This window comes from Rhamphochromis sp. 'chilingali' (genome assembly GCF_963969265.1).
Source record: "Rhamphochromis sp. 'chilingali' genome assembly, chromosome: 6".
Lineage (NCBI taxonomy): Eukaryota > Metazoa > Chordata > Actinopteri > Cichliformes > Cichlidae > Rhamphochromis > Rhamphochromis sp. 'chilingali'.
Window position 1 is genome coordinate 17850909 of NC_137933.1, and position 286431 is coordinate 18137339.

The 286431-nt window shown below is 41.4% G+C and overlaps 17 protein-coding genes across 26 annotated transcripts; 7 read left to right on the top strand and 10 right to left on the bottom strand.

The window, feature by feature from the left end:
• Positions 1–50944: 50944 nt before the first annotated feature.
• On the top strand, positions 50945–65968 carry nkpd1 (NTPase, KAP family P-loop domain containing 1). Its single transcript, XM_080885717.1, has 6 exons — positions 50945–51010; positions 52943–53006; positions 53930–54046; positions 55480–55808; positions 57213–58670; positions 59626–65968. The coding sequence occupies exons 2-6, from the start codon at positions 52988–52990 to the stop codon at positions 59911–59913; spliced, it is 2211 nt and encodes a 736-aa protein (XP_080741843.1). The 5' UTR covers positions 50945–51010; positions 52943–52987; the 3' UTR covers positions 59914–65968.
• Positions 65969–66099: 131 nt separating this feature from the next.
• LOC308398861 (LIM and senescent cell antigen-like-containing domain protein 1) lies at positions 66100–72951 on the bottom strand. Of its 2 annotated transcripts, none has more exons than XM_080885718.1 (10): positions 72787–72949; positions 71550–71706; positions 71331–71397; positions 69740–69860; positions 69407–69556; positions 69103–69253; positions 67586–67678; positions 67356–67404; positions 67143–67218; positions 66100–66424 (listed from the first exon to the last, which is right to left on the bottom strand). In XM_080885718.1, the coding sequence occupies exons 1-10, from the start codon at positions 72813–72815 to the stop codon at positions 66319–66321; spliced, it is 999 nt and encodes a 332-aa protein (XP_080741844.1). In that variant the 5' UTR covers positions 72816–72949; the 3' UTR covers positions 66100–66318. The 2 variants fall into 2 exon arrangements, with proteins under 2 accessions (XP_080741844.1, XP_080741845.1); XM_080885719.1 differs by lacking the exon at positions 66100–66424 and adding an exon at positions 66431–66944 and having other exon boundaries at positions 72787–72951.
• A 2640-nt stretch (positions 72952–75591) lies between these two features.
• Positions 75592–86558, bottom strand: LOC308398953 (F-box/LRR-repeat protein 3-like). Of its 2 annotated transcripts, none has more exons than XM_080885857.1 (6): positions 86271–86558; positions 81860–82064; positions 79889–80053; positions 79657–79779; positions 78912–79083; positions 75592–78694 (listed from the first exon to the last, which is right to left on the bottom strand). In XM_080885857.1, exons 2-6 carry the CDS (start codon positions 82061–82063, stop codon positions 78054–78056), a joined length of 1305 nt encoding a protein of 434 aa, XP_080741983.1. In that variant the 5' UTR covers position 82064; positions 86271–86558; the 3' UTR covers positions 75592–78053. The 2 variants fall into 2 exon arrangements, with proteins under 2 accessions (XP_080741983.1, XP_080741982.1); XM_080885856.1 differs by lacking the exon at positions 86271–86558 and adding an exon at positions 85024–85239.
• Positions 86559–90068: 3510 nt separating this feature from the next.
• Positions 90069–100083, bottom strand: tgfbrap1 (transforming growth factor, beta receptor associated protein 1). The gene is made up of 13 exons (XM_080884237.1): positions 99844–100083; positions 97757–98467; positions 96263–96457; positions 95497–95651; positions 95234–95316; positions 94506–94686; positions 94271–94431; positions 93689–93746; positions 93447–93590; positions 93052–93195; positions 92014–92173; positions 91365–91816; positions 90069–91172 (listed from the first exon to the last, which is right to left on the bottom strand). Exons 2-13 carry the CDS (start codon positions 98451–98453, stop codon positions 90984–90986), a joined length of 2619 nt encoding a protein of 872 aa, XP_080740363.1. The 5' UTR covers positions 98454–98467; positions 99844–100083; the 3' UTR covers positions 90069–90983.
• Positions 100084–100879: 796 nt separating this feature from the next.
• cul4a (cullin 4A) lies at positions 100880–110054 on the top strand. Its single transcript, XM_080884238.1, has 20 exons — positions 100880–101521; positions 102560–102675; positions 103133–103236; positions 103880–103949; positions 104041–104114; positions 104191–104353; positions 104434–104523; positions 104602–104684; positions 105724–105791; positions 106009–106127; positions 106245–106437; positions 106606–106710; positions 107009–107119; positions 107752–107837; positions 108051–108158; positions 108281–108394; positions 108500–108605; positions 108692–108864; positions 108969–109121; positions 109223–110054. The coding sequence occupies exons 1-20, from the start codon at positions 101383–101385 to the stop codon at positions 109316–109318; spliced, it is 2271 nt and encodes a 756-aa protein (XP_080740364.1). The 5' UTR covers positions 100880–101382; the 3' UTR covers positions 109319–110054.
• A 1599-nt stretch (positions 110055–111653) lies between these two features.
• On the top strand, positions 111654–119772 carry lamp1a (lysosomal associated membrane protein 1a). The gene is made up of 9 exons (XM_080885655.1): positions 111654–112039; positions 115734–115840; positions 115927–116146; positions 117023–117184; positions 117270–117463; positions 117590–117715; positions 117809–117872; positions 117973–118140; positions 118770–119772. The coding sequence occupies exons 1-9, from the start codon at positions 111988–111990 to the stop codon at positions 118907–118909; spliced, it is 1233 nt and encodes a 410-aa protein (XP_080741781.1). The 5' UTR covers positions 111654–111987; the 3' UTR covers positions 118910–119772.
• A 2097-nt stretch (positions 119773–121869) lies between these two features.
• On the bottom strand, positions 121870–129196 carry grtp1a (growth hormone regulated TBC protein 1a). The gene is made up of 8 exons (XM_080884644.1): positions 128639–129196; positions 126684–126835; positions 126444–126602; positions 125411–125535; positions 124707–124803; positions 123934–124106; positions 122431–122616; positions 121870–122312 (listed from the first exon to the last, which is right to left on the bottom strand). The coding sequence occupies exons 1-8, from the start codon at positions 128707–128709 to the stop codon at positions 122220–122222; spliced, it is 1056 nt and encodes a 351-aa protein (XP_080740770.1). The 5' UTR covers positions 128710–129196; the 3' UTR covers positions 121870–122219.
• Positions 129197–131700: 2504 nt separating this feature from the next.
• On the bottom strand, positions 131701–140125 carry adprhl1 (ADP-ribosylhydrolase like 1). The gene is made up of 8 exons (XM_080884327.1): positions 139510–140125; positions 138145–138309; positions 136774–136899; positions 136446–136586; positions 136222–136349; positions 135996–136128; positions 135746–135911; positions 131701–134378 (listed from the first exon to the last, which is right to left on the bottom strand). Exons 1-8 carry the CDS (start codon positions 139721–139723, stop codon positions 132302–132304), a joined length of 3150 nt encoding a protein of 1049 aa, XP_080740453.1. The 5' UTR covers positions 139724–140125; the 3' UTR covers positions 131701–132301.
• Positions 140126–144026: 3901 nt separating this feature from the next.
• On the bottom strand, positions 144027–149242 carry dcun1d2b (DCN1, defective in cullin neddylation 1, domain containing 2b). Its single transcript, XM_080884831.1, is given in 8 exon segments — positions 144027–145328; positions 145871–145967; positions 146277–146359; positions 146445–146575; positions 146733–146901; positions 146975–147191; positions 149170–149175; positions 149177–149242. Coding segments are annotated over 8 exon segments (834 nt in total). The 5' UTR covers positions 149228–149242; the 3' UTR covers positions 144027–145248.
• On the top strand, positions 147209–159975 carry tmco3 (transmembrane and coiled-coil domains 3). 6 transcript variants are annotated; one of them, XM_080884825.1, is made up of 15 exons: positions 149386–150250; positions 150982–151177; positions 152001–152317; positions 153039–153206; positions 153545–153724; positions 153815–154015; positions 154119–154247; positions 154349–154441; positions 155557–155743; positions 156828–156945; positions 157033–157228; positions 157359–157509; positions 157620–157699; positions 157791–157940; positions 158554–159975. In XM_080884825.1, the coding sequence occupies exons 2-15, from the start codon at positions 151144–151146 to the stop codon at positions 158665–158667; spliced, it is 2118 nt and encodes a 705-aa protein (XP_080740951.1). In that variant the 5' UTR covers positions 149386–150250; positions 150982–151143; the 3' UTR covers positions 158668–159975. The 6 variants fall into 6 exon arrangements, with proteins under 6 accessions (XP_080740956.1, XP_080740951.1, XP_080740953.1 ...); XM_080884827.1 differs by having other exon boundaries at positions 150982–151081; XM_080884826.1 differs by having other exon boundaries at positions 150985–151177.
• Positions 159976–161389: 1414 nt separating this feature from the next.
• On the bottom strand, positions 161390–165032 carry LOC308398347 (potassium-transporting ATPase subunit beta-like; the record flags this gene model as incomplete). Its single annotated transcript, XM_080884925.1, has 7 exons — positions 161390–161548; positions 162405–162497; positions 162758–162820; positions 162919–163124; positions 163236–163349; positions 163434–163562; positions 164921–165032. The coding sequence occupies 7 exons, from the start codon at positions 165030–165032 to the stop codon at positions 161390–161392; spliced, it is 876 nt and encodes a 291-aa protein (XP_080741051.1).
• A 1797-nt stretch (positions 165033–166829) lies between these two features.
• Positions 166830–172809, top strand: grk1a (G protein-coupled receptor kinase 1 a; the record flags this gene model as incomplete). The annotated part of the gene is made up of 7 exons (XM_080885863.1): positions 166830–167531; positions 167953–168080; positions 168237–168394; positions 169858–169941; positions 171569–171693; positions 171922–172123; positions 172517–172809. 7 exons carry the CDS (start codon positions 166830–166832, stop codon positions 172807–172809), a joined length of 1692 nt encoding a protein of 563 aa, XP_080741989.1.
• Positions 172810–174368: 1559 nt separating this feature from the next.
• LOC308398474 (potassium-transporting ATPase subunit beta-like) lies at positions 174369–177577 on the top strand (the record flags this gene model as incomplete). The annotated part of the gene is made up of 7 exons (XM_080885133.1): positions 174369–174390; positions 175406–175534; positions 175619–175732; positions 175844–176049; positions 176148–176210; positions 176471–176563; positions 177419–177577. 7 exons carry the CDS (start codon positions 174369–174371, stop codon positions 177575–177577), a joined length of 786 nt encoding a protein of 261 aa, XP_080741259.1.
• A 950-nt stretch (positions 177578–178527) lies between these two features.
• On the top strand, positions 178528–197378 carry tmem255b (transmembrane protein 255B). Its single transcript, XM_080885538.1, has 10 exons — positions 178528–178612; positions 178768–179067; positions 179743–179885; positions 180004–180066; positions 192544–192633; positions 193538–193618; positions 194431–194516; positions 195145–195304; positions 195575–195721; positions 196027–197378. Exons 2-10 carry the CDS (start codon positions 179004–179006, stop codon positions 196270–196272), a joined length of 1080 nt encoding a protein of 359 aa, XP_080741664.1. The 5' UTR covers positions 178528–178612; positions 178768–179003; the 3' UTR covers positions 196273–197378.
• A 1317-nt stretch (positions 197379–198695) lies between these two features.
• gas6 (growth arrest-specific 6) lies at positions 198696–217243 on the bottom strand. Its single transcript, XM_080884444.1, has 15 exons — positions 216714–217243; positions 216293–216453; positions 214226–214250; positions 214070–214132; positions 206735–206857; positions 205937–206056; positions 203632–203754; positions 202685–202806; positions 202371–202489; positions 202053–202242; positions 201788–201952; positions 201534–201702; positions 201297–201436; positions 201008–201209; positions 198696–200689 (listed from the first exon to the last, which is right to left on the bottom strand). The coding sequence occupies exons 1-15, from the start codon at positions 216787–216789 to the stop codon at positions 200538–200540; spliced, it is 1950 nt and encodes a 649-aa protein (XP_080740570.1). The 5' UTR covers positions 216790–217243; the 3' UTR covers positions 198696–200537.
• Positions 217244–219647: 2404 nt separating this feature from the next.
• pros1 (protein S) lies at positions 219648–237591 on the bottom strand. 2 transcript variants are annotated; one of them, XM_080885069.1, is made up of 14 exons: positions 237332–237591; positions 236644–236801; positions 235741–235765; positions 235570–235653; positions 235365–235487; positions 235106–235231; positions 231978–232106; positions 231660–231900; positions 228855–229041; positions 228521–228685; positions 228184–228352; positions 221350–221486; positions 221052–221280; positions 219649–220630 (listed from the first exon to the last, which is right to left on the bottom strand). In XM_080885069.1, the coding sequence occupies exons 1-14, from the start codon at positions 237408–237410 to the stop codon at positions 220443–220445; spliced, it is 2040 nt and encodes a 679-aa protein (XP_080741195.1). In that variant the 5' UTR covers positions 237411–237591; the 3' UTR covers positions 219649–220442. The 2 variants fall into 2 exon arrangements, with proteins under 2 accessions (XP_080741196.1, XP_080741195.1); XM_080885070.1 differs by lacking the exon at positions 236644–236801 and having other exon boundaries at positions 219648–220630.
• Positions 237592–239624: 2033 nt separating this feature from the next.
• Positions 239625–278061, bottom strand: rasa3 (RAS p21 protein activator 3). 2 transcript variants are annotated; one of them, XM_080884727.1, is made up of 24 exons: positions 277837–278061; positions 264356–264473; positions 262476–262579; positions 260441–260535; positions 257411–257487; positions 252336–252416; positions 252140–252212; positions 250444–250517; positions 250237–250341; positions 249950–250106; positions 249706–249854; positions 249512–249626; positions 249338–249412; positions 249138–249261; positions 248652–248758; positions 248027–248104; positions 247812–247889; positions 247467–247540; positions 243301–243407; positions 242221–242303; positions 241886–242094; positions 241692–241795; positions 241416–241599; positions 239625–241284 (listed from the first exon to the last, which is right to left on the bottom strand). In XM_080884727.1, the coding sequence occupies exons 1-24, from the start codon at positions 277889–277891 to the stop codon at positions 241209–241211; spliced, it is 2502 nt and encodes an 833-aa protein (XP_080740853.1). In that variant the 5' UTR covers positions 277892–278061; the 3' UTR covers positions 239625–241208. The 2 variants fall into 2 exon arrangements, with proteins under 2 accessions (XP_080740853.1, XP_080740852.1); XM_080884726.1 differs by having other exon boundaries at positions 242221–242336.
• Between the last annotated feature and the right edge of the window lie 8370 nt (positions 278062–286431).

Genomic DNA, 286431 nt, shown 5'->3' on the forward strand with positions numbered 1-286431 from the left:
GCATCGGCAGCCCGTAATAATAAAATGACAGTTCTTTGTGTTCATGTGGATCCAGACCCTCCTCTGTATGATATTGTCCTGCTGATCTTCTCAGAGGCGGGTTTTTTTCAGCATTCATTGGCATGTTTTCCTCCTTATTACCTGTTGGCACCAATCTTTTCCTTTGGTTTCGTATTAAGAGCAACGTGGCACTACCTAAGCTCTATCTGCCTCTTAAGTCTGATGTCATTAGTCATTTCCGGGTCCAAAGTCCTCTTTGATTACCAAACTCAAACAAACACTGTGGTATCACTGAGAGTTAAAAACTACCCAGCTCCAATAAAATGATCAGTGTCACTCTTCTCCCAGCTGTTACAATAACGTTTAACATCCAGGCATCCATGAAAAACGAGGATTTACAAAGTTTTATGTAACTTAGAAGGAGGTTAGCTCATAATTTCCATCTAAAGATGATATATACTACATACCATGTTCTGAACTTGTGTTAGCAGAATTGTGCTACGACTTCTGCTAAAACTTCACACATAAATGAAAACAGAAAAGTAAAAAGCAGTAACGTTTGTAGGGTTACTGAAGTTGAACTAGCCACCACGTAGGCTAGCTACAGTAAATCTGGTACCAACTAAAGACAAGAGCGATGATTAGTCAACTAATCGTGCAAATCCCTACAACAACGCTATTGTTGGAATAATATAAACACTTTTAGGATGATTTTACTTTTTTACCCATCAAAAGTTCATATGAGGGTCCCTGATTGACAGAGACAAATGCAATCACATGGCAGATGCTGAAAACAAACCAAACATCAGTCAGTCACCTTTGATGATTATCCACGAGGTCAGCCATTAATATGCTGCAGTGTAATTTGGATGACTCGCTATGAAAAGTTCCTGATTCTCAGCTTCATGCACTGACTGAAATCTTAGTTAGCTTCAGAGTGATTCTTCTTTAGTTTTCAGATATATGGTGTCTGGTAAACTGTGAGCCCATGGGCTGTAGTTACATCATAAGGTTTTAAAACCTGAGCCTAAAAATGTGCTGCACATGAATAGCGCTGATAAAAAGCCAAAGAGGCCTACAGTGATCACAGATTATTTTTAGGGGTTGGTTTATGTTAAATAAAACAGGTTGCAAAGCGTTCCAACATGTTAAAAATACAACATCCTTAATGAACGGAGTAGAAGCTTCACTTAGCAAGCGGAGATGTAATCGCTTTTGGGGTCAGACTCAATTTCATTTTTCTGCTCCAAAGACTGCCAAGAGTTTTTACACACCACACTGCGTATAGTGTGTGTACACTGTACATTAACTGTATACAACTTTTTCTTTACCTGCCTTGTTATCAGTATTACTTTGCTAGGACAGCAAAACCCAAATCTAATAAAGACAAGACAAAAACAAGGCCAACAAGTGACGTTTAACAGCCAATTATTCTGATGCCCCACGATTACAGTTATATAATGTGCATAATAACATTCATTAACATCAGAATATCATCACATGGAATCAGTATGGACACACTGAAATACCAACACTGACACACACACAAAACACCCCCACACACAGACGCGCACACACAAGCTTGCCACAATACACAAAACAGCAGATGACTATCAATGCCACATCCCACAATCCTTTTCTTCCTGCTGTGGTCCTCCTCTCTCCAACACATACCGCTCAACTTGAAGGAATATTGCTTTTCTGATATCTCACAAAGTGTGACCTTACTTACAAACCCCTGCCCTCGCCCACTCCAAACCAGAAATGAAACACACATACGGACACACGCACACACACATACCGCCTCCCTCTCTCTCTCTCTCTCTTACACACACACACAGATGAATACAGATATCTCCCTGTCACATGAGATATACTGTTCGTCCTCAGTGGGCTTTGAGTCTAAATCACAAAATCCATTATTTGTTTCATTTTGTCATCGGTCATAAAGGGCCAAATCAGAGATCAATGCCTCACAGCGAGTGAATAAATAATGGGAGCAATGAAAATTGGCAGATGGGTATGATCGTGATTATGTAATATTGGGGCTCAAACTAAAAAGAACGAGTCGGAATAAAGCAGATGTTGCTCGCGCTGGATGGCCGTCACGTAGCACATTTTTACAAAAAAACGGAGAGCCAGAACCAGAAGTAGGTGCGCCCAAATTGTCGGCAATAACCATTCACCACTCAGAAACACGAGAACAAGTTCAGCGAGTGTGGGCTGAGGGCAGCTGCAGAGGTGGTTGATCATTTTTATGTGAGTTCGTCACTACGAGCGACCTCTGTATAGTCATTTCAACAATTGTTATTATAAAATATGCATCAGTGCAGCTTTAAAGAAATGTTCCTTTAACAATTCTGGGCCTTTGTTGACCTATGAAAGTCCCTTCGGTAACAACTGAAGCAGAACAGTATTAAAACCGTGCTGTTTAAACATGTTTCTGGCTCCTACTTGTTTGAAGACTTCTTTTTTTTTGCTTTTTTTTTTTTACCCCTGTATTATTCATTATTCGATAAAGTGTACCTCACCACTTGTCATAGCTCACCTGCACTGGCTATTTATTTTACGATGTCAGCCGGGAGTCAATTTTCATGAAGCCTATCTTCAACTATTTTATACAAATGATTAAAAAGGGGAGGAGAAAAAGAGAGGTTCTGCATGATGCGCAGCAGACGCTGATAAACATGATCAGTTAGTGAAAGGACATTGAGTGTATCTTAAGACAGACCGAGGTTTATGTTCAGTCCCATTACACTAAGCTCACCATTCGTGAGCTGACCTTCAGTTCTTCTGCCATGAGTGGGAAATCCAGAGTAAAAGTGACATCTAGCTGGCATTCACTAACAGCAGATAAGGAGGCCTGGCTGTGTGCATGAGAAAGAGATATTAAACCCTAAGAAGGCAAAGTGCGACTGACAGCTCCTCCGCTTCTTTTGTTTCCTGTTCTTCTTCATAGCTCAGCTCCTCCCTTGTTGTTTTTGCCTCACTCTGTCATCTGACAGTTAACTGCACGAGAGGAAGCATTTCCTTCCTTTAACAGTCAAACTCGTGTTTTTCATGCAAAACATGACCATCAATAGCTTTGCATTAAAAGACATGAAATAAGAGGTGAAATTTCTTTTCATTATCAAGTATTATCAAATTATGTTAGTGCCTTTTTTGACGATGTCTTTCTCAGTGGAACTTCCTGCAGCCTGCTGCATAAAATCATATCTGAAAATTAAGTCTCGGTAATTGGAATTCAGCTGGCTTCCTGTTGATTTATGTGGTAACAGCTGGTCACAGACAGCAATGTAGTGGAGACTTAAATCCTTAAATCTTTTTAATTTCTTCATAACCCACCAAGTGTATTTGTGTTTTCTTAATTTATTGCCAAGATCAGTCAGCGTGAAAGTGTCACTTCTAAAACAAGCATTTTATCGAGCACTTCTTCGTAACGGGGACCTAAAGCCGCTGGAAAACCCAGATGAAAGTCTGCCTGCAGGCTGCAGGCGTTCTCGTCGCCTGTCATTAAAGCTGTTGTTGTTTTATTTAAAAAGATTCTTTGTCATAAAACAGTTCTTCTGTTTATGTGGCGCTGACACCTCTTCTTCCCTGTTTCTAAGATTTTTCAATCAGTGGCCCAAGGGGAATAAAAAGCAGTGAGCTTGTGTGGTAAAAACATGGGTCCTTATGCAGTATCATGACAGCTTTGCAAAGTGCAGTGCAGGTAAGGTCACCTTTAGACCAAGAAAATGTTTTTCCTTCAGTTACACTGAAAAAAATAGTACACGCTTTCCTATAAGCTCCCTCCAGACCTGTATTAAAACTAAAGATGCTATTTAAATCCTAATATAAGACCATATTTTTGAAGATGAGCTGCAGTGAGGATGTGTAATTTGAAGGAAAGCGACTTCTCAAAATTGCCATTAGGGGAAAATAGAAACTCAGAGAAGGTGAAGTGACTTTGAAACTGGACCTGCTCCCAAAATAAGAGCGAGGCTGAGTGTGTGTACAGGACAGATATAGCTACTTGGCTAAAAATATTAATCCAGTGCTGGAAGCCCTCTGGGAAATTACATGACTTGGTTATTGACAGTTTCTTCATCTCTGAAGGACAAAATGCCATCAAGGTGCCCTCGCTCTCTCTTGAGAACAACGTTGTGACATCAAGTTTGCATCCATGCAATGTGTTTATAAGACGGATGGCCGGAGGGCATATTCCTGAGGCAGGCCTTCTCTTCATGACCAGGAAACATTGATCACAATATTGCAATTACAGAAAGCAAATTCCTATGTTTTGTTTCTTTTGTTATTACAACAAAATCCATATATCTGCAGATTTTTATCCACTTTAGGGTTCAAGGCAGGCCTGGAGCCTATCACAGCTGTCATAGGGTGAGAGGCAGCGTATACCCTGTTCAGGTCGCCAGTCCATAAATACAACATTTGACTGAGAGTTTATTTGGACGGGATATTGTCTCACTTCAATTAAAAAAACTCACACCTGTTTTTTATGCCATTTTTATATCCACGTGTAGATTAGATTATTTTCCTTGTTATGTGCTGCATTGTCAGGTTATTTCTGCAGGCCTCTTGTCTCTCACAGCCACCTCTCTGCCCTCCCATTGTAAATAATACAAGCCTGTGAGGTACACTTTGTTATTGTGTCGGTTGGTTAGCTCAGCGGGGTAAGATGTGGTGATGGAGAGCCTCCATCTCGCACCCCTTAAGCTTTGTTTTTCTTTCTATCCCCACAAGTTTTTCCTTTTTTTTACCCGATCAAATGACAAGATTAAAAAAAAATCCAGACTCCCAAACTCCTGAAATGACTTCCAGCCAACATTCATGCTGAACATGAAACACACCATCAGATAATGTCACCGAAGTTGTTGCTACTTTCCTTTTGGAGTCATTTTTCAACCAACTATAGACATTAAAGTGGACATTAAATGTATGCATGCCAGAGTGAAGATTAATTACATAATAATAATAATACAGTAGATTTTTTTTTCAGGGCAAAACATGTGATCATGAATGTAAACAAAGTATTCTGAAAGAAAGCATTGAGCTAAAGCTCTACGGTAGAGTCACATGACTAAGTATATTGTCTTAATGTAAGCATGTTATGTGTATATATTTTTTATTTGTACTTCTTTTAGAAGTACTGAGCTGCAGCATTATATGATGAGTTTCTTTAGTTGCTAAACTCAGTAGTGTCAAATAGTCCTGAAACTCTCTCTTATTTCTTCATAGTTTCCTTCCAAGGAGACAGATTTATAGGGGATTTTTTAAAGTGTTTTGGAGCAATACTTCTTGAGGCTTTCTGAAGGTCTTTTAAATATTTTGTGTTCATACCTAAATACTAAGAGAAAGATCATATGTGTGTCCTCATTAGGATACAATTTGTGTTGTATGTGTGTCTGTAGCCTCAGGTTTGTATTGTTTCAGGTCAATTTAGAGAGAAACACAAAAGTAATGTAACAAGTATGGTAACCAATTCCTTTCATCAATTAAGTAAAGTACTGCATTACTTTTAAGAAAAGCGTTGTGTAACATGTTTAATAATTGCTATTTTTTGAGTAATTACCCCAAAACTGGTCACAACAAAGAAGAAAAATTAATGTCAAAGTGGATCCAATGAGAATCAATAAGGAATTGAATCGATAATTGATTTTGATAATGTCTGTGAAGGTTCTCAGTCATCCAGGTCATCGTAGTCTAAGGAGCTTGGAAAGAAAAGTGTCTGGACTTCTTTAAGTTGCTTGAAGACGTTTCACCTCTCATCAGAGAAGCTTCTTCAGTTCTAGGGTCAAATGGTGGGGAGTCCCAGATTTAAACCCTGTGGGAGCTCCCTATCGATCCTCTACCTGATCACATGAGCCAAGGTGTGAAAATGTAGGTCACAATCAGCCAAGGTGTCGGGTGAGCTCATTGTGAAACTTAGCCCCACCCTGTCATGTGATTTCCTGAGGTCAGATGGCCCAGGATGTGAGTGGGTGTTAAGGCGTCTGGGAAGGCATCTCAAAAAAGGGAAGGGTCAAAATCAAAACACAAGAAGTGGAATCCTTCACTGCGCACATCAACGCCGTGGATAAAAACATCAAGTTCACCAGGGAAGACACAAAGGATAACTCTCTGCCTTTCCTGGACTGCACTGTGCACATTGAAGAGAATGGAAACCTCAACATTGAAGTTTACTGGAAGCCCACACACACGGACCAGTACCTCCTCTTTGACTCCCATCACCTTCTGGAACACAAACTTGGTGTAATTAGGACCCTACACCACCGGGCAGAACATGTTCCCTCTAAGCCTGAAGGGAAAAAGAAGGAACACACACATGTAAACAAAGCTCTTAAAGTTATCCTAGTTGGGCTTTTATCAAGTCAGCAAAGATGCACAGAAAAGAAGATCAGACACCAGCGAGGGAGGATAAGAAAGACAGACGCAACAACATTGTCATCCCCTATGTAGCCAGTGTATCAGAGAAACTCAGGAGAGTTTTCTCCAAGCATGACATCCCAGTGTACTTCAGACCCAGCAACACGCTCAGACAAAAACTGGTTCACCCGAAAGACAAAACTCCAAAACACAGACTTAACAACGTGGTGTATGCTGTACAGTGCAGCGAGGAATGCCCAGACCTCTACATTGGAGAGACCAAACAGCCACTTCACAAACGCATGGCACAACATAGAAGAGCCACCTCCACAGGACAAGACTCAGCAGTCCATCTGCATCTAAAGGACAAAGGTCACTCTTTTGAGGATGCCAATGTTCACATTTTGGACAGAGAAGTCAGATGGTTTGAAAGAGGAGTGAAAGAAGCCAATTACGTCCACTGTGAGCGACCATCTTTGAACAGAGGCGGTGGTTTACGGCACCAACTGTCTGTCATCTATAATCCAGCTTTGAGATCCCTCCCCAGATGCCTTAACGCCCACTCACATCCTGAGCCATCTGGATCATTAGGGGGTCCTTTTGTCCCTCTTGAGGGGGACACTCCCACAGGGTTTAAATCTGGGACTCTCCACCATTTGACCCTAGAACTGAAGAAGCTTCTCTGATGAGAGGTGAAACGTCTTCAAGCAACTTAAAGAAGTCCAGACGCTTTTCTTTCCAAGCTCCTTAGATATTGATAATGGAATGACTTAAACCTCGTCAGAAATAGTCTCAGTGCCAAAGGCCATTATTAAGGAGGAGAAACAGGGGGGAAAAGGTTGAGGTATGACACATTAAACAAAAACGTGACTGAAAAATTAGTGACAGCAGGTCTTATGGAGAGACAAATTTGAAATTATTGGTTCAAATATGATGAGAGAGATACTATCAAAGATTTTGAGAAAATTCCAAAGCTTTTGAATTTTGAATGCAGAAAAGTGCTGCCAGATTTTGATCCACCATGCAATACCATCTGGGAAGTGTCTGATTGGCAAGGGCTTCATTTTTCAGTATGACAATGATCCCAATCACACTGCCAGTCCAGTGATTTACATTTATGTTTGCACATGTTTCAATAAAGCACTGCATCTATTTCCCATTTACATACATTGAAGGCTTTTTGGGGAAAAAAAACTTTGCAAAGTGACATTGTTTGTACTTGAGTAGTATGGTTTCTTTCCAATTTTTCCCAGCTTCAAAAGTGCAATCTGATAAAAATGAACATTTGCATTGCCATTTGAGATAGTCCACCGCCAGAAAGAAAAAAGGTCTGAGGTGTAGTTTGAAGGCAGGCATATATTTGTGGCGATAGAAACATTTTCCCATTTAGCTTCCCTTCTGTGTGGGTGTGACTATGTGTGGATGCCCATGCACATGCATTTGTATGCATGTGCACTTCTGTGTGTGTGTCTGAAAATGATGATGACATCACTTGCATGCAATGTTTTACACACGCGCGCGTGCGCACACACAGAAACACACACCCCTATTTGGCCCGGCACAAAGGCATACACACTTCAAAGGCGTGTGGTTTGGATCAAACGCAGTGGGTGCAGGTAGGTGGTGAATGTACACAACTCTCTCCATGGCTCTGCTCCCTTCATCTATAGCTCTTTTCATGTCTGTGCTTGCAGGAGACACATTCACGCTACAACACTTGAATCCTAATGTGAATAAATGAGCTCAAATCAATTGAAACTGTAGTTCAAATAAATCAGATGTTGGAACCCGAGTGTAAAGCGATACTTGACCATGTGCCGTTAGTTATAAAAATCATTTGATTTCAAGGCTCGCGCTGGATAAAGTGTGCAAAAGCTCTGTGAACCTTCAGAACAGACTGCATTTCAAATTAGTCTCCTAAACGACCTCAACATTATTTATTCACTCTGGGCACCACAAATTAGCCTGGTTCACATCACAAGACACGATCTTTATCAGTGATTGTTAGAGAATTTTACTAATCCTGAAAATGTTGCTTCAAATCGCTAATGGGGAAAAGTTCCGTTAAATAAAACTAATGACACACACAACTTGTTTAGCAGGAGATGGAAACTCAGCCATGAATTTAACATGAAGCCAGAGCTGAGGCAAAGTGTTGAAGTGCTGTCTTAAGAAGGAGCATGAAGTGGCCACTTATAAACTCCCACTTAATTCTGCTGGGGAAAAAGTGCCTTTAGTAGTTCTGCTGCCCAATCACAAAGTCCTTCAACTTTATTCTTGAAGTCTGACTCGTGTACCTTTGGGACCTGAAGGTCGGAGGCAGCAGGGTTAGCGTTCCCTCTGCTTTCCTTCTCTTCTGTCCCCTCCTCCTCTCCCCCTCCTGTCTCATCACTTCACCCCTGGGACACAGAAAAGGTGAAAGAGGGTCGCGAAACTTAAACGCATGGCCAACTCTATGTCAGTGCATTCATATCAAAATCTATACTGAGTCTGAACTCTCGGTGCAGACAGGTATCTACGAGCTGAGTGATGGACAAAAACGGCGATTATGTAAAAAGTGAAAATGACGCACTAACAAGTGACATTTAAATTTGATGACTCACCCAATGAAAACTGTTCTCTGCTCATCAAAACCAGAAGTTCTTTTTACATTAAAATATTCTTAGATGCGACTGTGACTCAGCACATTTGTCTCATTTGGTATGTGCGAAACTTTGATTATGCAAATTAGCCATTGGCCTACCCAATGTCTTCCTCTGCCCACTCATTCACAAGTTCCCCAACTACATGGTGTAAGACAGAGCGTTATAATCCACGCTCTCAAAGTGTGCATTTTGTTAAACAGGAAAAACAGTGCAGAAATCTGTAAATCAAGAGGTTCCAGAGCACAGAGCATTGCGTTATTCCAGGCAAGGTATTCAAACAGATCATCAGTTGTTGGGAATGTTGTTATTGCACACACAGTACGGTAATGAAAAAAGCTAACTCAAGTAACATCACCAGTTCACCTACCACTCTGTGTGTCTCTTTCATCATGACACACAGAGGCAAGAAACAGAGCAGCAGCAGACACTTTCACAGTGATGTGCAATGAAGCAGTGTAGTCTTTAGTGTAGAGCCTTCAAACTGGCTGCATTATTAAACAGATTGATAAATTAGACTACATCCTCCAAGTTAACCAAATTAACTGTTATTAACACCATTATTAACACCATGGCACTGGTTTAAAACCTGCCTGGGCTGAGGACAGTGCTGTATAAACCCATGGTTAAAATAGTGTGTAGTAACTTTTACAGAAAGACAATAAGGCAGGGTGAAAACAGTTGGATTGTTGGGGAAGCATCTGGCTATGCTGGGTAAATGCTAAGCCAAAGAAATGATTTCTCTGAAATGCTAATGTGAAGCCTACAGCTGTTCAACTTGCCCGTTTTATTAAACCAAACATGGCAAAGGCATTCCAAAGCATTCCTTGCTAATGTGCCAAAGGAGTTATTAAAAGTTTCTTGTATGACAGATAATGGCCAAGTTGGTTAGTAAGATCAAACGTATCTGTTATGATTATAAATTCCAAAAGACTGTTTAGTTGCTAAGTTAGATCTGTTTCCACGCAACATGCAGATGATAACTGAGCTCAGATCACTGAAAGCAGCTGAAACTTGTCTAGCCCACTATTATCCCCTTAGCTTCCGATCTAATTCAAGAGGTTTAGCCACACTATACATGTGTAAACAACCAGGAAAAGATGTTAGGCTCTCAGTTTGATAAGCTTAAGCTTTTGTTAATGGCACAAGGAAACAGCCATCAAAACACAGACGCTAGACATTTCATTGGATTCTGAGGCAAGCAGAAGGATGCTTTTAACTGCACCTGCAAAATGCAGTAATCTAAAGGAGTAAGCACACAGGTAATGAAAGCCACTTGTGAGAGAGAACACACTATAAGATGCCGAGAGGAATGGTTTCACTTTGGTTTTAATTAATATCTGTTTTTAGATTTCACTGGGCAAGCACTGCTTGCCTTGCTTGTCCTGTTGGAATGCCACTAGTTAAAATTACTAAGACCACAAAAGCTCAATATAAATGTGGGTAGATTTATAGTACAAGTAGTTCCTTTGGTTTGTTATATGTGAAACTTTGCCTGGCTGAATCTGTGTTTGTGAGACTGTCACTAGTACACTGCTGTTTCCAGGCAGACATGCTCACAATATGCCTTAAAACATATGAACACGCTAACAAGGTTAAAAACTTGATTTTCATGGGGATCTTTTATAACTCTGTTTGGCTCAGTGCAGATACTTCAAAATGCAATACTGTGTAAAAATCTTATTGTATTTCTGGATTTAATAGCATTTTTATGTTATTTTCATTGACTTTGCTTACTTTTATTACCTTTACCTTATTTGGAAATGAGATAGTTGAAAGTTAAGAAGTTCACACTCATATCTTCATAACTGAGTAACATTAATCACTATTAACCTGATAATATTCATAAAACCTCCATCCCATCCCTGCAGATTCCTCCAGATGCATCTCCTCATATTCTTTCTGTATCTCATTAAAGGCTTAATGGAATGTGATTGATAACAAAACTCTTTGTGATTAATTTAAAAAGAGCTCTGACAGAGATGGTTATGTTGTAGGAAGAGTGCAGAAATGTCACTGTGATGCCTTTAATGGGTTATTTTCAAATCACTTCTGTGATTTACAGGATTGCAAATAATTTAATATGCCAGGCCAGTAACGTTGTTGTAATAAGCCATCTAAAACAATTTATTGGATGTTCTCTCACAATAATTCATGAGGGTCATGCATGTTTTATGAACAATCAGTCAAACTCAAACACCAGCAGGCTGGATAATGAGAAACTATTGAGAGGAATCAGGCCTACTCAAGTTCAGAAATGGAAAGAAAAAGTACCATTCGCACTGTACTACCTTGAACGTGGCATTGTGGTTATTATGAAGGTGCATGTTTGCCTGCATGTCTTTGTGTGTCTGCACTCATGCCTGATGATCTGAATTAAAGTCCATTTCTTAAAAGCCATTCAGTGTACTCTGGCATTTTTTAACATTTGTCAGCTATTTCTCTCAAGACAGCTTCCCTTATACTGTAGGTGGAGAAGGTAGGCGTCACAATTGGCTCTATCACTGATTTCTGAATGGTAACAATACACAGTCTAAGCAGCTTTGTGAAGCTGTACTTCTGCACAGCGATGCTTTGAGTCTGCGAACAGTACAATTCCTATTAATGTGAATGTTGTAAGTGTGGCAGATATATGATCATTGTCAAACTGCAGAAATCTTCAGTGACAAATCACATGGCTACACAGCATATATATACACACACAGTCATGTGTGTGTGTGTGTGTGTGTGTGTGTGTGTGTGTGTGTGTGTGTGTGTGTGTGTGTGTGTGTGTGTGTGTGTGTGTGTGTGTGTGTGTGTGTGTGTGTCTTGCTTATTTTTCTGTAAACTCTATATCTGTTACATCCCATTTGTCATTCTCCTGTCTTGTACTTAATATGGGACATGGAGCACTAATCTTCCCCAGGGGACACGCAGTCACTTGCTCTATTACCTGCCCATTACTGGGCAAGTTTCCAGATATATGTGACCATGCTGTGGGTAGAGCTAATCCTGTAATGACACAGACAGTTAATTGATTGCAGTCTGATCTCTATCCAAGGCTCTCCTGCAAAATGGAAATGTGGGCTTGTGAGAAAAGAACTTAACCTTCTCTAGGTGAATTGATTTGAATCCATCCAGGCTCTGAAGCGGATAAGCAGCATTACTTCTATGACATTTTGTCACCAGAGCTGCACAGCCGTGCTGTCGTTTCATGTAAAGAACATGTATTAAAATGTAGAAATGTGCCAAAACACACAGTGTTGAATAACCAGACATATTCTTCAAGATTCCTGTGTTTTGCATTCATTACCAGTTCCATATGGCATTATACATGATGCAAGATCAAGCAACGCTCTACTTTAAAGCAATAAACCTTAGTCTTCATCAATTATGCACCAGTTTTACGTCAACAAATTTGGACCACTCAATAGAATCTCTGTTCTGCAAAGCCTGGTGAGTTCACCGTGCATTGATCCCCTTTGACAGAGAAAACATCGTCTATCAAGCAAGAAAAAAAACTCCATTTGCAAAAGCACTGTTCAAAATTACAAATTTTAAGGCTAAATATTTGATAAGACCAGAAATAAAGATGTCAGAATAATTTGAGAGGCAGAGCCTACACCATCAACATTAGGCTGCATGGATCCAACAGGCATTAAATCAAAAACTAATGTGAGCCAAATTGATTTTAATGAAATTTTACACATTTATAAATTCATACAGAAACCCCCATCGGGGATCGGGCGCTTTCATATTGACTTGTGCAATGCCTCTAAATCAGGCCCTGTTACACTGACAGATTTGAAGTCTTGAAACAAAGAGGTCGTATCTGCTATAGGCTAGCAGCTTGCCCAGGCTATACCCACATCTCGGCCTGCAGCCGACCCCCATGACCATAAATTGGATGAGCAGTTAAGAAAATGGATGGATGGATGGATGGATGGATGGATGGATGGATGGATGGATGGATGGATGGATGGAATTAGCTGTACTGTCTGTCTTATTGGCCACTTGCACTTGGAACTTCCTCCCACTGCCTTCTTGTCTTTTGTATGTCATTTGTCAGCACAATGGATCATCAGATAATGGCATACAGACTCTCAGACTACTCAAAGGCACTCGTGGTGTTGCTCTCAGCTGCACACCTCAAATGTGTAAAATTGCGAGGAGAAAAAAAAAAGCTTCTGGAACAGGTTCAGGACTTGGTCATCTCCACACAAAAAGCCAAGGCTTGTGTAGTAGCCATGCTTGTTGTATCGTTGAGGTCGAAATGTCCTCAGTCTCCCCTCAAAATTTCCCAGTGCAGAAAAGGGCTTTCAGAGTCCTGTTTGATGGCCTAGCAAGCATCTCTTATAAGGATACGGATGTCATCGAGTGATGGAGAACACACTGAACACGATGGCACGATGGAATACAGTTTTGACATAAACATCCTCTGTGTTCTGGTCTGAACCGCATTTTCTTTTGTGCTTAAAAGTGCATGCCGACTGAGCCGCTCAGTCCCAGCCTTGTAAAACACCAAAGCAATTTGAGGCATGACGTAAAATCCGGCATGCATTTATGCCTTAAATAGGTGTGACCTTTAAATACAGGAAAATGTGTTTCTACGTAAGGTCTTCCACAGTCTTTAAACAAGGCTCATTCCACTGAGTCATTTCAGAATAAAGCATATTTTATTTTACAAAAGTGGCTTAATAAATTTATGGCAAAATATCAGCAAGTGCTTCAGTAACTGTGGCTGGATCCATTTTTTCTTTTTCTTATTCTTTTTTTCTTTCCTGCAAACGTTTTTATCACCCAGTAGATGTTCTCTGAGCTGTGTGCAGTGATTAATAATACCTCTGTGAAGGGTTACCTCAGGAATAACAGATAAGAGATGCTGGTTAGTTCCAGTGTAAACTGTGAGGGTTCAATTAACACTGAAACAAGTGTCCCTGTGTTGATGTGCAGCATAGAACATGATTGACAGATGGATGTGCAGGAAAAAGGTTACAGGGGCTTTGGAGGCAGAGGTAGAATTATGGGACGGGAGGGGCCGATCAGGAGGTGGCGAACACAGATCACGCTCAAGATCGTACCGCGCCATCAATACCAATGGGTTCATACAAATCTCCAGTTCAGTTCAGTGCACACATGGATGCATCTGCAGGCGTAACACAATTCAACACAAGGAGATAATGTTTCTTTTTCCCGACTTCCTTTTCTCTGCAGATCAAATTTACAAATGCACAGAACTAGACATGCATAGGCACAAACAGGTGAGATCGTAGGTTAGAGGAACCCAGTGTGTCCCTGGTTACAGAGTAGCCGGGCTGGGTCATTGTCATCTGTGAACTGTGACTCACGCTGACATCGTCGGGATGGTCAGCTGTGATGGGGTGGCATGCTGCGACAGGCTTTAGGTGACTCGAAAGGAGAATAGCAGGGGATGTCAGTTTACAAGAAAAATAAAAGCGAGAAAAAGACAGACACGGACAGAGCACAGACAGGAAAATTTGCAGAAAGATGGGGAGGCTTTTTTTGCAAGGAAGGGTGAGCAAAACAGATGCAAGCGTTACATGAGAAAAAAGGCAGGAAGAAGGAGGAGGAGGAAGAGGAAAGGTTTGATATTGCCAGGGAAAAGCACAAAAAAGAGAAATTGTGGCAGAGCTACAGCAAAAGCGAGACAGACTAAGAGAGAGGGGGGGGTAGAAGAACATATTTTTATTTGAATAAAAAGCCCAGTGTCAGGATGAGCTGAATAGTGAGCCACGGTCTTGTCATCATGTCCCTTTTTCTTCCCAGAACACCCTGTTTGATGTGTACAGAGTAATATGGCGAGCAGCGGGGAGCATCCAGAGCATCAAAGAGAATTTAAACCACACACTGGCCCATTACGGTGTGCTTGAATGTGTGTGTGCTGATGTCTATGTCTCTGTAACTTCATAATAGCGACTGACTGCAGTGCACATGCAGCATATCACAACGCTTGATTGTATCCCTTAGCTGTATTGTGACAATTACCGACCAGCAGGTGTTCTTAGCGTGATGTCTTAACTACCAATCAATACTAACCCCCCCGTCTGCTCCATCATTGAGTCTAACAGTGGAAGTAATAACAATGAACTCCTCTTGATGATCCATGACAGTGACAACCAGACCAGGGACAGCTTTGTTTTCTGAGAGGGGCTCCTTCGTGGTTACTGCCTTCACGCATCAGTAATAACACCCTGCTCTCTGGTGGAGGGAGGAGGTGTTGAACAGTGTGAGAAGAGAAGAGGAAGCAGAGAGTCACTTGTGTCTGGAGTGTGGTGATGGATGGTCCACGCTGTTTGGCTCAGAGCTCACATGAATAAACATATAAGGCTGCGTTTTGTTGCACAGCTTGGAGATGCAATGAGATGATATTAAAAAAAAAGGGGGGGGTAAGTGGAAAAAAAGGTGATTTGATTATGGTTACTGCGCCAAGGAGATTGGGTTATGGCTGAATTGCCGATGATGTTTTGAAGGGTACAGTCCTGAACCGTGGATATTTTTTTTTCCTTTCCCAAATGAAAACACCTCAAGTGACTACACCTTACTCCTTTACTTTACATTGAGATTTTATTTTAAAACTTTTGTTTTGCCTCTTACCGAAAACACAGTAGGTGCAAAATGTATGTAATCACCTGATCGATAGTTTCAATCAACATCTCTGCAGAAGATTCTCCGACCTTCTTGCAGTGCCTTACCGCTCTGCTCAGTGAATTATGGACATTAATTTTCCTTCATAATTATGAAAAATTGATTTTCTGGTGTAGCTTCTCTGCATGTCCCCCAGGCAAGGCCCACACTGAAACTCAATCTTGTTATAGTATTGGCCGACAGTTCAAGGCTGTCGTCGTACTGGACAGCTTGCAAGGATTAGTATTTGAATGTGGCACACTGGTGAAAAATGACTGTGCACCGTCAAAGGAATGATATCGACGGGGTATACGTGACTCTTCGTGCTTGCAGATTGTTTTTAAAATTTACATTAACATTGACATTTTTGGACACATCTGTGCTCTGAAACAAGATTGATCTCTGTCCAGATCATCCAGATGGTTCCTTTTTTCAGAGCCATGTGAAAAATCAGTTAAGGATCAGTCCCGACCATAGAATGCACATAGCTTCAGCTGTGCGGGGCAGAAGACACCCAGATCTCCCTCTCTCTTGCCATCTCCTCCTTGTCTTCTTGTGGGATCCCGAGGCATTCAACCTCAGGAGTGGCTGTGTTTACAGGAAGTAGAGCAGGTCATCTACTAATCCGAAGGTTGTTGGTTCAATCCAGTTCAATCTATCCTTGGGCAAAATACTGAACCCCTAGTCGCTCGTGAGGCATTCATTGGAGTGTGAATGTTAGATAGAAAGCACAAGCACAAAAAAGTGTGTGTATGAATGTCTGTGGGAATGGGCAAATGAGACATGTCGTTTAAGTGCTTTGAGTGCTTGAGTAGAAAAATCAAAATACTAAAATACTTCACCTAGGAGGAATCCAGGAGGCATCCTAATCATTTTCTACTGTAGAAACATCTACAGGTAGAGAAATGGAGGCCACAGTCCTGACTACTCATCATTGCTTTTGTTACCTGGGCTGAGGTCACCAACGGGTGTCTGAGCAGACTCTCAGCTTTAACATCACATTCATCAGTTAAGACTGTGTTAGCATGCTGTTTGTGCAGATACTGACAAGAGCTGATAACCTGCTCGGTTCAATTCAAATCAATTGTACTGACCAAAATTGCATAAAATGTTTAAAAGACTTTAGATGAGGGAAAGATATTAAAAAAACCACTAATAATACATTTTTAAAAAGTCACTTAGTTATTAAAATAGACATAGATTAAATAAATACACAACCCATCATACACATCCCCACAGAGATGGATATATAAACTTAAGTTGGAGAACACTGCACCGTTTCTTCTTCTCCAACTTAAACTTAAATCAGCTGATTATTGCAAGTGAACAGGAAGAAAAAAGAGTCGTTATTTATTTTCTTAGTAGCCACCATCACACAGATATCTTTTGAAGAAAAAAAAAGTAAAGCAAGTAACAACACAATTGTAATTGCACTGATTTAATTTAGCACACTAATGCATTGCATTATTGCATTATAAGAACATACAATGTAATTCACGTCATGTGCCAACCTGCTGTTCTGTATCAACCTGCAGAAAATAATGACAGGAGAAAATGACAGGAGACTGGTCAATCACTGAGCTTCTCAGAGTAGTTCAGGTGCATGGTATAAAGAGTAAAAAAGTCTACACAGAAGTAAAAAAAAATGTGGTGGTGACATTGTTAAGTAGAAATATTTTACCTGAGATGTGGTTTGAATCCTCAGTGAAAACTAAATTCAGCACTGTCTGTGCTTGTCTGGTGGGAGACTAGAATGTGGGGAGAGCTACAGGAGGAGCACAGAGAGGACACAGCAGCAGTTGATTTTAATTGTAACACTTAATATGCAATAGAAGTTTATTTCGAGGGGTTGAAAAAAATGCTTCAACTCTACTGAAATTACTTTGCACACACCTTATCTACACACTAACCCTTTTATCAGCAGCTCAGATGTAATTGGTCAAATTAACACAGTAATAAGTAAAAAGCCTGTGTTTATTACTTTGTCAAGGATTCTTTTCAGGCAATGAGTCTCTAAAGTCTAAAGTACATATCACCAAAGAATGAGTGTCTTCCTATGTGCTGTTTTGCAAGGCCTTTAAGTGCAGCTATCGTCAGTTATTTGTTGGTGGGTGTTTATGCATTTGGTTTTGTGTTCAGTGAGTTAAATGCACGTGGGATCACGTTCAAGATCTTCAAATAACTCTGGGTTGTTTTCACAGTATGCTTTGAGTCACTGTCCATCTGTACTGTGAAGCACTGTCTAGTCAATTTTGCTGCCCTTTGGATGAATCTGAGCAAGAAGTGTAGCTGTACGCACGTCAGGCTTCATCCACCTGCTTGTCTTTTGTCACATCATGAATAAGCATGTGATCTCTGTAGAAACCACACATGCCTGTGCATCTCACTGCTTCTGCTGTGATTTAGATTTGACACTGTATGATCCGGATTATGAGCCATTCAAAGGCTTCTCCGAGCTACTTTTCTCTCGTCATTTTGTTAAAACTTGAGCTTAATCTTAAGCCAAATAAATGGTTTGCGCAAGTGCCGTTCTATCAGGACAAACCATGTCAAATCTAAAATAGCATTAAATTGAAACACACCAAAGTAAATCAATCTTGTTTCTTTAATCTCAGAGAGCACTGTCATAAAAGTCCTCGCATGTTGCATCAAGCCTTTACATTACTGCCATCTTGTGGCCGCAGTCAGCTGTTGTCATCAAAAGCTGCGCTTATTTCGTGCTCATTGGAGACTGTAACTCTCACTGACATACCACATGTCTGTCTCCTGTTAGCAATGATTGGAGCCGAGAAAGCTAAAAAGGTAGTTTGTGCAAGCGCATTGTGGATAAACCCCTGGTATTTTACGGTAAACTGAGGGGGGAACAGACTGTAAGACTAGCTAACGCTTGTCTGCTTTCACTGTTCTGAGATCGGTTACAATCTGCACTTTTTGTGGAATCACAGTTAGCATTAGCAAGTAAATGATCTTCAGTGATTTAACATTGAAACAGAGTTTCCTCTTGCTAACCACCTTGGCTAACAGGTGTGATGGAGAGAAGATGGAGTTTCTAACTGCTAACTGCTTTAGTATAATAACAAGGAAAGTTGTGATGATGATGGAGAGAGGATGGCAGCTCTGATGATGTCCAGACTGATAAAACAGCCAGGTTGAACAGGTGCAGGCTCAGCAGCAGTTTCACATTGGCACCTATAAGAATCTCTGAATTTAATATTTAACATTTGACCAGTTTCTCTGCCAGCACTCCACCTTCACCGGTTTTTGATATTTTAATCCCATCCTGTAGATGTTGACAGTTGACCATATCAAACACTAGCCAAGCCTTTTAATTCAGCTGATTTTTTATTATTAATTAAACACATTAAAGTATTGAAAATGAGCTCAACCTTAAGCATATGCAGCACTAATATTAATTCATTTAAAACTGATGGGGAACATTTTAATAATTAATAATTAATTTTACTTTTGATACTTTATGCATAATTTTTCAGTAATACAGTTTTATGTGTACCAAGGTGTTTTCATTTCAGTTTGATTGCTTCTTTTCCTAAAGGAATGGTTTGAAAGATTCATCCACCACTTCCCACTGTCAGCTAATAGTAAATCACTTTTGGTGGGTGATATTTGTTTATATTTATTTAACTATAGGAGTAATAATATTTGGCAATTCTTCAGCCAGGAAGGAGTGCAGAAATGTGAAGATGTCCAAGTAGTGAATAGTGAATGAAGATGTTTTTGTTTGTGTTTATGAGGGAAATGGGACGTCTCTGCTTGCCTTTCTGTAAAAGTCATCGCGCGCCACTGGTTTCCACCATTTGGTGCAACATCTGTATTTTTTTTCTCATGGTTTTCTCTTTAATGTAGACTGAAAGATGGCTGGTTATATCGGGAAGGCTTATCATCATGGAAAGCCTCCTATGATCAACCACCATTGTTTTCTTCTGTGAACTTCTTGTGTTGCTGCAGTGCATTTTCTCAACATGTTTATGTTTTGACTGCATGTTGAAGGTTCACAGCAACATCTTCCAGATGTAAACCCTGCACTCAGAATCATCCCCGGCTTAATTTATGAAGAAATAATGAGTGCACACTACACACTTCATCATGCAACAGCTTCAATCTGTTGAATTAAAGCTTCCCTTTAATTGAATATTGATTCTGTCATTTTAAATCTATTGTAATTGATTGTTTTTGTATGGTATACTAAAAATTTCCACAACTAACACTATTGATTTATTTTCTCTGATGTACTGCTATTTTAATTTGAAACCAGCTTTAAGGTATTTATTGGTCAAATGGGAGCAATAAACACAACACTGAAACCTTTGAACTTCTTTAATGAGATATAGAAACTTGTCAGTTGCCTGTTTACACATGAAGCTATAGAGAGCAACATGCAACAAGTTGCACATTCATTAGGAGTTAGTTTAGCTACATTTCGTAAACTAACAAGTGCTAAGTGCCAGTCAAAAGTCTTAATAACTTTACTCATTTAGAAGTTCGTCTTTGTTCTCTTTTCCCTTCTTTTTTCTACAGAGTAGAACAAAAAACAAATACTATATAATACAATGAACACTCTCAGTGGAGAGCTCCTAATGTACAAGTTTAGCTGAAGTCAGTTTTAGCTGTTAACCCAGTGTTGAAACTTTGATCCTTTTTGCAAGGGCGATAAAATGGTGATTACAAGGTGATGACAGGAACACTTTGAAAGTCAGTTTTAACTATTGCGGAAACAAAGCGCTTAAAATTCCAATAAACACCTCGCTGTCTCAGTAACAACAAAGCTGTGCGCTTCACAAAAGCAGTGCGCTTTGTACTGTGTTTAATCGCGCAGGTGTTAATGTTACTGTGACCACGCTTTCAGATCATATTGTTGGCTGGACTGTTTAAAAATCCGTCTTCCAAATTATTTGCTAATTAATGCATGAATTATTTTAATTACAACCTCATTAGCACACCTGATTATGTTTAATATATCGTGCTGATTATAGTAGGACATGATGTTTTGCTGATTGTGACAGCACGACAGCTGAGAGAGTGAGAGAGAGGCACCGGGGGACTCAGAGGACATGGCTCTGTGGGGTTTTCACCCTATGCCAATAGGGTTAACGACATGCAGGTCAAGACACACTTAATTCTGGTTAATCTCAGGCTGCTGCACCTGAATTATAAATAACATTTTGTCACTTAGCTCTACACGGACACACAGGTAGGTTTTGTTGTCCAGTTTTATCTCCAACCCAAAAGCCCTGAAGGGATGCTGACAGAGATGAAAAAGAAAACAAAAAAACACAAAAATATAAACCAGAAACAGTATCCCTGTTACTCTGATAAACTGTCAGCCTTTTCCATATGGGACTATTTGTTTTGTATAAAGTAGCTGTCTGTTTCACCTGTGACAGACACAGAGTGGATGCAGACAGGAGAGAAGAGGCAAAACTGAGCTGCAATGAAAACAACTGCAGATAAATCAACTAAAAGAATAAATAAATAATAATTTTTTGTGGTACCTGTGGGTCACTCTCATCTATTTATAAATGTGGGAATGGGCAACAGCTTTAAAGAGAAGGGCTTACATTTATGCACAAGTAAACTAGCTACAAAAATGTAGTACAGAGAAGCTCTGATATCTGTCTGCTGAGGACACTGCTAATTCAATTCAGTCCAATATAATTTATATAGCAATAAATCACAACAACAGTTGCCTCAAGGCATTTATATTGTAAGGTACAAACCCTACAATAATACAGAGAAACCCCAACAATCAACCAGCCCACAATGTGCAAGCACTTGGCGAGACGAGGAAGAAACCTCCTCAGACTCAGGGAAGGACATGGGGGGGGTTCAGCTCTGAAAGAGTTAAATACACACATAAAGTCAGCAGCCAATGTAGGTGAGGCGAATCAGGAGGCCGACCACGCGGAAGGCAGTGGCAGCGACCAAACAGGTCCAGGGGCCGGCCACGCAGAAGGCAGTGGCAGCGGCGAGAGAGCAGGTCTGGAGGCCCAACTAAAGACTTGGAAGGTGGCCAGCAAAGGCAAGGCAGTACGAGCCAAGCTGGATCTGATGATGGTGTAGCAATCGCAGGACCAGACGAGGCTGGACCAGACGAGGGTGGAGACACAGAGGCTGGACCTGATGGCAGCGCGGCGGCTGCGGAACCTGCAAGCGGCGATGCTGCAGGCGGCGATGCTGCAGGCGGCGATGCTGCAGGCGGCGATGCTGCAGGCGGCTATGCTGCAGGCGGCGATGTAGAAGTCGCAGGGGATGATACAGCAGGTGACGGCTGAACAGACTTCTCCGGACCATCAGCAGACATGAGGATGTGCTGGCTGGGTCCTCCAGGACCCCCAGCCAACGAGGCATGGTGCTGGACGGGCTCCTCAGGCCCTCCAGCCAACAAAGCAGGAAGCTGGCTGGGTTCTCCTGAACCCCGAGCCGACGAGACTTGAGGCTGGACGGGCCCCTCTGGCCCTGCAGCTGGAGCAGATGCAGGGCCAGAGGCAATTGGGACCCCTGGCTGAGGGTGAAGGTGAGTGACTGACTGAATGGGTGAAAGCACTGGGGCCTGAACTGATGACAAAGTTAATGATTCCTCTACCAGCTGAGCTACTGACTGGGCTATGGACTGTAACAAAGTTTGTCTGGTTGTGGTAGTGACTGAGCGGCTGACGGGGCTGAAGACGGGGCAGGGGACACTGAAAACTGAGCTGAAGGTGGCTGCTGGGCAGGGGACACTGAAAACTGAGCTGAAGGTGGCTGCTGGACAGCTAACTGAGCTGAAGGTGGCTGCTGGACAGCTAACTGAGCTGAAGGTGGCTGCTGGACGGCTAACTGAGCTGAAGGTGGCTGCTGGACGGCTAACTGAGCTGAAGGTGGCTGCTGGACGGCTAACTGAGCTGAAGGTGGCTGCTGGACGGCTAACTGAGCTGAAGGTGGCTGCTGGACGGCTAACTGAGCTGAGGACTGAAACCCATCAGGTTCTACTTTCTCCAGGAGTCCAGAGTTGTCAGGTATCAGACAAAAAAATTGTCAGGTCTCAGAACACAAGGTACCAGAGAGAAAATCTTCCTGCAGGTGGCGGTGTTGTCATGTCCCACCCAGTGTTGCCAACTTAGCGACTTTGTCACTATATTTAGCGAGTTTTCAGACCACCTTTTTTTTCTGAAACGCGACTAGCGACAAATCTGGCGACTTTTTCTGGCGTTATTAGAGACTTATTTATGACGACTTTTTGACGTGAAAGCGCGTATCGCTCTTACTCTCAACAAGCAGCGGGTGCTGCGGTGGGCACCTCGCCCGTGCCAAAGCACTCACAGGCGGAGGATAGTCCTCCCCCAGCTGCTATCAGGGCAGGGCTCCCGCACTGACTGTAATGCAGTCAGTTCTTCTTTTACTGTTATGTTGTTTTGTGGACCACAAAGTTTAAAACTACACACACACACAAACACACAATAACTCCACCAGAGTGCCTGTTTCGGGTCACTTTTGCCGGTCCAAGCCCGGATAAAGGAGCAGGGTTGGAATTGTGACATTAAAAAAACAATACTTGCTAAAAGAAATTTAATTTGTAGTTCTAAATAAATTCTAAATGCATTTAAGACGTTTTTTACTGACTTTATGTCTCTTCCACGATGTTATTTCTCTCTCCAACAGTGTAGGTTACAATTACATTAGCATGACAATTATGCAAATTAGGCGATGACATCATTTAGCGACTTCTAGCGACTTTTAGGACAACCAATAGCGATTTTCCTTACTGAGGAGTTGGCAACACTGGTCCCACCCGAATTGATTTCCAAATACCAGAGGTGGGACCAAGTCATTGTTTTGCAAGTCTCAAGTAAGTCTCAAGTCTTTATCCTCAAGTCTCAAGTCAAGTCTCAAGTAATGTCAGGCAAGTCAGAGTCGAGTCTCAAGTCACTGGTGTAAAAGTCCGAGTCAAGTCACAAGTCTGAAATTTTGAATTTCAAGTCCTTTCGAGTCTTTAAAAAAAAAAAAAAAAAAAAAAAAAGCATGTTGCAGTTATGCTAAATGTAAATATTAGACCATGTAATTTTAAAATCTGTGTTTTTCTCAACACATGACAAAATAGTGAACTTAGAAAATATACACAAATTGTGAAATTGCACCTCTTTAAAAAATGCAGCTCAATTAAACCTAGCTCCAAGAATAGTTTTCACCGACAGTTCTGAGATAAGCTGCATGTTATTCTTGGATGCGGTTGTAGGACCAGCTTTAAAATCGCATGACAAAAATATCATACACATTTTAAAAAAAACTGTATCACCAACGTAGCCTGGACAACATTTGCTAGTTAGATGAAGTCAGCTATCTCATTGTAGCATATTTATATGCATATTTATAATCATACGGTTCTTGGAGTGAGTGCACACACTCGTGAAGTTTAGTAACTTCAGGTCACTGCAACAAGCCCAGGTACAGTTTACCGACGGATGGGTACAGGACCTTGAAATGCACCGTGTAGAACGAAAGACCATCGTACGTATCATAAGTTTACCAGTCTCACAAATTGTCGTCATAAATACACATTTCTTAACCGTTTATTAATATAACCTTTGAGCTCAACGGTAATTAATTAGTAGTGGAAATAATTTCTGGTAGCATCACAGAAATGTAGCAGTGACAATAATGCTGTATGCTGTAATCGTACTGGGCAATTAGTGATACAAAAACCCTGTTTTATCCTGTGAATAAAACTATATGTTTTTGTCAATGTACCATAATAACAGAAGCGAAACGCAATATTGTGTCAGGACAATTCATTATTTATGCACAATAAACAAAGGAGCATAGCGCGACAATTTCTGTTCAGCGCCAGACTTGCTTGTAACCTATATCACCAATTATGTTAAGAAAAATGACGTATTAACTACTAAAAAACACTGACCTTCGTGTAAATGCTTTGGAGCAGACTAACCTGTGAGCTGGAGTGTTCTGGGACGTTATATTTGATCTTTGAATGGCTGCAATCCAGGCCGTCTTTGTTACTTCGGAAACATGGCTTGAACAATTTCTCTTCAACGACGTAATCCGATAACAACCGATCTCTTTACCCGTCGGCTTCCCGTGGCTGTCATGCGACCGGCTATTGCAGTTAATAATACAACAGCTTCTTGACATTTTTGTGTTTCTTTTTATCGCTGTATAACTGATTTCAATTGAAAGCCTGCGTGCTAGTACCTCTTGCCACGAGTTCCCAGAATCCTTTGCGGTTCTACCCGTGAATGACGTCACATTTTCAATCTCTATATAATATGCATGTTAGATTTTATATTTGGGGTAAAATATCAAGTCTTTTCAAGTAAACCGGTTCAAGTCCAATTCAAGTCCCAAGTCATTGGTGTAAAAGTCCAAGTCAAGTCACAAGTCTTAGAACATTTTTTCAAGTCAAGTCTAAAGTCATAAAATTAATGACTCGAGTCTGACTCGAGTCCAAGTCATGTGACTCGAGTCCACACCTCTGCCAAATACGTCATCAACGTGTGACAGTGGGAGAGCGTAAGGTCATTGACCTCACCGGAGTTTTACTGCGGTTCAGGCTCCTAACGACACAAGGGCTGTATTCCAATTCAGGGTCTGCAGCCTTAAAGTGCGCAGCCTTAACAGTCCACAAGGGCCGCGTACTTAAAGTGAGAGGCTTGTGAAATGGGACGGTCTAGCCTCCGTCACGCTGCCCTGGATGCCTAGCAACCATGACACTAACAGCTGGAAACGTTTCATACAGCTTTGTTTGACAGAAATGAAGGAGAAAATCTTTTGTTCATTTGTTTGTTTGTTTGTACATGAGCTTTGATTTGATAAGTATCTGAGGCTGACTGTGAAATCATGATTATTGGGCTTCACTTCTGTACTGAACAATCATTTAAGATTACCTAGTAAATAACAATTAGCTAATGTTGTTCATGAGACTAAAGTCATCTCACTTTGGTAATGTAAATATAATATGGCCAATATTAAAGTTATAATTTCAATCATTATTAGTTATTACAGCAGTGAATGAACTCTGTTTCAAATACTGAGCTTCAGTAAAGATTCAAGCTGCATTTATTTATATTGTTTATATTTCCTGTCACCTTAAATCTTCACTCAAAGACAGGTTTCTTTGACACTGTATATATAACTGTGTTATATATATGAGAGACACATATTGTTCTTTTAATATGTTGGCATTACTAAATTTGTCTCAGTGCTTAATTTAAATATCCATAAAATCATCACATTCTCTGTAAGATTAAGGTCAACTATTGAACGGCGTATATTTTAAAGTAAAGGCTTTAAAACAAAGTTAGTACAAACATCGCTAATGTCACATAACTTTGCCGACATTTGGCCAACAGTAATGTTTTAATGTTCTTCGTTATTAAACATTCGCACATAAATAAGTAACATAATATTCAGTACTTACTTTTAAAAGTTTACTCTTCGGCCGCCCCTCTTCGGCCATTTTTTTTCCGGCAAAATTATCCACACCCACCGCCGCGCTATGCATTCTGGGATATGTTGGGCCACGAAGTCTACACTGCCACATCCTTAAAATTCAATGAAATGAAGGACGCATTAGAGGACCGCATTTCGAGCAGCCTTTGAATTGGGATAGCCTTCGTCGTGTCGCTGTGACGTAATTGGCCTTAAAATGCGGCCTTTAAGGCTGCAGATGCTGAATTGGGATACAGCCAAGGTAAGTTTAACTTTGGTCATGTCCAAATTCATGGGCTGCATCCTCCTGAGGCCGCATTTGTAGACCGATTGCATCACAGCGACGCACCGAAGGCTGTCCAAATTCGTAGACTCCTCCGAATGCAGCCAACAAATGCGTCCTCCTTTTCCCCGAATTTGAAGGATGGGTCGGGTGTGTCCTTCGTGGCCTACCATATCCCAGAATTCATAGCGCGGCCCAGCCAAACTCCAGTTTCCAACAATGGCGGCTGCTACTAAGTTTTAAAATCACTCATACTAATCTTTCTGGGTCACAAAATAAACTTTTAACATATTTTCAGGTGAGATGTATGTATGCTATGTAAAAATCAAATATCTGCTCGGTTTATGTTAAAATCCAGTGGCACCAAGGTATCATACAATAAAATAATGTGATTAATACATAAGTAAAAGAAATTCCTATACATGCTCCTTCCTGATTTCTTATGTTTTAACATGTTTGTTACACGTACATGTTTCCAATTTCAAATGTTAACACAGATGTTCAGAGTAAATACAGACTGTAGTTTTTTACATGATGATTTCATTTAGTTTGGGGAAACAGCTCTCCAACTTTACCTCATGTAGAAAAACTCATTTCCTTCTAAACCTAATAAGTGGTTTTGTCATCTAGCAAGAACTGCAATCAAGCATTTGCAATAACTAATAAAAAAAAAGCACTTGGGACAATTGTGTTGGTGACAGCTTTTGTTATAATATCAATAATATTTATATGAATATGGGATACTGTTACGTGTTTGCATAGACTTTTGTGAAATATGGAGACACTCCTGGCATTATGTGAGCAAAGTGAGACTCATTTTTTAGGGTTGGTGGAGATGAGTGTGAAGATCCAAACAATCCCTGTCAGTGATGGAGAAGCTTTGATGAAAATATTTGGTAAAAAGTTCACCAGCATGAAGGAAATGAAGTTTCAAACTTTCCTTAGGAGGACCCCAGCACGCCTGCTTAAAGAAAAGTAAGTGTGGCGATTTGGATGCTTGCAGTGACTGCTGTATAGAGACCATCCTGCTACACATGAAACACATCAGAGTCATAATTGTTATTTTAGTCACGTGTTTGTTTATTATCCTTATTGTTTTATCTGGGACTGTTTGCAGACATCTCAGAGAGAGGAGACACCAGCATCTGAACAGAGACTCAAACCAGCAACCTGCAGCTCCCTGCTTGGCTGCTCCAGTTTTCTCCTCACTCATGTTGCCCACCAGTGATTTCTAGCTGCCCACCCACACAGCAGGCTAGAATATGCGCTTAGCCTCAGCACCCAATACTTGGACATGTTTTCTTTATTAAATAATGAACCAGACCCCAAAAAGTAAACAGCTGTTATTCCTAGGCAACGGGAGCAGCATTTGGCAATGCAGCACCTGACATTCCTGACCATGTGGGCGGAGCATGCATGAAATGGAATGTTCAGTAGAACTGTGCAACACAAGCACTTAGTTACAGCATGTTTCATTGTATCCAGACACAGCTAGAGACACATCTACAGCAGCATCTCTGTGCAGGACAAACGACAGTTGACGAAGAAAACATCGAAAACTTCACTTCACTCCTCTACAATACGTTGGTTCCTTTGTTTAAAAGGCCAAAATGAATCGAGGGAGAACGAGAAGAGAATCGGCGAGTGCTTCACCATACAAGTCAGTACAGCTGATTAACCTGCAAGAGGAATTTCAAATGATACAGGCTGAAAATGTCGAATTAAAAGAAGAGGCAGAAAAATCAAGAGGAGAAGCTAAAAATTCAAAGTTTGAAACTGAAGTAGTATTGCAGGAATTACTGCATGTGGGTCTCAAACTTAAAGGAGAGAAAATGGGAAAACAACAGGCAGAAAACGAGAATGAAAACATGAAGAAAGAACTGTTGGAAGCTCAAAAAGCATTGGAGGAAGAGAAAAGCACAGCACAAGAAGCCAAAAATAAATATCAAACTGCAAAGAAGGAGGCAGAAAATGTGATGCAGGAATTACAGGAGGTGCAGGAAGCTTTTGAAGAGGGGAAAAGGAAAATGCAGTTGGCAACACAAGAAGCTGCAAATGTAATGGCTGAAGCTGAAACACTAAGGAAGGAATTACTGCACGTAAAGCAACAACTTCAAGAGGAGAAAAAACGTAAACATGAGGCAGAAAATGAGATTGAAAATTTGAAGAAAGAATTGTTGGAAGCTCAAAAAGTGTTAGAGAAAGAGAAAATTAAAATACAGGAAGCAAAGAAAGAAATGGAAGATACAAAGAGTTACACTCAAAACATGAAGAAGGAACTGATGAAAGTGCAAGAAGAACTTGCAGAAGAGAAAATTGAGGTGAAGGTATTCAAGGAAGAAATGACGGTGACCAAGAAAGACTGCAAAGACGCACTTAAAGAAATACGAAAGGACAAAAAGGAAGCTAAAGAGCTCCTCAAACAGAAAGTGAAACTGGCAAAACAGCAGCTAAAAGAAAAATTTAAAGATGCCGAGGAGCAGCTCAACAAAACCTTAGAAGAACGGAAGGCAAAAGAAAAAGAAAAGAAAGCCGAGGACAGGAGGGGATTCTGGAGCAGACTGCTGAGAAAGAACTGACCCAGCAGCATCGAGTTTGAGGAGATCAATAGTTTCTTCCTCCTTCCCCCTCTCTCCACCTTTCTTTCACCCCATCCTTCTTCTTGGGACGTTTGTTTTTTTAAAAACTCTAATCTAAATACATGTACTGAAATACACAAATAAAATTTCCATAACTTGACCTCATGTTGCCTGCTTCTTTTCTTGTGTGTCTGTGGATGTAAAACAGTAACACACTTCCTGCTCTGTGTGTCTTTAATTGTAAATAAATGCAATATGTTTTCATTTTAAAATGCAGTGCAAAAAACTTCTGCTCTAAATCTTTTTTTTTAGCAAAAAGCTTCTTTTTTGCCTGTTGTGGACGTTTTCCATTTAAATAAAGCCTGCAGACGAGCGGTGAGCGGTAGCTAACATTCTTTAATCAAAACACACAAAGAACAGACAACCAAGCTTGATGAAGTCCCTGCATGACTGCGGGACAGACGGTCAGCAGAGTCTCCCTGAGCCTAGCATGGCTCTCAGTTAAATACCTTCTCCAGGAACAAAAGGCAGTACACAGCTGTTTCACACCTTAACACTAGAATTACTGAGCCTTTTTTCCCCTGGTGCGAGTCCCTACTACTAGATTTACTAGCCCTGCGCAAATTTGCGTAAATTCCCCTGGCACTGCGTTGTCTTTACAGTCCCTGGCACAGCAGCTGCAGCAGCTTCAACAGCCTGCGTCTGTGCTAATATTTCCTTGTGCTACATGAATCGGCAACGAAGTTCCTGAGCTAGAAGACTCAGAAACAATCTTCTTTTGCCTGTCCACCCTGTACATGCCTTGTACAAAATGTAGGCATTCACCGCCACCAGGTCCAGGATATTGTAGAAAACCGCTACTGACCACCTGCGTGTTGCTGCTCTTATGGAATACATCCACACAAGTTGAGTAAGTTCACGCCAGACTTTATTCACCGTGCCCCATAACGGCGTTTTGCGCTGCAGCAGTCTGTGCGACAGTGACAGTGTCACAGTCTGGCGAGAGCAGACTGTATGAATTGAGAAAAGGACCCAAAACGCAGACTCCAAGGAACAGGGAACAGAACTTGAAATGTTAACAAAAGGCGAGCCGTTTAATATGGCTGGTAGAAAAGGTACAAACAAAGGGCAAGGCAAACTGACGCAAAATTAACACAAACCTAAACTGGGGAATCTAAACAAACAATAAGAAAAACCTAGACAAGAAACTTGGAAGCATGGCATGAACAACAGACGACCTGACAATCACACACTGAAAATAGAGGACTTAAATACACAGCAGGTGATTAGGGGAAGTGGGAACACATGGAGGAACAGCTGACTGACATGAGCCTAATGACAGGACAAGGGAAGTGAAACTAAATACAATGAACAAAGAACACACGACTCCTTCAAAATAAAACAGGAAACATGAGACAGACATGATAATACAAACTTGATAACATAAGACACGCAGCATGAAACACGAAGGTTGAGGGGAAACTTAAATACAGGGGAAGAAAACACAAGGAGTCTAATAACCAAATGAACTTAGATAACCTAATGAACAAAATAAACTCAAACTTAAAACGCTGGGTCAAAAGACCCAGGATCATGACAGAGCCCCCCCTTCAAGGGCGGATTCCAGACGCCCAAAACCATGAACAAAGAAAAGAAGCAGCAAGAAAACAAACATGAAACAAAATCAACACAACCCACCCAGGGCGGGCGGTGGGGGTCCAGGATGGAGGGCCAGAAACAAAACAAAGAAACCGAAGCACTCAGTCCAAACACAAGGGCTTAGGAGTCCGAGACCCTGTTTCAGGAGGGCGACCATGATCTCGGCAGAAAAGGAGTTCATGGCACAGTAGTTCAGGCGGCCGACCTGGAGGCCGATGGCACAGTAGTCCATAGTTCAAGGGTTCAGGGGGCCGGCCATGTGGAAGGTGGCAGTGGCGAAGCAAGCATGGCTGGCCACACTCGGGTGGCTTGGCTCGTGGCCGGCGGCAACATGGACGAGACCTGTCAGGTGGCTTGGCTCGTGGCCGGCGGTGACGTGGACGAGACCTGTCGGGCGGCTTGGCAGGTGGTCGACGGCGTGGACGATAATCCTTGGATGGTTTGGTTGGTTTCCGTCGACAGGCTGTCCTGACAGGCTCCGGAAACAGCCGTGCTGGACCTGGACGTGGCTTGGCAGGCGAGACGAGCAGAGGTGTGGTGTCGACCTCTGGCTGGGCCGTGGCAGGACCAGGCGAGGCAGGACCAGATAATGGCGCTGCTGTCGACGGCGTGGAAGGATGCTGGATGGGCTTGGCTGAACCTCCAGCTGGCGCAACAGGACCAGGCGAGGCAGGGCCAGCAGGTGCGGAGACCTCTGGCTGAGGCGAGGCAGGGCCAGACGCAGCAGAGGCAGAGGCCGGACATGGCGAGGCTGAAGACTCTGATGAGGCCGGACCAGGCGAGGCTGAAGACTCTGATGAGGCCGGACCAGGCGAGGCTGAAGACTCTGATGAGGCCGGACCAGGCGAGGCTGAAGACTCTGAGGCTGGACCAGCCAATGACGAGGTGGCCGCAGATGGCGGCTGAACGGTCCCCTCGGACCCTCCAGCTGACGAGGCATGAGGCTGGACGGGCTCCTCGGGCCCTCCAGCTGACGAGGCAGGTTGCTTTTCAAGTTGCAGCAACACACAGTCTATAGTGGGTGAAATGAGTTTGTATGAGTTCTCAGACTGAGGTGTAGCAGAACTAGGTGAGGCGTCGTCCTCAGGCTGAGGCGTAGAAGCAGCAAGCAGTAGCGCAGCAGGTGGTGGTCCTGCAGGCGTTGGCACGGGAGCCGCAGGAGGTGGCGCTGCGGCCACAGGTGGTGAAGCAGAAGGTGGCCAGACGGGCTCCTCGGGCCCTCCAGCTGACGTGGCGTGAGGCTGAACGGGCTCCTCGGGCCCTCCAGCTGACGTGGCGTGAGGCTGGACGGGCTCCTCGGGCCCTCCAGCTGACGTGGCATGAGGCTGGTGCGGTTCTCCTGAACCCCCAGCTGACGTGGCATGAGACTGGACAGGCTCCTCGGGCCCTCCAGCTGACGTGGCATGAGGCTGGACGGGCAAAGCAGAAGCTGAAGCAGAAGCTGGACCAGGCGACAGCGAGGCAGCCGCAGGTGGTGGCTGGACGGGCTCCTCGGGCCCCCCAGCAGACACAGGAAAAGGCTGCACAAACTCCAACTCAGCCCCTGGCCCCAACCTGGCCTGGATCTCGGTCCCACAGTAGCTTAGCTGAGCCTCATGGCTAGCACTTCCAGTGCAAACAGTCTTATAATTTGGCTTCTTGGAAGCAAAGTTCATAGCATGATCAATACACTGGGATGCTAGGTAATTGTGCAGAGGGATAAGATATTCCGTGGAAGACTTGGCTGGTGATTTTTCAGTCTTAGTCATTTCATAAACATGCCCATGAACCTTTAAGGCAGTGTTTGTTCCAATATTGTCCTTAGAAAAAACGCGTGGATTCAGAATACAATCACCCACCTCATGTTGCTGTGAGCCGTGGTGACGACCTGGACGCCGCCTCCTCCTGGAAGCCGTGGTCGTGGAGGCCGGCGCCGCTACGGCTGAGATGAATGCAGCGCTGGAAGCAGCCACCGGTTGAGGTGAGGAAAACGCAGCACTTGTCTGCTGCAGTGGCGACATGGACATGGAGACAGGCGGGAGACTCAACACGCCAACTTTAGCTCCTATAGCTGGCATAGGGAGGGCTGCGTCACAGAGGGGCTGGAGTAATTCAGTCTGCATGCTGGGGGGCTGCTTTGGCAACACGGTGCGGATGAAGCCGTGCAAATCCTCCGACAATCCCTCCATGTAAGCCGGGTATGCAGACAGAATCCGGTGCAGCTGAACTCTAACTGACTCCTTCTCACTCTCCTGTCTGCACGCAGAATAGATTTTCCACTGTCCATGGAGAATGGTCACACGAGTGCTGAACTCCCAAAAATCCTCAAAGATGTCTGCTGGGTCCATTCTGGTCAGGTCGTTCTGTCACAGTCTGGCGAGAGCAGACTGTATGAATTGAGAAAAGGACCCAAAACGCAGTCTCCAAGGAACAGGGAACAGAACTTGAAATGTTAACAAAAGGCGAGCCGTTTAATATGGCTGGTAGAAAAGGTACAAACAAAGGGCAAGGCAAACTGACGCAAAATTAACACAAACCTAAACTGGGGAATCTAAACAAACAATAAGAAAAACCTAGACAAGAAACTTGGAAGCATGGCATGAACAACAGACGACCTGACAATCACACACTGAAAATAGAGGACTTAAATACACAGCAGGTGATTAGGGGAAGTGGGAACACATGGAGGAACAGCTGACTGACATGAGCCTAATGACAGGACAAGGGAAGTGAAACTAAATACAATGAACAAAGAACACACGACTCCTTCAAAATAAAACAGGAAACATGAGACAGACATGATAATACAAACTTGATAACATAAGACACGCAGCATGAAACACGAAGGTTGAGGGGAAACTTAAATACAGGGGAAGAAAACACAAGGAGTCTAATAACCAAATGAACTTAGATAACCTAATGAACAAAATAAACTCAAACTTAAAACGCTGGGTCAAAAGACCCAGGATCATGACAGACAGTGAAGTAAAGAAATTGTCTGTTGTGACGTTTCTCCCATCATCCAAAAACGGCTCCATCAGTTTCATGACCACGTTCTCTGCCAGCCTCTCTCCCTTCTGACGACTGGGGTCTTTTCCCAAGTAAGGAGATGCACTGCAGACATATTTGGTGTCCAAGTCCGTGGCCATCCAGAACTTGATCCCAAATTTGTCTGGCTTGGTTGCGATATACTGTGTGAATGGACAATGAACCTTGGTAGGGAACAGCTGTTCATCTATGGTCATGTGTTCTCCTGGAGTGAAACTCTTAGCACAGTTCTTGTTGAAGCGTGTCCAGATGTCGGAGATCACCGCAAATTTATCTGTTTTCACCCGTTCTGCCCGCGTGTCCTTGTCATCAAATCGAAGGTGTTGCATAATTGAAATGAATCTACAGTATCTCGGGGCATTGTCTCTTTGATTACTGGCACCAGAAATCTTTTTGACCAGCAATCCACAATGGCACCAACAGGACACAGGATTGCTCTTACAAACAGGATTGAAATGAATGCCATCAGTTCATGAACTGACAAATTCCAGTCCGGCTCTATTCTGTGGGCTTGATGGACCGTACACTCCTTGATGGTCTGCAGCATTCCCAAGTCTAACAGGCAAAGGAAGCTTTGGAGCACACTTGTAATCTTTCGCTGTCAGAAGATAAACAAATAGAGAATGGTAAATTTACATGGACCTCACTCTAAATGGGTTTATATAAATATCATATGTAATATGGCAGTGACAAACCTTAGCAGACTCTGTGGGTCCAGCTTGTACAGTGAAGCACGAGCGATTTGCTACTGCACTGGGCATTCCAATGTCCAATGTTTTTTCTTGAGAACTGAGACCTGACATTTTTTTGTCTGATACCTGAAAAAAATTTTCTTGAGACCTGACGATGTCCTAAAATGTACACCGTACCAGAGGTGGCAACAGACACAAATTCAGCCTCTGGGGAAGCCCTGGGGAGAATCTCCGTCTCTGTGTAGCCTGACTGGGCAGACAGGTCCTCTAACTGCGCTGCAGTCCCCATGACTGCTGCCTCAACTAACACCACAGGTGAAGGTGGAGGTGTGATGGGGTGAGGATGGCGAGGGTGCAGCTTCTTCTTTAAGGGTGGATCGAGTGATTTGGCAATAAATAATGATGGGAAAGGCCGCTGGTGCCGAGAATACCAAGCGGCGATGGCTTCCAGGATGGCAGCTGAACTGTTCTTCCCCGGATTGCCCATGCTAAACAGTTTGAAGCTGAGCCTCGCTCTCAGATCAATTATTATTTGTTTTAATCTTTTTATGTCCATAAAGCTGACAGTGGAGGTAGGGGACAACAAATAATGATCAAAAAACTACATCCAGTTGCCTCTTGAAGTGATCCACAGAGTGAAGTATGCGCTGGCAATAATCCCTCAACTGTGCGAGATACTCCTCCTCTGAGGCAAAACATGAGTCCGCTGGATCCATTACTGGTCGCGTCGATCTGTCAGGGCTCTGTGTGCGGGCAGACGGAGATGAGGATCCAAATGCAGGACTCGAAGACAGAATGCAACTCAAAACCACAGCTTTATTGCTGGCATGAAAACAAAACATGAACTAAACACGGAATGCAGAGACCAAAAACACACAGGTATAATCTGAGGGTACGACGCAACAATGAGGAAGGACAAACACAGGGCTAAAATACACAGGGACGTAATCAGGGAATGGAAAACGGGAGGGAGACACAGCTGGGAGAAATTAGACTAACGAGACAGGGGAGCAGTAAAACTGAGCACACTGACAACAGACTGTGACTATCAAAATAAAACAGGAAACACAAAACAGATCACAAAGACGCAGACTTAACACTAAACTAAATCTGCAATAATATCAATAATCAAAACAGTATCACTAAATAATCAGAACATAAATCATAATTCAGAAAAAACACCAAAACCTAAGAAACAGAAAGGGCTGGGTCAAACTGATCCAGAACCGTGACATTTTCTTGAAAATGACAATACATTCACTGTACTCAAATATGGCCTCCACGGTCACCAGATCTCAACCCAGTAAAGCACCTTTAGGTTTTCGTGGATGTCCAGCCGAGCTGTGTGATGATATCATGTTGATGTGGGCTAAAATCTCTGAGAAATGTTTCCAGCACCTTGTTGAATCTATAGCATGAAGCATTAAGGCAGTTACATTCATATTATTTATTCAGTCTCATTAATTTCTTTGTTTGTTTGTTTGGTTTGGGTACTGTTTTTCTGTGGCAGGGAGCTGGTAGGAGGATATCTAACTATATCATGCTGAGTTCAGAGGAATAGTCTTTTGCTTCCTAAACAGCATAATAGTAGAGTTCATTTAAATTGGTTAGCTTCCTTTCAGTGGGCTTGACGTCAGGACTTTGTAAGACCAGTCCAGAAGCTTAATGCTAGCCTGCTTTTTCAACTTCAAACTGTTTGATGTGTGATTAGGATCATAGCTGTTGATATGAGATGAAGATGAAGAATTTGGAAGTAGTCCTTCTTCATCTTCATGAAGATGACTTGATTATGTCCTTCTTCATCATGTGGATGCTACCACCATCTTGCTTGACAGCTGCTAATTTTTGCACTTTGCATCTTGTACATCTTGCAGATGAGGACAGAATCATTACACGCCATATGAAGAAGTAATTTTAAACATTTCCTAAGTGCAAGAGTAAGGAAGTTTTTAACACGGATTTTCCAAACATCCTATATTTATTTTGAATGTTTGCACTATTTTTACTTTACATAAGGAAAATAAATAATTTAACATTAGCCCACCTGATGCTAATAACTAATTCTGTATCACTTTTGCTGCAGTTATCTGTAGTTTTCAAGTCTCACACTTGAAGGTTTGAAGGTGTGTCTTGTACAGAAGTTGTTTTTCTTCGTCTGATACTTTGCAGTCCATTCTTGTGCAGGGTTCTAGTGATTATCTTCTTTGAGACTATAATTCCTGGCTTGGCTAAGTCGTTCACTCGTGTCCTGGCAGTTGCTCCGGGGTCTTTAGGCACATCTCTCACTAGTTTTCTTTCCAGAGTCTTTGAAATGTGTGACTTCCTACCTCTTCCAGCATTGTTCTGTACTGTGTGGCTCTCTTTTCGTGATGCTTATCACTCTAGTTCTTGAACTTGAAAACATTGTGATAACTTTGTATATCCATCTTCTGCTTTGTGAGCAGCAACAATTCTTTTTCTCAAGTAAACTGATTTCTTTTGTTTTTGGCATGATGCTTTCTCAAGTGACTGTTCAAACCCCCGTTGAACACAACCTTCACATTTAACTTGATTTTAGAAGCTTTGAGCATTACAAAGTTAAAGCAGATCATTGCGCAGCGGTAGTTTTTGCTATGGGTCAACAAAAATGTCAGTTTTTCAGCGCCTACTAATATTGATCCTGCTAATTTTTGTGTTTCTGAAATAATTCTGTTATTGTGTGCAAACAGAAATGCTTTAAGCTTTGTAAAGAAAGCTAAAATTCTGAAATGAAATCATAAAATAACCATGCTCATGGTGAGTGAAAGTAAACTTCTGACCACAACTACTCATGCATAATGTGCCCTGGAGTCAGGAAGTCGCCAAAGGCAACTTTATTAACCTGTGCAGTGGACCACGGCACAGACCTTCAGACTGTTATAAGTGCTGCGGCTTGTGAGCGACTGGAGTTTTGGGCAAATGTTGGGTTCATATCATCTGGCAGGGCTGCACCTAAATCTACACTCTTGCAGCTTGTGCTGACATATGTCAGGTGTAGGCTTAGCCCGTGTTTTCTTTGCACTAGTCGAGACAGCCATCACAACTGAGACAGCTGCGACAGCTTGCAACGGCACTGATTTAGTCAACTGTGCAGGATCCAGTCACAAAACTTCACAGATGTGTTGTTGACATCAAAATGAAGGACAGATCAAAGATGTGTGTGGTCCCACCCATGCATACTAAAAAGCACTTAGTAAGCAGGCAACAGAAAAATCCCATTATGTAATTTATAACTCATATTTATTTGGTTTATAAAGATATTTTTAACTGCCAAATTAGTATGGCAGCCTATTTGAAAAAAAAGACATGAACATTTACATAATTTTTTATATTTTATATCGTGAGAGGATGCCACCTGTGCACTAAATATTCCCCAGTTAAAGTGAAAGCGATTGAGAACGACAGCAATGCAGTCATGAAGTTGTAGGCCACATAAAATCACAGAGCAGAGTGAGTGGATGTTGAGGTGCATAGTACACAGAGGTCTCCAACTTTCTGCACAGTCAGTCACTACAGACCTTCAAACCACATGTGGCCTTCAGATTGGCTCAAGAACAGTGTGAAGAGAACTTCATGGAATTTGTTTCCATGGCCAAGAAGCTGCGCACGATCTGATATCGTCGTGTTGGTGTTGTTCCCAGATCAACATAGTAAATGTTGTTCCAGGATCAACATTGCAAGTGACCAATCAGAATGTTGCAACTTTTTGCGACTTCGCAACAAAAAACTGTACTTAAGCTGCGAGAAACCGCCTCTGGCCGCCGATCAACGGACCCTGACCCTGACCCTAACCCTAACCCTAGCCTTTTAATAAACGCTAAGCAGAATTGATATTGTCCTTGCAACATTGGAATTTCATAAATGCACAAATGGCTTGGCACGCCAAAGAATAACGTCACAACAATGTGATTGGTCACTTGCAATGTTGATCCTGGAACAACATTTACTATGTTGTTCCAGGATCAACACCAAGACAATATCAGATCATCCAGAAGCTGCATCCAAGCCTTACATCACCAAGCAGAATGCAAAATATCGGATCCAGTGGTGTAAAGTACGCAGCCACTGGTCTCTAGAGAAGTGGAGACGTGTTCTAGAATGACTTTTGACATTATGTGGATTAGACAAAATCCAAAATAAATTCAAACTTGTGCGCCTGATTCTTGTTAAAGTCCACAGGGATGTATGCTGTTAAAAAAATTCACACTAAACAAAGAGCATTTCAAAGAAATCATTCAAAGCCCCAAATTACCATGACATAATGCTGATTATGAGTTTATGTAACCACAACTGTACGACACTTTAAAAAAGGCATCAACAACATCATTTGACACATTAACCTGGGCAGTCAGTTGTACTGTTTGTAGGAATTGTAACATGGGTGTGTGTAGATTGAAAGGTATCTGGTTATATGTCAGCAAGCTTACTCGTAAAACAATAATAAACTAATTCTCAAAAAAATTAAAGGGACAGTTAAACTACATATCAGATCTTAATGAATGAAATATTAAAGTTTTGCTGACATACACTGTCATTTTCTTAAAACAAAATAAAGTAACAAGGGTCAGTGGAAACCAAAATTATCATTCCTTTACGGGCTGGGTTTTTGGAGCAGCATGGACCTCATGGAGATAAATCTGACAAACCCCAAAATCGTAAAAATATTGCACCAAAGTTTAATGATAATGACATTTAAACATTCAACTTGCCTCCACCTCAGCTCAGGTCTTGACACAGTGAAAATTACTCAAATGTAAATGACTGCCCTGATGCATTTTTTCTTGACAGGTAACTTATTCACATCCCATTTTTTAATAAGGCATTTAACACCGCGTGGGGCTAATGCAGTATTACACAGTGTTCACTCTGTAAGGCGCAGCGCCACCCCTTAACTGCATATTGATCCTATCTGTGCAATTTAGAACTGCCTCTCTTCCCTCCAACTTGCATCCACAATGCAGCCTGAACACACAGTTATATTTACGCATAGACGCACTGTGTGTGTGCGTTGGGGGGGGGTTCACACTCGAATACATGACTAATAGACTGTCGACATAGATAAATGACTTTTTAAGCAAAAGAAAATTGCTCTGTGTTCCATTCACTGAACAGTAGTTTCCTCTCATCTCTCTCTCTGTGTTTCCTCTCAGTCTTTCTCCACCTTGTCCTTTTCCTTCTGCCTTTTCTCTGCTCCCTGTTCATCATATCTCTATCTCCACACCCTTGCAACGCTGGGTCCTTTCTGTTCTGCCAGTTCTCGTGTTCTTGCCCTGCTCTACTTCTGCTCACTTTTCCACCCGTGTTGCCAAAGCAACAAGTTGCCGAGGTTTGAGAGGAGAGTCGCCTCCTTTCTTTTTCTTCCTTTTCTTCATTTTGTGTGAAGGAGGAGATAGAAAAAGATCTGGGACATCACAATAGTGGAATTATGCAAATTAATCCACCCAGTGACAATGGATTAGAGCGGCCTCTCTCACAGCTGACAGAAGGGGTTTAGAGTGAGCTCTGAGAGTCACTTTGAATGATTCTTGTCTCACAAATCAGATTCACATTCACGCTAATATTTCTGTGTCCACCTTTTGCCTTTCTCCAGCCAGGATGTTTGAATGGCTTCTGTATCTGTGCACCATGTAAGGAGATCTGACTTTCTTTATAGTAGATGCTGACAGAACCTTTGCACTGAATAAGAAGACATTACTATAGCATCTCGAGTAACCAGCATATACATGTTTATGCATTTGCCCACTCTGTGCATGAGTGCTGAGCTGTGACAAATTAGAGTTAGAGGAGTGCATCCAACTTATTTGTTCCCAGAAGAAAGAAACCAGACATACCTCCTGCCTCCACACGTCACTTTATGTACTTCACATCTCATTTCCACCTTATTCTGCGTGCAGCACCTGGGTAATATTCTTTCAATGATCCATATTTTCCTAACAACTCGCATTAGAGCTGCATTTTACAGAAATAGGATGGTTTGAACTGGCAGCATTTTGCACAGCAAATGCAAAATGATTTCTCTTTGTTACGAACATCGTGGGCTCTTCAGAATCCATAACAATGCCAGCACTGCTTCTTTTATTTTTTTAAAACGTGCCTTTGTCAGGAAACGTGCCGCAGGTGGCCAATTTCAATAAAGTTACTAATCGCACACGGACGCTGTTGTGTTATGTTGCAGTCTGGGCAAACACAGAGGGAGAAGCACAATAGAAGAGATCAAAAGTCATCAGCAGCCTCACAACAATTTTTTTTTTTACTGTGTGAGCATTTATTTTTGCCTTGTGTTGATGCTTTTGGGTGTACATTGATTGTGCATTTACACTTTTGCCTCTCCAAGGAATCTCTCACTGCCTCTTGGGGTGGTTTGAGAAGGTAGATCTTTACACATCCCATGTGCACACCATAGGTGTTTACACTTTGGCATTTTATACTGAAGTTCATTAAAGATTTAAACAAGACTGAGACCTGGCCAGGCTAGCTGCACTCTGAGGCTTTACTCTGACAGTTAGTTGCTCTGCCTGAGTAAGCACTGCTAACATGCTGATACTTAGTATAACATAAAGTTAGCCTCATAAGTACGCTAAACATGGAAATGATGTCACTTTTTGATCATGAAAACTAAACATTAGGTACAGGTAATACAAATATTTTCACCTAGCTGTGACCATTAAACCTTAAATTTCATTGAATTCCAGCAGTCTGTAGCATTGGCAGGCTAATCGTTACCACTGCAAAGCAGGGTTACCGAGTTAAATGAATCTCAACTTTGAAGCAACCAGCTGAAGCCACTACCAAAGTTCTGATGACTGACACACGATGGAAGGGGGAAATACACAAGTGGATTACCTACACAGCTGGAGCCTGTTCACTGAAGTCCAACTTCAAAGTGGTGTGTGATGAGCTAATGGGATGGGGCTTTAGATTTAGTAGGCATGGATGTCTGCAACAAATTTCATAGCATTCCTTGAGGCATCCATCCATCCACTTTATTAACATCTTATTCAATTCAGGGTGGAGCAGGGGGTTGGGGGATGGAGGCTATCACAGTTGTCACAGGGCGAGAGGAAGGGTACACCCTGGACAGGTGGCTACTCTATCACAGGGCTTCCCAGAGACATTTCACGCAAAAAAAAAGCCAGAGCCAGACAGGAGTGCTTTCAATTTAGCAGTCCATTTACATTCCAACCCTCAATAATGGTCATGAACTTAGGGTAGTGAAGGAAATTGTGGATGTAAGCAGCTGAAATGAGTTTTCTAGCACAGGATGTCTGAGCTAAGCCTAAGAGAGCTCAGACATCTGGAGGGAGCGCGGAGTGGAGCTGCTGCTCCTTTAGCTTGAAAGGAGCCAGCTGAGGTGGGTCGAGCGTTTAATTAGGAAGCCTCATGGGCGCCTTTCTTTGGAGGATTTCCAGGTGTGTGCTGGAGAAGACCCCTGACTAGACCCAGAACCTATTGGCAGATCATACAGTCTGGGGGCACCACCAGAGGAACAAGTGATGCTAATGCTATCTAGCTTTTATAGCAATATTAAGTTAGGTAACGGGGGTCGTGCTAAATCTGGCGGCAGTCGTCACTGTGGCACGAGTTCTGCTGAATCCTGAACACGAGACTGACAAAAAGAAAAAAACACTTTAACAACATAACTCTTTAATTCATCACCGCACAGTTCATGTTGTTTTTAATGTTTTCAGTCATTATTTTTTGCCATTCATAATGTCTTCAGAAACAAATCTCTGAATTTCGTTCACACAGTCTTTGAAGTGTAATAACAGTCATGGTTAAATGAAACCAACATGGACAATCTCCCATCACACTGACAGGAGCTTAATGATGTGTTCAGAGAGTGGAACGCTTAACGTGACTCTTGCTGTTCTAATGAAATTAGTGGAGGAAGAAAATAGGAAAATATTGGATTTATCAAGACAATAGCAAAACAAAAAAGGAGGGGTGAGTGGAAATAAAGACCTATTTCTCATAACAGCCTTGCTCTTTCTGTCAGTGAGGAAAATGAAGGGCACTGTCTTGTTTTTGTGCTTTTGTTAACTCCTCCTGTAGTTTCTTCTGTTAACGTTCTCTTTCTAACTTCACTTTTATGCAAAAAAGAAGAAGAGAGCAAAAGTTGCTGATCATGGGCTGTATATAAAAGATGGAAGTATGCATAGTGACAGCACCCGTTGGTTTGTGAAGCCTCACACCACAAACAAGTGGTGGATCTCGCTCTGAAACCAAGGAAACATATGGTAGTCATGTCCCACACCTTAAGGTATACGCTCAAAACAGGACCACAGTATACAAAATGAAAATCAGGTTATATTAAACAGCTGACTCGGATGATAAACCCACAAAGGAAACTGATGATGATACACGAGGTGATTAGAAGAGTTGCTTTCTTCATAAATACAGTTAGGTCCATATATATATGTTTAATGAAACACATTCCAGTTATAGTTATGTAATAGACATGGACATAATGTGTAGACGCTCAGCTTTCATTTCAGGGTATCCACAATTAAATTGGATGAAGGGTTTAGGAGTTTCAGCTCCTGTGCCACCCTCATTTTAAAAGGACCAATAATAATTGGACTCAAAGACTATTTCAAGAGCAGGTGTAAACAATTCTTTTGTTATGTCATTAGTAATTAAGCAGATAAAAGGCCTGGAGTTGATCTGAGGTGTGGTGCTTGGATTTGGAAGATTTTGCTGTAAACAGACAACATGTGGTCAAAGGAGCTCTCCATACAGGTGAAACGAGCCATCCTTAAGCTGCGAAAACAGAAAACACCCATCAGAGAAATTGCTGTAATAGTAGGAGTGACAAAATCGACAGTTTGGTGCATTCTGAAAGGACTGGTGGACAGTGGTGGATGATCGCAAAATCATTTCCAGAGTGAAGAGAAACTCGTTCACAGCAGCCAACCATGTGGACAACGTTCTGCAGGAGGTAGGCGTATCAATATGCAAGTCTACCATGAAGAGAAGACTACATGAAAGTAAATACAGAGGGTTCACTGCAAGGTGCAAGCTATTCATAAGCCTCAAGAATAGAAAGGCTAGAGTGGACTGTGCTAAATAAAATATTTTTTAAAAAGCCAGCACAGTTCTGGAAAAACATTCTTTGGACAGATGAAAGCAAGATGATGAGAAGGCATGGAACAGCTCGTGATCCAAAGCACACAACATGGTGGAGGCAGTGTGATGACTTGGGCATGCATGGCTGCCAGTGGTACTGGGTGACTAATGTTTATTGACAAAAAGGTCCACAAACAAACAGCAAGAAAAGGCCTGGCAGAGCAAAGGTGGAAACCCAGCATCTGGCGATGTCACTTATTTTTCAGTTATTTAATTTGTTCAGTTTCTTCTTAAACACCCGAAATGAAGGGATTGCATTTTTTAAATGCTTTAATTTCTCACATTTTTATGCAGTCTTTTTGTCCAACCCACTGAATTAAACCTGAAAGTCTGCACTTCAACTGCATCTGAGTTGTTTCATTTAAAACCACCAACCGTCCAAATAGCAATCGACCTGCTCTGCCTCCTGAGCCACAGCCTCCCCAGATGCATTTGTCTGCTCCTTTATTTCCCAAAGCGTCGTCACAACAGATGGATTCACACAGATTTTGCACCAGATGCCACCCTCACATGAATCCAAGCCTGGGACCAACACCGAGAGTACGCTGACTTGTAACCCACTGAGGCTGAGTTCCAAACAGATCTCAAACCGGCTATCTTAACCACTCCACCGTGGAGCCAATGTTTTATCACAGCGAAATGGAGGTTTAATGCACTACTGGGTTAGCATCACTTTTTTGTGCCATTTTCTGTACAGCGTAAATGAGACTCCCTCACAATTAGCACCGCAAGGAAACAACAGCAGTGGCACGATAATGAGAGAAGCCAAAAGGTTTTACTATGAAAACTATTGTTGTGATTTAAGGAACCAACAAAAACAGGCAAGCGTAATTACCTAAATGTCACCTCTGCTCCTCAGTGCTGTGGATACACCCAAAAGAGATGTTTTTTTCCAGTATTGCTTTGTTTTAACTCCTATTTGATGCACAAACGATTGTATCTGTTTAGTGTCACGTGCAGGTTCCCCGCCATGCTGTGTACAGTACCCGTATTAGCATTTTTGTGTATGTGCACTAATGACTGACGTTTTTCTGATGTTTATACAGCATTTCTTCAGCTGATGTCCTGGAATGATCTGTGTGCTCAAGTAACTCGTCAGGTGCTTTGGTGCAACCTGACAGCAGGTTCCTGGCATCATGATGCAGTGCGTGCTGCATGCCTTCAGGTGTACATGTATATTTTCATGAGATATCAAACAAGATTAGTACCATTCCTTCTATGATGAAACAATTCCTTTGTGGAAAGTGTGCAGAGAGACTGCAGGCTGTGTTGACTGAAAAACAAGGGCACAGGTGGCACCATACTAAAGAGAAGGCAGCATGAGAGAAGGAGGTAGCGGGGTAGATAAGAGGATGCTATAGGAGGAAGTGAGAGAGACTCAACACTTGTATTTTGCTCTGCATCTGGCTATACCCTCCCCCCCTTGCTTCACCGAAGGTCTGATAGGGAGCAGATTTCATAACAGCCTAATAACACCCTCCAAGAGGTCTCAAGATACAGCTATTCTATCTCCGCAAGAGCTGCCATCATCCTTACCTCCACAATCCAGCCCCTGTCAACAGCCGTCAACCCATACAACCCCTGAGCCGACTGATATTGACAATAAAACAGGAGGCAGGATCAGCAGGTTGCGTGAATGTGTGCACACATGCGTGTAAGTTTGCGTGATGGTGAAAAGGTCCAAAGATTGGACACTCATTCCAGGCACCACCACTCAGAGAAGGGCTCAGTGTGCACCTGGTAGCTATACTCTCACTCGGCAGGATAAAGACAGATTTCATGGAGGCATGGAGAAGAATACAGAGAGGCAGCAGCACTGAAAGAAAAATGTATAATGATCCCCGTTGTCACAGGCGTGACTTTTGGACAGCTCTGGTTAGTCGTACTGTGCTGCAGAGGCGAGGGAGAGAATTGCAAGCCTTGTCATGCATCATAAATGTAATACCATATGGGAATGTAGCTCGCGCGCACACGGCAGAGAATAGGAAATCTGTGCTCCACATGAAGAAGAATGCATTGCCTTTTATGAGGTAGTGAAGGACATATTGTGTGGAAGGGCCTCATAAACATATGCATGTTTCTCTTAGGAGTTTTTCCGGGATTTGAAGGAAGTCTGCACAGAATGACGGAGCCGGATTAAGAGGCGGATAAGCACAGATACTATTTACATTGAAATGGCTCCACTGTTTGAGAAGGAAGACGATGAGCAGGAGAAGTGGGAATGGAAATAGATGGGAATGAGATGATGTGATCGGGAATCTGAATGTGAATAGAAATGAGGCTGAAGGTGCAGACAAAAATAATCAGGTATAGGACGTTTGCGCTGATAGATACAAGATCAGCATGCATGGCATTTCACTCACCACTACCCCAGAAGGGCTCTTCAGTGGCAATCTCATTGCTGCCTCTCTTTTTTCCCCTTCTCCTCCTAATATTTACCACAGAGGTTTCAAAGAAAAAAGTGGATTTTGCGAGTGTGGAGGAGTTTTCATCTGTCTCTGGTGGGATTGTTAAAGCAGACAGTATCTATAGATCTTTTGGGGGTGGGGGGGTCACAGCATTCAGAAACCTCCATTTGTTCGTGCCATCATCCACTTGGTAAAAAATAAAGGACAATCAATGTGTGTGAATCAGCTTGTGGCAAGAATCTGGACCCCTGCACCTAAGGGTGAAGACCCTATCATCTTTGCTTGCTGCACAGCTCTGCAGAGGGAACGGCGAAGCTTAAGACATCATGCCCAGATTTGGCAGCGCTTACTTTCAGTATATCTGCCTATTTCTCTGTCCTCTCCCTGAGACTTAGCAGCATCTGCAGTGAGACTGATCAATAGATCACACCAACAAGAGGTCTTGAGGCCAATTAGGCTGGGCAAGATGGGCTGGGGCCAAGCTGGTGTCAGGCTGTGTGTCAATACTGAAGCTTGTCTGCCCTTAGGAAGAATGAATAAGGAATAAAGGCAGACACATATTACTCTGCACGTGTGTGTGTGTGTGTGTGTGTGTGTGTGTGTGTGTGTGTGTGTGTGTGTGTGTGTGTGTGTGTGTGTGTGTGTGTGTGTTTGTAAGAGACAGAGTGTGTGTCCTGTGCACTGCAGTTCCTGATTTACATTAAATGATCATCACCCGAGCAGAGAGAAGTTCTAGCACATTTTAAGCCCTCGACCGCACCCTGTTCTCAGTAAATGCCTTCTTTACTGTCAGGTCTGCTCCTACATACCAAATAGAGCAGAGAGATGAAGGGCCACTGATCAAACATTATTGTCCCGCTTTCTTGCACAATACTTTAGCACCCTCTGTCGGCATGTTCGGTCACAACAGGGTTTGAGGAAAATGAAAAAATTGAAAGAAAAATCTCCCATCACCCGACCTGTTTATGCATCCCAGCTTATGCAAATGATCTTCAGTGTGCAAATTTTCAACAAGCTCCTGTCAGAAAACAACTGTCATCCCCTGAACCCAAACCATTACAATATTAGTTTAATTTACCCTCGACTTTAGCAGAAAATTACTCCAAGTCTTCGCAGTCCTGAGCTATAATTTATCTGTGTCTGATGCCTATCTTTGATTAATCATGAAGGTGAATTCATTAACCTTAATTGCAAAGTTTATGTGGTGAAAGGCCATGGGTGTGGCGGGGGAGGTAATATCCAGTTCATTCAGTATTGATTTGCAAAAGACTTCTAGCCGAGCAATAACTGAGAACTGTCTCTCTGTCACACACACACAGACATATATACATATACATACAGGGACACACAGCCTAACGATCTATGACAATCAAGTTAATTAAAGTCGTTGAACAATCAGGTACTTGGAGTAAAGACAGAATTAGTCACCCTTGAGCCAAGCACTTTAAATCTTAATCAGACATATGCTAATTAAACCTCATTTCAGCAAATAGCCTCAAACTTGGATAGATGCATGTGTGTGATGCTGTTATATGGCCCTACTGTTTGTTTGGTTTTTTAAAAGTGGACATATTCACCATGACATCATCAGTTTTTTTATGGACCTGAGTTTTGTAAGTTTTATACTGGGTGGTACGGTGGTGTATCGATTGTCACAGCAACAAGTTCCTGCTTCAGATCCTCCGCAGTCCAAACGCATGCATGTTAGGTCAGTTGGTTCATCTAAGTTGGCCGTAGGTGTGAATGGTTGTCTATCTCTCTGTGTTAGCAGTACAACTGGTGACCTTTCAAAAGCGTGCCCCGCCTGCGCTCTATGACAGCCGTGATAGGCTGCGACACTACTGCAGCCCTGAAGGGGAGATGGATGGAAGCTCAGGAAGTCATGGTTAGCAGTGTCGACGCACAGCAAGAAGCTTCTGGCTTCCGTCCTGGTAAGAGTAGCAACTTTCAGGCTAAAAAGTGAAGCCGACAGAGGGAAGTACCAAAAACCGCATTTGGCTCCAAAAGGGAGTCTGTCTCCATGGAAACCCAAAATAGCTTTGCATCATTAAAAAGCATGTTTGTGGGTGCTGGTTTAGCCCACAGGTTGGGCAGTTGAGGTCCAATTGAGACCCGATGTCCTTTGCTGTGTGTCTTCTCCCTCTTTCTTTCTCTTTCTCCACTTCCTGTCTTTTAAATAAAGGCATTTACAGCATTGTTTTGGTCTCTAGAGACACTTGGGATCAGGGGATTGGCCACTTTGACTGACAGGTGTCCTAACACAGGCAGATCAGTTTCTACTAATTTATGATTCTGTATATAAGTCATTAAAGTATGAAAGGACTAAGGCACAAGAACTGGTTCACTCCACTTCTGTCTGCTGCAGGCACGGACTGCTACAATTTAAGGTCTTGCATAGGCTCCATCTGTCTAAATTGAAGGTTTCAAGGATGTTTCCAGGGGCCGATTCAAGATGTGACCGATGTGGCCAGAATTCTGCCTCATTGTCACATATGTTTTGGACATGTCCTAATATCGCTACCTACTGGTCTAAAATATTTAAAACTTTGTCTGATATTTTTTAAAAACAGCTCCCCCCAGACCCAGTAATGGCACTATTCGGTGTAGCTACAGTTAAAAACTTAAATAATAAACAAATTCATGCTCTGAGTTTTATAACATTGCTTGCAAGACGCCTTATACTTCTAAATTGGAAAAATAAAGCCCCCCCAACTCATTCTGCTTTATTAAGAGACACAATGTATCATTTACAGTTGGAGAAAATTAAATTTTCATTAAGAGATAATGTTAAACAGTATTACCTAATTTGGCAACCCTTTATAGATTACTTTAATAAGTAAAACTGAGAGGTTTGGCCTCCTCTCATATCTGCCCCAAGATTATATATATGGGTCTACGCAGGTGTTGTTTTTTTTTTTGTTTTTTCTTTTTTTTTTTTTTTTTTTTGTTTTTTTTTGGGGGGGGGGGGGGGGGGGGTTTCGTTTGTTGTTGTTGTTTTTTTGTTTTTTTTTTGTTTTTCCCCCTCTCCCTCCTTTGAATATACTTATTTAGGATAATAAATGTGTATGTATAGACATAGATATGATTGTTTATATAATGATAATTATATTTTATGTAAAAAGGATGGGGAGAGGAAGGAAGGGAAGGGGAAAAAGAGGGGAGGGGAAGGGAAGGGGGGAAAAAAGAAAAAAAAACTATGTCAATGTAAATGAGATATATATTTTGTTGCCTGATTTGAATAAAGAAAGGAGAGAGAAAAAAAGTATGAAAGTATATGCTAAAAAATGTGGTACACACTGAATGAGTAAGATTATGATCCAGTAATATATTTTTTCAGAAAAAGACCATTTGGCTTAAGGAGTACTTTGCTGTAGTTACCTTTAGTGAAGTTGGGCTACTTAACCAGGATTATGACTTTTACTTCAGGAAAGGGTCTAAATATTTATGTCGCCACTTTACTTTACTGTATTTCTTTCGGATTCAAAATTTGAATTTCCTCCGTGCACACCGCCCTGCTCCACTTAAAAACTCTTGGAGACAGCCTTCCTCTTACAGTCCAAAGAACTGCATGTTAGGTTAATTCGTGATTCTGAATTGCCCATAGGTGTAGGCTGCGAGAGTGTGTAGCTGTCTTTCTATCTGTGATCTTGACCTTTCTGGGGGTGTATACCCCACCTCTCACCCTACGATGGCTGGGAGAGGAGTTCACAGTTTTTGAATGAGAGTGTGTTGGAGCCCGCTGAGATCCTAATGGGTATCGCTCTTTAAAGAGCTTCTGCAAAGATGACTTTTTCCAACCCTGGCAGCAGCCTGTGGAGATGAAAAATAAAGCCCAAAGCTTAAGTGCAAAAAAACTGCAATTCTTCTAATAACCACTTGGGATTGGCTCCCAATGTGAGTCAGTTCACATACACTCTTTATAGCAGAAATAAACATGTTTATTGCTGATACAAAAAGAGGTTTTGATCTCGCCTTCAAAACAACTCCACAGGTGGTAATTTGTGTGTGTGTTTTCCTTTTTATATTTTATTTATTTATTTATTTCAAAACTCATTATATATATATATATATATATATATATATATATATATATATATATACACATTATATTTTAAAGTCTGTCCATTGCCCAAGTGCCCATTAATCTTCATATAATGAGCAACAGAAGGTAAAATTGACTTTTCTGATCTCCTTCTCCGCTCCAATGAATAACAGGCCTATAGACTTGCAAACTTCTATAGCCATTTGTATGTTACTGAAGATAAAGAGAGTTAAAGATAAATCTTTTCATTCCAATCTTCTGTCTTTTTATATGCTTTAAATGCAATATCAGAAATGAATTCTGAAAGCAGCCACCTTGACATGACTTTCTGCCCAGTTCTTTTGCTGTAGTTTGTTGAAGGACTTGTAGCACAAGGTATACTGCGACACCAGATGGTATGAAGAGGCCAATGCAAAAAATTAAAATAAAATAAAGAAATAAAAAATAAAGAAATATGCCAAGGGAAATTAAGCTTCTAGCTTGTTTTTCAAAGCTTGACTAACCAGTTATGTCACAACAAATCCTACTCCAGGCAAAAAGCTTTGGTGTTGCTGCTTTGGCATCGCAACTGCTTTGCATGTCAGTTCAGGCTGGGCAGAGCAATCCAGTCATTCTCAACCTGAGGGACTCTATACCAAGAAATTCAGCTCATGAATCATGCACACCCAAGGCTCCAGCATAAAATCACTCATTTTTTTCCATTTTTTTCCACGAGACGAAAAAGTTGGACAGTTAATGCCAGGAGCAATTGCAAAAATAGGGATATTTTCTACCTTGTAATGCTTTCAGGAACTACCCACTTCACTCACATTCTGTGAATAGATAGGAGATTGGGAGCATGAGTTAGGTGCAAAGTAAAGAAGAATGGAAGAAATGCACACCTTAATTTCTCAGAAATAATTTCATCTTGCTTGTGACCTCATTTCCTGGAAACTGCCTAGCCTACAGAGACGGCCTCTCATTACCAGGTTCTTTTTTTCTAATCTTATTAGGGTTGTAAAGTTTTACAGCACAGAGGTCTTAGTGACATACAGTTCACCACAACTAAGCTGTTGCTGGCAGTCTTATTCTGTTTTACTCCAGACCACTTAAAACAAAGAACAGGTAAGCTTGTTTGTTTAGTACCACACTTGTAGCCAAGAATAATATACCATTCATTCTTTTATGGAAGCTTCAGACATAATTTTAGAAGTTTTAGGGCTGCAGTTTACATACTCTGATCGTACAATGAAAGTTAAACATTACTTCAACGCAAAACAAAGTCAGTACTGCCATTCTGTTTTCCACAGTCGATCTGATTCTGTTAGACGTGTGCAGACAAGAGCACAAGCTGAAAATATGTTGTTGGCAGGGAAAGCAACAACATAATAGCAATGCTAAATAATGACTCAGGTAAGCTGCTGACATTCCTGTGGACTAAAAGACAATGGCCTGAGGTCTCGTGTAAGTGCGTTACATTAGTGTCATTATCCTTTAAATGCCTTTCGACCAACACTTAGAAAAGAAGAAAAGATTCACTGAATTGCTGTATTGCAGCTCAGATCCTTTCATTGAATTAAATTGAATTGTGTGACTGATATTTGCATTGAGAGCAGTTGAACCAAACTGGCCAGGAAGTGCAGGTGCATCTTATAAGATTATATGTAGTAAATATAAGATTATGTGGTATCAAAGGGAACTGTGAGTTTATTTTTATTAGTTTATATTTATGGTTGGGCGGGGTCAATTTTCAGAAACTTTTAGTGAATAGTGTTGCAGATGTTCTTCAACAAGAACCCTCGAGGAAAGACGTGGAGGACGGAGACCGTTTCAACTTCAAGTCCTTCTCATAAATTATCAAAGAGAAAAGCAACGCAAGGATTTTCTATCAGTGTCTTAATAATGATTTATAACTAATCTGTGCAGTCATAGCAAATAAATGCTTTTGAAGATCTGAAGAGGATCTGAAGTGAAGCAATGACAATGTGATTCAAGCGCACACTTCCTGCTTTAATTCCAGAAAATTAACTTTTTTGACCCCTCAGCTGTAAAAAACTGATGGGGTATTGATGTCGTCCTGCCATGGAACTGGACGGGCGGGCAGGTGGAGGGCGGCATGGACACCCAAGTTTGTGAATATGATAACTCGAGAAGGAGGCAACGTAGGATTTTGAAATTGATACCATAGGTGCATCTATAGTATAAATCAGACGTCAAGTGTTCTGAAAATCTTGCAAACAAAATCGAGGATGATGTCACCTTGGATTTTTAAATTGATATCGTACATCCATGTAATAGGATGCTGAGGGGGAATCCCGACAGCCATCAGAATTTTTTTTAAACTGCAGCCATTTTAATGAGCTCAGTAGGCAACGCCATTTTACTGCATTTGGAGATGACTCAAACACATGGTGTAATTCAAGTGGTCTGAGAGGGAACTAGACTAGTGCACTTTTTCTTGGCTCTGTTTCCAGCCTTTGTAAAGTAAACACTGGCTAATTTTTAACCTGAAAGAAGGACGTGCCCATGGCGCCGGTTTGGCTCAGTGGGTGAGCAGGCGACCATATGCTGTATGGCCGCAAAGCAGTAGGCCAGGGTTTGACTCCAACCTGCAGACCTTTGCTGTATGTCTTTCACTCTCTCTCCGCTTCTATCTACACTCTCTCTATCCAATAAGGGCTTAAAGTCCCAAAAATAACATCTTAAAAAAAGAAGGAGGACACGCCCGTGCTCATAGTGAAGGATGGGCAGGGGTCTATTTTGGGGCATTTCGTTGTCATGCAGTTTTTGATTGGTTAATTGTTTTTCTGTTTGATTTGTTTCTAATTTTTTTTTTCTCCCAAATTTCTTGAAGCTGAATTTTCACACTTTACATCGCATTTTGTTCACTTGTATTGAGGCACAATGACAAAACATGAGCTGTTTTCCAATATATTTAAGGACCTGACCATACATCTCTCCAAAAAGATGCCACAGTGGATAAGGGCCACATTGTTCATGGGGCAGCAGAAAGAAACCCTGCTGCACTGAGATCTCTGCTGTTTCTTTTCTTCACAGGCTGAACGAATAGTCTGTGAAAGCTGGTCTCACCAAACAATCATCATGAAGAACACAACAGAAGGTGATTTATTCTTTAATAATAACATATTTGAAGCTCCACCCCCTCAGCAGGGGTTCATTTTCAGTTTCACTTTACAAATGAGACATCCTCTTCGTGCATTTTTATTAATGCAGTGATTTACCACGGGCTAAGTGCCTCCATCCTCAGTTCTTTCCCTCTGCCCAGCTCATATAAAGGCCCTCTGGGCTTTTTTTTTTTTTAATGGGATATTTAATTTATTTTTTCCATTTATTTTTGTTGTTGTCGATGGTGTTGTTTTGTATTTGTGTTTGGTTTAATGTGCATACATGGCATTGAATCTGTTTGATATGAACAACTGTTTCAGTGTTTCTGCACTTTGCCTTATAGGTAATTCTCTCCATTGTAATTGCAAATAGTTTATTATTAATTTAATTACATTGCATTGGGAGCTCACAGTTTTACTGGCTAATAATGTCATCATTATTGTTTTCACCTAGACCACAGACTCCTAAGTAGTCCCTTTTCCTATCCGTAGCTTATCTTGGCATCTTTTCTTGACCAACAATCCATTCTTGTGTTTTACTAAGTTAGTAATTAAATATATTTTCTATTAGAGAAAGGTACAGTTACTTTATGTGCATGCCTTCATCCAGTCAAATTAACTTGAAATGGTTGGTTTGTTCCTAGATTTGTCATATTAAAAATTACAGTGGTTGATAGCAGCCTGTCCACTGCTGCTCAATTTTTCCTTCCCATTTTCTGAAATTCACTTCCGACTGGAGAACTTGTTTCCCCGGTTTCAGTTTGACTTTGCACTGATGTTCTGCAGTATGTCAAACAGTTTAGCAGCTTTGGATTACTTGGTAGGAATTGTGGGGACTCTCTGAATAAGACTTTACGTTTAAAATGCATGAGGATGTAAAATAAGAAAACCATGATGCTCTTTCTTTTTAATTTTTTAGATGACATATATGCATACGCACTGTCCAAGACACTTACAAAAGTCTCATCACCTTTAACTGTGGGACTCTACGCTTCATGTGAGAATCGAATCAACATGATCCTCAAACAAATGCAAGGTAGGTTTGTCTGGCCCAGCCTACCAGGCGCTAACGACAGGATGCTTATTTTGAAGACAAACACGACTAAATTCTCCGTGTTTTGCATGTAAATACAGTTTTGAATCTGTTTCTTTATCGCAGTGCCAACAGATGGCTGTGAACATGATTGCAGTGTGTAGAACTATAGCATGGTGACTATAAAAACTGCAGCTTTCGCAATAACGCTGTGGTGTATAACAATATAACATTTGCTAAACGTGCTGTTTTGTTTTTGTAATGAGTCAAAAAATAGAGCTCTTGCTTCCTCATATATGAACTGACTATAGGCAATCTTTTTCTCACTTTACAGACTGACTGAGCTTTTTTACCACACTTAAGGTGTTGTTGTAAAAGAGATAACATGACATCAAACATTCCACAAATGAGGACATAATCCTGTTGAGTATAGTTTGTATATGCAGGCATTTCAACATGTAAACAAATAACACGAGCAGACTTAATGAAGCAGGTTTATTAGAGTAGCATTTTTTAAAACGTAGGTGTTTTAAGGATTTGATACTAACATAAAATACTCGTAGAATAATGAAGCTTCAAAATGTTGCAGACAGATGATATACAGTGTTATTCATTAACTCTGTATATGATGGATTATTGTGTATATTATATTTTCTTGTAATAACCAGTAGACCAGTAGACATGTATTTTGTGGAGTAGGCATTCGACAGTGTCCCTCGGAGTGTCCTGTGAGAGGTGCTTCCGGAGTATGGGGTGTCTGGCCCATTGCTACAGGCCATTTGATCTATATACAACCATTGCAAGAGCTTGGTCCGCATAGCCAGCAATAAGTCGGACTCGTTCCCAGCGGGTGGTGGATTCTGCCAGGGCTGCCCTTTGTCACAGATTCTGTTCGTAATTTTTATGGACAGAATTTTTAGGCATAGCCAAGTGGTGGGAGGCTTTCACTTGGGTGGTCTCAGAATTTCCTCTCTGCTTTTTGCAGATGATGTGGTTCTGTTGGCTTCATCAGGTGATGGCCTCCAGATCGCTCTGGAATGGTTTGCAGCCGAGTGTGAACCTAATAGGACTTGTCCTTGTCAAATTAAAACAATGCTGAACCTTGAGCACCACTTATTAAAAGATTTAAGTGACTGTATATATACAGAGCCTGTATGCATACTTGTGTGGATCAGAGAAAATCTTAAATAAATTCAAACTTGTGCACCCAGTTTTTGTTTTTAAAATCATTAAAGATGAATGCTGTGCTTGTTCCACCCTGGAAAAATAACAGTTCAGAGAAACTATCAAAAGCCTTAAATTACCATGACATTCAACTCTGTGACCACAATTCTGTGCCAAATAACCATATTTCTGCCTTTATTAATATTATTCTTAAATGTAACTCAACCATCAGATACCTGTGTCAGTATTCTATTTGTTTTGTGTATTTTCAGTGTACATGAATTCAGAGGCTTCAAGGATTGAGCAGGAATATGCAAAAGGATCCAGGCCTCGTTCGGTTAAGCCTTCATTTACCGGCTTTTTTGCACTTATTGGACGACTGCTCTTCTACAGGCCAATCTGGACAAAGGAGAACCAGCAGGAACGAAACGTCAGATTCATTTATGTGCATTTCAGTGCTTGGCATTTTGCCGGTAGTGACCTGCTTTGGGCCGGTATAGCTATACGGCTGATTGAGGCCATGCAAATGAACTTTGGAAAATTACAACTTTTACTCTACCGTGTAGCTCAACATGATGAAGAAGAGGAAGTCAAGAACAAGGTTTGTCTCAATAGAGCTACATTTTTGTCTAATTGTTGAGAGCGGCAGATTATTTGCAAAATGCTAACATCAACCTGCTAACATGGTCCTACTGACAATTTGATCCGATACAGATACCAATATTTGGTGATTTAAAAATCTGATATTCCTATATATTGGCCAATATTTTTTTTCATTCAGAAACACAAAATATAGATTTCGCTAATATAATAACATAATGTGTAGCTATTTTTTTACATACACTCCACCCGACTCTGCTCATACTATCTGCTTAGTACAATGTTTCCCAACCACTGTATGTGCCACAACAAATGATCAGGTGTGCCTTTATCTGGTTCCACCTGATTAGTACTCTAAGTGTACTCCGTGAGTAACGGGCAGAGCAATTACATTCTCTTCTACTAGAGGGCAGTACAACTTCCTGCTCTAATTAAATGGGTTGTCAACTGCCAGTAAAACAGAAGAAGACGAAGATGAAATTACATAATAGTCATGCTGTGAGTGAGACAATGCAGTGTGCAATAGCAATAGATAAGTATTTGAAAAGAGAAAATAGACAATCTGACCTGGGTCCAGGAGAAAATTCTGACCCAAATTAAGGCCCTAGCATGAGTGGTGGTCAGTAGAAAGCAAAAATGGTATACGGCAGAAAAACCAAGCCAATTCGTGCCGTGTGATTTTTCTAATGTGAAATATGTGGCGTGGCTCCAAAAGGTTGGGAAACACTGGCTTAGTGTATCTGTGGCATTCCAAAATGTGTTGTCAAGTTCCAGAGTGCCCTCTACTGGGCAAACTATGCAATGTCAACACTCACAACATTAGTGGAGGGTGCTTTGCGCATCCTTTTTACTTTTTTTAATTTTGCTTTTTCAACCATTATAAATCTCGATAATGACAAACGTGCCAATAAAATCCGCTTGACAATAATTCTAGAGGTTTATAACAACAATCTTTTTTATTCTGATGTTATAAAGATCATGTTCAACATAGTCATATCTTAGTTAAGCCTGTAACTATAAACCAGACTTTTCTATGCTGTCTGTTTTTAACACTGGTAGAAAGAATTCCCAAGAAAAAATGTTAACCAGAAGGTGTGTTGGTTTTTGAGACCAGGTAACTAGTTCTGTAAACTGTCGAGTCTCATGAAAGTAATCACAAAAAATGTTTTGACCTGATCCATAGAGGCATTTAAATATCTTTACCAAATTCCATCAATCTAGCCAGTAGTTCTGGAGATATTACCCAGAACCAAAATGAGAAATAAGACCTCATGGTACAGAAAATGTAAGAACATGAACCTCATTTGGCAACTCTGAATCCATGTTTAAAAGCATGATAATAATGTATGTATATATGTATGTTTTTCTCTATTTTGCTTTGTTTTTGTTTTAAAAAAAAACTCAGATTGTGGAGGATGGTCCTAACCACTGGAGTTCCAAGAAGATTTGCTGCTGCCCACTGTGGCTTTTTCTCCTTTCCCTTCTGGTGGTACCACTTATCATCCTGATTATCCTGTTAACGGTTGGCTTTCCCAAATTTGGACTGAAACCAGATGAGGAGGTGGATGACAGCAATGGCCAGGTGGGTGTGCTGGAAGGCCTGGCAATTGCCACATTAGGGGTCCCTGCAGTGAGCATACTGAAGTTTATCATTCTGATGGGGAAGAACTTCATCTTCAGCCAGACACTGAACATTAAGAGAGGGATGGACAATGAGCGGCTCAGTGGTCAGTTGGGCTTCATGAACGAAGTCAGGATGGAAATGTGGTGTTTGTCCCGCTTCATCCAGTTTATGGAAGTGTTCGAGAGGAGAAGGATCCGAATCGTGCTGAATATCACTAATCTGGACCGCTGCTCTCCTAAGAAAATTGTTGCAGTCCTGGATGCTATGAACATTTTGCTTTCAGATGAAGAGAGCCCATTTATTTCCATTCTTGCTGTAAATCCGGAAGTCCTTGTAGAGAAAGTGAACTTTGCAGATGGATGCTTGAGCAAAGAGGACAAAGCATATGCATTGCTGAACAGCATAGTGACTCTGCCCTTCACAGTCCCACCACTGTCCAATGATTCAAAGCGCAGTTTACTTTACAGACTTAGTAGCAAGTCAAAAATTCAAGAGGATTCTCCCACGGTTGAAGTCAAACACAGAGGAATTCCTTATTCCTACGATTCCTCCAATTCGTCTCTAGAGAAGGTTACATCTGAAGCAAAGGAGATGTACCCTCTGATCAATACAAAAGCAGCAATGCTGGATATAAAAGATGAACTAGATAACTTAATCAGAAGCATCCTAAGCAGCAATGACAGGAATCTAAGCAAGTACATGCTAGATGATGTCATGTCAATGAGAAGAGTGATCAACTCTATTCGAGTAACTGTGATAATCATGAAAGCCTTAAACCTAGAGCTTCCTCAACCAGAATACATTGCAGCATGGGTGATCCTAGCCAATCACTGGCCCTGCCGACTCAGCTGGATCCTCCAGTGTGTGGAAGATGCTCAACAAAGGGCAGATATTGATGGTGAGGCTGGGCCCAGCGATTATGATTCAAAGACCTTATGGCAAGTCTTCAGTGTGTCCCAAGCAGAGCTGTATGTAATGAGTGGACAGATTGAGGACTTCCTGGAGCAGGATGGAGATGCTGAGCTGTTCGAAAATCTTCTCAAAGTAGATTTCCAGTTCAAGGTAAAAGACTTGAAGACATTTGAAGCAGCAACAGTGAACCTAGATCATTCAATTAAGAATGAGCTGGCTCACATCAGAGGGACATCCAGGCTGAAAGATTCTGGTTGGATGAGGAACCTAGCTCCACTGCCAATCACAAAGATCATTAATATGAACACCGAGGATGTATGTAAAGAGGTAAGAAATTCCTTAAAAGCTATGTTCTGTAAGATTTCAGTCTTGGCTGACCTCTCGTGACATCTTGAGCAGCTGATTTTCAGTAATGCATAAGAAAACACACCTGTTCAGACAACTGGTTCAATGCTTTATCATCTCAGGGCATCACATGAAGTCATTCTATTAGATTATCTGCATCCTAGCATCCATCTGTGATGGGTTTAGAGTGACAGACCCATCTTTCCGTGCCAAAGGACATCTTGTGCAAATCCATGAGATGCCAGCAACTTCCCCAAAATGGCAGTATTAGATGGTCTGGGACTGGGACGGTGTTCTGGTTCCTATATAGTCCAGTCAAACTTGTGGTTTGATAATAATGAAGAATCAGTCAATAAATACCCCTTTTCTTTTTTTTTAATCAAGTCATATATAACCTCAGTTTTTCACATGGTGCGACACTGGGCTAGGGTAAAAGGAGTTTTACCTGAAAGATTAGAGTTGTGTTGCCTGCCTGCAGCTCTTCCCCTAATAGCTCACTTTATTGTACCATTACTCAGATGCTGTATAAAAAAAAGCAGCACAGTAAATAAACATTTTGCAGAAGCGTTTCTAATGAAGGCTTGCTTTTACCACTTTGTGATAAATACACTGAAAATCCTGACTGCAGCACGCAGTATTTTCATTAGAAAGAACTTTATAAGGCACAGATATGATGTAGAGAGAATGAACAGCAATGACACTGGTGTGATTAAATTACCAACTGTAATGAGTATTTAATTGCATGCACCATTTACTATCCTTCCTGCTTAGGTTGACTGTAAACATTTAACATTGCTATATAGAGGGAAATGCTAAAACGTAGGCTAATTACGCTGAAGGGCTTTTGCTGAAAACAAGCAGTGTGGTGTTATAAATCAATTAAATTATTTCAGGAAGGATAATATTGCTCAGTTTCACATTTTCTTTTTTTTCCTAGCTGGAGAGGATGCGATACCCCAGTAAGTACATCGACATTGTGAAAAGCAATGACCTCAATGGGTCAGCGCTGGTCTTCGGCGATGTGGAAGACCTTAAAGACCTCCTACAAATGACTTTTGGTGAATGGGCAACATTCAGACTGCACTTCTTGGGGTTTCCATCACATCTGCGACCACAGTACAAAAACATGGCAACAATACCTTCTCACTCTAAAAACCAGTTATCGAAATTCCACCCTCAGGTTTCTCATCATTATCTGTCTAATCCCAATCTGGTTAACATGTAACATGGAGTCAATCTGTCTCCAGGAATTTTTTTGTGCACATATAATTCTAACATGTTTATACTGCTGAATTAATTAAAAAGCCAGAAAGGGCTTTCAAATCTATATGCTATGTGAAGCTAGCTAGCAGGTAATTAGCAGGTTATAGCATAAAGGCTAAACACTTGTTTGTCACAGAACTAATAAAACCCGCAAATGACTTTTTCATATTCCCAATTTTGCATAGATCAAACAAGCAGTATGCCTCATGTTTATTAGTTACTTTGAGAGCCTTACATTTTTTTTTAGCAGAGCTAGCTGTTTTCCCTTAGTTGCTCCTGGTCTGTTTCCTGTGCCAGCTTAATCACGTTTCTGGCTCCAGCGCCTTATTCTTTGCACCCAGACATGGGTTTGCTATAGATTCTGGCCAGAAAGAAGATAAGTGTTTCCCCAAATGACAAACAAGCCCTTTATGTCCCCATTATCTTATCTGATTGCTTCTGATTTTATTGATGAACTCTGCTTTGTTTAGAGGTTAGATTATTTACTACAGTTTGTCAGGAAATCATCTGTAAACCAGTTAACTGTCCCCCACAGACCTCTTCTTGAGCAGGCTATTTGTGGCTTTTCCATTACAGTAAGCTGAACAGTACCACTGTGTTTAACATCTCAATCTGAGTTAATGGCCGTGTCACTCAACGCTGTGACTTCTAAACTCCTCTTCAGTTCTCTGCGAGATCTCATTTGCTCTCTCCTCAAACATGTTCGACCTGTTCTCCACAGTGCTCTCGTGGGATTTTAACTCTTCACGCCCTGTACTTTCACCTGCTGCTCGGTGCCGGGCTGAGCCATTAATCTTTAATCACAATGAATTGCCTTCCGTTCGGTTGTGCTTTATTTGTAATGAGTAGTCTATCTGAGCTGGATAGTTTGAGTGTATCACTTTATCCTAAACTTTTTGTTAAATACATACAGTTCATTAGGTTTAGGACGAAGTAGCTTATGGAAACCAACCGCTGACTTGTAGCTCAGACACAATAGATTAAAAACAGCAACAAGGAAAAGTCAGTGGTTTGGGTCATTGGGCTCTTTCTTTTCTTTTTTTGCTTTTGATGACCAATAGCAAGTAGCTGCTGCAACCAGAGGCTCAGTGTTGCAACATGCTCAACCTGTGGAGGACTGCATTTGTCCACAAGGCGATTGCACAAGTCACCTGATGGGAAGCAACCTGTCTCCAATCAATGACTGACTCAGATTGAATGCAATCACTCTCAAACAGACTGGTTGAAGTTTACAAATAATTGTTATATAAATGCAGAGAGATTGCCAACACATTCATCATCAGCTGATTGTATTCTAGTTATGGCCCTGTATAAAAAAATAGGTTGTCATTTTGCAGTTAAATTGCTGTCTATGAGCAACTACGTCACTGTTTGTGGATGAAATTATATTTCTATTTACAAGGATCTGGTTGGACTCTGAATAGAAGAAGTGAATGTGCCTTTCTGTGTATGCAGATGGCAACAGAACTGCAATTTTCTCCCATTTATCACAGATTGTATGCATGTATTTGCCAACTTGACAGCAATCAGTCACAAACTGATGCAGACTGAGAGTAAACTGACTTGATGCACCAAAGTCACTCTGAGGACAGCGACTGACTGCAAGTGGTCAAAGCAATGATTTCAAAGACAAGATCGGAAAGTCATTGCACACCATCACAATAATCCCAGTCGTGCTAAAGTGTGACTGTAGCATTACAACAATCATACAACAGTCAGGTGTGAATATATCATCCTAGCTTGTTTACACCTTATAAAATTTTAAGTAATGTATGAGTTAACATTCATGAAAGACTTCATTTCAGTCTAAAGCAGCCACACTGCGGTTATTCAGGCATGCCTTATTCCATAATAAGGACCACATTTGTTAAATAGTAATTGAGCAGTCTGTTAAACATGAACTCTTTTTAGTAAATTCCTTGTCAGACCTTACCTAGAAATTAAACTATTTAATTTAGTGTAACCGAAATGAATAATTACGCTCGTAATGTCAATTTGAGGAAGATGACTTGAGCAAAGCTAACTGTAGTGTTGCCTAGATACCATTTCAATGTCATCTGCTCCAGTGTCAGGTGGCAAATGTAAAAGTAACATAATGAAAGCTGTGAAGAGATTTTACTAATCATTATAATGTATTTATATACTAGGGGTGCAACGATATTCGTATCGATATTGAACCGTTCGATACAGTGCTTTCGGTTCGGTATGCATATGTATCGAACAATACAACATTTGTAATTTATTTTATCAATTTTCCTTCTGACGATGCTGTCTGTGTTGAGCGCTCAGTGAATCTGTGTTCGACTACTCCGCCTAGGCTGCACTGTCGAGCGCAGATCCACTGAGCGCTCCACACAGACAGCATAGTCAGGAGGAAGAGCACAGGGCAAGCTAGCGAGACAGAAGTTAAGCTCTCAGCAACATGGACCTCCCCCACTCTCATTCAGATCTGGCGTTTGGAATTATTTTGGTTTTCATGTGACGTATGACCCTGAAGGTAAGCGAGTCATGGACTAAAGTAAAACAGTATGTTGGATGTGCCATGCAATGCTCAATTACATTGGTGTGAACTAGTGTGTTAGCGCAGTTAGCTCGTTAACGTGTTGGCTGTCTAGCCCCATGCACGGAGCGATCGGCGGTAGCTCGTTAACGGAGATTTGCCGTGTTGTGGCGTTAAGGTCATTTCAACGAGATTAACCTGAAAGCACTAGTGGGAACACAACGAATATGACTGCACATTTACGCCGACATCATCCTAGTGCAAAGACAAAAACAACAAGCATGCTACTAACTTTAGCCGAGTCATTTAGACAGCTGTTAGCACATGATTCTCCTTATGCTGCTGAGAATATAGCCCAGAAGAAGCGGATAGTATAGCTTTTATTTTGGAAAGAGCCATCTCTCTGTAATAAACTCTCTTTTCCAAAGATGAGTGATTCCTCAATCAGATACAGGGCTTGCAATATCGCTAGCCCGACGTCCTGGAGCTAGCGATTTTTTCAGTCGGGCTACCAAAATCTATCTCTGCCCTGCCCGTCGGGCTATTGTAGGAAAAATATATGTCAATGCTTTTGCATTCTTTCAGAAATGTAGCTGGGTAATTATGTCATTGGCATCGGTGAGCCACTGTCAATATGTGACATATTGAAGTCGCGTTTGAATTTGCGCTTGTTTTTTTGCTTTCACTTTGCAATCGTGCAAACTGTGTATAGAGAGCGACAGTACTGATCTGTGAGTGATGATAATTTGTGCACCAATTCCTCTGACATCGTCTTATTAATCGTTAGCTTACTATGCAAACATGACAAGTGAAATCTCCTGCAGCTTAAACATGTGAGAGGTTGATCGCGCAGAGAATCGCTGAGCTTATGTGAGTGCGTGTGTAAAAGCAGCAGGAGAAGTTATGACAAATCAGACTATAAGGCAAAAAGAAAGTGCAGCTTTATGGTTTCATGGACAAAATAATTTCTGTGGCTGCAATATGACGAGCTAAATAACCAGGGCTGCACATAAGTGGTCCGCAGGTGCGCATTCGCTGTCAAAATAAAAAACACGCACAAGGGTTAGGGTTAAATTTAAAAACTGTACTTTTGAGTTAAAATATATATTTATATTTTTAATGAATGACAAATTAAAAAGGCATGAACATTTTTTTGTATCGAAAAAATATCGAACCGTGACACCAAAGTATCGAACCGAACCGAACCGTGAATTTTGTGTATCGTTGCACCCCTATTATATACCTTATTGTAATGTAAGTTAAACCTTTACATATTTGTATTGTTACTGTCTTGTTGGATTGCCCTTTTTATTGTGTATTATAACATTTATTCTATACATGGAAATCTGTGAATGTTGAAAATGATCTGTTTAAAGTGCCTATGCCACAAGTTTTAGAAACTTGTGCTATTTTATAAACTGAATATCAGAAATGTTAAGAGAGGACTCATTTGAACTTCTTTTCTTTTCTTTTTTTTCTTACCAAAGGATGAATCCTATTGCTGTTGGTGAACCCCATCAACTCTGGCACCGCCAGAGGGTTTTTGCTTTGACATCTAAAATTATATTCCATGTCCCACAGGAACTGCCACCAGACTTCAGAGTATTTCTAGTCCCAGGGCAATGTATTCAAATGATTTTAGTAATTCTATTGCTTTTCATTCATTGTCACATTCAGGTTCACTTTGGTGGTGTAAGAAACATCTCAAATGTTATTGGATCATTTGAAGGTTTGTGATATTAACGTCAACATCAGGATGAACACTCACGGAGGTCTCGCAGTGAATTTTACATGTATTGCGATCATTACAAGAACATTTAATTATTTAATTATTTAATAACTTTATCAGTGACAAAATATTTGTGAATGGGAGTAACATTGGTTTTCATCCCATTTTCATTGTAACTTGTGATTTACTCATATACTCAGCTCATCTACTAATCAAAGTTTGATGCTGTTTTGCGCTTGTTAGTTTATTTATGTCACATCCTGTCCGGGAGCTTTGCAATTTGAATTGCGAACTGAATGCATGGTGGTGCCAAACACATTTAGACAGTTGGATTTTAATTTTACACCGTCTGAAAAAACATGAACATGTTTGGCATACATACACTCACCTGTCCATATTGACATGATAGCATAACGCAGTGGATGCAGATTTTTTTGGCTGCACATCCATGATGTTAATCTCCTGTTTCACCACATCCTAAACCTGCTCTATTGATGAGATCTGGTGACTGTAGAGTACATATAACATTTTCATTTTCAAGACACCAGTCTGATGTGATTTGAGCTTTGCGACAGGGTGTGTCGTCCTGCTGGAAGCAGCCATCAGATGGGCGCACTGTGGTCATAAAGGGACCGACATGGCTAGCAACAGTATTCAGGTAGACAGTGGCATTTAAGGGCTGTGAAGTTGGTACTGAGGGGCCCAAAGTGTGCAAACAGAATATTACACAACAGGACACCACCACCAGCAGACTGCAACTTTGATACGAGCATTTTGATCCATGCTTTCTTTTCTTTCATTTTTTTTTCCACTTCTAACCCTACCCAGACCAATCTGGCACCAACAACCATGCCATGTTCAGTGTCACATAAATCACCTTTCTTCCCCATTCTGATGATCGGTTTGAAAACCAGCAGGTCCTCTGATCATGTCTACATGCCTAAATGCTTTGACTTGTTATCATATGATTGGCCCATTAGATTTTTGTGTTAATTATCAGCTAAACCAGTGTGCCTAAAAAGTGGACAGTGAGTGTTTTTGAAATAAAAGTCACGATAATGTATTCAGAAATACTTTATTGATCATTCATCCTGATGGTAAACACTGAATATATGCTGCCATAAACTGTAAACTTTTTTTTTTCCCCCCCAAAGTATTTCATCATTTGAACAAATGCAGTTTGTTGTGTGGCACTTAATTTTTCTAAAAAGATTTGCTGTTGCCAGCAAAATGCTGACACGGCAAAATATTTTAAACAAAGCAGGTTAAATATTCAGCTGAAGGGTCATTTCACTGGAAATCCATTGAAGAGTTTTTCACAGGAAGACGCAAAATGTTAATTTGTCTATAGAAAAAAATATATCTGATGAACATTTACTGTACGAACAACCTTACACAGCCACACACAATGAAGGCATAGAGAGCATGCTGACAACACTTTAAAAGACAAGGCTCGGATTCTGTAGTAGCAGCACCCTCTGCTGTTCCCATTTCTCCCAAAGGCCCAGTTTTAGTCATGTAATAATTCTCTGAATAGCCTGTCGGGCTGGTACAGAGGTGGTGCCAGAGACTATGCAGCTGTTTGTCCCAATGCAGTTTCATTAACACATAATGATGAAAATTGCTACTAGCTCCCAAAAATAACAGCTCATTTAAGATTTTGTTTTCCCCCCAAAAAGAGGCACTGTTACAATACTCTGAGGAACACAATGGTCCCCTTCTAATGACTCACACTCGTTAAAACAAATATAGGAAAGCATAGCACCACATTATAGTCATATTACATGTTCAAATATTAAAGGCACAAGTGTAAAGATCAAATTTTGTTCCTTGTATTTTTCTACCTTACAAGAAAATGATCACTTTGGCTAATTTAGGAATGTATTTAAAAAAAAAAAAAAAAAAAAATAGCAGTTGCATTTAAAAAAAAAAAAAAGAAAAAAAAAAAAAAAAAAAGGGAAAAGCTAAAAAGCACATTAATGAAGCACATTTATGTAACGACCACAATGGTTTAAGTTTCTAATATTTATGTACCGATTAAATGCCAGGCTCTTGTTGTTAAGCAGTAGTTCCCCTGGATATTTTACCACCACATACATCACAGACAAAAACATCCAGGTTGTTTGGCCTGAAGCAGCTCATTTGGACTCTGCCAGCTTCTTGAGCCTTTTCTTGAGCTCCAGAGGAAACTTCTCATAGCACTTTTTACAAACAGGCTTCATGTCAAACTCAACAAACTTGTTCCTGCAAAGAGAAAGGATTAAAAATAAATAAATATATAAAATCACTGCTGACCAGATACAACAAAACATCTGAACCTTGCTTTTTTTCCCCCCTTTTAAAAACCCATCGGCTGTAGTGAAAATAAGCAGCAGTTAATACAGAATAAGTACTGCAGTCCTACTAAAGCATCAGCTGAACCAAACTCATGCGTAAACATGTACGCTTTAGAGGTTTTTCTCAAACACCACTCACACAAAATAACTGGCTTTGCAAAATAAATAAGAAATAATAACATGCCACACTGTCGGGGGGGACGACAACGAGCACAGCACAAATAAAGGTAGTAAGTAAGCGATTGCACCAACCAATCGATGGAGTGGCGAGTTGTAAAGAATAAGATTTCTACTGACAGACAGCAGACTTTTTCTTGCGCTCTTTGGCATCGCGCTCACGTCGGGCCAGGCGGCGTTTCAGCTCCTCGGGCATGCGGTCATAGCAGTGCTTGCACACTGGCCTCAGGTCAATTTCAACAAACTTATCTCTGAGTTACCCCAGACGCAGCAAGTGAAGCATGTAAGAGAAGAAATTGGAAGAGAAGGAAAAGAGCCAAAAGAGGGAAGAGTTGTCGGAGGAGAAGTGAATAATACGCGCGGACAAGTGTTAGGACTCGATGCAGAGGTGTTGGAGAAAACTGAGGACGGCGACAATCAGCTGGCTGTAAATGAGCACTTCAACTTACTTGAGAGTGAGTTTGGTGTTGCAGGTGGAGCATGAGAAACAGCTGACACACCAGGCCTTGTTGAGAGCGGACACAACTGGAGGGATAAAGATGTAAAATATAATAAAAAATGTGGACAAATCTTAAACATGGAGCTCCTCTATCTTCAAGCAGCACTTCTTAAAAAATAAAAAACACTGCACTGATTACAAGCTTTATCACCCTGATACTCACCATCACCTTCAATCACACGGTTGCAGTGATAACACACATCACCGAAGAGCTTGATAACAGAGAAACAAGGAGATTAGGCGTTTATCCAGCAAACACAAATTCTTTTATGTGCTGCTGGAGTAAGAGGTTAGCGCTGCTGTTTGGGGGGGTTTTCTTGGTTTTTTTAGACTTCACTGTCGTGTTCTCCAAAGCCAAGATTGTACTTGCAGAGCTGTGTTTTTCTTTCTTACCTGGTTATAATGAGTCTCACAGTATGCCAGCCCTTTTCTCTCATAATGGCGATGACCGAGGAAAGGCTTTTCACACTTGGCACACACAAAATGCTGCAAAAAAGAGCAAATACTGCTGAGGGTTAAGGAGACCTCTTAAAAAATAAAAAACCCAGAAAGCATGCCAACTTCTCTAACGGTCAGAAACATGAATATTACATGAGCAGAGTATGTTTACTACCATATACAGAGACCACAGAAGAAATGGTTACTGGAAGAGCGCTACCGCTATTTTACGCCGTTTGTTTTTAAGATGCGGTTATCTCTCACTGTTGTGGAGAAACTGCCGGTGGTGTGCACGGAGTGTTTTTAAAATTCTTCTACTTTCCTGGCACTTGCCAGCTAAACTCCTGAAGTGGGTAGAATCTAAATTAATTTTGGCTAATTACCATCTTTAGCATTAAATTGAGTGCTATACGCCGTTGATAGCTTTTTGAACAGTACAAAGCTCAGCAGTCTCCATACAGATAAACACACAATTCGATCTGCCGCGCTCTGCCTCCGGAGAAATAAGCTTTTTAAAAGCGCTCACATCTCCCAAATTAGCTCACTTACAGCATTTTGGTTCCAAATTGGATATTTAATTAACTTAATTTTCTTATGCATAAGTAAGAGTAACTAAATATGAGAGTCATTATAGATTTTTATTATGCTTTTGAGGAAAGACTGTTTTGCACATAAACTTAACAGCTACAGCATTAAAAACACCTCGAAAAAATCTTTGAATGACTCTGGTCATGGACGCCTGACCTCTGGATCGGGCTTCTCCCTTACGCTTGACTAGACTGGGATGTGAGGAGTTTGGATAATAGGGGAAGACTTTATTCGTTCCTGATCCGTTTGTGATGTATGGCACAGGATACCATCGTGCTGGACAGAATGCAGCTGTTCAGCAATGCTGTTGTGTTGGAAAATCTTGCCAGAAGCAAAGGTTTTCCAACAATGCTTGTAATGAGATGATTGATGTTATTCACTACAGCTGTCAGTGGTTTTAATGCGGTGGCTGAGCAGTGTATTGCGAGCAAAGAGAAGGCGGCCAGCATGACGTCAGACACTATTATGAACTTATCATTAGTCTTTGAGACATTCCTGTATTCTGACTTGTGATGTTAATTTTATAGAAGCACTTGTGACACTCACATAAGTTCTGCCTGAATTACTTTAATATGATTTTTTTCATATAATAAGCAGTTAGGAAGATGGATGGATGGATGAATGGTTTTGTCATTACTTTGTGTTTAATGGCCTCTTTTGTAAAGCTCCTACTCTGCAAGGAGGGAAAAAAAATCATCTATCACCATTTCTTTTAAATAAATATCAAATCAGGCTCACATTAACACGATTCCTGCAGCAAACTCCTAAAATCTTTGGCTTTTCTTTGAAGGAGCAAGCTGCTTAATCAAAGCCATGTTACCCCTGATTTCTTTTGCATGACTGTAACTTTGTGTACATAAACAGGCCCGTTCTCGTTCACGAACCTCCACATGCCACTGCTTGCCCATGGCATTGACAACACGCCCCTCGATAGGTCTCCTGCAGGCACCGCAGATGGGTACACCCATCTTATCGTGGCAGGGCAAACAGTAGAGCTCTCCTTTCAGCTCCCTAGCATCTGCTGTCAGCTCCCTCCTGTGCAAAGGGAAACAATGAAATGCATGATGAGCTGCCGAACACAGGCTGAACACACTAATGAAGACGGTCTTTCTATGAACCTTGAATGTATTCTGAAGCGTGTGGGCGGTTTTCTGCACTAAAACCCTGGTGTGGAGTGAGAAGACTGACCCGCAGTTGGTGCAGTTGAAGTGGTCCGGGTGATAGGGGTCGTTCTGAAAGATCAGTGGCTGCTCTTCGATGATGGCATGGCACTTCTGGCAGATGTACTTGCCCAGGCCTCTGGCTTTTTCGCGGTTATGGCACGGCCGGCACAGGTGCCTGAGGTAAATGGGGAAGGGATGTGAAGAGAGATCGCTGCAGCTTCAATAACTGTTTTGACACCCTCCATCATAGCTGTTTTGTTAGGATGCAAAAGCAATCGAGTCAGCAGCTTGACGTGTGTAACCACCTGTTTTACAGGCTGTCACTGTCTTAATGACTGTAATCAGATGGGACGCTTACCTGCCAGCATTCTTGACAAAGCCCACATCTGCAAGCACAGCCTGGCAAATGTCACAGCAGAAGCAGTCGGGGTGCCAACTATAGTTCATGGCCTTGATGACACGACCAATGATGAACTCTCCTGAGGGAAACCATATGTGAGAGATCAGCCTGAATCAATCCTAAGATTGACTTTCAATATTTGTTGGGCCTAGATGTTATTTTACATGATGTTGTTTTTGGTTGGTGTACAGGAACACAATTATACAGTTTTGCAACAACACACTACAATATTTTCTATATTGTTCTCTTAGTGACACTTAAAATAAGACTACTGTTAAATGCCTTTTAATTTTCTGCATAATTAAATTAACAAAGACTGTGTTTCCCTTGACATGGATGAGAAGCACTTGAGTTAAGCTTATGGGATAGATCCAAGATGCACTAAAAGGCATCTTGGATGACCTAAATACAAGTGGGAAGCTCTAAATAAAAGTATAAATAGCCCTAAAGCCCAATGTGGACACACTGGGATCTGATCTAAACAAGGACCAATACAGAAAGTGAGGCACAGTAAACAGTGAACGCTTTAGGAGACGCTACACATCATGTGAAAGGTCTGTTGCATGAAATCTGAGCAGAAAATTATCCACAGGGGTCGTTATGTGCCAAAAAAAAAAAAAGTGCAGCATGAGCACATCAGTGACAGCAATAAATGAATGAATGCTTAATTAACCACACAGACAGTTTATTTGAGAAAAGCTAAACAACAGTATGGTTTCCACCAGTGCACTGCGAGCCTAAGAAACACGTCAAGACACGGGGGATTTTATTTATTCCCCACTTCCAACATGAAGATGAATATGTATATACTCCTGCAGGAGGGCACGGTTTACATAGAGATGAATGATTTAGCCTGAATTGATTAATACACTTCTGTGCAAGGATATCAGTTGAAAAGACAGAACAGTTTTCTTATAGTTTTTTTTTTCTTTTGTGTGACAACAGATAATGCGGACTGCATTCCAGTAACACCCTTAAGCGAACTTAACAGCTGAAGCTATTCTCACATACCCTGGAGGGATGGCTCAACATAGGCCTGGCAAGGCAACAGGCTTGTAACACACTGGTGGAAACCCTACAACTATCAGGAAATAAAAATGAGCCATGCAAATGTTATAACGCAATAACGTTTGAGCTTCAGGAGTCCAGCTGACATTAATCCGCTTGTTTGCATTAACTACGGTGGGCTGAATCATTCATTCCTATGTGTGAAAAAGGTTAACAGTTATATGGTGCTCTCCCGCTGGTTGAGCCTATGTTACTTCCCCATGGTCCCTCGCTCTTCTCCCATCAGCAGTAAATGAAGTAGCAGTTTGTGCCACACAGTATTAGTGTTAGCCACCAAGCCAGAAACAATGAATTAAAATCCCCACAGAGTACCAAAAAGCCAAAACAAACCACTCCTACTGTTGTTGCACTGAGTGCAAATGTTTTTTTTTGTTTGTTTGTTTGTTTGTTTGATTGATTGACTTTCACCATGATTTAGTCCAGTTGTCACCACAGAACACAAGTCTAATAAAATACCAACTTGAAGCCATGTAACACTCACCACACTGGTGACAACAGGGAGCAAAGAGCATCTGGAAGTCATGTTCACAATATTTCCTCCCTTCAAACTGTAGACAAATAATAATTTAAAGAAAAAAAAAGTCGTTATATAAAGAAAAGAAAAGGGGACAAATATTTCCACACATGTGTATGAGCTATACACACTGAGCTTTGTACTGATGTAGTGTAAAATGAGCAGTGACTACTAGAGGAAGTCTACCTCGTAGAACAGCCCCTCTGGAAACTGCTGGAAACACTGGGCACACACGAAGCACTGCTCATGGTAAAGCTCTCCATTACTGTTGACAATCTTCTCAGTCGGAGCGAAGCCGCTCTTGCATCGCTCGCAGGCTGCACTGGCCAGGGCATTAGCAATGCTGTTGCATGAAACAATAACACATACATTAGGTCTGCAACATCCTCTGACATGCAGGGCTGACAAATGACTGCAGTGCAAGTTTAGACTAGTGTTTATCATTTCTCACATAACTCCTATATCATCTCCTGAACTTCCTTCATGCAGCTGTCACCATGGAGAATGGAAATAATATTTGAACCCACTAACACTATTACTCACTGCAAAGTCATCACCTAATTTGGTAACAGCACAGAACAGTCAGGGGTTTCTCTGGCTGCAACTTCCCAAACACACAACCACTCTACATAGATATGTATATATAATTACTGATACATGTGACAACTAAATTATCTCACAATTTCTAACATTATCCTTTACAGTACTATTTACATGTAAATAACTAAAACGAGTCACTTATCTACGCACTATATCTGCTGCCATATCAATCAAAGACATGTCTAGATATATATGGTTGTTTGTATACCCTCCTGTTGTTTATACATTTCTATTTTATAGTTGTTGTTTGTTTGTTTTACTGTTTTAGGAAAAAGCTATTTTTAGCCTTTTGGTCAATAGTTCTACAATTTCAAATAAATAAGCTTAACAATTTTCCTAATTATTACAGTATTACAACTTTCTGACATTAATCCAGGGCACATGAGATACATTTATTTATTTTGTAAATACCAATAAAGCGCTGTGAATGATTGAATGATAAAAAAAAATTATGTGAGTTTTGAAAAAGGAGCTATACAAATAGCGAATACAACTAACTTAGCATGCTAGCCGTTGGCACCGTGTAGCATAGAAAAAACTAAGCTAAGTATGTGTAATGAAATCCGCAAACTCCGCAGAGTAATCTCTACACTTTGTTTGCCTTGTACCAAAATGTGGGGTGTGGTGATAATTATACTTGTGTTGCGATAATTATACTGTTTTGAAAAGCGTCCTATCTACTATAGAGAAGCGATGAGCTAACTTCTCCCCAGAGGTTGGCTACGCTGGCAAGCTGTTAGTGTTAGCCTGCTGGCTTCCAAAGCTAACGGGCTATTTAACCTCTACGCGAGTTTATGTTTACGCTACACACACAAAAACGTACCTGCCAGGCATTCCAGCCACACCCAACATCCTTGAGAGTAGAGCACCTTGAAAGAAAACTGTTATAAAGCTAACGTGCTCGATCGTTTCCCCAAGTAAAGCAACTTCAGAGAGCTCTGCTGCCCCTCCCAGCTGAGGGGGACTATCCGGCGGCAGTGACTCCGTCCTCCCACGGTGGGAGTGACCGGAGAGCAGCATCCGCCTAACCTCGACTGAGTTTATAGAGACACGACGTATTAAGTTACTGCAGAGCTCCGTGCATGCTTCTCATATATGGGTACATAAAACCATATTTAGAAAATAAATGTTCATTTAGGATTAAAAATACAGAGGGTGTTGTTAAATTACTTTCGTGAAGTGTGTGGTTTAATAATTAATACAAGAAACGAATTTAGTAAAATGTCTGTGAAGGTTCAGCAACTTAAAGAAGTCCAGACGCTTTTCTTTGCAAGCTCCTTTGACAATTTAGTAAAATGAATTTCACTTGCAAAATGAATTCACAAAAGAACAGGACACTGAAGCTACAGTTCGCATGGGCTCATCAAAAGATTCTATAGCAGATTCCCTGGTCTGATTTATCTCAGTTTCTGCTGCAAAATTCAGTTGGTAGGGTCAAAATTGTGTAAAAAAGAAAAAAAGCATAGATCCATCGCATTTTGGATCAATGGTTCTGGCTTATTTTGGTGTTGGTGTCGAGGATATTTTCCTGGTGTACTTTAAACTCTTTAGTTGGATTATTGCTGGCCATGCCCATCAATTCATGACCACAGTGTACACATGAGTTCATTCATTGTCATTGTCACAGCTGCCAAAATCGCAATTCCAATTTAGAATTAAGATTGTATTTTTGTTTTCTCCCATTCGTTATAGGTTATCTTTAATATTGAGTCTTTACTTTACAATATGAAGTGTTTGAGGCAACTGGCAGGGGCGCCACCAGGGGGGCACCCCCAAAATTTGCCGCCCCAGTAGTGTGCCCCAATGTTTTTAGTGGCCCTCATATGGCCATCCCTATGAAAAAATGCTGGAGGCGCCAGGGGCACCTGATATTGTGAACTGGCACTATTTAAATAGATAAAAACACCAATTACATGGGTAAAGTTTATAATTATACATGTGTTAATGCTCAGAAATGTACTTAAGCACATATTTGCACATGAAGTGAGTAATTTAAAGAACTTTAAAGAAAGTTTAATCTTCCCAAACTGTGGATCTTGAACCAATAATCTGACTTCATCGGCTCTTAGTCCACAGCTCAGGAGCTCAGAGCATTTCCTGTTTAAGAAATATCACTTATTGTCCTTTTAAATCCTGAGACCTAAAAATTTAATTAGCTGTGGCTGAAACACGAGACAGCACCGTAGGTTACGTCTTTTATCTGATTTCACTTAATGGAACTCTTACTAGATTGTGTCCTCTCTTGCTCGTGTCTATTTTTATGTCTTCATGTTTACTGCTGTTTATAAAGCTGCTTGAAAAGCACTTGGCTTGGAGGTAATTGCTGCATAAATAAAGTTTTGCTCGCTTGGTAATACACTTTATTCCTTTTTTCTCCAGTTTCCTCGCAGGGATGTTTGAAGTGTAATTTAACCTTTTTCAGCATCTTGCATAGCAAAATGAAAACGAGGTGACTTGCAGCATATGCATTAGCGTGGGCCTATTTGTGGTGGTAGCTTATTTTTAAAGCTAGTGATATGAGTGATTAACCTGCTCTTCTTAATAAACCTTTAGCCTTTCTAAATAAGATATTTTGCACAGACTGTCAAATAGAGGACAAAGGATAGAGAGAAAAGACTTAAAGAGGGCTAAATATGGATTAAAGAGAATCCAGTAACAGTCTGCTCCTAATTAATACATTACACTCAGGGTATCCTTAACAACACTGCATTTCATTGCTCTCAGAGAGTTATGATAGCATCTTATGAAATCTATACTCACATTTCTCTCTGATTTTGTAGCACAACAGCAACATTTTTTCTAACTTTAAAATAGGCGTATAGAATAGATACCTGCTCGGATATGTGTGCTTGTATTATCTCTCCTAATGCATTTAATATACACATAAACCAACAGCTTAGTGAAATGTCTTCTAGTATATTTTACTGTACATAGCAACCATTTGCACATCATAAAAATGGACTTTTTCATATTATTTTTGCTTGTTTTATTTATACACTGTCTTTTTCTTCCTCATTTGGTCTCATATGGGCAGCACAATGGCACAGTGGTTAGCACTGTGGTTAGCAAGAAGGTCCTGAGTTCAATTCCACCTTCAGGCCAGGGTCTTTCTGTGTGGAGTTTGCATGTTCTCCCCGTGTTTGCGTGGGTTCCCTCCGGGTACTCCGGCTTCCTCCCACCCACCAAAGACATGCAGCTTGTGGGGATGGGTAAATTGGATAATCCAAATTGCCACTAGGTGTGAATGGTTGTCTGCCTGCCTCTCGCCCTACGACAGCTGAGATCGGCTCCAGCGCCCCCCCGCGACTCTGAATAAGGATAAGTGGAAGCGAATGGATGGATGTTCTCATATATCTCTAATGCCTTTTTTTTTTTTTTTTTCCTTACTGAGCTTTGTGCTGCTGTAACTTGTGAATTTCTCCAGTATGGGGATTAATAAAGTCTATATCTATCCAAATACCTCACTGAACTCTGAATATGATCTTGAAACAGTTCAAAGAACTTAAATCCATGTGAACCGAAGCACATCATTGTCTTTATAGTACAATTTTTTTTTTTTTTTTTAAAGATTTTTACTGGAATGCTTCATCTCTTTGGGAAAAGAACGAGACATTACTCTCCAAAAATCTTCTCAATACAATGCAGCTTTATTTAGATTAAATATAAACAACATGTTGTTCTCTATACAACTGCAGCCCTTACTCGGCCAATTTTCTGATGCTACGATAATCATGTGCAAGCACAACACAAATGTGGTTAATATTAACCAACAGACGGCATATTTACATTTGTATAGATACACCATAAACTGTACTGTGCGCTAGTAAAGGATAAAGTCCACTGCCAGGCGTGGCAGCTTCGCAGAAACAGAAAACTTGCAAGTAAGATGTTACAGGGCCTGTTACAGGGTAGAATATCAATATAAAGGAGTGGCTCTTCTATTAACATTTGCCCAAAAAATAAAAAGTAAAAAAACAAAAAAAAAAACAGATAAGGTGAAATATGAACCTCATAAACTCGGAACATAATGACTGACAGACTAAAAGGTGTCCAACTTAAATCAGCTTTCAGCCCACTGCAAGAAAAACAATAGAGAAAGATAAATATTTCAAGCTTACACATTCATGAAAACACTCGGCTACATCAACATTCAGCTGCCATACTGTCCCGTCTGCAGGGCTGCACGATTTCAAATATCATCTACAACCACCCGCTTCATTTCTGAAAGTCCACTGTGTCTGCGACAGGCTGAACAACACAGCCCTAACGTTACAACGGTGCGCACATCAATCAAATAACCTTTGAAATTCTGAATTTGATTCCCAATTAGTTACAATTTTCCTGAATCACTCTAATATTTCTTCAAGTTAGAAATAGAAGCATAATCAGTGACTGTGCTGTATCGAGGATTTTGGTTTCCCAGGATGATTTCTGTGTGTCAGTTAACAAAAAAAAAAACAAAAAAAAATCCACTTTAGGATCTTATAATCTCAATGTTTGTAAGAAACGAACCTTGTAAAATCAAGTTAACTACAAAAGGTGGCTCAGAGTTATTAGACTGGAGAACCGCTGCTAAATCCTGTGACCATTTAGCTCCAAAACTGTTCCATTTCCTTCCCTAATGCTACTCTCGGGACCTTCATTAGGGTAAAAGTGCATCGAAAGGAATCATTAAATGTACAGATATATGATTAGAATTTCTCTCTTACATTTGTTTTTAAATATAACAGATTTTATATTTACAATTACAGGAACGTGGGTGCAGGCAATGCAGAAAATAAATTATCGTACATTACGCATGCACGCACATATATGTTTATATATACACATATTTATACAGTATATGAAGACAAACGCGATCATGGCCAAAGCGACCAAAGAAAACTGCCTCCACAATTTGCTGTCCAAAATCAAACACAGGGCAGAAACATGAGGTTCAAAAGCACATTCAAATAAAACTGAAGTCGTGACACAGTGATGGATGGAGCAGACAAAACAAGGAAGTACTGTCTGTGCCGCTGCCTCCCTCCTTGTAGTATCACATGATCAGCAACCACAATCTATAACAAGCTGTCGCCTCACTGTGAAATAAAAAAATCACTCATTCTTGTGCAGTCACAACTTATTACTGCAGCTGTAAAGAAACAAACAAAAATATATCAGAAAAGCTTCTATAACATTAATTTGGGTGGCTTTGAATGAGTACTAAAATACATTAGCTTATAATGGTGATCATCCCCTTCTAAGACTAAACTGCCTGGCTTCAAAGACACTGGGTTCAGTGTGGTGATGATAATCTCTTTTTAAAATCTGCATGTTAACTCGCTTAAGTGAAATTAAGCTCAGTGCTTTAAAGTTTCTGATTTATATTAAAAGGATTATATTTACAAGGCAAAAAGGAATCTTTGTTACATGCATCTTGTGTGTATGAAACTAATTAGGTGCATTTATGCTCGCCGGACCGGTGGTTCTGCACGCCAACTGTGACGTCGCAATAGCGCATCATTTAAAGCAGGATTTGCTGCAGGATTTTCCTGAATGATAGGTGTCACCACTGACGTAAAACATCCACATTCACTGTGGCACAGGAGAAAAAGTCAAAACCAGAAGCAAAACAATTGCAATGATAGAATTAAACAAGAGGTTTACTTCTGACACGAGTGCACTCCCAAACCAGCTGCTGCAGCAATGGCACGGACACCTGTGTGAAGCTACAAAAGTTTGTGGATTGACCAGAATGACGAATAAAAGGCGCGGATTGCCCGGTGGATGTGATGTCACTTTCGTCGTACATCACCGTTCGTGAGGGCAAAAACGGCGAGCATAAACGGGCCATTAGTTACCAGACATATTTGTTAATCCCCCTGAAAAAGTGACACTCCCAAACCCTCCTCAAACACTATATTTATCCAGTATTAAAGGGCTGAAGAAAACAACATACTAAATGTTACAAATTACGTAAATTATAATCTATAAATATACTCCTAAATACAAAAGTTATATACAGAACTTTGTAGCTGAAATCAATACATGTTAATAAAATAAAATCAGTTTTCTTCATGTTTGAAAGATGAGCCTTCTACCAGAGCTCTACCACGTAGGCATCATGTCTGGGAACCAGACGCGACCCAAATGCTTTGATACCTCCCAGTGGATATCATCCAACCCATAGCGATGATCTGGAACCAGTACTTCCTCCATGATGGATAGCTGCGTCAGTCTGTCTCCACACATCTTGACAAACTCCACGAAGGCGCTGCAGGACACTTCGCACTCTCCCAAGCCAATGGCAGACAGCTGCGTGCAGCGCTGGGCGATGCGGATCAGCTCCTCGTCCAGCGGTCGCAGCCCGTTGGCGCACACCACCAGCTCGACCAGACGCGGGCAGTTGAGGCCGACGCGCCCCAGCACGTCTTTGCTGACGGAGCGGCCGAAGTACAGATGCGTGACGGGGATTTCGTCGCGGAAGAAAGGGCCAAACTCATCCTCGTAGAGGTAGAAGTACATGACCAGATTAAATTTAGGCGAGTGACGCTTCATGGCGTCCCAGCTGCTCTTTTTGATGGTGTGAAACTGTTGGCCGGGATTTTCACTGACCACGTCAATGCGGAGGTGCTCGAGATGCACGTGCTTCTCCGAGGAGAGGGCGATGAGAAGTTCATCGCTCAGCAAATGGTAGTTGAGAGCCAGTTCTCTCAGGCCATGGCACTGATCAGCCACACACAGGATGCCTGGAAATACACGCCCAAAAAATAAATGCAGTGTTTACTGGCAACCTGTACAGCACGTCTATAAATCGCACCCAAGCCCCTGAGAAACAAGGGAGAAACCTTACAATTTCAGCGATAACAGTTCTCAATCAATCAATCAAATTCTACACAATGACTAATTAGTCATTACTAATCATTAAGGCCCCTAATTTCTCTCATTTGTTCCATTTGTCAGTACCTGCAGGTGAAACGTGAGGGCAGCTGCTCATTTTGAGCAGTTTGAGCGTGTCGCTGTTATTGGCCACCAGGACTTTAAGAGACGGGTCATCCACAGGCGTGTCATCAATCTTCAGGGAGGACAGGGATTTAGAGTTGACGAAAACCACAGTCAGTGCTGAGATGAAGTGGGACTGTTGAACAGAGAAGAGAGAGAAACAATAAGCAAACATTTTATTTAAGAAATCTGCAGACAGATCTAGTAACAAGCATCTAATTCAACTACACATACACACTGAAACTTTCAGCTTTGTCTAGGAGCAGATGCACATTTGTGCAGGTAGTTGTAAAATAAAAGCTGCAAACAAAACAAGACCGCCGCACAGCAAATTACCATAATTCCACAGAGTTTCTTTTACATTGTATGCATCTGTGGGATCTGTCTTCTGAGATAAAGTGTCAAAGAAAACAGGGGCTGAGTAAAAGATTTTGGAGATATCAACTTGTAGACCTTCCCACAGGCACTTGACTTTAATCAGACCAGCTTCCTTTCAGGCATTAATCAAAGGAGCTCTAAAGCGGTGGATTTTCAGATCTCTGCGGTGCGTTACAATTCAGAGACGCTCATGTCTGAGTGCTTCAGTGGTTCTCAAATCTTCTCAGTCATGCCTCATTTCTAAGGCTCTGCAAAAGTCCACCTTGTGGTGTCACGTCTGTTTTCTTTTACTTGAAAATGCACACGATGTAACCCTGTTGCTGAGGCTGACCTTAGGCATCTCCATGAAGCTGGGCCTGGCTGTGGAGATGAGCCCCAGAGTTTTCAAAGAACAATTCACCAGCTGAGAGAGGATGTCGCACGCTGCTTCTGCAGACTCTCTGCTGCTGTCCACCTGGCAGCACACAGAGAAAATGGCACTGTGAGTTGGGCAGCACATAAAAATCCACTTCGCTTCATCACTGAACTGCTGTAACCTCAAACTGCCCCCCTCTCTTTCGTACCTTGAAGCTGACATACTGCAGGTGGTCCGAATGCCTCTTGATGATCTGTTTGATGAGGTCTGGGTGTGTGGCCTTCAGGTAGGAGCTGGCTGGCTGGTTCAACTCAAACTCAAAGCATCGCCACAGTTCTGGCATGTGAAAGGCCTCGTTCCAGCCTCGGCATACCTGCAGCAACAACACAAACTTTTCAATTTTTCATGCTGAAGACAAAAATACTTCTTTTTTTTCATCCTCAGGCAAGAGGACAAAATGTGACTCAGAGAAGAGAAACCAATAATTAATCTTAGAGGTGTCACCCTGGCACAAATGTCGAGGATATGACTTGTTGAAACAGGAAAACAGCAACACTATACATCTGCTTGCTTACTGTTTAAACTCCTGCTGAGTTACGTAATCATAATGCTCAGAAGTTATTTGGAAAAATAGGAAAATAAATACCACTAATATTTTGTAGCAGTAGGTAGCATATGTTTGACATGGCACAGTAAACTGGTAAATAAGTATTTAATATTAATAATGATTTTTTTAAAAATACTTGACTCCGAGCCAACAGTAAAGCATGTGTGAAGCCGTAAGAAGCCGTAAGAACCTTCAAACATGCTGCATTGCATCAACTTCCTTAGCCAACTGGGTGTGAAAGGAAATTAAGAAGTGTCAAAATCCTCACTGCCTGTTTCATGGGTGTAAATATATACATAACACATAAATAAAATATTTCTTATGCGTTTCTGCTGCTGGGTGCCCTCTGCAGGATTGTGACTAATTAGTTTTTCTTTTTTTTTTGGGGGGGGGGGAAGAGAGACTACCCGGCTTAAAGTCACGAGACAGTGGAGAGGTGAAGTGTGGCCAAAAGAGATCACTCAATTTTGGTGTCTACCTACTTTTCTTTTTTAACTGCAAAGCCTTAGCCTTAGAGAGAATCTCCCACCTCGAAGTTGCAGGATCCAACTCAAACGTGTGCAGCTGGTTCCTTGTTCTGCTCTATTAAAATGGTTTGAGCTGGAAAATGACTCTAATCAGACCTCAAAGCACCAGAAAACTGACTGGCTTCTCTTCATTGGCTCCCTGTTAAATTCACAATCAAATTTAAAATCCTTTTCCTTACATACGAGGTCTTGAATAATTTTAAAGACCTGTTCTTGTGATTTGATATAAAAATTGAACTGAACTGCAGCACGATGAAGTCAGACTACCCTGAGGTGAGATCTACTGGTGAGACAGTTGATTACTTTATATTGCTTTTTTAAAATTTTGTACATAAATTAAATTGTGCTCATGAACAGTATGACTTTATAATACTCCAATGCATCTGGTCTCAGTCCACTGAAACAGCCGTACTGTAGCTTAACAAACAAGTGGATTGGGGAAGTTCTTTGTCTGCAACAGCAAAGCTGTCAAACATTCAAATATTATATGCTTTTGCATTTTCCATTATGTTTACCACTTAGATGCTCATGCTGCATTTTATTTGTGCAGAAAAACTGAAAACATCTTGTTGATCTCCCTCATGAATGAGTAACCTTCCATTAACGTGTTAACAGCAAAATGCTGCAACTTTAAAAAAGAGATAAACTGGCAGCAGTTCGAATTGAGGCAGTGCTTTGAAACATGACCCCATACCCACAAACTAACAGAACCCTGCTTTACCTTCTTAGTTTAGCCAAATGAAGACCTCTCTCATTATATGAACAAATACAGCATGTATCACAATCAAAGTCAAGCTGAAGCACCCACTTATGGCCTTTAAGGCTCATAATCCTCCATCAGATAAACTCAGCAACCATTAGGTATAATAATGCCAATGTAGCGTGTAAGTAAAGCAATACAAACGAGGCTTACACATGAGTATGAGAGGGGAAAAAAATGTGACTGTGCTGTTCTAGTTCTTACAACTAATAAATACTGCCCCCTGCTACATATTGTAAACTAAGAGCAGCTATAAATGCTGCTTTATTATTATTATACAGGTACCTGGGAGGCAAAAGCCCTATCCAGTAGAGGCAGGTACTGGAAGACGTGGAGCAGGATCTCCTGTGGCAGACACTCCCAGCGGACTTCCTCATCCTCCAAATCTTTCTCCCTCCTCTGCTTGCGGGACCGTTTAAGAGTCTTCTGACACCCACCGCTGGTTCCACCTCCATCCTCCTGCTCGTTCCCTTGGAGACCTCGTTTCATCCTGGGTGAAAAGATGAGGGTTTAAAATCCAGACAGATGAGCTGAGTTTTTCTGCTCGCCGTTGTGCATGTTATCCCAGTTGTTTTTATTTTTGCAGCCCATATATGGAAGCCTGACACATGACCCTAAAGCCACAAATATTTTTATTGGGTAATCTGGTTAATTATATATAGATTTGCTTATTTTGGGTCATGAACTAGTAAAAACAAAAACAAAAATCATTTCACAGCAACATATATAGCTGTTGTGATAAATATGTGAATCTTATGTACCCATTTAAAAATTGACCAGATGACAAAACTACCAGTGCCTATAGATTATCAATGAAAACCAGGAGGAGTGCTTCTCCTTTCTAAATTTAGACTCCAAGCAGGATCACAATCCCCCATGGTTAGGTCAATAACTTGGTGTATTTGACTGAATTCAGCTAGTTAAAAATCAGCAGTTGATTAAACAAGACTATCTAGAACATATGAGCACAAAGGTTTCTACAGTACAGTTCTACAGAGGGGCTGATGGCGCGATATGGCAGCCTCGCTTCTGTCAGTCTGCCCCAGGGCAGCTGTGGCTACAACCGTAGCTTGCCTCCACCAGTGTGAATGTGAGAGTGAATGAATAGTGGAATTGTAAAGCGCTTTGGGTGCCTTGAAAAGCGCTATATATATTATTATTATTATTATTCTTCAATAATTATTTGTGCAGAACTCTTGAGTTACCGCTTGTTTCTTTATATTTTGCTTAAAATGAGCTCAACTTCCTTGTATTTTCTTAAGTGCGTTTGAATAATAGTTATCCAGGCTTTAAGAAGGCCTTTTGCAGTTCTTTTCTGGACATTGGTTGCTTTTTCATTCATTCATTTTCAGTCCATTGTACTTTAATGTGCCTTTCTCTTATTTTTGAAAACATTTCTCTTGTTTGCCATTTATTCATGCCGTTTACCATTTATATTTATTCCTGCACAGTTGGTGGGGAGCACCCATAATCTTGCTGCACATGCACAGTGATAATAAAGAGCTATTCTGTTCTATTCCTTCTAGCTGACCATTTTAAGAGGAATGTTTTTGCTTGTTTGTTTGTTTAGACCTAACACTGACCATTCAAGCATAAAAAGGCACCTAAATTAACAGTGTTGTGTCAACACATAACAGACAACTTAGCAAAGAACCAGTTTTACATTGTATCTTGGGCACTTCATTTCTAGTAGCCTGTAAGAAAGACACAATTTGTTTCCAATGTACTGTATTTAGCTCAATATGTGAAAAATGCTTAAGATAGCATCATCTGCTAACCATAAAAAATTTATTTTTGCACCAAGGTGACTTCCAAAGTACTATTAGACAACAACTTCTAATATCTCAGTATGGTGTGCAGAGTGTCCTCAAAAGGTTTGAGAAAACTGGACAAAAAAAAATTTCTCTAACGTTCACTGAAGCTCAGCAATGGTCTCATAGGAAGGGTGGCTGAGAAGAAGCCATTGTTAAGGAAGGGAAATGTGGAGAAAAGACTGAAGTGTCCCAAATGATACAAGAACTGGTCTGTGGATATACGTGAATATATCCAGATATTACACGAAAGCTGTTCAGGCTGTGTTGAATAACAAAGGTGGTCATACTAAATATCGATTTTTAAGCTTGTTAGAACTGTACAAACTATTTTGCGTTTTACACTGTATTTCCCTGTATGTTTGCACATGTTTACATACAAATGCAAAGTTATATATAAATACATATAAAATCTAAATAATCAAAACGTTTGCATACTGCTGCAGATGCAAAAAATAAAAAACTGGCCTTTAGAAAAAAAAAGCATGAAAACAGAAATAATATTGCATTTTTATATCACGGAATATATAAAGGAAGTATATTTAGCTGTCATTCTTGTCAAAACTAGAGATGGCACGATACCACTTTTTTATGTCCGATACCGATATCATAAATTTGGATATCTGCCGATACCGATATGAATCCGATATAGTGTTTTTTAATCAACAAAGCTGTTTTTTAAATATCTTGCTGCATTTTGTATAAGTTCATACTCAAGTTTAAAACAACAACTACACTAAAGCTATTCTGTTATACCTGTATGCAAAAAAAAATATTTCATAGTTCAGCAATACTGATCAATCTAATAAACTTAAACCTACACCATCCTCCCTATTCTGGTATTTTAAAGAGTACTTAGCATAAATATTAAGCAACCTAACTAATAGGGTTCCAACTCCCAGCAACAACAAAAATAAATAAATAAAAAATAGGGAACCACCCCTCACGCTCCACCTCATGATGCTTAATCGACGTAATCAACCTTAATTTGATGCAGTGTGAAAAAAAATGCACAGAAATCAATTATTTTTCAAGAAATATTAAATAGATTCAACATCTTTCTTCAACAAAATTGCAGACTGCACAGATGGTACCTTCCCAAAGGAAAAAGTACTATAGCTTACTAGGGTATATACAGTATATATATATTAGACTTAATAGTCACTATATACAGTAATGGACTTCTATTCATTTTGCATCAAATTAAAACTTTGGGTGTCAGATAATTATTTATTAAAAGCTAGACATTTTAAATGAGAATAAGAAAGAAAAGTATGTCTTTGTGCCCCCTTTTCCCTGTTAATGCCCTATCGGCCCCCCTGGCTAAACTTTGCTAGATCCGCCCCTGCACAGTTACCAGCCGTCAGCTACGTAGAAAAAGATCCTGGAGTAGAAAGTAATATTAAATAAATTCTAACAACAGCTTATCAAGCTTAAACGTGCTGCTGTTGTTTATCCACTGGTTTCCTCTTTCTGGTGCAAAGTGGGCCAAAAGCAAACTAGAGACACGGACTCGCGACAGAAAAGCCGATCAGCTGATCGTTAAGCAGTTTCATGATTGAAGTAGCAGCAAGAAGAGGCAGTCGCTTGTTAAGCTTAACGCAGGAATGCTTTACAAACATTCAGAGATGGACTTACACACTTGCTTTACTTCTCTCGGGATAACTTTGTCGGAGATGAAATGCCGGGTTGCTAGCGAAGCTCCAAATGCTATCCAGACCACCGACCGGTCCTGCATGCCACAGCCGCTCTATCACGTGATGCATACTGCTCCGACGTGCTAACGTTCTGAGGTGAGTTACGGCGTGTTGCAAGTTTTGTGAGCTGCTTTCCTGATATTTAATGGATCGATTACATTTTTTATTTTTCTCCGATATCCGATCCAGTAATTTAGGTCAGTATCACCAATACCGATATGTAATATCGGATCGGTCCATCTCTAGTCAAAACATAACGGTTTTCCAATTTCATAGTACTATTTTACTATGTATGACTGCGCAATGACAATAAAGAGTTATCTTAATTCCAGAAAAAATAAAACTAACAGCTAAATTAATGAAAACTAATGCTGAACATGTTTAATGAATAAAAGGGACACGAAAAAAAGCAAACCAAAACTAAATCGAAAAGAATTTTTTTTTTTAAACTTCAAAGAACATCACAAAAGCATATTTACTCTGCTGTCCACTAAAGTGTGTGTGTGTGTACTCTGTTTTCTAATGATACATCTTTAGTTTTAACCTGTGGCTGCATGGATACTGGTTAACTAGTTGACTGGTTTTCTAAACAAAAACACTCGTGACGAGTTTCTTTAATCATTAACAATTTAAAACAGCTTACTGCCTCTATCGGCTTTCCCGTTCCCCCAGTATCGGTCGATTCTCACAGGTACGCGAGCACCAAGTTAGAAAGCAACGTGTTTATTTCCTGGAAGTCTGTCCTGACTACTGTGTGCACTGGACCATTCCGCGTGTTTTGCCTCACACACGCTGGTGATTAACTGCAAGAACAGCCTACGTGTTTCCTTCAGCGTTTCTTCTGCCCACCTGAAAATGAAAACAGTACAGATAGAGGACACGCCTCCCTCTGCTTCAACCACCAACACCGTGTGGTCAAGCTGCCTCAAAGTTAGCTTCTCCTCGCTGATACTGTCTTTTAATAAAAGCGCCTTTTCCCACGCATAAATGCCAAGCTGTGGACGCCGTTTAATGCCACCGCAATTTACAGCAACAACACACCCGTCAGGAGTTAGCTTAGCTCAGCCCAACTATACATCTTGGCAACTACTTAGCAAAGTCTACCCACTTAACATAAAACGGTGACTAAAAACAGCTCGATCAGACACTTACAGGTCTACGGTAGTTATTTATCTTCACCCTCCTCACCTGGTTATCACCTCCTCCGTGGGGCTGTTTATTTAGAGACGGTCACTCAACGTCAACCGGGACCGACACAAGAAAACTGCGTCCGAGCTGGCCGACCGATCAAACACATTGGACCATACGACAGCACGGTGTGTCGGGAGGTTAGCGAAAACTGCCGGGAAGCTGGTGAAATGAGGTTTTCAAAAGTGTGCTGGCTTTCCGAGCGCCTGACCTAGTTTCGCTTCTCAACTCTCAGCTTCGCTACTTTGCTTGTCAGCTAAAGATGGCGTTTGTGTTGTTGTGCGGAGCAGCCAGTGGGCTACAGTCGTTCCACGGTTACCGTGAACGGTCAGCAGGGGGAGCAGTTTCACCCTAAGATGTTTTCATACAGAGATATGGGGGTATTCAAATGAGAAGAAGAAGAAATTACATTTTTAAACAATAATATGAAATTGAATCCAAAGAGTGACATTTATGCTATGTCATTTAAATATCCTCATTAAAAATTAAAACATTTTACTTTCCAATAATAATGATACTAATAATAGTAATAAACCTCATTTATATACCACCTGAAAAATTGAGGTGTTGGAGACAAGAGCATTGAAACTCAGTAAAATCAAGGCAGAATGTATGTGTGTGAATGAGAGAGGCAGGTGTAATAGGGAAGCTGCAAGGAGTGAAGTTTAAATACCTGCGGTCAACCATCCAAAGTGCAGATAGAGCACAAGAGAGGTGGGGACAGGGTGGAGGGGGTGGAGACAAGCGTAACGGGTGATTTGTGACAGAAAGAAAGGAGTAAGAGTGAAAGCAAAGGATTAATTGCTATGACATGTGGTTCGGAGAGAGTAGTACAAGCAAAAAGAAGTCTGAGCTGGAGGTGGCAGAGTTGAAGATGCTTTTTGTTGGGAGTGACCAGGATGGATAAGAAATGAGAATATCAGACAGACAGCTCAGGTTGTTTGGACATGTGCAGAGCAGGGTTAGTGGATATATGGGACAAAGCTTGTTGAAGATAAGACTACCAAGCAGGAGGAAAAGAGCAAGACCAGAAAGAAAATTCATGGGTGTAGTGATGGTGTAGTGGTGGACATGCAGAGGGTTGATGTTATACAGGAGGAGAACAATTGCCACTATATTTAAGAGAGAAGCCCACCGTGCTAGGAAGTAAATATAGACTGTTACTGTCTCTCAGTCAGGATAACATATTGGTTGTGCACAGGTAGTGTCATGTTCAAACAGTCTTACCACAGGAATTTAACTAATCCTCTGCTTCAAACTGGGAACACAGTCCTGTCCTGGCATGTCACTGGCATTGGCATTATTCAGCTCAACAGTCCAATGGTGACTGTGTTGCCTCTGGCTCGTAAGTGTGTACTCTCCTTCACCATGCCCTGCACAGTGAAGACTGGTGAGTGATAAGATCATATTAATACAGATACTGCATAAACTTACAATGCTATGCAGATGATACCAAGCTTTATTTATCCATGAAGCCAGCTTAATCAAATAAATTAATTAAATTACAGCCATGCCTTAAAGACAAAAGCATGGATGACCTGTAATTCCCTAAGTAAGGCAGCACGAGCAAGTCGGGATCAGTGCGTCAGGATCTCCAGAGGTAGGACGGGTTTGCTGGAGAACAAGATGGAAACACAGTTTTCCTTTGGTTGGTTGTTTTCCAGTTCCAATTGCTTCGTGTTGCTCTGCACAGTGAATGTCTCGTCTGAAAACAGTCAGTGATCAGGATCATCAAAACTGCAGCCGCATAGACACAAATACCCAACCCCACTCATTGCCTTACACTCTAACTGCCACCACAGCTAGCAGTTAGTGTAAGGCAATGAGTTTTTGCTGCTAAAATGTATGCTTTAACTTCACACTCAAGAGGTTAACTGACATCCAACAAAACAGCTGCTTTTAAAAAAATCCTTTTTATTACTCTTTAATCCACAGAAAAACTTTAATTCCCAAGAAGTGAGGAAAAAAACAGAAACAAACAGTAATCCTGCTTATCATGCTAAAATGCACGTTGGAATTACTTGTGAGCTGATGCAGTTTCATGTTTATTAAACCAGGTTGGTCCTTTTTCCATCCACACGGGCATTGATGGAGGAAGCAGCAAAGGGATACAAATGCAGTATATACAGAGGTATAGATATATATTTATGTAAAATACGACAGGATGCTTTCACACAGCTCTCCTGAATATTTTTATCATCATTCTTTGAAGTCATGGCGAGGAGTTTTAAGCGAGCTATGACTAAATTCGTCAGACAGAAGCAGCTGTGGAGTGAAACCCAATGCATCCACAAAGCTCAGCCTTCCGAGTTAGAAATATAGCCCATGAATGCACAAAGTTCTTTACATGTAGAAATAGGCAGCAGGTAGCTAACATCAACACCACCACAGCATTCAGAGACACGGGTTTTAGTAGATTGGACAACTTTGAATTCATGAAAGTTTTCCCCTAAAAAACATGGAGATCAACAATGATTTAAATTGAGTATATTCTCTGGGCAGCACACGGACACAGTCATGTTTACTTTGGGGTTTCCTTCATTCCTCTGTTTTCTCAAAGCCTCACCTTCTAAAGATATTTAGGAACATGCCCAAATCTTCTCTTCACAAACATGACATCCACCTGCTATGAGTTATGAAGACTTGTTAAGCAACAGCATGTGATCTGAGGTGTGACAGCGCCCGATGATTAAACACTTTTTGTCACACTTGTGAAACGTTTAGAGGAGAAAGATGTTTTAGGGGAACAAGCGCAGTGCAGCATCATGCATTAGTTAGTTGGTCGTTTCATTATGAATGCAGGAAAAAAAATCATTGTTCCTCACTCAGCCTGCACACTGTGGCAGCGAGTCTGATACAGCTGCAAGTTTTTGTTTTCCCAAAAATCTTTGAATCATGCAGTTATAGTGACTGTCAGACTGAGGTTGTATAATTTGAAAGTGAGATTAAACACGTTTAAAACACACTTTATTCCAGAGCCACCCCACCTGTTATTTAAAGCATACCCATTAGTAAGTGGAGCCGTGGTAAAGGACCTTAAAGTGATTTCCACGAATGTGTGGTTCTTTTAATTTTCCAACATAAAGACATGAGTGATGCTCTTTATTTGTTTGCCTGTGAACCCGTTTATGCAAAAACAACCAGGCTGAATTTATTGAAACTCAAAACTGGAGCATGTGCCAAGAACATTGAACTGTAGAGATTGTGGTATCAGCTGGCGTTCTGGTTTCAGACACATTACTGCCATCTTCTGGTGTCTTTAGAAACAGTCACAGGGAGATGAACTAACTTGACTACTTTTCCTGTTACGATGTCACAGGTGTGTGAAGAACAGACACTGTTAATTGACTTCATGCAGGATCTTTCACCCACTTACCCATCAGTTTATTTTGTGCACGGTTCATTTTTTCCTCAAGTGTTTCACCTTAAATGTCATTGCATACTACTGCTGCTCTTGGACACACTGCCATTTTTATGAAGTCTCACAATCTTTGTTATCACGTTCACTGCGGGCAGTTTTAACACTTGTTGCATTAAATGCAAATCCAAAACTGAGAAAGCTGAGAATTTTACAGGCTCTTTGAATCACAGAAATGAGACGGGTGCACTTTGCACTTTCAATGGAGAGAGTTGTAGTTCGTGGCCTGTTGTTCTACATGATTGATCTTGTACACAAATTTTAAACAAATAGCCTATACTTCAACTTAAATGTTTTGCTCAGTATTGCGCACATGCATACATTAGGATATCTAACAGTATGAGTGGCCTGTTCAAACAAACAAAATGTATGCATGCATGCTTGGGGCAATGGAAATTTTATTTATTTGTTGCTTGAAACCAGACAAAATGTATGCAGGTTCATTTCAGTTACGCTGTAAGATTAACTGTCACATCATTAAGGATTCATCTCATTTGTGCAACTTGTAGAAGGTCAATGTGATGTGTATAGTCTAATAAATGTCCAATTACACTTATTCATAAGTGAAGCACTGTTATTTTCACATTTTATGTTGTTGCTGCTCCACAAAAGGTTGGTGTTTATTTGTTTAAACCTTGCTATGACAATCATGTAGTGGGTTTGGATCAAATTGCTGCTTGTCAGTTACCAACTAATACAACATCATTGTGGGTGGAGGGAAAGCAGCTTTGAGACCAGAACAAAGAGTCAAAGACATACAAAAAAAGAAAAAGAACAACAGACTTTTTCCATCAGTACTGATGAGCCTTTGTAGTATTCACATTACAACCCAACTCTGTAATGTGCGAGTTAAGACAGGTTAGAACAGTATTAATACAATACCCATATGGAGCCGATTAGACCCAAAAGTGTAAGACTGTTCATGCTTCAGAAATATATGCAATGAGATTCAAATATTATGTTCTGTAGTTCAAGCAGTTTCTTGAATTTAGGATTAAAAAAAAAAAAAAAAAAAAAAGAAGAAAAAACAAAGACAGGACGGCCACAGAATGGAACAGAAATCAAACTGTAAGTCTGAAAGTGCAGTACAACTGCGGCGCTCGAGTCCCCCACACAGTCGCCCAGCCTTCTTTGTGTGTCTTGTTAACTCCACAGCTGCAGAGCCCACTAGGGGAACTGGGGCTCTGTGCTTTTGTCATCCCCACAGTCCTCAGCCATTGAAAATCTCAGCGCATCCTGCTGTAGTTTGGTGCCTCTCATCCCAAGCCATGAGGTTTCTTAAAAAGGGTTAGGTCTCACGTGTGTTTACTGCTATTAGTCAACTGTCTCTTTGTGGGAGAGTCTCTTACTCTCTGGGCAACACAGTGGGTGTGGACAGGCACTCCACCGGGCAGACACACCACGCTGGGCTCGCTGAAGGTGTTGTGGCACAGGTGGCATCCCTTCTTTTCAGAAACAAAGACGGGTCTCTTACACTCTTTCAACTGGACGAGAAAAAAAAAAAAAATAACAGGGAAAGGAGTTTTAAGGTGTTTTGTTAAAAACTTTTCATGGTTGTTTACCCGTTTATTTGATCGTGAAACCAGAAAATTAAAAATGAAAGTGTTTCGTTAAGCGTAAGAGTAGAGCAGTTATTTATATACTTATCTAGCTTAATACTATAATGCGTTTCTTACCCTATCATGCAGCAGTTGAAGGTTTTCAGAGTGTGCGAGCCCTAAAGCGATCCTGGACGTGCGGCAGGCGTGCATGCTGGCCCTGATGGCTCGACCCAGAAAGGGACGCAGCAGCTGAAGTGACCAGCCTTCTGGCAGCATTCGCAGGACACGGACCGCGTCAAACACCTCCCCGTGCCGATTTAGGAGATCCACTGCCGCCATCTCCAGCTCTCCGCTGTCTCCCGATTGCCCAGGAGGGCTCCCATCCAAATACACCCCCAGCAGCAGGTGAAAGAGCTGCTGTCGGTACGCCGAATCTCTACTAGAAGAGGCCCATATGCAGAAGGCCTCGGCGGACGGGAAGTCTCTGAGCTGGTGCACCAGAATGTGCAGCGCTTTGTCATGCTCCTCTAGTTTTCCATGTAGTGTTGCACGCTCTAGCAGCAGTTCTTCACAGTTCTCCATTTTAGCTGAACAGAGCACAAGAACACCAAACATCATGAAAATCTCCAAAATGATCACCAGACGCACAATTAAATGAAAAGCAAGACCTCGTTAGAGCGCATCAATTAAATCTTGTTCATAATCTTTAAAGAGACGTTACAAAGTAATTCCACAAGAAAAAAGAAACTCCTGTTAGAGACAAACAAACAGATATTTTTCTCACCTAAAAGAAACTGTACACGGTATAGGTCGGACTCCCTGAGCAGGGCTTGAAGCCTTTCCCTAGCTTTGGTCAGCTGTTCCTCATCTTTTGGAGACTGTGACATCAAAGATAACACCCTCTCCAAGTACAACACAGCTAGATGTGTGTGGAACTTCTCCTTCTGCATCCACAAACATGAAAACAGTTCAAATTAAATAAGCTTTTAAAGATGCACATCTGTAGATGGAAACCTAAAAATAAATCCACGATGAGAGTTGTCCAAAATAACCATTTACAATGATTCAATACTATAGGTAAGCAAGTTTCTAGAATCTAATGTTAGCTAGAAAAATGAAAAAGGGGCATCGTGGGGCCTACTTTCAGGATCACTTTAAGGATCTTATTCCCAAACTACAAGAGTGAAGCATGTCTGCAGCCCACAGGTCAGACTGTGGTTTCACTGAGCAGCAGCAAGTGTTCAGTTGTGTGCATGTGCAGCAGTTCGCTGATGTGAAAACATTTATAGACTTCAGGCTTCAAGAACTCATGAAAATATTCATCCAACCATTTATAAAAGTACTTGTACTTAAGCTCCAAATTAAGGATGTGCACACCCTTTAGAAGTAACTTAATTCTGACAGCTCAAGACTAGAAGGGGAAGTCGGGGAGACAGAGCTAACCACCGAAGCTACCATGTCTCACGTGAGCTGCTTCACTAAAATGCTTTCACATTTAGTCAAGTGTTCAAATGCATTTTCATGTCGGAATTAGGGAACATTTATACTGGACGCACAATTTCTGGTGATGCCTTTGCCACCTTGCAGGAAAGGTTTGGTTTTATTTAACCTTAAATGTGACAGAAAGCAATGTTTACACTTCCAATTTTTCTGAATCCCCTGCTCACTTAACTGCAGAGGCTGTGCATTTGTGCTGCCAAAATATGAACAACCTACAGCTGAATATCACGCCTTCACGTCTCCTCATACTTAAACATTCTGTGGGAGTGCAGCCTGAGACCTGAACACTGTCTATCAGCCATCACAGCTTGTGTTTTTGTACCTGCACCCTTTTCTCCAGCACCAGGTTCTCCAAGTAGAGCAGAAGCGCCTGGTTGTGCTTTCCCAGGTAAGTGATGACATCATCAGGGTTCAATTCCGGCTGGTCTTTACTGGTATGCCTCTTAGTGAAGATGTGGACACCTATCTATGGGCAAGAAAAGAGATTAGGTTACTACTTTAGCTTTTGCAAAATGACTGGAAGTGACGCAAACTGTCTGCAGAGCAAAGCTCTAAGCTCTTTAAGACAATGTACTGCAACAGAATAAGTACACTCAAACACTAGAACTAGGAAATATTGTGCAAGCATTGGCTAGTGACAGACAGCAAGACTCAAAAACTTCCAAGTGAGACCAGTATTAATAATTCTGCAGCAGCGTTACATTTTTGGTAACCTACGATGGGATCCTTCCGTAGGGCCCAGTCTGCATACTTCCATACAAGGTCCACATTAGAGGAGGTGCAGAGAAAGTCCACAATGTACTCAAAAAGATCAGATCTAGTAGGGTCTTGCAGCTCCCCATCTGCCACACGAATCCACAACTATCAGAAACATAAAGGGTTCAATTCATAAACATCGTATTAGTGCAGATTCTTCAGTCATAAATCACTGAGAAAAAAAAATAAATTTGCAAACATACCTGAAGTGCTGCTGAATCCTGACCATTATAATGATAGAGCAGCCCCAGCGCAAAATATCTTAAAGACAGAAAAGAGCTGAATGAAGCCAAAGCCGCCCTGGAGGATTACATTTTCTGTATAAAGCAATTAAATTGCCTTCCTAAACTGGACATAGTATTAAAGCTTTACCAGGGTGTTAATTAACAGTGTGGGAGGAAGGAAGAGCATTTACCCAATGAAGACCCATCTCAGTCCATCCCTCTAGTGAATTTTGTAGCTGTAATAATTAAAGTTCTGTTTCCCAGTCATTCCCAAGTGTTATTGTTGCTGCCAATTACTGAATTTTAAGCCTGATTTCATATGAAAGAAGTCGGACTAATTTACTTTAATCACCATTTATACAACAGTCAAACCATGCGCTCACACGAGCACGCACACACACACACACACTAGAAACCAAAGCTTTTAGGTCATTGTGCATGTTTATCAATGAAGCTATAATTAACAACATTTTGGAGATCATAAAGTCTCTCTGTGTTGGACCAGTTTCTGAGTTTTTAATCATGTTAACATAAAAGATTAGATCGTAAGAGTATACAAACTTGTGGTATTTCTCCAGCCATGGGACACTGTCTGCTAGCACGCAGGCATTGTCTGAAGCCAGGAGGTCTAAAAGGCTGTCGTGGTCCTGTTCGGCATACAGCTTTAACAGTGCAGTGTCCACATCCTCTCTACAGCCGTTCACCACCTCTGTGCTTCGTACCTGCGCGTACAGATAATGAAAACCATTAACACAAGACAAGTGACAAAACTGTGTGCAGGTCTGAATCCAGTTACCTCTCCTAAATAACTTATGAGGAACTTCTTGCATCGCAACACTTTCTCCTGGTCACCCTGTGCCAGATGATTGAGATCTGCAAACTCGTGGAGAGGAGGGTGGCACCGCGTGAATGAAGAGGAAGCTGGTAGCAGTAACGGGCAGAGAGATATCAGCTCCCGCACATCCAGCTGACCCTTCCTGAAGGATCAAATAAATAAGAGTAAGGTCATAAAAAACTCAACATCTCTAACTGGCATTTGTCAGAACTTTCAAAGTGGAGTGAAAAGATGAGCTCACTGCAGACACAGACAACACAAGAGTCTGATAAAATGTACAAAATGTGGCAGATTTTGAGGATTAGAGATAAACTTTAGGGTGAGTCATGTACTTCTTGCTAAACTAATCACAGCTCTTTAACATTCAAGGAACAGAGTAACCCGGCTGTATGTTCGTAAGTGATATTACAATATTAAAGTCTTTCAATTAAAGCTGAAATTCTACACTTAAAATCACACCTCCATTCCATGCTCTAAAATCCACTGCAGATGTATTCAGAGACAAAAGTAGAAAGCAAGTGTCCCCTCCAAAAGAATATATCCATCTTATGGACCTGATCGCATTTAAAAAAGAAAAAACTGGAGCCATTAAGAATGATTCTTTTATAAAATATATTCCAGGCATTCTCATAAATGTCAATAAAACTGTCTGATGACTTGAGGGTTGACCAGCACTGACCCAGACTTACCGGAAGTGTTCTTTCGCTTCCAGAAACTGAAGCTGGCCAAACTGTATGAATCCGGCCTGCTGGAGGATTCGTTTGTGCAAATTCTGCAGAAGTAGAAAGTGACAATTTAGAAGTGAATCGAGTTTGTAGTTGTGAAAAATATTCTCTTTAATGAAACTCAGCAAGATTAGTTTAGGAAGCAGAATTAACATATTAAGATTTTCTAATAGTGACAACAGGTGCACTGTGTGGCCAACATATCATCTTCTTAAACATGTTGTTACCTGGAACTTGTCTTTGGGGATATTTCTCTGCGCTCCCTCTGTGAGAATGAGCGCCTCCTCCACTCTGTGATTGGCCAGCAAGTCTTGAATCTGTCTTTCTAGTGGCAGAGGTACTAAGACGTACACGGCCTTAGTAGAAGCCAGAATGACCTTCCCTACAAAAAACACAAACACAGAGCACTGAGGGGTCAGACTGATTTTTCCTCACAACAGCTCCATAAATTGAAAGCTTTGCATGCACCTGATGATTGCAGCCAAACCAGGGATAATATATAGCGCACGGAAAGCTTCAGAGAGCTTTAGCTCAGAGCTTCAAGTTCACTTTCAAGCACATATGAGTGTCGTTTTGCACTTGAAGCTCAAAGATGACTTCATATTACTTCAATGCTTTTATTCTAAAGCCAAGCAGAATAAAAGTTTCATTTTAACACAGAACTGAAATCCTCTGTAGCAAGAAATGGTCGATAGTGCTTCAGATCCCATTAAGAGTTGAGACCTGAGTGCACAGCGCCATCCAGACGCTTTCTGATGAACAGTTTTGGTTACACAGTCCAGTCAGCCAAAGCAATAACTATTTCCATCCCCATATCACTTATTAATCCTTTCCTGTTTTTCAAACGCACTTTTCAGGAGCTCTTTGCATCAAAAAAGTACCTGTTAGTTAAACCTAATCCTTGAGGAAATTAAAATGCTATTTACTTAAATAGTAATTCCCATTTGTGATACCTTTTGGTAGACATTAGAAACAAGCAATATGCAAACATACCTTCAAAGTTTTGCAAAATATGGCCATCCCTGAATGAAAGGGTCTGTTTAAGTTGTTGGTCCAACATGCTGTGGATGGTGATGAAGCTCTCGTCCAATGCCACCACGTATGGAAAACACACAGCGGCACCAATCACGCTCTCTGACCACCTGACCGGAGCTCGCTGAGATACACCCTCTGCATTGGCAAACATTCCTGGAGATGGCATGTGGAAAAGCAGTTTTAATGATCAACATGGACATGTTAAGTATAGGTGGGCGGACCGATTCAGGTATCGATACGAGCATTGGTATCGGTATTGGATCAATACTCTGCCTGCCTTCCCAGCAGAGTGACAACCATTCCCCCTCAGCTTTTTACAGCTGACCAATAATAAAAAACCCCAAGGTGATTCTTATTAATAAACAAGCAGATGCACACATGCTGTCAAAGTTACAGAACACAATTTGATCCTTCAGACACCACCAATTACACACAGTACTTTAATTTTAAAAAGGAAATGCACATGTTCCCTTAAACAGCCCCAAAAATAAGTTTGGAGAATCACAACATTTAAGAGATAGTGAGCAAAACAATAAGCTCTTTATTTTGAGATGTTAGCCTACACAAAATGCCTGAAATGTATTTTCACACAGATGTGTGACACATAAAAGAAAGGCTGAACCCGGAGCGCTGCAGTGAATGGAGCTGGTGACTGTGTAATGCTGTGGGGAGCAAAGTGCTTTACATGGTTTAGAGAGAGAAATTAAAAGCAACACAAAGCTGATGAACTTCATCCTGTGATGAAACATTTCTATGCCAATGGGAGTGGACCCTTCAAACATGACAATGCCTCTGGTTGTCCTTATCAAACTATTTCATGAAGATGAGAATGTTTAATGTACAATCCTCTGTACTACAAAGCAGGATTTGGATTTATCCTGGTAGATTCACCTTTAATTCAAGAAGGTTCAATTAAAAGAAACAGATTACTATGGAAACTTGTGCTGCAGGACAAACCTGCTCTAGAGTAGATTATGTTCAAGATAAGACATCAGTAGGTGTGAAATCACTGTGTACTGAACAATCACAATGATAGGAGGATCACAAATATTACTAGTGGGGTTTTTTTAAGCTTTAGTCTTTCTTTCATCCAAAAAAGGATCCGTAATCTTGATTCAGAAAAATTCTGTTTTACAATCATTAATCCAAAACACAGCAATTTGTGCTTTTTGACCTCATATCAAATTTGCATGAAGACTAAGTTTGTATCTGGATTTGAAATAATAAGTCTGTTAAACTACAGAGTCACAACTTTTGCAGCTTCAAACAGACTAAACATTTAATATAATACATCCTGCACAATGTATTTCTTCTCAGAAAAACACACTCGCGCAGCTGATCTGTTCTTACTAAGGCCCCTTGTGTTGGAATTTCTTTTAATTTGTCACCCATTGAGATATCATCTTAAAACTCCAAGTATTCACTGCAGGGACTGTTTTTGTTCTGACTTACCCAGACCACCAGGTGCTGCTAAGAGAAACTCCTCCCTGCCAATTCTCTTTACAATGGGTGTCCTCTCCTCGCTGTTGTAAGGGAAGAGGTCTTGGGAGGCTCCCGTGTTGTAGTTCAGGATCATATACTGTGTGGTAAGAGCCAGGCACAAGAAGTAACCATCAAGACTGACAGCACAGGGCTGCTCGGGCGTTGTCAACTCTTTCACCAGCTGCACTCTGTCCTCGTACACCATGTAAATCTGGACTGTCCGCCGTTTGGAGGATAGCACGCCCATTTCGACACAGAACGGATCGGCGTTCACCGGGTTCTCGTTAACACAAAATGATGCCACGCCCCTGATCTTGGCTCCACCTCCACCTGCCGAGGGCACCGTTTCCAGCGTCACCATGTCAACGAGGAACACTAACCCTTCACAGAGCACTATGAGACGCTCCAGAGCAGAAGCAGCCCGCAGCTCAGCAACAGGTTTCTTGAGGCCAAGGTATTTGTGCAGCAACTTCTGAGCCAAGTAACCCGGCTTCCCTTTAGAGGAGGCGACCTCAGCCAGCAGAAAGTGGTGGATGAAGCAGTCATTGGTGCCCACGTACAAGTGCTTTCCACAGCATTCAATGCACTCAATGTTGATGCGAGCTTTGTCGCCCATTAGGAGATCTCGCTCCACAGCGGGGACTAGCTCAAAAGCCTTCACGCTCATCTTGGCCAAGGCATCTACAGGAGGTACAAAATAAGTTTGCGTCAGCAAAGCTGCAGACAAATTCAAATAATCAATGTGGAAAGCGGACTGTACAACATTTCCCTGTGAGGAATCATTAAGTCTCTGGATATACTCAGCATATAATTTATTCATAAAACTATACATGTATGTGAATTTTTACATGTGTGATGTGTGAGTCTGTGAATGTAAGGTGCTTTAAAGCTGTCGATTTGAAAGGTCGATTCCCACGCCCTCCCACATCCATAAGCCCTGGGTAGTGATTAAAAGAACGATATCGGATACAAGTGGTAGAAACAAGCTTCCTTTGATGGGTGGTTGCACGTTCCCTTAGAGGGTGAGGAGCTTGGTCGTTTAGGAGGAATGCTGGAAGTAGAGCCACTCCTCCGTATAAAAAGAAGCCAGTTAAGGTGCTGGACATCTAATTAGGATGCCTCCTAAAAATCTTCTAGATGAGGTTTTGTAGGCATGTCCTACAAGAAGGAGACCCCAGGGCAGAACCAGGATACACTGGAGGGTTTACATCTCAACACTTTAATGCCTCCCTGCCAGGTGAGCTGAAGGAGGTAAAGAAAAGGAAGGTTTGGGCTTCTATGCCTACCTGTTGTTCCTACAACCGAGAGCCTGATAAAGAGCAGAAGATACTGTTTAAGACGTTTTCTCTTTAAGATAAGGAGATTGACATTTCTTTAAAGTCTCTCCTTGACAGTACAGCTGAGGATTGCTGGTGTTTACATTTAAAGGCATGAGATTTCGGATCTGGGTTGCGTGAAAGGTTATGTGTTCTGACACAAAAAGATTAACAAAGCAGATATGCGGTTTTATATCAACAGCACAATTGTATTGAGTTTCCTGTTACACTACTATAGTAACACTTTATCGTATAGTTTACTCATTTATATTTGACCCATTAGAGATTGATCTCCTCACACCCTCATGCTCAAACAGTACGAGCTAATGGTGTTAGCACTAGCTAGCTCCCCAAACACAGAGGCAGCAGCGAAAAAGAAAATCACTGTTGACAGTGACTGTGTGAAGGTGAGAGAGTCATCATTAGGATATGAGTCATGTCAGGAAGCCGTGGCCAGTTTTAAATCTGATAGGTTGTTTCAGTACCACGTAGCTGAGCTCTTTCGGCTAAAGTTAGCTTCTAAACACTGTTCTCTTGCTATGCTAACGCTAGCAAGCTAATTTAAAGCTAGGCTACATTTCCAGTGTGGTTAAAGCTGCAAGGCTACAACCTTCACGGAGTGCCCACACAAGGAAAATCAACCTATTTTCCAGTCAATCTCCCCTTCACTGACATGATGCTCTGTGCGTCCACACCCTGCCCAGTTCCTCCCGGAGCAGTTGGCGTAGACAGCAGACCTACCTATCAATGCAGGCGGCGCTCGGGACGGCAGGCCGGAGTCACTACACGCAGAAAAGCCTCAGTACTCCGAAAACCAGGACATGAACTCACACCTAAACGTCAACACTGCCATGCTGCTGGGGGTCGTTGCCGCACCGACAGCCGGATAATACAAGCTGAATGGCAGCCAGAGAGTTCCTGCATGTCCAATATGAAACGCCGCCCATTTGCATTGAACCCCTGCTGGCTGCAGGTGATATAGTGGTGCGTTCACCGTTGTTACGAGTTTTTCAACAGTAGCCACTGCTAAGAAACCACCTAGAGCAGTGTTATTGTGAGGCAGGTGCATCAGTACTATTCCTTGTTTACCTCTTCACATATAAAATATTTAAACTAAACAGTCTAAGGAGCTTGGAAAGAAAAGCATCTGGACTTCCAAGCTCCTCAGACTACGATGACATGGGTGACTGAGAGCCTTCACAGACATTAAGACTAAACACAAATATTTCAGTATATTTCATTCATTAACAAGTAATATAGATCTTTATCTCTGGTGATGCTCATAGCTGACAAGTGCGTTACAATGACAAGAGCCAAACAAATATCAGAGGTGATTAAGTGTTTCTAAACTGGTCCTAGTAGCATGTGTGCAAGAAAATGCGTGCCATAACAGTAAACGTGTACTCACTAGCATTAGTAAGGGGTGCTGTTGCATTTAAACTCATCCAGATTCACTACGTCTGCTCCTCACTGTTACACCTATCTCCTTCTCATTCATTCTGTCATGCTTCCACTGACTTTCATTCCCCTTCTCTCCAGAGAACGCCTCAATTTTACCTCCTTAGAGTTCTTATTATGACTAGAGCTTCTTAATTTAATGACTAATGCAAAAAAAAAAGTTGTTGTCCTTTTGATGGCAAACTGATTTATTGTTACTGATATTTAAGTTAACTACACAGTATCTCAAACCAAAAATATTTGACCAATTTGTTCTGACACTAAAATGCACCATATGTTCCTGAACGCAACCCGGCCGGTTTTCACCCAAGATGCACCTGTCCAACTGAACCGTCTGAGAAAAGCCATTTTGTTGTGCTAGCTAGCTTCATGTTAGAGAAAGCCAGCAGTAATTTGGGATTTTTATGTCAGCGCTAACGATGTCGCGTTTATGTGTTAGTGTACTGTCGCAAAATACAACAGTTAAACTCGTGGAGGCCTGTAAGTAGCCGATGGGGATATGGACTAGCTTGTGAAGCTATAGAGCTGATGAGAAGACGAGAAGTGTTTGCTAAAGTGTGCTGCAGGTTCAGATAACATACTGTTAGCTAGCAGTGTGTTTACTTAGCAGGAGGTAGTTATGTTTTCGGATTAGTTAACCTCGTATTAAGTAATTTTTTTCCCCGTGAATGTATTTTAAATAGGCTGCGAGTGCCTGTGCTGTCAACCAAAGACAAGTAACTTAATATAGAGGCTGCCCCGCTGACGGCGAGTAAACAGCCCGTCAGTAAGTTAGCAAAACACTTGAACCATACAGCGATAAGCCAAAGCGCTAATCTGATAATGGCAGAGGACACCCGACAGGACAAGAGGGCCAGCTTCTCTATAACGGAACACAGTGCCAACGGGATGGCCAGGACCTCCGCTGTGGCCTCAGGCAAAACCGGCACGTCAAAGAAACTAGTGATCAAAAATTTCAAAGGTACTGTCACTGAGCCTCTTCTAATGCGTTACCTAACAGCAGCAGTTACACAGAGATACCATAGCACGTAAGAGGATGTTACTTTCAGATAATGCCTGTAAAAAGATAAACAAACAAAACAAAACAAAAAAAAGTTGCTGCCCTTACTGCCGTGCTCAAGCACTCACATGTCACCTTTACCCAGGGCTTGCTCCTGATAGACTGATATGCATTTTCCATTATGCTGCATAGCTGTTTGTGCCAAATCCACCAGCCATGGAGTTTTGGGCCACTCCTAAATCCCAGCACCTGTTGTATAAAGTAAAAGCACGAGGTTTTATATCTGACATAACTAATCATTGAATGAATTGATCGTCTGAAAGATACCGCTGTTCTGTCAGTCTATTAATTCACACCACAAATGGGGAAAAAACTTAACCCTGGAGAACCCATGGGGTCAGAGCTGACCCTATTGTTTTTCTAGGGAACCCATGGGGTCAAATTTGATCCCATGGGTTCTCCAGGGTTAAATAAGAGGTTGTTTTAAATCAAGGTTGATGTTAATATTGAGAAGTTACAGCACTTCACTTTACAATTAACCATTTACTTTGGACATTTTAGAAATGAAAGAAATTTCGTGTGTGGAAAAAGATTGGCAAATAAATAAATGTCAATAAATGATTGAGTCAGAGAGACCAGTAAATTTGCTTTGTTCAATTTCCAGCAGGATAAATGTTTATTTGCCAACATAGCTGAGAGTCCAAAGTGTGTGGAGGTACTCCCTCTGTAGGTTATTGTCAGTCATCCCAGTGTTGATGGCTTCATAAGTACAGTAAAGCTATTGTATCAAAACTTGCTTTCCTTACCTTCAACATATGACAGAAAACTTTGAAAATGTCATTGAACATTTATTCTTCAGGTTTTATCATTTCCACTTGTAGAGCATTTGTAATAAACAAATGCTCTGCAAGTGGAAATGATACTAGGATGTGCTGCCCACATCCTAATATGGTCATATTTTAGTCCTATAAGTGAGTCTTGTTGTGTTTTTGTAAACAGATAGGCCAAAACTAGCAGAGAACTACACCGAGGACACGTGGCTGAAGCTGCGAGATGCGGTGGGTGCAATCCAGAACAGCACCTCCATCAAGTATAACCTGGAGGAGCTCTATCAGGTTTGCTGTTTGTCTTTTTAATTACCAAACTAGAGTTAGACTTATTTTCTTCACACCCTGAGTAATGTGTTGCACTGCTGGGCCTTAAAAACATGTTGGTACGGAACAACGGGGCATGTCAAGCTCAAATGCTTTGCAGTCTCGACATTTCTAACACCATAAAGCCACGAATATTAAATGAGTCTGAAGTTGAAGAACAGCCGAGGATTAAAATAAACTTGTGAAGACTTGCCATTTGTTTTGAGCATGTTGCATCACGTACAGGACGTCTGCTGATGTGTTTGTTTGCTTTTAAACTGTTATGCATCTCAAAGCCTTTCACCACATATTCACATAAATCCATGATGTTTTACTAATAGTGTTAAAGTAAGTGTTATTATTCTCCAAATCACCTGTCTGTCCTGTCATATAAAAACAATTGTCTCCTGTTTTCTCTTTGTTTCTGCTGCACTTGAAGGCGGTGGAGAACCTGTGCTCGTATAAAGTCTCACCGACTCTGTACAAGCAGCTTCGGCAAGTCTGTGAAGATCACGTGCAGGCCCAGATCCACCAGTTTAGAGAATATCCTTTTTTATGTGCACAGGCATGTCAGGCAAGCTATGTGCTGAAATGTTGAAGCAAGTAGGATCTGCCTGATATCTTCTTTACTAGAAACCAAAATGATTCTCCGCTAACTGTGGAGTGAAATCCTGTCAGTATATGTTATATCCACTGACTTGATAATAACAAGTTTCTCACTATAAGAGATAAATATCTAAATTACTTAAGTTTGATGAGGGGAAAATCTGTAACCGGACACTAGTTTCCAGATGTTGTTCATCTGTGTGCAGACAAGAGTTGGGTATTGCTTATATAGTGAGTAGCAATTTGTTTGAGATCGGCTGCACACAGATAAGATAAAGCAGTGCTCCACCTTCTTTATAAATCTGCAGTTGGGACCTCAAGGTGGATTTTGCTTGGAGCTTATTGGTAGCTTTACTCTTTCAATGATATCTGGGGTCTGCTGGCAGACGTCAAGCGATGCTAAATGTGTAGTTTGGTTATTAACACTGGTTGGGCAGCTTTTTGAAGTTTGTTCTTTTAAGTATTAAGAGGAAGTTAGATAAACATGCTTTGTCATTATATCTCATTAGAGGTACTGTAATATAATTCAGAGCTGGGGTTTGATGCCTCAGTAAAAGATTTTCTTTAACTTGGACCTCACAGAGTCTTTGGACAACCTTTCCTTCCTGAAGCGAATGAATCGCTGCTGGCAGGACCACTGTAGGCAAACTGTGAGTGTGATGTTTGATAGATATCCATTTAAATCTGCTCTGCTCAAACCTTAGTGGACTGTAGGAATGTTAATCTAATAATTCTTTGTAGATAATGATCCGGAGCATCTTTCTCTTCCTGGATCGTACCTATGTGCTGCAGAACTCTCTACTCCCTTCTATCTGGTAAAATTATAGTTAATTCCAGTCACTGTGTCTGTAAAGATGTTCTCAGAAAGCTGATGTTATGTATTCGCTGCAGGGACACCGGTTTGGAGCTGTTTCGCACCCACATCGTGAGCGACAGTGCTGTTCAAAAGCGAACAGTGGAAGGCATTTTGGAGCAGATTGAACTGGAGCGGAATGGAGAGACCGTGGACCGGAGTCTGCTTAGGAGTCTTCTTGGCATGCTGTCAGACCTGCAGGTACACAATCGCCTCTTCGTCACGTGGGCGCTTAGAGTGCATGCCAGTATTTCTCCATCATGACTCTCAACTCTTGTTAGGTTTACAAAGACTCCTTTGAGGAGAGATTTTTGACTGAGACCAATCGTCTGTATGCAGCAGAGGGACAGCGTCTGATGCAGGAGAGAGACGTGAGTGAGACCACCAGTGGGTGTGTGTGTCATGTGATTGTCATCAGCAGTGCTGAGTGTGTGTTTGTGTGTGTTCAGGTACCCGAGTACCTGCACCACGTGGCTCGTCGGTTGGAGGAGGAAAATGATCGAATCGTGAGCTACCTCGATCAGAGCACTCAGTAATGTTTATTTATTTATTTATTTATTTATTTGGATTTTTATTATATTCATGCATATCGCTGAGACATCCAACCATCAGCTATACCTGCTTATCCTTTTCAAGGGTTGCGGGAGCTTAAGGAAGGTAAAATTGCCTACTCGCCATTTAAAACAGCTCTCATGCAACGTTCAGAAAGAACATTTAAAAACCATTCATTACCATATAGTGATATAGAAACTGCTAAATGAGGTTTAGTTTTGAGTCAGAAGGCCAGTGGTGCCTTAAAGTGTCAACAAGCACTGTTGCCATCACAAACTTTGACACTACTACACTATCTTTTGATTCTATTTAAATAAAAAAAATCTACATGTTTTGGTTGGTTTACTCATTTATGATCGTCTCAATCGCACCCTGGAAGTTCCCTTCTGACCACGTGCAGCTATGCATTTGCAGTTTAACTGTGCAGCTCTAACTTGCACCAAATGCAAATTGATGTAAGCATTTATGTAAAGGATCATCACTGTGGATGAGAACTCTGACCACAGCTCAGACATCAAACAGCATGTTTCAGTAAAACAGTCCACAGTCTGCAAGCCCGTATGAGGTGCTTGCTCCTTATTTTTCCATTGTCCACGGGGTTGTGCAGGACTTACTGATTATATTTGGTGCACATAACTTGAATTTTTTTAGCCCCACAAACACACCACAACTGAGCACCAGCTAAATTTGTTTCCTTTTGACTTCATCCTCCTCTTCAAATTGCAATTTAAGCTGATGGGGGAGGGAATCCAGTGTGCATCACAAAAGTGCATCTGCATATGGACCGAACTGGATTCCCACAGAGCCTTTTTAAAAAAACAGCAGTCATGCTGGAAGTGGTGAATGGATTCACAAGGAGACGATCCTGAAGGAATAATTGGCAAAATATTTATTTATTATATAGTTTTTTCTTTTTATAGGTGTGGTAACAGATATTCTGAAGAACAGCAGCTTTGCTTGGCAAGCAGAGAACTTTGTTTACGATTGGTTTGTCTTATATTGTTTTCTTTGTTTAACAGGAAACGTCTCATTAGCTGTGTTGAGAAACAGCTGTTAGAAGAACATATGACTGCAATACTGCAAAAGGGTATGTCAGTGTGAAAGGTTTTGCAAACAGCCACAAACTGACGTAGTGCTGGGTTTCTGTTAAACTGGTACACATGAGTATTCTTTTCTTTCTTTTTTTCCTTTAGCAACTTTTTTAGTTGAGCTGTCCTGCCTGTAGAGCTGTATCCTGTTTTTATGTACGTAATTAAACATTTTCAGTATGTAAAAAGCACTCACGTGTAGCATGTTTGTGACAGGTCTGAGCACTCTGCTGGATGAGAATCGTGTGACTGAACTCACCCTCCTCTACCAGCTCTTCAGCAAAGTGAAGGGAGGACTTCCCACACTGCTGCAGTTCTGGAGGGATTACATCAAGGTACACACAAGACCCAACACATTTGTAAACATCAACACAAATCATTACTGTCAAAATAAATGTGTCCTGGTCTTTTTGTGTCTAAGACGTGTGTATGTACACTGTATTTGGTTTCAGTCCTTTGGAGGAGAGATTGTATGCACTCCAGAGAAAGACAAAGACATGGTACAAGACCTGCTGGACTTCAAAGACAAGATGGACAACGTGGCACAGAGCTGCTTTGCACGCAATGAGAGCTTCATCAATGCCATGAAGGAGGCTTTTGAAACTTTCATCAACAAGAGGCCCAACAAGCCTGCAGAGCTTATCGGTAGGCCAGGTCATTTAATGATGAATTTGTTTCAGTAATTTAGATTTTTAAGAGTTTTGGAAGTATAAAACACTACCTTTGTGCGCTTAAATGAATTTACACAGCTCATTTTAATGCGGTTTTCATTAGTTCCAGCATGTGATAACCGCTTTTGTGCTTTCCATGCAGCTAAATATGTGGATTCTAAGTTAAGAGCTGGGAACAAGGAGGCTACGGAGGAGGAGCTGGAGAGAATACTGGATAAGATAATGATAATCTTCCGCTTCATACACGGTTAGTTATATTTAATGAATATGTAAATGGTAAATGGTAAATGGCCTGTATTTATATAGCGCCTTACTAGTCCCTAAGGACCCCAAAGCGCTTTACATATCCAGTCATCCACCCATTCACACACACATTCGCACACTGGTGATGGCAAGCTACATTGTAACCACAGCCACCCTGGGGCGCACTGACAGAGGCGAGGCTATGTGAATATGTCACTGTTTGCTTTTCACCCAGTTAGTCTTACTAGTGAATAGGAAGTTTGTTTCCGTCTGACGCCTCTTGATCTGTTTTGTACATCCAGGAAAAGATGTGTTTGAAGCTTTTTATAAGAAGGACTTGGCCAAACGCCTGCTGGTTGGCAAGAGTGCCTCTGTTGATGCTGAGAAGTCCATGCTGTCCAAGCTCAAACACGGTAAGTCTCTAGTCCGATATCTTATATAGTCTATAAACAGATGAGAGTCCGCTTGTAGTCCAAGTTCTGTTGACCAGTCAGACTCAGTTAAAAAAAAAATAAAAGTGACAACATCAGCTGTCTGATGACAGTTTAAATTTTCATTAGATTTTAAAAACAATGACAGTCCTACAGAAAAATCTTGAACTGGATTTCCGTAATCCGTCATCCAGATATCCTGTTTATACTGGAAACCCTGAACAATTGTCTGTTGCTCTTATATGCTGAGTCAGCAGAGTAGCTGTTTTTTAAGGCAGATGGGAAATGTTTCACACCTCACAGTCAGCACGTTGCTGTTAATCAACATGCATGCCTCACTTATAGATATATGCTTGATGTTTTAGAGCAGTTAGATGAGGAAACTAGCCTTTTGGTTGACCTTATCCTGTGCATGCAGTATATTCTGAAATTTGATTGATGCCGCTTTAACCGCAGAGAGGATCTTTATGTTGCAGTAATATAGCAGCAGCAGCTCTAAATGAAGTTCTAATATGAAGTTATTAATGCTAATATAGACTCTCATGGGTGTCTGTGGTAATGTGGTAGTGTGAGAAGCAGCCAGCTGTAATATTCATGGTCTTGACTTCCTGCAGAATGTGGGGCGGCGTTTACCAGTAAACTCGAGGGGATGTTTAAAGACATGGAGCTGTCCAAAGACATCATGATCCAGTTCAAACAGGTACCTGAAGTCTTCATGCACATAAACAAAACTAGATAAATGAAGAAGCTTCTCGTATGAGAAGTCCAGTCACTTGTTTTCCCCCAAGCTCCTGAAAAATAAGATATTGTTGAGCTTTGTAGACACACTCCACTTTATTTGTGTCTCAAAATGCTTTTTTTTTTTTTTTTTTTTAGTGCATCATTGTAAAACAATTGTTCTTTTTTAACTCAGTATATGCAGAACCAGAGTGAGCCAAGCAACATAGAACTTACTGTGAACATCCTCACTATGGGCTACTGGCCTTCATACACACCCATGGAGGTGCACCTGCCCACAGAGGTAAGCAGCTCTGCATTTAGGTCTGGCACACAAATACACTTGACCACTGCATGAAACAAAACAAATCAGCTGATTCGATCCAAGACAGTGTTGATACAAATAATATTTTTATGTTCTGGTAGATGGTAAAACTCCAGGAGGTGTTCAAGCTGTTCTATCTGGGTAAGCACAGTGGGAGGAAGCTGCAGTGGCAGCCCACACTGGGCCATGCTGTACTGAAGGCAGAGTTTAAAGAGGTAAGAGCCTTGTAAGAGATAATGGAGCGTGGAGAAGGTGGATACACTGGGCTGAGAAAACATCTGGACTGCACCTGGATTTAAAATGACTACTTTGTACTGCAGGGTAAGAAGGAACTGCAGGTCTCCTTGTTCCAGACGCTGGTACTGCTCATGTTTAATGAGGGAGAAGAGTTCAGCATGGAGGAGATTCGGGCTGCCACTGGCATAGGTAACGCGTGTCTTTATACAGTTTAACCGTTCTGTTTGGGGAGGGGTACCTGCTGTATCACATGGCTGCTCTCTTATCCCTCACAGAAGAGGGAGAGCTCAAGCGCACGCTGCAGTCTCTGGCCTGCGGAAAGGCACGCGTCCTCAACAAGAACCCTCGAGGGAAAGACGTGGAGGACGGAGACCGTTTCAACTTCAACAATGATTTTAAACATAAACTGTTCCGCATCAAGATCAACCAGATCCAAATGAAGGAAACGGTAAAAATAACGTCTTGGTCTTTGGTTGGTTTTTTCGTTCACTAGTTGGGGGTTTTTTTGTTCTTTTTTTACTCATCACACTTATTTATTTGTTTTCCCTACAGGTAGAGGAGCAGGTGAGCACCACAGAGCGTGTGTTTCAGGACAGACAGTATCAGATCGATGCAGCAGTGGTGCGCATCATGAAGATGAGGAAGACCCTCAGTCACAACTTGCTGGTATCGGAGCTCTACAACCAGCTGAAGTTCCCTGTCAAGGTGATCAAGATTAAGCCTGTTTTGGGGCTTTTTTAAATTAACTAATTAATTTTATTTCCCCATGCACCTAAAGCTCACCTGACTCTCCTTACTCTCCACAGCCGGGTGATCTGAAGAAGCGGATCGAGTCGCTCATAGATAGAGACTACATGGAACGTGACAAGGAGACTCCTAACCAGTACCACTATGTTGCCTGAAGGGGTACCGCTGTCACCGTCATGCTTTTTTCACAGCAAGCGTGCAGCTGGCCCCGTAGCACAGGACTACAGCCCCTCAGCCACCCGACTCTCCTCTGGTGCCCATCTTTCCCTCCGTCCACTCTCCTGGACACAAGGTCCAGATGACACAGAGCTCCAGAGAGACGAGAGACACTTGGCTGTGCTGCTCCCATTCTGCAATATCCTTAGTGGGACTCTAAGATTGGGCTGGAGGAGTGGCCCAGGTTGTTGTTGATGGTTGATTCATGTGACTTGCAAATCTGCTAATGCAACACACAACAGAAAATAACTAGCACTTTCCTCTGTTTTTGTTTAGTTTTGTTTTCCCCTCAGATTGGATTATTTTTCTCCATGTCATTCTAATATCACTTATTTTCTATTATAGGTTGTTTGTCTTGAGTTTTATGAGTTCTGTTTGTTTTTTTTTGGTTGTTGTTTTAGATGTTTTTCTTATGAACGGCTGCATAAACTGCTGAGTATAAGCCTGACTGGCTGGTTACTTGACACAGCTGTTGAGGATGAGACGAGTAAAGAGCACAGATGCTAAAACATATGCAGGCAAGCTGCTCGGGTATTACGTTTGGCATCTTTGTTATTTGTTTTGACCAAAATGTCCAAATGTTCACTGTCATGTGCTGATGTTTTCGTAGACCAGATTGTGTTCTGTGTAGGAGTGCGGAAAGTGAAGCTGAATAAATGGGTATTTAATGATTCAGTTGGTGATGTGTGCACGTGGTGATGTGTAGGGGTGGGCGGATCCAAATATCGATAGTAAAGATACCAACGCTGGTGTTGGTATTGAACTGACACTAGCAAGATAGGATTAATACTCCTGTTGAAGCTTGGTTTAGACTTCTGTGGGAATTCTACGTCCTAACTTCAGCGAAACTGGAAACTCCTTTTACTGTACACTTCAGATTTCCGCATCGTTTGAGACCTAGTAAGTAAAGATTATTTACACAGCGCTTTTTAAGGCAAAAAAACAGCCACAAAATGCTTCAGAGAGGCATTAAAAACAAGGACAAAGTGAACACAGCTAAATCAAGTGAAACAACACAAAACCATTACTGACATCCCTGTCAGAATAGATGGGTTTTCAGCTTTTTTGTTCTTTCTTTTTTTTACTTTAAGGATGCTGTAGAGTCATGGGTGGAAAGAGAGAGAGATAAGCGGTTCCACAGTTTTGGCACTAAGGTTTAGAATGCACAGCCTTCCTTAGTTTTCAGATGGGTATGTGGAATCACCAGAAGACCTCTGTCTGTGGACCTAAGGATCCAGTTTGGAGAACAGGGAGTAGATTAGCAATTTTAAAGAAGATTTTAAACCAATATCTACACCAAACCAAAAGCCAGTGGAGAGTGACAGAGACATGAAACTGAGAGGATGACATAAACCCTCAGCAGAGAGAGAGCCCACTGTCACAGTTCTTTCAGAGAGGCAAAGAATAAACAGGTAGCACATATTGTGGGGAAAGTCATGTCTATTTAATTTATATAGCACATTTAAACAACAGAATTTGACCTAAAGTGCTTTAAAGAGAGCCAAATATACATTCTGGTTCAGGATTTGTAGGCTGTACTAATAGCACTGTCCTTTCACCATTCCCTTGATATTGCTTTTTTCATAGAAATATAGGGGTTAATGGCTGGCTGACTGATACTATAGTCTCATTTAAGGCAAAAAAAAGAAAGAAAAAAAGGTGGGTCCCTTGTTAAAGAAGGATGGCTGAACTGTACACTAAAATGTAGCAGGGCCCTCTGAGTTCCTTCTAGGGTTTTGCATGCCCTCGTGAATTGAAGGTGTCAGCTGACTGCCCACAACACGCACTTAGCAGAGTGCACGGCATAGAGTGGAGGCGCCTTTCACGTGCTACACCCTCATATAAAAAAATATACAGTTCACTGTGCTGTAGTTCGCACAGATGGTATAACGAAAATCTAAAATTCCATAAGTGGTTTAAAATGTTCTTTAATGAATTGGGAACAGAAAAGGAGAACCCGGAAGTCAAAATATCCCATCATTTTATTTCTCCAGCCAGTAGCATTTTAATTAATGAGCCCTGCGTATGACAGTGCTGTGAGAAGTCATTTTTATTGCGCCCTAGTTTTCTCATTAGGCGTCTATTAACATCCTGCTGACAAATCCTACCCGGCAGTAAATGTGGGGCTAGAACAATCATATTTTGCCATGCAGGTATACAGAATGAAATGCTGTTGCCACTTGGATAGCAGCGCAAATGTGCAGCCTTCGTTGTTTGGCGGAGATGGCCGAGCCGAGTTCACAGAGGAAGCGGGAGGGGCGGTCTCACGTGACTGGGGTTCTAAAGGCTAACAGTTCACATGATGAGATGAGGCGCAATCAGACTGTACGCCTGTGACCGACGCTCGACTCTGTTTAATTGGTCCTTTAGCCCCAGCTGGACGCAGTTTAGGGACAATAAAAAGCCTCGACTACCCTCCTTCACACAGCAGACACACGTGAACGAGGGGCAACTGCGGAGTCAAGTGTGGCCGTGTAGACCCACCTGTGTTAACAGCAGCAGCAGCAGCAACAACAGCAGTAGCCGCCGCGGCTCAGCACCACTTATCTCTCCGGGCTTGTTCGTGCTTTCCGCAAGGGTGAAAAAGTGCTTCTTGCTCTGCTTGAAAATGAAAGTGTCCCACGCTACGGCCGGACTCGTCGTCTGGTTTGTGGTCCTAGGTGAGTTCGTTTTTTTTCCCCCTCTTGAGAAGCTACTGTTGGACCAAACTGTGTAAGCGCGAGCAACCTGCGGTAGGTTTAGTTGTCAGGTGCAAAAACTGTCGGTGCGTTACCGGCCCGGGCCGTTTAACCGTTCTAGCCAAAAAGGTTTAAGGTCCCCCCCCCCCCGCCGTTCAGGTTGTTAGTGCTTGCCGGTGCCTTCGCATGGACTACAAATTGCATTGTATTTAATATCCATAAATGTCAAACTCATAACGTAATTAAAACATCAACAACTCGGGAGGATAATTTACATAAGACTATTTTTTTTAAACAGTTTTTCCTCATGGCATGATGTTCCTGTGTGCACACTTTCTTTGTTAAAGGCTAAAAATGATAAAAACAGCCTCCTGTGGGTGATGGGACAGCTGTTGGCTACTGTAGTGATTAAAGAAGCTGAAAGTATGGATTACTGAGTTTCTAGAACATCAGCCTTTACTTGTTTCTTTGACCTCAGCTGGTTTTAAAAGGGGAAAAACAAAACTTTAAGACTGTCAAACATTTAAACAAAACGAGTAAATTTTAGTCACCACACCTTTAGCTGGGTGGCTGAGGATGGTGTTTTATGGGTGTTATTTGCAGCTTATCAAACTAGAGACTTGTCCTCTTGCTTAGTTGTGCAGCAGAGCCTTCTACTTCTCTTTTATCAAGGCTACATTTACATAATGTAAATGGAATAGTGCATACCAGGGTTTTTCCTGGCTTTTATGGGTGTGACTGCAAACGGAGCACAGTTTTTATGCTTAATGTGGCAAAAAAATATTAGATATTTTCCAATTAACAAAGACTTATGGATTTTCCTATTGTCTGTTTGTCAAGTCTTGATGCACGCAGATCAGTCGTGGTGTTTGTTCCCCCCCCCCTTCCGAAAGACTGGAACCAAGAAATCAAACTGAGTTTTCAGTACAAAATGGCCTTCGTTTCCAATAACTGCCTGAAGTCTTTTGTAACATAAAGGTAGAATGTCTCTGATTCAGTGCGATTACAGCTTCCTGATTAATTCTTTTTATAGTGTAAAATTGGGTTAGTAGGTACCCAAAAGCATTTTATTTAAGTTCCAGTTTCACACTGAGTCATTTGTGAAACCAAACCACAGTTGCCCGAAAAGTCTGAAGATTTAGTAATCTTTTTCTTTCCTTTTTTTTTTTTTTTTTAAATGTTGGTGAGCTGCAGCTCAGCCTCATTGTTGTGTCATTTGAGAGCTTCACATGACTGCCATGCTTGCTTTGTGTTGCAAACACAGGCACCTGGCTGCTGCTGACACAGGGAAACAGGCCAGCACAGTTTTAGCTCGAGTTGTTGCCATCCTCACTCTGTAATATAAAACTACATTACTGACATTGCTTTAAAATAAAACCTAACTGGGGGGTTCAGTTTTGAATCTGTATTACAAAACAGGGTCAGTGTTTTATACTTTTTTTTTTTTTTTTTTTTTTTTTTTTTTTTTTGATATGCTTCATCCTGTCTGTGCACACAGTGTCTGCAGCTCACTGGATTGCAGTGTCTAAACAGTCTGCAGTATGTTTGCAGGGTCAACAAAGGGGGGACATGGGGTTAAGTTTCAGCAAGAAAGGAGTGGGTGTGATTGACGAAGACCACCAACAGGGCTGAAGCACAGTGGTCTTTATGTTCAGATCAATGGAGGAAGGAAGAGCAGTCAGTGCACTATTAAATGAATGATGAAATTTGCAGTGGGATGAGGCCAAAGGCTGGTTAAATCTGCCCCCTAGCAAATAAATTCCTGAAATGCACAGAACTTTTTCAGTGTGGCATCATCCTCTTCTTCTTTTTTTTTTTTTTTTTTTTTTTTTTTCCTGCTAACTCACCAGCATGTTTGTTCTGTTGATGGCATTTCTCATTTTATTGTTCCCGCATATTCTGAGAACGCCAGACAGAACTTGATAAAGTCAAACTGTCCCTCTCTGAATTTAAATAAAGCAGTCAAACTCAACCCAGAGCACATCAGCTTCTCTATTGACTTTATGGGAAGTGTGACGCAAGTGGGAGAACCCTAGTATTGCATTATATTTAAAGGATTTGATTTGTTGGCTTGGATACAAGTGTTTACTGTAGATAACAATGTGTTTGAAATTTATAGCCACCATCTGACACACAGTGAAACATGTAGCAGTGGGTAGAAGGTTCCAGAGGATGAAGGTATTAATAGCCCACGTGTGTTTTGCCAGTGTGAAAGTAGGCTGAGTTTTCTGTATAACTGGATTGGCAACATTAGGTCAGATGGGTTTTGTCTAAGTTAATGTTATTTAAAAAAAAAAATCAGGTCTCTGTAGCCACCTCAAACATCTTTTGGCAGCTATTTGGGCATTTAGTTGAAGTTTTAATTTCAGTAGTTAACATTAACAAGTGCATGAGTCAGATTTTGTTTGGGAAGGTTGCTAAGTGACCTGGGTGTGTCTGACAGGCATAAGTTGTTTGAATTCTCTTAATGTTAATGTTGAAGGTAGCTGCAGACTTTTTTTTTTTTTTTTTTTTTTAAAGGTTCTGAAGAGATTTCACCTCAGCTGAAAGCATCAATTATAAAAGCTGATGCGTTCTCGGTGTTTAACCTGTAGAGGTCTTAAAGCAACTGAAAGGAGTCTGCTTGCCTTCAACACAAACACAGAAAATGACCTGGATTACTGAGAACCTACAGATAGTGCTTGCTTCATTACTTTAGCAAAGGATACATGGGACCATCTGTTATGAAGGCAAAGGAGATAATTTGGCTCAACAGTTCATAGCAACGGTCACTAAGGTCAACATGGCTGATAAGTGACACAGGTCATATAAATGTTGTGCGTCTTCCCTTTTTATATCATGACCCACAGATGTTTTGAATTTTCAACAGGCTGTTAATCCCATAGGTGGACTCTGATCATTATACGGCTGTCATAAAATCAGTTTATCGGCCTTTAGGATTATTGTTAAGTGGACCTCGGTCACAAAAAGCCTTCTGCACAGTATTCACTGAGTGCTGTCTTTTGAAATGCTTCTGGGTTTGTGGTCATGCGTGCTTGGCTTTAGCAGTCTGCAGACCTCTAGTGGTGGTTTCTGTTAACTTGTTTTTTTTTTTTTTTTTTTTTCTTTTGTTTAACAAGGTAAATGTAGGCCATGCCGTCTTGTAACAGAGGCTGCGCTGTACGATTATCACTGTTAATTACCCTTTATCTAACAAGGTCAAGTTAAAGACTGAGAAAGAATATGCACATGGTGTAAGTGTGGGTTTTAAATAAATCCGTTTATTTTGGTATCATAGCAAACCTAGGGGTCAGACTCTAAACTGGATCATCTGGATCATATTCTGAGCTAATGAGTATATCAGTGCTTACAGTTTGACTGTGGGTTTTCTGTGTTGTAAATGACAATGCACAATTCAGCATGTAATCTAATTACTATGTAAATATCTAAAGCTATGCCTTTCTTTAAAATGGGGTTCTGGGATCTTATTGAAGCCTGCAAACATGTAGACACTGACTGTAACACCCCTGAAAGTCTGTGAAACCAAAACATTTCAGACTTGGATTTATCACTCGATGAGACTTGTTGCCACTTTTTTTTCTTTCTTCCTTTTTCTGCCTAAAGATGCAGTTTTAAATGGTTGAATGATTTTGATTTAAACAGTTTATTACTTTTTCTTATTGTCTATCATATCCAGGTTGTATCGATGCAGTTACTCTTGAGGTGAAGGAGAGCAACACCACCTGCATTAAAGCTGATCTGTCTGCGTCATTCTCCATTATATACAACACTACCCATGCCAACGTATGTACAGATGTTTGCTCACCTACTACCGCTTCATTTCTGTGTGTCCGGTTATTTATTTGTTGTATCACTTGTTGTGTCCTCAGAGAACAGTGCAGGTCTTTCTGCCCAACTCTACCACAGTGGATACAGCAAACAGCACATGTGGCAAAGATGGCAGCTCCGCCAGGCTGGTGGCAGTATTTGGATCTGGCTACACTCTTGGGCTGAACTTCTCAACCAATGGAACCCTGTATCAGGTTTCTAGCCTGACTCTGCAGTACAACCTAAGCGACACTTCAGTCTTCCCCAATGCGACCACCTCCGGTGAGACCATGCATTGTCCTGAATAATGTGATAGATCTGAATATATTACCTGTGTGTGTGAATGGGTGGATGACAGACTGTGTAAAGCGCTTTGGGGTCCTTGGGGACTAGTAAAGCACTATACAAATACAGGCCATTTACCATATTTTGTGGTTTTTAAAAAAATGTCAGAATTCTGTTCTTAATAGTGTAGCACAAAGATGGGATGCTACATGTATAACTAGACATTTCAGTGTTGCACATAAATTTCATTTAGGAATTTATTTGGTTGTTGATGTTGAACAAAAAATCTGGAGGGTTTCTTATTTTGGGGGGAGACATTTCAAGAAGTTTGCAAGGTGGGAAATGTTAAAAATTATGCTTATTTTCAAGTTCTTAAAATGACAATGTCCTGGATGACTGACACTTGGTTAGGTCCTTCTTCATAGTGCAGGTCTGAGGTATCTAATTGTTATTCCTAATCGGCAATAAAAGGCTGATGCGTGACCCAGGTGGGTGGGCAACTTGGACCCCAAAGTTTGAATGTGAGAATGAAGTGACATAGGTGCTTCAAAATGACACTAAGTGCATCTACTAAAAAACGTGTTTGAATGTGTGACCTTTACCTCAAAGTCGGGGTTTAGAGGGATCGTCTTCAGATGTCAGCTAGCTAACTTGTAGCTCTTCTCTTATGAATGCCTGGATGAGCTTTTTTTTTTTTTTATAACAGTTGTGAGGATGGCCACACTGATTATTTTAAATTTGAGTGCTTTGTAACTTTTAGCAGTGCCTCAAGATTGTTTGGGAAAACTGAAGGAGGACTTGGACTGAAATGTCAGTATAAACAACAGAATGGTATTCAAGGTACTGTTGTGATTTCTACCTACTCTGTTGTAGGTGTGGTCACTCTGGTGTCTGCCTCTGTTGGGATTGAAGCAAAAGTCAACACCACCTACAAATGTGCGAGCCCTACAGTTATTACAGTTGCCACCGCAAATGTTAATTTCACTGACATGAGGCTGGAGGCATACATGCCAGGGAATGAGCTGAGTCGAAATGGTAGGTGGATGTTAAAGATTTTTACTTTTGAGTGGTTTTAAGTTTGAACGGTTTCATGTTCACAGTATTATTTCTCTGTTCGCAGAGACCGTATGTTTTGCAGATCAAACCAGCACAACACCTTCACCTACCACTGTCAGTACAACAGCAGTTCCAACTCAGACCCCTCCAGGAACACCTCAGCAGGGCAATTACACTGTGAAGGACACCAATGACACCATATGTCTCCTGGCTAAAATGGGGCTGCAGCTCAATGTTTCCTACACATCTCAGAATAAGGTAAACTACAGCTTCAAGCGTAGCCAGTCTCCCCAAAAACAGCAAATGTTTAACCAGTTGTCAATAGAAATAAAACAAACTTGAAACAAAGTGTATCTTGGGTTTTGTGTTTTTCTCTTTGGCCAGACTATCCAGGATGTATTAAACCTCAATCCTAATGTGACAAACTCAACGGGATTATGTGGAGCCAGCAGTGCTACACTGGTTTTGACACAGATGCAATCTACTATTCTCACCTTCAACTTCACTCTGGTAAATTTAACCCTATTATTTTATTTTATTTTTTTTGTTAATGTTACATTAGTTAGTTTTACAAAACTGCTCAGCTCTTCCTTTGGTCCACAGAACTCCACAACCAACAAGTACCATCTGAGTGGGGTAACACTGCTTGCAAATTGGTCAGACAGTGGTAAGTACCTCTTATGAACAACATGCATTTAGTTTTTGTTTTTGTTTTTTTTTCCCCCTTGACTTTTTGAAGCTGAATAAAATTAACTTTCTCTACTCAGCTAACTTTTCCATGAGTAACAACAGTCTGAACTACCTGCGCAGTACGCTGGGCTACTCCTACATGTGCAGTGCAGAGCAGACTCTGTTTGTGACACCGAGCTTTTCTCTCAACACATTCAATCTCCAAGTCCAGCCCTTCGGTGTCAAGAGTGGCCGGTTTGCTACAGGTATGAATGAATTAAGCATGTTGTTCGTCTGACATTACACGTCATTCCTCAGTTTTTACCTATTTTCATTGTGAAAATTGTGCTGAACGAGATTCTCCACACTGGCTGAAGATGTGTGGAGGGCAGATGCACACTTAATAGTTGGATCAAACATTTTGAGATTGATATCTGAAGCCTTTGTTTCTAGCAGCTGGAGCATTTGTGTAGCCTGATAGTGGTCAGCAACTGTTTATTATGACCATGAACAACCCTGCAAATAAAAAAATAAAAACAAACAACAAAATTTAAAAAAACTTTGAGACGAGTTTGTTTTTGTAACTTGATTCAAAAAGGTGAACTTTGCCATATTCTTTACATGCAAAAAGTTTTTGAATTGGTTTGCATTCAAAAAGAGAAATCTGATGCTGCTGGTGACAGTTGAACACATCCATAACTTGTTTCAGAATGAATAATCAGAGATGGAGATGAAATGACGCCTTACCCTGTACTAAAATGATAAGTCTGAAATGCAGTTTACCAGACCAGCTGGAACATTCACGTGCTAAATCCATATAGCACAGTGGTGTTAAAGGAAAAACTGTCATTTTGTTTGCACAGCGTAACCTTCTGCTCTACCTGTTTGTCTATAGCTGAGGAGTGTCAGATGGACCAGAACCAGATGATTATCCCCATCATTGTTGGAGCAGCTCTGGCTGGTCTGGTGCTGATCACCCTTGTTGCCTATCTAATAGGCAAGAGGAGGAGCCATGCTGGTTACCAGGCCATCTGAGCAACCCTTCATTAGACTTGAACCATACAGGCTGATTGGTGAAGGGATGAACCAAAGGGTGTTACTCGGTGATGGATGACTCTATGGGCATGAACCTGAGTGAATGGAAGTGTGCATATCTGCGGAATATTTTTCACTTTTTCTGTAGTTTATGATTAAACTGCTAACTTTAGATGCATCTTGACAAAACGTGAGGTGACTCAAAGTTTGAGAGAGTTTGAATTTGCTGCAGCATGTTAACCATTAATGGTCTGCTCTTGTTTTGTGTTCTAGGAGCTTGATTGTATTTTCTTGAACTGCTGTTTGTCTTTTTAGCTGTGTAATTATTTATAAAGAATCTTCCAGTTGAAGAGGCAGAGGGAATCCCATCAACTACCTAAACATGCTCACAGGTATATTTTCTCCTTCCTGAGCATAAGATAATCCTGGCAACTCTTAGGAGAAGGCTCTGTGTGCTTGCAGTGTTTTTTGTTTGATGTGTGTGTGTGTGTGTGTGTGGGGTTTTTTATTTTTTTTTTTTTTTCCTCCTCTCCCCTGCCACCTATAGTAATATTCCTCCTCAGATGAAACAAAGCCTATCCCATCAGTGCACTGCAGTTAATGCAGCTAATCAAATGCAGTCTGATAGTTGTGCCAATAAAGTGTGGATTCCTACTTTAATGTAAATGATGTGCCCCCTGACGCTGTACATAGACTTGGTCAACAAAATCAGAATGTATTCAATAGACGTGTTAACAGCTGCATGGCTGACTTCCAGTCTTGCTTTTCACCCCCTCCCCAAAAAATGTAAAAAATTAATTTCTTTTTAATGGAGTACTGAGTTTGATCTTTTGTATTGTATAATAAATTCTATTCCTACTGTAGAGTGATGTGCTGCTTATTATTATTATTATTATTATTATTATTAGGGCCCGAGCACCGAGAGTGCGAAGGCCCTATTGTATCTGCTCAGTTTCTTATTATTATTCAGGCAAAACAAGGGCCTTTTGAGGGCCTAAACATGGTCAAACTCATGAAATTTTGCACACATGCCAGGTCTGTTGAAAATTTTTTTTTTTTTTTTTTTTTTTGTATTTTAATGGTTTTACATATGAGCACTGGGAAATGGCTCTAGAGCGCCACCTATGCCTTGTTAAATGCAGCCCTACGACCACATCGTTTGAGCTACATGTATGAAATATGGCACACATCTGTACCATGCCAAGACGAACAAAAAGTCAGTGGGCCCATTGACGCAATCCCAACAGGAAGTCCGCCATTTAGACGTGAAGGTGACATTTTGGCTCTAATTTCGCCGTTTCCATGCCTCGAACTTTTTCGAACTCCTCCTTGGGATTTGGTCGTATAAGCTTCATCTTTGGTCAGTGTCAACTACACACTTGGGCCATGTTAAATTGCGGAGCTTTTGAGTTTTCGCGATACAGCGAGGCCGTGGCGCCACGGCGAATTTTGATGACTCGCCATGAAAATCTTATTGCCTCTCATTCTGTCATTGTCCGATCTGGACCAAAGACCACACATATAAGGCTTCACCCCTGAACATATTTCAACTGCCATATTTGACATCAGGGAGAGTGCCACCTAGTGGGAACAGGAAATGTCATGTTTTACACTTTGGGGTACAGTATAATGATGGGTGACATCTGCAGCCTCAAATTTCGCCAGGAAAGCCATAAGCAGTTCTTGGGGTACAGTGAAAACTGACTTTTCACAAAAGGGTGTGACCTCAGCAGCATGGCGAACTTTGTCTCGCCATGAAGAAACAAATTAGTATAACTCCATGAAATCCAGTCGGATTAGTACCAGATTTTAAACTGAACGGCGCAGCCACCACGGTGAACTGCGCACCCTGGTGGCTGCGCAGTTCACCGTGAAAGATGAAGTGGCTTTTGTGGGGCTTGGAAAGTTTATAGAGGCTTGAGATTTGGCCCACACCTCCAATGTGATGAAAGCTTTGTTTTTATGTGATCATTTTCATTGAATAGCGCAAAATGGCTACACAGCGCCCCCTACAAAATTTCAAAACCACAGCCCCTGCTCTGTGTTTTATCTATGAGTCTGAGACCTTGTAAGCTTATGGAAGATATCAAGATGTACAAAAAGTCTCTTGGAGCAATATCCCAAATCCAACAGGAAGTCAGCCATTTTAAAATTAATGTGTAATTTTGGTGCCATTTTCCCCTCTTTTCAGGCACCGTACTTTAACGAACTCCTCCAAGGGATTTCGTCAGATTGAAGCTATCTCTTGTGTGTCGAATCTAAAGACCTCTGTGATGTTAAATTGCGAAGCTTTTTACGTTCCGGGAAACGGGGTGGTCATGGCGACACGTGGAGTTTCAATCACTCGCCAAAGAGCAGTAATCTGCTGTCACTCAAAAACACAATGTCCAATCTCTCCCAAAGGTCGCAGATTTGATGAGACTTGAGGTCGGAAATGTTTGGTATGCCATTTGTCAGTAATGGTTAGAGCGCCACCTAGTGGAACGACTATAATCGTGGTAGAATGAGATTAAATGTTAGCTGGTGGTTGAATGCATGAATTCCATCAATGTGACATGAGATCGGACGTGCTGGTTTTCGAAGTTGGGCATGGCTCGACACGCCGGGGTGCGAGGGCCCTCATAACGCTGCTTGCAGCTTTAATTATTATTTTTAACTCAAAGCTGGTTACTCAGGTGTATGTTAAATATTCAGCTGAGAGATTTTTGTTGTATTACAGACTGGTTCGTTATGATGATACTTTTCATTATCCACAATTTTACTCAAGAACATATTGAACCAACTCTAATCAGTCAAACTAGAACTTAAAGAGACCCCTGAACACAATTGTGAGGGGGGGGAAATCCACCCCTTTAACTTACTGTACTGCAACACCTTAGATTAATCACTTATTCATACTATATTACAACATTGTACCAGTATTGAATGTCAACTTTCTATTTAATTGAACAATCACTGTATATACTCTTGATGGATTTTAATGTGAAATACAGTAGACAGGTTCTTCCAGCTATGTATAGTGTACAACTCATCACACCTGAACATTTACTGCTAAGCATTTTCTTCACCGTGACTCATTTTCTAGACTAAAGTGCAGAATTTCATGTTTAAACAAAAGGAAATGTTTACCAAACTACACAACCATTTCATACAGCACAGACCTAAGAATATTAATCACATATTTACACTGCTGCGTGTTTGTTTCACACACAGTATGTACAGCAGTCACAGTGACTCAGTTTAAATAAAAAAAAAAAAAAAGTGCAAACGTCTGCTGGAATGAGTGCTGAATTTAAGTAACAGGGAGAGGTCAGGATTCTTCAGCAGTGATACGAGAGCGACAGGTCGCCCGGAGCTTAGTCAAGGTTGCCATGGAGAGACTTCCTGGTTCAGTGAAGATTTTCTAGGAAAGGCAAGAGAAACGGGGATTAAAGGATTACTAAAAAGGAAAAGTAATATCTCTAATCTTTCATCCCGTAAAATGACTCATGATGATTTTTAAGAGTTGTAGGGGTCTTTACCTGCATGAATGTGTGGCACTCCTCTACAAATGGTCCGTGTGTGATCTGCTTGAAGCTCTGGCAGACATCTGGCAGTGACTGGGACTGCTGAATCAGATCCTGGTTGTGATGGATCAGAGTCAGAGCTACGCGGAACAGGATTTTCGAGCCCTCGTAGAACAAACAATCCCAGATCCGCAGAACAGTCTGGGAAAAGCAGCAGCAAAGCACTGAATCCCAACAACAAAGTAGTGCACAACATGAAGAGTAAACCATATGTAAAAGGTTCTACTGAACAGAGCTTGGGAAGTATTAATGCAGGTTAACAGCATTTTTGCAGTAGTTTGCAGGGTCAAACAGGCCTCCTGCTCAATTAGAATCAGCTGTCTTTATTAACTTTAGTAGATGTAATGAAGGCAAGTACAATTTTCACCTCCTTTTCAATTTACCTTAAAAAATTTTCCAGTGTTTTTAAGCTCTTAACTTTTATTTTTAAGCATTTTTCATGGTAGATGTTTGTAACAGTGGATGAAGGAAAACTTCACATCACCCCCAAACTCTTCCTGTTCAGGTATCATTTCTGACACTAGAGAAAAGGAGGTGTTTGACTCTGCTGGCAGTTCAGCTACATTCAGACTTGCATAGTGGTTCAAAAGCCGTTTAATTACTTCTTTTGCCATTTGTGTATAATTAACTACAGAAACTACAAACAGCATTGGCTTAAAAAAGTCATTTATTTTATAAACTATTTTACCTTTACCATTTCTTCCCTGCTGTGTAATGTAATGTGAGGTCACCTCCACACACATGTGCATAGAGCACGTGTACAGCGGCAGTGCTCACACAGCGGCCATCTCACCACTGCTGTTTGTTCAGAGAAGTTGGTGCATGCAGATTTGACCCACCTGGACAAAGCTCACAGTAACTTTGCCATAAATTGTGGTGCTTTTACATATTTATGCATTTACAAAAACAAGCAGTTACTTGTAATAATTTTGTAGTTTCCTCAGCACTGCTGCTAAAAATGCAAATACAAATTTGACTATTTTCTGTATTTCTAGTGTCTTTTTTTAATGTAGAGAAGTGCAAAATAGTGGGGAGAATTTTCTTTTCCTTTCATTTTTCACATCCAACTTGTTATTTTCCACTTTCTCTGCAAGTGTTACACCCTCCTACAGCAGTTGTATCTGGGGAACAAATATAGCAGCTCACACCCTCCTGAAGGTCAACAGAGGGAGACAGAAACAATAAAGACTGCTGTATAAAGTGGGTTAGCTGCACTGGATTAATTAAACACAAGGAATAAAACAAAAGTTGTCATTTTTATCGAAACCCACTAAAAAAAAAAAAAAAAAAAAAAAAAAAAAAAAAGGGCTGTGATGAAGCACGAGTATTTAGTAAATAATCTGACTATTTTTCAGATATTACAACTACATGTCAATAAAAAAATAAAAAAAAAGTTTTGTGGCAGTACTGATAGGAGTTGGATCATGAGTATGAAACGCTGATCACAGACACACTCACCTCTACAGGCAAGATGTCTATGTAGAGACAGATGAACCACCGGGAGACCACCAGGGTCCACATGACGTTATGGTCCACCATGATCTGCCATACTGGCGGGATTTTTACCTTCACCAGCTCCCCTAACACCTCCTGATCTGTCTTCAGACCCAGCATGGCTGGACTGTAGTAGTCTGTAACCACAACGCAGACACACATCGTTGATAAGAACAAAGCAATATATGCAATACAACACCTGAATGAAGAGCTTAAATGTAAATTTAATAAACATTTCTTGTTTGACTACAAGATCCAAATGAAAAGAGTGCAGCTCTGAAGCCACACACAGAGGCCACGTGATAGGATTATTCTTAGCCTACAGCACTGGTACCCAAAGGGCCTGGACGCATACACACCTGTCACAAGATCGGGTCTGTACTACAAAGCAGGATTTCAACTTATCCGCATAACTTCCGGGTTAACCCTGGGGTTTCTGTAATTTGAAGCTGGTTCACTTTATACTACGTTATATTGCCAAGATAACTTCTACTGTTTCCCTGATGAGCATCAGTAAATATAGTTTCACAGGTGCAATTTTATTGCTTCAGCTTTCTTTACAGGCTTAAAATGGGCAAAACGTTTTTACAGCACATATTTTACAGTCTTACTGACTAAAGCTCTTAAAGGGCACACATGTAGTACTAGATACTAAATTGAGACACACTGGTTATATTGAACGTGCTTCATAGCACAGGGCTCAGAGTGGCAGTAAGTGAATGCACAGAAACACTCACCTGGTAAAATTCTGCCGAGCAGTGCCTCCATCAGCCAGAAGGATTTCTCTTCATCTTTTGTGACGATGAGTAGATACCCAGCGATGAAGTTCATCCCCTGAAGTCAAAGACACACAGTTAGGTTTCACATGAGTCCTGTAATCCTGCCTGAGCACACTGTATCAGACAGAAGAGCTCTTTAATAAAGCATCTAGGGCACAGAGCAGTAAGTGTACACTGACTGAATGGGAATTAAGAAAAAAAAAAACAACAACCACTGAGTATAATTAAAGATAAATGGATTCTATTTATGCCTGGCAACAAATGTAACATCAACACACCCTTGTTTAAATTGCAAACCAAGTTGCATATGATCTGGTGAATGGAATTTGGCTTTCATATGCTAATAATAACCACAGTCAGTTGGCATAGACACATAAAGCCTCTTTCTGGACACAGAGGCAAATTATTGGTAAGTGTTGATGATAAAGTAACTTCATTAAGGATAAAAACTGCTGTTTTTATTTACAGTTTACATTACTGTACATTTTAACCCCGCAGCACAACTCTTAAATGATGGACCAACGCAAGGTGGCTTTGCTGAAATCCAAACTAATATCACAGAATAATAATACTAGATTTTTTGCTTTACCTCATTACATTATCATTCCTTAAATATTATTCAAAATCCACATCAGGGTAGAATCTGTGGCGCTGAGCCGTACCTGACAGTAGCCCACAGCTGGATTGTGGTGTCCATAGGCCAGCAGCACATTGTACAGAGCTTTCTGCATACATGGGTTTGACGTCTTGTGGAAGTGGATGTTTTCCGGGAATGTTCTGTTCAAGTCTGAAAACGAGAGACCACAAGGACACCGATCACACTGTGTGTGGAGTGTTTGTATACACGCTGTAACAGATAAGGAGCAGGAAACTGAAACCCTGCTTTTAAATGTGAGACCGTGTCAGTCTAAACATTAACTTGAATATTTGGACTTTGTGTCTTTTATTCTGAAACGGGCTCGGAAAACATGGAAAAATGTTTCCATTCTGATGACCAGAAATCCAAGCATTTCTTCCAGGCACTGCTCACCACTTGGCTACAAACACCCCTAAGGTGAAACACAGAGGTGGTATTATTATAGTAAATGGACCGGCACTCTTATAGCGCCTCTCAACTGAGAACTCAAAGTCGGGGATTGATTCACCGACTGGTAGACGATTCACTCTACCACCAGAGCCACAGTCGCTCAATGTGGTCCATTGTGTTGCGTCTGTGTTGCATGCAAATTATTTGAGTGATTTTCACACGCGTTGCTATAACAACCCCAGGCACTTTGAGGTGGTGATACTCAATTGTAATGAAAAACCACTGAAACAGAATAGAGTCGAGCTGAGTAGGTACTAGTGAAATAGAGGGTTAAGGAGTTGCTTTGTGAGTTTAGGAGAACCTGAAGGAATAAAGAACCAAAACACTGAAATCCAGGTGCGCAAAGCCTGTAGAGGTTTATTTCATTTTTTATTTCACAAATAAATAAAGATATTAAAATGAAGACAAAGACACAACAAAGCTAAATTTTACAGAGCTTTTAATTGCAAATACTTAAAGTTTGTGTGTCAAAAAGTTAATCTAATATTAATTTTGGCCAATCATAATTTAAATGGTGGAGAATATTTCACATCTTCAGCAATAAGCTGTACCCTTAGCTTATTGCTGAAGACGTGAAATATTCTGAGTGAGAAACTGAACAGGCTGACCTGTCTTGATGGTCTCCACAAGTTTGGGGTCGTGCTCAGCTCCCAGCAGGGACTGGTAGTGCCCTGGGTTCCTCTCCAATTGATCTTGAGCCCCACTGGCTGCCATCCAGATCAGAGCCCGGTGCTCATTGGGAATTCCTTTGCGTACGTAACGCTTTACTGGAACAGAGGGGAGTATTTATGTTGAGTTCACATTTATGGACTATGAACTGTGTGAGTGTGTTTTGTTTTCATACTCACATTTCATATTCTTCTGCACCTTGCTTTTGCCCTTCAGTAGTTTGGACCACTTGATGGCTCGTCGGGTGAGCACAACTAGATACTCAGACATGAGCTCCTCATATGACTCATAATCAAAGTCCTCTGACCGCTTGAAGCCATACGGATCCACTCTGAGAAAAGTGGACAAAGTTACAAACTACTTCAAAGAAGCAAGTTATCGAAATAGTTTTCAGGCTCGTCATCATCAAAGCTTAAAAAACAAACAAACTGGAAAACATTTATTTAAACAGGAAGTGTACCTTTGTGTTGTGATTCTTTGAGCGTGAGCCAAGACAAGCTGAGTAGATATCAAAAAATTGCTTTGTTTTATTAATGTTGTGTTTTATAAATACCAATAGCTCCATCTGTAATCTGGTCCTACAGTACGTGAAGAAGTTGTGGCTGTAGGTGGCTCAACCTTACGAATTAGGTAACACAATAATCTGATTAACCCAAGAGCAAAGTCGTCCCTTGAAGAAGAAATGCTCCTACTCCACCGTCACACAAGAGTCTGGATTTGCAGAAACTACTTTACAGTGAAAAATAAACACACAAACTTTAAAATTATCTTCATGCAAAGGTTAAGTTTCTCCTCTGAGAGTGTCCTTATTGCCAAAGCAACAGTAAGCACAGACATTGGATGTATCAGTGTTGATGTTACCAATGTGTCATCTGATTTGTCGTGCTGGTTTGTGTTCACAGTTCCACTTCACATACAGTAAACAACTGTATGTGCAGTATGGAGTATATATATATATATATATATATATATATATATATATATATATATAAACGTTAGTAAATTCAAGAGCGTTTCCAATCAGTACCACCACCTGTACATCGAAACGAAGCTTATTCACTATAAACCACAGCTGACAAAAATCCCTCTCATAGGGAGTTAGCAACATTTTGTAAAAAGGTGTTGATTCATTATCAGTGTGATGGCTCTAAATTTACTCTCCATTAGAGAGTAAACTCTTTATACAGCTTCTTATTTTGTCATAAACATATATGCTTACAGTGGTGCATGGTTATAGTAAACATGGAGTGAGTCTGTGAAAGCTCAGAGCCTCAGTTTCAGACATTTTTTTTCTACTCTTGGGTCTTTATGATGACAGGCACCTTGCTCTGGTTATGAGCAAAGAAACCCCACTCAACCGCTATTCAAACCATCTGTTTGTAAGGAGCAGCCAATCAGACACCAGGGCAGCGCAAAAGATAAGTAAGGGTTATTTTTTACGGTAAATTATTCAGAACTACTCTTGTAGAATCCAAATATAAAAACGTGGAGCCATTAATCAGTACGATATGTAGCTTTTGAGTAATAATGTTTACAGGACGAAGTAAAATCCAAAAGTACAGCCTCCAAATGACCACTACAATGAAGTCAAAGTTAACAAAGCCCTGTAGAAGAGTGTTAACAAAGCATTAACATTATAATTCTCATGAAGGTGGGATTTATTATGGGTCTGCATTAGTTTGGGTGAATTCAGTAACGTGGCAGTTATTCAGTGGAGTAAACTTCAAGTAATTGTAATTTAATCCTAAGCTTTTTACACACGTACAATACTCTGTAATACTTCAGTACTCACAGTAGACACTTTTTGATATATGTGAACATGGTGGGGAAAAATACTAAATAAAAATACTAAATACAGTCAACATCAGTTTTGGCGGCCTGAAAACAAAATCTTTGTGATGCTAACACTGACTAATAACCTGACTCCTGTTTATATATGTTAGCTTTAGTCAGGTTTAAGCTACTATTACAGTAACCGTCAGAAGTACCTAACAGCTCAAATAAACAAAGTGATATCTGCTTCGTGATTTACGAAACTCAACTAACTTTGAGAGCAGAAAAATAATAACAAGTCGTATTTATTTATTTGTTTGTTTTAAGCTTTCTGTGATTATTAACCATTTTTCAACGTTACCTGTCCACCCTGTCTTTAGCTCCACGGTCGGCGGGGGAGCGGCTCCCGTTGCTCGGTTTGCTCTTCTCCATTACCGCCTCTAGTCCTGCTCCGGTGATATCCCTTGTATGTATCCGTCGTGTTGTTTGCTCCAAAGAAAAAAAAAGCTCACAGTTAACAAGAAAATCAAAGTTAGGGTAAGTTAGCCCCAAGCCTGACTTTTTTCCCCCATGTGTGCGAGCGGTGGGAAACCTGCTGAGACACAGCTGCTTTTCCCCGGAATTGAGGAGAGACTCATTCTTGTCTTTCGCGCGAACTAACAAGTTGTTTAGTGTCGTCCCATCCGTCAGACCGTGTTTGGTGAAAAAGTAGAGTTTTTCTCGAGTTTTATCGCCATCTACATGCACCTGTTGCTGCGGGTCCCAGGCGCGATAGAGTGCAGCTAAAAAGCAAACACTGCGGTTTCCCTTTTTTCTATCCCCGCTCTAAAAGCCACTCGGGTGCTCGGTAACTTCCACTCCCGTTGTCATGGAGGATCTCGTACATGTGACGTATGTCCCGGGACACGCGCTTCAATCAATCCGTAATGCTGCTTTCGAGGGATTCCGTAACATCCCGTTTCAAAGCTCTCACGGGACAAACTATCAGCTATGTTGCATTCAGGAGGCTTTGGGGGAATACGATGCAGAGCTGTAGAGAAGTAGAAAAAGAAAAGGAGAAGATGTAAGCATTGTTCTAAGGTTTGAAATAAATCAGGTTAGGCTTTGCTCATCAGGTATAGAAACGCACAATAATAACTGCTTTAAAAGTAAAACACCCTTTCTTCTGGAAAGTTAAAAATGCTACTATTTTTCCACTATACGCACTATATTTTTGCTTATAAAAAACTTATAAGCAAATTAAAACTTACTTATAAAAAATAATAATAATAAGCCAAACACTGTTTGAACTCGTGCACTGGAACGAGGGTGTCTTAAAAGTACCAATGTGTCCTACTGCAAGTAAAAGCATCATAAATTGTAAGCAGCTCTCCCTGCAAGGCCACGTCACACAGGTGAACGTAGCCACGTGTTGGGCCGCTCTGTCGTACAAAATATGCCTGAAATTAAATTAATATATGCTGTTTTGGTGACTCGGGACTACAAAAATAACTATAAATAAACATTAAAGGCCAAGCTCAAAGTAAATACGTGTCAAAGTATATCAAATTAATCGGTTTACCTGAGTTTTTGTCGTCCTTCCTTCAGCATAGATTCATGTTCAAAAAGTACCATGAGTGGTTAAAATAACATTCACTCTTTTTAAGGCTAGTTTGAAATCTCTTGAAAAATAAAAACAGCATAAACATCAAGCTAGTGTCATATTATGTCTCTGTGATGTCATCAAACCACTCTTCCTTCTTATGGCTGTGGTAACCTTGATAAAAAAAAAACTGATTTCCAGGAAGGCCTTTCAAAACAACAATAATATTGTTGTGACTGTTTAATGCAGCTCTTCTACCTGGACCTATTTTTAATATGTCATGTCATAGGAACAGGCGCTGAGTCATGACTATTTTTGAATCTGTGGACAGCAAACGCAACGACAAACAAGCAGCAGTCATAATAATTTGACCCAGGCTGATGATGACAGAAATTCCTAACCAAAACAGCAGCCAGAAGTATCAGTATGTGTTTGTGTTGCATGACTGAGTCTTAATATTAGACATTTAATGGATCTACATTAAAGACACACCAAATTTGTAGTTTTAACTATTCTCAACACAGTAACAATGAAGCTACGCTCTTTATCACCAGTAACTCTGAGGGTAAGCCTTGAGGTGTACAGGAAATGGAACAGGTTAGCCTCTATCTTTTCTACAACAACCTGTCTAGTGCTGTGATAAAGTATTTGCCCCCATTATTTTTATTATTATTTTATTATTTGTGTATTTGTCAAATTTAAATGTTTCCAATCAAGCACATTTGTAATATCAGAAAAAGATAACCCAAGTAAATATAAAATGTAGCTTTTAAATGATGATTTCATTTATTAAGGTGAAAAAAGCTATCCGGACCTACCAGGCCCTGTTTGACTGTTCACATCTCTGTATATACTACTTACTCTTAGTGCTTCAAAGTTACCACACTTTTTTCTTTCTTGTCTGAACAACCAAAAGCAAATACTTTTTAAAGGTAGACCTAAATAAAAATACAGGCTACTCTATGGTTAGCCATATAGAGTGTGCATTTGCAGCAGTTCAGTTCTTGTAACAGCGTCTTCACATGGGAACAGGAAGAATGAACTGAACAAGATTAAACCACCACATTTTCAGAACAGACTCTGATGACCCTGAAACGTTCATATGAGGGCATGTGTTTGTGCCCTTGGTAAGTTAAATAGGTAAACCATGTTAGTCTATGTCAAAGGGCCTTTGACAACCACACAGCTTAAAAATAACAATAAAGAACAATTTGAGTTTGCACATGTCCTTCAGTGATGGAGCACATGATTTTTACTGCTTAGCTAAAATGCACGAAAGAAAGTACTTTTTGACATTTTTAACATTTCAGTTTTTAATCATTTTGAAATTGTATTTAACCTCCTAGGACCTGGCACATATGTGGACATCACATTTTGGGACGTCTAGACCAAAATACTCTCTACAAGGGCCTGATATGCACTTAGGAGGACATTATGCCACTGTTCTATCAACATCTGAAACGAATCTCCTCATATGTGGATCTCATTTTTCTCAAAAACAAATTCTGGTAATTCTTTGTTTTTACATTCTTTAGGTCCCAATCAGCCCAAATAGCAATGAGAAATTAAAAATGCATGCCATAAAAGAGTTTGGGTCTTAGGAGGTTAAAGAACACTTTGCCCATTTTTCTAAAATAATATAAATACAAAACTTTACAAACATGTCACCTACCTGGCTAACAGATTTGGACAGCACTTTTGCCTCCCTCTGTCTCAGTTATACTCAACAATCTATACAAATGAATGAATATTATTAAGATGCACTATTAAGGTTCTAAGAACTTCATTAACCCAGTCAGCTGTATTTTGCTGTCGGTGACCTGAATGACACACATATGAAAATGGAAAATTTAGATTTTTAGAGTTCTGCTCCTGTCCTGTTTTGCATTTATTTAGAAAAAAAGAAATGAACAACCTAGATTCACTAACATATAATACTGTGTTGTTTCATTTTATTCATGGACAAATAGAAGGGATATTGCATTAAAGGGGTATTGCATGTAAAATATGTAGACAGAATACAGTTAAACTTAAACAGCAGTGTGTACTGTACAGTTCCTGAACATTTCATTGAGCACATTTACAGTAAATTCAGTCAGACCACAGCTTCAGAAAGAAAAGCAGTTTAAAGACAAATGAGTGTAACATCAGTGTTGTTTGTCTGCGCACAGATTTAAATGGCAACAACTCAACCATGACACACATTTGGTCTATCAGTAAAAATGTTAGTATTCTTGGGAGGGATATTGTATGTTGTAATATACCATAAATATGACAGAAGATACCCAACGGCACTAGACTTTGACTTTTTCCTAGTTTGTATGAGCCTGTGGATTGCAGCTAATTTGCTGTTTATAATATTAATTGAATAATACTAGTTACCTGGTGGTTCATTTGTAAGTCAGTATTGTCAGGGCAAACTGAAAACATGAATTTATCAGTCTAGAACGTGAAGGTGTCAGTAAATCGTATAACTTTGGGTTTATATGTTTGCTTGACTGATGGATCCCCGTAGTTGATTGTCGTGTACTTCGGTCTCTGCTTTGCATCCTCTCTCTTGTGTTGAGGTAAAGTTACAGCAGAGACCTGACTGTCTTCAAACGTTTCCTTACTGGCAGCATCTTCTAAAAGTCGAACGCTCTGCATCGTACTTGTGCCTTTACTGTCCACTGGTTTTGCTGCTTTTGTTTCCTCTTCGACCTCCCCGTCTCTTTCTTGTGATTCACCCTCTGCTGCTGTTCCTCTTCTGTGTGTAGGGAGGCTGATGCCATTACGCAGGCTTGGGTTAGTGTCTTGAAAGTTCTCCAGCGTCTTTAGTGCAGTGCTAAGAGCAGCCAAAGACGTATCAGATTGCGTTGGTGGAAGTGGATCGATAGGATTTATGATTTGTGGGGGCAGAGCTAATTGAGAGGAGGGATTATTCTGATCGGGACCTTGTTGATAACCAAAACTGTAAACACGTGGGATGACATACCTGGGCAACCTGCTTTGAACTGCCATAGGTCTTCGGGGATTTGCTTCTATGTTGTGATTGGTGTCGATGTGTGCGTGTGTAGAAAATTCCTTCATACTGGGTTTTGCATTGCCTTTGGTTATAGCAATGGAGGATTCACCTGCAGCTGATTCACTGAGAGACTGTTGCACATCTCCACCAGGACTAGCTGTTGTTATCCTCGCTGTCTTGTCCTGTTTTGGGCATTCTGAACTATTTGGACTGATTTCCTGCTCTAACTGCTCGAAAGAGGAATCTACACACATGGACCACACAGGAGAGCAGGTCCTGATTGTCACCACATGCCACTTGAGTGGAAACTCTACCTGAGGCAAGAGCCTGTAAGGTTCTGGGAACGACCACTCTGTCACAGAAGCTGAACAGAGCAGCTCTACATGTGCATATTTTAGTCTGTTGTTGCTACAATGTTCTTCATCATCACATTCTTCCCGTTGGACGCTGAAATCATAAGCTTGAGCCTTCACATGTTTTAATGAGCAGCAAACCTCATCATCTAAGCTCTTCTCTCCCATTTGCTCTGCCGTCAAATCTTTTCTGTCACCCGAGTGTGAGTGTGCCCAATCTTTCCTGTCATCCTGCACATTTCTAATTTCATCTTCTTTCGGCTCCGGCCCGAGAAGAATTTGATTCTCTGTGTTTGGTTTGTGGACACTTTGGACGCCCTCCTGTTCTCTTTCAAGAGAAGCTACCTTGTCTTTTACATTAACTGCCACTTTGACTCCTTGAGAACTCCTTTCATGAGAAATCTTTAAATCACTTCCCTGACACACAGTGGCCATGGTCTCGAACTTCTCCATAATGGAAGATAAGAGGATCCCTCTTCCAATGAGTCTTGGTTTGACCGGCTGTTTATTCAGCACTTTCTGCTCTTTTTGCTCAGCCATGGCAAACTTGGCCACCATATCCTTCACGCCGCCTTCTTTCTTCCGTTGTCTTTTGGCTCGTTCCCTCTTCTGCGTGCCATCCTCGCTGTCTCGGTTCATGTTACCCAGCAATCCTCTACTGCAGGGGAGAGTTCCCACCTCCCTCTGATGGGTGATGGGAGGTTTGGGTGTGGATCTTATGAATTTGGACTGGAGCAGCTGGAATGTGGTAAGGCGTCGGGGTATTAAGTCTCCTGCTGTATGATTTCCTTTGTTTCTTTGCGTCTCCACCCAGCGCTTTTCCGAGAGGTTTGAACTTGTCTCAGCAGTTTTCCCTCTGGTTATTTTTTCCGGTTCAGGCAGGTGAACAATTTCACAGTTTCTCTGAATTTGAGCCATTTTCACTGAAGACTCATTTCTTGGTTCAGAACGATGTTTGTTTCTTGCGTTTCTTTGTGATATATTATCTACATCTGGCTTTTCCGAGTTTCTATTTCTGGTGATCCACTTGGGCAGATCCTGTGTCAGGTATTGCAGGAGACTCTCGAGAATCCCACGGAGCACCGGACGGCATTTTGGATCTCTAATCAACTTCTTCAACATACTGGCATCCGGGATGTTAGCAGTTTTCTGAGAGTTTTGTCTACAGAGAATAGAGGACATGTAAAACCACCACTATTGTTTAAGCGCAGTCGTTACAGCAGAGAAGGGGGGACATTAGAGTTAGCTTTAAGGGAGTAATCGCCAGAATAAGTGCTTTAGAACTGCATGTCTTTGATTTCATGTTTTATTTCACCAGCAAGCAAAAGAAACCAACAACAAAAAAACAATACTTTTGCTGTAAATGGGAGTTCCAGCAGTCATTTTAACCCCGTAGCAAAATGTCCAGACTGGTAGCAAAGCAGCATGAATTAGATAATTAGTTCAGGAAACTGTGAGGGCGATTTGTGTAACAAGAAGGAAGTCTGATAGAATTATGAAGCTGTGCATCAAATTAAGGCGACAAAGAGAGCTGGGCACTTTACGTGTGATATAACTACACTTTAATTGTCACGTCATTTTAATATTAACTGTGTAGAGGTGCTTTGACAATGTGCTGCTGACAAGAGCATCAATAATAATCACGGTATTAGAACACAAAATTAATATTCTATGACTTAAAAACGTTAAAATCATCCCAACCACATCTCACATGCGCTAAAAATACATTTAATCTGGACTAAAAAGTACATAGTTCATGTTAAAGCAGGTTATAAAATAACCTTTTTTTCCCCCACTGCTCTGTCATTTCAGTATAATTGAGGCATGTCATTAGTCGTTAGTATGTGAGGTACTAGAGTGCTGTGAAAATAATATTTGCTCCCTTGTGACCTCCTGGATGACTCGTTGATGCGCTCTTGGAGTAATTTTGGTAGGCCGGCCATTTCTGGGAAGGTTCGCCACTGTTCCAAGTTTTTTCCATTTGCGGATAATGGCTCAAAGCTTGTTTCGTTGGGATCCTAAAGCTTTAAGCTTTGTAACCCTTTCCAGACTGATAGAAGTCTCTCAGCTGTTTCTTTAGTGTTGCTTTCTGAGATCTTTTAGCCTACTTCACTTTCTCGGACAGGTTCTATTTAAGTCATTTTTTAACAGGTCTGCCAGTAATCATGCCTGTGGTTAATTATGATTCAACAAGGGGCCCAAATACTTTTTCACACAGGGGAAGCGTCAAATACTTTTCCATGGCACTTAAGGTGTTGCATTACCATCAACTGAATATTAGACTGACAGATAACAGACAATCCCACACAAAGCATTCCTCTCAGCTTTGTACGCTGGATAGTGTGACCCATAATAAAAGGTTATTCATGACAGATCTGCAACTAGATCTGTACATACTGATCCAAGGAAAACCAAGGATAGCACGACAAAAGTAGTAAGGAGGAAGCAGGCTACAACTTAAAACTACTAGAGTGATGTGCAGAGTCGCTGCTAGCCAGCAGAGTTCAGGCCAGTGAATATCAGGATTACTTGTCTATGCATTTCTCTGCAGATGATGCCTTGAACAGCGCCTCTCCCAGCTCCTCCAGGCGTTCTCTTTTGTCCACATCCTGGTGCAGACCTGGGGGAACCTGGCTCAGGCCGTGCAGGAGGCCATAAAGACATCCCGCAATCAGGCCCGTGGCTTCACTCTCACCTATAATTAAGTTACAAAGAGTATGAGTTACACTAAATATCACTTTCATAGCACTGTGAAGGACCTCAGAGCTGTAGCTCACACCTCCGTGGAACATGGCTCGTTTGCACAGCTCAGCCCAGTCACTTCCTGCGGCCAGAAGAGCGTCATAGGCAATCATGGGGGCATCGTGGCCTCTCCGGCCTGCGCGGCCCTCTGAACTCCAACGCTTGTACATCTGTACTGACAGAAAAACAGAGTTAACGGGCATGCAACATGCCTGTTAGGAACTATCATCTATTGGCATGAAATTCTGAAAGAAAAGCCTTACTTTGTCTGTTTCCTCAGCATCATAGCGATCAGGGAACAAAGCTTTGTTGTGTCCCTCCTTATCAATCTCTCGCTCTTCAAGGTAAAACTGCCACTTGGCCTCAAAGTAGAACCAGTTTTCCTGATACTCTGCATTAGAATACACATTCACACATCAACTTTCACAGACATTTGTGCACATATTAAATGCTTTTTCTTTCATACCACAGACAGGCCCGGCCTAACCTGCCATGTGCCGTATGGTTTTCCTGCAGTACTCCGCAGCTCGTGTGATGACCTTCAAGAGCTCACGACCCCATGTCACAAGAGGTTTTCCCTGGATGGCGTAGGATGCAAATAGTGCCGTTGTCAGGGAACCTAGAAAGCCTGAAGCCACAAATGAGATCACAAGACACTTCGCCTGATCAGTCTGCTGATAGCTCAGGCTCACCAGTTACATCCATAATAAATTTGTGTTCTTGCTGCTAAAATAGAAATACTACGCAGTCAAACAGCAGCTTAATTATCTGCCTGTGACAGATTTCTTAGGATTAGAAGCTGTTAACATCGTCACCTGTAGGGTGGTTGTGAGTCATTCTTCCAGCTTCAATGCTGACCTCCACCAAGCTATCTAATCTCTCTGGTTGCCAGTATCTCATGCCCACACACATGGCCTTGGAAGCTGCACCGAACCCAGACCCTGAACATGGAGACATGTATCCAGATACACGTTTCTGTACTGTATCAACCACTGTGGTCAGAAGTTTACGTACATAAGCTCATCATGGGTATGAATGTCATGGTACTTTGAGGCTTTTAATTTCTTTGAACTGTTCTTTGTCCAAGGTCAAATGATTGTACAGCATGTTTACTAACTTTAAAAAAAAAACTGGGTGCACAAGTTTGGACAAAAACCAAAATAAATTCAATCTACACAGGGTCAAATATATATAAATACACCCCCACTAATATTTTGTTAAGTGTCCCTTAGCGAGTTGCATCTCAACAAGTTTTTGGCAGCCGTCAACAAACTTCTGGCATATTTGTGTCTGAATATTTGACCACTCTTATTGGCAGAATTCATTTAACTGTGCAAGATGTTGATTTTAGGTGAAGTTGAAGAATTTGGAGGTAGTTCTCCTTCGTTCATCCACTTTGTGCAATGTACTGTTATTCCTGGGAGGAACAGCTCCAGAGCATGATGCTACCACCACCATGCCTGACAGTTGGTACAGTGTTCTTACATTTGTCCTTGTCATTGTGGTCAAATAAAATTTTTCTCCAGAAGAGATTTAGCTTGTCTATGTGGACAGCTGCATATTTTAGTCCAGCTTAAAGGTGTTGGTTTTGGAGAAGGCACTTCTTTCTTGGTCTGCACCCTTTCGATCACAGGCGATGTAAAACTGGCTTCGCTGTGGATGACGAAGCTGGTGTTCCAGCAGTTTTCTGTATCTGCTAGGCTCGAGCCTTGGTGGTTCCTTGTATTTACATACAGTTGCTTGAACTGATGATCCTGGATTCTGCAGTTTGTTTTAGAAATATCTCCAAGAGACCTTTTCAGCTTGTATAAATCTTCAGTTCCCCCCTTTAATATCTTCACTGAGTTCCTTGGAGTTCCCCATTGTTTTGAGTATTGGTCAATCCAGTGAGTCCTGTCAAATAAATCCTTTTTATTCTCACAAAGAGAAACTACCTGTTACAGTCAACCATGATCACTAGCAAGAAGTTAATAGACCTTGTCAAGTTTAAAGACACAAGTGAGCCTGTATGTATACTTTTGACCCTGTGTGAATTACAGAAAATAAATTCAAACTTACAATCATTCCAACCTGGAACATTAGAACAAGAAATTATTACAAATCCATGATGACTGCATGTGAACCGTATGTGATCATGAACTCTAAAATACAATTTACATATATATATATTTAAAATCTCCAGTGACCTTTTTCATTGAAAGGTGTGTGCCAGGCAAGCAGAAAGTTGTAAGGTTTGAGATGAGCACAGTTCTCCACTGTGGCGGGATCAGGGACTCGGCCCTGGAGAGACACCACGGCTTCAACGTAGAGACGCACCAGCTCTCTGTACAGGTCCTCCAGACACCAGTAATCTGGAAACACACACACACACACAAACCCCCGAGTCAAAGTCATTCATGCCTGGCGTGGAAGATGAGCTGAGTGGTGCTTTGATGAGCTAAATTTAGCCTCAGCCTGCCACACTGCTGATTAGCAGCGGCGTGCATGGAGTCACTTCCACACACTATGAGGTCAACTGGGAGCCACAAGCAGAGCCCGCAGACAGTGTGCTAGAATCTGTGGACTGTACATGTGTGTGTGTGGATTAGAGAGTGTCCGTGTGGACAGAGAAGAACCACCTTTTAGTCAGTGATTCATAACTTGTGATGAAGGACTCAGACCTTCACTCATAAAGAAGTCTGTCCACTCCAATGCATGTGTGGAAAGAAGGTGCTGGGAAAATATGAACTATTTTCTTTCAGATTTAATTTTTACTCACTGCTTTAAAGAAGACTGTGTAATGTAATTACTTTAATGAGTAATAATTGCTGTAACATTTGCTTTTACTTTGTCCCTGTAAGTCCAGTGACAGGGCAAACATTGAGAAGCGCAACATACATTACACTCCATGTGCTGTTATCTGGCTGCTGTGTGTATGTGTGCATAAGTGCATATGTGCAGGCATGTTGGATTGTTGCTAAATAGAGCTTGCTAATCTCAAAATATGTCATCACCATTCTTTCTCAGGACCACTGTCACTGGCTTTGAGCCACATCTGCAGGCACACATGATACCAGCAGATTACAGAGGAGTCAGGCCTGCTATTGTTCCCGACAGCGGAGCAGAGGACAGGCTTTTCCAAAGTAGTCTATTTTGGACTCTTCTGTCCTGGAAACTTCGAGCCACATTGCGGGAGCTCAAGAGGGCATTTGGGTGAGGGCCTGCATAGTAAGGTTCCCGTTAAGATTTTTGTCTTTGATCCCCCTGTGGCAGAGATGGATCAGGGTATGTGAGGTTTTGTCACTCAGTTTTGATTTGCCAAAACGTGATTAGCAGCTTCCTTTGCCCGTATAGAAGCAGCTATTCTGGTCCCTCTGAGCACAGAGAGATTAGAGCCAGTCTGAACAGGCCAGATGCTACGTGTCTATTTTTGCATCAAATCAGGGTTGCGTCCGTGAACACAAAAAGACGGACCATTATTGGTTTTCTGTGAAGTTGGGTGTAAAATATGTGTTTTTATCTTGATCAGAATCACAATCATAAATCCTAATTGTCATTAATCCCAAACGTACCTGTTACAAGTGCTTCTGCTGTGGTCATGTGCATCAGCGCAGCATCACTTAGGGGCCAGTTATCAGGATCCAGTTTTAGGGCCGCCAGTCCCCCCAGAGAGGCCAGTTCCTCTTGGATTATCTTTCCCGAGGTGCACCTTTCCCAACGGCCCTTTCTGTAGCCCAAGGCATCTCCTGCAGCACTTAAAACCATGGCTGCCTTGAATTTCTCCATGCTGCTTTTTGATCTGGGTCCTTTTAGGTGTACTTTACTACCTCAAAAAACAAGAAACAGATCAAACTTTCTTCCCCCAAAACATCCTAAAGAAGTTCAAAAAGCTTCTCCAGCTCTCGAGGTTTTTGTCAAAACTCCCATTTTCCTTTGTTCGTGACACATCAGAGCTCTACTGCCTTCCCCATCCTCGCAGCTCTCTTGTAGTTTCTCATTAGTTTCTAGCAGACAAACTCTTAAGGGCGGGCAAACACGAAAGCATCGTGTTATCAGCCTCAGCTTCATTGAGCTGGGCGGTGGTGAGTGATCAGGTGTCTCCTAAAAAGGCAATCCCCCCGGTACCAAAGCCGAAAAGCTGGGTGGCTTGGTGTGGAATGGTAACAGGGGCCGGACACACTGGAGAGGATGCGAATGTGCTGTGGGCTCGAGTGCAAGCTTGTCAGCTGGTGCTGGACCTTGTTGAGAATCCTCCTGTCCCATGAGAGAGGAGTAAGAGGGGAGCATCAGTGACCCCCTGATACCATATAAGCTCAAGAGCTCAACACTTTAATCCCTCCTTCAGTGTTTTAAGCATCTTTATTCATCACCTCCTCTGACATCAGCAGCTGATCTATGCTTCAGTTATGTGCACTGGTAGAGACCTGTTCTCAGTTTCTTTAATCCCTACTTGGTTGACTGCAAATTACACAAATGTGCCACACCCAACCCTTATTTACATTCATCAGCTGCCCTTATTATTATACTCAGAGTAACACTAGACAAAGCATTACCAGAAGAACAATGATCATGATGATATACAGCAGGAATGCAAGTTGATAAGAGGCAACTGTTAACAAGTAGCCATTTTACATACACTCAAACATGATGGGCAACTCGTCCTCAGCAGGAGGATGTTTTCTCCCCTCCCATTTCCTGCTGATTTTTTTAAAAACATCTCTGAAATCACTGTGCTGGGTTTGTGTTAAGTGCAACTGGACATAAACAACTTTTATATAACACAAATGTATTATTATTATTATTATTATTATTATTATTATAAATTGGTATGTGTTGTTCAATATGAGCTGAAAGAACTTTTTAAAAAAAAAGTAAAACAAAGAGGCATGGGATCATTTCACAGTGGGGTCATCGGATAGTTTGTCCAGCAGAGGGCACTCTGACTCCTCTCCAGCACATTACCAATGACATCATTTTCCCTTTTTCAATAAAACTTCAATATTCATAGTTCTCAAGCATTTTGCCCATCACCATCTAGCTGTTTGAAAACTCTGAGGGGTAAATATACAAAGGTCACTGGATCAAGGCAACTGTAGTTAATTAAAACTAAACTAAAATCAAAAACTACAAATAGTTGTGAAAAAAACCCACCTTTTACAAGATTGTTAAAAACAACATGCTTTATTGACAACATTTATCAAGAAAACAATGTTCGGTATGCTTTTGCAGCAGAAACATTACTCTGTAAATACCTGTTTTCTTGCCAGCAAAAATAACACTGTCTTAAAGACCATGACCACGTGCGACTAGAAACAGCCGATCGCACATTCGACAACTAAAAATGCACTGAATGTAACAGAACACTAAATACTGGAAGTTGTTTTGTCACTCCTGAACCACAGGTGTTAGATAACAGCCACCCTGGCTGACGGTGGCGATGCTGACAGGACGGAAACTTTGTTATTAAAGCAAGATGTCTAACTTAATTACAACGGCAAACACTGTGACGCAATAATCAGTCTGGAAGTGAACCCACAATCCAGTCCCGATTTACCTTGAACTTAAAAAAAAAGAAAGAAAGAAAATGATACATTCACACACATACCACCACAGTTTATGAGTGACTGTGTTTACATAAATATGAGCATTTCCAACCAGGTTGTCAAGTTATTTCCCCCTGTAGGTAGCTGCAGATGCAAGAGAATTACTATCTTTATTCAGCACATGGTTTAACTGAAGTGACAACACATGACAGAACCAGAACTGACAAATACAGGAAGCCGCACAGCTCACCCTGACTGAGGAGAGGGTGACGGGGACCTGAGCTCTGGTACCTTCTGCCTAGGGGTGCAACGATATTCGTATCGATATTGAACCGTTCGATACAGTGCTTTCGGTTCGGTACGCATATGTATCGAACAATACAAAATTTGTAATTTATTTTATCAACTTTCCTTCTGACGATGCTGTCTGTGTTGAGCGCTCAGTGAATCTGCGTTCGACTACTCCGCCTAGGGTTGACAGTGCAGCCTAGGCGGAGTAGTCGAACGCAGATTCACTGAGTGTTCAACACAGACAGCATCAGAAGGAAGAGCGCAGGGCAAGCTAGCGAGACAGAAGTTAAGCTCTCCTTTTAACATGGACCTCCCCCACTCTCATTCAGATCTGGCGTTTGGAATTATTTTGGTTTTCATGTGACGTATGACCCTGAAGGTAAGCAAGTCATGGACTAAAGTAAAACAGTATGTTGGATGTGCCATGCAATGCTCAATTACATGGGTGGGAACTAGTGTGTTAGCGCAGTTAGCTCGTTAACGTGTTGGCCGTCTAGCCCCATGCATGGGGCGATTGGCGGTAGCTCGTTAACGGAGATTTGCCGTGTTGTGGCGTTAACGTCATTTCAACGAGATTAACCTGAAAGCACTAGTGGGAACACAACGAATATGACTGCACATTTACGCCGACATCATCCTAGTGCAAAGACAAGTGGAAGCAGAAAAAAAACAAGCAAGCATGCTACTAACTTTAGCCGAGTCATTTAGACAGCTGTTTAATATGCTGCTGAGAATATAGCCCAGAAGAAGCGGATAGTATAGCTTTTATTTTGGAAAGAGACATTTCTCTGTAATAAACTCTCTTTTCCAAAGATGAGTGATTCCTCAATCAGATACAGGGCTTGCAATATCGCTAGCCCGACGTCCCGGAGCTAGCGATTTTTCCAGTCGGGCTACCAAAATCTATCTCTGCCCTGCCCGTCGGGCTATTGTAGGAAGGAAAAATATATGTCAATGCTTTTGCATTCTTTCGGAAATGTAGCTGGGTAATTATGTCATTGGCATCGGTGAGCCACTGTCAATATGTGACATATTGAAATCGCGTTTGAATTTGCGCTTGTTTTTTTGCTTTCACTTTGCAATCGCGGGAACTGTGTATAGAGAGCGACAGCACTGATCTGTGAGTGATGATAATTTGCGCACCAATTCCTCTGACATCGTCTTATTAATCGTTAGCTTACTATGCAAACATGACAAGTGAAATCTCCCGCAGCTTAAACATGTGAGAGGTTGATCGCGCAGAGAATCGCTGAGCTTATGTGAGTGCGCGTGTAAAAGCAGCAGGATATATATTTGACTACGATGACCTGGATGACTGAGAACCTTCACAGACAGATATATATTTTAGTTCTGCTGAGCCAAATAAGACAGGTCAGGGTGAAGAAGTGACAGCCAAAGAAAAGCTTACCACAAAACGGAGAAGTTATGACAAATCAGACTATAAGGCAAAAAGAAAGTGCAGCTTTATGGTTTCATGGACAAAAGAATTTCTGTGGCTGCAATATGACGAGCTAAATAACCAGGGCTGCACATAAGTGGTCCGCAGGTGCGCATTCGCTGTCAAAATAAAAAACACGCACAAGGGTTAGGGTTAAATTTAAAAACTGTACTTTTGAGTTAAAATATATATTTATAATTTTAATAAATGACAAATTAAAAAGGCATGAACATTTTTTTGTATCGAAAAAATATCGAACCGTGACACCAAAGTATCGAACCGAACCGAACCGTGAATTTTGTGTATTGTTGCACCCCTACTTCTGCCATACTCTGGGATGTAGAGTGTTTTAGGTACACTTAAAGAGAAACAGTTAATCCTATTAATAATGATAATAATAATAATAATAAGCATTGCTGCACTGATCTCTTAAGTGTTAAAAGGCTCAAGTCTTCATTAAACTACAGAAAAGTGAGAAATGCTATAGCCCACTGCCACCACTAGATGGCAGCCTGAGCAGTGTTCATGTTGTCCTATGTAATAAATTCAACCAAATCTATAAAAAGCAATCTTCAGCCGTGTAAACAATCAGTTAAAATACTCCTTGCTGCGATGCACAACTTCATTATAAAAACGTTAGCACGTGAGAGAAACCTACTGCCACGAAACGCGAATAACTCCGATGCTCCACACAGTGCCGTCTGATTAAATAAAAACGTATAATCCTACAACAGAAAAAGTGTACTTCAGTGCAGTTTGTAGAGGTGACAAGTCATCCTCACCGGGATGACAGGAAAGAGTCAGGGCGCCCCTCAGCTTCTCTCTGTGTTCGTACTTTTAATCGCTGCTAAAGTCAAGACATAAAACCAACAAGTGTAATGCTGCAGCATCCCAAATGCTGCTTTTGCACCAACAACAAAAAAAAGTGCCACGACCTGTTTTTGCTCTTCTAAAGCTCCTTTAGAAGAGCTTCAGGCCTGAGCGAGCCACAGAAGTCACAACAAAAATCTACCAGCGTCAGTCTGAATACGAGCACATTAACTGACTGCTGCACTTCTCTCTGCAATCACCTGCGAGCTCCTCAGCTCACTTGAGAATGCCCCAAACAGCAGTAACATGTTTATCTCATCAACTTCATTTCCTTTTACGATGCTTTTTTTTTTTTGGTAATTCCTAATTCAGAACACAGACGTCCCTCTCTGAGCCTCTGCAGGAGGTAGAGCTATCAGGAGCAGCACAGAAAGCCTGCAGTTAGTGACAGAGACAGACGTTCAGTGGGGTTTGTGTGATGAAATGAAAGTGACACCACTGTAACAGATCGATAAAGCCTTTGTGATTCTGCTGGTGCTCAACAAACGTGCTTCTCTACCTAGATCTCTGAACACAAGATGTGGAGTTTAAGGTGAATTATTCCAGCTTTTTACATATCAACAAAACCAAAGATATGTGGGATGGTATTGTAAATAAGGCAATATGCACAGACACACACACAAACACACTCAAGCTCACTTCCTCTGTCTGCTCTCACTGTAACTTGGAGAGCAACACATTCGCAACATCCGTGAAAATAACCTTAATAGCACCACCCCCACTCACACACACACACACACATCATGGCACCACTCCACACTAGCTCACAAAACATGCAGAGTTTAACTTCCAACCGACTCTCTGGCTGTCACTGTACCGAGGCTGCTGGTTAGTGAGTCCACAGGTGTGGTTTTACACCTGTCGGTGAGAAGTTTGAGCATTTACATCCTCTTCACATTGCTGTTTGTGTCAGCAAACAACAACTAAAAAAAGAAAAAAAGTTCTCTTTCTGGCTGATTCCCGTCCTGCTTTCCATTTTAAAAGTTCGGGTCTCTCCCTTTCAGAGGCATCGTATGCAGTTGGAAGAACAATCCTAATGGAAAAAGCTGCAGTCAGGCTTAATTAGAAGTAGTCTCATTTTTGGCTCGTTTGTATCAAAAACCTCATTCAGGAAAAGAAAACAGGAAGAAATGCGAAACTCAATCCGCTGCATGAAGCCGGGACAAACATTATGTCACGTTGCGTTTGGTCCCCATCACAATCGGCCGAGCAAATTCCACAAAGTCGTCGATCAGGACGGGCCAGGCCCCTGAGGAGAGTGAGCAGAAGAGGAATACGTTAGAGGGAATATAAATAAACAAGATTTAAGTAGTGAAATCACGATTCAAGACATCACAGATAAGAAAGTTAGATAAAAGGGTGGCCTTAAAGGAAGTGACTCTGCTGTAGATGGTTTTTAACGGCCTGCCAATTCTTTTGCCTGCTACTTGTCAACTTTCCTTCATTTTTTTTTTAGATTCACAACACACGCTATTGAGATATACCCAGTTCTTGCTAAGAGCTGTTTAGCTGCTGAAAAAATACAATTTTATACCTGTCAAACTGACTTATTGTTGGCCTTTATCATAGATTTAGCTTAAGAAATGTGAACTATTAGAAAATCTGGCTCATTTAAAGCAAAAGAAAGCAATTATTGGTGGCTCAAAGCATTTGCACAGTACTTCAAGTCACTTGTGCGCTGGCGTAGGGGCAGACAAAGAGACAACACCCTGAATTATTCGTATTTAATGTTACAACTGATGAGCTTTCAATGTGTTCACCGATCATCTTCATCCAGACTCGTTAGCTCACCTTCCTCATCATAGTTTGACATGTCGTCTGCAATCATATTGCCAAAGTCCAGGAGGAGGTTCCATGTGTCCCTGGGAATCGATCGTTTGTGATGCTCCTGAATGCAGCACAGCAACAGGAAACGTTTGGAGTTTCATTGTGATCATAAAAAAAAACAAAAAAAACCCCACTTTTTTTTTTTAAATTACAAAGGCAACAAACAAACAGCCTCAATTAAAGGTGACATAACTCTAAACTGTCAAAAATCAATGTGGGGGATTGGATTATTTCTTTTATATAGGTCAACAAGATGGACAAAGCATGCTTGAAATGCCAGGGAAATCGATTCATGCATGTCAGATACCCAAATGTCCCACTGATCCAAAAATGAAAAGAACGGGGAGACAACAGAACATCCCACACTCACCAGCAGGAAGCGGTTCCACAGATCCAGGAACTTGAACCGACCTGTGAGAACTAGATTCCAGTAAGCCACGGCCATCTCCAGGTCTAGAAAGCAGAAAATCTGTTTAAGGGTGGATGCTTCATGTTTTTGATTAAAAACAGTGTTTTCCCTACACACTGTCATTCTTACCTAACCCCTTCTGGCCTGGGTTCTTGGCAAAACTGAAGGTAAACTGGTAGAAGTCTTTGAACTTTCCTGAGTCTTTCAGCTCCTGCTCTAGTCTGGGAAGAATGGCCTTAAGCTTTTCAGGGCTGTCGCACCTGTAGGACATGATGATGATGTAAAGTCTGAAATATGAAACCTTAAATACTCGTATGACTCGTCTTACAGAGTCAAACGGCACAGTACATACACTCATATGTCAGAAATGCAGTACAGTTAATCACAAAATAGATTTCAAAGCCAGTTACTGCTCACCCTAGCTCAGCCATGCCATCCAGGAACTCCTTCCTGCTGAACTCGCACTGCGTGGCTGCTCTGAACTTCCACGCCACCACCAGTATGCTCATGCTCGCCGGATCTAGAATCAGGTCATCGCAGAATTGCTGGATCCCGTCGATGCCTATCTTGTTCTCATCCTGGGGATCTACAACAAAAGCCGAAAAGAATGAGCGCGACGGGATGAGCGGATCGCTCCGATTTCAATCCCTGACACCTGCCTTTGTATCTGTTGTAGAGCTGCTCCAGCTTCTTGCGGTCCACTGAGGTTTTCATGGATTCTTTGTAGTAGAGGTCTGGGTTCTGGAAGTAGTTGTCTGTGGCGACTTCTAGTTTCCAGTCATTCTGTGCCAGGCAGTACACAGCTGTCCTTTCGCCTGCCTGCGTGAAGGACATAAACTGCCGAACTTTGTCCTTCTGTGATGACTTCAGCTTGTGCTGGAAAGTAAGGAGGGATGCAGGTGAATGCAGGGGCCAAAATATAAATGAAATAGGAAAGAGTATCAAATGTGATAAGGTAAGATAGACACGGGTAGGGATGGGTATCGAAACCCGGTTCTTGTTGAGAACCGGTTCCCACTATTTCAATTCCTTGAAAGTGTTTGCCATTTTTGCAAACAATTCCCTTATCGATTCCAGTCGCCCCGAATGACGTCACCACGTTGCAGAGCGTTGCTTACCTGGCAGGAAACACGGTGCCTAAGCGGCTCAAATGCTCAAAAGTTTGGTTATACTTTATGAGAACCGATGACAACAGGGCAACTTGCAATACTTGCAAAGTAGAGATTTCATTTAAGGGAGGAAACACTGTGAATTTGCAAAAGCATTTGCTCACAAAACACACGATGACCTTAAATGAATGTCGTGTTTTTAATTCCGCTCCGGACTCGTGAATCTCAACCCAGCAGCAGCGGTAACGTTTGCACGTCCTCTCCCGTTAATGCGGCAGGTAAATAATCAACTAACAGTGCATATTATGTTAGCGCGATCTGCCTTATTACAAAACCTGCCATTACTGTGCATTTAGGTGACCATGATGAGAGAGACAGACAGAGTCTGGCTCAGATGCTGGCAGTTCTCGCTGCAGTCTACCGATAGCGTCTCCTTTCAGGCCAGGATAGACAAATGTCACCGAGCAGTGACTAAGTTTGTGGTCAAAGGCTTGAACCTATTTGCCACAGCAGATGCCCCCGATTTCACTTTGGTAAGTGAATGTGTTTAATTGTAGGCAGGGACATTACTGGATATTCTTGTGTAATTGCTACAGAATAATTTATGTTACACTTTGTTATTGCAACGGGATAATATTTATTTTATTATTTTACATTTACAATTTTTTTTTCCTGGGGACCCTGTGACACCCCATTGAAGAGCCGTAGGCTGGACCTCTTAAGATCTCACTGTTGGGTTTGTAAGGCCATGCTACTCCTAAATTTCTATCTTGTTCAAAGAGAAGATATAAAACAAAGTTCTAAGCTAATCGACCTTAGTGTTCTCCTTTTTTAAAAATAAGAATCGATAAGAGAATCGATAAAGAATCGAATCGTTAAACAGAATCGAAAATGAAATCAGAATCGTGAAAATCTTATCAATACCCATCCCTAGACACAGGCCCTTCTTTCAAGTAATTAAAATATTTCAAGCTGCATATAAATTCAAATAATGCTCATCAAACCAACATTACAAATTCTGGACCCCTCTAAGTCCTGGGGTAATGGAGGACAGGTCCCCCACTTCGCCAGCTTTGGTAATCCTGCCATGCATCATCAGACTGCACACCAACATTCAAACATACAGGGTAAGTGCTATTAGAGTACGCTAGAGTGCAAAGACTTCCCTTTAAGTTGAGGCTTTCACTAGAAACTCCACAGAAAACTTGCTGTGCGGTCTCTCACTACTTTAAGCTTTGCATGTAATTAAAAAGTAAAAGGCTGGAAACCAGGTGTGCCACAGCGCTGATGTTAGCACTTGCAAATGCACGGCCACGAGGTTCGGTTAGTCCACGAATATGCTGTTTGATCATGTGGCCCGTCTTTGCAGACCTGACCCACGCGATGATCAAACAGCAAACGCACTATGGCAGGCCACAGCTCGTCGACCTGGTCCTTCTAGGCACGGGGGAGGGATCCTTCACGGGGTATCCTCACCTGGGTCAGCATCGCAGACGAGCTACCCCATAAAGGCAAAGGTACGTGGCGCAAGTGCATGCATCCCGTCTCAAAAACATCAACAACTGACCTCCCGTCTCCCCTCACATTCCTCACACACATCTCTGACGATGCGACACTTGGCCGCGGACACCCCGACCCCGCACACTGCGGTGACCCCTGAGCGTCAGAGACAGCTGTTACTGTCTGAGGAGCTCATAAACGGGGATAAACAACTCTAACGGTTTCTCATTTTTAATCTCACCTACCATTTTTATCACCCGCTGTTTTGGCCAACTTGAGATCCAATTTCCCCCAGGCACGCATGCGCAAAAGAACTGGGCTACTGTACGGCAATTGGAGTCGTGGGTAATGTAGTTCAGCACCGCTGAAATTCAAGATACAATCCCCGCTTCGGTAAAATACTTGTTTTATTCTTAAATATTGTGCAACGTCTCTGACACCGCCTAAAAAGTCTCATTATTACTCCGCGTCTATTACTGCGATACTACACCGTGAGTATAACCCTTGTTGAGGGGGACGGGTCATAGAACTAGGCGTGGAGATAATTTAACGGTATTTTTTCTCGCTTCACCGAAATAATACGACTTTACACAACAGTGAAAATGTGTCATAACCGAAAAATAAAAGAAAAAACGGAGAAGCGCTACCATAACGTAAAAGCACTTGACGCAAGAGTCGAGTCGAAAACGCAAAACACCTGAGAACTACAACTCCCATATCAAATCTGATAAAGATGTTTCGGAAGTAATCTGAAGATGGATCTTTAATTTTTATCGACAGGAATATGTTCTGAAAGCAGAGGAGGGGTTGTTTAGTTTTAGTTGCGCCTGGTGTAAATGGGGAGGGGATCCGCTGTCGACACACACGACTGTCATTTCTTTGCTAATGTTAGCAAAGTTGAGATAGCGTTAACGGCTGTGTCACAAGTGTGTGTGTGGACTCAGCTGGCTGGAGCTGGTCTGACAGCTCCGGGCAATTTGGAAGCTAACTTAGCTTTACCTAACAGCTTATTCAACTTTAGCCACACTAGAACTAACTCAGCTGTTTTAGGGACTGGGCGTTTGTACCTACCTGGGAAAAAAAGTATTGTTACCCCTTCCTGTCTGCCTGCACCGACACTGCTACCGACGGCCCGGAGGTCGGAGTAAACATGAAGTTGGTGGCCAAGTAAAAACCGGTGAACGCCTGCACCGACGCTGTCTCCAGCTATGTGGCAGGAGAGGAGGGGTGGTGGTAGTGCGGCACAACAGCACGATTGTTTCCTTCTTCTTCTGCTGCTCCTTCAGTCGTGGAGTTGAGAGCCAGGACAGTACACACATTTCGCAGGTAGTGATTTCTTTACTCATCTGTTTCTGCTGATATACCCACTCATAGAAGTCGAGTAATCTGTGTTTGGGACAGTGAAGAAAATGGGTGATTTCACTGGCTGTCCGTGCTGTTTCCTCGGTATGTCATTCATACCTGGCGGTGTGTGTTATTAAGATAGCTAAATGTCCTCCCCGTTTTATTTTACATTGACACGTCTGTGCTCCATTTTTTATGTGTTTTTTATGCACATCCTGACAAGGTAAAACTTCAAGTTTTAGGTACGAGTCCAAAGTTTAGTGCAGATCACCTGTGGGAAGGAACATTTTCATTTTACTTGAGTATTTCTTTTTACATCACTACAACAACAAAGACTTTGTCATACAAAGCAATGTATTATATTTTTAAAAATCTACTCTATCGAAACCAAATAAAACATTAACCTTTAATGTTACTGTGTCAGTAATAATAATAGAATGGAGGCTGTTTATAATGGCATTGGTGTTTTATTTTTAACATACATAACCTGTTATATAGTCATTTAACATTGTTAGTTTTTCATGGTGTATACGCGGTCTTTTTTCATAGATCAAGCGTTTGTAAAGTGAAAGGAAATGTAGGGGAAATGTTTAAACTGCACTTCTGGTTTTGTTTACATTAAATTCTCTGAGGGTGACATGGCTTTTTTCAAGTTTGTAATGCCTTAAATCTGAGAACCTGTGTGTGCGCGTATGTGTGCTTGTCCATTTCAGCAGCTCAAGACGGAACAGTGGTATTACTGATTTCTAGCTGCAGTGGCAGAGCGTCTGCAGCCTAGCCCAAAGGAAGAAGGACATAGGAGGAGTTTGGAAAGTAAACATCTCTCAGCTTGACTCATGCTCACAACAGTGCAGACTGCCTTGGCTGCGAGTTGAATGTATTCAGTGTTGGTGTGGATAAAGATTAAATGTAAAGCAACCTGGATGTTTTGTTTTTTTGGTTGTTTCTTTTTTAAATACAATCCTTTCCCTCACTATATACACTGCAGCGTATTTGATGAAGGCAGCAGAGGAAGCAGCTCTGGAATTTTTTACAGGTTAAGCATTCAGTCACATTAAGGTGAAGCTTAATAATAAGAACTGCTAGCAAGACGGAACTCATGTTCAGCTGCCACCACACCCTGCTTAAAGACTGAACAGGCTGTTGGTATAACAATAGTAAATATACAGGTTGCATAAGTACACACTGTATCTCACATAACAACACTCACTTTGCTTTCAGAGCTGCCTTAATTCTTCATGGCTTATATTAAAAAAAAAAGTGCTGGAAACATGGGAGAGGGATTTTGGTCCAAATTGACATGACAGCATCACACATGGCTCCATGATCTGAGTCATATGTTCCACCACATCCCAAAGGTGCTCTACGGATTGAGATCTGGTGACTGTGGAGGCCATCTGAGTGCAGTGAACTCATTGTCATGTTCAAGAAACCAGTTTGAGATTATTTGCGCTTTGTGAGATGGTGTGTTATCCTACAGGAAGGAGCCATTGGGAGATGGGTAGATGGTAGTTTGGTTTTAAGGGGATTACTTAAATCACATTTCTTTCCCATTTTGATGCTCAGCTTCAGTTCCAGAAGGTTGTCTCAACCATGTCAACAAATGCATTGAATTTTTGCCATATGACTGGCTGATATATAGATATATTTGCATTGACACTCAACCCATCTTAATCTGTCATACTATTTTGTTTTTTTTTTACTTTTTAAAAAAAACCTTTTCCATATCCAGGCCTCACACCCGTCTTCAGTCCCCCTCACACCCTGGTGAAGACGCGAGTAGGACTTTGGATGCAGGCTGTATGTTGGCTGCTGTGCCTCAGCCTGGCAGGGGCATCTGCCGTGGTCCACAAAGACCAGGTGGCCCAGCATGCCGTCAAGCTCTATCGAAGTAAAAGGGCTGCACACGGGCAGAGCTGGGTGGCTGGTAACTGCAAGCGGCTGGTGGGCCTCCTACGTCAGAAAAATGTGGTTTTCAAGAAGCTGGAGGCTGCTGCCGATGCTGTTGGGAAAGACCGGAGCCTTTCAGAGACTGAGAAACACTTCCAGGTACCAGACTGAGAAAAAGCAATCTGATGGAGCCAAGAGCTCCTTTCAAATTGTTATCCACTGAAGAGTTAGAGACATTTAACTTTTGCATAACCTGTAATTCTTCTTTAGGTCTCTAAACTGTTTGCCTCTCTGACTGTTGCACAGAATGACTGTGCATGCTTATAATTCATGTTTCCTATGATATGTGCATGTAGCGATAAGATGACTGGTTTGATTAAAACAACTAACAGGAGAAATAGCTAAGCACCACTTTTAGACTTTTATACCAGACCAAGCTGAAAACACATTTAAATTTAATGTGGTTTCTTCAAATCTTCAAAGTTTTTTTTTCTAGTTTACCTCTGAAACGATCTGAATGAAATGCCTTCTGGTTAACTCACTAAAACACAACACCAGACTGAGAGGCAGTTTCTTCCCCAGAGCTGTGACATCCATCTAAATTCAACATGTGACTTTCTGCACATATTTATTCTGCATATACGGATAGTGTGCATTCAGTTGTTTTATTGTGTTTAAGTGCCTCTTCTGATGTGTGCCGAGAGTCACATAAAATGCACCTTCATCCTATTGTAACCTGCTTCATCACAATCTGTTTTGTCCTGTTTGTCATGTCCAGTCTCCGATGAAGAATTGTAAACTGCACTGCACACGGTGGCTTCAGTGAAAGATGACCAGAGACATTTTACCGATTGACAAGTTTCTGTTTGTCTGCATTAAGGTTCACACTCTGGAGGTTTTGCAGAAGGAGCTGAATGAGAGCGAGCACCTCGTGTTCCAGGCGTTGCACAGCCTGCAGAGAGCGCTACAGGGAGACTACAAGGATGTGGTCAACATGAAGGAGAGCAGCAGACAAAGGCTGGAGGCCCTCAGGGAGGCAGCCATAAAGGTGAAGTCAGCTGTGTTTCATTATTTGTATCTCAGTTTTTCAAAAGACAGGGAAATATCAGAAGCCCAACAATCAGATGACCCACTATGAGTAAGCTCTTTGGTGACAGTGGAAAGAAAAAACTGTCTTTTAACAGGAAGAGACCTGTAGCAGAAATGGAAACTCCCAAAAAAGACTATCCAAAATGTAAATTTATTATCAAATAAGTCCTGTGTGAATATAGGAGACTGTTGATATGATCATCCTACAGACCTCAAAATTTAAGACTGAATCTTTAATACACATTTCCTACATTCATCTCTCCTAACATATGCATGGCCCCTCTTATCTCACTTCAGGAAGAACAGGAGTACGTGGAGCTGGTGGCGGCTGAGAAGCATCAGCAGGAAGCTGTTAAAAGCGCTTTGGCCCAGAACAAGACTCTGTCCATCCTGGATGAGATCCTGGAGGATGTCAGGAAGGCAGCCGACCGACTTGAGGAGGAGATCGAAGAGCACGCCTTTGACAACAACAAGCAGGTCTGCAGACAGTCACTGTCACATATTTTGGTTACTCAAAAACTGAAGATGATAGTGATTGTAGCTCCTTCCGTGCTGTGTGCTGTGTAGATGAAAGGAGTGAATGTAGAGGCCGTGCTGAGAGTGGAAGACGACGAAGAGAATGGAAGCAAGAGGAAGAACAAGTCCAGGCAAAAGGAAGTGGAGGATGACCTGGGACTGAGCATGCTCATTGACTCGCAGAACAACCAGTATGTTCTGACTAAACCGCGAGACTCAACAATGCCGAGAGCCGACCACCACTTTATCAAAGTCAGTCATTCCTCGCGTGTATAAGAAGCAGATACTCTGTATTAATTTGTTTTGAGTCGTTTTTAGTCAGTATTGACGGGTTTTTTTAAACATGTATGTGCAGGACTTGGTTTCAGTGGTGATGTTGTCTCTGCCCTGTGGCTGGATTTGCACTCTGGCGGGTCTTCCTCCCATGTTTGGATATATCATCTGCGGGGTCCTGCTTGGTCCTTCTGGGCTCAACAGCATCAAGGTGTGTGAGAGCGAGACTGTAATTAATTTTTTTTAAATCAGTCTTTTTTTCTACTTTCTGTGTTTGTTGTTTATATCTGTGCTCGGCTTTGCTTGTTGCAGTCTATGGTTCAGGTGGAGACTCTCGGGGAGTTGGGTGTGTTTTTCACTCTCTTTGTGGTCGGACTGGAGTTCTCACCTGAGCGCCTCAGAAAGGTAAATGAAGAAGATTTTGCTTTTGGAATAATGCAAAGGCAAAGGCAAGTCTGGCACTGATGCCAATGACATGGTCAAACTGTTCTGTGTGTTGTATTGCGGTGGTGCAGCATGACACGAATTAACCAACATCAGTATGAAAGCAACTTTTAAAACAATACTTTTATGTCCTTCAATGTTTGGTTTAGAGCAGGGGTCTCCAACTCCAGTCCTCGAGGGCCGCTGTCCTGAAACCTTTCCATGCGACCCTGCTGCAACACACCTGAATACGATTAGTAGGTCATTAGCAAGACTATAGAACCTGACTGCATGCTGAGGTGGCAACCCCTAACCCTACTCATGTCAGTTTAAGTAAATGTAAGTGTTAGGAATAATGTACTTTTATTGCACCATGTTCATTCACTCATGAGCTACTGGAACATGAATCAAATGGCTGAGTTGCCACCTCAGCATGCAGTCAGGTTCTGTAGAGTCCTTCTAATGACCTACTAGTCGTATTCAGATGTGTTGCAGCAGGGACGCATGGAAAAGTTTCAGGGCAGCGGCCCTTGAGGACTGGAGTTGGAGACCCCTGGTTTAGAGCCTGATTGGTATATTATTAGAGCTGAAAAGAAGGCGACTGGACTTTACGTTTTTTGAAGACCGCACAAGGGTTTAAATACCTGGGACTCTCAACCTTTTGGTTTTAGAAGTGAAGAAGCCTCTTGGATGAGAAGAGAAATGATTTTAAAAGAAAACTTAAAGAAGTCTGGTCGCTTTCTTTCTAACCTCCTTAAACAGCAGTGACCTGGATGACCGAGAAACTACGCAGACATATATTGGATGTTAGCAGCTGATGTTTGCCAATGTAATGTGTAATTACTGTCCAGTTTGTGCTAATATAGAAGCTTTTTTTATGCTTGGGATAATTTAGAAAAAGTTTAAGTAGCAGCGGACATGCTGAAGAATATTGGCTGATACATCTAGATTTAATTCCACATCAGTATTAGAATGTTTCTGTAAAATCCACTATTGCTCATAGTCTAGTTGTTTTAATACCATTTGTTTTTAAAGCCTCTGTTACTTACTTTATGGACAGTCATCATCCAGTCATCAACCTGTCTATGTGTGCATAGGTATGGAAGATTTCAGTTCAGGGTTCCTGCTCTTTGAGTCTGCTGATGGTAGGAGCCGGTTTGCTGTGGGGACAAGTCCTGCATATTCGACCCACCCAGACTGTCTTCATCTCTACTTGTTTGTCCTTGTCCAGCACTCCACTGGTGTCCCGCTTCCTGGCAGGAGGAAGCAGAGGAGATAAGGAAGGTTTGTGTTTTATGTGTCAGGACATAATAAAGCAATCATCTGGTTATTACCAGGTCCTAAAATTAGGTAAATACAGTATCAGATGAACAATAACACATGATACATTACACAGTGTCCTTGTGTATTTTATAAGAATGAAGCCAAAATGCAGAAGCTGTATGAGGTGATCCACCTCATACAGCTTCTAGGTTTTAGAACCACCTTTAGCAGGAGAAACGCTCAAGACCAACAAACTGACAAAAATTCTGCTTTCATAGAGGTGATCACACTTGCTGATGATCAGTTAAATGTATCTGATTAGCAGTACCTGAATGCTACTTACCTCCTAATTCCTATGAAAGCAGGAAAGTGTGCTTAGTTTTTCCACACACTGCTTCTGCATTTTCCTGTAGTTTTGTTCAATAAATAATGATATGGTATAATATTTTGTATTGTTGTTTACCTGAGGCTGATGTTGCTTGCGGTTGTACTAACCTAGTTTATGACCTGCTAAGGGGTTATGTTCTATAATAAAACCTTAGAAGTATGCACTTTCACACAAGTGTTTTGAAAGTCTTCTCATTAGATTGTTTAAAGCGTTTGAGGGAAACAGACCGTGTGTGTCTGTTACATGAAGAGAACAGGTTGCATTTAATTGCTATGAGATGTGACTAGCTGGTTTTTCCTCTTCACTACTTCCATTTCAAAGATAAAAAACAGAGAAAATCTATATTTATCCCTCTGGCCACATTCCAGAAAGTTAAGCATACCTCAGATACCAGTTATAGCAGCATTCAGCAGATCCTCCCTTACCTCTGATAGTATATAGCTGAGTAGGATTTTGTGACCTGCATGCCTGTGTTGACTTCTGCTAGCACAGCAGCGGTAAATGATTTTTGCTCACAGTGAAGAAAAATCACATTTATTTTACATTTAAGAGCAGCTTGCCTATCCACAGGCCTTTTCCCATGCCATTACTCTAGGTAATTTACACATTTTAATGTAGGCAAATTTAATATCACACTACATCCGCTTATACAATATTGATTACTAGGAGTGTTTTCCTTAGCCAGTGATCATTAACGTGTTTGTGTGTGTGTGGCAGCTGAGCTGGACTACAGCAGCGTTCTCCTTGGGATGTTGGTGATGCAAGATGTTCAGCTCGGCCTCTTCATCGCTGTCATGCCGACTCTGATCCAGGCACAAAGTGGAGAGTTGGACGGGTGTGTTGGTCTTTCTGTTGTTATTGCATGTGTGCTCTGTGTAAACACGCACACAGCATTGTAAACTCTTCCCTCTGTGCACCGCAGCTTCCTGTATGGCAGCCTCCACGTGCTCTATCTCCTGGCCCAGGTCCTGGTGTCGCTGGCTGCTGTGCTTCTGCTCTGCTTGCTCTTCAGATCATTCCTGATTGGCCCCTTTTACAAGAAGCTTCACACTGAGAGCAAAGGCAACAGGGAGATCCTGGTGCTGGGGATGGCAGCTTTTGTCTTTTTCATGCTGACAGTATGCTGTCTGTTTTTAACCTTTTCTTTTAGATAAAGATCTCACTTTATTCACTTATTATGTATTTCATGTTCTTGTCTAACCCGTCGTGTGTCTGTGCTGGTTCTTTTCTTGCTGACTCATGCTGCAGGTAACTGAGGTGCTGGATGTTTCCATGGAGCTCGGTTGTTTCCTGGCTGGAGCTTTGCTGTCCTCACAGGGTCACATGGTCACAGCAGAGGTCATGGGATGCATCGAGCCGATCAGAGACTTCCTTGCCATCATCTTCTTTGCTTCTATCGGTTAGCCTGAACGCGATCATGTGACTGATCTGACCTTGGTGTTGCGTTAGTTTTGTGTTGTTTACCGTGACTTTACTGAATGGTAAGTGTGTGTCTGTGTGATGCTGCAGGTTTCCACGTGTTCCCGACATTTGTGCTGTATGAACTCACCATCCTGCTGGCGCTAACTCTCACACTCGTCATTATGAAGGTACAGACTACTCCTGTGTTTTGTCTTTGTTTTTTGCTTTTCTTTGTCTAGCTCCAGTTTCTGTTTCATTTGACTCCTTATTTCCTTCCAGTTTATGATGGCTGTACTCGTGCTGTCAGCAATCTTGCCTCCAGGGTCTCGGCACATACAGTGGATCGTCTCTGCTGGCCTCGCTCAGGTCAGCGAATTCTCCTTCGTCCTGGGCAGTCGTGCGCGTCGAGCTGGCATCATCTCCAGAGAGGTCAGTGATTACCTCTTATGTTAGTGTTGGCATCTGTTTTACTATTCAGACAGAGGAGAATATAGTAGGTGCTCAATTTGACTTTTGTTTGCTTCGTCTTCTGCCTTAAATAATCATTTATTAATGATTGTTTAAAGCAGAATTAGACGAGACCTATAATACCCTGTTCCAGGTCAATACTTTTATGTTATTCTGAGCTGTAGCTGACTCGCCCCTCCCTTTCAGCCAGTTTTCTTCTGATTGGCTGCCCCTCCCAAAAACAGGTTTGAACAGTAGCTGGGCAGATCTTCATGTGTAGTGTCAATCATCCATTGTCTATTTACAAAGAAGAACCAACTGCATTGGTTAGTTTTTAGCCAAAAGACCTATTATCTCTGATCTAAGCTAATCCTATAATGACGCAGTAATCTTTGCATCGTAAAGAATCGTGACTAGGACGACCGTCTATGTCACTGATATCTTGGCATTTAAGAACATCCATCTCTCTCCCTGGGGTATCATTGTGGAATAAATCAAAGAGTGTTAAATTAGCTTTATTCAAAGTCTGTGTTAATGACATTTCGCCATCTGATTATTGGATCTTTATTTGGTTTGCCTCTCTGGCTCTGTGCAGGTGTACCTGCTGGTCCTCAGCGTCACCACTCTCAGTCTGCTGCTGGCTCCGCTGCTCTGGAAGGTTACCACACACAGATGGGTTCCCCGCACCGAACGCAGACCAGTCACATGACCACACTGACTTCAGCACCAAAGGGTTCTCGTTTGAGTTTTGCAGAAATAACAGTGGCATAACAAGAAGTTTTATTTATGCAGGACCAAATCTCCCTCTTTTTCTTCTTCTTCTTCTTCTTGTACTGACTCAATCTGCTGCTTTAGAGGAGAGTGACTTGAGGTCCTTAATCAAAGCCTGCTTCTGACTGTTAAAAAAGCCTTCATTACAGTTTCTCCATCCTAGGTATGGTCCAAATTGGTGTAACATGTAGTGTATGTGCTAGATAAACTATACTGTATTTTAATATCACATGCTGAAATAGTTTTACATGTAATCTGGAAACATCTGTAAGGCTCGGTGGTGTCTGCTACTTACAAAAAACCTTTGATAGAAAGCACATGTTTTGAGGAGAAGCACAACAGATAAGAGATCCTTTACGCTGTGACGCTTTTGATGTCAGAAATGCCTTTCTTCTTATTTTCAGACACTTGTTTCATCAGTCATTCCGTCACTTATGCAATTTGAACCTTAGATTTGCCTCCTCCATGTAGAAATCACATGACAGTTCAACACATCTCCATATATTGTTTTGTGATCTTATGAATAGGTGAAATATTTGGGAAGTATTTTTTTTGTATTATGTAAAACGACCTCCGTCGTTCTTCTAGATGACTATATTACTGTTCACTTTGTCTTCTTCGGCTCTTGGTTATCGTAGATGACAGATTGTGCTTCTGACTGACGTAAAAACCTTCTGTGTGCTGTATTTAATCAGAAGTGGGTTATTCTGATCATCGTGCTACTGTGAATTTTGCTATAATAGCACTCTCTGAAGACTGTAGTTTGTTACTCTTTTTTTTCTTGGCAAATGTCAGAACACCGTGGTAGGTCACACTACTAACAAACTCAGAAGGTAGATAATGAAATACATGATTTTAGGAGCAGAAATGCATCAGACACTAATGACAACTCTTCGCTGACGTTACGTTTGAATACAAAATGCACTAGTTAACCCTGAATGTCAAACTTATGTGCCTGCTCAACACTTCTCTGCACTAAAAACAAGACTTTGAGGAGTGTATTCCTGCTCATCTTGTGCTGTTAGTGTCTTATATTCCATAAAGTGCAATGTAAATGTGTCCAACAGCCAGGTTACTGAATATTTTAATATGATTCTCAGATACTGTTTCTTTCTTTTCTGTTTACATACATGTGTGTTGGTGGTCATGGCAGACACTACAAGTCATAAAGAAGTGCTGTTTTCATTCATGATTGTGTATTTCTAAACTGCTAAATTCATTTTATTTATTAAAAAGAAGATGACAACGAAGAATTTATTTGGTCTCGTGTTTGCTTTCCTTCTTTGATCCAGTAATTGCACTGGGAAACTTGGCAATTAATTAACTGTAGTTGTGTTGTAGAGACGCAAAAAGTTGCTTAAGAGGTTCATTTCTGAAAAAATCTACAATAATCAGGAACTTTGTTAGCTACGCCTGTTCAGTTGCAAATCTCTAATCAGCCAATCGCATGGTTAAGACCACCTGCTGAAGTTCAAACCAATCATCAGATCAGGATGCCGGGATTTTCCCACACAGCCGTCTCTAGTGTTTATAGAGAATGATCTGAAAAAACAAAACCAGATGGTGTAATGGTGTGGAGGACATACGACATACAAGTGTATTACATACACTCGTATGTCTTCACACGCATATACACTTGAGCGACATCCCCTTCTAGATTGGTAGGGTTTAATATGATGTTGGTCAACCATTTACATCTCTAACAGCTTCATCTCTCCTGGGAAGGCTTTCCACAGGATTGAGGAACGTGTGGGAATTTTTGTCCATTCATCCATTTGTGAGGTCAGACACTGATGTTGGATGAGAAGGCCTGGCTCAGGTGTGGGGTTGAGCTCAGGACTCTGTGCAGGCCAGTCAAGTTCTTCCACACCGAACCTGCTGTGGTTCTACGTGGCCTACCTTGTTGTGGCTGTTGTTCCCTATTGCCTCCACTTTGTTATAATACCACTAACAGATGACTGTGGAATATTTAGTTCCACATGAATGTTTATAGAAGCGTTCATGTGTGTCTGTCCACGTGATTAAAACATTCACTCGTCACCAAACACAGTAATCCTTTCCACGAAAACGACAGCAGGCTTACGAGACCTCAGGAAACCTCAATAATAATAATGTGAGACACACCTACACGTGTCCGTCTGTGTCTCTGTATGTGTGCACACCAGCATGCTTGCACCGTGTAAGCTGATAACTTACAAAGTCTGCAGTCAGCACATCCCTGAGAAACCTCCTCACTGTCATCATCCTATTATCTCGAGGAGACGGCAGCCAGTTACAGACACTCTACAGCTGATACTCAGATTTTTATTAGTCAGAAGTGACCGTTCTGATTTTGCTCATTCTCATAGTCAAAACTATATAATTGTTCATATCATTTTATTTGTTATTATTCAGACTCTTCATTATGTTGCTTAAATACATTTATCCACTGTTTCTAAGGACACATTTGGAGGTCACAACGCTTGAATTTTGCTCCTTCAGATTTCTAGATCTTACAATTTATTTTGCAACAACATTAATAAATTACTTGGAAACTTAGGTCTATAGACTGCTTATGTTGAATACAAGTGGCTTAAAGGCGGTTTGATAAGTATCCCTACAGATCCAGATACATGATACTAGCAGGTGAGTAGTGGTACTGTGTGACTATCTGACATGGTTCATTTCACTGCTTTGAGGTAAAAGACGACTTTCCCCTCATAGGGGTCGTGGATGTTTTCGTAGCTGATCTTTTCAGACACCACTCTGCACTGGATCTTGGCTTCCTTCTCTCCGACCAGGCTGAACCGAACGGCCACCAGTGGGTTGACATAAGTAGGCTGTAAAAGAAAGAAAGAAAGAAGAAGAGGCAGAGTGTTGGTTCCTTACCCAAGTGCAACATAAGAACGAGGGTACCTGAACAGAAAAAAAAAGTGCTTATGATGTGGCACCGAATCATCTCAAGACTCTTATGATAAAATAATGGTAGAGAACCTGCAACAGTATAAATAAAAAACTCCAACAATCCAACAATCATCAGTGAACAAGCACTCAACAAAGAGGATTGTGAATTCGGTGTCCATATCTGACATCCAGAGATCAAAGCAAATGAGACACGATGTTTCTAATTTTAGCACTTCTGTGCATGTGAACAAAGGGAGACACAAACATTCGTTTAAAGAGCGAGTTCTGGTCAAAGCACTGAAGATCAAAGTAGTTCCACCCAGAGTAAATGTCTGGCTGTGTTTTAGGGCCAAATACCATAACTGTAGTTTTGTTTGTATTTGGCTCATCCAGGCCATTATAGATGAAAATCCCAGGGTGTGATCTCCATAGCAAAATAAAACGCCTCTAGTGTTTTCCTATATTTAGCCTTTATTGGACAAAATGGTTGAGAATGGGCAGGAAATTTGGTCCAGGCTGAATTAAACCCAGGTCTCTGCAGCCTTTCAGCACATAGCCATGCTCTGCATCCTGTATGCTCCACTAATATGTTTCATCTTTGTTCTTCAGTTCAACTCATGTTATCAAATTAAGTAAGTAATGAGGTTAAGAAAGCACAGAGTGACCAGTTTCATTATTTCTGTGTATCAGGCTGGTGTTTCACCCTTTTTATGTATTTGTGCTAAAAGCAAATGAAGGTTACTGTACATGGAAGAAGCCTCCTGAATATTAGATCATTATCTGCTGTCTTACCTGTGCTAGATTTCCATAGTATGGGAAGTAGGAGGGATCCATGATTCCACCGTCTGGGAAATACTCTATTTTTGCCACACTGTCCTCTCCATCCTACATCCAAACAGAAACAGAGTTTTATTTTATTGAAAGAAGAGCTTGATTCATTTTGTGAATCTTTGTTAAACTGTGGCTGATGAGTTTAAAAGGCAGGAGATTAACAGACAGGAAGCGTGTGATGGAAAGAGCTGTGAAAGGTGGAAAATGTGTTGAATCCAGTGTTTTTCCACAGTATAGAGTCACCCTATACCCACTACTTTTTTCAGATATTATACTACTACTTTACTACTTTAAAGTAACTGCATGCAGCTCACCAGTATGGTGCAGTTCACATATGGGGGCCGAGCGGTGTTATTAGAAGGCAAAAAGTCAATAATCTGCAGACAAAACACAACATTTGCTTTTAGTTCTGGTTATTATATGATGTCATTGCTTTTCTAGCTTAAATATCCTGACAGAGTGAAACCAAACGCACCCTGTTCATCTTGATGACGACACAAGGCATGGTGCTGTTGTAGCCAAAAGTCGGATCCTCAATTCCAGAGCAGGGTCCCAGCATGCTCTGCGTGAAGGGGCAAGCCCACTTGGTGTGGTGGGGGGCAGAGAAGGTCTTCTGGATGAAGTACTTCCCCTTGGTGCAGTTGTAGTTGTTGCACTCCAGCTGCTTGGTGTCATTGTAGGCTAAAAGAGAGAGGTGAAAACAGAGCCAGGTGTCTTTTTTTAATTTTCTTTGACATATGTGCACATTAAAAGTTACATAATGCAGAATAAATCGTGTATGGGAACACTAACGCTTCAGGAAGTCGTGAAGGATGTTGGCCATTTCCATACAGCTGGCCTTCTCTGACGTGTTGTAGGAGATTTCAACGTCTTCCTCTCCGTATGTGTCCGGCCACACCATCACCCCTGAGTGGGAAAGCAGATGCTTATGAGGCACTGAGATATCTTTTGTGATTATTTATGTATTTATGTATTCATGATTTATGTAACCTGGTGATGTTAGTCGATCTTGGTAGTCAGGTTTGTAGGGACTGATGGTGTACATGAGGACCCAGATCGCCAAAGAAAAGAGCCCCGTCATGATGACGTAGAAGGCCACATAGTACAGACTAATGTACACTGTGAAGGAAGGAGTTTATTAACACACCTTTATGGGTACATCAATAAGTGTTTTAGTTATCAATGTTGCTCACTCTGAAGCTTGGAAAATCAGAGTGAGAGAAAGAATATTTACTGTACACACTAGCAAGGCAGCTCTGCCTAATGTGGAAACGCAGAGGTCAAGGTGTCCTCTGCTGCTGCAAACTGAATTTAATCTCATTGTAAGGTCAAACAGAGAAGGGTGCACAAAACTTATCATTACTTATCTCTCGCTGCTCTAGGAGTGCATGACATGTGACTGGGATCACGCGTGTCTTTCAGCAAACACACACACACAGATACTGTTGAGGCCTTTTATGTTTTATGTGAAAGAAAAACAACTACACTCACCGGCCACTTCATTAGGTACAGCCTTTCAACTGCCCTTTAATGTAAATGTGTAACGAGCCAATCGGCCCTGACTTATATGATTTAAAGAGGGTTTACAGAGAAAGGGCCGAAAACAGAAAACATCCAGAGAGTGACAGTGCCTTGTTGATGCCAGAGGTCAGACTGCTTTAAAGTGATAGAAAGGAATTAGTAACTCAAATATTTACTTGTTACAAGCAAGTTCTGCAGAAAAGTACCTCTGAAAGACAGCAAATTAAACCTACAACAACATAAGATCACACTCGGTGCCATTCCTGTCATCGAAGAACAGGAAGCTGAGTTACAGCTTCACACAGTTTCAATTTCTGCTGTGACATTTGAATCTAGGGTCAGAGCCCTCAACACACCAAACCTTAATGGTAGCAGATGGGCTACAGCAGGAGAAGACCACATCTGGTGCCATTCCTGTTAGCTAAGAGCATGAAACCGAGGCTACTTAACGGATGGGAAGAACTGGTCAGTAGAAGATGGAAAAATGTTTCCTGGTCTGATGACTCTCGTTTCAGCTACATTCACATTTTAGGGTCAGAATTTAGCATTAACACCATAAAAACATGGCTCCATCCAGTTCAGGATGGTAGTGGTGTAACAGCATGGGGGATACTTTCTTGGCACGCTTTGGGCATCTTAGTACCAACTGAGCTTCATTTAAACACCACAGCATTCCTGAGTATTCTTGCTGACCACATCAAATCCTTTATGAGGACAGTGTGCTCATCATGCGCACCATGTCACAAAGCTCAGATCACAGCAACAATTCAAAATAAAATACAGACAAAAAGAAAAGAAAAGATTTAAAGGTTATTAGGACAATTTTTAACATGTAACTTGACTGAATGAGTGCTATCAGCATGTTTTAAATAATCTGAAAAATACTTGTTGCAAGCGGTTTAAAAATTCTAGTCTATTTAATGCAGGAGAGGTTAGTGAAGTCATGTCCTTGTTACCCCATTTCTCTGGCGTTCTTCCCATAAACGTCCCATTTTCCGAGTTCCAGACAAAGCGGCCGAAGTCTTCACACCGCTGCCCGCAAGTCCTCTTTTCCTTCAGAGTGGCCATGATGGAGCTTCACAGCAAACCTTTTCTCTTTCCTTCTCTCAGCTCAGTAAAGACAGCTGTAATATTTCTTTCTTCCCTCTCTCGTCCCTCTCCAAATCTTCTGAGGAACTTTCAGCTTTTGTGTTAACGTCTTGCGTCCAGTCTCATTCTTTTCTGCACTTACAGTCGGTCGACAGTGTGATGTGTGTTATCTTTCACTATGTATTTATGAGGCCAAGATAAGGTGTACCATGACAGGAGCAGGTAAACTTCCTTCATTAGCAATGACGTCCTTGATTCACTGGAGAAACACCAGGATCACCTTGAAAAGGTTGGCTACTACTGATAACAGGACTGATTTAAATCACTGCAAATCCAAACAGAAATGAAAACCTGAGTCAGTTTGGCCTCTGAAACATTTGACTAATTCTGATGTACTAAAGCACAAACTTTATAGGTACTAGCCCATTTTTTGTGGCAGAGATTCAACAAGATGCTGGAAATGTTCCTCCAGCAGGGATTTTGCTCCATGATGACATGACAGCACCACAGTTTCTGCAGATTTGTTGGCTGCACATCTGTCACATCCTAAAGGTGCTCTACTGGGTTGAGCGTAGGTTATTTTAATACAGGGCTGCAAAAACTTCAAATTCAGTTTCAGGTGGAGGCTCCGCCGGCTTGCTTCACTGCTACTAAGTTCATATATTTTAATGACACCAGCTACTCCAGCTACTATGAAGCATTGTCATGTTCAAGAATCCAGTTTGAGGTGATCTGAGCTTTGTGACATAATACATGATCCTGCTGAGGTCCTAAAGGGATGGGGGGGGTGATACAAAGCATATTTTCATTTCATCTAGTGTCCAAATGTTGCTCAGAAATTGAGACTCTGGCATTTTTCAGCGTCAGGTGCAGTCTTCTGCTGTTGCAGGTTTGATGTTTCGTGCATTCAGAGATGCTCTTCTCCATACATTGGTTGTAACAAGTGATTGTTTGAATTACTGTTGCCTTCATATCAGCTCGAAGCAATCTGGCCATTCTCCTCTAACCTCTGACATCAACAAGACATTTTTCCCCAGAGAAAACTGCCGCTCACTGGAAGTTTTCTCTTTTTTCTCTCTCTGTTTCCTTTCCTTTCTCTTTACCCTAGAGATGGTTCTGTGGGAAAATCCCAGCAGATCAGCACTTTCTAAAATTCTCAGATCAGCCTGTCTGGCACCAACAACCATGCCACATTCAAAGTCACTTAAATCACTTTTCTTCACTTTCTTAATGTGCAGTTAACAGGTGTACCTAATAAAGTGATGGAGAACTTTGCTCTCTCTCTACACTGCTGTCATTACTGTCCCGCTACATACATGCATATTTTTACCTAATTTGTCTCTTTTTCCTCTTTCATTTTCTGCCTCTACTTTCCATCGTGTTCCCTCACACCTTGTTCTCGTCCCGCCTCCGGCACAGAGCACATGGTCGGGCACGGGGCAGAGCATTACAGAGATTCAGCGTGGATAAGTGTCTTTGAGGAAAGGCGATGAGTCAGGTAGATCTGCATGTGTGTGTGCATGTGTGAGAGGCAGAGACTGTCAGGGAGGGAAGTCACTCTGCAGTGAGCAGATGCTCACATGTGCGAGTCACTCTGCTTCTGAATCACCGGAGGAAGAAGTCCTCTCTTACATCACTTACTTCTCTGTGATTTTTGTCTGCATTTTGCGATTTCTTTATTTCGGTTCTCATTTGCAGACTTTCCCATCTGCTTTTTCTTCCCTGTAACACTTTAGTTGCATCTCTTTATCCTTCCCTCCTTTTCTCTTATCCACCATGGATATCGGTGGCTTGACGACAGTTGTGGCCAACTCTGCCTACATCTCGGCCCGCGGAAGCTTTGATGGCACTGCCAACCCAGCGGCCAACCGAGACAAGAAGTTCCACTCCCGCCTGAAGCTGCTTCACATCACGGTGTGCGAGGGTCTGCGGGAGACTTTAGACCTGGGCTTCCAGACGGTCTGTGTGGAGCAGCCCATCGGCAAACGTCTCTTCCAGGAGTTCCTGGAGTCCAACAACGAGTACAAAGGCCCCAGCCGTCTGTGGAAAGATATCGAGGAGTACAACAATGCTGAAGATGAAGATCGAGTCAACAAAGCGTGCAAGATCATATCGCGTTATATGGAGCCTGATGCCAAGTATTACTGCCCCTTTCTGCCAGAAAATGGCATCACGAAGGTCAAAGAGAAGCACCAACAGGCTTCTGACGACCTTTTCAACGAGACCATGGACAGTGTGATGGACTTCCTCAAGGAAGTGCCCTACACGTTTTTCCTGGAGAGTATGTACCTGAAGAGGTTTCTGCAGTGGAAGTGGCTGGAGATGCAGCCCATGGGAGATGACTGGTTCATGGATTTTCGTGTACTGGGGAAAGGGGGTTTTGGGGAAGTCTTTGCCTGTCAGATGAGGGGCACGGGGAAACTGTATGCCTGCAAAAAGCTCAACAAGAAGAGGCTGAAGAAGAGAAAAGGCTATGAGGTAAGGAGTCATGCCACCTGCTCTATTATAGGTCCAGCAGTTCATGAAGTTGTTCAAATACAGGAACCTTTTTGATTTAGTTTCCATGAGGTTCTGCAGGACTTTTACCTGCAGTAGCTGACCAGCCTACCTGTCTAAACAGTCAGTGTTAGGATAGAGGCTTACAGGTGAGCACCATGGGCTTATATGATTAGTCCTCTCGGCATTAGTACATTTTGATCTCCTTATAGCATAAAGTGCCAATCCTGTCATGTTTATAAATGGAGCGGACCTCGACTGAAGTCTCCTGTCTCTAGTCATCAAAGCAGACACAAGAAGACGCTGCTAAAGTTGGAGAGCTGGTGCAGCTGGAAATGCAAGTTCAGATATTGTTACTCACAGAGTTTCTCATGTCTCCTGCTGTCTCCTCTGCTGCCTGCAGGGCGCGATGGTGGAGAAAAGGATCCTGGCCCGAGTTCACAGCAGGTTCATCGTCTCTTTGGCTTATGCCTTCCAGACGAAAACAGAGCTGTGTCTGGTCATGACCATCATGAACGGCGGAGACCTGAGGTTAGATCATCTTTTCTCTTTGACCCATCATCCTACACCTTTTCAGGCTCATAGAGGTAATTTAACAACTTGCAACCCCAAAACTAAGAATTATTATTGCAATATAGGGATTTTTGCCTTGGATGAACCTACAACATCTCTCTCTGATCGCATTAGGTACCATATCTATAATGTGGATGAGAACAACCCGGGATTTGAAGAGCCACGAGCCTGCTACTATGCTGCGCAGATCATCCAGGGCATGGAGCACCTCCACCAGAAGAGGATCATCTACAGAGACCTCAAACCAGAGAATGTGCTGCTGGATAATCAAGGTAAAACACTCGTGAACAAGATGACTCCAAGGTAACTGTCTAGTCTGCAGTGCTCATGCCACCACGTAGAGACAATGTAAACATGAAAGAAGCGATAGTATGAGGTCAGCAGCTGGTTACCTGCAGGATCATAGATATCACATTTAAACAATTTTCAGACTGGTAATACAGTCACGTGAAACCTATTTCCACTTCTTGCAAGGACACAGGAAAATCCTATGTTTAACATCTGGCAGTGACCATCAGTTATAGACACAGACAATAAGAGAGGCACTCATGGGACTCGAAGGATCCTGATTTCTGTGAGAGAATTCCACAACAGGAAATATGACCAGAGAAGAAATTAAAACCATATTTCAGAGCTTTTTTTTTTTAATCAAAATTGATTGAACATCCTTTACACACCGTTTGTATGTTCGAGTCAGCATATATATTTTATATATAATTTAAACATATCCAAAATCGTTACATTTCTGCATGTTGTAAAATCAAGAGGTTTTTGAGAAGGAGCTAGACTCCTGCACTTCCTCCAGGCTCTAGAAAGTCTAACTCCCTACAAGATCATCAGCCTTCCCAGATTAGATCAGGTCAGTCTACAGCAAGTGTGCTGCATAAAGTCTTATTTTTTTAGCCCAAATAATGCCTGTGCTTCTCTGGTGGGAGGGGCTTAGAGCGAAGAGGGGAGAGCTACAGGGGGCATCAGCTTTCCTGTTTTTGCAACCTGTGGCACCGTTCTGTGGTTATCCTGCAAAACATAGTTCATTTCAAATTTGCACAAAGGATTTATTGGAGGGCTGATATTATCATCCAGTATTAGCTATTTACCGATTTATTGGTATCTGCATTTATAACGACTGCTGAATGAAAATTGAAAAAGTAAAGAAGAGATGGAAGAAACACCCTTCGACCATTGTGTGACTGCTGATGTTGCATAGTTTGCTCACTAGAGGGCAGACTGCAAAAAAAACGACAACAAGCTCATCCATTTTTGTTTCATAAAATTGAAAATTTTATATCAAAATTGAGATATCAGATTTTTAAATAACACAAGATCGATATCAGTCTTGAAAGTCAGATATTGTTCGGACTCTAGTATTTATTGTGTTTTTAAGATTCCCTAATGACGCATTTAGCCTTAGATAGCGCGCTATATGTTGCGATAATGGTAAGAATTATGCTTCTGTCTCACCTAGCTTTATGCTAACGTGTTTTCCAAAATGGTGAACTATTTCTAAAAACCATTACAAAAGCCTTGTTGTAGCTGCTTGTGCAATTACAGCTCTTCACCTTGACTTGAAATAGCCTCCTGAAGTTAAAACTGACACACACACTTCATACCTACATTACACACAATGTGTTTCACAGCTAACAGAAGGATATCTTTGGGTTATCACACTTCTGCAGGTTAATGAGTTGCTTATCATATCTGTGACGCTGACATTAACCTGTTTGCTCTCACACAGGTAACGTCCGTATCTCTGACCTTGGTCTGGCTGTGGAGCTGGCTGATGATCAGTTTAAAATCAAGGGCTACGCCGGCACTCCAGGTACACCACAGAATCCTCAAATGGAAAAAAAAAAACCCAACTAAACTCAGTGTTTCTGCACGTAATGTGTGAAATTTACCTTGCAATATACTGAAATACAGACTACTACATTTACATTTCACAGTTGAGGATTTTACCTCAGGTGTTTAGCTCTTTGCATACATGAGCTCCAGCGTTATCAAATTAACATTATCATGTGAAATAAAGTAAAACCGCTCAGAGATCATTTGTTTTACACAGTATGATAATAGCGAAGTGTACTTTTGTTCAAGAAAGGCAGTGAAAGTTTATTTGTATGAGACTTTTGATCAACATATAATGAAAACAATGCAAAATTAAAGCTGCAATCAGAAATGCGAGGGCACTCACACTGGGTGCATCGAGACATGCTAAACACCTCCTCTGTCCACTAGGTGGCGATGAAAAATATTCTTTTAATTTTCTGTTCCTCATCATTGGTAGATAGGCAGCAGAGGAGACAGCAGATATTACATGCCACCCAGGTCTTTAACTTCAACCTGAGATCATGTTGATCTCCTGAAATCCCGAGGAGGAGTTCGCTAAAGTACGAGGCCTGAAAACTGTGAAAATTTTAGCTAACATTACACATTAAATTCAAAATGTCTGATTTCCTGTTGGGTTTAGGATATGGCTCCAAGAGATTTTTTTGTAAATCTTGATGTCTTTTATCGGGCTGCCAAATTTTAGACTCCTAAATGAAGAATGGTGTGAGGGCTAGTTTTTTTTTTTAGTTTTTTTTTTTATTGTAGCTGGCGCTGTGGAGCCTTGTTACAATGGTCAATGGAAAGGACCATAAAACATGAAACCTACTTCCTGTTTTGCGGTGATTCACCCTGCCACCAGGGTGCGCCATTCAACGTAAACCCACAATTTTAACACTGAAGTATCATCAAAGTGTGATGTTTATTCTGACCGCTTTTGAGGTGGATGGGGTAAACCTGGGAGAAGCAATACATCAAAGTCTCAATAACTACATGTCTTGCTCCCACTAGGTGCCACTCTAACTATTCAAACCTGTTCAGGGTGGGACTCTCAGCATGCCTGTGAAGTTTAGGAGACTAAATTTCTTTGAGTTATAGCAATTTCGTGCTTCATGGCGAAGCATCAAAATTCGTCATGCCGTCAGGGTCACACCTTTTGACAAAAACTCACATTTTTCAATGTGAACTAAAACCCACTGTGTGCGGCTTTCCTGGACAAATTACGGTTGCTGGCAATGAAATGTGTTTAGGGGCGGAGCCTTATCACACCTGAGTGGTTTGGTCCAGACTGGAAAATGTATGAGTGAATGAGATCAAAATGAAAATTCATGAGGAGTGATTACATTTTGCAATGTCGCCATGGCCACGCCCTTTGACAGAAACTCAAAAGCTCCACATTTCAATATGGTCCAGATCTATAGTTCAGACTGAGCAAATATGAAGTTGATCGGATAACATCTCTAGGAGTTCGCCAAAGTGTAACATCTGGAAATGGCAAAATGTGCACTAAAATTGAATCTTCAATCAATAGATCCCCTGAAATACAAAAGCGTCTTCCCTGCTAATGGAGGATACTTTATCCTGGTCGTTTTCATCCACACTCTGTCACACGCTGTCACCTGCAGGTTTCATGGCTCCGGAGCTGCTGAAAGGTGAGGAATACGACTACTCTGTGGATTATTTCACTCTGGGAGTCACTCTGTACGAGTTTCTGGCTGCTAAGGGGCCCTTCAGGACCCGAGGAGAGAAGGTAGAAGCACTGAGACGTGCTATGTGCGATCTCGTGTCATTTTCTTTTTGAAGCAGTTTGTAAATTTACTATTTGATCTTTCTGATCTTTTCTCCTCAAGAACCTCTCGTTTCTTTCTGTCATGCATCTTGCTGTCTGTGCAATTATACAGATTTTAGAGTGTTAAACAAATGTGACAATCAGGTTTTCATTCACCTTCTTTTTTCTGCTTTGGTTTTAATGTTAAAGGTGGAGAATAAGGTGGTGAAGAAGCGGATTTTGAATGATCCGGTAACTTATCCGGAGAAGTTTAGCGAGAACGCCCGGTCCATCTGTGAGGGTCTGCTGTGCAAAGAGGTCGACAAGAGGCTCGGCTTCAAGAACGACTCGTGCGACGAGCTGAGGGCGCACCCTTTCTTCAGTGAGATTAACTGGAGGAAACTGAATGCAGGTCAGACAGAAACACGCAAGGAACCCAAAGTTCCACTGAAGTCTCCCGTTTGTAGTGTCGGCTTTCATCATGGTTGCACTAACACACATCTGTGCATGAGGTTTAAAGAGCGGGACTGGTTTCATTTAAAGCTTGGTGTGATCGGTTTTAGTGCTGATAAAAATCCAGCTGTAGAAACACTCACTCAGACTTCAGGACCTCCCCAACATTAGAGATGATCCAAACCCACATTTATTCTGTGGCTTTTCATCTTCTTATCTTCTCTTTTTAAATGGGCCACAGAAATAAATTCAGCCAGAGCCAAAGCAACAGTTTTTTGCTTTTAATAAGGACAGTGTGTCACCCTAGGGAAGAGATAAGAACCCTGCGTCTCTCTGTGTTGTGTCTGCACAGGGATTCTTACGCCCCCTTTCGTGCCGGACTCCAAAACAGTTTACGCGAAGGATGTCGACGACGTCGGAGCCTTCTCCACGGTTAAAGGCGTGCAGCTGGACGACAAGGACGTGGACTTTTTCGACGAGTTCGCCTCGGGGAACATCCCCATCCCCTGGCAGGAGGAGATGATCGAGACCGGCATCTACGGCGAGCTCACAGTCTGGGGTCCGGGTGGCACTTTACCCAACGACCTGCGGCGGGAATCCATCCTGGAGCAGCCGCCCAAGTCCTCCACCTGCGCTGTGTCGTAAAGGGTTTCAAATGACATGAACTTTTTGCTTTTTTGAGCACTTTTTGTACAGGTGGTCAGTACAGGTTAGACATAAGTGTATTTCGTCATGATAAAGTTGCACTGGTGGAACTGCTCTGAGCCATAATCAGGTTTTTACAGTATTATCTGCACTTTGTGTTCAGTTTGTTGCTGTAATGTCATTTTGACTTCTCTTTGAGTTTTACAGGAACGATTGCTTATTCATTGTTTGTGCGCGTGGACCGCAAAAAACAGAGAATTTATATATTTTATTATCCTGCTTTTGTTTGTCTGCTTTCTTTGCCAGCATTCAGACTCTCTGAAATGCAACTTAATTAATCAAAAACACCTGCACAGGTGAGAGCATGTATGCAGGTTTACGTCTGTGTTTCCACTTTTCAGCTCTAACATTTTTGCACACTTTAATAACAGTCTACTCATAGCTGTAGAGATATTTATGGATTTAAATAAATACTTTGCCATTAAAATCAGGATTTTGTGTTGTTGTTTTTTTCCTCCACTAATACACACAGTGACAAAGACATCAGGTAATAATAAATATTCATCCGGTCCTTACCGAGTTTAATTCAGTGACAGCAAGGAGCCCAAATCATCACCCCTCCACCTCCGTGCTTGACAGCTGGAGTGTTTGTTCTGTGTGGTTTTTATTCAACCCTGAGCTGTGCTGTCATGTTCCTTTTAGAGAGAAGACACTTTCTCCAAATAATCCATACTGTCATGAACTTTAACATAACACAACTACAAGTGCTGACCTTGGTGTGAATTTGCTGGTACATCCACTCCTGAGAAGGCCAACAGATGTCTTGAATGATTTCAACTCTCACTGTGGAATAATAGACTTTAAATTGTCTTGATGCATGCTCAATCATCCAGGTAAGTAAATCTCCAAACATTGATTCTGTTCATCCTGACGTCCAGATGAACAGTATCAACTTTTGGAGACTTTAAATTGTAAAGAATTGATAGTGTTATAGTTTTACACTATTTTACACACTACAGTTTAAGCACCAAATGGGTATAGTGGGTAGTGGGTATAGGGTGACTCTATACTGTGGAAAAACACTGGATTCAACACATTTTCCACCTTTCACAGCTCTTTCCATCACACGCTTCCTGTCTGTTAATCTTGTGCCTTTTAAACTCATCAGCCACAGTTTAACAAAGATTCACAAAATGAATCAAGATCTTCTTTCAATGAAAGAAAACTGTAGAAATGGGGTAACAAGGACATGACTTCACTAACCTCTCCTGCATTAAATAGACTAGAATTTTTAAACCGCTTGCAACAAGTATTTTTCAGATTATTTAAAACATGCTGATAGCACTCATTCAGTCAAGTTACATGTTAAAAATTGTCCTAATAACCTTTAAATCTTTTCTTTTCTTTTTGTCTGTATTTTATTTTGAATTGTTGCTGTGATCTGAGCTTTGTGACATGGTGTGCATGATGAGCACACTGTCCTCATAAAGGATTTGATGTGGTCAGCAAGAATACTCAGGAATGCTGTGGTGTTTAAATGAAGCTCAGTTGGTACTAAGATGCCCAAAGCGTGCCAAGAAAGTATCCCCCATGCTGTTACACCACTACCATCCTGAACTGGATGGAGCCATGTTTTTATGGTGTTAATGCTAAATTCTGACCCTAAAATGTGAATGTAGCTGAAACGAGAGTCATCAGACGAGGAAACATTTTTCCATCTTCTACTGACCAGTTCTTCCCATCCGTTAAGTAGCCTCGGTTTCATGCTCTTAGCTAACAGGAATGGCACCAGATGTGGTCTTCTCCTGCTGTAGCCCATCTGCTACCATTAAGGTTTGGTGTGTTGAGGGCTCTGACCCTAGATTCAAATGTCACAGCAGAAATTGAAACTGTGTGAAGCTGTAACTCAGCTTCCTGTTCTTCGATGACAGGAATGGCACCGAGTGTGATCTTATGTTGTTGTAGGTTTAATTTGCTGTCTTTCAGAGGTACTTTTCTGCAGAACTTGCTTGTAACAAGTAAATATTTGAGTTACTAATTCCTTTCTATCAGTTTAAAGCAGTCTGACCTCTGGCATCAACAAGGCACTGTCACTCTCTGGATGTTTTCTGTTTTCGGCCCTTTCTCTGTAAACCCTCTTTAAATCATATAAGTCAGGGCCGATTGGCTCGTTACACATTTACATTAAAGGGCAGTTGAAAGGCTGTACCTAATGAAGTGGCCGGTGAGTGTAGTTGTTTTTCTTTCACATAAAACATAAAAGGCCTCAACAGTATCTGTGTGTGTGTGTTTGCTGAAAGACACGCGTGATCCCAGTCACATGTCATGCACTCCTAGAGCAGCGAGAGATAAGTAATGATAAGTTTTGTGCACCCTTCTCTGCTTGACCTTACAATGAGATTAAATTCAGTTTGCAGCAGCAGAGGACACCTTGACCTCTGCGTTTCCACATTAGGCAGAGCTGCCTTGCTAGTGTGTACAGTAAATATTCTTTCTCTCACTCTGATTTTCCAAGCTTCAGAGTGAGCAACATTGATAACTAAAACACTTATTGATGTACCCATAAAGGTGTGTTAATAAACTCCTTCCTTCACAGTGTACATTAGTCTGTACTATGTGGCCTTCTACGTCATCATGACGGGGCTCTTTTCTTTGGCGATCTGGGTCCTCATGTACACCATCAGTCCCTACAAACCTGACTACCAAGATCGACTAACATCACCAGGTTACATAAATCATGAATACATAAATACATAAATAATCACAAAAGATATCTCAGTGCCTCATAAGCATCTGCTTTCCCACTCAGGGGTGATGGTGTGGCCGGACACATACGGAGAGGAAGACGTTGAAATCTCCTACAACACGTCAGAGAAGGCCAGCTGTATGGAAATGGCCAACATCCTTCACGACTTCCTGAAGCGTTAGTGTTCCCATACACGATTTATTCTGCATTATGTAACTTTTAATGTGCACATATGTCAAAGAAAATTAAAAAAAGACACCTGGCTCTGTTTTCACCTCTCTCTTTTAGCCTACAATGACACCAAGCAGCTGGAGTGCAACAACTACAACTGCACCAAGGGGAAGTACTTCATCCAGAAGACCTTCTCTGCCCCCCACCACACCAAGTGGGCTTGCCCCTTCACGCAGAGCATGCTGGGACCCTGCTCTGGAATTGAGGATCCGACTTTTGGCTACAACAGCACCATGCCTTGTGTCGTCATCAAGATGAACAGGGTGCGTTTGGTTTCACTCTGTCAGGATATTTAAGCTAGAAAAGCAATGACATCATATAATAACCAGAACTAAAAGCAAATGTTGTGTTTTGTCTGCAGATTATTGACTTTTTGCCTTCTAATAACACCGCTCGGCCCCCATATGTGAACTGCACCATACTGGTGAGCTGCATGCAGTTACTTTAAAGTAGTAAAGTAGTAGTATAATATCTGAAAAAAGTAGTGGGTATAGGGTGACTCTATACTGTGGAAAAACACTGGATTCAACACATTTTCCACCTTTCACAGCTCTTTCCATCACACGCTTCCTGTCTGTTAATCTCCTGCCTTTTAAACTCATCAGCCACAGTTTAACAAAGATTCACAAAATGAATCAAGATCTTCTTTCAATAAAATAAAACTCTGTTTCTGTTTGGATGTAGGATGGAGAGGACAGTGTGGCAAAAATAGAGTATTTCCCAGACGGTGGAATCATGGATCCCTCCTACTTCCCATACTATGGAAATCTAGCACAGGTAAGACAGCAGATAATGATCTAATATTCAGGAGGCTTCTTCCATGTACAGTAACCTTCATTTGCTTTTAGCACAAATACATAAAAAGGGTGAAACACCAGCCTGATACACAGAAATAATGAAACTGGTCACTCTGTGCTTTCTTAACCTCATTACTTACTTAATTTGATAACATGAGTTGAACTGAAGAACAAAGATGAAACATATTAGTGGAGCATACAGGATGCAGAGCATGGCTATGTGCTGAAAGGCTGCAGAGACCTGGGTTTAATTCAGCCTGGACCAAATTTCCTGCCCATTCTCAACCATTTTGTCCAATAAAGGCTAAATATAGGAAAACACTAGAGGCGTTTTATTTTGCTATGGAGATCACACCCTGGGATTTTCATCTATAATGGCCTGGATGAGCCAAATACAAACAAAACTACAGTTATGGTATTTGGCCCTAAAACACAGCCAGACATTTACTCTGGGTGGAACTACTTTGATCTTCAGTGCTTTGACCAGAACTCGCTCTTTAAACGAATGTTTGTGTCTCCCTTTGTTCACATGCACAGAAGTGCTAAAATTAGAAACATCGTGTCTCATTTGCTTTGATCTCTGGATGTCAGATATGGACACCGAATTCACAATCCTCTTTGTTGAGTGCTTGTTCACTGATGATTGTTGGATTGTTGGAGTTTTTTATTTATACTGTTGCAGGTTCTCTACCATTATTTTATCATAAGAGTCTTGAGATGATTCGGTGCCACATCATAAGCACTTTTTTTTCTGTTCAGGTACCCTCGTTCTTATGTTGCACTTGGGTAAGGAACCAACACTCTGCCTCTTCTTCTTTCTTTCTTTCTTTTACAGCCTACTTATGTCAACCCACTGGTGGCCGTTCGGTTCAGCCTGGTCGGAGAGAAGGAAGCCAAGATCCAGTGCAGAGTGGTGTCTGAAAAGATCAGCTACGAAAACATCCACGACCCCTATGAGGGGAAAGTCGTCTTTTACCTCAAAGCAGTGAAATGAACCATGTCAGATAGTCACACAGTACCACTACTCACCTGCTAGTATCATGTATCTGGATCTGTAGGGATACTTATCAAACCGCCTTTAAGCCACTTGTATTCAACTTAAGCAGTCTATAGACCTAAGTTTCCAAGTAATTTATTAATGTTGTTGCAAAATAAATTGTAAGATCTAGAAATCTGAAGGAGCAAAATTCAAGCGTTGTGACCTCCAAATGTGTCCTTAGAAACAGTGGATAAATGTATTTAAGCAACATAATGAAGAGTCTGAATAATAACAAATAAAATGATATGAACAATTATATAGTTTTGACTATGAGAATGAGCAAAATCAGAACGGTCACTTCTGACTAATAAAAATCTGAGTAGTATCAACTTTTGGAGACTTTAAATTGTAAAGAATTGATAGTGTTATAGTTTTACACTATTTTACACACTACAGTTTAAGCACCAAATGGAAAAAACGAATACCTGCACATTATATCCTAACATGAAAAAGAGTACACAGTGATAAAGGTCTGATTTGTGGTACCTCAGCTTCCTCCCACGGTCCAAAGACACGCAGTTAGTGGAGTTATGTTAACTGGTGACTCTAAAGTGACTCTTGAGAGTGAATGGGTGTCTGTCTCCCTGTGTTAGCCCTGCGAGAGACTGGCGACCGTTCAGGGTGAAGCCCGCCTCTCTCGCCATATGGCAGCTGGGATAGGCTCTGAATTTAATAAGCTGGAAAAAAATGTTTGAGTCTTTGAACATATTTACCTTCATGAAAAATCTAATTTTAATGTCCTACATATGAGCTTATTTATATTTAACCGACAGGCAAACAGGATGGGCAACAATTTCCAGAACATCCCACGACGTGTCCTTACCTCATAGGTGTGTTGCTAATTCCAATCTTAGCCGACGGAGGGCGCTGCAGTCCTATATTTCTTTTACATCTACAGCAAGTGCGCTGCATCCCGACCAGGTGTGATCCATCCGTCTGCAAACATCAACACTCAGCAAGCATACATCAAACCCTCTGTTGCATCACATCGTGCGTAAAGTTTGATCGTGTAATTACTTTCAGCATAAATCAAATCGGAGATATATATCGACTTATGTAAGATCAATAACTGAATAATTGATCACCGAGGTGAATACAGGAAGCTGATTGGCCTCTCTCTCTCTGTGTGTCGCTCTCCTTTTAAGGCTTCAAGTAAAGTTGAGCCCTCGTGAGCTCAGAGGCAGTCAGCTGTGATCAGACCCCACATCTGGACACTGAGTGGATTACAACAAGAAACCTGCGCGAACCTGCAGCCTCGAAGGGGATGAGGAGTCGGTTTTAAAGAGACAGAAAAGTCGAGAAATAAAACACTGCGAGAATCGCCTCCATCCTCCTGATCTGTCTCTTCGTTTCAGGGCAGATCCATCCTCGCAGAGTGAACATGCAGCAGCCCGAAACCCCGCAGATAAGTCGGCAAACTGCGCCTGAACCTCTGGATCCAACAGGTACACCTACAGTCACTTTCTCAGTCAACAGACCTGAAAATGTTACCTTTTAATTTATTTTATCTTAAAGGTTTTTATATTATTTTATCTTTTAGATATATATATATATATATATATATATATATATATATATATATATATATATATATATATATATATATATATATATATATATATATATATATATATATAATCTTATTTATTCATCTAGGATTATTTGTCCAGGAAGCGTTTATGTGTAGTTAAATATCTGAGGAAAAGGTTGGATAACTCCTGCAGAGTTTAATTCTCAGATAAAAGGGACTTTATGTGAGACAAGTTCAGGAAAAAATAGATTTACTCACATAGTTTTATGCTTTTCCTTTTTTTAAATCCTGCTTTACTGCACTGTCATTTAATTTTCACTCTACTGTTCATTCATTGTTTTCCTTCTGTGTAATAAAAATTTCCTGAGCATGTCCTTCTAAAGAAAAACATCTCAAAAATGAGATGTGCTGCAAATGATAAACCTACAATAATAAAGAGACAAATGAAGGTGCCTTGACATTAACATGAGGCATTTCAGCTGCATGATTGCAACAGTCAGCAGTCTAAACCATCACAATCAGGCGAGTTGGGTGAAAGATGTTTCCTGAGTGTGTTTGAATGTAAAAGAGGTTTTCTGTCACCCTGCAGCTCAGTACCATCGTCGGAGGAGAACTGCTCTGTGGGTGACCATCTCTCTGCTCACTCTGGGTCTGCTGGTGCTGACCGTAGGTCTGATCTCGGCCACTCGCACCGACAACGTGCCGGTCGTTGGACTATACCCGGGCATAATAGTGAGTGGCGGTTACCTTTACTCAGTTAACGTGCTCTCAGTCATGAAACAGACATTTCTGCTCCTCTCTCAGACCCTTCACGTGTATACTCACAGTTTCTGCTTTCTGTGCCCTGCAGTTGAGTTTCGGAGCATTTCTGGGTATTGTTGGCATCCACCTGGTGGAAAACCGCAGACCTATGGTGAGTGTGCTCCTCTTGTCAGATTCAAATGCGGATGATGATTTCAGTTATTCTTGTCCTCCAACACCTGTTTGTCTCCATGTAGACCTCCATATTCTTAAATCAGACCTCAAATAATCAGAAACTTTAAAAAATAAACTGACTGGTTATAACATTTCTGGTTTGATATAGGTATAAGTTTTTACTCCCATAAAAAAAAATCCCTCAGATGAAGTGACCAATATCCATCCATCCATTTTCTTCCCCTTGTCCAATTCATGGTTACCAGAGGCAGGGTAAACTGGACAGGTCAACAAAAACAGAGTCAAAGTGTTTTCTATCCAATATTCACACCCTGTGAATGCATCAGGAGCAACTCAGAGTTCAGTATCTTGCCCAAGGGTACTCTGCCATGCACACTGTAGCAGCCAGGGATCAAACCACTAACCTACCTAATTAGCACACGACCTGCCCCACCTCCTAAACCACACCTCTATTTCAAGAAATGATATCTAGCACAGGTTTTTGGAGGATTTTCTGCATCACTGGCTGATTACAACCAAATTATTTGCATAAGGAGGAGCTGCAAGTGTACTTAAAATTATGGTGCATGTCTACATATATTTACCCTCAAACAGAAGCATCAGTTAATGTGTGTTTACATCACCACAGCCTTGTTGGGGGGTTTGCTCTCAGGTGATATCTTACATATGAGTGATTTATTCGGTGTATGGGAACATCTGGCTCAGTTATGTAAAATGTGAAGTTGGTCAGCTTCAGTCACATGCTGCTAGTTTGCACCGGTATGGCTTCATCACAGACATGTGGGTGAAGCAGGTGAAGCTGCACTGAAGCCTTTTTTTTTGTGCGATTTCTGTCAGCTTTTTAATCTCCATCACACTCATCCTCTAAAAATGAGGCTTTGTTCCTGGAAAACAGGATATATATACATCACAAATTAAAGGATTATGTTACAAACTTTACAAATTCCCTAAACTGTTTTGTGGGAATTTGCTCTTATGAGCACGAAGCAAATCGGATTACTCACGGGAGGCCTAATGCATCCTCGGTCCTTGTGCCCGGGTTAGTGTGCGTGACAGGATTTGCGGTGAGAGGAAGTGAATATATTTTTCTCTGGACTTCAGTGACAAGAAGAGAAATTGGGTTAGTATTGGTCAGTTGCTGACAGCGCCCCTTTATTTGAGGCAGGGACACAGGTATTATATCCTCACAGTGGCTCTCTGTGCTCAAAGAAACGATCATGTTAAATGATTCAGGAGTGGTGATTACAGGTAGGCCTGTCTACAGAAAGATTAGAGCTTCTGAAAAACTCCACAGTACATAAAGTGGATTTCGAATGTGAATTAGGAGGTTTTAAAAATGGCCACAGCGCTGAGCTGTTTGTGTCGGCTGCCAACAAGGCCAACGCTGCCTCAAGACCAGCAGCAACCAGAAGCTGCGCTGTGACATTTAAGTCGGCCGGTCAGGATCACATTCACAGCACATGAAACCCAGCATGAGACTAAGTGTGTGACATCAGTGAGGTACCACTCCTCGTTTTTCACCTGCAAGTTTGTCCTGATTTTAACGCTCAGCTCATCCAGCTGTCGAGCTGTCGAGCTGAGGTCTGATTAGTTTTCTCAGCTGCTTCGCTGGATAACAGAGGTTATTCGGGCTGGCATGCTGGATGTTGTAGCTCTGTAACCCTCACAGGGGAATTCCTCAGTATTTAAATTCAAAGCAGAGCCTTGGTAGTGACTGTCAGCCTTCAGTCTCTCTGAGGCTCCTCAAACTGAACAGCAAGAAAACTAAACTGTTCCTGCTCTGGAAAGTGCCGGACCTCCTCTTTGACGTCTCATCATTTTCCCGAGGTCAGCAGCCCATGTGTCATTCTGGACTCCACCCTCTCCTCCTCACCATCAAAAATCAAATTCATCTCCAAATCTGCCTTTTTTTTTACCCCCTGTTGATCTCCAATCAACCATCGATTTCAAATATTGCAACTAAAATCATTCATGCCTTCATCTCCTTCCTCCTCGACGGCGTCCTGTTTGCTTTCCCTTCCAGACCTCTGGACGAGCTGCAGCATGTTCTCACGGCGGCACATCTCGCCCCCACCCTTACGCCTGACTTAGACTTCTGAAATCTTTTTAGAGCCTAAATAAGCGGCTGGCGTTGTTGCCACTGTTGTTGTGGAGGTAAGAGAAGGAGGGCTCAGCTAAGTGCTTGTAAGATTAAAGCACTGTAATCCAGTCGGGGGCGTGAAATTATGGCCCCACAGGCATAAAAATATTTCACATTTCAGTGTGCTGCGTGTGGAAAAGTGCGTAAGTTGATAAAGCTAGCTGAATGTAGGCTGATTGGATCCTGGTCTAGATTACTGAATGGCAACGGTGATAAATGACCCTTTGTCATGTTTGGTTTCTGAGAGACTCGGTATGATAAGGGTGTTTTCAAACCACAGAAGGTGTCGAAGCTAAAGCAAATATTTGATTACACAGGGTTTTCTTATTAATGGAGGAGTACGGGCGTGGTTGATGACGGGTGTATTAAAGCTGCATTTGAGATGAGGGCATCGGATTTTGTAAAGACATTGCTTCTGCGTTTGGATGTGTCCTTTTATTTCATTTCTTTGGTTTTTTCTGGTGCGTGAAGGAGCTCCTGTCTAATCAGGGTGCAAATAAAGATAAAGGTTTTGTAGATAGGAGGTGAGGAAATCTGCCCCCCTCGCTGTAGTATAACAAACAATGAATTTAGCAAGAAGCAAACGATCCAACAGACTTTGTGAGTGAGTGAATGGGTGTATGACGCACTCAATTAGGCCTCCGGGTCATCAGGTCTCAGGTAAACGTTTGGCTATAGCAGCCGTATTTGTCAAATGATCGTGTGCTAAAGGGAAGTGAGTTAGATTCAAGTAAACTGTGTCCTAAAACAGATCGATTCTTTTTTCCTGTCCCTGAATGACTGCACCTGAATTTCTGTGTGTTTGTGTGTCTGTGCTGTGAATTTTTCATGTGTTGTCCAGGTGTCGTGGACCTGGTCAGATCACATTGGCTCTGCAGTGTATCGTATCTGATCTGGTCTACCAAGATATCCTTGTGCTTGTTCACATATGTAAAGAAATGTAGCATCTGTGTGTGTGTGTGTGTGTGTGTGTGTGTGTGTGTGTGTGTGTGTGTGTGTGTGTGTGTGTGTGTGTGTGTGTGTGTGTGTGTGTGTGTGTTTGCATGTGTGTTTACGGCCCACAGGGTCCAGTATAAACCTGCTTTTAAAATCTTTATAAAGATCTGCAGTCCTCGTTGTTTCAGTTTTCAGACTGTGTGGATTTAAATGTGTGGACAGCAGGAAAGACACCGAAAGCTGCCGTCTCTGTCTCTCTGGCATCACTCCCAGCTCTGTGCTTTAAACTTTAATGGTGTGATCGCTGGTCTACGGTGTCTCTTATAAGGCACGGCTCTCACGTAGGTATCTTCTTCCCTCTTGCATCTGAGGCTTGTCCTGTAACACGAGAGCTGGCTCGCAGAGCGAGGCCGCTCATTAAAGAACAACTAACTGTGCCACAATGCCGCGGACACCTGAGAGCACCGGAGCCTGCCTCGCTTCCTGGGTTGGCCAACGCTTTTGGTCCTTTGACTTCATACAACAGCAGATGAAGATTTTGATGTGGTTTGAAGAGAAGTGATAAGCTCATCTACTGCAGTCAAACAGAAGTTTCCTGTTTGAATGAAGGTTTGTAAAATCAAATCAAATCAATTCAAATTCAAATTTTTATTTGTCACGTACACAGTCATACACAGTACGATATGTAGTGAAATGCTTGGACAACTGCTCGTGACCTAAAGAAAACAAAAAAGGAAAAGGCTATGAATAAGATAGGAAATAAATATGAAAAATTAAAAAGGGTAAATTTAACTAGGAAGGAATAAAATATAAATTAAGGTTAAAAATGAAATAACTGTACAACACAAATTAGAATGAAGGGTAAATTTAACTGGGAAAGAATAAGATAAAATATATAAATCAAAGTTGAAAATAAAATAACTGTACAACAAAATACACAATATAGAACTATATAAGAATGTATGAAGAAATCTAAATATAAATAAATATATACACAATAACAGCAGCTGTACAAGTATTAACCGGAAATGAAGAATATAGTGACCAGTGTTGTGCAAAACCAAAGTCCAGAAAGTCCAGTGTGTGTGTAAGAACTGTATGTGTGGGTCAGTACTGTGTGGTGGTGTGATTGAGAGACCGTATCGCCTGCGGGAAGAAGCTCCTCCTCAGTCTCTCTGTGTTGGTCTTCAGGGAGCGGAATCGCTTTCCTGACCTCAGCAGAGAGAACAGTCTGTTGTTGGGATGGCTGAGGTCCTTCACGATCTTCCTGGCCTTGGTCCAGCACCGCCTGCTGTAGATTGAGTGCAGGTCAGGGAGCTCGGAGTGGATGGTGCGCTCAGCTGATCGCACAACCCTCTGTAGAGCTCGTCTGTCCTGCCTGTTCCCGAACCAGGTTAAGATGTTTCCCGCCAGGATGCTCTCTATGGTGCACGAGTAAAAGTTCCTGAGCACCTTGGAGGGCAGTTGGAAGTCTCTCAAGCGTCTGAGGTGGTAGAGACGCTGTCGGGCCTTTTTCACCACGGTGTTGATGTGACAGGACCATGACAGGTCCTGCGTGATGTGAACTCCGAGGTATTTGAAGCTGTCCACTCTCTCCACTGGGCACTCGTTGATGACGGGGGTCTGGTAGTTCCTCTCCTGCTTAGTGCTGAAGTCCACTATCAGCTCCTTTGTCTTACTGACGTTTAGAAGGAGGTTGTTCCTCTGGCACCAGTTCTCCAGATTCCTAATCTCCTTCAGGTAGGCCGTCTCGTTGTTATCAGAGATCAGGCCCACCCAAATCAAAGCAGCTAAAATGAAATTTTATAGCAGTTTTTATGCACATTAGAATTCTCAGGTGAGGTTGACATACTAAATAAAAATAACAACAAATGATAAGTGGTAAAAGTGACCAAAAAAGTATTATATAGAAAATACACAGACCTATGCCTGCTTAACTTTCTTTAATGCAAGTATCTATTAAGCCAATCTCGTGGTAGAAACTCAAAGCATTTAGGCATGTAGACATGATCAAGATGACCTAGTGAAGTTCTACAGCTGCAGCAGACAACACTGGGTGGTCCTGTCAGATAAAATGAACAAGGCCCACCAAAGTTGGACAACAGAGGATTGGAAAAAAATTGCCTGGTCTGTCTGAGTCTCAATTTCTTTTTCAACATTCAGATGGAAAAGTCAGAATTTTGCATAAACAGCATGAAAGCAGGGATCCACCCTGCCTCGTATCAGCAGTTCTGGCTGCTAGGGCAAATTTTCATGGCACATTTTGGGCCCCTGAGCTCAAAATGAGCATTGCTTAAACGTTACAGCCTACCTGACATGGCCATCCCTTTGTGAGCACAGTGTACCCATCTTCTGCTTCCACCAGGATAACACGCTGTGTTGTAGAGCTCACATTAGCTCAAACTGATTTCTTGAACATCACAATGAGTTCACTGGACTCAAATGGCCTCCACAGTCACCAGATCTCGGTCCAATAGAGCAGCGGTCCTCAACCCCCGGGCCTCGGACCGGTCCGTGAGTCGTTTGGTACCGGGCCGCGAGAGTTGAGACTCAGGTGTGAAATGTATGGTTTTCAGGGGTTTTATCGGTTTTCAGCGTTATTTTGTTATCGTTTTTATCGTTAACTCGGTTTTCCTGGGTCTTTTCACGTGTGTTATGAATAAATCTTCTTTTTTTCGGTACCGGTACTAGTTTTATTTTGTTGTATTTATCCGCGACACCTCAAAGGCCGGTCGGTGAAAATATTGTCAGGCATAAACCGGTCCGTGGCACAAAAAAGGTTGGGGACCGCTGCAATAGAGCAGCTTTAGGATGTGGTGGAATGTGAGATTCCCATCATAGATGTGCAGCTGACACACTTGCAGCAACTTTGTGATGCTGAGATGTTGACATGGACCAAAATCTCAGAGGAATGTTTCTAGCAAACTTTGAAACTTCCATGTCAAAATTTGGAAAATTAGACAAGGACACAGAGCTGTCTGTGGTTTTGTGAGGAAGGGCAAAAACAGCTAAATCAAACATGCACAGCTAACTGCTTTATCACAGAATAAAGACAACAATAAAACAACAGCAGTGAGACGAGCAAATTACAGAATATCTATGAGGCAAAGAAAGAACAAATATTAAAAAACACTAAGTGAATATAAAAGGCTCACACAATATAAACATGTGTGTCTTTATTTATTTATGTAGCTGAGAATCTGCTATAGTCTACATTAGGACCTTTTCGGACTCATCTTTAAAAATGTGGCAAAAAGCCACCTGGTTGGAGGTCTGACACTTTGGGTGCAATAAACGCACATACTTTTCCGGTTTTCCAGTTTTGAAGGTTGATTTTCCCACCCCTGTTAGTGTCTGACTGACCTCACCTGTGCCTTCTTTCCCTGTTCATTTTATGCGTCTTCTCTCCCGTTTCTGTCCAACTGTTGATCCCTTTTCCTCGTGATCTAATTCAAAGTAAGCTAAAGGGAAAGCTCTCTCTGTCTATTTGTTGAATAAAGCTTTACAAATGTTAATGACTCGTCCAGCCACGTTTCATTTTGTCCTTTGTGACGGACTGTGAAGCGTGAAAATCTGTCTGTAAAAAAACCCTCCACTTCTATCTGCTCTCACACATCCAGTGTGATAACAGGCTTCACTGCCCTCAGACCCTGTAATGTTTCTTTATGACCACACGCTTCACGTGGCTCGTGTTCGTTACCCCGGTGGCCTCTCCCATAGGCACTGCCGGTATCTCACACGCTGCCGTCCTCATGGTCACCTTGCAGCTTCCGAGAGAGGAGCGGCGGGCCTTTAAAGGGTCGTATTTTACCCAACTGGCCGGGGGACGATTGCTTCTTAATAGCGGTGTGTTCAGCTGGTGACATGATAGCACGCTGGACCACTGAGCAGGGGAGGAAGTCCTTGCAGAGGTCAGCGACTTTGCTTACATAACCTGATAGGTATCTTTACCCAGGTTGTAAAATTCCTCATTTTATGTTATTAGTGTGTGTGTGTGTGGGGGGGGGGGTCCTCTCTGTGTTTCTTTCTTCTTCTTTTTTCCCTGTCCTGTCCAGCAGTTTAGCAATCAGAAGGCCAGAAAATGCCAAACAGATTTACTTTCACAAGTTGAGCGTAATGGCATTCGCTATAATGGTCCACTTGATAGCTCTATTTTATTGGGACTTTATTTGGATTTTTTACTTTGGATTGTTACAACCACAATGGACAAGACCAGGGGATATGAAAGAAAGAGAAGCTGGAAGGAAAGTTAATAGAAAGACAGGGAGAGAAAAATAGAGGAGAAGAAGAAGATGAGAGAGAGAAAACACTGAGAATCTGCTTCAAACAGCAGAGAAACCACAGCAACAACCAACATAAATAACAATGACATTGTTACTGAGAAGCACACAGTACTAATAATACAAGATATTTTTAGAGGCAGCAGCAGCCCAAGATAGTGTGTGTCTGGGTACCGGTATACGTTAGCACTTGTGTTCATGAGGTTTCTCCATGTAAGTGTCTAACAGTGGGTGTGGGAAGCCACAGCCCCGCCCTCCAGGACCTGAGGAAGGCATGGAGGGGACCTACACCTAGCAAACCTCCAGACGCCCCAAGCCCTTACCCCCTCTATATTGGTTAATGCTAAGATTATTTTTATTTTTCCAGTTCATGAGGTCTTCTTAGAAATGCATAAGGCGGACTGTGTTCATCTCCATAATGACATCATCTAAGTCGCCAGAAAAGCAAACTGAAGGGGAGGCTGGAGCACTTTGATGGGTTTCACATATCCAGCACCAAAACATGAACAGGTGGACGGAACCAAAGAGCACGGATGTAATTGTCAGGTGTTTTCCCTTGACAGCGTGAGCAGGTGTTAGATGACATAAAACCCATCATGAACATCCATCGACCTGTGTAGTGCACTCTGTTCGTGATTTTGTATTGTATTAATTGGAGACTGGGATTTCTAGTCATTTAAAGACTCAGTCATTTTTTTTAAAACTCCCACCATGCTGTCAATGATGCTGTCCTGAGATGTATTGTAGCCTGTTGGCTAAGATGAAGTGGTGAAAGTTAGGCAGACCTTGTCCTCCTCTATCCTTGGTCTTCTGTAGTGTTTTTAAGCTAATACATGGGGCTTCATCTTTCCAAAGGGTGAAGGTTTACTCTGGATCATTGAGGATAAATGACTGATTCTTGGCAAAACCATTATTTTTATTGAAACGACCCTTCCCATGAGTGATATGGGTAGTGACTTCCATCTAGCTAGATCGTATTTGACTTTCTTTAAAAGTGGGATGTGGTTTAATTTAGCTAAATCTGTGAGCTTAGAATAAACAATAGCTAAATATTTAACTGGGTTTAGTTCCAGCTGTACTGAGCCTGTTCATTTCTTCAAATAGTCCAGTCTGACCAAGTTGATTGCCCCCAAAAACAAGTAATCTAGGCATCCTCGTCTGGAGCCAGCTCCATGCACATTCGATGTAACAAACCATAGTTTTGTGTGTGTGTGTGTGTGTGTGTGTGTGTGTGTGTGTGTGTGTGTGTGTGTGTGTGTGTGTGTGTGTGTGTGTGTGTGTGTGGCTATGCAATGAATGAATGAAAAAATAACTGATGTCCATCAGGTGAAAGAAGGTGTGGAACCGGAGATTGGGCAGGTAGTGTATTCACTCTATAGAGTAACTGTACTGTTGATAATGTACAGGGAGTGCAGAATTATTAGGCAAATGATGTTGTCTTACTCCAAGCTGTATAGGCTCGAAAGCCTACTACCAATTAAGCATATTAGGTGATGTGAATCTCTGTAATGAGAAGGGGTGTGGTCTAATGACATCAACACCCTATATCAGGTGTGCATAATCATTAGGCAACTTCCTTTCCTTTGGCAAAATGGGTCAAAAGAAGGACTTGACAGGCTCAGAAAAGTCAAAAATAGTGAGATATCTTGCAGAGGGATGCAGCAGTCTCAAAATTGCAAAGCTTCTGAAGCGTGATCATCGAACAATCAAGCGTTTCATTCAAAATAGTCAACAGGGTCGCAAGAAGCGTGTGGAAAAACCAAGGCGCCAAATAACTGCCCATGAACTGAGAAAAGTCAAGCGTGCAGCTGCCAAGATGCCACTTGCCACCAGTTTGGCCATATTTCAGAGCTGCAACATCACTGGAGTGCCCAAAAGCACAAGGTGTGCAATACTCAGAGACATGGCCAAGGTAAGAAAGGCTGAAAGACGACCACCACTGAACAAGACACACAAGCTGAAACGTCAAGACTGGGCCAAGAAATATCTCGAGACTGATTTTTCTAAAGTTTTATGGACTGATGAAATGAGAGTGAGTCTTGATGGGCCAGATGGATGGGCCCGTGGCTGGATTGGTAAAGGGCAGAGAGCTCCAGTCCGACTCAGACGCCAGCAAGGTGGAGGTGGAGTACTGGTTTGGGCTGGTATCATCAAAGATGAGCTTGTGGGGCCTTTTCGGGTTGAGGATGGAGTCAAGCTCAACTCCCAGTCCTACTGCCAGTTTCTGGAAGACACCTTCTTCAAGCAGTGGTACAGGAAGAAGTCTGCATCCTTCAAGAAAAACATGATTTTCATGCAGGACAATGCTCCATCACACGCGTCCAAGTACTCCACAGCGTGGCTGGCAAGAAAGGGTATAAAAGAAGAAAAACTAATGACATGGCCTCCTTGTTCACCTGATCTGAACCCCATTGAGAACCTGTGGTCCATCATCAAATGTGAGATTTACAAGGAGGGAAAACAGTACACCTCTCTGAACAGTGTCTGGGAGGCTGTGGTTGCTGCTGCACGCAATGTTGATGGTGAACAGATCAAAACACTGACAGAATCCATGGATGGCAGGCTTTTGAGTGTCCTTGCAAAGAAAGGTGGCTATATTGGTCGCTGATTTGTTTTTGGTTTTGTTTTTGAATGTCAGAAATGTATATTTGTGAATGTGGAGATGTTATATTGGTTTCACTGGTAAAAATAAATAATTGAAATGGGTATATATTTGTTTTTTGTTAAGTTGCCTAATAATTATGCACAGTAATAGTCACCTGCACACACAGATATCCCCCTAAAATAGCTCAAACTAAAAACAAACTAAAAACTACTTCCAAAAACATTCAGCTTTGATATTAATGAGTTTTTTGGGTTCATTGAGAACATGGTTGTTGTTCAATAATAAAATTATTCCTCAAAAATACAACTTGCCTAATAATTCTGCACTCCCTGTAGATCAGCTCTTCCCAAACATTGTGTAAATGAACGAGGATTAGAGAAAAGGCTTAACGTTCTGAGCACTATCAGAATAAATCTTACAGAGGTGCTTGACGCGCCTTTGACTGTTTTCATGTAGAATTAAAAAAAACTGCTTTAAAATGTAGCAGATTAAATTCAGAGATACGGTAATGAAGTAAATTACTTCACACTTTACAGTTGCATGTCAGTAAAAGGATTCGACTGAATTACTTTCCCATCTTTTTAATGTTTCTTCCCCAAAGCGGCTCCTGAGAGTAGAAAACCATCTACAGTATGCCGCGTGTCTTTAATCTTTTACACTATTTGATTTTTCAGTATCAGGGGAGGTTTGGGTGGCATGGATATTTTATGCGCTGGCAGCTGGTGCTAAGGTAATGTGAAGTAATGCAGTTGTCAGGCTCTATTGTCTCTGCCGTTGGCCTCATCTCCCACTTGCAGCCCATAAAAGCGGAGCCATTTAAACCGCTAATGAAGCAGAGAGTCTGGACCAGTGGCAGATAAAACCCACCCAGAAAAGCTTATATTCTCAGCCTGCCTCTTATTTCACTTTGCTCAGGAAAAGCTCAGAATTAATATGCCTTCGTATCCATTTTTCCCCAAATAAACGGGACAGTGTAATCATCCGCAAACCTGTTTTGCTAAAAGAGTTTGATGATTTATGGAAAAGAAAGAACACAAAACAACATCCTGTTTTAATACCTGGAGCTGATTGTTGTGACCATCACGATCTACAGGGTCCAAGTTACAGACCCCATACTTGTTTCTGTGGTTGTGAAAGGTTCCTCCTCTAACGATTCCTTCATTTAGATCCAGCCTCAGTTTTCAGTTCATAAATCTGCTGCGATTGTGATCAGCTAACCTCTGGATCAGCTTGCACGTTCATCCCAATGAATGTTGTCTCAGCAGCTTTAAAGCTAACGCTAGCGTGTTCACCCTGAACTGGGTGAACAAAGAAATGGCCGTTTTTATAGAAGTGGTCCCCCCACCAACTGTTTCCATTTTCTTCTGTCATTTTCTAAATGCAAATTCAATCTTTTTCAAACTAACAGACAAGCTAGCAAAGATCCCCTTTTACATAGTCTTTAGACATGTTTTTACTAGCAGCCTGTCATAAAAACACACAGTTTGTTCTGATTTCCTTAAACTGAATCTATAAAAAAATGTTCACAGGCATAAATAGTATTTTTGTGCCAACAAGATGACTTCTAAAGTGCGACTAACCAAAAACTGAACAATTGGAAGACAAAAGACGGCGATCATAACAACTTCCAGCTTGTTAGAACTGCACAAACTATATTTTATATTCATTTATATACTGTTTTTCCATCTATGTCTGTACTTGTTGCCCTCTGTAAAACAGTAAGCCACTGATGCCAGATTATAATAAGCTACAAAAATATTTTTATTTTTTTCTTGCTTTTTGGTCTCAAACTACAACTACCAGAGAGAGAGAGAAACTGTGTTTCTGTGCAGGAGGTTCAGTCCTGGAGGAGCGATTGAACAGACAGTAACCAATGCTCGATGATAAAGTTTATGATCAGACATCTGTGATCAGCCAGCTGGGTCTGCTGGGCTGTGTGCGTGTGTGATATTAGAAAATGATTTTATCTAACAGAAGAAGCCTTATAGGAGACCCACGTGTGCGCTGCATTGTTCAGTTTGTCTGAGAAGTACAAATTTGAGTTTAGGATTCGGCTTTGTTTTCTGATGGTTAATTAGGGGAAGCATTATGTCAATTTGATGTCCTCACAAAGATGTGAAGACGAATATGTGTGTGTGTCTGCGTGTGTGGGAGAATTGGACTGACCTTGCTCTGTCCTGCGTGTTGCTTCTTCGCCTGTAAATCAGCCACAAAGCTCCTCTGTGCTGGCAGAGCGAGAGTCTCTACATTGCCTTTATTGCCCTGCAGTCAATCAGCAGACATGCCAAGCTTAAATATGTGTGTGTGTCTGTGTGTTGAGTTTATAAAATCTTGTTTTTGCTTTTATTTAGATATACATGCATGCAAATAACACAAAAACACAAGCTGCACCTGCTCTGATAGTTTTGTTTTTGACTTACTTCTTATTTCTGTTTTACTAAATCGTGTCTCGTGACTCTCCTCTGTGCTTTCCTCCCTTCGCTTCTCTTTAAGCTGGTGTCCTCGATAATCTTCATCAGTGTCGGAGTCATCGTTGCCTGCTTCTGTGCCATCGTCGATGGGATAATTGCTTCAGACTTTATTGTAAGTATCACTTCTATTTGACATAAACTCAAGCAGGCATCCTCACAGACGGGGTTTAACCACACATGCTGAGATCAAAAGGTCAGATCAAGAAACGTGTGGGTGCAAGGTAGACCAACTAATCTCACCCTGCAGCGAGCTGCTGTGCGACATGAAAAGCTGTCAAACTTTCAGGATACCAGGCCTGATTAAATTCTTTGTGTCACAGAAACTTTGATGACAACAATAAATCAGCTGGGATGTGATCACCAAACACTCTCACAGGTTAAATCAGAGTGTAGAGTTTAGCTTGTGTGCATTTTGGTAACACTTCACAACTAAAGGTGTAATTTCAATGTATTTTATTTGAAATTACATTGTAATTATATTTGCCTACACCTGTTTAAAGGTAGAAACACTAGAACAACAGAGTAACCAGTCAGGTTTTTATAGGAAACAAAGAAGTAACTACATAGAATTACATTAAATAGAAATGTTCTTCCTCACCAACTGTGATCATCCTAATTACATTTTAATTTCAAATAAAACACATTTAAATTCCATTCATTTACAGGGGAATTATCCCCTTTTATAAAGTATTTCTCGCAGTTATTTGTGTAAGGAGCCTCTACTTCCTAATGAGAGTTTCAAAGCTGGACCCCGTCCCCGTTATCGATCCCCGGGTGCTTATCAGACCTCTGCAGATATATTCATTTTGTGATCTCATGACTGTAAAAGTCACATTTATTGCACAGTCAAGCTCTGGACAGTAAGAATGATTTTATTAGCCTTCACGTTGCATAAAGTTCAGTAAGGGTTTTATTGAACGAGGTGGGTTTTGTGCACCGGGTAGACCGGACGGTGCGCTGCAGCAGGGTTGCGGAGGATGTGATCAGGATGGATGTGTAACGGCTCTCTTTTTCAGGACATTACGCGTATGCAGAAGGGCATGTGTGACTTTCACCCCAGTGGATCTGGCTACGCCTACGACAGCTACTACACTGAGGTGATTCTGATATATGTGTAAACCCTGTGCCCCTCTTTCTGTCAGTGTGAAGAAGTTTAAATACACATTTAATAAAGTGTCATCTCAAGAGTGCGCCTCAGTTTTTCTACATGAGAAATAAACGCTGCTGTGGGCAATGAAGGAAATCTCCCAGCACAGCTCTCTGAGCTTAAAAAACACAAATAAATGTGTAAAAAATGTTTTCATAGCTCTTATTTACTTGATTTTTTTATTTACTTTACTGTGTACACGTGGTGAAATTCCTATAGCAGATAGTGAAAAAACAGCATTTATCTGTAATTCAAATGTTTATCTATTACTACATGACTTTGGTGTAGTATGAATGGAAGTGGGGGAGGTCTTCCTCAGTAGGACAAACTTATAAAAATACAATTAAAAATGTACGCCTACTTTCACATTTTCCAATAGTGACCAGATTAAAGTCTTTGCTGGGCCTGTTCTGAGCCCCCCAGCCTTATGTTTGACACCTCTGCTTTAAAGAATATACCACAGTACTGATTGTGTGCTCTGACAAACCTTTTAATGCTCAGTTTAAACTTTTGCAAAGGGTGCTGTGACACCTAGTGGTCAAATGATGTTACTACACAGATTTACTGGCTCACTGAAAGCAACAGCTTTCCGTCTCCCTCTGCAAATCAAATAAAAAGAACGTAGATGCTGTGGAAGCAATATGTTGACAACTTTGTGTGTGTGTGTGTTTGGTTATTGGTCCATGCAGTTCTTGTTTATCTGGTTTCTGCATCTGCATCTAACCCATCTCTCTCTAATTTATCCACTCTCTGGAGCTGCAGGTGATGTGCCACTCTTTTGAGAAGTCATGCAAGCTGAAAGTGAGGAGCAACACCTGCTACTGTTGCTACCTGTATAACTGCGAGAGGTGAGACAAACTCAAACTGCAGGTCTGCAGGCCATAACACAACACAGGTTTGTGTTAATTAACCATTTCTCTCCAGTTTAGTTTCAGAGGAGCTTTTCTGCAGGCCATGTTAGAATACCGGCCAACCACTTTTTTTTCTGTTTTCCAGTTATGAGCTTATAGTCTTCTAATAATAACATAGAGGCCAGAGAGCAGCAGGAAAATAGCATCCCAGACATGAGAAAGAGCTCAGAGAAACCCTGGAAATTTCAGCTCTTTCTTGTATGACAGCCAGCTCTTAAATCTTGGATATTTTAGCCTAACACACACACACACACGCACACGCACACGCACACACGCACACGCACACACACACACACAAGAGAAAGCGCTTTCAAAACATTCTCCCTGTGCCTTTGACCGCGTTACCACTCAGTCATAAGCCGATAAAAGGCTGTCTGGAAATAATAAAGCAAGAAAAAGTGATGGATGGTGTAGGAGACTCTTTGTTTTCTTGCCATCCTGGAAGGTTTGGGATAAAACAGTCTGGGATGTGAAATGGAAACTACAATAAGAGCCATAAAGCAGAACTTAAATAAGTTACACCTGCGATTTTCCTGCCATGTCACAACTTGTCCTTATCTTCCAGCCTGTACTCCTCACACTACTACGAGTTCACCGGGGTCAGCGGCTGCTGGGATGTGGTCCAGCTGTACCGCCTGATGTGGACCTCGGTGGTGCTCAACGTGATCAGCTTGTTCCTGGGCATCATCACCGCCGCCATCCTCGGCGCGTACAAGGATATCGTGGTGAGGAGTCCAAGAGGATTTAACTCACTCTGCCCCCACTCCCTCCCAAAAAAACAGAAACCCAAAACTTTGAATTCAGAGAGTTTAGAAGCAGTCACATGCTATGATTGGCTACATGCTTATTTGGTTAAATAAACGCATCAACTTTGAGCAGTTTAAACTTCCTGATGTGTTCCTGCATCTGTGTAAATGTGTGTTAACCGGTTATTTTAACAGCAGCTTGTTTTTAGTGATCTCTTTACATAAAGCATGTTTTACCCTTTCCTCCAGCAGAAGCCTGCTCCTCAGATCGCTCCCAGCCCAACGCCAGCACCTCACATCCTGTACAACCCGACCCAGCACATGCTCACCTACCCCAACTTCTGTCCGTCTGGGCAGGCTCTGCCCGCCTACCCCAACTACCCAGTATCCATGCAGGTAGGAGCTGAGGCCAAAACTAAGAGTGAAATACAGGGAGATGCACTCGCTACTGAGTGTACATTCCTGCCTACTAGCACTCTAGTATCAAAACAGCTGGTGATGGAAGTGAACTAATGCCTGTTACACATGAGCTGAAAGCACAGCTGTAGCTCATAACAGAGTCGCAGCAGATGTTTTGCACTGGTTACGTATTTCTGATCGATGGCTCAGGACTGATCTTTGCTGATATTTGATATCTCTTTGGCTGAACTTCCACATGCCTTTGCAGCCAACCACTTCCTGTTTCTCCTCCTCTCCCACAGCATAACACCAACCACCAGGCACCTGCTACTCCCCAGATGCTCCCTCCTGGGGGAGGCCCTGTCTCCTCCCCCTCCTCCTGCCCGTCTGAGGAGAACCAGAGCCAGCTGCCCTCTCAGGTTCTCCCCCAGCCACAGCCTCAGGGAGCCACCCAGGACCCAGGAGGCTACATGCTGACCCCCAACGCTCCGGTGCTCTATGCATCCTCCTACAGCGCCTTTGAGAAACCTCCACCTTACGCCTGCTGAGACTTTAGACAAATATGGAGAGCGTGCTGCAAACACCTTCACCTGGTCAGACTGACTGTAGCACAAAACATTTCAGAGACAGAGATTTCAATGATTTAAATGCTGCGTTTCACGTGTGTCTAATAGGTTTCAAGTGAAGTCAGACAGAGATTTATGGTTATGTAGTGTTTAATATGTAGACATGAGTCCTTTTAATATGTAGCCATCAAAGGAAACTTGCTTATTCACTCAGTACCACACAGCTCTGAAGCTCTGCACGGCAGCAAAAAGACCAGAAATGAGGGAAAAGTACCAGCACCTCTGAATCTGCTCGATTATTAACAAGTTTTCTCTTAAAAAAGACAAAAATTGTGAAGTGAAAGTGAATAAGCAAAATTTCTCAAGATGTCAAAGATTCTTTTAAGCCTAAGACTGGCCTTTGGAGGGCTTCAAACTGAGTTTAAATACTGACTGTGGTCTGGTTTCTGTTCTAAGTTGCAAGTCGTCCTGTGTATCGTCTCATTATACTGTACAGTTCAAAGGGCTTTCCTGAGAGTAAATTATGTTCATGTAGCTGTTATTTAATTATGTTTGTGTGATTCATTTAATGTGCACTTTACAGTCGATATGACCTCTGAGTTAGTGATCGATGCATGGGACTGCTGGACCTGTAAAAAATGCATAGTAAGGGCTTTATATTGAAAAAAACTTCACCTTTGAAGGAGTTCAACACTGACAAAAATACGTTTATTTGCTGTAATATCCGAGGCAGAGAGTCTGAAAACGGGTCTTCAAAGACTTTGTGTAATGTCTGTCCTCCACTTTTCAAACAAATCCAGGCAAACGGATTTCAGGTTTTCCTGTTTTGGCCTTCACTCATCGGAAAAGCAAATAAGTTTATTTTTTCCAAAATGTTGAACTTTTTTTCAGTGCTTCTGTTAGGTTTTTTTCACCTCAAAGGCAGACCGTGTAACTTCATAGTCTCATCATCTTGTTACATTCATAAGCAATAAAGCACAGCTCTGCATAACCCAGTGTGCTGCGCTGTAGTTCTGCTTTTTTCAGTGATATATTTGCTTGTAGTGACTGCTGTTATTAAACTGTAGAGTGAACCTACTGTGGTCATTCCCAGCTCCACTTTAGGTAGTTTAGCCATAATAACCCATGTTTTTAATATTCGAGGCCCAAATATAAATTTCTGAGTGGATTCTGAATGGAGCCACAAACTATATTGGAACTCTCTAATAAAGCTGACACAGCCTGTTAGGCATCAGTGTTTCTTCCAAGTATAAAATACTAAAAGATTTTAACACAAGTGACTATTTTGTAGTGGGCTGCAGTTACAGTTGTTTTTGTTTAATTTATCACATGATATTAAAAAAAAAAAAAAAAAAACCAAACCTATTTTTCTTACAAACAGGAGAATTGAAAGAGATGTTTAAGATTACTTTGAAGTAGACTAGCTACAGGTGAATGTTCATGTGATAAAGCAGGTTGTCTTCCAATCAGGAGATCATGGATTGATCTCAGGCTACGCCAGTCTGCATGCCAAAGTATCCATGGGTAAGATACTAAACCTCAGTTGCGAATGTTGGAAAGCACAGACAAAAGTGTCCCTTTATTTGTATTATTCCTTCCTCTTTTCCTCATGCCTGGTAGCTCCCTTGTCGATTATAACCATGTCTTCTCATTTCTACTCCTGTCCCTCCTGGTCATTTCAATCAAAACCTTTACATCTTCAGCTCTGTTACCTCCACCTCCTCTTTTTTCCCCCAGTGTCACTGTCTACAAACCAGACATCATAGCAGGCCTCACATAATTCAGTGATCAAAAAGTCCACTGCCCTCTACACATCTTCATTACCTCCACAGGTATGTCATCTGGACCATCTTCCACTCTTCATAGGTGCCCTGCCTTCATCCTCACTAATCATCTGCACTTTCTGATTCACTAACCTCCATCCATCCATCCATCCATCCATCCACTCTTTTCTTCATTCATGAGCTCCTTTAAAGTACTACTTCCACTGCGTTCACTTGTTAGTACATTATATATAAGCACCAATCCATTTACTATACTGCAAATGGTCTCTGGGAGAAAATTAATTACATTAAAAGCAGCCTACTTTGACAGTAACTGAAACATACAGCAGTTTAACAACTTTAAAAATAGTCCAATGGCAAAGCCACTGTAAAGTAGGGCAAAACAATCACATGTGGCTCTAGAATCACAGGTTTGAGACCCCTGATGCAGCCCCTCAGGTTATCCTCTGTCTAAAAGAATGTTTTAGCTCTTCTCTTTTCAAGGTCACCCTGCCTCTAAGGCGGAGGTTCCGTATTAAAGCATAATATTGAGCTCCATCACAGCTTAAGCTATGCCGCAACAGTCGAGAGCATCGGAAACAGAAGCACAAGGTGCACGGATGTGTTTTTGTTTTTCAAAACACAACTTCACTCAGTGACTTTCATACAGCTGCTTTTATTTTATTTTAATTTTTTTTTTTTTTAAATAGGATTTTCACTGCTGAGGGAAGTTAAAACTCAAAAAAGGCAGACTTCTCTCAGCATCATACACATACTGGCAGTTAAGGTGAAAAATAAAAACTAGAAGTTCAAGATACATCACATATGATTAAAAAATAAAATAAGACATTAACAAGTCAAGCTCTATATTCTGGCATTCATCCATCAGAAAACTAGAAAATGATACCTTACACAGGGATGTAAAATAACACTGGAGCCCTTTAGGCATTCGCTCTTCTGACATTCTTTGTTGTTACTGTGTTTTGATTCGCTGAGCACCAATAAATCAAATTAAAAACTGAGTCTCTAAAGCTTGATGCTACTTTGATCCCTGGGTATTGCTCTCACAGTCTCCCAGTTCCACCATGATTTGTCGCTGAAACCTTTTTTTTTCTTTCTTTTTTTTAAGAAGCAGATGAAGTTGAGAGACTCTGATCTTTCTTTGAACTTTGGACCATAAATGTGCCTCAAGGGGGGGTTTTAAGGTAGTGTTTGCTCTGTCTTCTATAAAGCATTGTACAGTCACATTATTTACATATTCAGTATATTACAGCGCCCTCTTTTCCTTTCTCAGTAGCTTGTGTGGTGCGATCAATGCAGTGCTCTCTCTTCCTTGTGGAGAAGGCCCCTTTCTGTCTCCCTGTGCTTCTGTGTCTAATCTACTGTCCTCGGGTTGGTATATGGCAGGCTTTAACTGTGACTGGGTGATTTTTGGGAAAAGAAGGGACCTTTTTGTGATGAACATGAGTGTGAGTCTGTTCTTTAAAAGAGAAAATCCTCAGGGGCACACACTGCAAAGCGTCGGTTAGTTTGCTGGGTTGCAGTGCTGCACCTTTGGGAACTGATTCACCTGTTTAGAGGGAAGCTGTCGACAAGTGTGGGTTGGTTTGTTCTTTTGTAGGCACACGGTTGATTTTCGAAGTTGCAGGCAGATATGGAGTGCTCCTCCAATCGAGAGCAGGGGGGGAAAAAATTCAAGAAGGCAGTCCATTTATACCTGCAACGATGTGCAATATTTTCTACAGAACGCAAAGTTCATACCGCCTCGCTGTGGCGGGGGGGGGGGGGGGGGGGGGGGGGGGGGGGGGGGGGTGTGTGTGTGTGTGTGTTAAGGGCAAATGGGATTTATTCATTGAAGATCTGAGCACCTGTTCACACCTTTTCTCTGAGTGAAGTAGCTGATGTAGGACTGTCTTTCTGGTCCCTGTGTTTTTAATTCTTACATTTTCATTTAATTGGAGATTCTATATTAGCACTCGATTAATTCAAGCTTTGTGAACGTGGACCTTAAGTGAGCTGGATGTAAGCAACACGAGCACAGACTAGTCGTTGCTTACAAACCTCCAGTTAGATCTGCGTTTAAGCACAGGATACCAGGTGTAGAAGGCTGACCCCGGACCAAACCCGTAGCATTGATTTTGGATTAGACCCTGCGTGTTCTTGTGAGCTTACGAGGCTTTAAAACACAGCCAGTTTTCAGGCAATGCTGTGCAGCTATTATTCCCTTTGTACAGGGAGTGTTACTCACTGGCAGAAGAACTAACTTGCTGGGTCATAACACTGAGACTGCTGTGAAAATCCCTGCCACTGCTTCTAGGCAGCAGTGTCATCACAGGATAAGGCCAGGGAGGGAGAGGATGGAGGGGAAGGGGTGATCTTGGGCTCAAGCCACACTGTGACATATTCCAATTAAAAACATTTTCCCATCACCCCCTTGTCTCAATGAACTGCTTATGGATCGGTTTTGGCAGATTCAAGCGCTGTTCACTGGTGGGAGTCCAGCAGGGGGCAGGAGTGCGAGCGGATGTCGTTATGTTTGTGGATGGCCCGGTCCAGGTCCAGAGGCTGTCCGTTAACACTGACCTCCATGCAGCCGCTGTAGGGTGTCGACACCAGCGTGGACACCAGAGGAACATCTGCGGGTGGAAATCACAAGAAGTGTCCAAATAACATTATTCACTTTGTTCAACGTGTCAGTGAAAACATTCATCCATCTGTTGTCATGTGGGACGTTTTGTGTGGTTTTTTTTTAATTATTGCATTACAAAAAATCTTATGTTGTTCTTTCAGCTTTGAGAACTGTGCAAGATTCTAGCTGCCGGGGATGTTTTCCAGCCTGAACCCAGCAGTCATGCAGACAATAACAGAAGCTGATACTCTTCAATAGAGGTAGGAAGTACTTTAAAAACTTTATGGAAAACTTTTCTGTTCTGCGTAAGTGTGTATGTGCTCACCAGGGAGGCCTCCTATGAATGTAGTAGACTGTGACAGGAGGCCAGTGGGAACTTCAGCATCTTCACTTCGTCCAGAATGGCCGTCGACCAGCAGAAGGGTCTGGTTACCAGAGACTGTCACCTGGATTTCATGACTCATACCATCACAGAAGGGTGCAGGAGAGCTGGCAATGACGGCATTACCTACAGACACCAGAACAAACTAAAGACACACAGGAAGTCAGTTTGCATATCAAATATACAGAAAGTGGTTTTGAACACGTGCACAGTGCGGGATGCATTTACTCACATCTCGCCACTCATCGGTTACAGGGTTATAATCAGCCAGAGCGATGGAGAGAGGCACTCTGTCCTGGTGAACCAGTGCAAAAAGCACCCCAATAGCAGTGGTTGGATTCAGGGTCAAGCGGACGCTCAGGTTCTGTGATTCTGAAGAGAAGAGGAGGGCAGGGGGATGAAGATGACCACATGTGCTTACAATGAATACAAAGAGTTGTTCAAGCTATGAACACAAACACGCATGTACCATAGGTGATGTTGAAGAGAGCAAAGCCTGTGCCGGGGTAATATGCCCCCGGATCCTCACTGCTGAAACACTGCATGTTATCATTAGACCTGATGGTTTCTTGTATGGAGGTGTCTTCACCCGTTAGCCAGCGCCACTCCTTCATACAACCGTCAAGACGAGGGTTCACCTGAGGAACGAATGAAGTCACAACAGTTAGGAAATGTGTGAAAGTCTCTTTGTGGTGTATACATTAAAAAAAACAAAACACACACCTTATTGACCAGGCTGTCCTCTTTGAAAGGCACTCCCCCCACAGTGAGGTTGAGCTCATGCATCCCCTTTTTCAGTGTGAACAGGTCCCCGTTTACCGCAATCTTCATCACTGCTTCCCTGTCAATCTTAATCACTAGGCTCCGCCCCTGCTCCTCCACCGAGATCTGGTTAAAACCGGACATTTAACAAGCTTTTAATAAGCTAATGAAGACCGTGTATACAGCGTAGTATTATTTGTTTTGATCCTCAGCACAAGAGTCAGACCTTCCTCCACTGGCCATCGCTGACAATAGGTCCGCTGCTGGTGACCCTGCTGACGCCGCCATATTTCAGCTGCAGCTCCAGCTTCCCCTGGTTCATCGCCAGCACGATCCAGGAGCTGTTTAGGTGACCTCCAGCAAAGAAGATCACTCCCTCGTGATCGTAGGTGCGGAAGTCAAACTCTGCTGAAAAGCTGAAAAGAGAATTAGGAAACAGCAATGAAGATGGTCTTTGTCCAATGGTAACTAAGATGAAAATGCCTCCAAGACAAGACAGCTGTTGCTGATGAACACGTTGAAAAATCCAACAGAAATTTCTCACCCTGTGTGAACCCTGCGGCGAAAACGCAGCCGCACCACTGGAACACCGCTGAACATGCGTCCCAGGTAAAGAGAGCGGGGGTTCCTCTTCAGGGCCGGTGTTGTGCAGGGAGTTATAGGCTGGAGGAGAGAACAAACACAAAACCAGCGTGGAGATAAAGTCATGAGAATCATGCACATATACAAGATGGCACTTGAAATTGTACTTTTTAACCCATGATGGGATGGTAGAAGCAAGAAAAATAGCACGTGGTCCAACAGACATAGCTTTTAATCATCATTTAACAACAGCGGCAGCTGGTTTTTGTATTTCACCTTACAGCTCCGAAGGTCCTGCGCCAGCTTCATACCCTGGCGTCCATCGCAGAAGCAGTGGAAACTCCCCTGAGTGTTCAAACACTCCTCTTCACAGACACCCGTCTCACACTCATCCACATCTGACAAGCGACAGAAGGTTGGAGAAATTAAAGGGCGTGAGAGCTCAGAGTGACGACTGGGACATGAGAGAATTACAGAGAAGAAGAGAGTTCATAAATTTATCAAAGTCACATCAGCAGAGGGATTAGTCAAAACATGACCCCACAAGGATCAACAAAACATCAAATCCAGGAATGCAGGGGGGGAAAAGAAGAAAAAACATATCAGGGAATGCAAACAACACTTGAGTTAAGTGGCCTTTGACGCTGACTGGATGGTATCGCCATACTTTATATATAACCTTACATGGCCATGAGCAGGCTATGATAAGCAGTAATTCTCTAAGGAGGGACAATGAGGTTATGAAAAGTCTGGTTTGAAGTAGAGATTAGAACTTGGGCACACGAGTAATTCAAAGCTTCGGTTTAAATCCGCAGATTCTTTTCCATGTTGATTCAACACATATGATTTGGTGGCTAAGTTATCACACATATTGTGGAATAAAAAATTGGATTTTGTGTGATAGCTGTCACGTATAAATCCTGAAATACAGGATTGCTGCGGTTTCGCTCTACCACATTTTCTTTAGAGTGATTAACATTAATTACCAAGGAAAGGTGCATCGATGGCTCAGTCTGTATGTTTACTCCCCGAGTTATCTTTTTCTAAACGCAGACTTTTTCACAGTGACCTGTTACCTACTTATATACAATTTCTCCAAATACCTTTGCATTCCCTTCTTGACCCCGCTACGCAGCTGCACCGAGCCCCGCTGAGGGTAAAGCTTTTCCCTCAGTCAGTTCTGATTAAACCAAGTGTATTTATGTGTAGTTAAACACACTTACCGACGCAGCTTTTGGTTTCATTGTCGTAAACATAGCCGATGTCACACAAGCAGTCGTAGCCACCCTCCTTATTCTCACATCGTGCCGTTCCACACACACCTGCGATCTTGCACTCGTTCAGATCTGAAAGACACCAAAATGTCCTCAGCTTTGACACTCCAAAAGTCACGTGTAAGGGCTTAGGAACATTTCAAAGGAAAAGACATAGAACAATCCAGTGGGAGTAATTTAAAGAATGGAAACTTAACCTGGTCCTCATGTGCTTTGTACCATTTAATCCTCCAAAGAAACATAATTAAATACATGGATGTATTGTTTGCATATTTAATACACAGTATCTGTATGTTCCAGCACTGCAGTTACACTGAAATAAATATTTACAGAAGGAACCTTTCAGGATGTTAAATCACACAACAGTTTGAGGCCTTTCTCAGACTTCTCTTTTCTGGGGGGAAAGCTAAAACTATAAATAAAACTGTGTGAGTTTACACAGGGGTCCACATTAGGAAAACATGAGCTTGTAATGTTTTATTTTCTGCCTCGTTTGTTCACTAATCAAAGCCATGTGTTCTTTTATGGACTCACAATGATGGTTATGACACAAGACAGAATAACACTGCTGCTGGACTGTTTCAGAGACTTGAACTTCAGAATAATTACAAATTTAACTTTAGTTTTATTTTTTTTGGTCAGGGATTATACACAAAAACACTGATCTCAAAAAGAAAAGAAGCCCTGAACTAGATTTAGCTACTGGCTAGTTTTCATCTGCAGTCCGTGGGTATGGAGGCTAAGCTGCAACTTCTGAGGACAGAAACTGTGCTTTTTTTCCCCAGTGACCACTCAGTTCCCACAGAGCATCGTGTCAAAATGCTTTCAGCCACTAAATTCCATATAAGTGGGGAGAGTTTTTTTTAAAAAAATTTTTAAATAACTCGTCCATCTGGACACTGGAGTTTGGGGCATGGCAGCTTAGATTGACAGGTATGCGTTTCTGGAGCATTTCTGGAGCATTTTAATGGATTATCTGACAAACACATTGCTCTAGTATTTAACAATAATTAGCATTGTGTGTGTCTATGCATTGTCCCTGTGTAGTTTATGGATGTAACATGCAACTATACCAATTATCAGTTTATTTACAAAAGTACTTTTTAAAAACACAAGTGTTGTAGAAAGCACCAAAACACCACACAACAAATCAGCAACAACAACAGTAACAAACAGAAGGTTAGAACACACCACTCTCATTCTGAATTAAAAGCTAAAGAATAACATTTTAATATATGTTTTAAATGGAGTTAGGAGCTGAGATATATCTGGTGATGCCAATCCATTAAAGGTTTAAAAAAAATAAAATAAAATCTTAAAATGAACAAACAGGGAGCCAATGAAGGAAGGCCAGGACGGGGGAGATGTGCTCCAGTTTAAAGACGAACTGCAGCATTTTGGACTAACTGTAGGCAAGCAAGGGAAGCTTTGCTAAGGCCAATATAGTGCGCATTACAGTAGTCCAGATTTGTTGTGATAAAATAAGACATCCAAAAATTTGGGGGGGTGGGGGGGTGGGGGGGGGAGTGGATTTGAATCTTTGAAAAAGTCTGAAATGAAAAATTGATAAAATGATAAAAACTAGCTTTAATAATGGAATTTATATGCTTATCTAGTATAAAATCACAGTCCAGTCTGACATCAAGGTTAGTCACTCGGACCCAGGTCCAAGAGAGGAGTAGTACACACACCACCAGGTCTGAACACAATGATCTGAGTTCCTTGTGATCTGATATCTTTCAGACACTTCTGTAGTGGTTTAGGAGTTGAATTGACATTTCTTTTTATAGGCATGTAGATTTAGGTGTTGTCTGCATAGGAAAGATATGCATGCATGTCCATGTTTTTTAAAAATCAGGCCCAGGGAAAGAAGTTAAAGAAAAGAAAAGGCCTGGACTGAGAATCGATCCTTGTGGGACACCAGACCTATTAACTTCTGGTTTTAAAAAACTAATGTGGAGGCAGCCAAATTGTTAATACTGAGGCTCAAAATGAGTCCAGAGACCAATGGATGACGTCATCGTGGGTACATCCATCTACAGTCTATGAGACTGATATTATATTAAATACAAAATATAAATAAGCAGAAGTAGATAAAATACAACATAATCAATTATACAAGTCTATAAAGAATTTATATTTTCAGAGTGGGAAGTGGATTCAGAATTGGTAAATGGCGATGATGTGTCTATTTGCAGCAGTGCTGACTTGATTCCAGCTATTAGAAGACGTGCATTCGTGGTCTGCGGCTTACCATTACACAGCTGACGTCCTGACAGTGTGTAGCCTTGGCGACAGGAGCAGTGGTAACTGCCCACAGTATTGTTGCACTCGTGGTCACATCCTCCATTTCTCCTGCTGCACTCATCGACATCTGCAAGCAGGAGAGAGGTGAGAAATGCAGGTTGCTTTCAGCTGGATGCTGTTTAGTGACTGTGAATTTCTTGTTTGTTGTACATTCCAAATAAGGGACACAGTATGTAACTGTGGCTGAGTGTTTAGGAGGACTGTGGTTGTCAAGTGGAAAAGGCTCAGACCGACTCAAACTGAATCTGTTTTGGTTTCCTCTCGCAGTAAGGTGGTAGGATGAGTCACAGTGGAAATGTGTGGAATGATGGCTGCGCCATAAATCAGAGAAACATGTTCCCCTCTCCCTCACAGTGAGAGTTTAGAACTTATGTGGATTTAACTTCTAACAAGCATGCAAACCTCAGTTTGGAGTCTGGGATAGCACTTCCCGTACATGCACTTCATAATGATCTTACACACCATTCACACATCATTAATAACTGCAGCAGGAGCTGGATATTAGACAGCATGCCATCAATAACAGCTTTTCAAGGTCAAATTAATTCCAGCATCGTTGAGAGACAAAACAGCATTAGTTTACACATGAGAAAAGCAGGATGTTTCTATCAGTGGACAGGACAGGGGTTCGCTGTCAGAGCCAAGGTCACAGTAATGACATTTGCACTGATGTACCAGAATGACAGAGCAAAAATTCAACCTCTGCTGAGCTCCAGGACACAGCTTTCCATAATGATGACAGTACCTTTCTCACACGTGGCTCCCGTCCAGCCCGTAAAACAATGACAGAGGAAGTCGCCCTTTTTGTCCTCGCAGCGGACGGTACCGCTGGGATTGCAGGGATTGGGAGAACACTGATTGGGAATATCTTAAAGTGTGAGAAAACAGAGACAGAGAAAAAGACATGTTATTACTGCTTTAAGCATCAAGTCTGTACAAAGGTTGCTTATAGTCAGTGTAACTGTATACCATAACAGACAGAGGACACTCCTGATATGCAGAATCTCTCTTAGGTTCTGCACATTGGGAGATCTGTATAAATAGCCTAACTTGTGACAGGCTCTCTTTCCGGACATGCCCTAATTCCCACCACCTGTCCTCTACTTCTCAAGAAACAATACTGAATTGATATTTAGCTTTATTTTTAATTCTTGTTTTTGCTACTTTTCTATTCCATATTTACACTTAATTCCCCCCCTCTTTTCCCCCCCACTGCACGCTTGTGTAATAGTGCTCAGTTTTCTCTCCAAATCTGTTTCCTTCCCAAGCAGAGGAGTTTGAGTACTCGACAAGTCTGGACATGTTAGCTGGAGTTCAGAGAAAGAGAAAATGACAAAGACTGGAGAAAATGAAAGGGGGGGGGGGGAAGAGAGAGGATTTGCATTTGCGTTTTTGCATATAAAACCCAAAGCCACAACTTCTTCTTTTTTTGTAACATTGCATGACAGCTAGAGATGGACCGATTCGATATTATGTATCGGTCAGATACTGACGTAAATTACTGGATCGGATATCGGAGAGAAATAAAAATTTAATCCAATCCATTAAATATCAAAAAAGCACCTCACAAAACTTGCGACATGGCGTAACTCGGCTCATAACCGTTGCACGTCGCAGCAGTATGCGTCACGTGATAGAGCGGCTGTGTGTATTTGTAGCCTCGCTACAAATCCGGCATTTCATCTCCGAGGAAGTGATCCCAGAGAGAAGTAAAGCAAATGTGTAAGTAGCCCAAAATAAATGTAAGTAGCCCGAATAAAAAAGAGAGCAATTTTTGATTGATGTTTTGTTTCCTGTTTTGTTTCCTTTACAATATTATACTTTAATGTATAATATTGTAAAGGAAACAAAACATTAATCAAAAAATTGTTAAAAACAAATTACAACATTGTATAAAAATTACAATCATCAACTCAAATACTTGGTTCTAATTGAACAGAAATTTCTATGAACTTGTAAGAACTGTGTAGGACATGAATCAGTCTGTGTCAGATCCTGAATTTGAAATTTCCGCTGAAGTCTAAACAGATTTTTCAGGTTTATTTTTAGTATGTTATTTGCAATTGGTGTTTGTTCTGGGAAAGATATTGCAGACTGAGCAATAATGCGTTTCTTGCATTTCTCATGGGTTCTAATGGGGGCCTTTCTTAAAATGACTGGTCCCAGTAACAAAGGCGCTTGTCGACTCAGAAATCGAGAGAAAACCAACAACACACTCGGCAGAACATTATGTTATTTACATGGGTGCACATAAGTGGTCCGCATGTGCGCATTCGCTGTCAAAATAAAAGACGCGCACCAGATAAGAAGTTGCAACGCTGTTTGCGTCCATATAAAAAGCACTGTTTTTGTCCGCTAGAGTGGGATTTTCACGGCACATTCCGCACCACATCTCTGTGCGTTCATCATTTGTTTGAAGCCAGCTCACCTCCTGCAACCACTTTTCCGAGAATACGTGCTTTTTTGTGGTTCTGACTCCTTCTGACATTTCTTTGGAGGTAGAGGAACACCAAAGTAATTGCTTAAAGGAGCTTCTTCGACATCTTTAAGAGTTTTAAACAAATGTCTGTCCTCCTCCAGAAAATCTTATGTATGCAAACACGCGTTGCAACTTCATATCTTGTGCGCGTTTTTTTTTTGGGTTTTTTTCTTTGACAGCGAATGCGCACCTGCGGACCACTTATGTGCAGCCCCGGTTATATAGCTCATCATATTGCAGCCACAGAAATTCTTTTGTCCATGAAACCATAAAGCTGCACTTTCTTTTTGCCTTATAGTCTGATTTGTCATAACTTTTCCGTTTTGTGGTAAGCTTTTCTTTGGCTGTCACTTCTTCACCCTGACCTGTCTTATTTGGCTCAGCAGAACTAAGATATATATCCTGCTGCTTTTACACACACACACATAACGCTCAGTGATTCTCTGCGCGATCAACCTCTCATATGTTTAAGCTTGCTGCGGGAGATTTCACTTGTCATGTTTGCATAGTAAGCTAACGATTAATAAGACGATGTCAGAGGAATTGGTGCGCAAATTATCATCACTCACCAATCAGTACTGTCGCTCTCTATACACAGTTCGCACGATTGCAAAGTGAAAGCAAAAAAAACAAGCGCAAATTCAAACGAGATTTCAATATGTCACATATTGACAGTGGCTCACCGATGCCAATGACATAATTACCCAGCTACATTTCCGAAAGAATGCAAAAGCATTGACATATATTTTTCCTTCCTACAATAGCCCGACGGGCAGGGAAGAGATAGATTTTGGTACCCCGACTGGAAAAATCGCTAGCTCCGGGATGTCGGGCTAGCGATTTTGCAAGCCCTGTATCTGATTGAGGAATCACTCATCTTTGGAAAAGAGAGTTTATTACAGAGAAATGGCTCTTTCCAAAATAAAAGCTATACTATCCGCTTCTTCTGGGCTATATTCTCAGCAGCATATTGTAGCGGGTCAGGGCTGTTCGGGGTTCTGTTTGTACAGTTATGTTTTGTTTATGTTGCCATAGTGACGGGTGACGCCTTCTCGCTGCGACGGTGTATCCTTCCAGGGTCAGAGGGCGCTCTGTGTGTTGTTGTTGCTGTGCGGTTGCCGCGCTGAGCAGTTAGCTAGCGGCAGTGTTCTTCTGCAGATATCAATAAACGGCTGTGCTCCCTGGCTAGCTCACGGGAAGCAAGACCAAACAATACCTCCGTCTCCTCCTTGTCTGAGCTCGCCACAATATTAAACATATCAGGTCCCCATAAGGAGAATCGTGTGCTAAGGGCTGTCTAAATGACTCGGGTAAAGTTTGTAGCATGCATGCTTGTTGTTTTTGTCTTCTTCCACTTGTCTTTGCACTAGGATGATGTCGGCGTAAATGTGCAGTCATATTCGTTGTGTTCCCACTAGTGCTGTCAGCGTTAATCTCGTTGAAATGACGTTAACGCCACAACACGGCAAATCTCCATTAACGAGCTACCCCTGCGTGGGGCTAGATGGCCAACACGTTAACGAGCTAACTGCGCTAACACACTAGTTCCCACCCATGTAATTGAGCATTGCGTGGCACATCCAACATACTGTTTTACTTTAGTCCATGACGCGCTTACCTTCAGGGTCATACATCACATGAAAACCAAAATAATTCCAAACGCCAGATCTGAATGAGGGTGGAGGAGGTTCAATTTGCCATGTTGCAAGGAGAGCTTAACTTCTGTCTCGCTAGCTTGCCCTGCGCTCTTCCTTCTGACGATGCTGTCTGTGTTGAACACTCAGTGGATCTGCGCTCGACAGTGCAGCCTAGGCGGAGTAGTCGAACGCAGATTCACTGAGCGCTCAACACAGACAGCATCGTCAGAAGGAAAGTTGATAAAATAAATTACAAATTTTGTATTGTTCGATACATATGCGTACCGAACCGAAAGCACTGTATCGAACGGTTCAATATCGATACGAGTATCGTTGCACCCCTAGTAAGTACATCTCTGAATGTTTGTAAAGCATTCCCTCGTTAAGCTTAACAACCGATATATGGAGCGACTGCCTCTCTCCCCCTCCCTCTCCTGCTGCTACTTCAATTGAGAAACTGATCAATGATCAGCTGATCGGGCTTTTCTATCGCAAGTCCGTCTCGTTTGTTTTTGGCCCACTTTGCACCAGAAAGAGAAAACCAGCGGCTGAACAACAGCAGCACGTTTAAGCTTGATAAGCTGTTGTTAGAATTTATTTAATATTACTTTCTACTCGAGGATCTTTTTCTATGTAGCTGACGGCTGGTAACTGTGCAGGGGCGGATCTAGCAAAGTTTAGCCAGGGGGGCCGATAGGGCATTAACAGGGAAAAGGGGGCACAAAGAATGCCGCATGCCACAGCCGCTCTATCACGTGATGCATACTGCTCCGACCTGCTAATGTTCTGAGGCGAGTTACGGCGTGTTGCAAGTTTTGTGAGGTGCTTTCGTGATATTTAATGGATCGGATTACATTTTTTATTTTTCTCCGATATCCGATCCAGTAATTTAGGTCAGTATCGGACCGATACCGATACGTAATATCAGATCGGTCCATCTCTACTTTCTACACCAGGATCCTTTTCTACATAGCTGACGGCTGGTAACTGTGCAGGGGTGGATCTAGCAAAGTTTAGCCAGGGGGGCCGATAGGGCATTAACAGGGAAAAGGGGGCACAAAGACATACTTTTCTTTCTTATTCTCATTTAAAATGTCTCGCTTTTAATAAATAATTATCCGAATCTTACACCCAAAGTTTTAATCTGATGTAAAATGTATATAAGTCCATTACTGTATATAGTAACTATTAAGTCTAATATACCCTAGTAAGCTATAGTACTTTTTCCTTTGGGAAGGTATGATCTGTGCAGTCTGTAGTTCTGTTGAAGAAAGATGTTGAATCTATTTAATTATTCTTGAAAAATAATTTATTTCTGGGCATTTTTTTCCACACTGCATCAAATTAAAGTTGATTACGTCGATTAAGCATCATGAGGTGGTGGGTGGTTCCCTATTTATTTATTTTTTGCTGGGAGTTTTAGAACCCTATTAGTTAGGTTGCTTACTCTTTAAAATACCAGAATAGGGAGGATGGTGCAGGTTTAAGTTTATTTTTGGGTGCAGTGTATTTTTTGCATACAGGTATAACAGAATAGCATTAGTGTTTTTGTTTTGTTTTTTAACTTGAGTATTAACTTATACAAAAAGCAGCAAGATATTAAAAGAACAGTTTTATTGATTAAAAAACACACTATATCGGATTCATATCGGAATCGGCCGATATCCAAATTTATGATATTGGTATCGGTCATAAAAAAGTGGTATCGTGCCATCTCTAATGACAGCTGCTCAAAACTACACACTAACGGCTTGTGGTACTTTGCATCTGTGAACCTTTATTTTGTTTATGCAATCTCTATTGACAGCTTCATATATGACAGTTGCGATGCTGTGAAAGTGTCAACAGAAACATAATACAAAACCAAATCTTTTCAGGAATACCAGGTTGTCACTCCTCAACAAAAACAAGACTACGTGAAGCATGGGATCCGTTCGCTGCAATGGGCAAGACCTTATGAAAATAACATGTCCATATTACAATATACACCAATATTCTCCAAATCCTCTACCATTCAGCATTTTTGGTGCCTACAAAGAGATGAATCTGTCCATGCTGTGTATATTAATAACAGATACCAGCTTGTGACTTATGTTCTGAAAGCAAGCCAGACAGCTGCTCTAAAAATAACATGGAATAATAGTCAAATATAAAAAATGCTGACTGTCACACCTGTGCTAAATGTAGTCGAAATTACAAGTTAGAGATGTGTAGAGCCAAAGCTAGCCGTCTCATTCGGAAAGAGCAAAATCTAAATAGAGACAATGATTTTGTGAGCTGAATTTAGACTTTAAAAACATTAAAGCACTGCATGATGCCAGCAATGAGGAAAAGCTCAGCAATTCATCAATGCAGAGTAAGACAAAAAACAAATGTTAAGAGACAGCACTAAAAACATTTAAACAGCACTTTTAAGTTATTATTATTAGGACCATTTTATTATCTTAAGTTTGAATTAAGTTAATAATGCCTAAGGTTGGATGCTATAGTTGGGTATATTTGCCTTAACAGACTTAATCTTCTCAACTACCAGCTATTGGTGTAATGTAACTTTGTGCATTTATTAAAAACATCTGTATTTAAACTGAGCGTTATGTGCACAAATACTTGGCTGATGTCAGTGCTTTACAGATGATGATCCCTCAGTTACAAATAACACAGCAGGAATGTTTTACTACAATACATTTTATCAGATATTTCTTTTTTTTCTTTTTTTTAACATTGAAGTAATATTCCTTCATCAAAACTGAAAATATTTGCATATCAGCATCAGTGCATGCAATTGTACTCTCTGACAAAGGAGGGCAGATATTAAAAAAAAGAATCCCACCCATGCTCCTGGTTAGTGATGCTTTGTAGACCATTAAACAAGAAGTGTAACTGCAGGAGCCAAGCTTGTTTCCTCTGCTTCAAAATTTAATGGTCCCCCAACACAGAGTCACAATTTAGTTCCATTTGTTAAAACACACACTGTGGAATCACAGCCTACAAAGCTTCCAGAGAAGTAACAATGTGCCATACTGTGGATGTCAAAGAACAGTAACACGTGTCTTTCAGTGATCTATTTTTATCCATTTTTGTAAAGTGCCATTCACAGAAAACTGCAGACTAAGGAAACAGAAGCAGGGAGCAGTGGGAGAATTAACTCAGTAGATGTTTCCATAATGCGCTGTGCATGTCGGAAATATTCCATAAATAAATTGGTGGAAAGCCAGAATCTGCTTTGAGACCATCAGTGGTGACAGGCAACTGATGGGCGAGATAGAAAAATGGTGGAAAGGAGATGGTGCTGACAACTGGTGGAAAAAAAGTACTGCCGTATCTTTAAATGTCACAATGCTGCAGCTGAGTCATGGAAACGCCTCCCCCGCAAGACAATCAACAGCCAATAGCAGTAAAGCCGGTCTCCTGTATCCTGATGCAGCAGAAATCCTTAGCCATCCTCTCATCAGACCATCCTCTCTACGTCATTCCCCAGCCGAGCCCACACACGAAGAGGCTGGCGCAGTCGCTCAGGAAGTGAGTGCGCGAATATGTGACGACTAAAGGGGTGTGTCACTCATTCAGCAACGTGTAGCGTCACTGTAGCAAAGTGCTGCAATGTTACTCATAGACACTCACGCACACACAGTTCACTTTAAAAGGAGCTAGGTGTGCCACGCTGAGAAAATGGACCTGGAGGTGCCGAAGAGATTCAGCACATCTCTGCTTCCGATTGCTTCTGTACTTGCAGAGGGCACACACTGGAGTGTGATGCAGAGCAGTGATACTGCAGTGCAGCACAACTCTGCAACATAACTAGCTCCCTGTCTCTTCATGTAGCAACTTTCTCAGTGAAATAAAAACCGAGAATAAATGAGAGAGCAGGATGTAGACATGCATTAATCTAACCTATTCACAGACTAACAATAAAGCTGAAAGGCAGACAGGAGGAGGTAAAAAAAACAAAACAAAAAAAACTTACTGTGGACACATGTGACCAGATCCTGTTTTTTCTTTTCAGAATCTCCAAACGTGTCCAGGCAGGCTAGACAGAGACAAAAATGGAATTCAGTTGAAGGGATGACAAACGTATAATCAGCCAAGAGAGAGATTAATGGTTTTAGGTAGAATAACTTACCTAAATACTTGGGATAAAAGTAGTTCTGCATCAGAGAAAAACAAAAACAAAACACAGAGGGTAAAGTTATGTGTTTGCAAACAAAATCTAAACAAGGCAATACAGTCTCAATGAACTCTTAAAATTAGTAACAGGTTTCTGCTTATACTTGACTTAATTGTGCATTTGTTTTGGGGGGTTTTTATAGCTCACTTCTGCAGGAAAAACAGTTCATAAACAATCATGAAATTTGGCAGTGCGATGCAGAGATTAGGCTATGATTACTCTGTAATCTGCTCTAACAGGGTGCAGCTCTATGACAGGAGCTTCTTCAGCATTCTCTGCATTCCTGGTAGTAGTACCATCCCTCCTGCCTTCTGGCTGCAGCAGTTCTCCACATATAGGCCAAAATCTGAGACTCTGGAGGCACAGAGTCACACTCATGCTGCAGTAGATGCCAGATGCAGCAGGCTTGCGTGAGACCGGTGTCTTATTAAGTGAAACTAATCAGGCAAAATTCTGTGTGGGGTAAAGTCTGATTATACACTGACCTAAAATATAAGCTGACCTTCAAAGGTTAACCAAAACGACTAAATTTGAACCTCACACTGAGCAAGTTAGTTTTGACACCTTCTCATTTGTATGTCCCGTATGTCATCAAATAAATAAGAGACCAGAAACTTGGTATGACTGTCCATTGCCAAGGATGATCATAAGCATTGGGAACACCCCAGCCTCTCTCTTTCCCTCTCTGCAGAGCTACAAAGCTGCAGCAGAATAAAATGCAGAGTCAGAGACAGGCCCTTTCAGGATGAATAATGCAGATACGAGTGAGACTGCAGTTTTGTGTCACGACAAGGTTCAAAACTTAAAGGAGTAATTTGGTGTTCTGCCGGTGGCATGCGTGGATCTGATTCAGACATCACCCGACTTCACCCTTTTTACCAGAATCCACCTCAGCTTCAGTTTAATCCTCCCTCTCTCAGTGCCAGACTAATCTTACAAGTAATCTTAAGTCATCGATTGCCTCATTCGCTCCCTCTCTACTACAATTCACAATATCAAATCTTAAGGAGTGAATGTGACATTTAAAGGGCAGCACATCACCAACACAAGTCCACCACTTAAAACCGTTGAATATGAATGTCAGATGTAGAAATTAAGAAAAATTACAGAGTTCACAATCAAAAGCATCCAGCCACGTTAGGGTAGACTTGTTGCAGAAGATTCTGGGCATGCATCTGCACTATTATTTGCTGTAGCACATATCATCTTCCCGAGGAAGCCCAAGAAGCCCAAGTTCTGTGTGTTTTTCTAAACACTTTGGATTATTTATAGCCTGTTTGCACATACAGCACACTGTAGTACATGTAAAATAGGCTTATGAATTCACATGGATGGAAAGGCTGACGTGTACACTCATGAATGCAGAATGGAAACTAATCTCCAGTACAGGTTTCTGAGCATGGCCCGTGTGATGGATTTTGTACGATGTTAAATGTCAAGTAGGAAACATGTCTTCAGATTACCAGGGCAACGTACACAGTAATGTTGAATGAAATGCATATGTGTGCATGTGCAACATCAGAAGATGCAACACGATGAGAAAAAGAAACAGAAAGACATCCAGCTACATCCCATATTTGTTATCAACTTAAGGACACATGTCAATATGAAGAGGAGATTGGGGATATAAAAGGGGATTTCACAAATGACGGTAGAGTCATGCTGACTCAGTGTCTGTCACAGAAACAAAACAAAAGACGCGGAAAGCGGCCAAGTCCCAGACATGGGAATATTATGTGTCCTGACAGCTATCAGCATGCTGGACTTATTGAAGCATGAATACTAGCGGCAAGCAGCCCAGACAATGAATCATTAGTGTGTGTGTAGTCATTATGAACATGATGTAAACACCCAGCCTCCCTGAAGTTACAGTACATAACACAACCTCAGCAGGTAATGGTGCTCTGATGGAGTTGGTGGTACTGCAGTACCTCCTCACAGGATGAGAAGGAAGCCCGCCTTTGCTCGCATGCAGCCTTTGCTGAGCTGCAGCTGAGACTAACTTGTGAACACACCACTCACCGTCTCCGGGTCGTTTTCAAACACTTCTCTGGCCTCCTCCTTGCTGCACTTTTCCTCCACGCACTCCCTCTCCAAGTGTCCTTGCTTCGTCTCCTCGAAGACTTGATTCGCCCTCCTGTGTCTGCTCAGAAACTGGTTCGCCTCTTGAGGGGACAGTGAGACTAAAGAAAGAAGGACAAAAGAGAGCAAAACGAGCAAAGTTTAGTCACCTTTAAAAAAAAAGAGCAAGTGAATGTCAAACAACTCTGCGGTTAAGCAATACACTGGCGCAGGAAAACAATGTGAGGGATGTTGCGAAATATCTAACGTTAACCGTCAGTACTGGCAATAACCAAGACGTGTATCATCACCAGCTGCAACTCAAATGTCAAAGAGGGTTTAGCGGGCTAGCTAGCCGCCTAGCATGTAACTGTTTACTTACTGCTGTCGGACCAGCGGACGAGCAGCAGGATTAGCAGCGCTGCCGACGGAAAGGACTTTGTCGGGGTCAGCCGCATTGTTTGACTGCTGTGTTTGCGCCAAGCTCGAGAAACTTTCTCCTGCCCCGTCCCACCCCCTCCTCAGCCTCTCTCGGTGTAAGCGCAGGCGTCGGTGCGAAACGCCGCAGGTATTCAGGTGACTTGCTCCGACCGTTGGCCGTTAACGTCTACGGTAGGACACGAACGTCGCGCGCGCTTGTGTGTGAGTCTGTGTCCCCCTCCTCCTCCAGGACGCTCACTACTACTACACGGGGAAACTGCACGACCGACCTCTTCTACCCCCCTCGCGTGCGGTTCAGCTGGTCCCCATCGCGGTGTGTGGGGACTTTTACTTAGCCGTTTGCGGACCGGACAGTCTGCGGAGGAACACTGCTCGTCTCTGCTTCAGGAGGAGGAGTAGCTCTCTGAGAAGTGCAGGCAGGAGTTTGAAGTGATGCAGACACCTCTTCATCCCTCCCTCCCTTCTCTGTGTGTTCGCGTGTGTGCATGTGCGCGCGCATCACACTGGGGAAAAAAATCTGTTTAACTGGCACGCAATCCGTGATTTGGGTGTTGCACTTGTGGTTAGTAAGTAAATACTTGTATTAAAGTAAACAATACTCGAGTACTTTGCAATGCCCTCAAAAGTATTTTAAACGTTAGTCCAGGGGCATAACCAAAGGGGGGCATGAGGTGGCACAGACTACGCTAATTGTTATCCCCCCCCCCGCCCCCCCTTTGATTTTTTTTTTTTAATTCAGTTTAATCTCCAAAGTGAATTTTTTTATTTCAGCTTAATTATTATTGTTTGGAAATGTTTAGTTTTATTTTATAATTTTAATTAGTTCTTCTGTTACTTTTAAAAAATTAAAAAGTAAATCAGTGCCATTGTTACAATAAAAACATAGAACTTCTTGAAAGCAGTTTACTTAGTGTTTTAGACAACCAAAGTCTCAATAAACATTTCCTCAGTGTCTTGTCAGGCAAGTTATAATAAAATTGAGAAAAAACAAATATTAAAACAAATCATACTTCTTTTATATTTATATTTCAAGTCTAGTTTTCATTTTAATTTTAATTTTTTTTCACATTTTATTTTAGTTTTTAGTTTAGTTTTAGTTAATGATAGAACTTTGAAGAGCTGTGAAAACGTATTTTCCCCTTCCTGATTTATTTTTCTTTCTTTTTTGCATATGTGTCATATTTGCCTGTTAAATCATCATGAATTAACGATGAATAACCACATTTTCTGAAAAGCTGAGTTCACTTTCACCAGCCAAGCCTATTTGCTTATTGAAAAAACTGAACTTTTTGGAACAAAATAAAGTCTTGAACAAGCAATCCATGCTGGAAACCCCTCCAGTGTGGTTGAATTAAAACAATTCAGCAAACAAGAGTGGGCCAAAATTTCTCCACAGCGATGTAAAATACTCGTTGCCAGTTATTGCAAATGTTTGACTATGTCACAGTCACATGTCAGAAGCAGAAATGACGTCACTCCTAAGTTGAGCGTGTTCTATTACTAAAGTCAGAAAAGCAAGAAAAAAGAGGATTTGGTTTTCTTCTTAGCAAGGTAGACCTATTTGTGCATCACAAGCAGTACACCACAATGCTTGGATTTGAAAACACAACTGCAGCACATTCATGAACAGAGCCTGGTCAGCAGACTGCATATGCCTTATTTAGTGAGTCACAAATACAATGGAAAAAAACAATGGCAATACAAATTTCAAGTTTTACATTTTAATGTTTATGCGCATTGCCATAATCTTGGATTGTGAATTCAAGGTTGGTGGGGGTGCTCCGACTTTCCAAACTGGAAATCCATCTTGAAGGGTCATTCCAATTGGAAATTGGAAATTCTGACTTCTAACTTTAACTGGAAGTGTTAGTCTTAGAGTGCCCCAATTTAATTCTCAGTAATATTTATTTTCAAAGCTTTTGTTACTTTAATTATTATTATTATTATTATTATTATCATTATAAACTGTATTATTATAGATAATGTGTATGAAATACTGATTAGTTAAGCTAGGAAGTAGTGGAGTAGCTATAAAGGAACAAAAATGCAAATAAAATACATATATCCCCCAAGTATAGTCCTTAATTTGAACAGCTTTGCAGATTTTACAGTAGAAAAATAACTTATAGCTCAGCATTGGTCATAACATTTACTTATAAAATATGTTCTTTGTTATAGATTTAACTACTAAACAGCATTTAAAGTAGTGAAATGACATTAAGTGCTTAAATACCAATTTATGGTACACATAATGACACAGCTACACAAGGAGCCATTCAGCTGCATGGATAATGTGTGTTTAGTCTTCTGTTGAATATACAGGGCTTGCATACTTGTTTACAGTGTTCAAAGTTCAACAGTTTCTTGTAACTGAGTATTTTTCAATAGTCTTATGCCCACTTTTACTTTCATTTTCAGGGAAGTTTATTTTTATCCAGGCCTTTGCAAAGTAACAGTCTTTTGTTTCGTTTACTCTGGAAGTTGTGCAACATGTTTTTCAGTAATTTCTTTAGATTTCAGTCCACATTTGACCCGTTTTGCCTTATCTTCACGACGGTGGGCTTTGCAGAAAATTAAAAAGCACATCACTTGATGTGAAAACACCTCCAAACTGTGTTTTGTAAATGGCAGATTTATGAGTTTGTTGTGTCACCAAGTACTTGGACAGATGCAGTGCTGGGAAGTATGAGTTTAAGGTTTTTCTGCTGAACATGAGAAAACTCACCAAGTAAGACACTGATATAATCATGACACATTTTGAATCATGAAACTAAATTCTGAATCTGTTCCCAGTCTCTGACCTTGTTTTGTGCAGTGGCGAGAGACCAAAACAAAGCAGGGCTGGAATCCAATAATAAGGTTGCTTTGATACAGTTTTATTAAAACAAACATCAAACACAACAGCAAACAACTACATGTAAGTTATATATTAAAGATGGCATGTTTTATATACAAAGTGGAAACAAATGACAACCAGGAGAACCCTTAAGATGAGGAAATAAACAGGAGAACAATAAATGCTGTAATTATGACAGGTGTACACCTCTGATGACAACAGTGGTAAATTGAAGCAGGGCTTCGGAAATGCTCCAGATGGTGATTTAAACAAAGGAGATGAAACAGAATTTGATAGGAACACCTGAAGGCTCAGATATCTCCTCTGTGGTTTCTCCTGCCACAAACATTAATTTCAACTACTTGTTTTTAAACAATTTAGAGAGAGTACCATGTTTCAGCAGCAGCAGGGACAAAGATGCAGGTGGTCTCACAGCCTGGTCAGCAGTGACCATTTGTTTATTTTTCTACACAAACATAACCATCTGTTGCTCAACTCATGGCATGCACGCTGCAGAGCTCAGCTCCTTTTTGTTTCCACTTTCCTGGAAAACAACTTAATGCAGACAAAAACTGCTACACCTATGTCATCCAGCTTCCGGCTACCTCCCTGGTAAGCCAGCCTTTGTTGTGACTCACTAAAGCAATACCAGAACAAAATAGGTCAGGGTACAAACAAGAACACTGTAGGGATGAAAAGCTTAAAATCACTCTCTGCCTCCGTCTCTTCTTCTCCTCCTCTCTAGATTCTCTTTCCAAAATATCCCAAGAAGTTTCCCCTGTGGGACTGCCTAATTATGGGGCTTTTTAATGCAATGTGGTTTTTTAAATTGGGTCACTTTCTGTACATGTGTGCCACCTCCAGGTCATCAACCACGGTAGTGATAGGAGGACACGAGTGGGACTTGATGCTGTTATGTTTGCTGAGAGCTTCGTCGAAGTCCAGCTGCTGGCTGTTGATACTGATCTCCATGCAGCCGTAGTAAAAGGCCGTCACAGGGGTGGTAGGCAAAGGGATGTCTTCTGAAGGAGAGAAACACAGTAACTGTTTGATGGGTTGTTATGACACCAAGTATCGTTGTTCATGTTACTTTCAATATGAATGGGTCCTTGTTTTGGTGCTTTTAATCTAGTGCAGTCATCTAGTTAAAGGTTTTCTGATTCCTTTCATTCTCAGCTCTGCTTAGTGCTAATCATGAAACATGAAAAACAATAAACACCTCCTGCTAAGCTTCAGCATGCCGTCACCATTGTCACTGTGACTATGGCAACATGTGGATATTAGCATTAGCAGCTCAAAGCACCACTGTTCACACAAGGCTCACAGATCCAGCAGGAAAGGCAACACATTCAAGAGGATAACCTGCATGAAAATCTCAAAACCCTTTATTCATTTTGATCACACATCAAATGCTTATGCTTAAATTCCTTCATAATTACTAACCAGGTATTCCACCAATGTATGTGCTGACAGGGTTTTGCATGGTGCTGTTGAGGAGTTCCAGCTCCTTCTGCAGGGCACTGGACTCCATGTAAGTCACACTGGAGGAGTCAGCTGAGATCAGGATTTCTGTGGGAGTCACGTTCAGCTGCACCATCAGCCGATCAGGGTAACACAGCATCACAGTGTCCAACGTGGCCACCGAGGCATCGTGCAGGAACACCTGCAAGTTCTGGAGAGCACATTGGTTTAAGGATGATAGACAAGTGCTTATTTTCAGCCAAAATGTGACCAAACTTACAGCAGCATCTTTTCCCTTTGGTAGAACAGCCACTGACAGGGGGACTGTGTTGTTGTAGACAACAGCAAAGAGGACACCTGTGCTGGTGGATGGACGAATGTTCATCTTTATATCCATTTTCCAGCTTCCAGAATCACCTGGTTACACACATGCATGCCAAGAAACATTTATTCCTTTTGTCAGGTTATAAATTTAGGATTCTCTACAAACTTTTAACAAAATAACTTCCCACAGGTCTGTTATATCATTCTCAAAATTACATGGTTGTAAACTCATAGAGGGTTCTGTTATAATGTGGAACACAGACACGACCAGCCTATACATGTCAGCAATGCAGCAACTTTGGCCTTTGACCATCAGTCATTCAGTCATGGTTCTAAATATCCAACGGCTGTTAGTTATAATGTCCCCAGTGATTTGTTTCCAGCATCATCTCACAGATCAAAAGTCAGAGAGGTTCCCACTCACTCTAAAGGACACACCCTGGACTTGGTCTGCTGTTCTGGTCTTACTCCCTCGAATCTTTCTGCTACTGAAATCCCCATAACTGACCACTTCCTCCTTTCATTTAACCTCACTCTCTGCTGCTCTTCTACCAAGCCAACCCGTCTCATCTCGTTCCGCAACATCAAGAACATTGATATGGACATTCTCACTACCAGTTTGGACAATGTTCAGACTCCGGACTTCTATTCTACTCCTGATGATTTGTTGTTATATTATAATAATTGTCTACGCACTGTCCTTGATTCTCTGGCTCCTGTAAAAACCCACTCTGTTTCCTTCGCTCGCTCGCTCTGCTCCCTGGTTTACCTCTGACCTCCGAGCTCTGAAGGCCAAAGCTCGGCAGCTAGAGCGTAAATATAAGAAATCTGGTTTAACTGTTGATTCAGAAATCTATAAATACCACGTACTTCAGTATAAAGACTCCATTACCATGCCAAACAAAGCTTCTACTCTGGTATTATCAGTTCTTATGAGGGTAATGCAAGGACTCTGTTTTCAGTTTTCAACAAGCTAATTCAACCCCCCAACGCTTTACCACCGCACTTCTATTCCTCTGAAACATGCAACTCCTTGATGCTGTTCTGGACTACGAAAATCAATAACATCCACCAGCAACTCAGATCAAATGTTGTGTCTACGCCCTCTCCAGAACCTCTTCTCCTTTTTGAGCCGTTTTCCACTTTTCATCTTCCTGATTTATCTGATATTTCCGAGTTCATGTGTAAATCAAAGCCTGCCACATGTCATCTTGACCCCATGCCCACGGGGCTTGTGAAATCCTGCCCCTCTTCTTTACTCCCACTCATTTCTGCCATCATTCACTCTTCTCTCACCACCGGTATTGTTCCCTCCTTATTGAAGACTGCTCTAGTCACTCCTATACTGAAAAAACCTTCTTTAGATCCTAACAACTTTAACAACCTCCGTCCGATTTCCAATCTACCCTTCATTTCTAAGATACTCGAAAAAGTGGTTGCAGCTCAACTTCATTTACACCTGGTTAATAATAACATCTACGAGAGATTTCAATCTGGTTTTCGCTCATGTCACAGTACCGAAACTGCTCTACTTAAAGTCACTAACGATCTTCTAATCGGAGCTGACTCTGGTCTTCTCACCATTCTCATCCTTTTAGATCTGAGCTCAGCCTTTGACACCATTTCTCACTCTGTCCTTCTAAGCAGACTTTCCTCTCTCGGCATCTCTGACACACCCCTCGTCTGGTTTCAATCATATCTCCTCGACCGCTCCCAGTTTATTCAACTAAGATCATTCCGCTCTCGTCTATTCCCCGTCACCTCTAGTGTACCCCAAGGCTCAGTTTTAGGCCCTCTTCTCTTTATAATATACATCCTCCCTCTAGGTACCATCTTCCGCAAATTTGATCTTCAGTTTCACTGTTTTGCTGATGACACCCAGTTATATCTCTCTTGCAAACCTGATTCCTCCCTCCCACCTTCTTCCCTTACAGAATGTCTATCCGAGTTAAAATCCTGGTTTACCTCTAATTTTCTAAAGCTCAATGAGGATAAAACTGAGATCCTCCTTATTGGCACCAAATCCAACCTTTTGAAGGCAAACCATTTCTCACTCACCATCGATAACTCCACAGTTTTCCCTTCTCCTCAGGTTAAGAGCCTTGGTGTCATCCTAGACAGTTCACTTTCCTATAAATCTCACATCAATAATCTCACCCGTTCTGCCTACTTCCATCTACGTAACATTAACAGATTCCTTCCTTCTCTTTCCACCCAGTCTACGTCCATTCTTGTACACAGTCTTGTTATTGACTATTGCAATTCTCTTCTGCATGGTCTCCCCCAAAAATCCCTCCATAAGCTTCAACTGGTTCAGAACTCTGCTGCTCGCATTATCACCAGAACCCCCTCCTACCAGCACATCACCCCTGTTCTTCAGGAACTTCACTGGCTCCCTGTGAAATTCCGGATAATTTTCAAACTTCTTCTGCTCACCTTCAAGGCCATTCATAACCTAGCTCCTTCTCACCTTTCTGACCTGTTAACCACCACTTGTTCTGCCCGTTCACTTCGTTCTTCTTCTTCTATCCAGCTTACTGTACCTTCCTTCCGCCTCACCACCATGGGAAGCAGAGCTTTCAGCTGCTCTGCTCCCAGGCTGTGGAACTCTCTGCCCCCTGAAATAAGAAATATTGGTTCTCTCCCCCAGTTTAAATCCCAACTCAAAACTCATCTGTTCAAATCTGCATATTCACTGTGAATCCACTGTTTGTTCATTTTATCTTGTGCTTGTATTTTATTGTTCTTATTCTCCCATTGTTTTACTAAGTGTTTTATTCTATTGTAAAGTGTCCTTGGGTGACTTGAAAGGCGCTCATAAATAAAATTTATTATTATTATTAGGGCTGAACGATTATGGAAAATAATCTAATTGCGATTTTTTGTCCCAATATTGCGATTGCGATGCGATATGCGATTATTTTTTAAGGTATTTGTCTTCTGTATTATTAAACAAAGACAAGCAATACATCATATAGTATGGCCAATACTATATTACATTAATTTTAAACTGTTCTTTCCTGGAAGACAGACCTCTGTTATGATGACATGAGGTGATGCATGAATTGATGACTGACATTTTTATTTAACTTCTTCAATCACAACAGTATATTTGAACATACACAATAGTTTATTTTTAGCTTACAAACATCTGAGCATAAAGTGCTGACAAGGAACCCTGGTGTAAACATTAAAATGAAAGTCAGTACAATGTGCAGATTGCAGAAATATACATAAAAAAAAATCAGTGGCTTTACCACACTCAGTTTTTCGACATCTGTGAACTACTAGACAGTCATTCAATTAAAAAATAATATTAAATAAATAAAACTAATAAATAAAAAATACACACATCTTACTGATCTCTGCAGTCAGTAACATTACACATAAAGTGCAAACATAATAGCAATTGTATAAACACACACACACAAACACGCCTTTAAAGTTTAAAGGCGTGAAATTGGACGGTCTAGCCTTCTGATTAGCTAATCAGAAGGCTAGTTCTGATTAGCGTCACCGCTGTCTCGGTGGAGTTTAATAAACTCGGCCGTCTGCTTCTTGCTATCTAAAATATAACCAGACACTGGTGTAAATTCTCGACTGTCTCATACTTCTGTTTAATAAGTTTTCTGTTTGACGTTTAGTCAGCTGTGTGAAAACCAAGGAGGAACCCACCCGGGGGATTAATAAAGTTTTATTTTATCTAATCTAATAACTTTAATCTCAGCCAAACCGATTTACTCACGAACAAACAAAACACTGAAAAAAGCCCAACAATAACATTTTTAGGTTGTCTAAGTGACTTATATATTACGTTTAACCCGAGCAGCGAAACTCCGCGGTGATCTGAAAATGATGTGCCGGGAGTTGTGCCGTTCTCGGCCGCATCAGTAACCCTCGAGCTCCCGGCTAGCTGTCGAGCTGGTGGGTAGCAGACGCCTCTGAAAACGTCGAAGCACTTTTGCAAATATGGGATATCTTGATAAACCGAGCAGATATTTGATGTTTACACAACTACTTTCTCGCCTGAAAATATGTTAAAAGTTTATTTTGTGACCCAGAAAGATTAGTATGAGTAATTTTAAAACTTAGTAGCGGCCGCCATTGCTGGAAACTGGAGTTTGGCTGGGCCGCGCTATGAATTCTGGGATATGGTAGTAATTTGGACAGCCTTCGGCGCGTCGCTGTGACGTAATCGGTCTACAAATGCGGCCTCAGGAGGATGCAGCCCATGAATTGTATAATATAATCGCAGTATAATCGCAGCCTTTGCGGTTAGAAAATTGCACTTGATCATGTCGCAATATTATCGCAAATGTGATATATCGTTCAGCCCTAATTATTATTATTATTATTATTATTTAATGAACATGACTGTGAATTCAGTGTACTGCAGTGACCTCTGCAGTCACCTGATCTAACCAGGAAACCTCTGGGATATGGCAGAACAGAAGATTGGCAGCATTAACGTGCAGCTGAACAATCTGCAAAAATGATGTGTGATGAAATCAACATGGAGCAGTGTCTCAAATTAGTGGAACAGCTTGTGGGATCTATAACACCATCAAATGAAGCTGTTTTGAGAAGAAGGCCTTATCCAGTGTTAGTATGGCTTTCTAATGACGTGCTGGGTAAAAGTCTAAGATCTGGCCAATGTATATGGCCGTCACATGATTTTCACAAGCAGATCATTCAGTTCCGGAGCCCCTTGTTCCTTCTATATGTAGCAATGGGAGTTTCTGTATCAAATAAGCTTTTTTATAGTTCTGTATTGTCATGATCCAGCTCAAGATTAATCACGAAAAATGGTAGAGACACAACTTGAAGAAAAAATTAAGAAGGATCTACTTTCAGTCGCTCCTTTCTTCACAAGAAGTAACTCCACGTTTGATTTGGCAGATATTCACACCAGATGTTGGGAAGGACCAACCTTAAAGGGATTTGTCTCTCCTCTCAGGATTTACCGAATTGTTAGCGAAATTAAGCAAAGACCATAATTAACTTAACGAGGCATGCTAATCAGTGTGTCAGCAGGTGTGTCGTGTTGTGTAGGGTAAACCTAAAGTAACCAGGCAGAAGTCAACCAAACAACATCAAGATAATAATAACAATAATTGTTATGATTCAGGGCCATGCATCAGGATTCATGAACTGTGTCTCATGTTATGTCCAGGTTACCTGTAGGCTGGGGACGTAACATGATAATGCAATGAACAGGTGACCTATCCAGGGTGGCCACACACTGGCATATGCTGGTAACGCAGCAAAAAAGGTTTGCTAGTCAAGCTCTTGGATATGGGAGGTCTGGGAGGTGCAGTACACCAGAGCAAGCAACGACATCGAAAAAATAGTTCCTTGTAATGCTACGTTATTTCGAGAACAGAAAGAGTAACCTCAGGTGCACTTTACCTCTCCAACATTGGTGCTCTCTGAGACACACAACAGACACACAGCATACTTTATGTTACTGTTGTGGGTATCACTGGGATGTACAGTATGTCTCTTTAGAATTCCTGCTGCTGATAGATGCAAATGAAAAAACTTCTAAAGGTATCTGGAAAAAGTCTGTTAGTCCAAAAGCCTGTTTTTTATTTTTTGTCTATTTCTTTAGGAACAGTTGGATGGATAAGGGTGGCTTTGGTGCTCGGGGTTTCCATGTGCACCTGGGGACAGTTTACTTTATCAAGCTGGTGTATCTAAGGAGTAGCATGGCAACTGTTTCCTGCCTGATCATTGTTTCAGCCTCTTTGGTAAAAAGCCCATTACGACAATGTTCTGATTAATATTTTGACATTATTAGTGATCTTCATCACTGCAGAGTCTCGTCTCTCAAGACTGCATAACTGTTTATGCACCAGGAGAACAGTGCCAGCCAGCATTCCTCTCTCCGGACCAACACGTCAATGTTCAACCTGTCTGCAGGATTATACCCGGATTATTGCTTACCAGCTGCCTACCCCTTTCCTCCTCGTCTCATCTGCCTCTCCTAAATTCCCAGCTGCCTACCTGCTGTACATCGCCCGCTTCTTCAGTAAAAAGTGTGATGAGTAAGCTCTCATTAACAGTACACAATGTTTACCCTTCACCAGCCTCTAACTGATGTTTTCCCTTTTCCATCAGATTCCTCAAACTGATCACATCCCTTTGAATCCGCTTTTAGCAGAAGATAACAGTATGCAGTTGTCAAGGGAGCCCCCCAGTGGACTGTTATCTTTAGACTTCTCCAGAGGGTTGATTTTAACAGACCACTCCAATCACATGAAAAAGATCTTATCGTAAGATGATAGTAAGGGCTAAAACATAAAACCTATGAAACTTCATAAAACCTATGAAGCGCCTTGAGGCCACTTTTGTTGTGATTTGGCGCTATATAAATAAAATTGAATTGAATTAAAAACTTTATAGTGAATTGAGGTCATCCTTGCCTTTGATGAGAAAAGTGGACCCAAAACATGCCAGCAAAATGTCTCTCACGGCTCATAAAAGATCACAGGTCTTCCTTTAATGCATCATATGATAAGTTTAGATCTATATCAGCTGTATCAGCAGGTCTTTGCACAAACCTAACAGGACTAGCTGTGTGGTATTTTACACTCACTATGTTCCTGTGTTAATTCAGAGTTCTCAACCCACTGCATTAATTCCCCTCTTAAAGACTTTAAACCAGGGAACTGCACAAAAACTAAATTTAAGAGCTGCTGCTGTAATGCCTTTAAGCTGTTGGTGTAGACCAAATGCAGACGCCAAATGTTCCCTGAGGGATTAATAAAGTGTAACATAACTTACTCACTGTAGTCTATGTTGAAGTGTGCTAGTCCCTCCCCGGTGAAGAAAGATCCTCGTTCTACATGCACGAAACAGTGTTTACTTGTCTTCTGCTGGATGACCTCCTTTACCCCAGACGCCCCCTGATTCATCAAGTTCCAACCCCGGATGCAGCCATCCAGCCTGGGGTTGATCTGATAAACAAACAGTGCAGTAGCGTGAACTTCTGCTCTTTAACACAATGTCTCAGCCAACAAATTTAAATTCACACAGGTTTAGTTAACACTAAAATCCCCTCCCTGCTGTATCTTGTCTCCTGGGAAGGTTAGTTATGTGTGAATGCCTTGGAATGAACAGCTTACAGGCTTGATGACATTGTCGGTGCGGTTAGGCAGGCCAGCGATGTAAACTTTGGTCTCCAGCTTGCCATTGACTGATGTGAAGAGACTCTCGGGGCTGTTAATGCTCATCACAGCTTCCCTGCTGATCTTCACACTGATGCTGCTCTCCAGCTCATCCACAGAGATCTGTGTGTCACACGTAACACTAAATCATAATACAGCACGTCACTGTTATCATGTACTTTGCACACTACATGTTACCACAGCGTAATAGACTTCTCATCATTTTAGTTCGTCAATTTAGTCTTAAGGATTTATGTTCACTATATGATAACAAAGTGACAGACTTTCTCACCACATGCCATTGTCCATCATTGATTGCTTTTCCTCCGCTGGTAACCTTAGATGTGTGCTGGTTTTTGAACTGGACTTCAATGCGACCGCCCCTGAGTCCCACCATGAACCACGAGCCTTCAGAAGACTCAGCATACAGAACAACTCCCTCTGGGTCAAAAGTACGCAAGTCAAACTCGGCTGCAAACCTACCAGGAGGAAGACAGGTAAATTTACACAGTAACTAGAATACGGCCCTTCTCATTAACCTGCAGGTAGTGATGAATAACATGTAAGACCCTAGCTGTGCCTTATTACTTGTTACCACTGCAAAAAAAAGTAAGGGCAGCATTGTGCACAATTTCCAGAATTACCTGTCTCTTTGAATTATGGCCATGTACCATGACCTCCTCCCCACAAAAAAAACATACCACCTAAATTTCACAAATGTTCTTTTCCAAGTTGTCTTCTTGGGCAGCAGTGTATTGTTTTAACCACTTTTAGATCCCTCCACTAAAGTCCAGGTAGGACCGCAAACCTTGTGCATCTGCAGTGCACAATGGATCTCAACAAAGTAGCAACCCTGTAACTTGATTTTCAGATGGTGTGCAGGGCTCGCAAAATTTCACAATGCCTGGTAGCCCTTCGGGCAGGAACTCTTCAGTTTTTGGTAGCCCAAAATAAATTTAAGTAGCCCGAATAAAAAAAAAGAGATTATTTTTAATGTATAATATTGTAAAGGAAACAAAACATCAATCAAAAAAATTGTTAAAACAAATTACAACTACTGTATAATAATTACAATAATCAACTAAAATATTTTGTTCTAATTGAACAGAACTTTCTGTGAACTTGTAAGAACTGTGTCTGTGTCAGATTCTGAATCTGAAAGAGAGGAGATCTCTGCACAAGCAATCTACCTTGCTACCCCGGTGTTCTGCAAGCCACATTTTTAGATCCATCCATTCTTGTAGAATTTTCTCTTTCTCTTCCTCATCTAGCATAAAGGCAAAATGTGTGACAAGATAATACACCTCTTCAGCCCCATAATTTGCCAGCTCTTCTCTGGGGTAGGGAAGAGTGGAAGGGTCAAAAACCTTGAAACAAGAGAGAGGCTTTTGTCCATGTACTTGACTGTTTTGTCAATAATCTTCTGAATCGCTGCACCAAAGCTGTCTCTGCAATTAAACGTCACTCACCAATCAGTACTACCGCTCTTTATACACAGTTTGTGCGATCGCACTGAGTTCGTAACTGAGTTACAAGATTCTAAAAGTAATTCATTACTTGAAAAGTAACTATTGCGTTACTTTAAAAAAAAATGTTTATCCCTCTGGGGTCCAGGGTATAACTGGCCATTTTTAAACACTTTTGATTTTACCTCTACATTTCACCTTTGAAAACTATTTACTTGCCTTGTTTGGTATCATCCTTTTCAGCACAACCTCACATGGCTGGATTTACAGTTATGTTTTCATTTTGACATACTGTATTAACACAACTGATCTAAAATCAGACAAAAAACATAAAATCCGAGTAGAAGGAGTTATATTTTTTACTGTAACAACCACAAACATGTTTAATCTTATTTCATAACTTTAAATGCAAATTTAATTTTTGTCAATTTTAAAATCATATGCACCATTTACCTTTTACCCCCTTTTTTAATAACCATTTCATACTATTTAAATAACAATCAGGTGTTCTGCATTCAATAAGATGCCACACAAATTATTTGTGCCACTCCAAACATTTCTGCCCACTATAAAGGAGAACATCACAGCCTGATACCTGCAGGTCTGACAGCAGGAGGTGTACCACTCCTCCTGTTTTCTACCTGGAGACAGCAGTCGCCTCATTGTTCTGACACACAACACAAAACTATCCACAACACTACACACTAACTACACAAGACAACACATGAACTACACACCCCAAACACGCTAAACGTCACGCTAAATCTCTCACATCTCAAAACTCGCTCTCTCGCTGCTGTCTTTCTCTCTCCCTCTCTCTCTCTCTCGCCGTCACTCCTAAAACTTCCCCCCTTCCTAAACAACCAAATGTCATGTTGCCATATCATATTTGATTGGTCGACATGGTGCATTTTTCCACCAACACAAAAGGGGTGTTTTTTGTTTTGTTTGTTTTTTTGGTCATAAGCAGAGAGTGCTTGCTAGCACTGTCCTTAGACAGTAAACGTGACGAAACTATTTAGGAAAAAACACAGCGTATATATTGCTTATCATGACTCTGGTTTTACGCACAATTTAAAAACTGGTATATATCACCTTGTTGGTTTGTCATCTTAAGTGTCATCTAACCACGACTACTTTATTCTTCCTCAGTCAAACACCAGCACTCATGCGATTGTTTTGCCCCCTAGCTCCAGGTGTTGCGGCAATCACTGCTAGAAAGTGATTGCCCCGCGCGGGAGCGTGCGCAGCTGCTTAAAGCTGTAGCGTCCAGATTACTTATGTAGGCAGCTACTTCCGTGCAACTGATATAAGATGCAGTAAGCTGAACACAGCTTCAACCGTCTGTTTGTTGAAAAATAGTAACCGCATTTTCTTGTTAGTAACGCTAACGGCGTTGTAACGACAGAAATAGTAAGTAGTTAGATTACTCGTTACTAAAAAAAAGTAACGCTGTTACTTGTAATGCCGTTATTTCCATCACTGGCTATGAGACCCTGTTGATTCAGGGCTGAGACAACAGTGAAAACCTTTAGCATAAAAAAGTAACATCTTTGCACTACATGTATTGTGACTCTTGGTCCTCTACATTAATACGTGTGTGTGTTTCTGTGTGTGTGACAAACACCTACTTTGTGTTCTCCGGCAGGCGGAAGCGCAGGTAGATGACAGGAAGGCCTGCGAACTGCTCTCCCAAGTAAAGCATCTCAGGGTGTTTTTCCTCAAGCAGGTTGAGACACACGGGGATCCTGTTGCAGTTCTGCCTATCCTGTGCCAGATGCAAACCCTGGCGACCATCGCAGTAGCACAAATAGCTGCCCTGAGTGTTTATACAAACCCCCTTGCACACGTTCATCTCACACTCGTTCATGTCTGCAATGACAGGTTGGGAAGACTTTATTAGCAGTGACCCTTGATTCTGCGTCTGGGTGATAAATTTGAAAGCTTACCATCACATGTCCTGGAGGTGAAGTTATATTTATATCCCACAGGACATCTGCAGTCGTAAGTGCCTGGTATGTTGACACATTCAGCTTGCCTTCCACAGATGCTGCGGTATAGCAGGCATTCATTGACATCTGGAAGGTGTGATGGGAAAAGTGACGATGAGCAAACAGAGTGGTTGGAATCTGAACTTCAGAATAAGGAAGTAAAGTGTCATTTTTGCTACTCGGATGAAATACAATTAATACACATAAAAGACAATCTGATTTCTTTTAATGTTTCAAATGAAAAACACACTTTAATGAATTGCCTTACTGTAGTGCAAGCAGAGATACAGACAGGTGAAAAAGAAGGATTTCGTAGGTCTCTGTGCAGTCGTTTAGTAGAAATAACTTGTAGTAATTGTTTTCTGTGTTTATCAGTTTCTCACATTGCTGTGAAGGAATTTGGGCCATCTCTTCTTTACATCATTGCCTCAGTTCATTCAGGTTTGTGAGCTTTTCTCTTAAGGTCCCGCAGCAGCATTTAGTTAGGTTGAAGTCTGCACTTTGACTGGGCCATGGCAGCACCTTGAGTCTTTTTTTAAAAAAAAAACATGCTGTTGTTGATTTGCTGCTCTGCTTGGGATCATTTCCCTGTTGCATGACCCAATTTGGACCAAACAGTCCCACATTTAACTCCAGATTACTTTGGTACACAGAGGAGTTCAGAGCAGACTTAACGTCTGCCAGGTGCCCAAATCATCTCCCCTCCACAACCGTGCTTGACAGATGGTGTGAGGTGTTTGTGCTGATATGCTGTGTTTGGTTTTCTCCAAACATGATAGATAGATAGCATAAAGAATAAAAATAGTATACAGTAAATTCTGGCCAATGATCACTCCAGCCTTGTGAATATTTTTTTTGATCCTGAAACAGAGTGCTCTCTGCCAATGCAAACTGAACACTCTCTGAGAGATAGTCAGCAATCCAGGAGACAGTGTCAAGGTCCCTGGGTCTTTGACACAGGTTCTGGGCTAGTTGCTGTTTTCTGGTTTTGTATTTCGATTATTTTGTATTTCAGTTTTTACATTAGTTGATAAGTTTATTAATCACCTTTTAGTTTTCCTATTCTGTCTTTCCAGTCGTGTCTCTGTTTCCTATCTTCTGTCTTTGTGTCAAATGTATATATCTTAGTCCTGGTCTCAGCATTAGTTATTTTCTGTTTTATTTTGATAATGTACATGGGATGAGAGAATATGCTAAATTTTGCTTCTCTTTTCTCATTATCCCTGATCAGCGTCATCTGTGCCACGTTTCCTCATTATCCTCAGTGTGTATATTTTGTCTAAGTCTCAATCCAGTTAGTTAGTTAGCTGTTTTTCTCTGTCAGGTTTCCAGCATTAAATAAGACTCTGATTTTTAGGGGGGGGGGGGGGGTTCTGTTGAATAATGCACTTTGGATCATGCCTCCCTCATGTGACAGACAGTAGATGATGTGACACTCATCCTAAAAAGTGTCTGACTCAGGAGAGATGGTTAAATGGTATTAAAGAAACTGGAAATATCAAACAACATGATTCTCCCAATGCCAGTGGAAGTGAGCATGCTACAGCAGGTAAATAACAACATCCTCCATATGAGGCTGGTAAACAAACTGAAAAGGCTCAAACACATATTTCACTTGAGAGCTAAGCCGGGCCAGAACCAGTTCTCCAGCATCTTCATAACATGTGACATCAAGGTACATGGTCTGATGTTGTTAAGCCCTGATGGAGCAGCTTTCATTGGTACTAGTACTACACATGGCGTCTTTCTTCCACGGCACTAGAACCTTTTGAAGAGGTGAAGAGATGCTGCAGGATGCCAGACAGCCAGACAGCACAGTGCATCAGGATCCTGGGATTGATGCCATCGGAGTCTGCAACCTCGCCTTGATGTAGCTGTTCCAGCAGTGGGGTCAGTTTCTCTGAGCGTTGCACGGTCTGAACTTGGGTTGAATTTGGTCACATTGTGCCAAACGTCTGCTTTTACAGAGTTTTCATAAAACTGCACAGAGTCCTTTGAAAACTTCCATTTTCACATAGCTGTATGCGCACAAAAGCTGCTTTCACAGACGTACTGGTTACTTTGGGAGGTTAACAATACACTTCCACATGCACACTTCCATTACATACTTATTTATTCTATATTTGCTACAACGACTATTGAGTATTAATGCAAATTAAAGACAGTCTGAAACTCTCATCATGGTTTCTCAGAAAGGGTAGACAGTGACCCCTGTGACACTATTTTACAGGAATATAAACATTTTCTAAACAAAAACGTAGACTGTGCTCAAGTATGGGAAATCTTATCACAGTGGTGATAAGATTTCTCTCTGGGGAGCTCAAAGATTCTTTTGGCATCTCCGGAAAAATGGAATCCAAAAATTATCAAAAATTTAATGCATATAAGTAAATAATTTCTAGTTATCGTAACTGGCAGATTGATTTTAATAAAATATCTTGAATCCCTAAATAATAGGTTATAATAACTGATTTCTACTGACAGGCTGTGTTATCTAACAGTCCATCAAAAAATAAATAAATAAAGAGGGCAAATTTATCAGTCTGACTCAGTACATGTTTGTGAAGACTTTGAACTCAACATGCAGTGGTCAGCCTGAAAGACTAACAGTGACTAGATTGCCCACACACACCAAAACAAGATGCAGAGAAATCAGGCAACGATAAGCACGGACAGTTTAAGCATGTTTTTACAGCTCTGAGCTACGAGCCTGCTGGTGTGTTTACAACAATCAGGATGAACCATCTTTTCAGATGTTAAAAGCTTTCCCCTTCCTCTTACATAAGGAGTCACCTCAGGTCAGCTTTGCAAAAAACAAGTGGTGTGGCCCCAGAGGGTAACAGCTGGAGGAGCTGATCTTTTTTTAAAATTTGTTTTGCAATGCATCCATATGAATAAATAAAAAAGAAAGTAATTAGAATTATATCCTGTATGCTCAGCTGCCATGTAAAACTCTGCTGGTGACGTGTCTCCAACAGAGGGACCGTAAAAAACAGAGCTGGCACACACGTGACACAAACAAGTGTATATAAGGAAAATCAGTTAAGCCTAATTATTATTAAAATGACCATCCAGTAGAGTCTTACCCATGCAGTTGATGTTGTCGGTGAGTATGTAGCCTTCTTCACACATGCAATGGAAGCTACCTGGGATATTCTGACATATTTGATTACATCCGGCATGAAGTTCAGGATCTGAACACTCATCGACGTCTGCCCAATCGATACGCCGCACAAAAATAACAGCAGCAGGTTCCATAGATTAGGAATGAATGATTGCTGGATGTATTTTGGTAAAAAATGATGAAAAATGTTTAAAATGCCAAAAGACTAAATGAGAACTCACCTTCCTCACAGCGCAGCCCCTTCCAGCCCTGCTTGCACACACATGTGAAGGCAGCCATGCCGTCCTCGCAGCGCTCTGAACCCTCCTTGTAGCATGGAAACGGCGTGCACTGATTACTGATCTCTGGTTTTGGAAACACAGCATTTGACAGCTACAGAGAAGTGTAACAGGCATATAAAAAGCTTAGTTTGAGGTTTAAGCTCACCTTTCACACAGGCACGTAGGTTAGAGGGGATGCCGGCATCTGAGTGCTGGCTATTTATGCCGACACGGTGTGAACCCAGACACGCTGCAGAAAAAAATGAGCGTTTATTTGAGACAAACAGTTCAAAATAGACAAAAATATTAAGAAATGTGATTCATTTAGCAGACTTACCAACATATTTAGGGTAAAAGTATTCCTGCAAAAAAGAAAAAAGGAAAAAAAAAGGCTGTTGATAGTTTGGTATTTACTGATAAGGACAGAAAGGAGAAAATGCAGCTGCATCTTTAGCTTTTACTATTTTACAGCAAGAGCCCAAACAGATGAGACGGAGACATTTAGAGACAAAATCAGAGCAAGAGATAAGGCTGAGATGGTTTGGACATCTGCAGAGAAGGTATGGTGGATATTTTGGCAAAAAAAAATAATGACTAGGGAGCTGCAGGACAGGATTAAAAACACAGAGAGGATTTATGGATGCAGTGAAGGAGGGTTGATGTGACAGGGGAGGATGCTAGGGATAGGGTGAGATAGAGGTACATGATCCTCTGTGGTGCCCCCTAAAAGGAGCTGAAGATGAAGAAGCAGTAAATACTTGCAGTACAGATCTTTTTTTCCCTACTATAACTGAGCTTTTTCTTTCTATTTTGTACAGTATTTTATTCTATTTTGTTGGTACTTTATTCTATTGTATATAGTATCTCGTTCTTGCTGTATAGTATGTTATTCTATTTAATCTTCTCCTATTCTATTGAGTTTTTCTTAACTTTTACTGCTCTTAAACTTGTACTTTCTGTCGTGACCAAAAAAATTCCCACGTGTGGGACTAATAAAGGTTTATCTTATCTCTTATCTTAAACGACTTGGAGCTCCCTAACCACCGATTACACACCCTCGTTACTGTGTTACTAATCACGTTCATTAAAGCTCTGTGCCTTCATAATGTCATTAGTAACACATGCTGGATAACAGCCAAAAATCCAATCCACTGTTATAATTTTTGCTGCTTATTTCATCTTCTTCTTCACTGCCATCTAGTCACTTCAGTTTGACCTGGCTTTCCCTGTCAGCTCTCACCGTCTCCGGTTGGTTCTCAAAGATCTCCCTGGCCTCCTCCTTGTTGCACAGCTCCTCGATGCACTCCCTTTCCAGGTTGCCCTTCTTGCTCTCCTCAAACATTGAGTTGGCCCTCCTGTGCCTGCTCAGGAACTGCGAGGCTGTGCTCTGGCTCAAGACTATGGGAGACACAAACACTTATGTGTACAGCGCATGCATGTAGCACATCTTTTAACTGTGAGCTCTGTTTTGAGTCCAACAAACCTATTGCTGGTTAATATAAACACCTGTAACAACATTACAATAAAAAGAAATGACTGATGCCCGTAGGAATTAAAGCCTCCTCTGTCATGACAGCTCTCCCGAGGCTTCTGCCTAAATGGATGAAGAGGGCAGCTTAATTTCATTTAGATGAATTGGCCCGAAAAGAGGTAGGGAGTGTTATTGCGAAACCGCCATTTCTCAGAAATGACCCCTAGTTGCTGTAACAAGCACTTCACGTTGTTTTCCAAGCATTGTTTCATGGTGAACAACGGAGCCATGTGACCCTCACATATGCTAAAAGTGATTACAAAAATATTGAAGTCCTGAAACGGTTCCCAGCTGGTCTCATCCAGTCTGTGAACTGCTCTCTTCAAACTGGGACATTCTGACTAAACACTACAATCCAGCTCAACACGTAAAACCGCAAAACCTCAAGCGTACTTACACCGATAAGCATCGACCAGCGTCACCAGTAACACGAGACAAGCCAGGGGTTCCCCAAGAGCCCTCTTCTTTCTCCACATAGTCGAGCCGTTCCTCCTGCTAGGCCACGGTTTGGATGCGAGTAGAGACTGGCTGAGCGGCAGGTCCGTTAGGGAAAAAACTTTATTCTTCCCGAAAGTGTTTTTCGTCGGGTGAGATGGGGGGAGCACAGGCAGCTGCCAGCAGAGGGGTTATGTGTGTGTGTGTGTGTGTGTGTGTGTGTGTGTGTGTGTGTGTGTGTGTGTGTGTGTGTGTGTGTGTGTGTGTGTGTGTGAGGAGCGTGAGGAGAGGGGAGGCAGCTAGGGAACGCTGCACGCACGCTCACGCGCTCTGTGCCGTTATTTTTTCCCCCGAGCGTGCGCGTGCGGCTCGGCTCAGGCTGAACTCATGCAGAAAATAGGTTTACTAAAGGAGGCCCGGGACACACTGTGTAGGTAAATAACCACAAAACTCTGTGCTGAACAGGCTGCTCTAGTATCAGGAATAGTTATAATACTTTTAATTATTCTTAAAGTCCAAATTATCATTAATACCCCCCCCCCCCACCGCGCGCACACACACACACAAACGTCACGCCAAAAAAGACGAGAAAAAAATGGCGCAAATGTCTCGCCGTTGCTAAGCATCCAAGAAAAGATGGCACTGCTAAACTACTATAAATGTTTTTTTACTTATTATTATATTATTTCACTAGATTATGATAGATTATAATTTTGTAGATTATAATATGTAGTAGATTTTTTTTAAAAAAAAAGCTGTATATTAGGTTTCACATTGCCACTTACCTCACTTTATAATTTCACGTGTAACATTTAAATTATCTGTTATGGCATCAGGTGAAAGATTCCTACTTCGTGTTTAAGGTGGGCCTTTTTTGGAGTGTAATGTGCTCTGAGTGCTAATAATGATAGCAATAACGTCTTTATCAGTGAGATGCTACAAGATTGGCATACTTAGGCAGGGCAATTCTAACAAAACAATATAAATCTGCTAATGTGAGTTTGTACAGTAGACTTTACTGATAAGTAATAAATGACACAGACACCAGATTTGCATTAATAATTGTTTCATTTGGTTACTCGGGGGAAAACACATCACATTTTCACCATTCATTCAATTGTTTTATGTACACAAATAACAGGCTTATTTTAATACTTTTAAAATATTTGTACAAAATACACTGTTCTCCCTTTTATAATATGTGTTTATCTGAAGAGGCATCTGACTGCAAAACATCAGCAGATGTGCATTGTTAATTTGTGATCACTTGACAGGCTTATCGAGGGCTTGTTAATATTATTGCATGCTGAAACACCGTTATTGCATAATTCATTCCTTTTATGGGTATCGGGGTTGGAGGAGTCATACCCACACCAACTTCGCTGGGAATTCTGGGAAGGTTTGAATGAAAGTTATAATAAATATGAGTTTCATAAACCTGAGGAGCGTTAGTAACCTGTAGGGGGAGGAAAACCTGAAAGAGATTAAACCCAGGCTGCTCTCTTAATATTTTTTTACTGTTCATAAGACATCTGGGGAGAATAGATTGGCAAAATCTTCTTGAAAAGAAACAGTGATTGTATATGAGAGGAAAGAGGGGATACGCTACGTCAGGCCAAGAGTGAAGTAACAGTGTCTTCAGTATAATTACAGGCAGTGATCTGCCTTTCCTGACCTGTAACACTGTTTGATCAATTGGCAACACAACCCATCATGTCAGTCACATGTGTCCACACTGACAAAAACAAGCACACACCCACATAACAGACACACACACACCTCATCCAGCTCAGATACACAGCAAAATTTCCGTATGACAAGATAGAAAACAGAGTCAAATTGTTGAGTCAAATTGTTGTCCTTATTTGACCCACCCAAAAAACAAAAACATATAATTGGATTAGTTGCTCAGCTGTTTTACAAACAGTACAGTTATTTATTTTTTTTAATATATTTATATATATATTTCAAAAATGAACTTTAGAAAAGTGATAACTGGCACTGTTTGGGATCCTGTGACCATGGGGGCGAACACCCGCGAGGCTACATAAGCACATACTTGGATTCGGAAAATACAAAAGTCGTGGTTTGTAGTCGCTTGCAGAGGCTGCTGTCTACACTTCACATGCACTGTCGGAGTGAAAGACAAAAAATGCGTCCGCCTTTGCGAAAGCGTGGGACAACACAACACAGCTGGCTAGCAACAATAAATCCTGTACCTTCAATAGATGGTGAGGCGCTTCACAGCAGGTAGCTTTTCAGTGGAATGCATATAAATAAGAGTTCAAACGACAAGGTATGGAGGGAGTGGGAGGCTAACTCACAGAAACAAAAGAACCACATTATTATTAGGTAACCAGCGGGGCAACACAATCAGTCACACTCTATCCATTTCACAATTACAAACTAAGACAGGTTAAAATGTTAGTTTGTGTAATAATTAGAAGTGTATCTGAAAATAAAACATCCCTGTTAATGATCTCATTTGTGATAGCTGAAGGGGGTAGACTGGCTTTTACTTATTTTCCTGCTTACACAGGAGTGAAACAGGCCTCTGAGTTAATGTCAAGCTGTGGGGCCTTAGCCCAGCGCTGTGTGTCGGGGAAAAGTGTCTTTCCATTTCATCATTAAAGCTGCTTTTCTGACATTAATTATATTTATCCACCATAAATGGACAGTGAGTGATGAAAATTGTGTCTTATGACACAAAACAGTTGCTCTGCTGTAGTTATTAAAGCCAGTTTTGTACTGGACTACACTGTACTCAGCGTTCTCTAATATTCTGTCTCCCTTTCTGTTTGTATCAGTATAACATACAGTAGTCCACTACACTGTACAGCTGTACCTGTAAAAGGACTTGTTCTGTCACGTGCACATTTTCTGCATCTAAAGAAACTGGTTTTGAATGATGTAATTTAAAGCATAACCTGTGCGGGCAAGGGGAGGGAGAAATGCCAACCTGGGTACTGGTTACATGACGACCAAATGACAGACCAAAGCTTTAAAAACAAAACGTGGAAAACTCTTTTAAAAGGGTTTAAAATGTGGGCTAAAACTGTGTGTGGAGAGATTTTCGGTAGCTTAAATGAAGTCACTTGGACTGTGAATGGGCCCGACGATCCCTTTGTTTGTTTTTTTGTGGCTCTCCCTGAACTTGTATCCCGAAGACGCTGGGGGGAGAAGCTTGAAAGTGAAAGGTACACAGGTATAACATCACCCGCAGAGGGGATAAGCTGCAGTCATTCCTTCTCGTCTGGAGCTTCGTCCGTCAGACGGCATATGAAAGGTAACAATTTCAACAACATTTAAAATAACCGCACACAAATCAAAGAGGTAAAAGTCGCTTTCTGAAAACTGTGCTGTGAGGCTTGTTCGTCCGAAGATTTGGAGGCGATTAAAGTGCGTGCTGGTCACTGTCAGAACTGTCCAGTGAAAACCTTTGTTCTCTCGTCACGTCATGTAAAGGAGACGGTTACCTCTTCACTCATATCCCTCCTTTCCTCCACAAGTGCTCCTCTTTTTTCTCCTCTCTCTCTTCTAAAAGTGAGGTCTGTTTGTCCGAATGTGGAGCGATGCACTTTGAGAAACTGCAGGTAGGTCCATATACGCGGCTCTTGGAGTTTGGCAACGAGTCGTAAAGTTGTCATTTTCTCAAAACACGATCAGATCGGGGTGAAAGGTTGCTTTGCTTCCACAAGCGTCTTAAGGAAGTTATTTTAGACAAGGGAAATGCTTCAAAACTCAATACCAGACACAGAGCTCAGTTTCAGTGGATTTTTCTGCAGTAGAGAAAAATATGCTGGTTTTGTCCATCACAGAAACCGGATCCAGGGCTGTGGCTAGATGGAGTAGGTGGAGCTCTCAGACTGCTGGCGGATGTAGCACTGGAAACTCTTGTCTCCAATCGGATGCTCTCTGAGGACAAAGAAAAGGGAAAAAAAATGTGACTGCAGTGTTCTGAACTAGCGCCTCCACTTTGTTAAAGATACAATAAATGCATTCATCTATAACTTAACCTCCTAATACAACACAAGCAGTGCACGTACTGGCTGCCTATCTTTGTCTTCTTGAACTTGTCGCGTTTGTACTTGGTGTGCTGCTGTTCCAGCGTCTGCACGGCTGAAATGATCTGCTTCAGGGTTTTGTAGGTCTCCTGGGGGTCGTCTATGACGAAGGTGGAGTACTCCTCCTGCTCGGGGCCGTCATATACCGACTTACTGCCGCAGGCCTCTGCAGCGGGAAACGGAATGAGAGACGGAAATGTGAAAAAACACAAATGTGGGAAGTTTGGAAAAAAAAAAAACATGCGCTTGGCATTTAACCTTGCATCTTGATCAGTTTGGTCATGTATGTGCTGAACAGAGAGTAAATCCTCTCGGTCTCTCTGTCACCATCTACATCCAGCTGGATGTTTGCCGGGAGGCCGCTGAAAAAAACGAAGCGTGCATGGAATGAGAGAGAGCGGAAACAAAGCACAGGAATGTGAAGCTGCGCAGATGTTAGCAACTTTATGTACCCGGTGCAGGGCGTACACCCGGGAGCCGTGTCTGCTGAGAGCTTGCAGCACAGCCAGTGGCCGTTGAGGTAGGCTGAGGGGTGGTAGGTGCTCAGGCGTTTGCGGTTGCACTGGCTGACTTTGGTCAGGATGTCGATCCAGTCGCGCGCCTCTACGCAGTTATTGGCCTGGATGTAGAGCGCCCGCTCTGGCTGAATGACCTGGAACATCTGAAGGAGGAGTGTGGGAAGAAAAGAGTGCAAGTTAGGTAAGAAAGTAAACACTTGTAGGAGAGATTTGGGCCCAAATGCTCAAACCCTCAAATATTTCACAAGGGCTCACAGGGGGTTCCTTACATTTTTCATTTTGAAAGACTCCTCCTCCAGCCGCTCTACAGCCAGAATGTTCTCTATGGGAATGCTGCAAAGAGCTCCCTCACCTGGTGGGAACAGGAACAACATCAGACATGGAACTGTTGAGGTAATAACAAACTGGATTGTTATGACTGTCATTGAGATGCGTAGTATGGTGTAAATACACATTTTATTTGACCTGTTCCGTCCAGCTTCTTTTCTTGTTAGGCTTTCTGCTTTGTGGCAAATTGTCGTGATAAGGAGTTGTAGTATTTTCATATGGACTTTTTTTTTTAAAGAAAAAAAATTGTTTTACTCATATCGTAAGTTTTTAATCTAACAGTTAAAAGAGACAATTGGCTACCATTTCTAAGATGTTTAATTTGTTACACTTTACACCCATGCAGATTGTTGAGATCAGTTTTAACATCAATTATAAGCTTGTGACTTCTCTTTGTAGGATGATATTTCACCTTTCTTCATTACGTAACCATTTAAAAATCAGAAAGAGATCTACATATGTGGAAGATCTAATACAAAAGATGATATTAGAAAGCACAGCTGGTTTATTCCACATCAGTTCATGAAATGAGTTCAGCCTGCCAGGCCATGTCAAGATGTTGTCTAGGTATGAATGTGAGAGTGAATGAATAGTGGTATTGTAAAGCGCTTTGAGGGGTTCCGAAAAGCGCTATATAAATGCAATCCATTATTATTATTATTAGGTAGGATGATGTTTGAGCAGCTCCCAGAAGATAATTTTAAGCTATATTTCCAAATCTCTATCTCTATTTTTATGGCCTTTATAGACTTTTATCAGCAGGATGCACTCATAGGAAGTCATATGGTTTAACAAAGGAAGTTGATAACCACCATTGTGATTCCCATTTTTCTAAGTAGTATAGCCCTCTGCTTAAGGAATTTGAAAACTGCTCATGTATGTGTGTTCAGTAACCTAATATCCTCCACATATGTTGGATGATGAGTATGCAGATTTTGTCCCATGTCCCCACCATCCTGATGATACACAATCAGGTGAGTAAACAACGTTACTGGGATCACGAGCAGATCACAAGAGCGCACCTTTCGTTCTGTGGTAGGTGAATTCGTGGTTGGTGAGACGAAACCATCTCTTCTTGAAGTTTTTCATTCCAAACCGGTTTCTCCCCTGGGCTCTCTTTATCATGAACCTGTACAAAAATGGGAAAGAAAAATACGAGATGAGCATTTTTATTTCTTCACGCCGGAAAGTGTGCTACCTAAATGTGTAAGACGAAAAGCTATTTGTAAATGCCATTTTATTCGCTTAAAAGGGATCGGCTGCAGTCCTCTATTAATCATTCCAGTTACATGCTGGCAGTTATTTGAATTAACTGCTGCTGTACATGTTTTTGTTTTTTTTTAAGTACAGTACAGCTCTCATAGATCATGAGCCTATGAGTCAAAAAATGAGATGGGTCAGCAGGTAAAGGTACCAGTGTTTTTGCATATTTTACCCCAGTACCAACAAATTGTGCATAAATCACTGACTAAAACAGGATTCTAGTGATTTATTTCCAGCCTTCCATATAACCACTGATTTCTCTTTATTCCATTTCATTATGAAAATATACATGCTAGAGATGAAATGCAAGAAAAATGATGCATGACATCATCAGCACTCATTTTTTAGGGAATAAGCCAATCAATTTCTTAGTTGTTTAAAAGTTATTGTATTTTTTAAAGTTTTGTAAAACTGTGTTTACATGTCACTCTCTTTTGCGCCTTAATGCCATCAATATGATGTAAATATCCAATATAATGGATTAGATATCTTCAAGGATGTATTCTGATTTCTATAAACTGACATTCACATTCAGTTAAAGGAACCAGTGGTTGCCTGTTGCTTGAAATCATTGTATTAAAATGTTTCTAATGTTTTGTGAAAGACACAATTCATTGTTAAAACATGTAAAACCACTGGTATGCTCCTTTTAAGGATAGTAAACAGCAGAAGGTTTTCATTTTTGCGTTTTAGGGGCCAAAGGTCATGTGAAATACAAAAGCACCAACACTTTCCCACAACACAATTTGAACTCTTTACTACAGAGTGAAGAACATGCTGGTCTCACACCTGCTGCAAGCTGTGTTGGAAACTCAGTTGTGTTTAGTAGCGATATGGTCACAGTCTAGACTCTAGAGTAAGGACATAAAGGGTCAGGATGGGGGCAGATATGTGATCCAAGAAATGCTCACACAGTAGTCCACCTGACATGTCTGTCAGGTGGAGTCAAAACCCCTTTGTCATCAACAACTCAAATTTTAAGTCAGTCTTTACTATTTACTTGCCATTTATCAGTCAGCTAATACATTTACCAGTTATTGGTCACTATGTCTAGTAATGAATTTTAGCTGTTTGTTGTGTTTAACAACAAACTGTGTTTACTTATTTGCACTGTTAGCAAACAATTAAGTTATATTTAGCTACTTTGACTCTAAATTCATACTTTTAGTTAACAATTTCAACAACTAACCATATTTTTAGTTAATAATTTCTAACCATTTGGTCATAATTTAAGCTAACACCCAATTTAATAGCTGTTCATTATGTTTAGTGACCAATATTATCTTTTTGTTTCATGTTTATCCATACCATTAGCTAACAATTAATTTTTATTGAGCTAATTTTATAAAGTTATTGCAATTTTAAATCCGGTTTTAATTAACACTTTCATCATGAATCATTTTAGTCAAAATTTAACCATGATTCTATTTAACAGCTATTTAGTTTAGTACCAGTGTTTACCAAAAGCTGTGCTTGTTAATCTGTACCATTTAGCTAACAATTGACCTTTAGTTTAACTGTTTAGCATGCTTAACCATAAACTGTGGTAACTTCATATTGTTAGCTAGCGTTTAACTTAAACTGAGGCATTTTAACTGTAAAGCCATAGTTTTCGCTAACGATTTTAACTGCTAACCTTTTTTTTTTTTTAAACGAATCATTCCCAACCTTTTAGTTATAGATTTAGCTATGACTCTATTTACCAGCTACGTATTGTGTTTAGTGACCAGTGTTTGACTAGAAGCTGTGCTTGTTTAACCATATAATTAGCTGACAACTAACTTTTATTGAGCTAACTTCACTATAAATCAAATTTTTAGCTAACAATTTAAATTGCTAACCACATTTTTAACGACTGACTTGACTACCTTTTTAGTCATATTTTAGCTCACTCCATTCAACAGCTATTGATTATATTTAGTGACCAATTTTAACAGTTTTTCATGTTTAATTGGAAACTTTGCCTTTTTATCTGTAATGTTAAGTCAGAGTCTTACTCAGTTGTAGCTTGCTATTTTAACTGTAAATGCATATGTATAGCTAATAAATAAAATTGCTTAATCTTAATTTTGTCATATCCAAAGTTTCATCATTTTATAGCAGTATCTGAAGTTGGGCTAGCTGGTATATAATGATGTGCTACGTGACCGCTAGCGACACAGCTATGTTAGCATAATATAAACAAGCTAACTTTTTTCCACTCGATAAAAGTTAACGTGAGTGTTCTCGGTGGTCAGGAACAAATGTAATCGCATGGCAGGATGCTGTAAAAGGACCAAACTTCAGCCAGGAGAACAACTGAGATAATCCATCCATAATACGAGGTTAGTCATTCATATACTGCTGCATGGGCTGGGCTGTAGTTACATCCTAAGGTTTTAAAAACTGAGCTTAAATAAATGATTAGCGGTAATAAAAGCTGAGGGAGGTCAACAGTGATCACTGACTGTTTTAGGAGCTTTTTGAGATTAAATAGAAGAAAATACATAACATTAAACATGTTAACAACACAAAAGCCATATTAAACGCAGACTACTTTAGGCCCGGAAGTAGGATTCATCGCGTCATCACTGAACAACCGGATAGCATTTGCCAATTTATACTTTTTGCAATTATTTTAGCTAGCTATTTCCCCTTTTGACAATTACTTTGAATTATTTTTTACTATTTTACTATAAACTTTTAACTAAATGAAATATAAAATATAATTTTTGTTTTGTTTGTGTTTTAACTTTAATAAAATACACCCTCTCGTGACATACTGTACCCTTGGTTAACAATCACTGCAGTAACCCACCCCTGCGGTCACACTAAGCATGTCTGGCATTTGGAGGAACAACAAATTATGGCCATCAACACTGGTTACACTTCCTAAGTAAGCAGGCTTAAATGTGTACACTTTACTTTATACCATTACAGCCAGTGTATTCGTCGGTCTACTGCCATGTAAATGCAGAAAGATTAAAATCCAGAGCAGATAATAAGAGTTTCAGATAGTACAACAAGACAGACCACTTGTATACAGGTCAGATATAAAGTAAAGTGCAGCAGCATCTACCACAGCGCATGATGTTGGTGGGAGAAAAAAAAATACCCGGACTGATTTAGGTGGGGACACAGTGCACAAACAGTAGGGGGGTCTCAAGGGGCAAAGCCTTTATATAGAGAATCTCTTACCTGCCCTTCGTGCCTTTTGACCCCTTCCCATCAACCCTCTTTATAGTGAGTTTTACACTCCTACGCACAGTTGCAGAAACAAAAGAGGGTGGGGATGCTGGTGAGTGAATTGCTGGCACAACTAATGTCAAATGGAAACTCTCCTCCTCTTTAATGCCTCATTAGAAACATCAGAACAGCCAACGTGTCAGCACAAAAGAATCTGTTTACTACCTCAGATGGAGCTTTTCCGGAAATGTTTACTTTAAGGAGTCAGGTATGTAAAGGCTGAATCTGCTTCACTGTAACGCAAAGGTCTAGTCTGACAGTCAGATTAGGTTAGTTTTGCATAAAGACGTTCCACCACACCCCAAAGACGGATTGAGATCCAGGGAGGGTGGAGGGCATTTTAATATAGTTTAATACAGTGAACCCATTGTCATGTTAAAGAAACTAATGATGATTTGAGCTTCATTACATGGTCAAATATGGGCAGCAGCCTCCAGCAGTCATCAGAAGATGGTCAGATCAATGTTTGATGTATTGTGTGTTTAGAGACGCTCTTTTGCATGCCTTGATGTTGCCGTTCCATTGGCTTAAATTAGTTCTTGATTAGATATTTGCTTTAATGGACAGTTAAACTGGTATACCTAATAAAGTGGCCACTGTGGATATGACCACCTATCTAACGAAGAAGAATCTCGGAGGAGAAGTATTGGAGCTGTTTATAGTCTGCACCTTAAAAAGTTTTAGAAAGCAGGCTCCTTACCCCTCTTTGAGCATGATTGGCGTCTCAATGCTCTTTTGATCCCATTTTCCAGACGTGGAGATCAGATCCAAGAACTGTGGAGGTTAAGCGTAAGAAGGCCATCAATCAAAACGTTTATTGCTGTGGTAAAAGTCTGGGTCGGGCTCATGTGCCATCCCAGTTTTTTTATATCTGTAAAATGAATGCTTTCACATCATTTTATTCACTCATTTATTATCTGTTCATCTGTGTTTATTCTACTTGTGACACGCAAGACTAAAAGACTATTTGATCGTGTGTGTGCTGACAGGCAAAAATTCACTGAATGCAAGAAACGTGAAAGAAAATCAAAGATCAAACACTCACATTCTTCACAGCGTCTGCATATTTCTGCTCGTTGAAGTAGTCGTAAAAAGCAGCCATGTAAGACTCTTTGAAATTGGCCTTGAAGGACACAAAAAAAAGTATGTAAAGAGACAAGAGGTCAGCATTTTTGAACACTTAGACTGAAATACAAAGGAAGTCCAGCTCAGAGACAGGAACGAAAACAGAAAAACTGCACGCTGAGCTGAGAAACTCACAGATTTTGACTTGGCAAGACTCCCCAGGGTCTGGATCGTCTTAGATATGAGGGTGAGGGTTCTCGAAGTGGCAGGGTCCTGAGGGCAGGAAAGGGCGAATAAAATAAAATTCTCAAGCAGGACCAGAGCACAAAAAAGTAAAGCAGGAATGTTTAAACTTGGTTAGCTCTGAATCATGAAATAATTGCCAAAAAAAATATTTTGTTCTTTATTAAACTTTTATTACATTAATAAAAATGAATAATATTTGCTACATCTGGCTCATAAATATAAATAAATATGGCAAATAATAAATCTGTCAGCACAAATAAAAGTGTAAAGCTCCAGAAAAAGATCTGGTATCTCACTGCAAACTTTTCTGTGTTTTAATTGTTATTGTTTATCTACAACTTAGTTATTTTTGTGTACTATAAAGGCAGTGGTGGAGGTCTTTATTAGTAGGAAAGGCTGTAAAAACTATTAAAAAAAAAACACAGTTAAAAGGTCCAAATCCATGCCTCCCCTTCCCATTTTCCAAAGCCGTCCAGTGGGTCAGACTGGGGTCTTTGCTGGACCGATTCTGGCCCCCAGGCCTTATTTATGACACCCCTGCACTAGGCGTTAAAGGGTTAACCATCAAACTCACCGGATGGTGCGGTCGTAGATGGAACAGGTTTGGAGAGAGGATGGCTGGAGCGAAAAAACGGAGGAAGATGAAACTGCTCACTGCTGTGTATCGGACGTCTTGGTCAACTAGAGAGCAGAAAACAGAAAGTTTTGATTAGACCTGTTCTGAAAGTCCAAAACTTCACAAAAACAGGACTGATGCAGGATATCCACACAAAGAAAACATGTAAAAGCTTCTTCGTTCTGAATGAATGCAGTGCCATGTAATGGCCAACAGGAGGCAGCACAGTATAAGAGACACAGTTCATAATGTGTTACAGATGACCTTAAGGGTTGTAAAGGAGGTTTAAGTGTTTAACAGAGCATAAAAAGCCTTTCTGTTTCTGAGTGAATAGAAAAAAAAAGTGTCCTTGGACATCTTGCACATCCTTTACCATCCTTTATTTCCTGTTTCATATTAGCAGCTTTTTTCATCCCCCTCTAAGCCATTCATTCTCCAGGTTACCTTGGAAACGAGTGGCAGCAGACTCTCGCAGAGAGAAGAAGATATCACACATGACGGTGGGACAGCGAACACCAGAGGTTGTGATAACGTTGAAGATGCGGTCTACATAGTGACGAAGGTTTTCCTGAGGTGTGAAGAGCAGGAGTCAGAAAACACGCACCGGCACAAACTAACAGACTTCTTTGGTTTCTCCTTCTTACCCTGTTCGTCTCCAGGTTTTCTGACTCTTTGAGCTTGACGGGGTCGATTTCACAGGGCTTGTGTTCAGTGCAGATCTGCGGCGAGTTAGAAAAGCGTGCGATTATTATTTCATGAGAGATTTTTCAAACGTAACTCGGGGAAATGAAAAACGTGTTGACATCAAAGTGTCACACCTCATCTATAATTGGCTTGAGCGTGACTTGGAGATAGTGCATTCCTGCCAGCTTCATGGTCTCATCGATGCACTTAGAAGTCAGCGAGTTTCCCCTGAAAATGGTGTTTGGATCCCTGCGAAAAGAACAAAAAAGTGAGAATTTGGAGTGAAAACAAACAAATACTGGTCTAAAAGTTGTAATGAGTCACTCACTGTGTGCGGTTAATTTCAGCATGAGCAATGGCGCTGATGAAAGGCACTATTTTGCCGTAATGAAGAAAGAGACGCACGAGAGGGATGGCGGCTTCTTGCTTCTCTCGACACACCTCCCCGAGAGTATGAGCTGTGGACGCTGAAACGGGCTGAACACAGAGGAGGGGGGTTGAAAACGGCGGTTAGCAGCACGATTAACAGTACTTGAGTGGGGGGGAGGGGTTAGCAGAGCAGGTGCACACACCTCGACATTAGCGGAGTGCAGCAGCAGATCTCTGAGCGGAGTGTAGTGTTCGGAGGGGAAGACGTGGTCCTCGGTGTAAACGATGTTCAGACGCAGAGAGCCGAGCTCATCAACCTTCACAGACTTCCCCCCGTTCTCCCTGGGCTGCAGAAAGTACCTGCACAGGAAAAAGTGTCGTTTTATAACATCTTTAAAACTAGACTGGATTAAAAACGGACAGTTGTAACATGTAATCCTAAAGCGAGGACTGGGTGGAGGGTGGAATGTGTGCCCTGTTTTTTTCTCACCATGCGTCGTGTACTCCGGCCTGACCCAGGACCCGCAGGGGCACACGCACACCTCCCAGAAACTCATCCCCAAACTTCAGATTGCTGGCGTTCCACAGGTCCACCCTGAACACAAAGAGCATGGAACCGATCAAACACCAGAGAGGCTTGACGCCATGCCAAGTTCAGCGCTGATCCCGGCACAGACAAGACAGCAAACTGACTCACCTCAGCGCCAGTTTGTCAACATCCTCCTCTTCAACGTCAAACTGCCGCTTTGTGTAGCTCAATGGCCGCGTTACCTAGAAATGGAGAAAGTTTCAATTTGTTTACATCCTATTTAAAAAAAACGATTTTAAATCATTTTGGATGCAAAAGAGGATCTCGCTCACGCTGGTTTGGGGCAGTAAGAAAAGACATTTTGAAGCAATGAAACAAAAAATCTGATCACATGACAGAAATATGATGGATGGGCTATGTTAGAGCGAGGGGGGAGGTGCTGCCAGCTGAAAGCATGACAGGCAATGCACAGTTGTGTTCATGTGGTGGTTAGGAATAAATAGGACGTTCTTGTCGGCTAGAAATCAATGGGCCAGATTGTTTGGTTTGTCTGAATCAATCACAGTCTTGTCCTGCTGTCTGCTGGTGCTGCAACGAGGAGGCCACGGCAGAGTAAGTTCCTCAGCGAGAAGGAGGAGCAAACACAAAAATGTCAGAGTGAGCGAGGGTTAACGGGGTCAGTGTGATAGGGGGTGTATGAAAAATATCTTTACATATAAGCTAATGCAAAGAGAGTGTTTTTTTTTTCCAAAGAACATTTTTCTAATTTGTTCACATGTAACGTTGCTAAGCTGTGCTGCCATGTTTTTTTTTCTCTCTAAAAAAAGCTTTTTTCCTCTTGGATCATTGCAACGCTCTGACCTTGGGGTGAATTTGCTGGGACGTCCACTCTTATAAAGATCGTGGCATTGTGCAAACATAGATTTTCCAGAAAGGCAAACAGCTAAAACTTCTGCTTTTAAAGAGGTGATCACACTTGCTGATGATCAGTTAATTGAGTGGATTTAATTAACGGCACCTTGATGATACTGACCGAGAAGTAAGGTTGTACTTAGTCTTTCACATGAGTGCACGAAATCCCATGAAAACTTTCTGTTTCACATGACTGTAGCTTGTTGATACTAACTATACATTAGCTTGTTAGCATTTGTTTATTAGCCACGCTTGTTTTTGTAAAAGTTACAATGTCTGCTTTATTTCTACAATTAGTAATCACAGCTCAAACCCCCCCACCCCCAATTATTTATCTTATGCCTCCCCTCAGTTCCTGTCTTTTTAATGCCTCGCTGCCTGAAAGCCCACTTTGGAAGCAAACCTGCTCCTAAACTTCCAGCAAACATGCCCGAGTGAGCTAACAGGATATTATGTCAAAAACAGAGTGATAGCAAACACCTGGCATTGCCACACTGCCCCAAAGCCTTGGAGTCAATAGCTATGAGGGCTCTACGTAGTTATGCTCTTCATACAGACCACAATTTACTATCTTAGATTCTAAAAATCAATAATTCAGCTCGTGTTTAATGTATGTGAAGCCTGTGCAAATACCACTGCTCATTCAGTGGGAGGAACATATGAGGTTCGAGGTTTTTCACTAGCCATGAAAACCTCTAACTTGATACAAAAATGAGGTGTTGTTCACGAATAGTTATCAGTAATTTGGGAATAACCCCTCCCCAAGTAAAACACAATAGTTTAACTCATCAATAACCTCGTTCAAGTGTAATAAAGAGAATTATAAGGTCAATGGCCTTTCAGAGGAACTGGGATTGTGAATCAGGCCACATTTGACATGAAACTGGAAAATTGACAATTACACTTATTTGTATTGTTAATATATATATTTTTTCATTTCTTGACACACTACCTCAAAATAGAAAACCTCCTCAAACTGTGGATTGTTGGTTTTTCTCTTCACCTTAGTCTTCTTGGCTTCTGACCTGAGCGGTAAAGAAAAGCAGATGGAGATAAATCATCCACATCCATGTATATTCAAAGCTAAACGTGATAAAGTTGTACATGCTGACTTCTAAAATCACACTTAATTGTGTAAGATCTCACACCTTGAAGGACCTAGCAAGGACACGGCAGCGTAGGGGTCACATTGGCCGTTGACAATCGGAAGACCTTGGCACTCCAGTACTCTGCAGAAACAGACGAAGTGAACATCAGCGAATGAGCACACACACACACACACACACACACACACACACACACACACACACACACACACACACACACACACACACACACACACCATAGTCCTACAAGTTGTGTCACAATAACAGCTGTAAAAACCCAGATGTTCTTTACAATATACTAATTATTTTAAGTTCAGGTGTTCTAATCTCCAATCCTTAATAAAAGAGGAGTTGGCTCAACTGTTTCCTTCATTTAAAAATAGCAGCAAAAAAAAAAAAAGGTGAAGGATGAAGAGATCGCCAAATACCAATGGTAAAACAAAACCGTCTGAATATACTCCTGGAGGACTCTTAAAGCCCCATTACACTTTACATAATCAGTTAATGATATTACTCGTAATAGGGTCATGAGTACTGTCAAGATCATTGAGAGCTGACACCCAATCTCCCAGCCCTGCACACCCAGTAAGAGCCTCAGACCTCTAGTCAACCCGCCTATAGGATAAGAACAAAAAAGAAGCTATTATCAACACAGAAATAATTGCTATTGTGCACGTAGCATCCGACCACATATGCAAGTTTCTGTGGAGGTAAACAACCAGCAAACAACCTGCATGCAAAAAGTAGATGACTGTGCTTTTGTGATTATTTGAGTTTATTCTGGAGGTTCTCAGTATCTTAGTGCTAAAAAAAAAGACTCAATACAGCTCAAAATTCATTTAAGAATCAATTTTTTCTAATTTGAAGACATTAAAGAAATTTACCTGAATACACCTGCATATACTTTTTGAGATAATTGGTGACATCTGAAGCCTTTGTGAGAATTTAAGGATGTTTTTCCTGCTGGTCAGGCTAAATACAGTTTAACCCATGATTAATGTCTTTAAATCACTCCTGTGCCTTTCCTGGAGAAAACGTCCATTCAGCTTTACCCACGGACTATTTAACAACAGACAATGTGTCACCACTTCCTGTCATTGTGCAAAGAAAAAGCGAGGCCAACACATCTCAGAAATGGGTGCTGACATCTTGGGCTGGTGATGTCATTTGAAACAAGAGTTTTCTGGGCATACACGTTCCCTGTAGACTTGTTTTGCTCTTAGCTTGGTTTGCACCAGCGCAAAGTGGCGACTTCAGGCTTTTGGTCCATAAGTGACACCCAAGAATTGTGATTTTTCTAAAAAATATGACATTTATTTCACTTCTTTCATTATAAATAAACACACTGCATTTTAAAGTAGATAATATAAAGATTGTTTACACTTTATAGTATAAAAATCTATGATCGCCACATTTTATTAAGTTATTGACATCTTGCATATTCTAATTTCTCCCCTATGGTATAATGTAAGTATATTTTTCATCTTATTTGTGTGACGTAGACAGTTTATATGCGACAAAAAGCAAGCTGTTAAAAAGTTCCCTTTTAAAGCACAAAGAACTAAAAACTAACCGAACGCTGGCTGAGTACACTAAAAAAAAGGTCAGGACGAAGCGGTAAAATGATGTTTCAGAGTGATTCACTGTAATCTATGTCTACGTGTCACCGCTGTCCTCCTACCCCATGACATCATGCTGTAAGGAGATTAGCATCCAAACAGGACACCCAGCGGGACGAATCACTTCCTGTGTGTCACCACTTGTGATGCACCACTAGTCACAACACATGATGAACCACACGGCAAATCACAGAAGCGCTGCCCGCAATTGAATAGACACACATGTATGCACACAGATGCGCGTGCACACGCAGGTCCCCTAATAAGGAATAAGAAGTGGGCTGGGTTAAGCATCACTAATGCCAGAGCACTTCCTGGCCAGTAAGCTTGTTTATATAACCCTTGTTTGGCCTACAATCCTGGCCCCACGCTACCTCATCACTGCTGTGAGCTCTGGCATGCCAGACAGCGGTGGAGATCCGGACTTTTTTTTGGTTGTTTTAGTCCACATTACTCATATTAGGTTAATGTGCTTCACCGCTGCACCCATGCTTCCTGTCAAAAACAATATCACTCAAATAAAAGAGAAACTAATTACATCACAGCCCAGACAAATAGAGTGGATGTGATTATGAGTCAGTGTCTCTGATGGCTACACCACTGCGATATATGAGAGCAGGGACGTTATAAGGCACTTGTTATCTCCTGATGTCCCCCATGGTTTTACACGACCAGCTCCAATCTGCTTGTCAGTGTCTCGAGTCATCAGTTTTCTCAGCATTTTGTTTACCTGTCTGTTTCCAAACAGGGCCCACAAGGAGCCTGCATGAACTCTGATACACTGCCTCAGGGGACTCTGAGTCAGTGATATTTGCGGTTGCAAGCTGAGAGAAAAAAGAAAGAGAAATGGGGAAAAGAAATACTGAAGGTGGAAATTAGAAACAAGCGAGCACTACAAACCGTTACTGATCCCTAAAGGCTCGAGGCTACATGTAGCACTACATGTAGATATTACTGAGAGGTCAGATTGAGGCATCTAGAATACAGCAGTCAAGATCGACTAGGGACAAGCTAGAGACATAAGCAGTACGCTAAAGTTGGAACAATTTGTGAAGGCAAATTTTAATTCATATTTGCGCCTTTAGACTGAAGCCGTGAAGGATCATAGATATGTTTTATCACCTGAAAATGGGTCTTTTTAAAAATAAGTTTGTCCTACAGTGGCCACCGTAGCTAGGGTTATGCACTTGAATTAAGTGGGGTAAAAAACAGAATTCGGTTAACTGAATCTGCAATCTACTGACATCTAGTGGTGAGATTTTCCCCACTGTACCTTTAAGTCTAGCAATAACCTCTGGGACTAAAAAGTGTCAAAAACTGCAGTTCCTCTAATCACCACTTGAGGCTGAGTCCCACATTGAAATGTCAACTCTACATTAATATACTTGTATCTCAATACTTAATAGTATGTATTAAGCATGTATTAAGATGCATTTTTATAGCCCGATATTAAAACACAAAAAAAAGATTTTATTGTCTCAGTGCAAATGTTCCCCACTCATAAATACAGTGGGAATTTATTCTTATAACTCTCAAGTCTAAATATTGTTATCTAGACAGCTGTTAAGTCTTAGAGTTAAGGGCATAGTCCGTTTGACTGACAGGCAGCTTCCAGTTACTCCAGTCACGCTTGACCTCTCGGTTTGTGGTGTTGGTGCCTTTTGGAGCATTTATAATTAAATTACCTGACAAATGATATGGGTCGCTGTGTAGCGAATTATGACATGTTGTGAGGTTGGTTCTGGCTTGGCATTAATTAGCTGGTATCTGTTTCTGTGAAACCGACCTGCAGAGTGTACAGATACAGCTTACCAAACAAGCTTGTTTTTACTAGCTTATACGTCAACTCACCAACCTCTAGTTATTAAAAAAGTACACAAAATTAACATGCTGACACTGAGGCATTAAAATGCAGAGTTCAGAAACCAATGCATGATGTCATGGTGGCTATGTCTGTTTTTATATCCTACTTTCAGCTTTCAGCTCTCCCTTATTCACAAGGACTTGCCACTGTTACATTTTTACACACTATGTCCTTCCTGATACAACTCCCAAGGGATTTGTGTCCCCTAGAGTCAAACTCAGGGCTATGGAGCCACTCTGTCTGACTTCATATAAATTCAGACAAGATAAGAAGAGATCTTAACTCTGGGAATACTCTAAAGTAATAAGACTAAAAACTTTGAAGCCTTCTTCTTATTTTGTTTATACTTTTGCAGTAATTTTAAATGGTAAATGGCCTGTATTTATATAGCGCTTTACTAGTCCCTAAGGACCCCAAAGCGCTTTACATATCCAGTCACACACACATTCACACACTGGTGATGGCAAGCTACATTGTAGCCACAGCCACCCTGGGGTGCACTGACAGAGGCGAGGCTGCCGGACACTGGCGCCACCGGGCCCTCTGACCACCACCAGTAGGCAACGGGTGAAGTGTCTTGCCCAAGGACACAACGACCGAGACTGTCCAAGCCGGGGCTCGAACCGGCAACCTTCCGATTACAAGGCGAACTCCCAACTCTTAAGCCACAATCGCCCATAATAAAACGTAATACAGCCTGCTGCTTCTGCTTCTTTTTTTGGGTGATAGTGGTTTCTTAAAATAGTTTAAACACCACTTGAATTGAGGAATTCATTCAGTATAAATCAGCAGGCTACACACTTACTTCATAGTTGTAGTCCTAAACCCTCGGGGGGTGTGGAGTTCAATCAGAAACATATCTGACTTTGTGTTTGAGGTATTCTGCTGTAAAATGAGTACTAACGTCTGCCAGCATGTCATGTTTTTCCCTTTGAGAGATGGGAAGGGGGTTTAAATTGATATAACCATCATCTGTGTTTTTGTGATTTATGGAAACTGAAACTAGCTATGTACTTGCTTTTAAAAAAAGCCCCCTGTGTGTAGCATCAAACAAAAACTACACAAGACAACAACGTGCTTAAAATGTAACTGTTAGTAAAAAACCCACACGGGACTCAACTCTGAAGACGTGAATGAAGCTGGGTCTCCAGTTTACAACACTTTAACGGTAAATTAATAATGGCTAAGACTTTTTTGCTTAATGGACAAGGCTCTCCCCGTCTCTGCCGTACACGTGTCTTTCTAGAGAAATCTGACTAGATGACCTGCTGCTTTCCACTCTAAGCTCCTTACCCACGATGTGCACTGGGAACAGAGCCACGCTGGCTCGTCATCAGCCTGTACTGCTACACGCTACAAAGGCTGAAAAACCAACAAGCGCACACAGTCGTAAGCGTAATAATTCATCCATGAGCACAATTATCATTATTCATCGCTTAAGTTTACCAGTCACATGTGAATACAGTCACATTTTCAAACAACAAAGGGCCATGTACAAAAAAAGTGTCTTTGTCACCGCCTGTTAGCACCATAGTGGTACAAAGAAAGATGGTATGGCAATGCGGGTAAAAAATGTACATTAAATCCAAGCATTTTTTGCGTGTTTACGTGTTTGTGTGTATGAGTGGCCTCACCGTGTGGCCAGTTTATGGCTGATGACGCCACTGTCCGTAATGACTTCACTCAGACGAAGCTCCAGGTGCACTTTTCCCTGCATGACACAAAAACAGAGACACCTGTTATTAGCCCATTGTTTGTCCACTGAGAACACAGCATAAAATTCAGCCCTCTGCAGATTTTTACCCTGATGTGTGTACAGGAAATACAGTTGGTTTGTGTAACAAGACAAATTTCTGCTAAATCTGAAACTGAAACCGACATGCAATCTGGTGCAAACTTGGTGTTTCTTAATCTTATCTAAGGCGTGAAACAGTTTCTCAGAATAGGACCGATCCATGGAGAGGGAGTTTCATTCAACACACACAGAAATACGGAGTAATTTATCTCTAATAAATCCCCACACAAAACAAAAACACACAATCATGAACAAGTGGAATTCCTTCAGTAACAGAGACACTGTGAAAATAGCTGAGCCTGAACATCATGCTGAAGTTATTCTTCCTCTGAAGTGATTGGATTAATGACATGATGACAGTGCAGCAATGCAGCTGTCTAGAAAAACTTCATTAATTAACAGCATCAGTATGCAAACCTACAGGCGTTGGCTCTTTCTGCACGATTCAAGCTGAGAGAACAAACACACGCACACTTTACACACACATGTGCACACAGGCAAAACAATGTGTCCTCTATTGAAAAGAGAAGAGAGACACTCTATCTTCCTACTTCATCTGATCCATCACATTCACTTTTCTCTCTCTTGTCTCATTCTCTCACACATCCTTCCTCTCCCCAGCTCCTCGCATGAATGTCTCTCTGTTTCAGACCACTGCTCTAGGGCTACACACACCCATCTGTCTGCAGATGTTACTGTTCACTGTTCACTGTGTCTCACACTCTGTGTGTGCATGTGTGTGGGTGAGTGACACTGCTGAATAGTGAATAGTAGAGAATACTGCACATGTAATAAATAAGTATGGTGGACAAGTGCTATAAAACGAAATCTGTACATATCATAACAACAAGTTGAAGACCCTACAATATTAAAACGAAAGAAACCCCAACAATCACACAACCCCTCTGCGAGCAAGCACTTGGTAAATGTGGGAAGGAAAAACTCCCTTTTAACAGGAAGTAACCTCCAGCAGAACCAAGCTCAAAGAGAGTCATCTGCCGCGACTGGCTGTGAGCGAGGGGAAAGAGGACAAAGCAACTGACAGACACATCAGTGGTAACAGAGAGACTGCAAACAGTGCTACACTGAACATTAAAACGACCCTTTCATACAGCGCTGTCCTTTAATCTTCCCGCAAACACTTCTTTTATCTTTGTCATACAAGATGAGTCAATGAAAACAAAAACCTGCAGTCCAAACATAAGCTCTCACATCTGTCAATCAGCTGACATTTAGCCATTAATTTCATTCATTCATGGCAAATAGAGAGCATAGAGTAATATTATAAAAGCTGCACGTTAACTCTTAGAGGTGAACAAATGTTTTTTATGTAGACACAGAGACGCAGGTGACTTTGACCCTCCAGTCTCAAATGTTTCAGGTGCACACACAGTCTGTTTGTTTGGGTTCTGCCCCAATTCAGACACAAACACACAGATGCACTACATCTATACATGGTGGAGGGAAGGTGTAATATTTAAAAGTTTTGATATGAGTACATTTAAAACACTTGTATTTCCGTACCAAAACAGTGCTGTTTAGTACCTTATCTTCAGGAATATGATTTTTAAGCAGGGCCCTTTTCCCTTAAACCAAACAGCTTATTAAAAGAGGATTTACTGTATGAATAAGTAAAGTGACACAAGTTCTTAACATTAGGTACCCTAATTGATATTAGATTAAGGACAGACCTAAGCTAGTGTTTGCCACTATAGCTCACAGGCAACCCATGTATCAAAAACTAGTGTCTGCTAATGTTGGCTAAAGGCAACTAATATTAGCTGAGGTGCCACTATAGCTCACCGGGTTGATCAGGTGACCCATGTACTGAAGGCTAATGTTTGAAAATGTCAGCTAATGTTAAAAAACTTCAGCTAGTGTTAGATAAAGTTAGCTAACATTAGCTGGGCTATCAACACATAAAATGAAGACTGGTAAGTAATGTAAATTCATGTTTGCTAAGTTTAGCTTGAGGTACTGTTAGCGAAAGTTAGCTAACATTAGCTGGGGTACCACTGTGGCGCACCTGGTTGAGAAGGTGACCTTAGCCTAGTATTCAGTATTGAAGGCTAATCAGAATTGATTCTGATTAGCAAGCACTAGCTAATGTCAGCTAGCCTATTCTTTCAGGTGCTCTGTTATTCACAGGGGCGGTCGCCACAGCAGCAGGAACTACATATTTGATTTGTCAGATTTTTTACACCAGATCCCCTTCCTGATCCAACCCTACCAGAGATTTGTGTCTATACCTGGTCTCGAATTGGGGCTCTTTCATGTGCTGGGTTAAAATTTTAAGACTTTGAGACTTTAAGATTTTACCTGACAATGTGTTTGCCACCAAGTGTTTAGTTTATATTAAAAATCAAAAGGAATAAACTCACATCGAAACAACAGTGGCACCAACAAATAAAAGGAGGGTGATAATGAAGCAATGTGGGCTTACAATAATCTAATACAATGTCTTTTTTCACACTATGTTTTTTTGTGAAAATTTTCAAAGAAGCTTATCAGTGTACGGGGAAAAAAGGGGAACATGACTGTGCAGCTGTGTGATGGGATTAATGCTGTGAACTGTTAAATTTACATTAAGTGGAGAAATTAGAAATGCTATTATAAGACTGACCCAAATAAAGGGTTTCTCTTACCAGTGATGATTTATGGTTTAGGTTTGCTTTGAATGTTGACTGACATTAAAAGTATATAATGCCAGCTTTCAATTTTAACTGTACACATTTTTAGGGGAGATATAAAAACCCTTTAAAGCTGTAGAAAAAAACAACAACTAGAGATTGTACAAAAAGAGAGGAAGAGATGAAAAGTGCACACTTAGTTTTGTTATAAAAGTATGTCTCCGTGTCTTTGTACTGACCTGCACCTCTGAGTCAGCGCTGACAGGTTGTAGCTGGAACCAGGTGTCTTTCCCGTGATATTTCTGCAGGTCCTCTTTCTTCACGGCAACCTTGCCTACGCACATGTTAGCACACAAAGATAAATGAGCTGAAAAACACAACTCACTTCATGCATCCCAAAAAGCCTGCGTACTTCAGTGTGACGTAGATCGTGAATGCTTGACAAACTCTTACACAAATACTTACATGTCTGCTCATGTACTGTAAAACCACATGCCAATTGCTTTTTAATGCACACAGTCACCTGGCACAGAAATACAACAACGTGCATTTCAGTACCCTGGAAATGACTCCAGTCATTTCTTTTCTGAAATCAGTCAGAGCAGGGGTTTGCAACACCCACAGACATTAACACACATACCCACACACACATAAATTTTTCCATTTGTGTGTGTGGTGCTTGAGACCTCACACACACCCACGCTGCATATCCAAACCCACCAGTACACACTGACACACCCAATGATAGAAACATCCGCCCACACAAACAAACACACACCTTTGACACGTATTTGTAGCCAAAACATTGTTCTGCGATAAAGCAGTCATACCCACTATACAGATACACATATATGATGGTGTATATATATATATATATATATATATATATATATATATATATATATATATATATATATGCAGTTGTGGTCACAAGTTTACATACCATAATCGTGGGCATCAATGTTTCACGATAATTTGGGGGCTTTTAACGATTTGTTTGAACTGTAACGATCATGTTTGACTTTAGCTGGTAGTTTGTCTTTGCCAGCAATAAAGGATTTGTTTGACAGCACTCATTGGATTGATCAATACTGAGAACAATGGAAATGTCCAAGGAACTCAGTGAAGATCTAAGGAGAACTCAAGATTTACACAAGTTGGGAAGGTCTCTTGGAGTAATTTCCAAACAAGTGCAAATTCCAAGAACATCAGTTTAAAAACTGAATGTCAGTACAAGTTATTCTGATGTTTCACCTCAAAATCCAAACTGCCAACCTCAGATGAGAGGTTTTGGGCAGAAAAAAAATAACATTTTAAAAAGGAAATAATGCATCCTTAGCTGTTGCTGTAATTGATGGTGTTTGAAAAGGTGTCCCAACCCAGAACAGAGAGATCCTGGATCGTGGGAAAAACATCAATGAAACATCAATGAGTCTGTACGTTGCCATGGAGACAGACACTGGTACCTATTGATGGTTCTGTAGAAATAAGTATGAGAGACCAGTCGCCCACGATTGCAAATCAAAACACAGGAAGTGAAGCGTGGTTGAGTCTGCGGTAGGTGCTGGACTGGATCAGTGGGAGGGACGCTCTTGTTCCGCTCTGACTGGCTGTTTCCCTTTCATTTAACAGCTGATGTGCTGAGCATGGAAAAAGGTTAAGTCAGCTAAATGTCAGCTGTGACCTTCACTAAGGTGCTATTTTTGATTTTACACCCTCAGCACAAATGAATGGTTTCACCAGGTGCGTGCATCCACCTAAACAAACTTCCTTGCAAAAAGAATAACGACACCACCGCCATGCTTGCATCGTTCTGCATTATGCTCTCATGCAGCTGTTTTTGTTTATTTAAACCTGTAAAAATCTCGAGTTGTGACTCTGTCACTTATCTGGCTCTGCCTGCCTACGATGGAAGCGCCTAATCAGATACGGCTAACAATTTAACATCCAATCACAGGACAATGCCTAAAAACAGTGGGAGGTTTGAGTAAGAACAGTAAAAACCTGTGGTGAGTATATTTACCATGGCCCCCCACGCAACATATAACTTGTTTGTCTGTGTTTACACTTATACACTGAGCTGCTGCACTGAGGTTTGTCTCAGCATGCCTGCTCTGGGACAGAGGACAGAGAGCTCAACAGTTGAAGCAAAGGGTGGGTGGGTGGGGTGGGTTTCACACTACAGAATTTTGCCTTGGTTTCAGAATCGTTACGCCCGTAGCGAGAGGTGAAACGGTGAGGTTTTTTTATCGAGAGGAGCAGTTGCCTACTCACCGATACTGGAGTCCCTTCTGAAGACATCCCTGTCGAAAATGTAAAAGGAGAGGTGCCTGAAGCTACGCGGGATCTCGCAGTAGAAGTCCTCCCCGTAGAACGGACTGCAGGAGAGAAGAGAGGAACTGTGATCAGTCTGATAAAGCAAGCTGCACGACTAACACAGATGGCGAGATTTTGAAAGTTGAGAGAAGAAATTCAGGTCACATGTCTGCAACATGTTCTGGACAAAGAGATATAGCAAAATGCAGATTCAAGTCACGAATGCAATGAAAGGCTTTGGAATTATTCAAAGAAAAAATGATCGGATCTTTCATTATCGTGAGAAACTATTGGTTTAGATAGAGAAGTCATACTGAGAAAGACAGTGTGCAAGTTTTTCTTGGTATTGTGAATGCAGTGGGTTTCAGTACCACTGTACCCCTTTACAGCCTGTTGTGAACCATGCCATTTAAGTGGTGCTGCATTATCTACGACACCAAATAACTGCCTTTTAATTCATTTATTTCATCTTTGTCTGGAAACAGCGTCATATTTTAAAGTAATACTTTCACTACTATAGCAGTATTTCAATGTAAAGTATTCTATGAAATACAAGATGTCGTGCTTGGAAAGTAACAAAGCAGCCTATCAAGTTTAAAGTGAGCTAATTGATGGACTGGTTGGTTAATCTGCAAACTATTCGTGCCTCCACAGTATTTTTCAGTGTTGTCTGAACTGGTGTGTCTTAGTTGGGGTAAGGTAAGGGTACATTCCCCTCTGTGTAAACATCACAGCCACATTTATTTTTCTTTCCTTGTTCAGCAGTGATTGATTTTGTCAATGAATCACATGAGACAATGAAAATAAAGCCCTCGCGGGCTAAGTACATTTCGACTCCATCGATTTAGTCTCTGCTTTCCCTCAAGTGTGAGCAACAGCGCAGATATCATAAAGTGAAAATAATAGTAGTTTATTGGTCTGAGGAACACCGGCTTAGTCTGTTTAGATGGCTCATTTTCTCCCTTGGCGTTGGTCGTATGTGAAGATGTGACAACCGTAATCCCACTCAGATGGTCTCAGTCTGATGCCAAAAAAATACAAATATTAGGACATCTTTCCTATATTTTATCTTGTTCTCCTGCCCTAGATGCATCTTGACAACAAGCAGACTGAATGTTTTCACGTCGTTTGTAGTGACGCGTTTCGGTTGGCTTGGAGTTTTCTCTGCGTGAACAGAAACCAAACCACAGGAAAAAGCTACAGATTACAAACTCATCCACTGGTTGAGACCAGAACAAACTATAGGTCATATATATGTCAAAACATCTTTAGGCCGTACTGAGGTTTTGCAGACATGTGACCACTAACCACATGTAACCATGTAAACGTCTGATATTTTAGATATGTAACAGTCATTGTGACAGTATAGGTTTAAGTTAACTAGTCACACAGGTCTGGAGACTGGTCTGCAACCGGCAACAACTGTCGCTAGGGACAAATGGACAATATTTCCTGAACGGCTGACTTAAAACTTTTTGTGATTTCTTTTGTGATGGACACTGCACAGCTACTCTCGGAGCTGTAGTGAAACTGTGCAGCAAACCTGGAAATGGAGGAGGTTCGCCTTCAAAATAAAAGTTGTGCCTTTTAAAACATGTTGTCTTTGAACCATCTCCACTATGGTGGACACGCTGACATCAGGTGAGACACCTCAATCGTTTTCCCTTTCCAGCTGCCATTTTTAATACTCTGGTGCTTCTTTTTGTTTAAATTCATGATCAGCTTTGCCTTTAGGTATTATTTAAATGTCGCAACTGCATATTTCTGTAACTACACACCAAAAAGTTTAGAAGCAAAGTTAAAAAGACAGAAGTAAAAATGGACAGGTGGGCCTGTACCAAAGTGACTTCTCCACAATCTTGGTCCTGAAGACTTCCTCTTGGTCCAGGTTGACTGTGCAGTAACAGTCCCTCATCTTGTTTGGCCCCGGGTACGGAGGGATGTTTTTTGCTTCTCCTGCACAATGAAAAGAACAAAGGAGGCATATTAAGTAGGAAAAAAACAATGTGTTTATTCAGGCTACAGGTCATTATTTATTAAAGAACTAGGAAAGGGTTGAAAAGAAACATTATGTAAAGTTTGTTGTTTTAGAGATGAGTGTATGAAGGAGGGAGGAGGGGTCCAGAGCTGGTACAGTGTCCCAACGCGCACTCTCATTGTCATTACCTAACCACATCCGACACCATGTATAATGAGCTTAGCTCTGCCAGGGCGGCTGTTTTTATGTGCAGATATATAAAACCGTGGCCTCAGAAAACAATGTGCGACATGTGAACGCCGTGTCCGCGAGCATGCCTGTGTCTGTGATGTAACATCTGTGAATGAATGAATCTGCGTGGGACACTTCCTGTATGTCAAACATGTGTGTCAGCACTCCCTTTAACAAAAATGTGATCCAGCCACCCACCGAGACACACAAACACACAAACCGGAGAGGTGGTACTCTGGTCCCGCAGGGCATATTTATTCTCATTTATGAAGACGTGCATCCACTTTAGCCATTACCCTCTTTACCCTGGGGGGGACTCACAGTGTTAACCATCATTGTGAACGTCTGCTTGAGTAACGCTTCATTGTCTGTGTGGTTATCTGACACTGCTAGCATACGCTGCTCTGTTATTTCTGGCTTTAAAACGTCTTCACAGTAAGAAGCATTAGTTTAAAGGGCGGGTGATGCTATTTGATAAATTGACACTTTCTCTTTAAGGCAGTACTTCTCTTTATCCACATTTCTGCCTTTTACATTACCTTACCTCATATTTAGCATGTCTCCTTATGTTTTTATCCTTTAAAGAGGATCCTATTAAAGATTTCTAGAGCCCCGATGAGGAACTCCTCCATCATCCTGCGTCACTTTGTATTTATCTTGGGAGTGAATCCACACATTAGGAACCACTGCCTTATCATATGATACATAACAATATAAACTTTGATTACATTTACTGCACCAGGAAACACATCAGAGATACTAAGCCAGAAATCTCCACTGCCGGGTTTCTGACCCTGCGGCTGACCCTAGGGGGGAGGGGAGAGAGTTGACATTTGACACCAAATAGCCGGGCGTGAAACTGCAAAGCAGATGGCTATCTTCAAATTATTTTTCCTGTTTGTCAGTATGGCTGCACATTAATGCAGCAGCCCCACTAAAGTTCCACTCAATCAGCCCTACCATAAATACTAAAACATAATTCCCCTGCTGGCATTATATAATCAAGACTTCCCGATAACCGCATCTTATCACAGAACCAGGAAGGTGGGGCAAGATGTTCCACATTTCCTTCAACGAATCCCACAAGGAAAATTCAAAACAATCAGTCAAATCAATGATTTGCTGACAATGCAAAACACAAGATGTGTCCTTTGAGCGTTTTCACAATGCGCTGTTGTTACTCCCACTCGTTTTTTGTAAAATAGATAGCAGGCAAGCAGCCAGCTGCAAGGAAGATACGATCTGGTGCCTCCACCTTCAGTCCGTGACGCTGGATAAACCTTAAACCCTCGCTGAGACAAACAAAGATGGTGAAGTGCACCCTGTGGGGTCTGTAATACAACACGGTGTTATGACTGCTTCTCTGGAGGCTGATTCGTGCACTGCGTGATTCGTGCACTCAACAATTCACAATAACAACATTCATTCACAAATTAAGACGACACCTGAGCTCTGGAACAGGACACACGCAGCACCGCTTTGACGTATTGATGCAAACTATACAGCTCCATCTGCCTTTCAAGATGATGTAACTGCCTCTCATCTCTGTCTTTATCCCTTTACTTCCTACTGTCATTAGAGCTCCCTTGCTTCCGCAGCTCTCATTTATTTTCTCATATTTACTTTATCGCCGTCCCGTAATCCTCCTCATTCACCCCGAGCACCCGAATTCCCTCCAATCTACGTTTTCCACCTGCTTTCATTCACGAACTGCAAGATTGCAGATTGCACTCATCCTGGTGACCAGAAACATCATGGGATTACCACAGCGTTCCCAGTGAGCGTGCTTAAAGCGTGCAAATGTGTTTAATGACTCAACTTAGTAAAAACAAAAACAAAACCAGCACAGATTAAATCAATTTTTTTTAAATCAGTCTTGAGATAATTCAAGGGGTTAAAAGTTTCAAATCATGAGGTCTTACAAGTAGCTTGTAAACAGTGTTGTTGTTTTTTTACAGTAAAGTTAGTAACTTTACATAGATGACTCAATATAAGCAGGGCAAAGTCTCATTTTTATTTTTAAGTTCCCACAATAACCGACAGGATGTGCAAAATGATTTTGGTGACACTACTCTGCCCAAATTGCATGTTTTTGCAGTATCTAAGTGTTGCACTTTGTAAACAGACTGTGCAAAGTGATCTAACAGCGCGTCTTTCCAGCGCTAGATGGTGGGTAACAACCATTTTAATCAAAATGATGCAGTAAGTGGAGAACTGAAATTGTCCCACAGCAGCTAAACCACCAAAGATATATCATCCACTTTCAACTATTTATGGTTATTCTGGACAGAAGCTGCCAACACCTTTTGAATCTGATTGTGGGTTGAAAGATTGAAATGATGGTTTGAAGCTATATGTAATATGTGGACTGTATATGTAGACAATCTGGGAACATTAGGTAAAAACACAAAACTTAATCACTTGTGCGGTCAAGTTATTTAGAATAGAGTTTAATGTTCATACAAATTAGAAACAGCATAATGGGGGTGTTGACACCTATGAGTTCAACATAAAGAATATAGTTCTACGACTGCCAATGTGTCGTATCTCCTGCACATATTCAGGTCAGGTGATTACTGAAGCCTCTAAATGCAGCTGTTGTGATTTGGCGCTATATAACTAAAACTAAATTGAACTGAATTTAATTAAATGAAGGCAAGTTCGAAGTGTTCCTCATACAGCCATCTGAAACTGGCACCAAAAGTGAGTTAATAATATTTTAGTGTGAAAACGCACATCTTTTTAAGTTGGCATAAAAAACTGTTTTCGACGCACTTTAGCTAGCTAGCTAGCTTACTAAGCTTACTAGCTTCACTTTGGTAATATTCCAATGAAAGTTGGAGCCAGTCTAAAGGTGTGATTCTAGGATTTGCAAGCTTAGCTACCTGCACATTGGCTTCATTTTCCAGACCCTGATTGATTAGTAGAGCCTACACATTCCTGAGGAGCAGCCTGTCAGATTAAACATGATACAACCACCAGTCTCTAGAAAAAAAGCGTCCACTCCTGGACTGGTTAGCGAGTGGCTGCTGAGAGAAATCGGTCACAGTGAGGGTGGTCACTAGCAGATTGTCACAGTCACCCATAGTTTACATGGAAGACGCTGGCTTGTCTGCAAACGCTCACTAACTACTAGCCAAGCAGTAGCATAATTTGAAAAACTGTGTTGCAAACCTGAAACTGAGAAGACCTTGCTTCAAAGTAAAAAGGTGTGCCTCGATGCAAAATCCAACATGCTTCACAAGGCACAACTTCTACTTTGAAGGTGAACTGGCAGTTTCACTATAGTTCTGGGTCTTGGCTCATTCATGGTCTTCCATGAAAAACATGACAACCACGACAATCCACTAGTGAACAAAGCAATCTGAGGTTTTCCCCAACAGGAAATACACATTTTTACCCAGCAACCTGTGGTTGCCAGGGAACAATGGCCAGTCTCCAGGCCTCTGTGGCAGGAGCTTGAGCAATCGACTTCAGAGCAACTTCCTCCAACCTCGAGCAAACACTCCCCAACTGTTTGTCAGATGGTCGGGAACCAGTCTCTATCCCTTTGTGACTGGCGCTTTTATCACTTGATCCTACGCTGTCACACCCATAATGTCCAAACCTAGCATCTCATGATTAGCGGTCACTCGACTTCAACATCTCGATACTTAACACTGTGCAAGCAAGCAAACACACAACATCAGAATCAAGCTTGAAGAAGAATCTTCTTGATTTCCCACCTTCGGCCTTGCATACTGAACAGCCTGAATACACTGTGCTCGAGTGCCTGTAAGCACATCAGAACAGTTACTGCTTCCAGCTGCGTTACTGTGCAATTTACAAGCTAAAATAAAGGCAGCTACAATAAAGGATCACAGTGTTTCCATGCTGTGCTTTACTGAGGAACTAAATGAAACTGGCTGCTGCCTCAATGCTCAGAAAATGATCGTATGCTCTATAAAGACGACATGATCTGTAGTAAATACGCCAAACCATCTGTCTTTACCACAATTAGAAGTACAGTGTGACAGTTTCCTGTTCAGGAGAGGAAGAAGCGATGGACCGTTTTATTTATCTGGATGATGACCAGGAGAGTTTGTCAGCCTGAGAGTGGAGCATACAAACTCCACTTTTAGATATTTGTGTGTATATGTTTGATGGCGAGTGAGTGAGCCTGTTACAAAAGAAAAGATAAGCCTCTTCAGTAACCTGCCATTCATCATGTTAGATTAAAGACTTTATTATAAAACCAGAGTCTGTAATCCACTGTCTCAGCCTGCCTATCATTTTCTTCCTTTTATCCCTTTTCTCTTTTGGTCTGAAGCCTCCTTTGTTTGCGTTTTTATCAGTGCAGGACTTGTCTTTCACGCCTGCTTTCGTTTTCCCTTTCAAGATAAACTTTAACCTGATTTCACTTTCCCTACATCTCATGCTGCTTCCTTTTTTTTTTATCTGTTCATTTTTCAACTTCTCCAGAGCTGTGTGCGCGTGTGTGTGTGTGTGTGTGTGTGTGTGTGTGTGTGTGTGTGTGTGTGTGTGTGTGTGTGTGTGTGTGTGTGTTCTCTCGCGATTCATAATAAGCAGAAAATATGGAAAGAAAACCAACAACAACAGCAGTTTTTGTTTTCTTTTCATCAAGCATCACCGCAGCTGCCCTTGGAGAATATCCTGCCCTAGTATCTGAGCAAAACAAGCAAACACACACACACACACACACACTTTGCACGTGTTTCTGTGTGCACGCAAAACAGGGGGAGGCACTGAGCTGAGATGACAGGAGAAGAGTGAACAGCCGAATGAGACACTTAAAAAGAAACTTTACATCCCTGCAGAGGAAAGAAAAAAAAACAACGGAAGAAATGAGGAAACGGAAGTCGGCGAAGCCAAAGCGATGGATGCAGCGAATGTTCGGCTTTCTCCTTCTGTCGACCGGTTTCAGTCGGCCACGCTGTGGCGTACAGTTACAGACGCACCGCTCGGCTCGTTATTCTAATCCCCTCTGACACGAACACACTCGAGGATACACAGGCGCGAATGCTTTGAGTCGCCGTGGGCTCAAGTAGCAGGCCTGGGAAACGCAGGCTTTAAGAAAAGGAAGGGTGTGTGTGTGTGTGGGGGGGGGGGGGGGGGGGGGTTGTTACTGAGAAAAATACAAGCAGTGTACTCAATCAAGGGGGAGAGACGAGGAAGACTGCAGAAAGAGAGAGAGAGAGAGAAGTCAGCCAGATAGAAAACTGGAGAGCGGTTAGCTTTGGAGAGAGCGACAACAGGAAATGAGATGAGGAGAAAGGAATTTCAACTGGATCCAAGGCAAAGTTTAAAAGCGGCGAACAACCCAGTTGCCCCTGAGAGTGTGTGTGTGTGTGTGTGTGTAAGACGGAGAGAGACACCGTGAGAATGGAAAAGAGTGAAACTCATTTATATTATCCCTCTGTCTCCGCTCAGTTCCTTTGATGCTTCTGGGTAGAGAGTCAAAACGAGAACTGAAACCAAACTGTAAGACATTACAGTCTTTTCTGACTAAACATAAAAACATTACGCCCGCCCACCCACACACACCCATACGTATGCAGGCCTTTTTGGTGGATCTCCACAGCTGGCACTTTGTTCTTGCAGGAAATATTGCTTTATAATTGAAACCAGAAGCACAGCCCACATGTATTTTTAGCATCAGTTAATCTCCCAATCAACTTTTTTAGTATCTGATTAATAATTTGCCCTATAAAAATGCTCACTCTATGACTTTGCACTTTCAACGACAGAGGTTAAAGCAACAGTTGGGGGTGGGACAGTTCGGCACAAACGAGGCCCGACACTTGGCACAGTGCAACTCCAATGCTGACCGCGTCTTTCAAAGTTAACCTCAAACTGGTCCTGAGCTGTGAAGTCATTCTGCACACTGGGAGAATGACCTCATGTGATGTCCAGCAGCCTGAAAGTCCTATTCACGTGTGACAAAGAGAATAAGCAATCTTCTCTAAAACTGCATCCGTGCTTTAGCTATAACTGTCCAAGGTGAGCACTAATCAGTACGCCCAGTTCAGAGAATAAACACGGCCCAGGAGCAGATTACAGTGCAGTCAGAAATAAGCCACACAGTCAACAACAGGTAGCCACAATTACCGCTGCGAACCTGCACCAGGGCATCCTGAAACCCACAATCAGTGAAAACCTGTTAACCTTTTAAGACAGCCGTTTCGTGCTCGTGCTTCCGCCCCACCAGTTTCTTTGCGCTGCTGAAACCTCACCCACTCTGAGGTTTTTACAAAAGGAGGGGGCTGTTATAAGTCAGCACTGCTGCAGAGAGATTTACTTTCATCTAAGCATGGAAATCACACTTGAAGAATCAGCTTCAGGTAGAGGAGGCTACAAGGGGTGTGGTAGATAAGAACGGCCACTTTTTAAGCCTACGTGGGCTGAGGGTTTCATGCAAAAGTTTCACTAAACCATATAACAGATGCACTTGTTTTACACTCGGCTGTAGCCACATGTATGGCTCTGAACGTGTCGTTTTATCTGCGTGAAAACATTAAAATAACATTCTCTGGGATATCGACGATGAATAACTCTCGGCTGGCCGTCTTTTGTCAACATCCAGTCATGGTTGAAAAAAACCTCCTAAATTAAGGTTGAGCCACTGTTGAGCTCATGTCTCAACGTCACCTGGACATCCAGACTTTTACGAAAAAAAGAAAAGTAACAAGTTTCTGCAAGAAAGACTCGATCGCACGAACTGTTGGCTCTGAGGTCCACACAGATATTTGCATCATAGGGTTTATTATGTAACATCAGGAGAAGACATGAGGTGGTTCTAATGAAAAACTGAGAATTCCCGGTTCTGTCTGAGAGTTCTTCCTGTTTAAAGGGAGTTTTGCTTTCACAATGTCACCAAGTGCACCCTGAACCATCCATTTATGAGGGGCAACCAATCACAAGCCTGCCTTAAAGGGAGCTGCAAGGGGGCTGGGAGTACTTGTTTCAGACAGATGGACTAAAGAGCTGCGCCAAACCCCAGTATTAGATAAATAAGTATTTCCAAACCAGGAATCATAGGTGTGGAAATGAACGTTTAAATCATGAATGAGACGATTAGTGCGAATTGAACTGTCTGTCCATTGGATGACTGTACCGCACTAGGAACTGCACTTCTTTAGGTTTGCAAAGACGTTTCGAGGTGCTTTCAAACGCACTGCAGCTTATCACAAGCTGCCTCCCATGAATCCAGCTGAGCTGTCTTATCCTGAAGTTTCCACCCAACCAGAACAGCTGCTGGAGGAGCATACATGGAACAGCATGGAAAACAAAGGGAGTTTATGGTTAAAGGCTGCACAGCACAGACTGTGTGATAAACCAGGATTCAGTTACTGATCAAACCCAATCTCTTTCTGCCGCTGCACAGAGCTAATGGTTACACAGATTCGTAAGTCTCAATGGAAAACTTGACTTGAGCGAAACAAAAATACACAACTACAAACATGCACACACACACACAACTGTGCAGGGACAGTTAGGCTTAAATTAAGCTCCGATCAGAGACCTGATGCGTTCATTCGGTGTCACGTCAGCGTGTAGCTGCTGCAGAGAGCTGCTTTCACTGCTCTTTATTTCCTTTACGTTCTGGTCAGTTTAACCTCAACTCTGCCTCCGGGCTTTTTATCCGTTCACATAATTCTTAGAAATCTCTGTGTTTGTTTTTATGACTTCTAGAAAAAAAGCAATTAAACGGTGTAAAACGAGCTCTTACCCTCCCACCCGTTATTTTTCCACACACGCAGACTCACAAACAGGCTTGGCAAACACAAAGATACGTTATCTTTTCCAAGCACAGGAAGGGAGAGCGAGTTGGGTGTACGTCCCCGCATGTGGCAAGTTGACATTGCCGGTGTTGCCAGGGGAGGAAAACGCTGTTGCAAAACCAGATTTAATCAGCGTGTGTGCAGACGCCTGCCACACAAGTTCAACTTCACACGAAAGTCGTGACAAGAGGACACTCTGTGACACGGGAGTTTCTCTGTCCACTAAAAGCTTTCACGCTTAAGTCACTGCTTGCTGGTAGACATCTTCCAGTTCCACGAGGCATCTGAAGGACACGCGGGAGGAGCCGTGCTCTCCAGACCTCTATTTACCCGTGCTGACCCTGCATGCGGGGCCTACGGCAATGCTTCCACATTATTCCCCATTCTGTTTTCCCATGGAGGACACATTACAAACCGGATTATTCCACCAGCCTAAAGCCACCTACACTGTCTGCATCTGAACAGGTCAACACACACGTTTACAGCAGCAAACTTCTTTCCAACACACCTCGCCTTCTAGGACAAAATAGTGGACTGTGCTTATGCAGTGTATTAAGCATCTACTGTAGATGAATATCATGTAATAACAGCACCAAACTGATCTTGTTACTTCCATTAAACTAAATCAGATTTCAACGCTGCACGCACATGAACTGTTTCTGACCCCACACGCAGCCACCCGTCACTCCGCATCTCCTATTCAGTCTGGACAGAATGAAGTTTGGGAAACTCTGTTGGCCACCTATCAAGAGAAAGGCAAAGCAAAGGGAGGGGAGGGACGCTCTGTCACTCCCAACCAAATTCTCCCTCCCAGCCTGAGCCTCTTGAAGTCAGCCGCGCACTCCTGTTTCCTGGACCGCCACCGCTTTTTCTCCTCCAGACTCTGTGCAGTTTCTTTCACTATGTGTTTTTTTTCCCACTTCCAAAAATCACACTTGTATTGTTACGGCGCCATTAAGCAGTAACACAACAGTGCTGTGCCAACCAACATGAAGCCTATGAAAACAGTTCAGGGTGCGCAGCTTATGCGGAGAACCGATTCCAGACCAAACCGGTGACTTGCACTATGACACAATCAGCCAATGACCGCACCGTGAAAGGATTTAAACCAGGGATGTCAAACGTAAGGCCCGGGGGCCAGAATCAGCCCGGAAAAGACTCCATTCAGTTCAGGTTCAGTGCTATTAGCAACGTCTTGGTGGTTTTCAGCTAATTCTATACACCCCATAACCCACCCAGCGCTGATATGCATGCAAATTAGTATTAGCTGATGAGTACAGGAAGCACTGAACAGCTGAGGAGACAGATATTTATTAGGTGATGGGAACCAGCTCCACATAACCGTTAATGACTGTTACGCACGACCCCGGCGTGGTGGTCGAGTAATCCTCTTGTTGTGTTTTTATCGTCACTCTAGTTAACCTGCTCTCTCAATTGTCTGATTTATTCTTAGCGCCGATTGGCTGCTGAAGGCTCACCGACGAATAAAAATGTTGCCAACTGGCGTTTCGGGCGTTCGTTCCTTCCGCCTCACCTCCATCGGCTGTTTTTTTTCTGCTGCTTTTACAGCTTTGTTTGTCAGCTATAGGTTGAGTTGGGAGTTACCGGCGCTACTGTTTTCAGTTTTGTTTGTTTAGGGGACCTATTGTGTGTCACTTCACAGGTTTCTTCCTCTTTTGTTTGCTTGAGCCGGGACTCCCGGTCCCTTTTTTTCTGTTTGTCCTTTGTAGGTAACTCCATTTTCATTATTAAAAGCTTACTGAATACACGGCAGGTTTCTGTAAAACACACATTCAGGGAGAATTTTGGCAGTGCTCAAAAAAAGGCCACAAAAAAAATCTACTGTCACACTTTTAAGGATTGTTATTCCATATTTTCTTACAGAGTATTTTTGCACAAGCTTCTTCCAACGCTTTACTTATTGTGTAGATTGTAAATTGTTATTGGCTATGGTGATAACTTTCCCTGATGAAGCTGTCAGAGGTGTACGCAGGAATGCAAACTTCCAAATGAGTCAAATCGGTAGGTCGGTCCAATTGCACTGTGTTTGTCAGATTATGTTCATAGCAGCAACAGAGAGGCCAAACGCACATATGTTGTTGTTAATTAGTGCAAAGTCCCAACTCCAGCTGTGCCACTGAGAGTTCCCATCTCTCCGAGCGCCGACACAGACACAGCCGCCGACAGACGGAGCGCAGCCTGCTCCTGTACGTGAGACACCACCTCTGTCCCTTTCTCCCTGCATCTCACTACATCTGCTTTGTATTAGCTTGTTGCCATGCAGGAAAAAACACAATTCTTTTGTAGTCTAGTCCAGCCAATCAGGAAGACATTTGGGGGCAGCTTCCTATTTCCTGCCTTTCCCCAGACAGTACAGACTCGGGCCCAGTAGCCCCGTTCAGTTTCCGACATTCGCGTGTTCCTCCAGGAAACTGAGACGAGTCATCACCTGGAACAGCGTTACAATAATAAGTCCTTCTTTCTCCCTCGCTGCCTCTGGTCTTCAACTATGTGGCAAATTTTCAGCTCTGAGTCATCAGCAAAATGTCTTCTCACGCCAAAGGAGAAGACTTTGATGAAAACAATGTGATGCAAGCGTTACACAGACATTACTGGGAGCAGAGCGCCATGGGAATCGTACTGATGGCAAGTATGACTGCTGCTAGGCAACAACACAGTATAAACTCCACTGTCATCACTGTTTGATGACACAGAAGAAAAAGGACGAAGGAAACATTGGGTCAGTGCTCGGAAGTGATGAAAACGCACAGTAAATGTTCCTCATGAGTGTCAGTAATCATGCCTCACTGGCAAAAGTTTACAGGGTAACACAGCTCCACTTTAGATTACATACACTTTATACCTCTGATGGAATACATTTTGCAAGCCGATGTAATACAACTTCCAACTAATATTATTTTTATGTGTTAATTTCTGCTTTATTTTCTCAATTAAGGTTTAGAGAGCAGTTTGGTATATAAAAAGGCATGGGTAAATGGACCTCAGCACATGTAAATCCATAATAAACACATTATATTTCAGAAAAACAGTAAAAAAAAATCCAGTAACTTCCAGTCCAACAAGATGTCCAACAAACAGTCAAAAACCCTTGAGTGTAGCGAGTGTGTATCAATATCATCCAATATTTGTCTATGCAGCAGTGCTAACATTTACAAAAGTTTAAAAAAAAATAGCCAGGAGAAACACCCTTCGACTATGTTACCAGTGACCGCATGGTTTGTCCACCAGGGGGAGCTCTGCAACTTCCCTGTTAGGAACAATTGACTTTGGAATGCTACAAACAACAACCAGCTGATCTGAGGAGAGTCAGGCAAAATTTAAATATTTAAACAAATAACTATACATAACAAAATCAAGGAGAATGTGTTTTTGCTTTGTGTCTGAAAAATAAAGAAAAATATCGGCTGATATATCAGGATATCGGATTTTTAAATCGCCAAATATCGGTATGTCTAAAAGAAAGCTCATATTATACTGGCTTTTATGAAACCAACTAACAGTGAAATGCTGACTACACATTAATATTAATTCCTAAGTAGTTCTTCAGTAATAAAATACAACATGTTTGTGTATGACACTCACAGCGGTCCTGTGTCTGCATTTGTTTTCAATACTGAAGATACATTCAGGTCTGGACTTTAACTGGTAACAGTTTTCTTTTCTTGAATTAAAGGATATGAGTCTTCCACTTCTTTCTTTTCTTGCATGAGCTGTAAGCAGACGTATATCTAGGAAACACATCTGTGACGGGAAGAGTTGCTCCAGTCATTCGGTTTTCCTGAACAGGAACTCAAAGCTGCTGGCCGGCTGAACACTCATTCAGAAAGTGCAGCAAACTAATGAGACCATAGTAATTTAAATATTCCAACTCTCCCTTGAGTCTGAGCATAGTATCTCACTGGGAGTACTTCATAAACTTGACTCAGGTTCTTTCTCCAACTTTCTCCTGGGAACTCACTTGGAGGTTGGAAGCTTGGAAACAAAGCCTAACTTCAACTGAGAAGCTGACAACCGGAGAGTTTTGTGCCCAGAAATACTGGCTGGCACACAGCTTGTATGTGTGTTTATTGTAAATTTTTATCCCCCCCACCCCTCCTTCATCCCTGTTCATCCCTTCTGTTGCATGTTTGGAGTCAAAACAAAGTGGACAGCACAGACGGGATGAACTGGGTGCCAGATGTCAGTGAAAAGGACCCGTGATAACAGTTAGAGCACACAGAGGAAATGATTGTCTGCTCCCTGTGGTTTGATGTTAAAAAGGCAAACATGTGAACATGCTGTCAAACAGGTCAGACTGCTGCGGCATTTTGGACCACTTCCCCTCGCAAAACAAACGTCACAGTCTTCCCTCTGATGACACCTGAAACGTGTATTCAAAACTTGCTTTGCAAATCCAGTTTATTGTTAAGTATTTTCCAAAGTTAGCAACAGTCCCACAGATTCATTAACAAAAAAAAAAGAGCAAGTACACATATAAGACTGTTTTGCACAAACAATTAAAGAGTAATAAAAATGAAAGCAGGACTGTTGTTATAGCCGGTATTATCAATTCTTGCGCTTGATATATGCGGGCTTACATGCAGTTACTACTATATTACAGTTAGACAATTACATTAGGATACTGTCTTCTTCAATAAAGCACTCACTGCACGAGTCCTCATGGCTCCATTCACAAGATATGCGTGCACCACATACCTCCTAGAAACCGGGGTTACCCACTGGAGACTAGCTACAATTCTAAATATAGAAATCTGGGCTAACAATCAATAGCTAGACAGTCATGCATAAAGCTTTTTGGAAGGGGGCGAGTGCAGAGAAAGCAGGGATAAGGGGAGGAGGGGTGCAACAACATGACTGGCCGGCTGCAGCTTAGGCGAAATCAAGGCTTACTTTATCTGAGATACATAATACTATTATTAATAATAACAATAATAATAATAATAATAAAAACAGCCGGATGTTTGGTGTGCAGCCACACAGCTTGCTTCTAATCGGTTCAAGTCCGCATGTGGAGACTTCTATCAAACGCACATGATCTGGGTCCAAATGCCAGCTGCCAAATTCCCACAATATCCCCCAAAGCTTTGGATCTCTGGAAATGTCCCCCCCTCCCCCCCCCTTAACATTTTCATTTTTGTAATTAGCCTGTGCGCTGGGAGGAAAAAGCGTGTGATTTGAATTACAATACCAGGCTGAACAACACAGATCCGAGTCCCTCCAGCCCCTCACTGACTGCCTGCTTCACCCGTGAATACGGGGCCATCCATTGAGGCGCTCAGGCTGGGGGTAGGGATTTTTTTTCTCTTACCTATTTTTATTTTAACGCTCTGGAAAACCCGGAGACCTTCCTCTTCTACCGCCATGCTTTCGCCGTGGCACTTTCCTTTATGACGACTAAATGAAGACGGTCCTCCACGGTGGTCGGTTCTGGCCTCTCCAGCGCACGGATATTCCAGGGGTTGTGCACATCTATGCTCCCCAGACGGCGATCGCGCTCCGGCTGCTGGCTGGCTCAGCTCTAACAAGCGGACTCAACCTCAGACCAACAGCAGCAGCAGCAGCCGCGCTAGAGGGGGTGTGGTTTATACGGCTCCGCCCACTAGTATATGCTGGGTGAACAGTGCCGGGCGATTGAAGCGCAGCGGAAGCGTTTTCACCAGGAAAACTGCTGTAAACAAAAGCTTTAAATTTTACATGTAAAATAATATTAACAATAAATTTGAATCGGACATATTCCTTCTTTGGAATAAGGTCTTAAAGGGAAAATATCACATTGCCTTGCATCAAGTTAATCTCACGTGTCCCAAAGACTTTTATTTATTATTATTACATTTATCATGTTTACATTTCAGCAGTTGCCCACAGATGACACCATCTGAGAGGCATGAGCTGTGATTTTAAATTATTTTTCATATTGTATTCACTCAAGTAAAAGCATGGTGAGTATGGTGAAAACTGAAGTGCTGATTCCACTTCTTTACTCAAGTAAAAGTGAAAAGGTACAGGCTTTAAAATGTGCTAAAAGTATGAAAGAAACAAGCGGCTCCTCTGGAAGCTATTTTTGTCATATCCATAGAGCAATACAAATAAATTAATGCAAGGGAATATAAGCTTTATTTCAACTTAAGTTCTAATTCTAATGAGTTCTTGGATATATTTTATGTGGAACACACAAAGAAGAAAAAACAAAGGGAATAAAAGAGCAAAACAAAACTAACTCTGTTTGTTGCTGTCTGTGCTGCAAGCGGTGTCGCCACACCTAAACAGGAAGATGAATATCGTCAGTGGTTGAAGTGTGACTTGGCATGTAGGTTGTAGCGGTGTGGCTTGGGGAAAAGAACCACTCAGAAACAACTTAGTAATTTGTATTGTGAGCTTCAGTACATTTTGTGTATGGGCTGTAAAGAGCTGCTCACAACTGAATTCAACAAGATTTAAGGCGATGTTACAGGAAGTATTGTGGCTGATTTCCAAGACACGGTCCTAACAAACCTCTGGCAGACTGAGGCTCAGCGAGGGGCAGCCAGAAACAACACACTGTGGAGGAGAGCCAGAGATTAATAATAACTAATAATTAAATGCAAAGTGGTGTATAAAAGTAAAAAGTGAAGAAGAAGAAGAAGAACCGCCCCCAAAAGCCTAGGCCAGTGTAACTACAAGGGGAATTCAGGCTCACCTGATTCAGCTATAACTATATTCTTTATCAAAAAGGAACAGTTAGTCCTAATCTTAAAAGTAGAAAAGGTGTCTTTCTCCCAAAGCCAAACTGGGAGCTGATTTCACAGAATAGGGGCCTGAAAGCTGAAGGCTCTGCCTCCCATTCTACTTTAAATACTCTACAAACCAAAAGTAACCCTGCAGTGTCAGAGAGAAGAGCCCTAATCGGGCCTGATTATTCAAGACCTTCTGTGTGAGGAGAAGCCAAAAAGGGAGAAATATGCTCTCCTTATCCCTGTCAGTATTCTTGCTTGAGGAATTTAGATCAGCTGAAGGGTTTTTCAGGGAGTTTTTAGGGAAACCAGATAATAATGAATTAAAATTGTTCAACCGAAATGCATGAACTAGTTGTTCAGCATCACTCAGAGATTTTTTTTTAAATCTTAGGAACGTTGCGCAAATGCAGGAAAGCATATTTGTTTACTAGTTTAATAATAACATGGCGTGTTATTCCTCACTTAACTCAATAACTAGTGAGAGAGATTTTCCTAATCCCGTCAAAGCTCAGAGTGCTTTGTTCTTTAATGCTAATGTAAATGTAAATCATCCAGAGGCTTACAAAGGTAAACGTATGTTTTCAGTGTTCTGGTCTGGATGTTATCAATTCATCACTCATCCAAGTGACTTCTTCAGTGTGAGGAGGTTACACAATAAAAGAAACTAGCACCGTTGCCTAACAATGACTCAGTTTCATGATTGTTAATATGCAGATCGCCATGACCACCGATCATTGGTACCATTCAGCGAGAGCTGGGGAATGGCTGCAAACACAGCATTGTAAGATGGCGAAAGATATATTTTCGCATAAATGACCTCCTTGCTTTCCAGATCAAATCAGAGCTCCTTTTTAATGCTTTTATTCAAGAAATCTGGCAAGTTTATTATTCCTCGTATCAATCTGACACATCATTTATTGAAAACCATAAAAACTTTCTGCGGGTTTACAAACACAGGAGTGACAAATAAACATTTTTACACATGCTTTGCAATTCATAGTTTTTATTTTTATTTTCCCCATTTCAGAACTTCCTTTAATTTCACATTCCTTCCTGGAGCAGCTAAAAACCCAACAATATTTCCCCCTAATCCAAATTACCCAAACTCTAAATGTTGATTACCTGAATGCTGATAGCATGGCTACTTCTCCTTCCTGTCCAGGCACATCCTCGTCACTGAAGGAGTGGCCACTGGCCCTAATATGTAAACAAACTGCAGAGTCCCGTGACATCTGATTGGAGTAGCGTGTTTCATGTGTTCTGATACTCCTGACACATAAGGCCTTACCAAAGGTTTAGGCAGAGGTTGGCCTGCAACATTATTGATGTGCCTTTGCAGCTTTTCACAAATTTTAAGCTGGGATAACCACATTTACTTCGGGCCTGGGGATGGTGCTCTGTGTTAACAGAGCCCTCTTCACCACTTCTTCCAGCTTACGAGGCTGTGATTGCAGCTATTCCCCAGCAGCACCCTTTAGGGGTCACCACAGCATTTCATCTTCCTGCATCTAACTCTATACCTTACATCCTCCTCTGCCAGACGAGCCCTCTAAATGTCCTCCATCACAACATCCATGAACCTACGCTGAGGTCTTTCTCTTTTCCTCCTGCCTGGCAGCTCCATCTTCAACATCCTTTGTGCAGTATATCAACTATCCCTCCTCTGCATATATGTAAATCATCTCACCTCGCCTCCTCAAAACTTAAAGCCAAGTATGATACACAACATTTGTGTAGACAAATTCCCTGCAGAAAACTGCACTGCCTCTTCACCTTCTGTAGGCATTAATCACTCCTCATACATTTGTGCAACACCATAAGGGTGGGTAGAATTGTAATTAACTGTGAATGGGAAATGTGAATGATTTAAAAATAAGACCAGAGCAAATCTAGGTTGCCCATGTGCACTCATGCACATCCGGCTCTGATCTGTCCCCCTTTCTCTGTTGTTAACCCATCGTCTATGAGCGTCAGCTCTGCATAGAGCAGCAGGAGCCAATAATGAATCTCTCCTGATTTTTTACTACTAAAAACAGCAAAACAATCATTTCTATAAGCAGTAAAGGACCACGGATTAACTTTTAATGACAGCACATGCTGCATATCTATGGTATTATGTTTTAAAATCAGTCACATGTATGCATAAAAATTTAAGCTTTACACAGAGTAAGTCCTCAAATATCATTTTGGCTTTCAGAGCCTGAACTGAGTGCACCGCAGTGTTTCATGCAGTTAAATATGGATTAAGTCATGGATTTCTTTTTGTCCTGTCTCTCTCCCCTCACCCCCAACCAGTCACAGCAGATGACTGCTCCTCCATGAGTCTTCTTCTGCTGGAGGTTTTGCCCTGTTAAAGGGGAGATTTTCATTCCCACTGTCGCCAAGTGCATGCTTAAAGTAATTTTTATTTTTATTTTGGGGGTTTTCTCTGTATTATTGTAGGGTCTTTACATTATAAATATAATATAAAATATTTGTAATAAATATAAAAAAGAGAAAGACCATAAATGATGAAAGAAAAATGTCCCAGTCACAGTGCATAGAGTCCGCATACACAGCATTGTTTAAAATCTGTACATACATGAATAAAATGCCATCAGCTGATCTGAATCATCACCAAAGTCTATCAAAACATAATGTAAAACATAGCCTTGACGACTGGAGACATTCAGCTGACATGGATTACGTTCACATTTTTGCCTCCAGGGCTGTTTCCTAAAGCATTTTATTCAGCGTGTAGTCCTTAAACGTTAAATACAGGTTGGGTGAAAGTTAAAGATGATCGCAGACTGGTCCTTGTTTTTCTTGTTGACTCTGACGTCAAGTTTAAATATAACAGATGGATCCGTTCAGGTGAAAGACACATCATCGGCCCACGCTTGAGCCTACTGGGCCACGCCCCTGAGATCACTTTAACCACATTCCTCAAAATAGAACGGCGCTGGCCCGCGCTGCTCTATAAACCCAGCAGCCCAGCCCAGCAGAGATGTGGGGCTGAAGAACAGAGATAAGATAAGATAAGATAAGATAAGATAAGATAAGATAAGATAAGATAAGATAAGATAAGATAAGATAGAACTTTATTAATCCCTCGGGTGGGTTCCTCTGGGAAATTCGACTTCCAAAAAAAGCACAGCAACGACCAAAGTTACAGTTACAGAACTGTTATATATATATATACACACACACACACACACACACACACACACACACACACACACACACACACACACACACACACACACACATATATAAATACAGAGACAAATATAAATAAAATATACAAAGGAGATAAATAGAATAAATAGGAATAAAAAATAAAAATACAAGTGAATTGCACATTTCAAGTATTGAGTCTATTGCACCGTTGACTATTTACAAAAAGTATTGCACAAGGTATTGCACAGTGAGGTGAAGAGGCACTACAGCTTAGTTGTTCCCCCCTCCTTTGTCCTCCTGTTTCCCCTCCCTCTCCCCTCCAGAGAGGAGTTAAACAGTCTGATGGCGTGTGGGACAAAGGAGTTTTTAAGTCTGTTAGTTCTTGTCTTGGGGAGAAGCAACCTGTCACTGAACAGACTCTTCTGGTTGTTTATGGCCGTGTGCAGAGGATGCCCAGCATTGTCCATAATGTCCATCAGTTTCTTTAATGTCCTTTTCTCTGCCACTGTCACCAGAGTGTCCAGCTTCATGCCGACCACAGAGCTAGCCCTCCTGATCAGTTTCTCCAGCCTGGATGAGTCCTTCTTTGCTGTGCTGCTCCCCCAGCACACCACAGCATAGAAAAGTACTCCAGCAACCACCGACTGGTAAAACATCCTCAGGAGCTTCCTGCAGATGTTAAAAGACCTCAGCCTCCTGAGGAAGTACAGTCGGCTTTGGGCTTTTTTATACAGGTGCTCTGTGTTGCATGACCAGTCGGACAGTGTCTGCAGCAGGAATAGGAACATTTAGCTGCAGTGTTTCTGCTCCTGGCCGGTGTGCTGGGATTAACTGTGACTACTTTAGAACAGCTCAAAATCTAATAAGGCTACATGTCTCATCAGCCTGTTAGCATGTTAAACCCTCATCAAGATTAGAAATTACACACACACACTGGAGTCAATTTGTACTTGAGTATTTTAATTTTAAGCTACTTAGAATTTATTTGAGTAGATTTAGATGGCAGTAGTTATTAATTTCCTACATAATTTGAAGGCTTTATTTTCCAATTACTTTGTAATACCTCTCCAGGAGGACATAGGTGTATGTGTGGAAAGATTTGGATTTCTCCAAAAAAATATACATGTTTAACTAGTTATTTCAAGACCATCACAAGTGTAGTTGTGGGTGTGTTCGTCTTTCTCTCTGTGTTAGTCCTGTATAGGGCTGCCACAAACGATTATTTTGATAGTCGACTAGTCACCGATTATTTTTGCGATTAGTCAACTAATCAGATCATCATCCATTGGACGTAAAATGTACAGATTATTGCACCAGCATGCGTCTGCTCTTATATAACTATCATTAGCTTACAGCTTGTGTTTAAGATATGTGCTAACTAAAAATAAAGACAGGATGATAGTTTATTCAATTTTAATGAAATTTGCAGATTGTTTCAGTGGAGTTTAATAAACTCAGCTGTCTGCTCCTTGCGATCTAAAATATAACAGGACACCGGAGGATATTCGAGCATCTCTTTAATCTCAGCCAAACCGATTTACTCAGGAACAAATAAAATACTAAAAAAAGCCAAACAATAACATTTTAAAGTTATCCAAGTGACTTATATATCATGTTTAACCTGAGTAGTGAAAGACGGTGGTGGGTTTGAAAACGATTTGCCCGGAGTCCGGTGTTCTCGCAGGCTCTAGTGAGCCTTGCTCCCGGCTAGCTATCAAGCTGGTAGGTAACAGACGTCTCTGAAAACGTCGGAGAGCTTTTGAAAATATGTGGTGTCTTGATAAACTGAGCAGATATTTGAGGTTTACACAGCTACATTCTCGCCTGAAAACATGTTAAACGTTTACTTTGTGGCCCAGAAAGAATACCGTAATAAGAGTAATATTAAAACTAACTAGCTGCCGCCATTGTTGAAAACTGAGCTGGGCTGCGCTATGAATTCTGGGACGCAGCTTCTTCTTCTTTGGGGTTTAACAGCAGCTGGCATCCTTGTACATGCAGTGCTGTCATCTTCTGTTTCAGTCCGTTATGACACTCTTAAATCCTACTACTTATTCCTGCGTCTTTTGGGATCTTACAAAGCTTCAAATGACGCGTCGACTATTAAATTAGTCGTCGACGATTTTGATAGTCCACGTAATCGTGACTAGTCGACTAATCGTGGCAGCCCTAGTCCTGTAATAGACTATTTGGGGTGTAGCCCACGGCTGTAGCCTTGGAGAAGCAGTTAAAATCGATGGAAGGACTTTTCTTGACACAACACAGCAAAAATGAGGGGAAAAGTGCGAGAAATTAACACAGACTTAGTATGCAGTCGAACTTTGTTTGGTCTTTTTTCTTCACTAATAATCATCTTCAGGTTTAGTTTGTATCTTTTTGGAGCCACTGATCCCCAGCCTGGGAATATCTGGACTTTACTTCTGCCTCCATGAGGTACATGTATTAGTGGGAATACAGCAAATTGCTTACAACATGCTAATAATGTCAAAAGTACAGTACTCGTGTTGTTAGGTATACCTACTGTATGCAACTGCTTGCTTAATACAAATCAGCCAGTCACATGGTAGAAACTCAGTGCATTTCGGCTAAGTTCAAGCTGAGCATCAGAATGGGTAAGAAAGGCGATTTAAGTGACAATGAGGAAATTTTGAATGGCTGTTTTTCTGAGTATTTCAGAAACTGCTGATTTACTGGGATTTTCCACACAACCATCTCTATGGTTTACAGAGAATGGTCTGAAAAAAGAGAAAATATTCTGGGGAAAAAATACATTAAAACAGGACTATGAACTATTCCAGGTGCCACTTTGATCAGCTAAGGAGAGCAAACTGAGGCTACAGTTAAAATGGGGTCACCAAAATTGGACAATAGAAGAAGACTGAAAAAACATTGCCTTGTCTCTGTTTCTACATCGACATTCAGATAGATAATAGGGTGAGAATTTGGCATCTCAAAAATCTTTGAGAAAGGTTTCCGGCACCTTGCTGAATCTATGCCATGATGAATTAAGGCAGCTCTGAATGCAAAAGATACTAGGAAAGTGTACCTAATAAAATGCCCATTGAGTGTACATTTTAGTACAGCACTCAAAAGAGGGAGGTAGTTTTTCTTGCAACATTTTCTGTACATTTTCCTGATACCTCTGCACTTCTGCTTTAGTGAGAATTTGAATGCAGGACTATTACCAGAATATTACAGTGAAGATTTTTCTTTTCTTTAATAAACCATCATCATAATTAGCAAATACGCAATGATGCATTATTATGACACAAACCAGTCAGCATTATATAATGTCTTTAATATTAGCTCCGCCTTTATCATCTGCAACTGTATGTGCGTGTGTTTTAATGCATCAAAAACTACTGGAAAATGACTCACACGTAATGAGACTGCCCCCCCCCCCCAACTCACTGAATGTACACATTGTGTCTGAGGGTGAATACCAGTGACGCAGTTTACAAGAGCATTTGCCTGCATTTGAATAGCGCCTCTAAGAGTCTGTGGCTATTTTCATAGATAATAACCATGGTATTACCCATGTTGCATAAATAACCTCTGAAGATAACTACATTGCAGGGAAACTCGCCTGCTAGCATGTGAGGTAATAAAATACAACTCCTTTAAGTTGCACATGTCCTGTCAGCTGCATTTGAGCATCTAGCGACAACGAGCGATTTGGACTCCCCAGTAATTTATCACAGCAGATAACTGGAGAACACTGATACCGTTTTATGCAAAGATGTAACAACTGAGTTTGCTCACTTTGCTCACTTAGAACGAAATGAGCAGTCTCTATTTTTTATGGTAGCTTCATTTTTATTGACGAGATATAAAATATGACTAAAGAAAAACATTATATAAAAGCTATAAATTGATTTGCATGTCGCTGAGTGAAATATGTATTGAATGCCTTCAGCAGAGACAGAATTCTGCCTGCTGCAGATTGGCTGCGTGCCCATGTGGCACACAGATTACAATTCGTCAATCAATCAATTACACATGCTCCTGATCTCATATCATTGTGTGTATGA

What these genes read in the sequence shown, in the direction of transcription:
- nkpd1 (XM_080885717.1), top strand. An exon ending in GATCCTCAAACAAATGCAAG is followed by an intron (nt 54,047 to 55,479) that starts GTAGGTTTGTCT and finishes GTGTATTTTCAG; the next exon opens with TGTACATGAATTCAGAGGCT. An exon ending in CCGAGGATGTATGTAAAGAG is followed by an intron (nt 58,671 to 59,625) that starts GTAAGAAATTCC and finishes TTTTTTTCCTAG; the next exon opens with CTGGAGAGGATGCGATACCC.
- LOC308398861 (XM_080885719.1), bottom strand. Translation starts at nt 72,815, where the DNA reads ATGTTGGGTGTGGCTGGAATGCCTGGCAG. An exon ending in TTTGTCAAGAATGCTGGCAG is followed by an intron (nt 69,557 to 69,739) that starts GTAAGCGTCCCA and finishes CATTTACCTCAG; the next exon opens with GCACCTGTGCCGGCCGTGCC. An exon ending in TTCAACTGCACCAACTGCGG is followed by an intron (nt 69,254 to 69,406) that starts GTCAGTCTTCTC and finishes CCCTTTGCACAG; the next exon opens with GAGGGAGCTGACAGCAGATG.
- LOC308398953 (XM_080885856.1), bottom strand. Translation starts at nt 85,151, where the DNA reads ATGCATCACGTGATAGAGCGGCTGTGGCATGCAGGACCGGTCGGTGGT. An exon ending in GAGAGAAGTAAAGCAAGTGT is followed by an intron (nt 82,065 to 85,023) that starts GTAAGTCCATCT and finishes CTTTTCACCCAG; the next exon opens with GATGAAACGAGGTCTCCAAG. An exon ending in CCCTCACGTTTCACCTGCAG is followed by an intron (nt 78,695 to 78,911) that starts GTACTGACAAAT and finishes GTGTATTTCCAG; the next exon opens with GCATCCTGTGTGTGGCTGAT.
- tgfbrap1 (XM_080884237.1), bottom strand. Translation starts at nt 98,453, where the DNA reads ATGAGCGTGAAGGCTTTTGAGCTAGTCCCCGCTGTGGAGCGAGATCTC. An exon ending in AGCAGCACCTGGTGGTCTGG is followed by an intron (nt 96,458 to 97,756) that starts GTAAGTCAGAAC and finishes TGCCATCTCCAG; the next exon opens with GAATGTTTGCCAATGCAGAG. An exon ending in CCGTGTACAGTTTCTTTTAG is followed by an intron (nt 91,817 to 92,013) that starts GTGAGAAAAATA and finishes TGCTCTGTTCAG; the next exon opens with CTAAAATGGAGAACTGTGAA.
- cul4a (XM_080884238.1), top strand. Translation starts at nt 101,383, where the DNA reads ATGGCAGAGGACACCCGACAGGACAAGAGGGCCAGCTTCTCTATAACG. An exon ending in GCTGTCCAAGCTCAAACACG is followed by an intron (nt 107,120 to 107,751) that starts GTAAGTCTCTAG and finishes GACTTCCTGCAG; the next exon opens with AATGTGGGGCGGCGTTTACC. An exon ending in TCGGGCTGCCACTGGCATAG is followed by an intron (nt 108,606 to 108,691) that starts GTAACGCGTGTC and finishes TATCCCTCACAG; the next exon opens with AAGAGGGAGAGCTCAAGCGC.
- lamp1a (XM_080885655.1), top strand. Translation starts at nt 111,988, where the DNA reads ATGAAAGTGTCCCACGCTACGGCCGGACTCGTCGTCTGGTTTGTGGTC. An exon ending in CGTCTGGTTTGTGGTCCTAG is followed by an intron (nt 112,040 to 115,733) that starts GTGAGTTCGTTT and finishes TATCATATCCAG; the next exon opens with GTTGTATCGATGCAGTTACT. An exon ending in CCCCAATGCGACCACCTCCG is followed by an intron (nt 116,147 to 117,022) that starts GTGAGACCATGC and finishes ACTCTGTTGTAG; the next exon opens with GTGTGGTCACTCTGGTGTCT.
- grtp1a (XM_080884644.1), bottom strand. Translation starts at nt 128,709, where the DNA reads ATGGAGAAGAGCAAACCGAGCAACGGGAGCCGCTCCCCCGCCGACCGT. An exon ending in GCTAAAGACAGGGTGGACAG is followed by an intron (nt 126,836 to 128,638) that starts GTAACGTTGAAA and finishes CACTTTTCTCAG; the next exon opens with AGTGGATCCGTATGGCTTCA. An exon ending in AGTGCCACACATTCATGCAG is followed by an intron (nt 122,313 to 122,430) that starts GTAAAGACCCCT and finishes TGCCTTTCCTAG; the next exon opens with AAAATCTTCACTGAACCAGG.
- adprhl1 (XM_080884327.1), bottom strand. Translation starts at nt 139,723, where the DNA reads ATGGAGAAATTCAAGGCAGCCATGGTTTTAAGTGCTGCAGGAGATGCC. An exon ending in AGCAGAAGCACTTGTAACAG is followed by an intron (nt 138,310 to 139,509) that starts GTACGTTTGGGA and finishes GTGTGTTTCCAG; the next exon opens with ATTACTGGTGTCTGGAGGAC. An exon ending in ATGCTGAGGAAACAGACAAA is followed by an intron (nt 136,129 to 136,221) that starts GTAAGGCTTTTC and finishes CTGTCAGTACAG; the next exon opens with ATGTACAAGCGTTGGAGTTC.
- tmco3 (XM_080884825.1), top strand. Translation starts at nt 151,144, where the DNA reads ATGTATTCAGTGTTGGTGTGGATAAAGATTAAAT. An exon ending in TTGTCTTTTTCATGCTGACA is followed by an intron (nt 157,229 to 157,358) that starts GTATGCTGTCTG and finishes CTCATGCTGCAG; the next exon opens with GTAACTGAGGTGCTGGATGT. An exon ending in CTGGCATCATCTCCAGAGAG is followed by an intron (nt 157,941 to 158,553) that starts GTCAGTGATTAC and finishes GGCTCTGTGCAG; the next exon opens with GTGTACCTGCTGGTCCTCAG.
- tmem255b (XM_080885538.1), top strand. Translation starts at nt 179,004, where the DNA reads ATGCAGCAGCCCGAAACCCCGCAGATAAGTCGGCAAACTGCGCCTGAA. An exon ending in TACCTGTATAACTGCGAGAG is followed by an intron (nt 194,517 to 195,144) that starts GTGAGACAAACT and finishes CTTATCTTCCAG; the next exon opens with CCTGTACTCCTCACACTACT. An exon ending in ACTACCCAGTATCCATGCAG is followed by an intron (nt 195,722 to 196,026) that starts GTAGGAGCTGAG and finishes CCTCTCCCACAG; the next exon opens with CATAACACCAACCACCAGGC.
- gas6 (XM_080884444.1), bottom strand. Translation starts at nt 216,789, where the DNA reads ATGCGGCTGACCCCGACAAAGTCCTTTCCGTCGGCAGCGCTGCTAATC. An exon ending in AGGACCTTCGGAGCTGTAAG is followed by an intron (nt 202,490 to 202,684) that starts GTGAAATACAAA and finishes TCTCTCCTCCAG; the next exon opens with CCTATAACTCCCTGCACAAC. An exon ending in GCGATGGCCAGTGGAGGAAG is followed by an intron (nt 201,953 to 202,052) that starts GTCTGACTCTTG and finishes GGTTTTAACCAG; the next exon opens with ATCTCGGTGGAGGAGCAGGG.
- pros1 (XM_080885069.1), bottom strand. Translation starts at nt 237,410, where the DNA reads ATGTGGAGAAAGAAGAGGGCTCTTGGGGAACCCCTGGCTTGTCTCGTG. An exon ending in CCTACGTGCCTGTGTGAAAG is followed by an intron (nt 235,488 to 235,569) that starts GTGAGCTTAAAC and finishes TTCCAAAACCAG; the next exon opens with AGATCAGTAATCAGTGCACG. An exon ending in GGGGCTGCGCTGTGAGGAAG is followed by an intron (nt 235,232 to 235,364) that starts GTGAGTTCTCAT and finishes TCGATTGGGCAG; the next exon opens with ACGTCGATGAGTGTTCAGAT.
- rasa3 (XM_080884726.1), bottom strand. Translation starts at nt 277,891, where the DNA reads ATGGCGGTAGAAGAGGAAGGTCTCCGGGTTTTCCAGAGCGTTAAAATA. An exon ending in TCCTTGCTAGGTCCTTCAAG is followed by an intron (nt 252,213 to 252,335) that starts GTGTGAGATCTT and finishes TTTACCGCTCAG; the next exon opens with GTCAGAAGCCAAGAAGACTA. An exon ending in CACCTACCACAGAACGAAAG is followed by an intron (nt 242,337 to 243,300) that starts GTGCGCTCTTGT and finishes TTACCTCAACAG; the next exon opens with TTCCATGTCTGATGTTGTTC.